A 282,594-nucleotide genomic window follows, 5' to 3' on the forward strand; every position below is an offset into this window, starting at 1 on the left:
ATTACAGGATTTCATGAAATTAATTGCCGTTATGAATCAAGCTAGTCAATCAAGTTTAAACAGTAAACCTACTTAGGTATTAGCAAACACCTTGTCAAACTGTAGTCATAACTAAAACCACAGAGAAGACAATGGTAAGGCATTAAGTCCAAAATAGCAATTATTGTTTTACTGCAAGAGGGGCTGTTGGAATCATTAGGAAATATGTGTTTCTTAATTTGTCTGATACAAGTATCAACACATGATATCACCAGATTGGCTTAAAAAATATTTTTGTATTTTACTTTACTTGTTCTCATGTCTTTATTAAGCTTTTGCTTGTGCTCAATATTAAAGAATATATTAGATAATTAATGTTGCATTGGATATGCTGAAGATTGCAACAGTATGTTAAATTGTATTCATTATATTAGTTGATTTCACTTACCGTATTTTTGAGACCATAAGGCACACCGGCTTATAAGGCGTGCTGTCAATGAATGGGTCTGTTTTATACATAAGGCGTACCGGATTATAAGGCGCATTAAGCGAAACAAAACAGTCAGGTAAGTCAAACTTTACTCAACTCATTCTTCTTGCTTTCTCCATTTCTGTACCATTGATTCATTAATGTTGAATTCTCTCACAGCTGCTCTATTCCCATGTTGTTGTAGTATATTAATGACTAACCCCGTATTGTGGATGGATTATCTCAGTTGTTCTCCTGACTGAAGTTTGGTCCATTTACAGCAGCGGTCCACAACCTTTTTTGCACCACGGACTGGTTTATGTCCAACAAGACTTTCATGAACTGGCCTTTAAGGTGTTGCAGCTAAATACAACAAAATAAAACCAGTACCAGCTAGTCCAACTTAGTAACCCCACAAACATCACTGCTGTTTAGTTTTCTCTCTTCATTTATGTTGGAAGTGATAGCAGAGCAGTACGTTTGAATTTTTTCAGAAATCTCTCAGTCAGAACATGCTATATTATGTTTGGGTGGAAACTAGCAAGCTAACTTTCTGCTAACTTCTAGCTCCGTTAATTTAATAAATTCTGTTTTCATGGACACCTGGATGTTAAACTTAATTGTTACACCTGGTTAAGCAACAATGCTGATCATGATATTAAAGATGAAATAATTTAGACAGTTTTTAACTCTCAGTGGAGCTGCAGTGCTCGTTTGACTTTGGGACCTGAAGAAGGCAGAGTTTTGGACCCAGATTACTCTGCGAGGCTCCTGACTACGGTAGCCGTAATGCTCCAACAATCCACCAAGTTGTGCGACTTTGTAGCAAGGTCAGTAAGCACAACCAGAATTCATACATAAGGCACATCGATGTCGATTTTTGAGTCAGTGAAGGTTCTCAGTCATCCAGGACATCGTAGTCCAAGGAGCTTGGAACGAAAAGTGTCTGGACTTCTTTAAGTTGCTTGAAGACGTTTTACCTCTAATCCAAGAAGCTTCTTTAGTTTTAGGGTCAAATGGTGGAGAGCCCCAGATTTAAGCCCTGTGGGAGTGTCCCCCTGTTAGGTCTGCACTCGCAGGCCTCGCTGACTCAGAGACTTATCCCCATGAATGAAGCAAGACACTCAGAGCTTAGTCCATTTTAACTTCCAAGAGAAGCCGGTCCGGTCAGGATCCAGAACTTCAAGCTCCGCACCTGAGCTCAGCCCAGCGTCCCCTAGCAGCCTTTTATTCAGTGACAACAGCTACAGAAACACCCCATTGTAAAACCCATATGGTGTGTTGTAAAAGTTGCGAGCATGTGAGTGAATGTGTATGTGTGTGCGTGTGTATGTGTGTGTGTCTCTGTATACGTGACTTCCTGGTTAGAAATGTTTAACAACATCTCTAGTCATAAAAAAGGGTCATCTCTATCCTATAGAGCAACTTCGAGATGTGGTGGAATGGAAGATTCACATCACTGATGTGCAACCAAATGTGCGGTAATTTTGTGATGCTATCATGGCAGTGTGGACTAAATACTCTCAGGAATATTTCCAGCACTGTGTGGAATCTGCACCGTAAAGATTTAAAGCAGTTGTGAAGACAAAGGTAGGTCCAATTCATTACTAGGAAGCAATACCTAATAATGTATATTGTCCTTCACTTTAATTTTTTCTAAAACATATTAATGTTATATTGGGCTGTTACATTTTAATTGTTGGTGCAGTGCTGTCAAAGAAATGCATTATTTAAAAAAAACTAATTTAACTTTTGGTTGTTTTTGTGGCGTCATCTTTAATGAGAGTCTTCTTAGTAAAAATACTCATACTCCTCTATGGGGAAACTTTGCCCCCTCCCCTTTCATCCGTCCTCCTGGCTTCAGAAAATAAATAAATCAGCATTACCAGGATAAACTGATCCTGGTTCATCCAGTTTATTGTGCATATTTTCTAGGACATACAGAGAACAGGCACCAGGAACCCTAAATCCAATGTAAGGTCTTCACAGCTACCTGATAGCTTGATAGTCTTATTAAGAGAAGTAGAAAATACTTCTAGTGTCTGATTCATCAACAGTATGGTGAAAAAAGACCTCACATAGCCCACAGAAAGGCTACATCTGTCAATCTGTGGAACCAGCAATGAATACAGGAAGTCTGGATCGGCTCTTTGTTGAAAAAGTCCAGTCTTTGATAATATGAGTATTACCCAGTAGTGCAGAGCTTGGATGAGGATGATGGGTGAGGGGACTCACCCAGTTCTAACTGCCTCTATCCTCAGGATGTCTACCCTGCCTTTTGTACTTTAATACAATTTATTAGTAATTCCATCACATATGAATGTTCAGTCATATATGAATTCATTTCCCTTGATGTTTCATTCATTTTATAACATTTTACTTCAATTGTCTCAATCTGACAGGAACATCCATTTATAACATGATACCTTTTTAACTAATTTAAAAGAGTACTTTTCCTCACTTTTTCTCTTCAAACCTCTGTGTTTATTAATCACAATAGCATTAGCTGTAGCTGTATGTCTTAGTGAGGCTTTAGTCTAGTTAATGTTATCACCATGCTTCCTTGTATAGTTGTAATTTCCAGTTTCCCATGTAAGTCTGTTTTGTCCTGACTTTTAGTTATGCCCATGCCTCATCCTCCTTATGTTCCATTCCTTTCCATCTCCCCAGTCTGTCGTGAGTTTCATGTCTGTGTTTTTTTTCATGTCCTATTGTCAAGCTCATGTTGTCACAGTCTTCATCTCATTATGTTTCTTGGTTTATTTTAAGCAGTCTCATGTTTCCATGTTCAGTGTATTTAGTTTTGCTTCCCCTGTGCCGTCATGTTCATTTGTGTCAACTGTGTTCCCCAGGTGTTCCACTTTCCTCATTACCTTTTTGTGTATTTAGGTCCTCTGTTTCCTTTTGTTCAGTGTTGGGTCATTTGTTTATCTCGTCTCATGGCTATAGATTTTATGTCACTTCAGGTCTCAGGTTTTTCATGCTCCTGTTATGGTTTCCTCACGTCTTTGTTTTTGCATGCTCCTGTTCAGATTTATGTTCATGTTCATGTCTAGTTCTAACTGTTCCCATTTTAGGTTATCATTTATTCTTTGCCTCTGTTTGTCTTTGCCTTAGTTTTTGTTTTTTTCCTCTACCTCTAGCTTATTTTATTCAATTATACGTGTCAAAATCAGACATTCTCTGAATGTTTCCTAAGTCATTTTGACCGAACACTAATAGCCTCAGACAAGATCTGGGCTGTGTGCCATGTTTGGATTCCCCACTGGTTCAAACAATCCCAGCCCAGAAACACACACACAGAAAAAAACAGTAAAAGGCCAGAAAGTCAGGTGTTAGAAACATTTCACTACTCAAACTGCATTTCTCATTAATCACATTAATCAGACTTACATTTTTATATATTTGATCAAGAATATAGACTATTTACATTTTGCAAAAGCACATAGATAAACTCTGTGATCGCACTCTTTAGTCATTTTGTACCTAAAAGGCTAGTTGATAAGTCCTTTCTCAGATGTAATGAAAGGTAAACCACAGCACTTCACTGTCTTGCGATCCCACCTTTCTCGACACCCCATAATGGTCCTAGTTGGATAAGCCATGGTGAAAATGGATAGATGGCATCTCACTGAATTAGTTCTCTTGTTCTCATGCTGCCATTCACCAAGGCTTTCTGTTACAATGTGCATCTTATCAAACAATTTTGCTATCTTAGACCTTAGACCTTAGAACAGAACCTGACTCAGAATTTACTGACTAATATTAACTATGTTGCTTGTTTTGCATTTTCCTTACAAAAAAGTTTGATTGTTAACTTTTTTAAAATCTTTGTTATTTGTGATATATTCAGAAAATTATTCCTGCAATTCAAGCTTTTATTTCTGTGTACAACAATGAACTTTCTGACACAAATTTATCTGACAAACGTCTTTATTTAACATGGTATGAAAGCACTGGGAAAAAAAAACAGTAGAATTTCTGCAAGTTTCAGTCAGGCTGTGGCCAAATACAGAGTATCTCATTTGTTGCCTAATGATCTTACGGCTGTGACATCTAAGGCTCAAACAGGAATGGGAAGTTAACCTGGCCCTAGAGAAATTAGAAAAAGGTATATTACTGAAAATCAAATTTCCTAAATGACATTAATGAAGGACTCTATGAATATGCAACATGCATTAATTCCTGTGCATGTGAAGCCTTTAAAGGGTCTGTACTTGTATAAAAATCATACCTCATCAACCCCAGGGCCAGATGCATCACCACGAGGATCAGGAGGAATTGTGGCAGACTCTTTCTTTGACCCCAGTGGCCATGTCTGTCACAGAGCAAAGTACAAACATGAAGCAGTTAAACAAAATGTCTTTTTCTTTTTCTTTTTTTGATTCTAATGTTTAATTTAGGTGAAATAAATAGCAGAGAACACTCACGTCTTCTGTCCGTGGCTTTGGCTTGGAAGCCTGCTGAAATTAGATGATAAGCATAAACATTAGATTACAAGCTTCAAAAGTCATAGCAGAACATGCCATAAGCAGTAATTAAGTAGCAGCATTATTTTTTTTAAATACCCATTAAACTGTCCATGAATTATATGCATCATTTTCATAAAAGTAGCAGGAAATGAGCTCTGCCATGAAACAAAATAAACTTACATAAGTTGCACTGATAAATAATTACATGTGTGAGTTGTCACCCAGCACTGAAGTGCTGATGTGCCACTGCACTGGCAAGAATTCAGCAGTTATCTGCTAAGACAGACTGACAGTGTGGTCAGTATGCCAGACAGCAGTCATTGCATAACAGCTGATGTACCCACACAGTCATGATTCATCTGCAGCTATGTTATTATCATCAAGCCTTGCCTTTGACTCATCATTGTCTGTAGGTCTTAAACTTCAAAGTAGTACAGATGCTTGGAGCAGCATTTTCCATCATTTTGGTTTGTTTTACTAGCGGCTGTTTTTGCTGAATACATCTGTGCAAAGTCAGTAGAGTGAAAAGATGTGTTTGGTCTTATATCAGGTAAAAATGTTGGTCCAGTTTTCCCTAAGATGCTTATAGTAAGAGTAGAAACATTAGAATGTTTTAAGTACAAGTAGACACTGCAATCGTTGTACACGCTTAATATCTGCATGTCCTTTTCCAGAGAAATAGATAGATAGATAGATAGATAGATAGATAGATAGATAGATAGATAGATAGATAGATAGATAGATAGATAGATAGATAGATAGATAGATAGATAGATAGATAGATAGATAGATAGATAGATAGATAGATAGATAGATATTGTATTATTTAATGCTGTTGGTACTTTAACCTTTTCTCTACTGTCCTTACTGCCATGGAGCAACTGTGACCACATAACTTCTCCTGGTTTTAATAAAATATTATTATTATTAAATTATTAAATTATTATTATTAAAATATTATTCCTCAAAATGTAATTTTTCTTAAAAATGGGATTCCTTCAGTTTGTTTTTGATCATTTTACAAAAAGTGTGTGCCTTTCTGTACTCCAGCTTGTATTTATCATGTCTGACCTGCAGAGGGAGCTGTGGTCTCTGTGTCGTTCTTTCCAGGTTCTGCTGACCGTTGTTGGGCTGCAGCCTTGCATTATTCCTCTGCTGGGGATAGCCATAAGCTGGTACAAAGTAAGGGAAACCCTGTGGACGACAGAAACAATTTAAATCTCCACTGAGCATGTAAATAAATGTATTAACTCTTGCAAAGAGGGCAGGATGTTTGATTTCATACCTGAGGCCTATGAAACTGAGGAAATCTGTAAGATGGATACTGAAACTGTGGAAACAACTGAAAATAAAAGTTTAAAAGGAATGGTTAATTCCTCATTTTTAGACTGAAAATAAATTTCAGCACATCCAATCACATCACAAATCAATGATAAAAACAGAAATGTGTTTTTAGCCTGCCATATTCTACCTGCATAGGGTTTTGTGCCTGCTGAGGAATGTTAGGATTGTTGGGGTCCGGTTGAGGTCCAAGCTGCTCTTGTTGACCATTGGGGAAAAACATGGGTGTAAACTGGTTGCCCTGGTTGGGGACCAGTAGTTGGGGTCCCTGTGGACCAAAAGGGCCTGCCACTTGAGGGTTTAAGTTCACCACCTGTGGGGTAAGCAGCACCTCAGGCTGCTGCTGCTGCAGCACAAACTGGGGCAATATTGAAGAGCCCTGCAGAAAGAGTGTCTGCTCATGTCAACGTCAATGTTTTTGTTTGTTTTTTAATGCAGATATTTTAACATTTTACTGAAGAAGGCACAGAGTTAGTCAAGGCAACAAAGAGCTGCATGGTAATTGGCATCTCATAAGCACGATGCATACCTGTGCTTGTCCCATAGCTGCAAGAGCTAATGCATTCAGTCTCAGGATCTGAATATACAAGAAGAGCAGAATTATTATGACTAATGTTGTTTCTTTAGCTGCCCAACACATAGAAAGGCTTTAGAAGCTCATTACCTCATTGCTATTGCTCGCAATAATTCCAATCTGGACCTATTGTCAAAGGAACAGTTGTCAAAACATTAAATGTGATGTTTAACACAGCACTTTATGTAGATACACTATAAAGCTATAACTTACTGGCAGAGCAAAGCTAGTCCTAAACAGACAAATCAGCAGTAGAGCCGTGTGCAGCTTCATGATGTCCTGCAGTGTGTACAGACAAAAGTTTGCTGAGCATTATACAACCACATACATTTCACAAAGAATATGTCCACAGAAGCAATGAGCACCAAAAGCTCATCTTACCTTTCCAATGGTTCTGTGTCCTCTTTCTGCGTCTGCCTCCCGACCTTCTCTGCATCACGTTTAAATTCCTCCCATCTGAGCTGATATAGTCCAGCACCGACCCATCCAAACAATATGCGGTCAGTGTGACAGACATTTCTCATGGCAACAGACTCAGACACTTACAACACAGAGCAGGTAAGTGTGTAATTAGGTGTAAGTCATGTCTCTAAATACCATGACACGTTCTGTTTCAAGTTGTTAAAAAGAGTCCAAATAATCTCAGTTTAAAACTTTATGCAAATACAGAAATTACAAAATCACCAGAGCTGCATGTTGAGGTCATCACTGTAGCGCCCAGGTGTACTGTGTACATTCTTCACTTTGGTTCTGTGATCTCTTAAAGTAAGAAAAGCTTGTGTAAAATGTAACATTGCATTGCATAATTATTATAATTCCAAAAGGAACTTTTGCATGTCATGAGAAAAAAAAGAAAAGCAGAAAGTTTGAGCATATATTCAAACATTTGTCACATCCCACTCAGTCTGATGTTGGCATCTAATTGGTGAATCATTTATACTAATGGTTGAGTGTACTCAGTGTTATGTTCACCAGCTTTCGCTTACACCAGCCATTATACCAGCCTATTTATTTATACATTGTGCTCACTAATATTTTATTACAGTTAAAGAAGTCTTCAAATATGCCTGGTGCAATCTCACATGTTAAAGTGTCCTTGGGAAAGATTCAGAACCCCAAATTTCCCGTCATGGACCCATTTCTGTGTGCACAGAATAAAAGTGGGTGTGAATATCACTTGTTTTGTAAAGAATTATATTAAAGTGCGACATAATTGCAATCCAATCCATTTGCATGGTTCAAATGGCTCCATTTTATTCATTTGGTCACACCAGTGTGACTGTGAACAAACTTGCACAATCCTGAAAGTGAAGCAGCTTGCTTGAACTGAACCATCATCAGTTTTATGCGCACCTGTACATAATGCCAGTAACTAACACTTTTTTTATGCCACACCAGCACATCTTGTGTTCTAAGTTCTGGGAATTTGCTGATAGTGCAGAGACATAACTGTCTCTGTATGTTTGTAAAGCTGAAAAGCTGTAGGAGGAGCTGTTTGAAAGAACTTCAGAACTGCATCATGTTTGCTGTATCATGTGTGTTCACTCATTCTCCTTGACTTCAGTATATCTGTATTATCTTTATCAATGGAATTAGTGGCAAGTGGGTTGGTAGTCATTTTTGTTTTTTTGATCTTTTTAAAAAATCTTATTTTATATTATTTTTGATAACATTTTATGGATGTCCGCTTCACTATCTATCTAGAGTTGTAGTTTTATGAAACATATATGTCCTTTAGATGGCAGCACAGATCCACTGATGGTCTATGGCATAAAACTCATACAAGACAAATTTTATTTAGAGTATGATTAATTTTATTAGAAAGTGAAGACACTGTAACAAACCACTTTAACAAAAGTAATCAATTTATGAATAATCACAGTAGTTTACTTTTATTGTTATAATATTCAATATTTCTTGTAGATTCAATTCAAAGCTAATGTTAGAGTAATGGTGTCAGCTTAAATATCCTTGTTGCAGGGTGCTGCTGTTGGTGATGCAGAAGGAGCGGAAGAAGGAATCTGAGAAAATAAGAGAAAAAAATTGTAATTTTTCTAGCAGAATATGGTTTTTACAAACTGTGAGTAACTTTTTAAAAAACTTTTTATGGTTTATTTTGCGCAGTCTCACCTGAGTGTCCACAGTACTCTTCACGGTGTTTTCCGCTTTTATAATCTGGCGCTGTGGAGTCACAGAGCAACATTTATCCAGTGTAGTTTTCATTCATATTGCACAGCCTTTGAGACAAAAGATTCATTGTTTCCTACCCTGAATCTTCCAAGAGGATCAGGCTGAACTGGAAGCTGCTGTGGAGCAGCACCAGCAGGGTTCCCCTAAACAAAAACAGGAAATGTTACATTTCTGCAAACAATAACCACTGACACACTGAAGGTAAAGGTTGATTACCATCGCAGGTTGCTGAGGAGCATTCATTGGTGCCATTTGGGGTACTCCCATGAAAGGAACCTGGTACTAGAGAAGCAAGACAGATGATGCTCTTAAACCTGCAACAAGTTGTGTTGTTAACACCACAACAGTAAGTGCCTCACTAACCGCATTGACTGCAGGGACAGCAGGGAAAGGGTACACATTGCCGACCTGAGCTGGAACGACAAAAGCAGGAACTCGAGGAACAAACTGTGAGAAGGAAAAATAAGTGTTACTTAGATTCACTGCAAAATATCGGTGAAAAGTCACATTGTCGCTCAAACTTAAATCCAGTGGACTGACCTGAGCAAACTGGGGCTGCCCTATAACGCCTGCTCCACCGCCAGCAACAATGGGTGGATTCAGACCACCAACCAGCATCCCGGGGTTTGCTCCATTTAAGAGTCCTCCATTTAAGAGTCCTCCATTTAAGAGTCCTCCATTCAACATCCCTGCATTCATAGCTGCCAGCAGCCTTGCAGTCTGCTTGGAGCAGGAAAAAGACTTATTGCCTGTGGCCTAATCTCGATTATTGTGCAAAGTATGCATACATCCATAGTCTGACTGTAACTTACCTTGCCTGCATTGACCTGAAATAAATTTAGATGAGATATACACATTAGTATAGATATATACACATATGGATAGATGGATAGATAGATTGACTACTCACATAGCTGAGGGTTGCTACAAATGCTGCGAAGAGAAAAAGCTTCATTTTGCACCTTGAATCGTGTAAAAACACACAGACCTTGTACGTTTTTGCTCTGGCTTCAACTGTTATGTGCCCAGAAAGCTGACAGTAACTCTCTGTTTCAAAGACGCCTTTTATCAGTCAAAGAGATTATTATGAGCCAATTAGAGAGGAGAACACTGCCTTATTCACATGCTATATTTGTCACCTGCGTGTCATGGGAAGTTGCAATATGGCATCTATGGTTTCTCTACAATACAAGATTTAAAGAAATGTAATGCAGCAAAGTCCCTGTTTTCAAAGAAACTTCAGCCAGTTGACACACTGACATTGTTCTTGATAGAGCTGAGTGACCACAAAAAAATAACGCAGTGATTCATTGTCGCGGGAAGGGTTTCTAGAGGCTTCTGGAAGCTGACTTAAACCCAGCATGGACCTCGTCAATGTTGTGGGTTGTGGTTACAAGAGGCAAACAACTGACATCATAGTCATCAAGAGCTTTTGTAGATCACACTGTAAAAAATATGTGCATGTGTGTGTTTGTGTTCAGGCTTTACCCATTAAGCCTGAACAACAGCATAATTGCCAGAAAATTCTAATTGTTTCTTAAACTAGAGTGTTTATTGAACCTTCTTTTTATTTTGAAAGAAATAAAATATCAATTTGCATGTATGAGTTTTAATTTGTATCATTTTTTGCTGCGTCCAGCATTTTTGTGCAATTTGTTGGTCACAGTTGATGTGTTTTAAACAAAAAGAAGTACAAATTTGGGTTTAGGGATTGTGTTTTTTAAATCACGCTGATGATGTAGAGGTATCAGAACCACATGTATCTAAAAGAATACGTTATAGTGTTAAATTTAATCGAACATTTCACCTTTACTGTGTCAAGCTGCATGCAGACTGTTTATGAGAAGATGTTTGTGAAAACACCCGGGCATAAATGGCATCTTGTGATTTGATTCATGTCTAGAGGTATAAATGGCATGTTGCCTGCTGCTGTTTTATAATTAAAAGTTAAAATAAGTGCCTCAGACATGGCTGGGTGCCTTACTGTAATTTGTGATGACTTTATAACAGTGACAAACTTTTTATTTGCACACGCCACACTCTCAACCAATGTACACACTCACTTACAGTGACCCTCGGGAAATCAGTTAATCATTAATAAAATTCTGAAATTTAACAAGAAAATGAAAACAGAAAGCCTATAACTTGTTTCACGAGCACATGTTCAGAGCCATCACATACATTACTGTTTGGTTGGATGGTTACTCTGTCATATACCAAAGCCGTCTGGGAATGTTTTTCCTTTTGCTGACTCTGCAGCTGACAGCAGACCAGGTAAACACCCTCTGTGGAAGTTTGGTCTGGAGCTAATTACACACTGTCATGCAGTTACAATTAAGAAACTATTTTTTTCTGTTTTCAGTTTTAAAGGACAAAAGGTTCTCTCTAATGCAAATGCAGTTGTTCATCTGATTTATATTATTTTAGGTACTGTTTTTTTTTTCCAAAAGAAAACAAGCTGTGCCAGGAATTTCATGCTGATGTGACGGATTTATAGTTTTCAAATGTTCAAGAGAGACCATCTGGAAGTAGCTTGAAGCTGTGTATTGTAAACAGAAGGCTGTGTGTATTTTTATCAGCCTCTTATATGAAAATAACAGCCATCAGATGGAGGCACACCCATGACCCTGCTGAATTTATTCAGTGTTTTGTTCAAGACAGACTTGACAGATTTGTTTTGTGCAATAGGAGTTCAATCATTTATTGGTCATTAGTTACAGTGATCTACAACAGTAAAGTGTCAACAGGTATTAAGGAGAACCACAATCAGTGTTTAGCAATGAATCTGTGAAAAATGCTTCATCTCATTCCACTTGCTTCTCCTCAGTATCTACCCCAGAGCATTCTTCCTCATCTTCAGCTGGCGTAGTCTTCATCACCGGAGACTGCGTCCTCCTGAGGCGAGCTGCGACTGACCGTCGAAACCTCAGCTTGCCGCTCGGCTTTGCAGCACCAACAACACCGCCCAAGGGTTGTGGGTTATTTTGCCCGACTGCTGACATCAGCTGCACTTGGCCAGGGGTCAACACGACACTCTGAGGCCCTCCGCCGACATTTCTCTGTGGCAGCACTGCAAACAGCCCACCTCCAGCTTGCTGCGTCCCTGGCCCTTGCAGATTCATGGTGGCTCCTCCTGCCTGGCCCATGAGAAAAGCTCCACCTTGTGGGAGAACTGCAACTGGAATTAGTTGTTGTGGTGGAGCCTGACCTACAGGGTTCCCAAGTGGCTGGATAAACAAAGTATTACCAACTTGGACTACTTGTGCCACAAAGGGCTGACCAGTCAGTGGAACCCCATTTTGAGCCCCAGCGTTTGCACCATTGGCAGCTCCTGGTCCTCCATTGTTCTTCACTCCCCTATTGGCAAGTGCCTCAGCACTCCCTGAAGACACACCACTCTCCACCACGAGGGCCAGGCTCTGAAAGATAACCCACAGCATGCAGTACATGTTTTAGCTCAGTGCAAGCAGCAGATGATCAGCAGGTGAAGCGCCGCTTCTTTCTTTACTTATATAGAAGGCGTCAGACTCGGCGATCACCAGAAAAGGTCCAATCAGAATGCTTTATCTCATAAAAACGAGATGCCGTAATCATCATGACCAAGCAGCAGGTTATTTTTTGCTTTGTCGCCTTACAGCAGGCCATTATTTAGGATCAAGCGGCAAACCAAAATCATCTACCAGTGACTTGCATTCTTAAAAACCATTGTTGAAGAGCTATTCATCTCATGAAGTAACACAAACACACGCAAAAAAGAAAAGGAATGAAGAAAAGATATCAGAACATGAAATGATATTTACCAGAGTCTTTTTGTAGGAGACTTTATTTCAGCACAAACATCAATAAGCAACAGAGTTTACTGAAATATTCTGAAATTGTGAATTTCTTTGCTGTTTATTGCCTTTAGTTAGCAGTGTAAGGAAACATAATATATGAGGACAAACATGTACACATTTGCTACTAAGTTAGCCAATACAGGTGCTATTTTACATTTGCTAGTATCAAACAGGAATCTGCAATTGTCTGCTACTAATTGTGGTACTACCTGGCACTGTGTACTGCACAATGTTTTTTCTACCATCAAGCTGCAATAACTTTGCCCCAGTTTGGAATGCATTGTAGTAAAGATTTTGAACACAGCCAGCAAAAAAATAACTACTTCTTTCTTCTAATAGACGGTTCTAGCAGCTCAGTCTAAATTACAGATCAGTGATTTAAATGTCCATGCTTAGCCTTACACAAAGCTTTGTTTATAGCGGGAGGTAACATGGGTTTGTTTCATCTGTACTTGTCAGAGCGTGTACTGTATCATTTTGAATAGACAGAACTTCAACAGCCAGATGTTCAAGCTACAACACTCAGAAAAGCAGGTTGGCATCCATGTCCTCTGCAGAGAGACAAGTTACAAAGAGTTAGAGTTTGCATTTAAATGATCAACTAACAGTACCAGAAAACATCAAATTCTGAACATATTTTAGAGCAAGATGCTGGGTTTTCATCTTAAATCTTGGAAGATATATTCAGATTGGAGCATCACATTTCTGAAACCTCTACTATCTATGCAATTATATAGGCCTTGACCATGAACGTACTACATCATTTATGGGAAGGTTTCTCACAAATATAAGAAACGATGAACCTCTCACCATTCCTGATATCAAAACAGGTGATCCACTCCTTAAATGATACCAGTTTGTCTTTGTCAGCATCGCACTCCTGAAAGAAGCGAGAGGTGCAGTGCTCCATTGGCACCAGGGGGACCCTGAGAGGGGCCAGCTCTGAGTGGGACAAAAACCTGTAGAGGAAAAAGAAATGTTTTTGATCACTGTGAGTAAACAGAGTGCGCAGGATGACTACGTGTTTTCCTAACATACTAGTTATTGTTATTGTTGTTACAGGTCATTGAAGCCTTTAGACCAAAAATCGTTTGTTGGTCCTTGTTCTGGACTGAAAACTAAAGGACACCACTACATTTGAGATCTGTGCATGAAACCTTTAAAGAGCAGCTCACAACATATTTTTATAAGCTTGCTTTTAAAATGTGTTTTAATAGTTGGGTTTTTGTTTGTTGATTGTTCTTGTGAAGCACTTTGCTATTCTTATCAAGACAGGTGCTATATGAATACTTTTGATTTGCTTTTGCTTACTTGTTACAGTTATTTTTGCCTATTCAATTTTTCCTCAGAAGTCAATGTGCCATATAATTGCATTAGCAATAAATTTAATAACGCTCTATATTAACAGTTGCTGCAGCTCCTGAAGCATTTGAATTTTCGGAATGTGGAAATTTCAACATCGCTTGAAAAAACGAACCGCTAGTAACGTCCTTCTCACCAGTAGGCTAAGTGATTTTTAGCCAATTACAAGTTGAATCTGGTAGTTGGGGTTGTTAGCTAAGATACCGTCATTAAGAAGCAGTACAACTAATGTGTCTATGCAAGCTAATTTGTGATGTGCACCACTGGCCCGGCCATTAATTTTTTAATGCACCTTCTCAGATTAATTCACTGCGTGTCATGCCCAGGGCTGGACTGGGACAAAAAAACAGCCCGGGCATTTTGACTAGAGACCGGCCCACCAGGTATTATAGGAAAAGCCATAAAGCCTTTGAATGAAAACAAACGCTGGCCAGTCCAGCTATGGTCGTGCCATCAGTTAACCCTTCCCAGGGTTGCCGACCCCTGGAGTAGGGGTTTACACATTCACCTGACATGTTCAAGGTCTCTGGTTAGAGACCATGAAGAGGCGCAAATACCTTTGGTGTTGAAACAGGAAGGGTATCTGGTGGAAAAAGCTGCCAAATCAAGTGGTGCTATCTGTGGGGACCCCGTGTGAAAAGGGAGCAGCCAAAAGAAGCGTCTTCTTATAACTTTGTGATTAAGGATGTGTTTTTTACAGTCTGTCAGTCATCTGTGACATATATATCTTTCCATATTGTTCTATAACCAATAACTCCCCTAACTAGCTAGCTTTTTTTTAAAGAAGATACTATATGCAAAACCAGTGTATAAAAATGTACCTATCAGATGGGTGCTGGTCCAGCTGAGCAAACTGCCAGTGTACTGGGTAGATGTACATGTTATAGTTCTTCTCAAAGTCCTGTGCGAGAAGCTCAACAGAGTGATTGCCTGCATGAAGGCGCCTCTCACTCTCAAAGATTTTCTTCACCTGAAGAATACAGGAGACCACACTTTGGCTGGTTTCAGTCACTTAAACACAGTAGTTGTAAAGAGCTGTTGGAGTAGTAAGCCTTACTCTGAAACGCTGTTTAGGAGTGAGGAAGCCAGGAGTTATGGAGTCATGTTCGTAGAGCTGGAGCAGCACGTTTTTGAGCCAATCTCTCATTCGTAGAGGAAACTGCACCCGCTCATTGTCCACACATGGAGGTATCACTGAGACAGAGAGGACAGAAAAAAAGCATCAGATGTTTTAATTAGTTCTTTCTTCACCATACTAAATTATACAGTTTGTACAGTGTTTAAATACAGTCTCACATTTGCATGGCCCAGTGTAGTCTAGGTGAAGTCTGTGTCCTTTCTTAGTGCCCTCTAAGTTGCATTTAGTAGCAAAGAGTTCACATGATGTGTCATACGTTTTGTTGTCTGTCCCACAAACCTAAACAAAAACAAAAGTGTTTAAATAAATGAAGAGAGAAGATCAACTTTTAGCCACTGTCCTCGAAGAGTTTATGCAGGCAGGACTTGTGAGGAAAGGAAGACACAATACAAAGATAAAATTCCATATTTGTGGCTTACAGCTCACCTTCAGCCTACTATCAGACCCTTGACTGGCTCACCATAACAGGCAGGGTAGTTAGAGCTAATATTAAAACAAAAGTGTTCTCTGCTTTGTCTTTCAATTAAGTCAAAATGCCCACAATGACATCTGTACTTTTTCCTTTTTCTCCTCAATAAACAATATGAAAGCTTCACAAGGCTGCTGCAGACAAGTGTGTCACAACCACAGAGCATCACATAAAACGTATGAGCATAAATGAATAACAATATGTAAGTGTGACATTTCTTTTATAGGCATCAACATACTTACATAGTCAAACTCATTCACACTGGGAGGGCACTCTGACGGTTCTTGACACACACACCCTGGCTTATTGTCCGCATCAAGTTTGCATGTTTTTCCACGTTTGCAGCGGAAGTTTTCACATGGATCTTTAAGAAAACACAAACAGCGGTTGGATCTCTGACCCATATTTCACCTGATTTCTAGAAACAGTGAGATAAATTACTTATTTTCCTAGCTTGTTTTAAAGTTTTTCTTGCAATAGAGCCCAGTACGCTACAATAAGCTCACATCATCCTCTACATTCCTTTAGTATAGAGTTGGTATAGCGATTAAATTCGACTTGATCTCTCTTATTCACTTTTAAGCCTGCAGAGCTGTGTTTTGGTAGTGACTGTGAAGCAGAGAGGCACTATTCATGCGGAAGTTTAAGCAAAATGATTCAGTCAGCAGATTCCCCATGTGAGACTATTCGGATGGTGTATTAGTCAGTATATAGTGAATGCTGCTGCTGACCAGACACTCAGCAGTTCTATACTGTAAGAATAACACGTTATATGAACGATAACGTTAAATTTAAAACAATGTTAAACTTCCTTGAAGTGGAGCCTTTCACCAGCCTGTATTATTTACATTTATTTCTAGTCTTGTGTTAAATTAGAGATGTTGATAATTCCTTTTATCTTTATCTTATCATGATAAAGATAAAATATCATATCATCTTTTGCTTACATAACTGTCAACTTACAGAAAGTATCTGGCTTTATTAATGGACCTAGAAATACCAGTAATCATGTCACAGAAGGCTAAGGAGGAAGCCTTCAACAGAAACAATCAACAGAAAAAAAATAACCAGTAGGGGTTTCTGGGAGTTGTATGTCTCCGCCAAGAGAGGGCCTGGACCTTGGGTACAGTTCGGCTGCGGCTCTTATCTGCACCGGATTCACACCAACTAAAGGACCCTGGGAAAGTACAAAAAGACGTGTAAAGGCAGACTCATGCATGTATAAAATCCTTCTCCTTTTCCTCCTTCTAGTACTAATAATATTAGTAATAAAGTGAAGGTACTATAGAAAGAGAAAAAACAAAGGTCAAGTTGCCCCAATGAAAACTGCAATATCAGCTTTTTTGTAAACTTTGGGCTGATTAGTGCTGCTAAATGTTGCCAATGCTGTCAAAGGTTAGCCGTAAACTTGCAGAGAGCTTTAAAAGCCTTAAACTTGCAAGTGAAATCTTTTTTTTACTTGCACTGCACTGATGTCTAGCAGGCTAATTAGCTGGGTCAGTTTCACAAATGAAAAAAAGCCCACTGACAGGGAGATGTATCTCCTTTAACCACTTCAAGATATACACAGGTGATTTGTAGATGCAGTGTGCAGGGCAGATTATGTCCTCTGTTACCTCCTTACCAAGGAAATTACTCCAGCTTAAACTCAATGATTAATTTTAACTATCAGTTCTTAAAACATTTTCACTGTGGGCTGATTTTAAAATGCCACCAAGAGGGTTTGAGTCTAAACTTGTCTTCCTCTCTTTCTCTTTCCCTGCTTTCCTGTCTTTCTATCTTTATCCAATGATGCCTGAACGGCCATAATAATAATAATGATAATCTACTGTAAAGAAAGAAAATATAGGTAATATAAGCATTACCCATTTTCCTGCCCTTCTCCTCTTTGTCTTTTGGTCTGTATTGTCAGTGCTGCTGCTCTCAGACTCAGGATCCTGTCGGCCCTCTTCTTGTCCGGGTTGTGTTTCCTCCCTGTCCGGAGAGTGCTTCCTTGACCTTTGGTTTTTCTTTTGCTTCCTCGTTTTTGCCTTAGTGTGACTTGCACCCACATTCTTACTCTTCTCTTCCTCCTTTCCAGATAGAGTGGCTCTCAATTCAAGCTCTGCATCGCCCTTTGGTTCTGGATGATCCACATTTGCTTCAGGTTCTTTCTTGGCGCTTACGTCTTGGTCTGAGGAATCTTTGTCCTGTGTCTGATCAGACACCTCCTCGCTGTGTGCTGCCTCTGTGTTTTGCATGCCAGGTTCATAGTCATCAGCGATATTGGCCATTTCTTTCCCACTGGTTTCTTTCTCTCTGATGTCTGTTTTTGAAGTAGGCTTGGTGTCATCAGAGTGGGTTTTGTCGTTAGCTGACGCAGTCTGTAGAGGTTGTAGGAGGCTACTATCAGCAGCATAGTCCAGATTGACTGGAATCACTGATTCTGTGCTGCCATCTTCCTCTAGCAGTGCTTCAGTAGGCTCTTCCTTCCTTTCTGAATGAGTCATCTTCTGCACCTTCTCCTCTATCACATCCTCCACACTGTCTTCTTTCACTTCTTCCTCATCCAGCAAATGTTTCTTTGTCTCTGAATTCTCATCCAACTTCTCCTGATCCTCAGCGACCTCAACCACCTCGCTAGACTCAACCTTGGCTTTGTCAGCTTCTACTTCTTCCTCCTCCAGCTCTCTTACTTCAGCTTCATCTTCCTCTTCAGCCTCTTTCGTCAGGAGGTCTACCAGTTCTTCTTCACTCAACAGAACTGCAGTGCTTTTCTCTCGCTTTTCAGCCCTCTCTCCATCTTCCTTGTTAGCGTTGTCTTCGGAACTCAGTTCCTCGTCTTCCTGCTCCTGGCTGCTGGCCTCAAATGTGACTAGAGTGGGTAAGATCTTTGGCTTATTGGCTTCCACTGTGATAGCATCCTGAAGCAGGAGAAAAGGAAAAATATTTTTCGACTGTATAAAATGACACGATACATTTAGTATTAGAATTTAAAACTCTAGATGAAGAAGATGTTACTCTACCTTTTCTTTGGTTGTGTGCAAACTCTTATGCAACCCATGATGTTTTCCATGAGGTTTACTTTTCACCTGAAGATAATAAGAAACATCTGTAATATTTATTGTATGGTGAACACATTATCATATTGTCTTTGATCATTTTTACTCATTGATTTATGAAGAAGAATATCTTTACTACTCACAGACAGAGCAAATGTTGCTGCCAGTAAACAAAGGAATACTAAGCAGGCCTTCATACCTGTAAGATCAAAGTGAATCATTTAAACCTTGGATAAATTGTCTAAAAATGGATAACATGTAAGTTTTTAGATTTTGAAACCACTACAGAATTGAATATTTCAGAAAAATATTACACTAAAGGCTAAAAAGCTGTTCATAAGCTATCAATACATTCTACTCTGGCTTTTTCACAACAAAGATGTGAACTTGGCACATCTTTCAAAGTGGAAACAACTGAATGCATCTGTATGCTGCCAGCACATTCATGACGAGCAGAGCTGTGGGCCCAGCCTCCACTATCGCCAAGGTTACAGGCCTCTGATATGCACCTTGCTCTCAAAAGTCACATTCGGAGCTAAAGTAAACACCAGAAGCTACCAGACTGGAAAAATTTGACTAAGTCCACAAACTTTTTGTGTGTCTGGAGCCCAACGACAAAGATATTAATGGGTCTGTCTGGTAAAATAGCTCTCAGCACAGTTCTGAGATGTGAAAGTAATGCTGGGGAGAAGGTATACACACCAAAGCGATAAATTAGTCTTTATACTTTGAATAATTTAAAAGTTACCAAAGACACTATTATAACTACTCTATTACATGATTGCTCCATCTTTAATAAAAATTAATAGACATTATAAAAACATTTAGATATGATATTTCTCTAAATTATATGCACCAAATTAGTACTTCCAAATATGGAGCACATATTAAATAGTGCTACCACTTTCTGCAAAAGTATCAAAGCATCGCCATCAATAGCTCACCAGCATAAAGCTGTGGCCCTAAGTAATCAAGCCAGCAGTCGCACATACAGCAAGCAATAGTTTAAATGCAGTAACTAGTTAGTGAACAAGATGAATGTCAAACGCACATTACTGTTTTGCTATATATAAATGGAGTTGCAAAGCACTATTAATTCCAGCTATTTTATTGGTTCTTTTATTGCTGTAATTTCAATATGTGTGTCTGAAACGGGTCTGTCTTGTAAAGAAGACATTGAGCCTCAGTAGAACTAACTGTATAAATAAAGGTAAAATAAATGAGAAATGAAACTCTGTGTGTCACAGAAATTAGGATTTTACCTGAGGCTGGCAGTCGCAAGAAAAAGTATCCCGCAAAAACAGCAGCGTGCCTGTGCTGAACCTGTGAAGATGTCCTTTTGTATTCAAGACAGTGCACAGTCTGTCCACACAAACTAAGCATTCAACACACACACACACACACACATACAGTTTTTTTTTCCAGGGTTTAGGATGCCACTGCTAACTTTGGGAGGGCCTTTGGGAAACAGAGATAAAGAGAGAGGCGGACAAAGGGATCCCACTCCCACACTGAGCTTCTGTTGGGCGATATACTTCAAAAAAAAAAATAGCGTGTCTGTTTCCCAAAAAATGAAAATAAGTTTAAAAAAGAACGCTCCAGGGTTCATAACAGATTTTGACAGGTTTCATTTTTGTTACTGAAGATAATTTGCATGCATGTATAGAGGAGTTCAGGAGAGTGGGCAACAGAGTCGACAGCCATCTGTTAAACACTACTCTGTTATGGTTTGGGCAGCATTTCAGCCAGTGGTGTTGGGGATCTTGTAAAAATTTATTTATTTACAAGCACAGAAAAGTGCTGTCAGATTTTTGATCTACCATCCAGTACAATCTGGTTCATTTGTCAGCAAATGATCCCAAAAGCACTACTGCAGTAAAAGCATATCTGTATAGAAAAACATGCTGTAGAACACTGGACATATGGATTGTTCTCCCCAGAACCCAGACCTCAACATTACTGAAGCAGTGTGAGCTCATCCTGACAGAGAACAGAACAAAAGGCAGCCAACATCAAATAAAGAGCTTTGAATGTTCTTCATGAAGCCTGGAGTACTATTCCCAAAGACTGCTTAAAGAAATGACAAGAAAGGTTGTCTAAGAGAGTTTAGGCTCTTTTGAGGAATAAAGAGGGTCAAACCAAATATTGACTTTAAAGCTTTTTAGAATTGTACAGACTCTGTTTTTGCAATGATTTTATCATCTACTGAAAAGCAGCACCAGTACAGGGCTTGGCATGATGCTGATCCTGAGAGAAGGGCTTCATAGTCATATGTGTCCTGTCAGTAATGTTTCTTTGTTTGTCAGCTGTATTCATCCTTGATGACATCAGCCAACAGAAAACTCATTATCAAACTCAAACTTCAGATTTCCATATCAGTTAGACAGAAAACCTCAAATCCCTGGTGAATAGACTCAATTAACCAGGGGTGGGGAACTCCAGGCCTTGAGGGCCGATGACCTGCAGGTTTTAGATGTGTCCTTGATCCAACACAGCTGATTTAAACGGCTAAATGACCTCCTCAGCATGTCTTAAAGTTCTCCAGAGGCCTGGTAATAAATTAATCATTTGATTCAGGTTTCTTGACCCAGGGTGATATCTAAAACCTGCAGGACACCGGCCCTTGAGGCCTAGAATCCCCCACCCCTGCAATAAACAAACACGCTTGTTCAGATGTGTAGTATTTCTTCGTTGACACATTTTTGTGTATTACACCGCTATAAAAATAATGAATTCAATTTTATTTATATAGATGTAAATCAAATCAAATGTTTACTTTCAGTTGAATATTTCAGCAATTATTGGAGCATTCATTGTGCTTTCTATTGAATGGATTTTGCACACTTTTGGGTATGCTGTGGAAACAATTGGATTATTTAACAAACAAGTATAAGTGTAACAAAAAATGTACCCCTGATAATGGATGGATAAGCCTCATAATGAACATAATTTCTGGTTACTGTTGTTTGTGAAAATTTGAAAAAGTACTATGGGCAGGTTGTTTATGGCAGAATGAACCCAGTCCAAACCAAAATGACCACATTGTTTTAGGACAGAAACAATACATACTTTTGGCCACTAGATGTCACAAAAACTAAAGTCTGTACTCTTAAAGCGGCTAAGAAACTGCAGTATAATGAGGGTAAATGATGAGAGTAGCAAGGACATGACAAAATCGCTCAAAAACTGCCGTTTTACCTTAATTGATTGATATTCAAAGAATCAACACACCAGCTTTAAACACAAGCCTCTTGATTGAAAAAATACACTGCTTTGTAACACTGTTCATCAAAGCTGGGAAGTACAAGCTTTGATTTATATTACACAATGTTGTAAATCAATCAGTCAATTCCACAAGGCATTGATGGAAATATGCTATCTTATTTTATACAATGCAGAGTAAAAAAAATACACGATGTGGCATCAATCATGGTGTTGTTTTTAGTAAAATCATATTTCACTATTCATCACTAACTTGTATTGTTTTCCCTTAATTAGCAACTAATTCAAACATATTTAGGCAAAAAAAAAATAGAAGAAAATGATTACACTGCACGCAGTCTCAAGGATCACACTGGTGATGCACCAGTCTGACAAATGCCTAGTTTCATTAAGAATATTAATACCACAGATGCATCCAACGCCTGTCTGACAAAGATAATTACATTATTAAACCTTAAGTAACGTTAAGGTGAACGTGCAGACACTGTTGACTGTCTGCGTATCACAACAAGCATCAATCATCTCCTCCTCCACTCCTACCCTGTGGTTTTGGTGGAGAGCGCTGGACTGGTGAACATTCAGTCTAATTACAGGTTTCTTTTGCTTAGCTGAAATCCAAAGTGAGGTTAAACAAGGAATTCTGTAAGCTTATTTTGGGCCTGGCCATATAAGTATATCCAGGAAGCGATTATATACCACAGGATGGAAATATATATAGAAGCCTTTACTTGTACATACTGTACATGCTTAATGTTCCAAAAACACAATTTCCAATAACATCGTTTAGCAGTGAAGGCAAAATATGGTTTGTTTTTGTTTTAATAGACTGAATTAATATTGTACTTTGTCACAGTGTGCGTGTATATGTGTGGGCGTGTGTGTGTATCTGAAGTTAATCCATTTATGTGAAGTTTTTATAAAAGGCAGTGTTTAATTTTCTCAATTTAAACCAACCTTATATTGAAAACTTTATAGCCCTCGCACTTGTACTACTTGTAACCTGTTCCATGTAATCCATCATCTGACAAAAACAAAATTCCAAATAGAAAGGGAAGGAGGGGAAAAGGAAAAGAAAAAAAAGTTTCACCGGAAACAAGCATGAAACTGTCTAGCCCTCTTTTCCTCTCTGAGTGGGTGAGTTTATTTTTTCAACAGGCCACAAACCCTATAGTTTAGCGAGCTAAATTATATTTCACTAAAGACGTGAGAGGGGGTGTAGGAAATTTTGTGACTGGATAAAAGAGCACACAGTATCTATGTGTGTGTGTGTGTGTACAATCATCATCACGCCACTGTGTGTTTTCTGAACTCCCTCTCCGGAACAAATACACCTTCGCATGACGACAAAAAAGACACATCCGGAAGGAAGTGATGCAATCACCTTAAATGAGAATACTTATATACAGTAGTCCTGGGAGTTCCCTCCAGCATATCCACACATCGTGATTTTACTTCAACTGCAAGCTTCCATTCGAGGTTCAGGACAGACTCTGGATTCTCCTGTTTGCTGCCTTATAGACTAAACGAGGAGCACCAGCTGCATCTTTTTTTATTATCTCTGAAACTGAGGTAGAGTAAATGATTATGTAGTATTATTATTATTACTTTTGATCACAACTCTTACTTTAGTGATCACAACTTTGAAAGTTTTGAATTGTCAGTTTGGTTTGTAGTAACTTAACATCTAGAAGTTTAAACCCAAGAGCAAATGGATGTGACCCTATTTTGGGGGGAGTTTCTTTTGCTAATGCACCATAGTAGTTACTCTTACACTGAACTGAACTTAATGAGAATAATAATTACATACTTTTTTTTTTTTTTTTTTAACAGAATGAAGGTTCCCATCATTACATTTTGCCTGATTGGAGCAGTCTTTTCCAACCCGGTGAGTATGAAAGCAGAAAACAAAAATCAATTATTAAAAAGGTCTCAATTTTGAAAGATTTTTTCACCGTAATTTTTTTTTTACATAACTTTCAGATAGACGAAATATTCTCCCATCTTCCATGCTGTGTATTTTTGTTTATTTGAAAGTATTACTGGGTTCAAGGACACAGTTACAACAAAAATAATAATAATACTAGGTACAAATAAGCATAATATTACTTGCTATTAGTAAAATAACAGGTGACATGGAACTAAAGCATGTCATAACCATATGTATTTTTAGAAATAATAATAATAATAATAGTAATAATAATAATAATAATAATAATAATAATAATAAAGTGTCCATTAAATAACCATCTGTTCCATTTTCATTCTGACAGATTTTACACACTGTTGTTTCAGTATCAAGCGAGGTTGCATCAAACTCAGTAAGTAGCATTTTCAAAACACAAATCATTTTTTAATATTTTTTCCCAAATGCTAAATCACAGTTGTATTAGACCTTGTTTCTGGTACTAGGAAAGAGAGAGAAAAAAGAAAGCAAATAATTCCATAATAATTCAAAGTTTAACTTAATAATTTAAAATTTCAAGTTTTGTTTTTATTTATAGATGTTTAAATTAGCAAGTTTAAATTTGGCAATGATTTTCTTTTCATATATTTGAGCTTCTGTACGTTTGAGTATATTTCAGGAACTATACATAAACTACTAAACTATATAGTCTGCCTGCAGTAAAGCTGAATTCCTTGAAGACAGTCAGCAGGAAAAGCTAACAATGGGCGTGGGTACTGGAAGTCTCTCTAGACCTCAAGATGATTCCCATTTCAGAAACTATTGTTTACTATACTTTATGTCTGCTTCCATTCCGGCAGTAATAGCTTGCCCAAGCAAGGGTTGACAAGAATGAAATCTAAATGAATGATGATTGTTGATGCGGCAGTTAAAGCATATAATTAAAATACATTTTTCTCTGTGCTTACTTTGTTTTGTTTACCCAGACTGAAAGTGTGTCTGTTTCACAATCGTCTGAAAATGACACCTCAGAGCTTCAGGTAATGTGTACATTTATTTCAGTAATGAGTAAATGGTTATTTTTCCTGACTCTTTCCATCACATTTGATTGCTGAGTTTCATCCACATGACTCTTTGTTCCTGTCTGTGTTGCAGAGCACAGAGGAAAACACCTCAAATCAGGTGAGTTATTTTGGTTCTGAAATGTCTTCAGAAAACCTTCATCCTAACACACAGATCAAAATCATTTTTCTGTTTACTGAAAATGTCTCTGTTTTTTTTTTTATACAGAGCTCAGAGTCAGAATCATTAGAATCCACAGACAACACATTGGAGGACACATCAGAGGACACTTCAGAGGACACATCAGAGGACACATCAGAGGACACGGTGGGTCCTATTAGCAATCCGTGTAATATTTTACTGTTATCCTTCAACAAGGTTGCTATTTCCATTTCATAATCTTTAAAGCATTAGCAAATTGTTAGGATTTCTGGGTGTAACCTTGGATATCAGATGATACAAATGAATAAACTTGGAATAAATCTGATATTTGCATCCTTAAATGGGTTTCATTTCCACAAACAGACTTCAGAAGAGAGTGACAGTCAGTCGGATGAGGTAAGATGAAGTAAAACAACTTCTTTTACTTAGTGTATTATGTGTAGTACAGAATTACACAGTTTCTTCACCTCTGTTCCACAGATGGACTCCATGCTTGACACCAAAGATGATAGTATGGGCAGTGAAGAGAATGTCAGAAAGGTGCGATAAATCTTTTACGTTATCAAATTATTTCATTTAACCTGCTTAAGTAGAGGTTACAGTTAGTTAACACAGTGCTCTCTTTATTCACCGCTTTAGAGCTGGGTGCGAGTGTTTACAAATACAGTGAAAGCCCTTAGCGCAGAGGACAGCAATGAGCTGCCCGACACAAACCTGCTGGTGAACCCCACAGACAGCAGTGACAGCACCAGTGACAGCATAGAAACCACAACTGCCACCAATGACAGCAATGAAAGCAAAGACAGCTCCAGCAGCGAGAGCAGTGAGAGCAACGAGAGCAACGAGACCAAAGACAGCAGCGACAGCAGTGACACCAGCATGAGTACAGAGGACAGCAATGCCAGCGACAGCACCGAGCTGAAACAACTGAAAGCCAGGGACTGTGTGAATGGCACTCAGAGCTGCGAAAGTGAGGAGCGTTTCTTCCAGAGTGTAGGAGATGATGCTCATTTCTCAGTGGATAATCTGATGGTGCCAGATGAGGATGACAGGGAGTTAATGCTGCGAAGATGATGACATGCTCTTGTGCAGCCTCTCATTTCCCTCTATGAACTCTAGCACTATGACTAGCCTGAACACTTCAGGATGATAGATTTTGTTTTATAGATTGCTTTATGTTTATAATGACATAATGCTACATGCAGCTGATTTTTGTGTGAAAATTATCGAGGTGATATTATCCCAAGTGTTTACTTTGTTTTTATAATAATAAATAAATAATATAATCATGGATTTGGGGCTTGTGGTGTGTTGGCATACCATTTTAATCAAGGATTTATCCATCATGCAATTTTATAACAGGCCAATACATAAAACTGTACTCTCTACTTTTTAAAATATTTAGAAAATTATAGTAAAATACATATAATAACTGCCTTGCAAATTCATATTTTGCATGCACATTATGTAGCTTTTAAAATTACTAGAGATGGCACGATACCACTTTTTAATGTCCGATACCGATTCCGATATCATAAATTTGGATATCTGCCGATACCAATATGAATCCGATATAGCATATTTTGTAATCAATAAAATTGTTTTTTATAAATATCTTGCTGCATTTTGTATAAGTTCATACTCAAGTTTTAAAAAATGAGACTGAAGCTATTCTGTTATACCTGTATGCAAAGAATACACTCCACCCAAAACATTTTATAGTTCAGCAACACAGATCAATCTAATAAATTTTAACCTACACCATCCTCCCTATTCTGGTATTTTAAAGTACTTACCTACCTAACTAATAGGGTTGCCAACTCCCAGCAAAAACATTAGGGAACCACCCCCCACCCCCCGCCCTTAATCGATGTAATCAACTTTAATTTAATGCAAGTGTAAAACAAATGCACAGAAATCAATTATTTTTCTACAATAATTAAATAGATTCAACATCTTTCTTCAACAGAATTGCAGACTGCACAGATGGTACCTTCCCAAAGGAAAAAATACTATAGCTTACTAGGGTGTATATTAGACTTATTAGTTACTATATACAATAATGGATTTCTATACATTTAATCAGATGGCCAGTTTTGTTGTAAGATTCAGATAATTATTTATTCAAAGTTTTTAAATGACATAACAAAGAAAAATATTTCTTTGTGCCCCCCTTTCCCTGTTAATGCCCTACCTGGCCCCGACAAAACTTTGCTAGAGCCGCCCCTGCACAGTTACCAGCTGTCAGCTACTTAGAAAAGGATCCTGGTCATGCATAGGGCAGTGAAAACCATATGGGCGATATTCTTTTCTGAAGTGACATTATCTAAGCTGCCCAACAAACACACTAAGGGGGAAGTTGGAATGTTACATTTCAGACACTTCGATAAGTCTTCACATATCTCGCGCCAAAACTTCTGAACTGGTGGACAGAACCAAAGAGCGTGGATATAATTGTCCGATGAATTGGTTTGGCAGTGTGAGCAGTTGTTGGTAGACGTAAAGCCCATCTTGAACATCCGATGACCTGTATAGTGCACTCTATGTAATATTTTGTATTGAATTAATTGAAGACTGGGATTTCTAATTAGATGAAAGGTTTTTAAGCAAATCTGAGACCAGAAGTTTAGGTCTAAGTTAACTGATAAATCCGCTTCCCATTTTGCAATAGGAAGTGATATTGATTCATCTGTTTTAGAAAGCATTCTGTATATTTTGGATAGTAATTTGGGGGGTTTAAGAGTAAGAAATTGAACCACACTTGGTGGTGTTTGTAGTTCAACTTGACCCGGTTTAAATTTCTTTTTTACTATGGATTTAATTTGTTGATATTCTAAAAATCTTTTCTTGTTGATCCCATATTGTGTAACTAGTCTGTCAAATGAAATAAATTCTGTTCCTTCTAGTATATGTTCTAAATATTTGATTCCTTTACCACTCCAATCTGAAAAGTTTATCATATTATTGTTTTGTAATATGTCAGGGTTGTTCCAGATAGGTGTACGTTTGCATGGGATTAATGAAGACACTGTCAATTTTAGAAACTCCCACCATGCTGTCAGAGAAGCGCTGATGTTGATGCTTTTAAAGCATTCATGTCGTTGGATGTTTGAGCTGATAAATGGTAGGTCTGAGATCTCTAGATTATTGCAAAGTGCTTGTTCTACATCTAGCCAAGGTTCATCTAAGAGGGTGTGTTTTAGCCATCCTGAGATAAACTGAAGCCTGTTGGCTAAGAAGTAGTGCTGAAAGTTAGGCAGTTCTAGTCCTCCTTTATCCTTGGTCTTTTGTAGTGTTTTTAAGCTTATACGTGGGGGTTTATTTTTCCAAAGGAATTTGGACATACATGAATCTAGAGATCTGAACCAATCTTGTGGCGGTTTAGTTGGGATCATTGAGAATAAATCATTTATTTTTGGTAAGACCATCATTTTTATAGCGGCAACCCTTCCCATGAGTGATATGGGTAGACATTTCCATCTAGCCAGATCATCTTCTACCTTCTTTAAAAGTGGGATATGGTTTAATTTAGTTAGATCTGCAAGCTTGGGAGAAACATTAATACCTAAATATTTTATATTTCCCGATTGCAGTGGTGTAGAAGAGGAATTATGGAGGGAGCAATTAATCGGTAGAACTGTAGATTTTGACCAGTTAATTGAGTAATCTGATATTCTTGCAAAAGAGTTTATCAATTCAATCACCCCAGAGATATTGGTTTGTGAATTTTGGAGAAAGAGTAACACATCATCCGCATAAAGGCTGATTTTATGTTCCACGTTCTTGCATTTTATGCCCTTAATTACTGAATTCTGTCTAATTGCTGCTGCTAGTGGTTCAATAAAAATTGCAAACAGTGAAGGGGAGAGTGGGCATCCCTGCCTGGTGCCCCTCAAGAGACAGAAGCTGGAGGATGTCTAGTCATTTGTTCTAACACAAGCTGTTGGGGAATTATATAATATTTTTAACCAGTTTATGAAAGAGGATCCAAAACCAAATTTGTGTAAAGTTGCAAATAGAAATTTCCAGTTAACTCTGTCGAATGCTTTTTCTGCATCTAAAGAGAATATTGTAGTTTCTAGGTTTTTACTGTATGAGTAGTCTATCAAATTAAGTAAACTACGTGTATTTGTTGATGAGTGCCTACCTTTTATGAAACCAGTTTGGTCAGGATGAATTAAGAGGGGGGTTATTTTCTCCAGTCTCTTTGAGAGAGCTTTGCAGATTATTTTAAGGTCTACATTTATAAGGGATATTGGACGATAGCTTGAGGGATATACAGGGTCTTTGCCTGGTTTTAGCAGGAGATTAATGTTTGCAGAATTCATATTTGATGGAAGTCTGCCCTTTTCTTTAATTTCCAACAACGTTCTGTAGAAAACTGGTGCTAGAATCGACCAGAATTCTTTGTAGAATTCTGCAGGAAAGCCGTCTGAACCTGGAGCCTTATTATTGTGCATACTTATCAGGGCTTCCTGGAGTTCACCTGGTGTCAGTGGTGAATCCAGTGCCATTGCTCGAGTGTCCAATAATTTTGGAAGAGTTATGTTGTCCAAAAACTGATCAATTTCTTTTTTAGATGGGTTTATTTGTGGTGAATACAACGTTTTATAGAAATCCCTGAAAATGTTGTTTATTTGTATCGGTTCATATATTGTGTTCCCAGATGAATCTTGAACAGCACATATAGTTGTTTTTTATTTATTTATTTTTAGCTGGTTTGCTAGAAATTGACCGGATTTATTACCATGTTCATAATTTTGTCTTTGTACTAAGAATTTTGTTTTTTTATCAATTATCTCATTTAATTCTAGTTTTGTTTTGCGTATTTTGTTCAATGTTTCCTGATCTTGGTGGGACGCGTAGGCTTCTTCTAGTGATTTGATGTTTTTTTCTAATTCCTGAATATTTTTGTTTTCTTTTTTCTTTTTATGTGATGAGAAAGAAATTATTTTACCTCTCATCACAGCTTTCCCTGCTTCCCATAGAACAGAAGCTGATGTTTCGGGAGTGTCATTATAGTCCAAATATGAAGTCCACTCTTTTTTAAAATATTTAATAAAGTCTTCATCTTTAAGTAGTGATATATTAAATCTCCAGTTTTTTCTTGGCGTAGTATTATTCTTGTGCATTAGTGTTAAAGATACAGGACCATGATCGCTGACAGCTATAGGGTGAATCTCAGTGTCTGAAATGTCGTTCAGCAGTGAGCTGCTGACCAAAAAATAATCCAGACGAGAGTAGGAGTGATGGACATGTGAGAAAAAAGTATATTCCTTACTGGTGGGGTGAAGGGAGCGCCATGCATCGCAAAGACCAAAGTCGCTCATATACTGTTTGATTATATTTGTGGACTGCCAATTACGCTGAGTTCCCGCTGTATTGAGCCTATCCATGTCTTCATTTAGTCCAAGGTTGAGGTCGCCTCCAAGAACAAGTGTGCCATCTAAGTGTTCAGAGAGTGCACTGAAAAAACCGTGAAAGAATGAGGGATCATCAACATTTGGACCATATACACTTGCAATACATAGCTTTTTATCAAGTATAGATAGTTTAATGATTAAGAATCTGCCCTCTGGATCTATAACTGTATCGAGTACTGTGAAATTAATATTTTTATGTATTAAAATTGCTACTCCCCTTTGTCTAGAATTATAACAAGCTGAGAACACATTAGGAAACTCAGGTGTTTTAAGTTCATTCAAACCTCTAAGAGGTCTGTGAGTCTCTTGTAAAAGGACAACATCTGCCTGTAGTTTTTTGAGTTGGTTAAATATTTTTAACCTCTTTACTCTGGAGCCAGCTCCATTTATATTCCATGTAATGAACCTCAGTGTACCCATAGATGTTTGTGTATAACTAGGGATGTATGCTGTGTGCGTCGCTTAGCCAGGTGGAGAGAATACGTCACTTGTTCATAAATAAAGAGAAGGAGAGAGAGAAAAAATGTGTGGCGAGATGCTCCCTGAGTCTGACTTTGTGTATGCATAGTTACTAATATGAGTAGGCTTGGCTTAAGTGTGTGTATCCTAAACGACTGTGTGCGCTGTCTGACTGATATAAATGTGCTGCCGTTGAGCGCATGGTGCGTATGTGTCGAAATAAAGGATGTTTGTGGATGAGTGTCGAAGCAGGTGATCGAGGCAGTGAAAGGAATAAAGAAAGAAACCAAGGACAGGGGTGAGCAGCATAAAACCAAGAGGGGGAAAAGAGAGGAGGAAAAAAAAAAAAAAAAAACGAGAAGAAAAAAAACAAAACAAAACGTAAACATTCCAATTAAATCACTGACGGAGAGTGACGGTGTTAATTCTGCTATGAAATCACACTTTAAGATGCGATTTGATGCTGGTAAGTTAAACAGATGTTAATGCAAGTTAGTGTGAGTGGATAGGGAAATGGTGTGGCTGATTCTTATCTGGTGTGAGGTTAATACAGCCACGGAGTGATGTTGGGGTCGCGGTGGAGCTGTCCGTCCACGTACAGCCGGTCCACAGCGATGACAGCGCGGGAACCCTTCTGGATGAAGCCGCGTCGGATTGGGAAGAGGACCCTGCGTCGTTCCAAGATCTCTTTGGGGAACTGGTCGTTCACGCTGAAGTCCGTTCCTTTTAATTCCCTGCCGCGGCTTTTCACATGTTTCAACAGTCCTCATGAACTGGAAAAATAAAAATAATCTTAATTCTAATCAATATAGAAATTATCTATTAGATTACATTAGTCTTGATACAGCCTCTGCCACCACATCAGATCAATTGCTCTGGGCTCCTTTGATCAGCTCCATCACCTAGTGGGGGTGGGGGGTCATAGTTTGGTCCCGCCTTCACTGTTGTGATTGGTGTGGGGGTAGGGACAGGCTTAGGGCGTCGGGGGGTTCCCCGGAGGCATTTTCCTTGGGGGGCTCAACCCGGGGTAGCAGTCATGTCCGGTTAGGGGCTCTGTTGGCTCTCAGGTGACTGTTTCCTCGTGGCTGCGTGCAGCAAGGCTAGGGGAGGGTCTGTGCTGACGGACGTGGGTTACTGACCTGGTAGCCTGGCTGCCCCTGGGTGGGTCCGGGATGGGCGTGAGGTTCTGGGGGCGCTCCGTCTCTGGGCTGGGGCCCGGGCCGGGCCTCGGGGGCTTGGGTCCTGGTTGGTGTGTTGCCGGGGTTGTGGGCGGGTGGGTGCATGGGGGCCCAGCCCTGGAGCAGGGTTCCGCCGGTGCATCGAGCCACCTGGGGGGCTCTTCAACTGGTGGGGAAGATTGTCACATCTTGCAGGAGCTTTCCTCTCCTCAGGGGCTCTCTCTACAGGAGGGGGAGATACAGGAGAGGTGGAGGAAGATCTCAGCCTGGGTGTTTATTGTCTTATGTAGTCTGGAAGAAGAGTGGATGGTGGGGTGGGTGCAGTTTTCTCTGTGGTGGGGTTGGGTGGACTGTCCTGGGCTCTGTGGGGCCGGGAGGCGCTGCTGCACTCGGCCCCGGTCTGGATGGGCCCCCTTTCCCTGGTGGGAGTATGGGGGTGCCTACTGGGGTCAGCGGGGGAGCTGGCCCCAGGGAGGGGTCACTTGCCCCTCCCTTCCTTCCCTTCCCGCTCCACCACAACCACCCACACATGCAGGACCTTGGAGTAGGGGTATGTCACCAGGGTGCAGAGGAGCCCCCCCCCCCCCCCCGTCCGGCTGCCTCTACCTCAATTTTATCCCACAACTTAGACATTCACATTACTCACACTCTCATTACACATACATATAGGATCTTGGGGGTGGGCACGATACACGGAATCCAAAGTACCATCAGGGTGTACACCTCACCCCTGGCGTCGTTGCCCACCTCTCAATGTTAAATACACGTAGACATTGAGGGCCAGCAGGAGGGACCATGCGCTTACCTGCTGCTCTCTGGCAGGTAGCTCCATGCCCTCCTGGGTTTTAATTGCACCTTAGAACACACATGCATCAACACTACAATGAGCGGGTGGAGGGAGGTTTGGAGTCTTCTCTCACCCCCATTCTCTGCGGCCTGCTGGAGCGGGGGGGCTAGGAGGAGGAGTGCGGTCTGGAGTGTGGGGCCTCCCTGCTGCTGCGGAGTCGGGGCGGTCTGCCTCTCCCCACCGCAGGGAAAAGGGTAACACCACCTGGGTCTGGGGGCAGTTCCCCCCCTCCAGGGGCAAGGGTACCTAGACCCGGGGCTTAGAGTACGCTTGGGGAGTGTGATCGTGTGTACAGCGTCTCTTTATGTCTGTCTCCACATTGGTTGAGTGTGGAGTAAGTGTATATGAGAGCATGAGGGTGGGAATGGATGTTTGTATATGTGTGTGCCTGTATTTCTGTGTCTATATGTCAGGTTGGGTGTCAGGCGCCACCTCTCTGGGGACATCTTAGGCCCTCCAAGGTATGGAGGTCTATCTCCCCCTACCACCACTTCCCCTGCCAGTGGCGGACTCCCTCAGACATCGGTGCGTTGGAGGTTCTTTGTGTCCGGGGATGGGCGTCCAGGTACACACCGGCTCACTCCTTGGCGGCCGCTTATCGGGGCCTGGAGCCTGGGGCTTGCTCGGGCCACTTCGGAGGTGGGGTGCCCCCGGCCTCTCGGCCTGGGGCTCGATCACTCAGGCACGGCTGGCTGCCGGCGGAGCTCACGGGCGCGTCACTGCAACTCCCCCTGGCTTCTGCTCCGCGGCTGCTGAGTGAGCCCTCATCTGGGACTCTCCTCAGCTCTTTCTGGGACAGTGGCGCGGCTGCCCCTCTGTTGGTCTTCCTTGGTCTCTTGTGTTCTGGGGGCCTCTGGATGTCTGGAGTTTTGATCTCCTCCATACCTGCTTCATGCCCTGGAGGACGGGGCTGTGGCCCCCCCACACCCTCTAGCAGATCATTACATGAAGGAACCTTTTAAAAAACAAAAAACAAACGCGTCCATGCTCACAGATGTACACACGGGTGGTCACACCCACAAACTACACCCTTTTTGGCTCCTACCTCAAAGCACACTGTGTTCTGTTGATCTTATGTGCTGCACAATAATGTTTAATATTTAGTATTTACTGTCATATTCCCATATATCATTGTGATGTTGCTTATTCTATTACTCTTGTTCTCTTCTGCTTGTTTTCTTTTTTCTTTCTCAGCAGGTGATCCAGGTGATTGATATATGCTTTTTTTTGCTTTTTTTCTTCTTTTTTTTTCTTTTTCTGCCCGTTCTGTTGGTTTTTGTCTTTTGCCCTTCTCCCCCGTCCCTCTTCTCAGCTGTTTCTCTTTCCCTCTTTCTTTCTCCCCTTCTTTCCCCCAGTCAAGTCTGTCCCATATTCAGTAAGTGAAAATAAAATAAACAATAACAGGTGAATCAAATGGACCATTATGGCAAGGCTGGGATGGTCAATTTGGTAAAGTAAATCCGTTGGGCATCTTTCTTTGCCTTTAGACAACAATTCTGATGGCAAAAGAGCCAAACGGGACAGACAAAAAAAAAAAAAAAAAGGATCCTGGTGTTATTTGTCTCTCAGAAACAGTTCATAACTTCCCTTCAACTCATTCATGTAACCTCAAAGGTAAACCTGTTTCTCCATCACCTGCTCAGCTCTGATGATTCAGTAAGGACATCTCGTGGTTTCATCTTCATGTTTCCCTCTCACCGCAAACGGATATCATGACCAGCAGCTTTTACAGCCATGGCTCCAGCAAACCTCAGCTGATACTAGAAAGTAATATTAAATACATTCTAACAACAGCTTATCAGGCAGCGGATAAACAACGTGCTGTTGTTGTTTATCCGCTGGTCTCCTCTTTCTAGCGCAAAGTGGGCGATAAAAAACAAACAAGATGGGACTTGCTGCAGAAAAGCCGGTCAGCTGATCATTGATCAGTTTCATGTTTGAAGTAATAACAGGAGAGGAAGGGGGAGTGAATGAGAGAAGTAGATGCAACTGCGCTGCAAAGACAGAATAACTCCAGCTTTGTGTCTATTTTTTAATTCTAGCTGAGGTAAGGGACAAATCGCTTCCTTTTCACCTCAAACTGGAACTCAAATGACCAGTCCAGCTGTGGCTCAATATATCAGTTGTTAAGCTTAACGTGGAAATACTATGCAAACATTCAGGGATGAACTTACATACTTGCTTTACTTCTCTGGGATAGTTTTCGCAGAGATGAAATGCTGCTGTTAGGAAGCATGTAGCAGCTCCAAATGCTCCAACTGACGCTGGCAGGGCATACTGCTCCGATGCGCCGAGCGCGTTTTGTGATACTTCGGATGGGATTACATTTTTGATTTCTCTCTGATATCCGATCCAGTAATTTAAGTCAGTATCGGACAGATACCGATAGGTAATATCAGATCGGTCCATCTCTAAAAATTACAATTAGCTACTGAAAAATAGTGGCAGGACAGCTGAATAAACAAAGAATAAAAATTTTAAGCTGAGTGCACCTCTACAATAATACATTTTTAAGCAAAATGCTGTCCTGCATATTAGAGGGGGGGGGGAATTGATCCAAATATTGATAGTATGAAAACAACTTTTTGTGTTTACTATCACGTCTCTTTAATTAATGGTCTATAACACATTTAAACCACAGGATTGTTACAGCCATTTAGAGGTCATTAAAATATGTTCCAAATTTGGCTAATGGATGCTGGTTAGGCTAATCTCACAGCCTAAATCACGAGGTACTGTTCTCCCCTACATAAACTCCCTTTATAGGTTAAAAGTAGGCTATTGTTATTGGTATCGGATCACTAGCAAAGACAGCATTGTCGCAGAGTATTGCTGTTTATTACTGATACTTCTTAAATGAAATACTAGCACATAATACCTGCCTTGTAGTCGAATGTGAAACTACGACGTGTGATATGTATGACTCTCTATATAAATGGTACTTTCTCATTCGCAGACGTGGCCGGTTAGCTCAGTTGGTTAGAGCGTGGTGCTAATAACGCCAAGGTCGCGGGTTCGATCCCCGTACGGGCCAGTCGAGCCTTTTTGTTTAATTTATTTTTACATTTCTGTTGTACTGGTTGATGACGATATTACCCTAAAAATACTGAATATCGTGTGGAGAAGTAGTTCGTCAATAGACAAATCTCGAAAACTGTCGCGGCTTATATGAAAAGTCCCCACTAGATGGTACCAAATCTTCATGTTGTATTGTGTACTAATGCAAATTACGTTTTTATAATCTTTCTTGAGGAAAAGGGCGAAACCGTATACAACAATCTGGAAAAACGCCAGGAAAAACAAATGCAATATAAAAGTTGATATACTGCACAGAATCAGTCACAAAGCATAGTGGAGACTAAAGGAAATTTCCAGTTGATTCACATTGTCCACCAGCAAAATATGTCTGCCAATGTCCAGGAGACAATTCACCCATATTTATGGTCTAAATATGTTCTCTCCACCGAGAAAGTCATCAATAATCTGTTTAATGACCATGTCAACATAACTGTCTGATTCAATATCATAGTACACCTGGTTTTCCATAATTTACTGAGATTTATGACAAACTGTGAGGCAAAAAGCGCTTTTGGGTTTTCTGGCAGACAGTTTAATTACAAATTTTATAAGATGGTAGTGAGACCTGCTATTATGTGTGGTTTGGGGGGGAAAAGACAAGAGGTGGAGCTGAAGATGCTGAGATCATCGGACCAGGATGGGTGGGATTAGAAATGATCATCAGAGGGACAGCTCAGGTCGAACAGTCCAGAGAATCAAGGATCAGATGGTTTGGACATGTGCAGAGGAGGGAGATGTATTGTACAAAGCATGTTGAATATGGAGCTTCAAGGCAGGAGAACACGAAGGAAGGCCACAGAAGAGGTTCTTGAATGTAGTGAAGGAGGATATGCAAATGATTGGTGTGACTAGAGATACTGCGAGTGTGTGGGTGTAAAGAGGCTGTGCTCTGGTAATGGTTTAAACAGATTTCTCAATCACATAATTAGAATGAGAATCAAAATACTGAGACGTAGGTATTAGCAGTAGGTGGCTGAGCAAGCTTTAACTGTTATTTGCTAAAGGAGTACTGTAATAGCAGCAAAGAAAAAGTACAAAAAGTTCTCCCAAGTACCAATGTGTTATTTGACTGTCTGCTACTATTTCAACACATCAAAGCAGTACAGTTTTTTTCCAGCAAGCTATTTTTCCTTATATAAAAACCTGTAAGTTCAAAAGGTTTCTTTTATACTTTTTGAAACAAATGTTGATTTCTGTGGCAGCTGTGCCAGCTCTGAAAGCGAGTTAATGCATTCCCAGTACAATACATCGACAGCTTCCTTTGTTTTCTGTAAATCTGCATTAAAAATCAGTTTAAACTTGATGCACTGCAGGACTTAAAAGAGGCAACTTTAATTGAAAAGATATAGGCAGTATTTAGTTCTTAGAAAATATTTATTGCAAAATATTTTAACATGTTTGAAATGGTATTAACACTACATGAAATCCATGACCTTGCATTACACTGATGGCATTTACCTTGAACGTTTTGTAGCTTGACACTCAATTTCCTATTAAACTGGAAAACCCTAAAAAGCTGAAAAAGCAACAAACATTGAAGACCTTTGGAATTTGTAATCAGGCCAATAATTATGGAAGCTACAGGAACTTAACATTGTACAAAAGAATGAATCTATACTATAAAAAAAAGTTAACATGAGATATGTGATCAATGAAAACCCAGAGCATGAGCATAAGTTACAGTCACATTGTTATCTCAGAAATGAGACTTCAGGTGTTCCTTCAGTGCCGGTATAGTGGGAAGCTCTTTGCGACACACGTGGCAGCGGAGAGGTAGCTTCAACAACTCACTGGTGCCTTCTTTCACAGTGACTTTTCCATCAGTTTCAAGCATCTGAATGACATCTGCAGGAAGAAAAACACAAAGTATTTTGAGTCCACAGTATAAATGATTTGCTCTAAAGCCAAATTATTTCTAAGCAGGTGTTAAAAATAAACTAGAACTGTTCTTACCCTTAGACTCAATGAAGTAATCTGTTGTAAATGAGTTCCAATGCTTTTTGTTCTTTAAACAAGGTGAGTCAAAGTCTTGGCTGATCACGTGGAGGTGAACATGGCTGAAAGAGAGAAAATTTCAAAGCCACATTAAAAACCTGTTTAAGATTAGAAAGTAAAGTCTGAAGCGTTTACATTTCAGATCTTAGCCACAAGATGGCAGCAGATGTCCAAAACAGCTTCTAGCTTCAAGTTTCGTGGCACTTTTATTCCAAAATAATGTGGGAAGAATCTAGACCAGGGGTCCCCAATCTCAGTCCACGAGGGCCGGTGTCCCTGCAGGTTTTAGGTCTCACCCTGGGTCAACACACCTGAATCACATGATTAGCTCATTACCAGGCCTCTGGAGAACTTCAAGACATGTTGAGGAGGTAATTTATCCATTTAAATCAGCTGTGATGGATCAAGGACACATCTAAAACCTGCAGGGACACCGGCCCTCGTGGACTGGGATTGGGGACCCCTGATCTAGACACTCACACAGTATGTAGTAGTTATTTTAAGGTAATGATTGTTGTTTATGTGTCAGACGTTGGGACCACACCACAATTTATTAGATTCATTTTTCAAATACAATAATACATCTGCATCACATTTCTCTTTAATGGTTTTAAAGATGTTTTACATGTTCATATGAAAAATTAAAGCCAGATCAGAAGAACAGGATGAAACATTAAAAACGCAAATTTGAAAAATCAGAGCCTTTGTAAATGAAAACATAAAAAACAGACAAATAAAAGTAAAGGTTCAATGCGGAAATGATGAGCAATTAAGGTTCATTTAAACTAAGTGTAAACATGAAATGTACTTATTTTAAGCATAGAGAAGTCTGCACAGTTTTTTTTAAATTAACATTTATTCCCAGAAAGTTAGGATTCCCTTTCAAAATTGCTTCCAAATGTATTCTGTTGACGCTTTTGTTTTTTAGCTTTTAACGACCACGTGATTGATTTCACAAGCTTTTGAGTCAGAATGAAAATCCTTAACCCTAACCTCTTAAAAGTCATTAACTTCAGAGCTTCTTTAACCTTGAGTACCACATTAACTGGAGTGTCTACCTGGTAAACAAACAAACAAAAATGCTTACTTTGATTTTTAATTGACTTCGAACTGTCTTTCATTTCCTGAATTTCTCTCTACAATTTATTGGTCTTAATTTTTAGTTTATTCTGCCCTGTACTTCTTTATTTCATTCAGTCTTTGTTTTATTTTGCTGATCTCTGAAGCACTTTTTAAGGTAGATTCTGAAAAATTCTCTATAAAACCAACAATTATTATCATTATTATCACTATTCTTATTCTAATTTAAAACTGTTTTTTGTTGTTTTTAATTGTTTGTTATAGCAGTCTCAATAAACACATCCACTAAAGCCTCATCAGTCAAATTGTAGTAAAAGGACTAAGTCTAAGCATATTACCTCCATATTTTTAGTTTAGTTTAGTTACTCTCCCAAGTTCACAAAATCATTTCATATAGTCTAAATTTTTACCTCATGCTTGGGATGGCGTGGTATCCCGTGCGGAACTGCACCGAACTACAATCTGGGCGCTGTTGAATCATTTGGTCAGCAACTTTCTGCATGTGTTTCACCAGATCACAGTGCTCAGTGCGCAAAGCCTTCAGGCTGGGAATTGACTGCCACGGGAGCACAAGCCAGTGGTGGCGAGCTTTGGGGTATTTATCTTTAATAACGACCACTTTATCATCCTTGTACACCTAGTTTAAAAAAGTTACAAATTGGATATTAGAGACAAAATCCAGTTCTCCAGTCAACATCACATCGTGAGTCTCTTTTATAGAACGGCTACCTGCATCTTGGGGTCTTGCATTGATGTCTTAAGGCCTTGACTCCAGTGTCCAGCATTTTCCTGCAACCGATATTAGGGGACATGTTTCTTCTGGATAATGTATTCCTTCAAACTCAAAACATGAAAACAATCGAAACATTTTTTTTCTTACATTTGTTTTTGGGGAATCAGCGTGACTGACTGACACTGAGATCCTTTCTGTTTGTTTGTCTGCTTTCATACTCTGAGCGTCCCTCTGGCTCTCTCGGTCCTCTGAAGTGGACTCTCGCTGCCTTTTTGTTCCACTTTGGCTGCCAGTGGGATCCTCTTTGAACTGTACAGTGTAGGGGTAAAGCTGATTGACAATATGAAGGCGCTGTCCAGGCTTTATTTTGACCTCACTGTCTTTACCAACCACCACGGAGTCTACAGAGGTGGGGTTTAAGCCCAGCTTTGGAATAAAAATGGGGATATAAAAGACAGATTGTAAGATTATATAGTAAAAAGTGGAAGATGGGAAAAAGTTTAACCTCTTTATAGATATTCAAATTATGAATGTGTAAGTATCTTACCTGTTTAACTTTGACATAACCTTTGTTGCATTCTGCTTTCAGCTCCACTGGTTGGAAAAGGATAACATTTGCAAAAGTCACACTTTCCACATATTAATGATAAAATCTTTGGGAAATTTATAATAGTTTAGAAAGTCAATTAAAAATGTTGTAAATGGGTTTGGGCTTCCTATGGGTCCTCCAGCTTCCTCCCACAGTCCAAAGATATACATGTTAGTGGTGATTCTAATATACCCATGGATGTGAGGCAGATACACTGTTTGTAGTGTATAGTTTAATGTATGGTTTTGGCTTTGTGTGCTCAGTAAGACGCTTAATAAGTGCTTAACCTCAATATTACAGAAATGCATTCGGCCCTTCAGTTGATCCATCAACTATTAATCAAAGCCTCATCAGAAATGGTCTCACTGGAGAGGTGACAGTCGTGAAAGAAAGAAAGAAGGGAAATGGGGAGAAAGGGTTTCAGTTCAGGTTGAGAACTGGAATGAAAAATCAAGGGCGACGGGTATTATGGCGTGTCAAATCCAAATTTAAACATTTTGGTTCAATGTGTTACTAATATGTAAGAAGGAGGTCAGGAGAAACACAACAGTAAATGTCTACAGGCATATGTAAAACACAGTGGAGGCTCGGTCTGCGTTTCAGCCAGTGTTGCTGAGATCTTATCAAAATTGATGGAATTATGAATGCAGAGAAGTACCATCACATTTTGATTCACCTTGCATCTGGAAAGCACCTGATTGGCAACAGCTAAATTTTTCAGCATCAGCTATCATCCTTGTTAAAGCAGTCTGTGATCACCTTGATTGAGAACGAAACAAAAGGCGGCCAACATCTAAAGAAGCGATTTGAATGTCAAGATCGCTTAAACAGATTACAAGAACACCTGCCTAAGAGAGCTCAGGCTGTGTTGACGTGGCCATAACCTTAGCGGTCATACAATACATCTCTTTTTTTAATCTTTCTTTTTTATTTTGATAAAAAAAAAATACTTCAATAGTTGATCTAATTGTTAACACTGCTAGTGTTTCAGACTGAGATGCTGTTACCTTGCTGCCGAGAGCATTTTTTGTCTTTGATGGTTGTTTCTGGCCCTCGCCCCAACACAACAGTCTGTAAATGAGGGAGCTGGATGGGTTTATGATTCCCCTCCTCGCTAATAAGCCAACAGAGTGGCATTTTATCATCGTTTGCCTTCGGCCTCGCAACCAGGGTTTCTGTTTCCAACAGTTCACGCTTGTTTGGGTGACTGGGGGCTCCGTCGCAGGAAATAAACGTCACCGGACGCGACTTTCATTTACGATAGAGGCGGGTTAGAAGAACCTTCTAGAAGAGTTGCTGTGAACGGAGGTTGTGAGGCGACATCATTGTCTTCATATAAGGTTGGAAAACAGTAATTATCTGTTCACACGGTGTTTATCACAAGTGTCATGTGTATTTTTTGGTCGGTGTTTAAGTTGAGAAAACAACAAAGCTAATCTTTTTTTTTCCTTAGCCGGGCTAAGTAGCTCAAATAGCCTCGTAGGGCCCGAGCAGCCCCAGTTTGTGCCCCTCATGTAACAGCATACATTTAACCACTGGATTATGTAAAACCTAAGTAACTGGACATGTCTGAAAAGTACCAAAAGGAGCGTTCGACAACAGTATTGAGTTGTTTTTATTGATTCATAAACACCTCTGAAACCAACTGGATACAAACATCTTGTTCAAATATACTGTGATCTTTTATTCCCACTAATAAAAGATTACAAATAGTTGAGTCGCCAAGTTTTACTATCGCTTCTAAAACAAATATGGCAGCGTTGAGTAAACAAATTACTCAACGCCGGACAGAAAGCGAAGGCACTACTGGTCTTTGCTCCTTTTTACAACGGAAAAGGTCTTGTGTAGGACTTGCTAGTTATCTGTTTTTAAAAGGGCTGGATTGAGGCTGTATTTGTGTGGTGCTGGTAACTGGTAGCTAATTCTTTGAATCCCCACCCACCCCCCGTGAAGGGATTTAGCGACTCTGTTATGATAATGAGGAATAAGTTGCTGGTTTGGATCTACTTCACCCTTTAGAGTAGGGATGCCAGACTCGATTCACATTGTGAACTCCAGTTTGAGCTTGAGTGGGCCAGATTGGTGAAAGTAAAATAATAAAAATGCTGCTGTAGTGAAATGAATCTGTCAGCAGGTCTCTTTAGGCTTAAAGAAATGTGTCAAATTAACAGAAAAGGTAAGTCATTGAGTGTCTGGCAATTATTTTGTTAACAGAAACTGTATTAGATGGTGAAAAAACAGGAACGTTTTTGTCATTTAGTTCGTTACTTACTACTATGACGTACTATAAATGGCCATGAACGTATGAAAATACAATTAGAAGTCCAAAATTAACGTCTGTGTGCACATTTTCTAAAGCTCTCCGGAGGGCTAGGTTGAAGTCTTTGCTGGGCTGATTGTGGCCCACAAGCTTTATGTTTCAGTCATCACCTCCCATCTAATCACAAAGTATTTCCAGGTTGATAGTTTAGGGTGACAGTGTCCATGCAGATCACATGCAATGTCCTCTATGGTCACAAGATCTGAGCTCAGATTCACAAGAAGCTGAACATTTATGAACTTTATTTTATTTATGAATATTTGATTTATTTATTTCAGTTTCTCAAGGCAAACATGGTCAAAGAAACAGGTTTTTACGACACTTTGGGTGTGCCACCCAGCGCAACTCCAGATGAGCTGAAAAAGGCCTATCGCAAACTGGCTTTGAAATATCACCCCGATAAAAATCCCACAGAAGGAGAGAAGGTGTGTAGTATTTTCTTACTGTCATTAACATCAACAGGTGAGGCACACATCTTCTGACACGGTCTGTCTTCTCTTTTTTCTTTTCTTCAAGTTCAAGCAGATCTCACAGGCCTATGAGATTTTGTCAGATCCGAAGAAGAGAGAGATTTATGACCGGGGAGGTGAAAAGGCTATAAAAGAAGGAGGAACTGGCGGTGGAGGTGGTGGGGGCTTTGCATCACCCATGGATATCTTTGACTTGTTTTTTGGTGGAGGCAGCCGGATGCATAGAGAGCGAAAAGGTAGGCAAATGTTGAGAGGATATAGCTGTGAAATAATATGTAAACCCATTTAGTTTGCCTGTGTTAAATATGTTCTCTGATGCAATGCGATATGAAAGAAAACTGGTTCTAAAGACTCAGACACAAAGAGTTTGAATCTGTTAAATCATACTGTGGCTTGGTGCTGTATGATCTTTAATACACCCCCACCCCTAATCGTGATGTAGAGTTTTTTTTTTGTTTTTTTTTACAAGTACACTATTTTACACTAGAGGTCAGTCATGATACAGATAACACAGGTCTGCAACCTAAAAACTGCACGGGATTCTTTGACTGTTTCTTATAGATTTTTACTCACTGAAACCGGGGAAAATATTTTTAAAATTCAATCTCGTCATGTTTTCTTGCAAAACTCGTGTTTTTTAGTGTAATTAAGCATACAATTTCCCTTTTTAAACTGAAATCTGGTATCCTATACTTGAGTCAAAAAAGCGTATCTAATAATGATTTCTTACATTCATTTAATATTACTAAGAGTGAGACTCAAGAGAAATACAAATAGAAAATACGAGGAATTGAGTGAGGTAAGTGGAGGGTTATTTTCTTCATGGCGAAAGGTAGGGAATCTTAAAAAAATATGTTTGGTTAATTGTAATAAAACATTGTTAATTGTTTGTTTGTTTTTTTTATCACTGTTGTGCTTTTTTTATGTAAACTCCTCATGTTTTGCAAAAAATCTGTACGTGATGGAGGGAAATGGCGATCGTTTTTGGATTCAGCACTCTAAAAACAATAACATTTACCAAAAATATCACATGCAGCTGAAAAATCTTTTTTGTTTTTTTGCAGACTTGTGTAATTGGCAGAGCCAGAGAATGCCAAGCAAACAAAGATTATCTCTGTACTCATAGTTTTAGCTGAAATAAAGTAGAACAGTCTTTAAAGGCTTGAAAGTTCATGCTCATACCGTAAGAGACTTGTTACTCACGGGTACACGTGCCCCTAAAGCATGCCTGATTTATGCTCTGTTTTGCGCTAGATGGCTTTAGAATTTGCTTTAGAATTACAAAGAGACAGTGTGAGAAATGCTTTCTGAAAAAATGTCTCACTCTTCGAACGTAGAGAGTTTGAATGTTTGAGTTTGGGGTTTTTTTTTTCTACTTATTACTGCATTTCAAATGTACAGCAAAATGATTGAATTATTGAAAGCTTGTCTTAGTGGTTTCTCTGGGAGACCTCTCAGGCTTAAGTGTTACTGCTGAAATCTGTGATATAACTAACTGTGCAATATTGTTGCCCCCCAGGGAAGAATATTGTTCATCAGATTACAGTGACGCTAGAAGAGCTTTATAATGGAGCAACAAGAAAACTTGCTGTCCCAAAGAATACCATTTGTGACAGATGTGAAGGTATGTTTCTCTTAAAAAGTTGCTTAGATGTTAGTGAGATGTGCGTCACATCAGTCTGGTGCAAGTTATCTAACCAAACTGTTTCTCCTGCATTATTCATTTGGCAGGTCGTGGAGGTCGTAAAGGAGCGGTACAGGTGTGCATGTCTTGTCATGGCACAGGGATGCAAGTCCGCGTACACCAGTTACTTCCAGGTATGGTACAGCAGATGTCCACAGTGTGCCACAGCTGCCAAGGACAAGGAAAAAGAATCAGCCAAAAGGACCGCTGCAAAGCATGCGGAGGCCGGAAGATCCTACGACAGAAGAAGATCTTGGAGGTCCACATTGACAAAGGTGAGAGAAATGTAAAACTTTTTTTTTTGCGTCTGTTTGTGTGCAAACAAGGAAAACGGTAAACCTGTACATATGTTACCCGGTGACATTTACACAGGAATGAGAGATGGCCAGAAAATTGTTTTACATGGAGAGGGAGACCAGGAGCCGGGACTCGAGCCAGGCGACATCATCATTGTTTTAGATCAGCGAGACCATGCACAATTCACCAGGTAAAAAGAAGCTGCTCTTAAGTGTCTTTTTGTTGTTTTGAATGTTAACTAGGATGATAAACCAAGGTTGGTGCTTTACCATCACCCTCTCATCCTTTTGTGCAATAAAAATAAAATTAATTTCCATGTCCATGCTGTAGGCTGACGTTTGACTTTCTTTTTGCTTTTCTTTTTGTTTGTTTTTTTGTTTTTTTTTGGTCTTCATTTTTGTCTAACTAGGAAAGGAGAGGACCTCATCATGTCCATGGAGTTGCAGCTGGTTGAGGCTTTATGTGGTTTCAAGAACCCCATTCAGACACTGGACAACAGAACTCTCCTCATCACATCACATCCAGGTAAATCAAAGTGGGAAATGCTTTTTGGGAGTTACTTTGATTGGCAACCAGATTGGTGTATGAAAATATTCTTATGTATAATGAGGTAGCATCAGCAGGCTCAGGTCCATTTTTGTTTTTTGTTTTTTTTATTGTTCTGCTTTAGAGGATATGAATGTATTATTGAAAAATGCATCCAATGAATAACACATATTGAATTTAGAAACTGTCATAGCGCTTTTTAAAATAATTCCAGGTGATTGATGTTTGAAAGATTTCTCTGTGAGATGTGAACCGTGTTTTAGATGTGTTGTGTCATTGTGATGTCCTCCTTTTCCAGAACAGTTAAAATCATTTTTTTTGAAAAATATGAATAAACAGTGATGATTTTATTTTTTTTTGTTTAGATTGACTTAATGGGCCTAATGTTATTGTCAGCCAAGCAAGCCACATTTGGTGTGGCTTGTACTTCACAGTGAAACTAGGCCACCTTGTCAAGACCACTGGACCTCTACCGTACAGTAGTTAAAATAAACTACAAACTCATTCTTACTCAGTTAATTTATTTTGATGTTGTATATATTTGTTTTTTAAATTACAGGGGAGTTGATCAGGCCTGGCGACACTAAGTGTGTCCTGAATGAAGGGATGCCCACGTATCGCAGGCCGTTTGAGAAGGGGCGTCTCATTATTCACTTCTCGGTAAGAATCTCTTTGGCATTTATTGGGGGTTTTTGTTTTGTTTTTTTTTAATGCCTTTGTCTTTTATATTTTTATGACTAAATTACGCATAAGTAAGCAAAGCAGCTGATGAGGCCCATATTTGCAAACATTGACACCATTAAAATAACATAAAGTGTTAGCATTTTTCTGCATTATAATATGCGTGTATGGTCTACTGTGGAGCTGCAACTGAATCTATTTACGGATGTTTCATTAGGTGGTGTTCCCAAAAGCTAATTTCCTCCCCGAACATAAGCTGAAGGAGCTGGAGCGCTATCTCCCAGAAAAGATGGATGCAGAGCAGCCAGACAGTATGGACGATGACCTCTACATCTATGCTGACCTGGAGGACTGTGACTTTGAGAACAGGAGAAGATACAGAAATGAGTGCTACTACATGGATGAAGACGACTACGCCACCACTGGTGGTGTTCAGTGCCAGACGTCTTAAGCAACAGCTGGCCTTTGTCTATTCCAGAAGCTTAGATCCTCATCTCCAATGCAAAGCACCTTTTTTTTTTTTGGTTACCTGTGCACTTTTAACTTTATTTTCCTTAAAAATCAATTCGTCTCTTTAGTTTGTTTGAAGTTGGTTCATAAAACTGTTTCCCAATGCCCTGTGAATGTTAAAATTGCAGGATTTGAACTTAGATGCAGTTCAGTGGAATTCCTTTTCATCTAGGACCCCCTTTTTTTTTTTTTTTTTTTTTTTTTTTTTTTTTTCCTTCTTCTTCTGTCATTCACACTGTGATTAAAGATGAGGGCTGGTATAACAGGCTTCAGGGAAAAGCATGACGGCCTGCTTTTTGTGCAGTTACACTAAAACTGATGACAATAATAGGTAAATAACCTATATATATATATATATATAGAGAGAGAGAGAGAAATCTAAATCAGGCGTTGAAAACCACTTTTTGTAGTCTCATCCATTTTTGGTGTCTGTAGCTCTTTCAGCCATGAAACTTGTAACGGCGCTGAATCTGTCAGTCTCTTAAAGTAACAGCATTCTGTCTTTCAGTCAGTGTTCCTCATGCCTTCATTCAGACATCCCTGTGACTGTGACAGAGATCCACGGTATGTGCACAATATCAGCTTTATTTGTAAAAGTCTTTGTATTTACCGGGACGTGCATTGTCAGTATTGACTCTAGCAAAGTCTAATGACAATTGTCATTAAGAGCAAGGACATCATCCCCAACCCTTTTCACAGAGGCTAGAAAACTTTATCACAGAAGAAATTTTTCTCTCTGAGCAGTTTAGAAACTGAGCTGGTGTTTTGCGTTCTATAGTGAGCTGATCGGCCCACAGAGCTACAACAGAGACGTGCACGCTTGTAATAGTGTGGGTGTCTCTCTGTTGTGACTGCATGCAGTCAGCCAAATACACATATTTTCTGACCTAGTGCGTTTGCTGCTGTAACTTTAACTCTTTACCCTTTAAAGCCTACTAGGAGTAACCCTTGGAGTTCTTTTGTGAAGAGTGGTCACATTTCTGGTTACAGTACAGAATCACAGCGACACTTCAGAAAAACAGGAAACTATTTTAATGGTTGTAAAACCACATCTTAATTGATATACAGTGAGATGTCAAAACTCGTTAAGGGAACATGTGAGGTCATCAGATGTCGTCTTTATGGGGGAAAGAGTTAATGAAAAAGCGATCAGAGTGCTGATTTATACAGCTCAGGCGTGTTTGTCTGAAAGGGGCCCACGAGGACCAGATGGTGGTGGAGGTGCTTGGAAACTTGATTTAAAACATTAAAGCTGTTGTACCCTTTCAAGGGCTATTTTTTCAGACTTTTTATGACAAAACATGTGACAGGTTTGAAATCAGTGTAGTCATGATTAAAACAGGGAAACGGGAAGTTCAAGCCACTTAATTTCCAACTAATGTTTGAGTTTAGCGTTTTGTTTAGTTTTTTCCTGAGCTGCAGTCAGTTGTCTGTGACGATGCCGCGCACGTCTAGTATAGTGTAAGTGTGAGAGTGTGCAAAGGTATGTGCAATCACCTTATATTTTGAAAGGCTATTTATGATTCTTGTTATACTCATTTACATTTCATAATTCTTTTTTTTTTTTTTTTTTTTAATTAGAATAGGTTTACATGCTAATATTAAAAAAACTAAACACAACGTATTCTTCCGTGCCCCGCTCCATATTGCCGCTATGCCACAGTTCATCCTCTTCCTGAAATGCTCATCCTGAAAGGTCCAGCCTGCTCTGATTGGTCAGAAAAAGCTGTCTGTGGATTAAGTCTCAAGTTTCTCAGGAGCTGGGAGTGCATGAAGACTCCTACATTCAATCATTGTGACAGTAACAGAACATTTTGTGTGCTTTGCCTATGGCTGAGACATTTTAGAGACATTTCTTTCTGTGGAAAGAAGAGAATAACTTCCTTTTTGTCCTTCTCTTTCTTACCCATGTGTGTTCCCTGACATTTTTTCCCTATCACTGGACCCGTTTTCATTTTATAAAACAAAGCATAAGCAGGGCTATTTTGAATAGGTATGATTTTTCTTTGGAAACAATGGCATGGTTGTGGCAACATTGTACTCGAAAAGGTTTCTAATGTCTGCCTGTTTAGTTTTGTTGTGAGTTTAAAATCATTGGAAGACAATGAGATCAGACTCCAAAATCTAGAGTTTAAATGACAAATGAAACCAGATATTAATATTTTTCCATATTCCTTGTGAACCTTGTAAAAGCCAAAATGAGTAATGGGAGTTTATGGGTGGGCTTTTAAAATAGATAAACCTGCAAACTTTATACCTCATTAAAGTGTCTGCCTGTTTGAAAGCCTTTTCATAACTTAACTTGAAGTTACTTGATAATGCAGTTTTATTTTTCTTTCTTTTATCTCAATGGTGTTTGCCTTGGATGTTGTAAAACGGTCATGCTCACAGAAGCAAGGGTCTCCTTAAATAATGTAAGTAGTTCTTGAATGCAGATGTGAATTTGAGCGCTCATAATGTAAGGGGATTTCAATGCAAAGAGTAATTCAAGTAAATGTTGCCAAGGTTTTAAATTAACTTGATGCATGTTTGGACCAGTGGTCTACTTGTTTGTGTTCATGTTTTCTAAATAAATGTGATTTAATGGTCTTTCTAAGTTTCTGTGTAACAGTGCTTGATATCTTTTAGAAAATCTGTCTCTGCTGTTTTTCATTAAACTGGATTTTTATACCCAGATATTAAAATTCAGACACCCTGTTACAATCTAAACCACTGGCTCAAAGTATTTTTTTTCCCTCTTTCTCTGTACATCTCACACTCTAGTCATTATTTAGTTGGATGGGAATTAATATAAAAATAGGTTTGTTTGTTTCTTCTAAAATTGAATATTTGCTGTGTTTTAATCTACAGTGACCACATATCGGGTACAGTTGCGATAGCATGCCCTTTTTTTTTTTTTTTTTTTTTTCTCCCCATTTGAAGATTTTACATATGAGGGTTTTTTGTTTGTTTTTTTTAATCTCCTGGTCCTTAACGGGTTCTGAAATTAGGTAAATACAACCTTAAAATTCCAAAATATTTAACAAAAACTAAGACAAAACACAAAAATGGTGTGTGAAAGATGAGGTATACGCCATGATTCAGTAGTTTGTACAACCACATGTTGCAGCTTTGAGTCATTTGTTTATGCACAGCAGTCTCAATCAGGTTTTTATCCCTTCTGTTGTAGATTTGCTGCTGTGTTTAGGATCATTGTCCTGTTGCATGAAGTAATCTGAGGCAAGTTTGAGCTGCCTCACATTTGAATCTAGATATACAGAGGAGTTTATGGTTGACTCATTGACTGCAAGGTCCTGTACCATTATGTTGTTCATCATTTGTAGTTAATGTTAGAATGATTGTTATTATGTTTTGATATGCAAAACATTAGAACTGAAAGAGAATGTACTCTCTTTTTACTATATATATAATTAAACAGGGGAAAAAATGGATGATATTCTTTTGGGCTTTGAAAATATTTTTTTCATCCGTTTCACAAAAATTTTGACTACAAGAACATGGCAACAAAAAGTGGCTTAGGAAGATATAATAGTTCATACTTTGTAATACAACTTACAAACCCGTTGGGTTCGATAACCAATCCTGTTACTTCCAGTTTTATTAATTCTTCCACATCTGGAAACTTGTTAGTGCCGAGCAGCAAAAGATTCAAATTGACTGTCCTTTTAAAAAAAAAAAAATGTTGCACATACAGTACTTGGATAAATTGCTACGTTGGGAACAAATCTAGCACTAAAGCGTATTATTATGAAATAACACAAACACCAGGTTTTTAATTTTATTATCATTTGTCATGTGGTTGGAGATGTTATGTACAGCATAATGAATATACCAAAAATAAATAATTCAGTTGCTAAACAATATCTCGCAGTGATAAATGACGACAGTACCAGGTAGTACGAACAGTTACCGCTAGAGGAAGTCTGTTGCAGGTACATGTACCTTATCTATGCACAGGAACATCAGACACAGGACAATAAATGTGTAAAATACATTTGTTGTTTACGCACAGGATACAGAATGTGTCACTGGAGCTCTGTACAGGGTTATCAGTCATCATGCATATTTTAAAGGACTACAAAAATTACTGTAGTGCACTGAGGTAGCATGCAGGGAACGCAGAGAACAAATAAATCATGACATCAGAATCGTTATTTGGATAAAATCTAAAAATTAAGAATAAAAAAACATTATTATAAACCAAAGCAAATCAATCATATACCTGATATTGTTTGTTTATGCCCAAACAAGAGGCGATCTCTATTATAACTATTTTCACAACAGTTCACCATCATGCATTTTCATGTCTAATAAAGACAGAAGAGATGAAAATGGGGATTCAAACTGGTGAAGTTGGATTCATGAGGAAGAAGGTGTAAGGTATGGAGGACCTAAACAGCGTTGCAAATGCTAATGAATTACAAATAAATTACTCAAAATCAAAATATGGAAGGAAAAAACATGTTTAAAGTGCAGCTACTTTAGATTATTTTTTTGTTGAGAATTTGCTGACTTAAAGAAAACATAAATATTGGCATTCTTACCTTAAATTTTCCACAAGGAATTAAAAAAAAAAAAGAAACCAACATACAGAATCCTTTAAAGTGGGGGGTAAAACTTTGATTGGTAAATTTATTTATAATTTAAAGGTGGTTTTTCATATTCATTGATTGTTTTTTCAAAGCATTTTCATGGCACAAATAGATTTTAATACACCATGTCAACAGCTGTGTAGGTCCTCCACAATATAATGCAGGTGACACTTTAAGGCTTCCATAGCCTCAGCAGACCGTCTTCACTGTACGTGGCAATCAGATTCTCATGTGGGTGGTGAGTGATGCCAATTACGTCTTTCTCGTGAACCTGTGAGTGCAGGGAAGACAGATCAGTACACATTCTCCATCACCCATCAGTTGCTCCCACCCACCCCTTACCCTGTTATTGTTACTCAGCAGCAGTGACATAGCTAAACAATAACAACACTTAAAAAAAAATGCTGCGAAGATCGTGGAAATCATTTACAGTAATATAATGTCACTTTGATGCTACAGATGGGCAATTTTATACATTACTAGGTGATTTCTAGACATCAGTGTGCCAGGCCTGGTTGGAAACTAACAGAGATTTTGTGTATTAAGGTAAGATTGTGTGTTTAGACTGTGATTGATATGGATGTGTAATGGGTTTTTTCCTCTAGTGGATTGCCTAGGAACACCTTTAAAGTTTAGCCAGCATGGTGATTTATTACATCTGGCCAGCATTCACCTTAGACTAGTTGTGAAAATCCATTTCTCTAAATGTGCAGTAAGAAGAGTAAGTAATATGCAACAGAGCTGAATGCTTGTAACACCTCAAGAAAGGCAAAAAATATTTGTTAACAACTTGCAACAAGATGCATTGGCAAAGATATGCAGCTATAATTTACGGTGATAAACTGTTTTAGGAGGTCACAGTAGAAACACTGAAATAACAGTGATAACTGGTTGAGACCAACAGCTGACAGTAGAGCAGGGCGATATGACCAAAAATATTTATCACGATATACATTTGAAAATTTGCGATAACGATATAACTGAGCCACCATCAATGTATTTTCACTTAAACAAGCAGCTGTTTTTTATGTGCATTAAAGTTATATAAAAACGTAACAGTGCAAATGCAAAATCCTTGCTGACAGTTGAACCAAAAGGCATTTCCAGTGGAAATTGGCCGACATGTCCTCAGCATAACCATGTATAATATCCACAAAACTTAAAAAGAGGTTATACACACACAATACGGTAATATTATGTTGAAGAGCAGTACGTATCACTCCGCGAGGCTCCTGCCTACGATAGCCGTAATGCTCCGACAATCCATCAAGCGGTGCGGGTTCGTAGCTTAGCAAAGTGGTACTGAAACATTTGACAGATTTTCGAGCGTCGTGTATGACATAAAATCGTTTCGAGGTCAGTAAACACAACCAGAATTCATACATAAGGCACACGGGATCATAAGGGGCGCTGACGATTTTCAGAAAAATCAAAGGATTGATTTTAAGTGTGCCGTATTTTCCAAAAAACACGGTAATAACGACGGCCTGCTAGCATGCTCTACCAAAAATAGTGCTTTTTTGTGTATCTGACGGCCGAAAACTAAACCAGTTCCACACCACTGAAGTTGCAGCATTTTTACAAACCAATTCTGATTCATCCTTTTCATTCAATGTTCCAATTTCGACCTTCTCATTCTCCGTCGCCGCCATGCTTTTTCCGCCATGTGCGTATGAAAACAAAGGCACTGCGCATGCGCGTTTTACCCATATTCTATGGCGATATTTCATTTTCTTATCGTTGCCCAACAATATACCGGTATTACCGTGAAAGGTATGATATGGCCCAGCCCTAGCTGACAGTATGCAGTAAAGCTCATTTTCTACACAGCATGTTTTGGACAGTAAGTAAATAAAAGTTTCAAGCTGCCAAATCTACTTTTTTGTAACCTAACATGGAAGCTTATTAGAGTGTAGACGAAAACACTAGCAGCCCAAATTTTAATAGATGCAAAACAGTTTTAATAATAAGTGAATATTAGCAGCAGCACTTACAGTCAGCGTTTTCTCCAGCCTTCCTGTTGTATAGCTGAAGCAGTAGAGCACTAAGTCCTCCCCCACACAGTAAATCCACTCCCCGCGGGGTGACAGGGTGCAACACACAAAGTCTGCTCTTTTTCTGTCTGAACTGAAGGTCTTCACAGTCTGAGGAGATGAGAGAGAGAGAGATGTTAAGCTTCCACAAATATATTCAAGTGTGAATCTAAAACACCAATAAAAGGTTGAGATAAACAATACATTGTAAGTAACTTTGAAAATGCATTGTCTTTTCAGTTCAAAGAACCATTTGGGGGTGATTGTTTTTGGGGGAACAAAACAATCGCCTTCAACTTTACCTTCAATTCAGATTTGCTCATTCATTTTAAGGAGCTAATATGCAGGTTTTGTTACATTTTGACAAAGACTAGAGAGTTTTTCTTGCATTTCCTGTCATAGACTAGTGGATTTGTCCACTAGCCATGTTATTCACTTTTTGCAAACTACTTTTCTGAAGTCTTCAATTGAGTGTGTAAGCCATCATCTGCTGTTTTATAGTATATTTTACAGCTAAAAGTACCACAAATTACAAAATGAGATGTATTTGAAGCAAACTTAAAACTGCTAACGAAGATCATAAACGGATTAGGAAAGTGTTTACTGAGACCGAATAAGTCACCCCACACTGGCCATTAGAGAAAATGTAGGTTTATGACATCTCCACAGAGGAGCAGCATTTTTGTACTGTAAGTCAAACAACTATTGATAAGTCATCACCTTTAGTCATACAATTTTTTTTTTACAATTTTCTGATGACTAATTGAAAATTAATTAGTAGATGAAACAGTAATAATAACACTGTGTAATGCAGCTGTAATTGCATTAATAATAGCATAGCAAAGTCTCGTTCTTTAGATTTAAATGAGGTTCTATGAGAAGAGTAAGTTGCTCTCACCTGGCCACGCATGCTCATGACGACCACAGCGTTGGAGTGGTTACAAACCACAAAGTGCTCTGGATTCTGGGGGAGAGGGATCACGTTGTTGACGGGGACATCCAGTGTCCTCGACAGACATTTAAAAGTGTGGATGCACTCACAGGATTTTGTGTTCCAAATCTGAACAATACAGGAGAAAAATCTCAGATTTTAGAGTAGCTCAGCACTTTCTCAGCTGTCGTGTGTAATGACACCAATCAGAACAGATCTGAATGACTTTCTAGAGTCTTCTGATGTGGCGCCACGCTGTTAATGCAAATTGTACCTTCACAGTGCCATCTGATGAGGCGCTGATTATGTGAAATCCATCTTGAGTGAAGAACACATCGTTTACAAATGATGAATGGCCATTTAACTCCTTTAGCGTCTTGCCTGACTTCAGCTCATGGACTCTGGAGATGACATTGTTGAGGAATTGATTGAGATAAAGGACACTGAAATGAATTAAAAGGGCATTGCTGAGTCATTTTAACAATCCCCTCTTCAACTCAAAGAGGGGATTTTACTCGACAGCGGATGAAATGTGCCACTGAGCTGCTGATGTGCTATTTTTAGCTCCTCTGTGTGGCTGGGTGCAGATTTACTTAAACCGTGACAAAACCCATAATGCCTACTGATTCGCTTCCTGTCCTGCAGGACGATATATCATTTGTAAACAATCCACCCCGCGTGTGGAATTTCAAGCAGAGGAACACGTTGCAGCTTTGTGCCTGAGCACATGGTTCCTCGGCTACACCCACACAGCACATGTGCTTCCAACACTGCGGAGAGGCTCAGCCCACACCCCCAGGAGTCAGAAATAACATTCAGCTCCACAACGGTGATGAGGATTCAGTGCGTGCATGAGGGTGGGAGCGAAAGGAAGACATCTTTGTGCTTAGTAGGCACTGCGTATTTACAGGTGCACAATGTATGTGAACAACTGGCATCTTGCACTTTTAGTTGAGCATGTTTTTTATGGCTTTTGGGGGGAAAAGTATGATTTCCAAACACAGATTTTGCAGCTAAAGTGGAAAAATGCAGAGTCACTGTAGGCACAATTTCCAAAATGTGCTCTAGCAGACAGTTTAGAAAGCATTAAAGGATTTAAACTGCCAAATATACTTTTCAGTTTTTTGCTAATCAGCTGTGGGATGTAGAAAGAGACCGCTGCTTTCCTCCTGCTGAAGCGACGCCCATGTGTGCACCTTCAAAACTTTTGTGAATCATGTCTGAGGGCAGTCAGATCTCTCGCTTGCCTCCCACGGTAGACGAGGCAACTCTTGCCACAAGGCTCTCAATTTAAATGGTTTCCTCTTTGCTTTTGATATGTCTCTAAATGTTTTTTTGTTAATGAGAGCAGATTTTCTTTTTCATTTCATTTTTAAATTAGTACAATTTTAAGCTATTTGTGTGGAGGGCTTTACATCAACCACAAATATATTTTTAAATGTGAATATATTACTTATATGAATACAGTCAGTGTTAACCCTGCAAATTTAAACTTATAATTTTAACAATGTTACATGTAAGTTATGTTAATAATGTAATAAAATATAAACACACACACACACAAATTCTCTACATTATGTTGTGCAAGAGGAATAGCTGCAGTCTGCAGCGTGTTCACTACACAGAAACCATGACAACATCGAATCCCACCTGATGGTGTGGTCGAAGGAGGCACTGAGGATCTGGTTGCCGTCTTTGGAAAAGCCCAGACAGGCCACGCCTTTGTTGTGAGCATGCTCAAACCTACGCATACACAAGCCGCTCTGGATCTTCCACACCTTCCCCAACAACACACACATTTCAAAAGAAAAATCAAAAGATAGATTACGTCAGCAATATATTCATAAATCGTATGGATACAGTTATTGATCGTTTATTTTATCTGGAAAGTACACACACAAATATGAACCCATCCAACCTTTATTTTGCCATTCTGAGCTCCAGTAGCCAGTAGATCTGTATCCTGACTGAAGCACATGCACAGCACAGCATCATCCATCATCATGAAGCTGTCTTGGGCCTGATATTTTAAATCCTGGTTCATTCATTCAGCAATGAAAACACAAAATTAGGAAAATGTGGTATTACACAGTATGTAGGAGGTGATGTGTTTAAAAATAAATCTTAGTATTTTTAGTTTCCTGATTTGAAATATATTCACCTTGCTAATTTTTCCACTGTTGAAGTTCCAGACCTCAATAAAGCCATCTACTGACCCCGTAATTAAATACTTTCCATCGGGTGAGAAACGGGCACATTCCACGTGTGACCGCCGCCCAAACTGCACACACAGAAAAGCTTATTAATGCTTGCAGCACACGTGCTTTCCTGTTTGATTTGCAGCCTGAGATTCACACTCAGACAAGGAAATAAGGCACTAATTAATATTAGGAGACTCCAGGGAGACGTAAAGTTTTTCAATAGCCTGCTGTTGTGTGGGCTGACTATTCTCACTTAATGACCTTGGGCAGAGAATAAGCATGGATGAGCAACTCAGGCTGCTCCATCTGGATAGAAGTGATGAGAGCACAGCTAGAGACTAGATGAAGTGCCTTCAGGTGCACAAAGTAATTAGTTTGCAGTGTTTTTGTGTGTATGTATTGGGATAATAACCAAGGAAATAACAACCTCTTCTTTAACCTTCAAATGATGGACAATAATTTGATATATTCAATCATACAATCATACAAATGTGTCCTGTTATTCATTTTTCTGCCTACTTCTCCAACCACTTGTTGTGAAGCTGTTTTTTTTATTATAGGTGTTAATTTTATTTGAATTCTCCATTTTTAATCAGTATATTGTAATGTTTTGCAGTGAAAGATCCAATTCAGTTAGTACACGTTGTTTAACAACAGCCAAATAGACAAGTAGGTTTCAGGGATATTTGGACAATGTCTGTAGGCTTGTTGCCCAGATAATATATTGCTGGAGGTGATCTTTGTGTGGATAAACAGCTGCGTGCAGAGGCAGGTGCACTTTCATGCAGTACATCCCCTCTAAACCAACCAAGCATAAAGATCTGGTGAAGCTGTGATGCCAAAATTCCTTTGGAATGGATGATTAGGAGTAATGAGTTTTGGTGTCTTTTAGAATTCTGAAAAAAGTCACATTTCTGGCAAAATCAGTCAGTATTCTGAAAAAAGAATTCAGCTTTTGAGAACAATTTGAAATTATCAGAAGAAAGTCTGTATTTTGATTTTAAAAAAGTCAGAATTTGGGTGCAGAGGGGGTTTCAGAATTCTGAGAAAAAAGTCCAAATTATGATTCCCCCCTCCCCCCAGAATTAAAAAAAAAGCCATGACCTCACGTTTTTTTTTTCCAGTGGCCCTAATCAACTTCCATGATTTTTGCCTAGAAAATACTGAAAATTGTCACTAATTATAGTATAACATGTTAGAGTATCTGCACATAAAGGATGATAAACACAAAAAGAGCCATAAAAAAGTTCTCCTGTATAAAATGTAACAGTGTGATAAATCACCCCAATGGATCATTTAGTTGTTAAAATAAATTTGGTCACTTGAGTGCTCTGCTAGAAAACAAAATCATTTTCCAAGTGCCATTACAGACCTTGATGTGGCGGTACAGCTGGTTTGGAAAGGTCTCTTTCTCCACATATTTCTCTTTGCAGGCAGATGTATCAATGGTCATATCAGGGGAGAGGTGATCTGTATACTGCTGTAGTTTCATAGACTGCAAGACAGTGAAAAAGAGTCAGCAGAAAAAATAAAACAGTGAAAATCTCAATAAAATCAAGAATACTAAGAACTACCAAATTATTTTTTTTATTTTCATGCTGTGTACAATAATGTAATGCAACTTCTGGCAGCAAGAACACAAGTTTCCCACTTTGAAATATTGTCCAAGTCCAGTTTCTTTCTTGTTTTTTCCCTTATTTTTAACATGACTGTTATTAGCCTCCTGGATTAGACAAGTTATAACTTAAAGTGAATGAAGGCTATTCAGAACTTTGCTGTAGCTGGCAGCACTTGTGTAACAGCTCACTAACGAAAATAGCATCTTGCACAGGAGGATGTACAGTACAGTATGTCTCTGAGAATGTAGAAATTCAGTCTTGAGAAACTCACTATGTTGCCACGTCAATCACTCAAATTAAAGAATATAACTGAGCTTGTTAACATGTCAGGGATGAAATTGCTAAAGAAAATGTAAAAGAAAAAAATGTTAAATATAAATACAAATGAGGGTCTTGCTCTTGTTTTATGATTGGTGTACTGTTCTTTTGTTGTTGTTTTTGTAGCTTACCTGCATCCTTTAAACTTTAAATCTCTCAAAAAATGGTTTCAAATTTACATTACTTTTTGACTAAATGTGCAGAATTTGGAGGTATAAAAACGTTAATACATTTTTCAGTATTTCACACAGAAAGAACTCTGTTAAAGGTCCTGATCAAAAGACACAAAAGTGTGTGTGAGATCTATTTCACCTGGAAAGCAAACAGCCCAGTGACTGTTATGTTTTACTGGGATTTAACCAAAACTGTCTGTTTAAAGTGAAATTCTGTGTCCAAGTAAGACACTCAGAAAGTTGGAAGGACTGCAGAAAAGTGTTTGTTGCCCTCAGGAAACCCTAATTAAAGTGGTGCTGTTGTATAAAAAAATACATAAAACTGAGGTATTTGTTTGGTATCTTTGACAAACTATCGCACAGTGTTGTCTCCATCGATTAAGAAGTGTTACTTGCCCTGTAATTAGAGCGGGTTTTTCAGAAGGATATCGATCAGTGCACTTACACCAACTTGTTCCAGGAGTCCTATGAGGCGGGAGGGGGGCACCACACTGACCTCCCTCACCAGAGCCTCAGCTATGGCTCTGCGCCGCTTCTCCTTGCTGCTTCCTTTTGGGTACGCCTGCAGTGGGATTGAAAGGATGTTAGCTATACCTATGAAGCGCTCTCTGACGCAGCTGTCCGAGCACTTTGCTTTCTTACCTCACGAGGGTCAAAGTAGGAACAGGTTAGCAGGTTCTCCAGGTGGCTGTACCTTTCTGGCTGGGTCTGCTTCAGCATGATCATCGGGTCGGTTTGCCTGAGGAGCGAGCGAGCTGCGCCCACCTCCCTCATTTCAATGAGCTCCATAACAACCTGTTGAAGAGAACGTGATCAATTACAAATAAACAAATGAAGCCAAGGAAAGCATTAGCTGAACATCCAAAGACTTACCTGCTCATAAAGGTCAATAAGTATGTTGTCAGGCAACTTGAGAGATTCAATAGCCAGCAGGACAGAGTCCCAGTGACCCTTGTTTATATCTGCAATAAAGCTTTCGATGCTTTCCACTGTGTTGAGGGAGACGGTGGTTTCCTCCTGTAATGTGGTCAGCGTCCGGTAGAGGTTGTTCTCTTTGAGGTACTGCATTATCAGACGGATCACACTACGGAGACAAAGGGGAAATGTTCAACAATATCTGATTTGGGATGGTGCCACACGTGGGCACAGCCTTAAAAGGAAAAGGTCGCAGCACAAAAGGCCTGTCTCATGTGGACTTTTGTTCCACTTTAGAGCCACCTGCTGGGCATAAAGCTGTCCTATCCACAATCAGAATCAGGATATTTGATCAATCCCAGAGGAAACTATGTGGTCACAGTTGCTCCAAGACAGTAAGAACAGTAACTAAGTAAACTAAATTAATTAATACAATATACAACAAAGCTACAAAACAAATATACTAACTACAAATAACTCTAATTATAAATATGCCAGTATATTACAAATTTAAATTTATACAATTGACAGTCAAGGTGCCCCTTTTATCTTCCTCTCTGCTGGACGTTCATTTTTATGGTTTCACGTGCACCAGTGGCACCTGCAGATTAAACGAACCTCACCCACTGATTCTACGAGCCAGTGTTTTCGTACTAAATTAACTCCACTTTAAGCAACACAAAAATGTGACATTCCTGCAGTTGTCTATTCCTGCACTCCCCACAGGAATGACTAACCACCACCACCAACAACAACAACAACAACAAAAAGCACACCCACGCCTTTACCAGGGGGGCGGAGATCGTCTTAGATCAACAGGCACATGTGGAGGAAGGAGCCCCTGACTGCAAAACAGTCCGAACCCCCCTCACACACACACACGCCTCACACACACACACGCACACAGCACGACTACAACCATTTGAGCAGCCTCACGTGTCAAATTAACCATACTGGTCGCATTAAACTGGGTATCAATAACACAGGAGGTTTCACAGCAGACAGGACAGCAAAAACAGCGCAGTTTCGAACACAAACTGTAAAGGCTCCGTTTACGCGGCTTATTTTAAAAGGGGAATATGCAACGATCCCACACACCGACGCAAAGATATGTCACCTAATAAGCGATGGAGCGCATGACAGCAGATAAACCTTATTATTTTCTCTTAAAGTCAAACAGGTGGCAGAGTCCGATCACTTTTTTGTGCACACAAACAAAGGCAAACAGAGAGCGCACTTACTCCGCGGGCTCCATCTCCACAGCCATACTGATGCTGATGTTGTCTCTCTGCTGCTGCAGCACCGGACTGACTGTTGTGACGGCTCAGCTCTCCCCTATAAGCCACGTGAAAGCTGTGTGCTGAGGACCACCCACTCCACGTGCTTCTCCTGTGTCTCCCAGTATTTTATTTTATTATTATTTATTTTTGCGTTAGGGTAGGCACCATTCCCAAACCCTGTGATACCCCCCCCCCCCCCCACTCCCTCCCTAGGAGTTGGGGGGACTGAAAAAAAACGGTTTCGGAGCACGTCGCGTGCAGGAGACGCGTCTGCCGCAGCCACAGCAGCAGCAGCGCTACAGACAGAACCTCGTGGCTCAGAGCGTGCTCCTCTGTGGGGGCCAAAACATCACTCTTCATCACTCTGGCCGTCCTCTAACGGAAACCGCCTTTTTGTCCTCAACTCATCGGTATGCGCGCACAGACCTGAGTGCGCATACGAGCATCTTTACAGTACCAGTACCAATGATTAACTTGCCTTCCCTATAATTAGGCGCTACGGTTATAAAGCTTTTCCCTGGCAGTGGGTGTAAATCAACCGCGACATTTTCTTTGTTTAAACGTTTAGTTTTTTACAGCCTGCTTTTCGGCATATAGGCACACATTGCACAGATCTGCGAAACAAACTCGTCGGAAAGCCTCGTTAATCCATAATTGGGTGTTTACCCTCATTAATTCAGCGGCGCATTGGGAAAACTAATAACCTCCCAGAGCTCGATTATCAAACAAGCAATCTGTGGCAGCTCACAAGTAAAGAAAAATACCTAATTCTTCTCACATTTACGTAATATTGTAAGTATTTAGGCCTTTATTTCACTCTCTTATTTTGACAGCAGGCCTGAGGTGATTAAAGCAATAAATGAATCCCATAATATGATTGTTGGCTAATATTTAGAGTTAGGTATGAACATGCGGCTACTGCTGACTCCTGTTGTCTGCCCCATGTGGTATTCTTCTTCTTCCTGTTTAATTGGTTGACGTTTTTGCTGACACATAGCTGTGATGGCCGAGTGGTTAAGGCGTTGGACTCGAAATCCAATGGGGTTTCCCCGCGCAGGTTCAAATCCTGCTCACAGCGTTCGGGTCCTCCACCGGACAGGTGAAGTATTGCAAAGTCAACCTTTAATGTCGGAGATCAATGAAAAAGAAGCGGCATTTTAAAAAAAAGCGTCTGTATTATTATTATCTGTATTCTCTGTAACAACATTAATTAAAAGTCCTGCGGGTGATTCTCACAATTGTGGAGCTTACGCCAGTATGGCTATCGTGAGCAGACGTTTAATTTGTGACCTTATTCTTGCTATGAAATCACGCGAGATTACAAGGAGAGTTAAGAACAGGTGGGCCACTAATTGACTCTCCCAAGCTATTTGAGCGGAGGTTTTCGCTCTGGTTGCTTTATTTCATTTTAGCCTTTACACTGAATATGTGAAGTTTCCGAAAAAGATTTACATTTTAAATTGTTTTTGTTCTTGTTTTCTCAAAGTGTACAAAGGATGACTGTAAACACCAACCAGGTGAGTACAATCAAACACCCTAAGTCCCTTAGTCCTATACTTTTACCGAAACTCCAAGTGTTTTTTATGCTCATTTGGCATTTAAACGCGAAAGAAATGAAAACACTTCTTTCACCATGGCTTTCACACCAACTTGGCTTTCCAACGCTCTTCTGTCTCTTTTGCAGAAAGCACCCAGTGCAGCTGCCAGGCTGGCGAATCTGCCCGTCGTTCGTTCGGCTTGTGCCAGACTATCGGTCTTGTACACGGGCACAAAATCCAGGCATCCCGGCCTGAAGTCTGCGTGTGAAGTGCTGGAGAGCAGCGTGACAGCTGTAGGCAGAGCAGCCTGTTACAGAGCGTCACCTGTCATTGTTAAACTGGAGCCCCAGAGTAAGTAGCTACTGTTAGGGCTCTTCCATAAAGATGTAGGAAATGACATTAGAGCATCTGGTTTTCTCCATCTTTCAACTACCTTAATCTGTACAGAAAATGGTGTAAACACCCAGATCCTTCTGCAATGCAAAGGGTTTTTGTGAACATTTTAAAAAAGTTTTATTCGGATTTTCTCGCACAACGAGCTGTCTAAAGTCGGGATTGGAGTTGGAGAAATTTTAACCAGCACTCACTGCCACTTTATTAAGTACTGCTGTGGCCCAGCTGCTTCAAGGTCCAAGGTAGTGTATTTCAGATGATCGTTTGCATATTTTGATTGTAACAAGCGGTTATTTGTGTTACTGTCCTCTTCCTGTGGCATTAACAAGGCATTTTCATCCAGAGTTTTCTTTTTTCTATTCACTGTTGTGTGGGGAAAAAAATCCCAGTAGTTCAGCAGTTTCTGAAATACTCAGACCAGCCCGCCAGGCACTACCATCATGCCATGTTCAAAGTAATTTCAATCATCTCTTGTGCTGGGTTTGAACTTCAGCAGATCGTACTGACATCCCTACATGCTTGAATTTGTTTTGCTGCCATGTTGGGCAGCAAAACAAATCAATCAATAAAGATGGATTAATTAGGTATTTGTTTACAAGCAGTTGAACAAGTTAACCTGACAGATTGCAGCATCAGGATACAATGCATTACATTAGAGATGAGACTGAAATGACATTTTTCATTGACCATCAGGTCAAAGTTGCTTTCTGGATAAACACCAACACTGTTCATGGGTATGTTTCAGTTTCCTATGCAAATGATGTTGCCTGCAAGAGTCTCGACTGGCTGGAGGCTTCATTCTCTGTAATTGTGTCATCCACAGAACAGGTAACATTTCCTTTCCTCGTTTAAGTCCTTATAACTCACAACAGGTCTATAAAGTCTGGATTAATAAATAAAATATTTTATGTTGTGATTTAATTTTCTTTGCTCAGATTGTTATCCCTGCCAAAACCAAAATGAATGAGATTCAGGCTGGGATGAGCATTGCAGCCAATCAAACCATTGACTGGGTGATGAGGAGGATGAATGATGGCATTAACCGATCACCTCTGAAGACGGTCGTTGGTATGACAACTGTGGGACTGGACACAGCTCTGAGCTTGTCAGAGGCTCTGGTGGACCAAATGCTTCCCCCAACACAAGAAGGTAACCTAAAATTCATTTATTAGCTTTCTATGTGATTTTTGCCATTTGGTTCAATTTAGATGCCTTTCTTTTCTTTGTATCTCTAGAAGAAGCTCGCTTGATGCAAGGTTTTGAAGTGGTCATGCTCAGGGGCCATTACCCTGAGCGACTGTGCTCACTCACTGCTAAAATGTGTAGAAGGCTTTACCATGAAGCTGGGTCCAAGATTCAAGCTGTTCAGGTGTGCTGTGAGCTGTTCTTGATGTGTTTAGCACAGAAAATGCATATAAAACATTAACCCAAGTATCTGTACCTCCCACTCTGCATGTATGTTTTTACTTCCCAATGTCTCCAAAGTGCTTGCTCGTAGGGGGTTGTCTGATTGTTAGGGTTTTCTCTCTATTATTGTAGGGCCTCTACCTTACAATATAAAGTGCCTTGAGGCGACTGTTATTGTGATGTGGCTCTGTACAAATAAAATCTAATTGAACTTGTTGAAATTTGTTTCTTACTCAGGAGGTAATGAGGAGTTCACCTGGGCCTTCAGCTCTGGTTCAGAACTTGCAGACCAGCTGGCTGAGTGTCCAACGGCTGCCTCAGTACCTGCAGAATCAGGCGTTCTCTGGGTTTTTCTTCGTCATTCAGATGTACAACTTAAACTCCTTGCCAACCCAGAAGAAGCAATCTAATCAAGGCAGAGGTTATCTTCGTACCTCCATGCCTCAAAGGGGTGTAGCCCAGAAGGGGAGGGCTACCAAGAGGTCTGGATTTGACAGCTAATGTAACATTAAGTAATGCATGCGTCATTGATGTCATTTACTGTAACTTTTTGATATATGTGAGCTGAATTTGTCATCTTACTGGTCTAAAATAAATATCTGAAGATTCATAGACTTTGATCTTGTCCTTTCAGTTGGATAGCTGCTCTGCAAACAATCACTGTGGCAGCTTCTCCAGCTAAGCTTATAAATGACTCTGTTCTTGGCATTTAATGTGCTTATAAACTAAGGCACCTTAATTGGCACAGACTGAGACCATAATTAACTGGAGGACATCCTCCCAAAGCCCTGTTCATACAAACCAGCTGACTACCAATTTGGGAGGCAGTCGGATATATTTCTAATCTTTCCAACTTTCTTGCTGAGTAAAGACAATAATAGTAAAAGGAAGCTGAAGTTTGTTATTATGGCTGCACGCAATAGTCCTTATAGACTCATGTAGTCTGTTATTTCTGCTGCTGTTCTGTCTGGTAGCAGTCTTTGGGTTTCAGTAGGGATGCATCCATAGACTGGCACACTTGATTTAGCCCATATCTGACAATTCCAGCTTTTTTTTTTTTTTTTTTTTTTTTCCTTTTTTTAAAAAGCAAGTTATGACACTTGCTGTGTCACTTCATTTTCTCTTGTGCAATATTTTTTTTTTTTTTTTAAAAACAAATAGCTGGCGACCCTCCCCCCTTTCTCAAAACATACTGAAGTTTCATTTTCTTTGTAGTTTTGATGATCACCAAAATCTGAAATGTTTTGACAGGGTGTAACTTTTACTGATGGATGCTACACATTTATTTTTTATCTGGGGCCTGTTCTTCGTACCTCGCTAAGTAGGTTAGCCGGATTAGATTGTTGACGATTTTGCGTGATCCTGGATCGTTCGGTTCCCCGAAGCTCATCCGGGACTTGCTGTCATAGCAACAGAGCCGTAAGCGTAAACCTGCTCGGGAGCAGGTTTACTTTATGTAAACAGGATTAGATCGCGGCCACGCAGGTATATCCGCTTCATTTATACGAAAGCAACAGCGATATTTTTCCACTGTTTCACCATAAATAAATATTATCAATGTAACTAAAGATAATGCAGCACTTGATCCTTTTATTGATGTCACACAGATACATACAGGTCATTTCCTAAAAAGGGAAATGTACTATTAACATTCTATTACATGTATGTGATTATTACAGATGTAATTCATATTTCAGAGTAGTAATTGTAAATTACTTCGTGTAATCAAGATGAGAGACCACGGCTATAAAAGCGAAGGTGGATTTGGGAAGCCTGTCGCAGCCATGTCCTGTCCGTATACGCGACCAACCCATTGCGGAAGGTGCAAGATTGATAAGGAGAGTCCTCAGAATTCAGCGTATATTGCGGGACAGACAGGATCCTTTAGCTCAGCGCGACAGTGTGCTCATTGAGAGATATCGATATTCCCGTGAGGGTATTATTTACTTAACTAACTTGTTGACGAGGGGGTGCAGGACCACCACCTGTCTTTTTTTGCTCTGTCCTTTTCTTGGTTGCTGTTATGAACAAACTAACAGAGTATTACAGGCCAGTATTACCTTGCCAAGAGACGCAAAGCAATCTAAGAGATAAATATTACCATTCTGTAGAATACTCCTGTATTCCACTTTTACTTGTTCCCATGTTCTTGTGGGTCCTGTTGTGGCTCTAATGTGAAAGGGGATATAATATAACATATTATAATATAATATAATGCCATATGATATTGGACAATATAGTGTCATATGATAGATCTACCCTACCGCCTACTGGTGTTGGCCAGAGGGGCCGATGGCGCGATATGGCAGCCTGGCTACAACCGTAGCTGCCTCCACCAGTGTGTGAATGTGGGAGTGAATGAATAGTGGTATCGTAAAGCGCTTTGGGTGCCTTGGAAAGCGCTATATAAACCCAATCCATTATTATTATTATTATTAAATTACCTACGAGTTTGATTTGTCAGCAACTTTCTGCCAGCCCTCTCTCCTTGCTTTTGCAGCCTTTGCAGTGTTCTCTTGCGTTTTAATTAAACTGAAACTCCTGAAATCCCTCACTCATGAGTTCTTGCTCTGCTGCCGGAAAATACCGAGCACGCCCCTTGGACATTTTCGCCGACCAATCAGCGGGTTGCCGATCAATGTTTCTACTATCGATGCGTAGCCCCTTTTACGACACCCAGTGATGTCACATTCCTGCGTCCAGCTGTAGTAATCGTCAACAGCAGGTGTGTTCGGGGAACCGGATTAGCGAGCTCACGGTTAGCGCGATGATTTGATCTTGGATGTGTCATTTGATCTTGGATGTAGTAAGCGACGTACGAAGAACGGGCCCCTGGTCTGCGTGTCTGATAATACTGCTTTCCTGTCAAAAGAGAAGGGCTACATGGCTGCTTCTTTACTCGCCATGGAGACTGGAGAGGCAGGAAGTAGCCTGTGATGAGTCGTGCCAGGCTCAGGTCCTTTGGGGTGTGGAGAACCTTACATGTCACAGTGATGGCGTGAGCAATCTTTTGTTTGTGTCCACTGTAAAGGTGGTAACACAGAGAGAGACAAAAAGCAGTTTTAATAGAAGGTGAAGAAGGCCAGCTCTCCCCCTACACCCATAGAAGAGTTTAGTGAGAGGGGGATGTTAGCCAAGCACATGTCCATTATGGACAGTACCGCTCACCCACTGCATGAAACTGTAGAGCAGGGGTGGGCAACTCCAGGCCTCAAGAGCCAGTATCCTGCAGGTTTTAGATGTGTCCTTGAACCAACACAGCTGATTTAAATGGCTAAATTAGCTCCTCAACATGTCCTGAAGTTCTCCAGAGGCCTGGTAACGAACTAATCATGTGATTCAGGTGTGTTGACCCAAGGTGAGATCTAAAACCTGCAGGACACCGGCCCTCGAGGCCTGGAATTGCACACCCCTGCCATAGAGGCTGGGAGCAGCTCCTTCAGCATTACTGTCCTTCATCCAGACTGTATGTATGTATTATCAGTCCCACTGAACTTTATGTGCACAGAGAAAAAAAATCATAACTGGAATTTCCCCAGTGAGAGATTAATAAAGTCTACATCAGGGCTGCCCAATCCCGGTCCTCGAGAGCTACTATCCTGCAGCTTTTAGATGCATCCCTACTCCAACACAGCTGAATCAAATGGTTTGATTACCTCTTCAGCATGCCATCATGTTTGGCAAAGGCCTGATAACAAGCCATTCATTTGATTCGGGTGTGTGGGAACAAGGATGCATCTAAAAGCTGCAGGACAGTAGCTCTCGAGGACCGGGATTGGGCACCCCTGGTCTACATCATGTCGTAAGTGACAATTTAGCACATGACCCAGTTTAATTATTGAAGAGGTTAAACTTTTTCTACCCAGCATGAAACAAAACATTACCGGCAGTAACATTACTTATTTTGATCCAGCTTGTTAAAACACAAGACAGCGTTGCAGACAGCCTAATTTCAATCCAGCCCCTACACACCTTTACCCTGTTTGCAGGCAGTCTCTAGTGGGGGTAGGGTATGAAGCCCTCCACCACAGTGAGCCTGCATCAGTGTAAACTTTACCCACAGTCAATGAGGGTTCAGCACTGACACACACACTGCAGATATTCTGAAAATATTGTTTATTCATTTGAGATTCTTAAGTTTAGATATTTAAGATACACAATTCTTCACCTGATTTACAGAATATGAGCTTTCAATATTCATTCAGATGTGTTCTAGTTCTAATTGTTTTTATTATTAGACAGTTTTTCTTATGTAACTTTTCAAGATGTTCAGTATCTTGAATATCTGAGAAAAATATTAGAGATTTGCAGACATTCAGAAGTAGGTTCTTCATTGCGAGGATCAAACAATGATGAAGGTTCTTCATTTGGAAGAACATCTGACATTGGCAGACTTGAAGATCTTATATATGTGGTTCTTTGCTACATCGGAAACTGTCTTGAGCAGCACTGGTGCAAAGTTTGCAATGTTGTTAAGTAGAATTTCTTGAGGATATTTCCCTCTGATTTCTGTCAGGATGCTCTGGACTATATCATCTCTGATGGAACGGAAGAAGACAGCCTGAAATTTCCATCACTGTGAGTTTTGGAGACGCAAAAGTGGCCTTGGTAACACTTTTTGGAGAGTATGCTCAAACTCTGGGAGGGCATGTTCAAGACCAGTGGGGTCAGGAGTAAATTTACTACCAGAAAAAGACAAATGGTAGTAATACTTTTTAAAACACCTAATGACCAAAATCAGGTCACTTAGGTACCTACTTAACTTCAACTTAAAGTGGGTCACGAAATGGCCTCTGTGCGATGAAGTATTAAGTTCTAATAGTGACTAGCAGAAAACCACCACACTCACACTGAAAATAGGGTACACAAGATTTGGTTTACCTCCAAAGCAGACTAGAGGCAGAAGACATTTCTGTCCTGCAATCCAAGGCCCAAAGCCACCACATTCAGAACTGTTAGTCTCGTCAGGCCTCGTGTTGTTAGGGAGTGGGTTTCCACACCAGATCCTAGGACTTAAATTTCTCAAGCTCTTCCTCTTGAAGTTGAGAGCAATTTCCTCTCATTGATTACCTCCTTTTTTGTTTCGGGAGTTGTCAAGCAATGATGGTGCATTACTACCAACTGGCTTGGGGTGTGGACAATTCACTCACACCAAATAATACTTTTGCAGTACAGTATAATAGCAACCACTAAACTGAGGCTGTATCATGCACGACTGTAGACTCAGTGTTGACCAATTTCTAATTTCCACACAGTTCATTCATCAAACTTTAAGCATGGTAAACTCTTCTCCCCATAGTTGTCACACTGCTAAATCAAGGCCTTGATAGTTGTTTGATCTCCAGTGAGGGCAGTAACACAAATAACCACAGTGTTTGAGCTCCAGTGTCTACTTTTCTAAATTGTTCCATTTAAATTGTTTCGTACTTTCATATACTTTTGTTAGTACTTCTGTGTAGTTTCCTTGACTAAAAAACAAAACAGGTATTTATACATTTGACTTCCATATAGTCTAACTCAAGAGTTAAAACTCTTCAGGCCAGATTATCCACCACTAACTTAAATTTCTTGTTGCATCCGCATGCATGTAGGTACGCAAGGGACTGACAAAAATAGTCTAATGCGTCACTTCATAGGCAGATATCTGGAAGAGAAAATAAGTGACAACTGCACAACACCGTTTCAGCAAAACATGACTTTATTTGATTCCATTTTACTTCTGGCTGGACTCTGACTTGGATGTGGATGCCCTCAGAGAGGAAAGACGGCGCCTCTTGGCAATCTGTTCCTGGCGCTTTTCCTTGGCCTCCTGTTTACAACAAATGTGTGTCAATTTCCACATGTCCTACTTTGTCTTTTTAACATTTCACCATCACATGCTCAAATGTTTTTCAGAGGCAAACCATAATCTGCTGAATGCCATTACAGCTATATCATGTAAGGCAACTCAAAATGATAACGATAAAAAACACAATCCTATACTTTAAATTTCAAGTGAATAAAGATTCAATCATAACTTAAAGTGTATTTAAGGAAATTTATTACAATATGTTGTTAAGGCACAATGTAGCTGATGTAATACAGCCACTCCAACACTAGTGGAAATATCACACCTGCCAGAAATTATTTGTCACATTATATTCATTGATCTAAACCACTAGAACATTATTTTGTGTTCAGCTACACGACAAAAGCAGAGTAGTGTGATCTTTGATGCTGGTTAAGGATAATAAAGGCCTAGATTAACGCATACCTTCATCCTCTTGGCCAGCAGCTTTGCGTACTCTGAGGCCTCCTCCTTGTTCTTCTGGGTGCGCTGTCTCTTCAGTGCAATGCGGCGGCGCTTGTGCTGCAGCACACGAGGAGTCACCAGTCTCTGGATCTTGGGAGCCTTAGTTCTGGGCTTCTTACCTACCAAAGCGAGAGGATTGAAAGAGTCAGTGCTGACACAGTTCAAGGTCAAGTGTGGTAATGAGAAAGAAGCTTAATGTACCTAATTTCTATGTCTGTACACACAACTCGTACTGTACTACCTCAAAGGAAGCACATTCCTTACTTTCCAACTGTACAAAAAACAGTAACTTTGATCTGTCTGCATGCTGGCACCCTGCATTAATCAAAGCCTTGCTGATGATTCATTACTAGGCAGAACACAATTCACACAAACAGCACACCTGGGACTTACCTGCAGTCTCCACTTCTGCTGAATCAAGTTTATTATCATAAAATTCATTTTTCATCTTGTTCCTGATCTCAGCTCTTTCACCCTAAATTTGAATAACCATGTGCTCATCAAGAAGACTATATTTAACGGCACTCTTTTTAGTGATGAGTTGAAATGGCTTTACCACAAACACAATCTTACAAGCACAGACATCACACAAACTCCAGAACAAACAAATGCTTACACAAGGAAATTAATGTTTATTACTTCTTTACATACACCGGTCAGAATCCATACAGAAACTTCCATAACTCAGTTTTAATCTGCCTCACGCTTATTACATACAACATGTCTATCTTCTTCATCTCACCAAGGTTGTGTTTACATAATGGAGTCCTAAAAAAGTCTACAGATGCCCTCACTGGCAGATGAGCATCAAAGATCTGTTTTTATAACTATTCCCGCTCTTAAACTTCAAAAAAAGGAAGGAATTAAAAAGGACCTCCTACTGCACAACTGTCGAGTTTGTCCAGAGTTAAACCAACTCTACAAGAAAACAAGACATTGTACTGACCACCCTAGTTAAACCTCACCTCCATAAATTTTAGTCAAAAGACATTTATGTGGGACCTTAAGCCCACTTTTAGTTTATTCTGAATGCTACAGTAATCGCCAAAATAGACGTGCCGTTGCAATTTTCTGGAAAACCTTTAACATTCAAGATGTGCTCCATACTATCATTATCATTAGACTGGTCAATATTTACATACACAGTCAGCATTATAGTGCCACCTGCTGCTCTGGCATGCTTCTGACAGCGCTTTACATCATAATTTTCTTTCCACATGGAGGGAGACATTTCTCAAAATGAAAAAAGTGTCTTACCTTCTTTAGTCAGGGGTCTCCTCACAACATACTGCCTAACATCATCCTCCTTGGACAAGTTGAAGAGCTTGCGGATCTTGCTGGCCCTCTTGGGACCAAGGCGGCGAGGGACAGTGCTGTCGGTCAGCCCGGGAATGTCCTTCTCACCTGTGAGTAACAAAGACGAGGATGGTCAATCAAGTCTGAAGAATTCTTAAAAGTATTTCTAGCACCAACAGAACAGGATTGTAACAGTCCTAAATACTACGAGTGTCAAATGGCTGAACTTACTATCCAGTTCACCGTTTAACAAACTAATACTTGAAAAGCAGTGAAGCTTAGTTTTAACAGAACGAGAGAAAAGCCACAACAATTTGGGCAGTGTTGAGGCATAAAATGCTCAAAGTAAACACGTCAGATTTTCCTACCATGTACCAGAATTTGGGTGTCTTAGCAGTTACAGGAAGATATGAGGTTTTATCGAAATAAATGACAAATGATTTGTCCACCAATACAGAAGAACAGAGACAGCAAACCTTGTCAGTCAGATTATGGAAAACCCTCCTGGCCAAATTTAATGAAGCTTAATGTAGCATTGGTGAAAAAAAACAACCCACTTAAATTGAATTACTTTAAAATGATCACTTGAAGTTTATGCATTTGTTTAGTTTTGTCTTGTCTTCTGAGCATCACACCAAACCAAAAGTTAACTTATGACAGTTAAAGAGACTCAAATAGATAAAGCTTAAAATACTATATCTGTATATGTTCTCAGTCATCAAGGTCATGGTAGTCTAAGAAACTTGGAAAGGAAGTGACAGGAGTTCTTTATGCTTCACCTCATCCAAGACACTTGTAATTCTGCATTTTAAGAAACCTCTTTAAGTCAAGTCGCTTTCTTTCCAAGCTTTAAAAATACAAGTTTCATTTTTACCATATTATTATGGCAGCAGTTAAAACAATGGGAGAGCATTGCAGTTCAACCATCCACTGTTACTAGGACTGGTCGCATCTGGTGAGCAGCTTCACAGTTACTCTGGCAACACACACTGTCCCCCCTTAATGAATACAGGAAAATCCAAAAGGGTCTGCTGGCGTGCCATCATGCATCATTTACACGTGACTCCAAAGAGATAATCAAAATTATGTTACCTTTCTTGACGATGACCAAGTTGAGAACGCTGAGGTTGGCATCAACAATGCAGCCACGCACAGACTTGCGCTTGCGTTCACCAGTCCTGCGGGGACGGTAGCAGGAGTGGCCCTTGCTGAGGAGCAGGCGCACACGGCCGGTGGTCAGCACACCTTGCTTCATGGGGAAACCCTGCTTGTCGTTTCCTCCGCTGATGCGCACTACATAGCCCTGCAAAAGCATAGATATGTTGCTTCACATCCTTTCTAGGAATTTCATTTCATTGCAAATCTGCCAGGATGATTAAGGTCAAATTCTCATTGACTACACAAGCAAACTACACTTTTGGCAGGGTCATATCTTGCTTTTCTTTCCACATAATCACTCACATATAATCCAAGTTATCTTCATTAAAAATTGAGGGAGCACAGCTGTTTCAATCAGCCATGGTTATATGGGCTGGTTGCATCTGAAAGCAGCTCCACTGTTCCTCTGGCAACACGCCGTCCCCCCTTAACGACTACGGGTCAGTCAGAAAGGGTCTGCTGGTGTGCCACGCCACGTATTTACCAAACGTCACACAAAAACTCACCTTCCACTCATCTCCCAGAGGGTCAGCAGACACCTCAGTGGCCATTCGCTTCTCATAGAAGGTACGCAGCTTTCGCTCATCATCAACTTCAAGCAGCTTCTGGCAGCCAGTAGCGGGAAATGAGATGTTCAGCTGAAAAAGAGGAGCAGTTACCACGTTACTGGATGTGCACACAGGTAACAGCGAGTCAAGGTGCATCTGCATGTTGCGAACTGAGCTGCTAAAGCTTTTAATTATTTTAATGTCGCTAAAAACAAAACAAACAAAAACATTGCTGACTAGAAGCAGCGGTTACCAACATCGTGAGCCTGTCTGACGTGAGGTAATGTTTGAATCAGGGGGTAGTTAGAAGGTGGCTCGGGGGCCTGTTAGCTTCTCTGCCGGCTCAAAGCTCAGAAAACTCCGGCTTTAACTATTTGACACAGCCGGCTCAGTTGGTAACATTATCACAGTGCAGGGGAGAGGACTCAAAGGTATAACTACGTTTCATTTGAGTAAAACGAGACTTAAACTGCACCCACATTTCGCTCAGAGTGCGGCCATGTTTCCACAGCGTTCTCCGACAAACTCGTCAGCTAGCTCCCATTTTCATAATCAAAGCTCATCCTGAGCGGCCGAGCCACCATTCCTGCTTTAAATCAGCCCGCATTAAAGTTTACATGGTCAGCTTTCACCATATCGTAATATTTAACAGAAAGCAACAACACGACGAGAAACACAGTTAAAGGATTACGTTACCTTCATTTTGCCAAACCGACCCTCCGATGGTCCGCCACGAAAAAGAGACCGGATATCCGCCTCGTGGTCTCACATAGACCTGAAATGCTATCGCGATAACTGGTTCGCTGAAAAATTTAGGGTTATTAAAATGTCATACTATTAACTTATGTTATACAAGAATTTATATGTTATACTATAGAGTATAAATATATATATATATATATATATATATATATATATATATATATATATATATTATATAACACAACACATAAATGACAAAGAATAGAATATGTATTAATCCTAGTTACAGTGGAGGTGTTGTGGATTTAAAACAATCTGCATTGGGGATTATTATTGAGCCACGGAGCATGCGTCGGCCAGAGGGTGCCAGAGAGTGCATAAGGAGCTGAGATATTAAGATCATTCCCATCCCAGTCTGGTGAGAGATACATTCTTTGAATACTGGCCTAATCAGCTTCAAAATAAAAACACGTAGCCAGTTTGATAAAGGCTACCATAATTAACTGCTCACTTGTACAACACCCTTAGAAAAATACTGATAAAAATAGGCATTAAGCTATGTTAGCTGTTCATGCAGCTTCTGAACAAAGTTACTCATTTTTATTGTGCGATGACAGGCCTTTATTACCCTTTACTGAAAACTTGATATTATCAATTAATACAGCAAAGGTGTTTTTTGTTTTTTTTTAAAAGAAGTGCAATCTAAAGGCAAGTCAAGATAGTCCTCCACAATGTCAACACTCAATCCAGGGGGTCATTGTTGACATTGTGGAGGACTATAAATACCTTGGAGTACACATTGACAATAAACTGGACTGGGCTAAAAACACCACAGCACTTTACAGGAAGGGCCAGAGTCGTCTCTATTTTTTGAGGCGACTGAGGTCCTTCAACATCTGCCAGAAAATGCTGAGGATTTTCTATGAGTCTGTTGTGGCCAGTGCGATCCTCTATGCTGTTGCATGCTGGGGGAGCAGGCTGAGGGTAGCAGATGCCAACAGACTCAATAAACCAATTCGTAAGGCCAGTACTGTTGTGGGGATGGAGCTGGACTCCCTCAAGGTGGTGTCGGAGAAGCGGATGCTGTCCAAGATAAAGACAATGTTGGATAACACCTCCCACCCACTCCATGACATGCTGGTCAGTCACAGGAGCTCGTTCAGTGAGAGACTGAGATTACCGAAAAGCACCACTGAACGACATAGGAAATCTTTCCTGCCTGTGGCTATCTCCCTGTACAACGCATCCACTTAACACACTGGTTACTGCTACAACTACACATGTTTCTTTTCCAGCTATTTATTAATGAGTGTGCACAATAATAGGGCTGTCCCACACAAAATTGAGCAGACAGAATAGACCAGGAGTGTCAAACATATTGCACAGAGGTTGGACAGGGCCTGCTAATTTACTCAGTCATAGCTTTTGATAGCTTGACTGAGTAAATTATGTGTGTACATTTTGGATTTGTAACTGTATTTAGATCAGTTTTAAAGTCTTACAAAGACATCACCCACCTTTCACACCAAATGTATAAAGTAATATTTATGTCATTTTTGTTAGTATTCTGTTATTTTTATTTATTTAACAGGGACAGCGCATATGAATGGACACTAGTAGATGAAAATACAACATGTAAACATTACATTTTAGCAAAACGTCTAATTTCCAGGCACATTACATAAAATTTACACAAAAAACATACAGATATAGAAAATATAGCATATCATGAAAACACTAGTTATTTTATTGTATTTTTTATTTTGTTTTTCTTACTTTGGTCTATTTTTAAAGAACAATAAAGCTGTGGATTTGGTTCAGTTTGGTATGGAAGCTTGTTGCTAATAAAAAACAAAACAGATAGAAATAAGTCAAAATTAAAAAAAATAGGAAAAAAAGGAAAGCTCGATTTGTTTATGGAAGGGAAAAGGGTAGAAATGTATTATTGTCATTCAGTATTCTCGAGAAAATCGAAATTTGGAGATCTTAACTGTAATTCTGTTTTAGAGACAGCAAAAACAAAAGAAAGAAAGAAAGAAAGAAAGAAAGAAAGAAAGAAAGAAAGAAAGAAAGAAAGAAAGAAAGAAAGAAAGAAAGAAAGAAAGAAAGAAAGAAAGGAAAAAGTATTCTTTGACTACTGCTGACTTGAACATACAAACTTTAAGTATCCCCCCCACTACTCTTTTTTTTTAAATTACCGTGACAAAAATAAGTAAACTCTTCCTTCCTGACCTACGTTTGACCGAAGAAGGAAGCAGGCAGGAGTGACTTCTCTTGCAGCCTGAGCACTCTTTGAGTCGCGGACTGAGCAGCTGTCAGTGGACGAAGCAGAGCGTCACGACGAGCAGGAGGCTTTGTGGAAGAAGGACGTTCTCAAAATGCAGCTCCATAACGATTTCCCCAGTGTGTCACAGGCTCGAGTGGCCGATACGTGCCACGACTCGGACGTTAGGATCTAGCGTGCAGCCAGCGAGCCGACGGATAGCGACTTTCCCCCCCTCGGTTGTTTTATGTGCTGTCTGCTCGGCGCTGTCCATCCGACAGAACTAGTTCAGACATGAGTAACGTTAATGTGATGTTTTGGGACCAGTTGCAGGCTGGTAGCTCCGAGGTGGACTGGTGTGAAGGCAATTACCTTATTTACCCCAGCATCGCTGAGTTTTACAACACGGTCGGTTCTGAGAATGGGGCTTGTTGTTGTTGTTGTTTTTCTCGCTATTTTGCACATTACAGTTTTGTTTACAGTCAAAGCCTTTCTGCATTTCCTCTTCTTGCTGTTGTCTCCGTTGCACTGCTTGTTTTGTTTTACTCCCCTTTCCTTTCTTTCTTTTGTAGTTTAATGGCTTCTTTGCGCTATACAAATACAGGCCATTTACCATTTACTTCCCAGGTTAACGACTGCTTAGCTGAGCATTCTGGCTGCTTTTCAGCTTCAGCATCATGATATGTATTGTTAGTAGCAGTTTACAGGTTTTGCATGCCAGTTTCTGCACAGCCACCGAGGCCCGCACACTGATCAACTTTTGACGGGCATTGCTGGCTCTTTGCTGCGGGATCAGTGACAAAGACTTTTCTGTTGTTTATCATTTCAGATCAGCAACATTTTGTTTTTTGTTTTGCCGCCGATACTAATGTGCCTGTTCCGCCAATATGCAAAACATTTCAACAGTGGGATTTACCTCATATGGATACTGCTAGTTGTGGTCGGTAAGTTGGCTGCTGACCTCTCTTAACCCTTCATTTTTATTTATTTATTTTTCATTTCTCATCTATACACGTGGTACATAAAGCAAGCGTCAGATAGGGAGGCTTCAAATAAATAAATAAAATAGTGGATGTCATACAGATCACCAGTTGTCAGGCATCTTGGGAAGATTTGCCAGTTTTCTGTTGTTTAGTCTGTCTCTTCCTTAATCTCAAACTCTGAGATGTTGAGATCAAGGATCTGCGTGGGGGCCTGACCATCTGTTGCAGGGCTCCTTGTTTGATCGTTGCCATTTTTTGGCTTTATATGTGGGTTTGTTGATAGAGGTAGTGCACTGCACTTTTTGCATACATAAGGAGACTCACTAGAAAAGCACATCAGCATAATTCAGTTGAGTACATAAGTGCCACTAACACTGCTATGACTGTAAAAAGAAAAGGATCATTATAGGATTCATAAAGGAGGCCTTTATAGCTGGGCTGCTACATCAGATTGCATTAGATTAAGTGCTAAGTTGTTAACCCTAACATACTCTTCATATTCACCTTCTTCATAGTATACATATAGTATTTGGCATTTATAAATGTATGCCTGATCCTTACTTTGTGTATTAGAGAGCAGACAGTGTTTTGTTATTTTTGTTTATTAATTTTTGTTTAGGTTTTACAACATTTGTTTATGGAAAAAAATATCCAATATCTCACACTCATGTCAAGTTTTACCCAAGACACAAAAATGTAACAGCCATATTCATCTAAATATATTTGAACTGAGTTGATCATCGTTACTATCATTGTGCAGATGCCAAAAGTTATCAAATTTGAAGGTAAATAAGGCCATTTGAGGTATTTTTACTGCTGTCAAAACGGGTCAAATGAATGTGTAAGTAAAGGGACTGAGTAAATAGTCCTTACACAAACCAATTTCAAAAAGAATTGTGTATTCCTGTAGGACTTTATTCACAGCAAAAAATATTATTTTTTTCCTTTATTTTTTATGAGAGTAAGCAAAGTATCTGAGGGGTTTGCACTGTTAACTAGTACAAACCAGAAGGTTAAAGTATGTCGACTTGGTCTCTAGGCAGTTACGATGGACATTTAATTTGAACTAGTTTCCAGATTTTAGACCAAAGGAGTGATCTGTATACACTTGTACTGCAGTGGCACTGTTGGGGTGCACAGTTTCTCAGCTGTGGCCTCTATCACCATCTTTAGATTGATTTTGAATTCATTATGTCCCATTCAATATTTAGGCCTTTAATGGTGCTTCTTCATCTACACAGTTCAATAGAGAGCCTTTCCCCATCGATGCTGTTTTGCAAACGCTCGGATTGCCCTGTCAGCAAAGATAACCCGAGAGCAACCCCACCTCTGCTCCAAGGAGGTGACCTTGGTGGGTGTCCGGAAAAAAAAAGTAGTTGAAAAAGATTTGCATAACTGTCAGATTTAAAGAACTCGAGCTGGGTGTTTTCCTCTGTGGCCCATGTGTGGTCCAATGTAAAGGGAAATAAACGCAGTCTCCTGGCTTTGTTGGAGCCTCTTAGACAGTTGAACATTCTTGGTCCATACATGTTGCCATACCATAAATCCTTATCTGTGTATCTTGGACTGCATCCATTTTCTTTTCTTTGATTCTGGAGGCTTTTTAAAACAAAGCCAGTGCCAGCAACGGGTCACATGGTTTCATGCCGTTTCCTCTGTTTCAGCAGTTATGATGAACTTTGACTCGAATAGAAAAGCAAGCCTATAGTTTCTAGTTCAAAAACAACATCCAGCTCCTTTTTATTTCACCTTAGCCTCAGCAGTGTGTGCAAATATAGTTTGGCTACTTTGCATCCATATTTTGACCTGTCAGCAGATCAAAAATAAGAACGTGTAAATTAAGGCTTTGAATTAAGAAATTACACTCCTCACTAGGGCTGTTCGATTCATTTTAGGCTATCGTTTGTTTCGTGGTGTTGCAAAATAAACTGTTTACGGCAATATTTTTTCATTGTTCTGATGGTCACTGTAGTGGCTATATTAATTTCTTAAAGTTCTCTCTTTCTCTTATATTTTATATAACCACACTACTGACGGACAAGCGCCTGTTTTTATGCGTTGTGGTTAGCAACAACGACGGTAACACCATCGTGTGTCCGCTTGTTTATGTTCCACATAAACCTTTCACAATAAAGCTCAAGATCCTGTTGAGACTTTTCAAAATAAACTGAATCACGTGAAAGAGCAGATTATTTACAGATGAGTATTAAAAAAGAGCCGCCAGGTTCTAATAAATAGACCTTAGACTCAAACGTTAGAACAGGCGTTTCCCCGCAGCACGCCGTGTAATAAATACTCACAAAGAAAACGGCGGCCTTCATAACTTGTGTCTAAAAATGTATAGTTTCATACATCGGTTAAAACACTCGACTCCAGCTACATGACGCGCAGCTAGAAACACTTCCGGCAAGACGAGCTGCCAGAGATTCACAGAATTGACAGAAAATGTTACATTTTTGTGATTTATATCGTTATCGGACGATAGAATTCTTATATCGGGATATGAGATTTTGGTCATATCGCACAGCCCTACCCCTCACTGAGCTGAAGGCAACATATTCATATCCTGTCAAGTCACAAAGAACCTGGATTCTACTTTTAGTTTTAATGGAAAAAAGGACCAGTCTTAAAAAAAAAGAGCTATTTTTGCTTTTTTTAATCATTTCATCTTTATGCAAATATCTGTTATATCCAACTAACACTCCTCAGTTAGCCATTTTTTTCTTTGCTTGACTGATTGAAGTAGCTGCTGATTCATTTACATGAATGCTTCTTTAAGTCTTTTGTTGAATGGCTCATTCTCATGCCTAGGTTGAGAACCATGGCAGGTTTTCACGATTAGTAACAACTGAGTGGGAGCAACATTTGATAAGAAGTCTGCTGAAATGTTGCACCTGATAATAAAAAGTCTGTTCTACCGTGATAAACAAGGAGGGGAAAGTGACTGCTGCATGTCTCTGCAGCATTTCAAGGCTTCATTTCTAAATAACTTTGCAAATTAAAGGCCAACAAAAGAGGCCTTTACATTCACTGTTACACAATGACTGCCTTTCCTCATAAAACATTTGGCAAACATTTGCACAATAACTTGAAACCCACATGTTTAGCAGCTTGAAAACAGCTTTCAAAGTTCCCATCGTAGATAACAGCCGGTCCTGTTCGATGTGTGATGATTGTGGCGTTCCAACTGTGCTCCGTTTTTCGGTTATTGTTTTGAACACGTCGTTTTAGAGGGGGAATATTTTAACTCTACGTTTGCTATTCTCAGTTATGTTCTGATGTTATAAAAGAGAGAGGGAGCACGTAACAAAACACAGACTGTCTCATTTATCCTGCCCTTTGAATACAAAACTTAAACATCTATCACTGTCCTTCTGTGTCTCTTCCTTTCTCCAAGGTATTGGATCGACTTATTTTCATGCCACCCTCAGCTTTCTTGGCCAAATGCTGGACGAGCTAGCCATATTATGGGTGCTCATGTGTGCCATAGCCATGTGGTTTCCAAAGAGGTATTTACCCAGGATATTCAGGAGGGATCGGTATGTTGATAACAACAATTATTATTATTTATTATTATTATTGTAAAAAAAGAGCTTAAACTATGTGCATGTGTAGATATGTAGTCCTGTGAAAAACTATTTACTCCTTTCCTAATTGGGTTTTCTTTTTCTGCAATATTTGGCACAATAAAATGTTTCCCATCATCAAACAAAGTTACAGTCTTTTACATCACTTTGGAGGAATTTTGGCCCTCTCGTCTTTGCAGAATTGTTTTAATTCAGTCACACTGGAGGATTTTCGAGCATGGTTTAAGGTCATGTCAAAGCAACTCAATCAGATTTAAGGTGCAGCCCTTGTCTAGGCCACTCCAAAACCTTCATTTTGGGGTTGTTTGAGACATTCAGAGGTGAACTTGCTGGTGTGTTTTAGATTATTGTCCTGCTGCTTTTGAGCTTGTTTAGTCTACCAGTACTTCATTTTGTCAGACAGGTTCTGTTTAAGTGATTTCTTAATTCAGAAGCTCTACCAGTAATCAGGCCTGAGGCCTATCCTTCATGCTCTTAACTCTTAATTATCATTCAAGCAGCTAAAAGTGTTTAGCTCTGACTGGAATTACTCACAGCTGGTGGCATCTGATGGTAGTGGCAATAATTAAGAATAAACACTAAAGCAGATACAGTGTAGGTTTGTCCCGTGCAAGGCAGGGCAAACATTTTTTTTCCCACATGGTCAAATATGTAGCATATGCATTTAGTACATTTAGCTCACTGTTGTCACATGATATCTCAGCTGCTGTGACACTCCTGTTTAATAATAGTCCTTTCTAAGATAGCTGACACCAGTAAAAGCTGCATCACATGTCTTTACTTCTCCTTGCATTGTCACCAAGCTGTCACAGTTGCTTGCTCTCACTTCAGGCTGCTACTTGTTTTGCCCAGCCTTTTGATTAGAGCTGAGCGTGTTTGTTATGTGCACCTTAAGTGGGTCATAATAATTTCTGGAGCACATCTGAGTCATCCAAACACTCCCTCTGTATCTTACAATCATGTTCATGGAGTATTGCAGCAATATCTGTCTGTTTTGTTCATTAATCCATCTAGGTCGAGATTCAAAGTGGTCATCGGCATCTTATCAGGGATCACCACGGGGCTGGCCTTTGTGAAACCTGTTGTCAACTCGCTGTCACTGATGACTCTGGGAATCCCATGTACCGTGCTGCTCATTACTGAGCTGAAAAGGTAAGACGGAAGAGTATGACTGTGTGTGTGTTTGTTTAAACAGCATAGATGAGTGTAAGTAGCCGAGTAGGTCTGAGCCAGAAGTGGCACACTGAGTAAACTACATGGACTATGTATCAAATGTGGACATGCTCTGAGCATCAAAAGAGGGAAGACGATGCAGAAATTTTTAAACCTAAAGTAAGTAAAGTAAAAGTTTATTTTTATAAACCCCTTACAGGAAGCAGGTGGTGAATCTGTTGGGTGATTTATAAAAAGATGTGTGATTGTGCAGAAGTCTGTGAGAAAATGATCTTACTGCTCACACAACTTATGACCACATGTTCCTAATGGGTTTGTGGTCTCAGCCACTAGTTTGAAGTCTCCTTTAACACAGCTTGATGGTTATTTAGCAAATTATGGTGCCTTCCTGAGTGTCTCTCATGATAAAGCAGAGTATCTCTAAGGGCCTAGTTATGTGTGCAATGTCATAGTCTTATTCTCAATCAAATCTAACCCTTACTAGTCATGTCCAGTTGAAAAACACTTAAAAACATGCACTCACACACAAAAGATCACTGCCAAAAGGCTTAAAATGTCACTAAGGGCCACATTTGCTCAGTGGGGATAGTATCACAAAAACAAACCCCTGGAAGTGGAAAGCTTTGCTCTCTCTCTCTCCACTTTGAAATCCTGTCTCAGGCTACATCCACACTAATGCGTTTAGTTTTCTCTCCGTTTTGGCCTCCTGTCCACACTGAGACAGCGTTTTGGCTCATGGGAAAACATTTGAAAACGGTGCTTTCGCGTCGCAGTGTGGACAGCCAAAATGGAGACTTTCTAAAATGATGAGCATGTTAGTCATGTGATGCAGTCGTGTGACCAATTAAACTAAGATAGTGTAGGGCATTGTTGTTTTGTTTGCTCTCAAGCCCTATTAAAGATTAATATCAGTCTGTACATGCTCCAGATAACTTTTCTTCAAATTTTTTAACTCTCACTCGCAGTTGCAACTTTATGCTTTTGTGTTACTCGCAGCAACAACTCCACCTCATTGTTAGTCCATTTAAAAAACTCGGTGCTTTTCCTCAACATTTTGCCGCGACGTTTCAAAGAGCCGGAAAGTAAATAAGTAGCAGACAGAGGCAGGTCGAATCTTGTTGCGCTTCACGCATCCGCAGTACTGGAACGTAAGCGTTTTCAGCCGTTTCAATGTAGGCACGCAACTCTGTGAAAATGACTGAAAACGCTAGTGTGGACGCGGAGTGTTTTCAGATGAAAACGCCGTTTTCAATTCTATCCGGGCTAGTGTGGACGTAGCCTGAATCTCAAAACCTCCTGAAATATACTCACTCTGATTGTCTTCCAGCTTAATAGGTATTTTGGTTTATTCTTATTGTTTTTATTCTTTTATTCTTCTTGTAACCAACATAATTTCCTTAAGAATTATTAAAGTATTCTGATAACTGTTCTGTTTGGGTGGTTTCGAGTGTACACTACTTCAGCTGCAGGAAAGTTGATAGAATTTCACTATACAGGCTAACTTTTCTGTTAGGAATTTATGGGGATTTCTAAAATATGTGTGTTAAAAGCTGAAACCTGCTCTGCGTTGCTGGAAAACGTAACTGCCTGTGGCATGCGCTGTATGCGTCTTGTACTAGGCAGCTATTGTCCCCCTCCCTCTGACAGCCTGCTTTGTTAGTGAAAGTTACAGTTTTATTCTAACAGAAATATGAGTGGCTCGGCTCTAAAGCAGCTTTCTGTGGTGATGAAGACTCTTTTTTTTCCGTGAAAGTCAACGCAAACCATGTGAAGTCAATGATTTAGTTCTCGTTCCCCAACATAACTGAGTCTCACTTAAAAGTGAGAAAGTCCAGCAGTGCTGAAACTTTGGATTGTTTTATATGTTTTGGTTTTATGCAATCACGTTACTTAGCACCCACCTAAATGTTGTCGTCTTCTATCCGGTTGTTCAGTCTGACGTCACTAGCAGTGTCTGGACCTAAACTCCGCTGCAGGTCCATATATCAAACGATCACTGTGGCATTACTGAGAGTTGAAAAACTGTCTAAAGTCTTTCATCTTTAATAAAATGATCAGCGTTCTGCTCTACCAGGTGTAACAATTGAGTTTAACATCCAGGCATCCATGAAAACGGAATTTATGACATTTAACGGAGTTAGAAGTTAGCAGGGAGTTAGCTCGCTAGCTTCTATCTAAATACAATATAGCATGTCCTGACTGCGGAGTTTTGGAAACAAATTAAAACGTTCAGCTCTGCTATCACTTCCAACATAAATGAAGACGGAAAACTAAGGCAAGGCAAGGCAAGTTTATTTGTATAGCACAATTCAACAACAAGGTGATTCAAAGTGCTTTACAGAGACATTAGAAACAAGAACAAATAAAAAGCATGATTTAAAATAGATTAAAACAAGCAAATAAACTAACTAACTAATTAACAAACAAACAAACAAACAAACAAAACAGTATATAAAATCAAAACAGATAAAATCAGAACAGTAGATAAAATCAGTAGTTAAATGTAAGTTTTGAAATTTAAGCTTAAAGTGTGGATTTGGTGCTTTATTCAAATGCAGCTGAGAACAGGTGAGTCTTCAACCTGGATTTAAATAAACTGAGTGTTTCAGCTGATCTGAGGCTTTCTGGGAGTTTGTTCCAGATATAAGGAGCATAAAAGCTGAATGCAGCTTCTCCGTGTCTGGTTCTGACTCTGGGAACTGATAAAAGACTGGATCCAGATGACCTGAGGGATCTGGATGGTTCATACTGGGTCAGGAGGTCATTGATGTATTTTGGTCCTAAACCATTCAGAGCTTTATAGGCCAGCATCAGAACTTTAAAGTCTATCCTCTGACGGACAGGCAGCCAGTGTAAGGACCTCAGAGCTGGACTGATGTGGTCCACTTTTTTGGTCTTAGTGAGGACTCGAGCAGCAGAGTTCTGAATGAGCTGTAGTTGTCTGACTGATTTTTTAGGTAGACCTGTAAAGATGCTGTTACAGTAATCAAGCCTACTAAAGATGAATGCATGGACTAGTTTTTCCAGGTCCTGTTGAGACATCAGATCTTTTATCCTTGATATATTCTTGAGGTGATAGTAAGCTGACTTTGTTATTGTCTTAATGTGTTTTTCTAAGTTTAGGTCTGCATCCATCACTACACCCAAATTTCTCGCCTGGGGCCTGTTCTTCGTACCGCGCTAAGTGAGTTAGCTGGATGAGATTGTTGACGATTTCGCGTGATCCTGGATCGTTCGGTTCCCCGAAGCCCATCCGGGACTTGCTGTCATAGCAACAGAGCCGTAAGCGTAAACCTGCTGGGGAGCAGGTTTACTTTATGTAAACAGGATTAGATCGCGGCCACGCAGGTATGCCCGCGTCATTCATACGAAAGCAACAGCGATATTCCACCACTGTTTCACCATAAATAAATAACATCAATGTAACTAAAGACAATGCAGCACCTGATCCATTTATTGATTTCACACAGGTCATTTCCTAAAAAAGGGAAATGTACTATTAACATTCTATTACATGTATGTGATTATTACAGATTTAATTCATATTTCAGAGTAGCAATTGTAAATTACTTCGTGTAATCAAGATGAGAGACCACGGCTATAAAAGCGAAGGTGGATTTGGGAAGTCTGTCGCAGCCATGTCCTGTCCGTATACGCGAGCCACCCATTGCGGAAGGTGCAAGATTGATAAGGAGAGTCCTCAGAATCCAGCGTATATTGCGGGATAGACAGGATCCTTTAGCTCAGCGCGACAGTGTGCTCATTGAGAGATATCGATTTTCCCGTGAGGGTATTATTTACTTAACCAACTTGTTGACGAGGGGGTGCAGGACCACCACCTGTCTTTTGTTGCTCTGCCCTTTTCTTGGTTGCTGTTATAAACAAACAGATTATTCCAGTTCCAGGGTCTCTTTCTAAGAGACTAAAAGCAATATAAGTGATAAATATTACCATTCTGTAGAATATTCTTATATTTCACTTTTACCTGTTCCCATGTTCTAGTGGGTCCTGTCGTGGCTCTAATGTGAAAGAGGATAAAATATAACATATTATAATATAATGTAATATAATATTGGATAATATAGTGTAATATAATAAATCTACCCTACCGCCTACTGGTGTTGGCCAGAGGGGCCGATGGCGCGATATGGCAGCCTGGCTTCTGTCAGTCTGCCCCAGGGCAGCTGTGGCTACAACCGTAGCTGCCTCCACCAGTGTGTGAATGTGAGAGTGACTGAATATTGGCATTGTAAAGCGCTTTGGGTGCCTTGAAAAGCGCTATATCAATCCACTCCATTATTATTGTTATTATTAAATTACTTACGAGTTTGATTTGTCAGCAACTTTCTGCCAGTCCTCTCTCCTTGCTTTTGCAGCCTTTGCAGTGTTCCCTTGCGTTCTGATTAAACTCTGAAACTCCTGAAATCCCTCACTCAAGAGTTCTTGCTCTGCTGCCGAAAAATACCGAGCCGAGCGCGCTCCGTCGACATTTTCGCCGACCAATCAGAGGGTTGCCGATCAATGTTTCTACTATCGATGCGTAGCCCCTTTTACGACACCCAGTGATCTCACATTACTGCGTCCAGCTGTACTAATCGTCAACAGCAGGTGTGTTCGGGGAACCGGATTAGCGCGCTCACGGTTAGCGCGATGGTTTGGTCTTGGATGTTTCATTTGATCTTGGATGTAGTAAGCAACGTACGAAGCACAGGGCCCTGGTTTGTGGTTTTTAGATGTATAGATTGAAGTTCTCTGGTGACCTGTAATCGTTTTTCTTTGGCGCCAAAGACTATTACCTCAGTTTTGTTTTTGTTTAGCTGGAGAAAATTGTGGCACAACCAGTCATTGATTTCCTCAATGCATTTACCAAGAGCCTGTACAGGGCCTCGGTCTCCTGGTGACATTGTGATATATATTTGTGTGTCATCTGCATAGCTGTGATAGTTTATTTTGTTGTTGTTTATAATCTGTGCCAGTGGGAGCATGTAGATGTTAAACAGAAGGGGTCCCAAGATGGAACCTTGGGGAACTCCACATGTGATACTTGTCTGCTCAGATGTGAAGTTACCTATTGATACAAAGTATTTCCTGTTTTCTACGTATGTTTTGAACCAGTTTAGTACAGTTCCTGAAAGACCTGTCCAGTTCTCCAGTCGTTTGAGTAATATGTTGTGGTCAACTGTATCAAATGCTGCACTGAGATCCAGTAAAACTAGGACTGACATTTTTCCACTGTCTGTATTCAGACATATGTCATTAAACACTTTGGTCAGAGCGGTTTCAGTGCTGTGGTTCTGTCTAAAACCTGACTGGAAGGCATCGTAGCAATTATTCTGTTTTAAGAAGTAACTGAGCTGTTGAGAAACTGCTTTTTCAATGATCTTACTTAAAAACGGGAGATTTGAGATCGGCCTGTAGTTGTTCATTTGTGTCTTGTCAAGATTGTCCTTTTTCAGTATAGGTTTGATTACAGCAGTTTTTAGTGATTCTGGAAACACACCTGATAATAAAGAAAAGTTGACGATCTGTAACAGGTCTGACTCTAAAGTCTTTGAGACCTTTTTGAAAAAACTTGTTGGCAGGACATCTAAACAGCAGGAGGAGGTGTTCAGTTGACCTAAGATGTCCTCCAGGTCTTTGCTGTTAATAGGTTGAAACTGTTTCATGGTGTTTAAACAGTTTTTTGGTGGACACAGTACATATCCTGGATCTGCTGTTGATGTACCAATTGCTTGTCTAATTTTTTGGATTTTTTCAGTGAAGAATTTGGCAAAGTCATTGCAGGCCATGGTCGAATGAAGTTCAGCTGCCACTGACACAGGAGGGTTTGTTAGCCTGTCAACTGTAGAAAATAAGACCCGAGCATTATGGCTGTTTTTCATTTCCACACAGTCCATTTACCTCCACGTTTACTTCTAAGCGATGAATTTTTGTCTCCAGTACTGCAATCTTCTGCAGGAGGCTGTGGTAGTCATCTGTGGAGAGGGAAGGCATCTTGTTGCTAGTTAGCCTAGCGGTTAGCACCTTTCCAGGCTATTGAGGCTGCTCGGTGCCCAGACGCTGTAATCAGGCTTCAGCTGTGTCTAGGCCACAGACACACGGAGCGCTGAGGACAAGGTAACCATAAAATGTTGCTGTTTCTGTTAAGAACACTCTAGTCCTAATGATCTACAAGTGTCCAGAAGTTATCGCTGGTAAGCTCACACGGAAAAAAGGGAAAAAAATCAGCATAAAAATCAATAAAAATCAATATAAGAAGCAAAGCATTCAAGAGCAAAGAGATGAAGCGTCCACACTCACAAAGGGGAGGAGCTAAACAGCAGTGACGTTTGTAGGGTTACTGAAGTTGGGCTAGCTGGTATATAATGATGTGCTACGTGACCGCTAGCAACACAGCTATGTTAGCATAATATAAACAAGCTAACTTTTTTCCCACTCGATAAAAGTTAACATGAGTGTTCTCGGTGGTCAGGAACAAATGTAATCGCATGGCAGGATGCTGTAAAAGGACCAAACTTCAGCCAGGAGAACAACTGAGATAATCCATCCACAATACGAGGTTAGTCATTCATATACTGCTGCATGGGCTGGGCTGTAGTTACATCCTAAGGTTTTAAAAACTGAGCTTAAATAAATGATTAGTGATAATAAAAGCCGAGGGTGGTCAACAGGGATCACTGACTGTTTTAGGAGCTTTTTGAGATCAAATAGAAGAAAATACATAACATTAAACATGTTAACAACACAAAAGCCATATTAAACGCAGACTACTTTAGGCCCGGAAGTAGGATTCGTCGCGTCATCACTGAACAATCGGATAGTGACTCACAGGATGGCTGTAGATCAGGCTATTGGCAGAGGTTTGTTTGGCGGAAACGCCTGGTATGTGCCCAACTGGAAATAACATTGGCGGTAAATAAGAAGCGACTGCAGCATCAAAGGATGTAGCATAAATCACAAAAAATTAATTTTTATCAGCCCCAAATAATGTAAACCAGCAGTCCTCTATGAAGTCTCTGGATTTGTTTCAGTCATGCCTTTATAGGCAGGGAAATGTTCCAGAGTTGATGCATGGGAAGTATGATAACCTGACTTATCAACAATGTGCTTTATCACCTCTTTAAGTCTTGAACTGTTTAAATAACAGAAATCAAATAGTGAAGTCGGTGCATTGTTAACATGCCACCTTTCACCTTTTTGTACTGTCTGGTGTGTCTGTTCCAAACTTATTATGTGGAAGAAAGTTCCTGAAAGCACAACAAGCCTTTCACTCTGTTTTTCTGCGTGTTTGTGTCCTTAATGCTTCCTAGCCGTCACAGTAACGTGGACGTATGTTCCGTTGCTTCCGTTTCCCATAACCCTTACTCAACACCATCAGTCCCCAAAATTCATCTATTGTTCAACCTGTTAGTAATTCTTCACATTACTGCCAGTGCCAGTCATCCATTGAAACTGCTTGTTTTTGTTGTTCCAAGTGTGAGAGAGTTCCTGTTGCCCCGACTGATGGACTTTTGCCCTCAGAAAGGACAGAAAACTTAGTTGTTGGTTTCAATCCAAGTCAACTTTCAGGCCAGCAAGAACAACATGTTCTGTGAGTCAACTGTGAGCATGCAGAGGAAGTATATAAAATTACAAAACTGGATACTTTAATACTATTATAACTAGCCTGCAGCGTTTTTTTAAAGTGGGGTGTAGAAGAAAATTCCATCATGGACACAATTTTTAGTGACTGCAAAGTTACGTATGCAATGTACACTGAGCGTGATGGAGAACATTGTTAGTATTATAGTAAGTTTTAAGATCTTATTATGAATTTGATGTATGTGAAACAGCTCATGGAACATATCACAGATAATAAGGTTAAATAGTAACATGCTTGGGGGAGGAAATAAAAGCATCCTGTTTCTGTTACAAGATGGATGTAGGCACCGTGAAGTCACCCACTGGTGTTTTGACTCCACATATTGAAGCTTCAGTGTTATTTATGACCACTTTATTAGGTATACCTTTCTACTAACCGTTTTCTTTCAAGCAGAGGTTCCGCCCTGTACTAGAGAGGTTTTATCTTTATTTATTTAACCTTTAGTCCCATTGAGACTGAACGTCTCATTAACAAGAAAGACCTATTTTATTTGTGGCAAAGAGTCAACAAGGTTCAGCCAAGTAATTTTGGTCCATATTTAGGAAAAAAAAAAAGTTGTTCATCAGCTTTGAAACGATGAACGAGTCGCTGAAACTTGAGTGATAAATTTAATTAGTGTCCAGCTTTGTGTCACGTATGCTACAGACCTCTGTTTTGTACAGTCGAGTGCGAGGAGAGTCACATCAGGGCTCCACCCTTATCTTTGCCTCCCACAATTATACTCCTCAGATTCCCCAGCACTTTCTCTCAAAGCAGAAGCACTAATCTAATGTCATGTATCTTATCTCACATCCTTCTATAATCTCCTGGCTGATGGGAGCAGTTTTCCAGATATCCGGCTATGTGGTGACGTTTTTGTCAACATATATTTGCTGGCAGGAAAGGGCGTTTGCTCGATAAGAGTAATTTATGTAAAATATTTCAGGCCAACTGACTTGATGTATAAGGTTTACAACAGAAGTGAGCATAGTTCTGTCCATATGATGAAGTAAGTAGTTCAATATTTACTCTTTCTTTTCTTTTTTCTACTAAAAAAGTGTTTATTGGGGATTTCTTAGAGATGATTCTCATAGCTGCTCTTTGCTGCTGCTTTATTGCTCCATGTTTCTGATTAAAATGCCACATTTTTTTTACTTGTTTACTGAAGCATATTCTAAGTAAAGTTATATAATGGGCATGGACATAATGTGTAGACTCACAGCTTTCATTTGAGGGTATCCACATTCAGATTGGATGTAGGGTTTAAGAGTTTCAGCTCCTCAACATGTGCCACCCCTTTTTTTTTTTTTTTTTTTTTTTTTTAAAAGGGGCCAAATGTAATTGGACAATTGACTCAATTTCATTGGGAGGTGTGGGCAGTTGATTTGAGGTGTAGTTCTTGTATTTAGAAGATTTTGCTGTGACCAGACAGTAGAAACTGGAGAGCTACTTGGCCTTGTTTTCAAAGGAGCTCTCCATGGAGGTGAAACAAGCCATCCTTACGCTGCGAAAACAGAAAAAAACCCCATCTCAGAAATTGCTACAATAGTAGAACATTGGTGAATGATCACAGAATCATTCCCATGGTGAAGAGAAACTCCTTCACAACAGCCAACCAGGTGTACAATACTCTTCGGGAGATTGACCTTTTGATATCCAAGAGGACTGTGTGAAAGTAAATACAGAGGGTTCACTGCAAGGTGCAAGCCACTCATCTCCCCCAGAAAGGCCAGATTGGACATTGCTAAAAATCATCTAAAAAGCCAGCACAGTTCTGAAAAAACATTCTTCGGACAGATGAAACCAAGATCAGAATAGAGTGGTGAGAATGATGACAAGAAAAAATTATGGAGAAGGCGTGGAACAGCTCATGATCCAAAGCATACCACATCATCTGTAAAACACAGCGGAGGCAGTGTGATGGCATTGGGGTGCATGGCTGCCAGCTGCACTGGGACTCTAGTGTTTATTGATGATGTGACACAGGACAGAAGCAGCCAAATGAATTCTGGGGTGTTAAGAGACAAGCTGTCTGCTCAAATCCAGCTAAATCCAGTCAAATTGGTTGGTCCATACAGATGGACCATGACCTAAAACATATAGCCAAAGAAACCCAGGAGTTTATTCAAGCAAAGAAGTGGAATATTTTTGAAGATCCAAGTCAGTCACCTGATCTTAACACAGTCGAGCATGCATTTCACTTGTTGCAGATTAAATTTTGGACAGAAAGGGCCACAAACAAACAGCAACAAGCAGCAAGTTGCTGCAGTAAAGGCCTGCCAGAGCATTAAAACGGAGGGAACCAACATCTGGCGATGTCCATGATTTCAAGACTTCTGTCATTGCCAGCAAAGGGTTTTCTACTAAGGATTAGAAATAAACATTTTATTTTCAGTTATTTAATTTGTCAAGGGAATGTGTTAATAATGTATGTCATTTGAAAGCACTTTCCCCCATTGTTCAGTAAATTTCTTCTTGTGTTTTTGTTTTTTATCTTGCTAGACAGAAAGTAAGTTTGTGTGTTTGTTTGCTTTTTAAATGATGTTATCCACAGAGGTTGTTGTTGGGTTTTTTTGCACTGCATGTCATAATCTCTAATCTGCCAAGTCTGAAGGGCACGCCTGTCCGTCTTTCAGAGGCTTGTTATTCAACTGAAGCACTATGTGCAGCATAATTTCCATTAGGACGTCACAGTGGCTCTAATAGCAGTGTTGTGTCTCCCCCTGTACTTCCTGATTACTAGCCCATCTGTGCTTCTTCTAAGTTTTAATCGGTTACTGATCTTCCTGTAGCTCATTTTTCATCATTACAAAGTCTCAGAATAAAATTTCTTATATTCCTTTGGTAATTCTTTTCCATAGGGAACCGAATCGTGCAGATATACGAATAGAAACCCCTGTTCTATGGTCATTTTATGAACAAATTCATGCAGCTGAAGAGAAATAATCATTTTCCCCCAGTTTTGATTTAATGAATCAGAAGGTTTTTTTCTACCTTTGCCAGCAGTGCTCTCAGGTGTTTTTCTAGTCTGTTTCATTGACTTACTGTTTTGAGGCCTGTGCATTTTTAATGCATAAGCCCCATATTAAGCTTTCTTTTCTTGCTTTCACATATCTTGTCGTCACATCTTCACAGTTATCGATTAGTTAATATTTTTTAAGCACTTTGACACTTAAATTGTAATATAAAGACGTATAGCCACTCTTTTTGTGTTCTGTGATTAACTGGAACAATCAGTTTTTACAGTATTGATGACAATTTAATGACCCACTTCCCAGTGGGAAGATGCATCACTGGCCATCTATTTTTGTACTTCCTGTTGGCGGTTCATAGCTGTGACACCCTTTTTTCCTGCCTCTTTCTGGGCAAGTTATGTAATAGAGGCTGTTTACCAGTTCAGGTCACCAGCGCACTTACTTTAAAATAAGAAATCTTTAATTCTGGTGTGATGGGTAAATTTTGCAATTTCTGTAGCTGTTATTATTTTTAAATAAAAGATGTAGAAAAATAAAAATGTAGCACCATTTCTCACTGCTTCCAGGGAGTCATCCACTTCTGAACATACAGTATGCAGATAAATGTACGGGTCCACCGACGTGTTACATCTACAGGAATTGCTCGGCCATGGAGCTCCCAGCACACAGTTTTTGGGCTGATGTTAATGCCAGAAAAAGTCTGGAGCTCTGCACTTAATGAGTCAGCAGAGCGTTTGCGACTTTTGTGCTCTATGCCCTCTAGCACTCGTCAGCCGTGCTCCGTAACTGAGTTGACTTAATCCAGTGGTGGCATCCTATTACAGTTTCATGCTGAAATACAGTGAGTTATTTAGAATAACCCATTCTTTCACCAATCTTTACAAAGTGTAAAGGCAGATTGAATGGCCAGGTGCTTGATTTTATACACCTATGACAGTGGGACTGAATGAAATGCCTGAATTCAAAGGTTAAGAGGTGTGGTCTAGTACTTTTGTCCAATGCTGGCAACCTTAGTATTCCTTACTGGCCAAATTCCACATTTCCACAGGCTTATGATTACAGTGTAAATTAATTAAATAGGAAAAGTGTCTTTTTGTTTAAATAAAAATAAGTGTTCTCCACATGGTTTTGGGGCTCTGAAGGTCAGTGACAAATGTTACATTCATGGTGTCAGAGCTTTCGGAGCTTTTTCGCTTGAATGACTCCCACATTCCCTGAGACCAGACCACCTTTATCAGTCAGTGTGATCGCAACTGACTGCTAATTAATCTAATCTCTGCTTTCACTGTCAGTGTAAAGTCTGCTTACAAAGATTCCTGAGCCTCTGCGTGAGAGTGATGTTTGCCGTTTAGCTCAATCCGGTTATGTTGCTGAGCTGGAAAGGTTCTGTGTCATCCATGGATTCGTGTCACCTTGAAACAATGGTGACTCAAAGGTAGAGGCTTCTTAAATGGTTTGACTTCATCAAATGGGCGACCGTGGCTCAGGGGGTTGGGAATCGCATCTGTAACCAGAAGGTCGCCGGTTCGATCCCTGGGCTCTCTGTCCTGGTCGTTGTGTCCTTGGGCAAGACACTTTACCCTACTTACCTACTGGTGTTGGCCGATGGCGCGATATGGCAGCCTCGCTTCTGTCAGTCTGCCCCAGGGCAGCTGTGGCTACAACTGTAGCTGCCTCCACCAGTGTGTGAATGTGAGAGTGAATGAATAGTGGCATTGTAAAGCGCTTTGGGTGCCTTGAAAAGCACTATATAAATCCAATCCATTAAATGCACTGACCTAAGGGCAGGTGACAAACTGCCGTTTAGTCACAGTCAGGCTTCTGTGTCCCCCTCTTTGTCTCTGCACTCTGTTTGGCCTGGCTCTGACTGGTGTGCCTAAGGAGGGCAAGACTAAGAATAGTTTGGCAGTGGCACTCTGGATTAGCACATCTCTCTAGGTCAGAGGGGTATCCATGAGGATATTTGCAGATAAATCTAGCTGGAGCAATCATCATTGCCATTAAAATCCTCCTGCTTTTAGAGCACCAAAATTGGGCAAAAAGGCCAGTACATCCTGGAAGCGACCGCGTGAGGAGGCCCAGAGGTTTAAGATTCTTTAGGCAAGAAATAAGATTTTCAGAAGTATTTTATTGATAAAAAGAAATGTAAACATGAGGATCAGTATTTTAATGTTAGTTTGCTAAAACTGAGAAAATTTCCACTATGATTTTGTAGTATTTTTATATTACAGTGGATTAAATGATTATGTAAGTGAATGTCATTGGGAGAGTTGGCAGCTGAAGAGCTAGATATTAGATAATGGAGTTATTTTAAGACAAAAATGCAAACGTGTGCCTCAAAATAAATGTGGTAAAATAAATGTTAATGTTTGTCTGTATAGTCTGGATGTGAAAGAGGAAGAGGAATAAATGATGAATATATATGCTGCCCACAAGTGGCCAACGTGGGTTTAGCAGCAATGTACTTTACATATATGATTAATTGCATTTATTTAGTAAATATTTCAGATTGTTTTGAGAAAATCAATATAATCTGTAATTCTAGGAAATGTATTGCTATTTTAACAAAATTGAACTGTTTCTATTTATATGCTGAATAAATCATCAAGTTGGCTGCATTTGTATTTTCACGGCTCACATTGTTCTTCACTGTGTCATCGCAGGTGTGAAAACCCACGTGTGTTCAAGCTGGGCCTGATCTCAGGGATCTGGTGGGCGCTGGCTCTGCTTTGCTGGATCAGTGACAGGATATTCTGCGAAGTGTGGTCATCTGTCAACTTTCCCTACCTACACTGTGCTTGGTAAGCTCAAAGTCGACTCAAAGTCAAACTCAGTGCTGTATAAGGTGTTAATGGTATCATTTATTCACAATGTGTATTTTATCCTGTGAGACTAAAAGGCAAAATAAGTGTTACAAGACAGTTACAGTTGCACTGTATACTTTTTTTCTTAAAACAAATGAATAAAAAATGTCAACCAGTTTTCATTTCAGGTGATTTATGTGTTTTATATGAGGAGGAACAGGCAGGGGAACTAGGCAGTAGCTTCAATAGACTGAAGGTAAATCAAACAGAAAAGAGGAATTTGAGAAATTAAGTCATGTGAAATATAAATTTGTAAAAACCACCTTTCAGCATTAACTTGAATAACTTGTTTTCCGTATGACTTTATCAGCCTCTCACATCATTGTGGGGGAACTTTGGCCTAGCGTTCTTTACAGTGTGCCTTTATTTAATTGAGGTTTGTGGGTATTTATGCACAGCTCTCTTAAGATCATGCCACAGCATGCTGTCATGGACTTTTTTGAGATACGGGACTTTCTGCTTCACAGAGTGAATGGGTTAAATGCAGAGAGGAATTTCCCCACGGGGATCAATAAAGTATACGTTATTATTATTATTATAATTATTATTATAATGTCTTGAACTTTAACATGTGATATGCTAAATGCGGTTCTGAGATGTAGCTGTTGTTATTTTGCAATTTCTCTGCATGGTCTCAGGTGAATTGGCTGTCATTGTGAGAACCAATACCTGAATGTTTTAGACCAGCAAACTGTCAAAACTTCTGGTTTTATAGAAGTGTTCACACTTACTGGTAATTAGTTAATCAAGTGCAATTGTTTACCAGAACCTGACTGTTACTTACCCTCTGAATTCCTATGAAAGCCATACAAGTTTGCTTATTTTAATGTTTTATTTTTCAAACTGCATAGAGTCCTGCGAAAACTTTCTTTTTTCACATGGCTGCAGAAGTAGTTGGAAAAATCCCAAAAAGTTGATTCTGTTCATCTGGATGTAGCGTTTTCAGTGGGAGAAACCTTTTGTCACTCATTCAAGTGACTTCTTCAGTCTGAGCTGACTGCAGGTTTCCCCAGATTTGTTTCAGGGAAAACAAGACACTGTTAAACTTTTACAGCTGTGCCTGTAAATCATTTCAGAGGTTAGGCTTATTCGTGATCATTTTGCTCTTACAGGCACATCCTCATCTGTCTGGCTTCCTATTTGGGTTGCGTTTGCTTCGCCTACTTTGATGTTGCTACCGAGGCACCGGAGCGAGGTCCCGTCATCATGTTCTGGCCCAGTGAGAAATGGGCCTTCATTGGTGTGCCATATGTCTCCCTACTCTGCGTCCATAAGTCTACTATAAAGGTGACTTAAAGCAACGCTGATGCGTTCACACCGAGACACAGCATCTGTGACTCATCTTGCATCAACTGGTGCTCTTGTGACTTGAGGATATACGTGATGCACGTCTTGAAAGGATTTTGTATTTGGCTCATGTTTATGCAACTCGGTCAAAGAACAACAGGTTGTTTTAGACGATACACAACTACTCTTAAATATCAAAGCCAAGAAACCTTTACAGTGTTACAAACGTATCTCAGGCTTTGCATAAGACGTATTTAAAATCTCTTAAGAGTTTAAGTGTTAGTATTTTACATTTCATACTTCTTTAAAGAGAAGATTTTCTACATTTTCTGGGAACTGAGAAAACCTCACTGTAAAGAGTTATGTTGCCTTTACAAGAGTGAAAAACATAGCACCTCATGAGTGCAGTCATGAAACCATGTTTAGAAACAATAAAGCACTGAATTTATTAACTGTGATTAATGCGTCACGCATTAAAGCGTCACGTTGCTAATGCACTCAGCAAATCAACAGCAAGCTTTATTGGTTCATAAAATGTTACTAAAGCGTTACACAAAGGTCATTTATGCAAAGCCTTTGTGCTGTACGTCTGCCCGCCCGTGCTTTCAGGCTTTTTGCTGAACAACATCAGAAACACATGGGACATTTCTGCTACAGATCTGTTCAGTTTTACTTTAAGGATGCTACTGTAATTTTTCTTTTTTTTTAGAATAGTAAATGAGGAAAGTGTTTAATATATACCTGTATATATTTCCTAATTAAATAGGCAATAATACTCTCAAGAAAATAATACCATTCATATATTAGTGAATGACCAGGTACCTTTTTAATATTGGCACCCAATGTAGAAACCCAAAAATCTGAATGTGACGTGAACGTAGCATTTTAAGATATAATATCTACATTTATTTAATCAAACAATTAGCTTGCTTGTGTTTAGCCTCTAATCCCGAATGTTTTTGCTTTCAACCCAGACTTCTCAACTGACCTTCAGGGCTATTATTATTTCAAACTTTGTTTGGCCTTAAACACTAAATAATGGATTCCAAAGAAGAATGAAGGTGATTGTGCTTTGCAATTTTAGAAAATGTTTGGAAAGAAGATGCCAAACCATCCGGTATCTGCTAGCAGTTGTAGTCTTTGGAGGTATGATTTGTTAATTTCTCCGTCCAAAAGCTAAAACTTTAATTTTCTTTTTATTTGGCAAAAAAGGAAAAAAAATGCATATAGGATACAAAAGGGATGTATTTTGAATGCTGCAGACCAAATCCCTGAAACACAAAGCTCTCCAAAGCATTTTTTTCTTTTTTACTTTGTTGGACATGCTCCTGAAATCTGCCTCTAGCCTTTTAACTAATATCATTTTACCCCTGTCCTCCCACAGAGGACTCTGGGAACTCAAACAACCAAAATAACTTGTGCAATCATGAAAGGTCAAATGAATCATGTTTTACAAAGAAAACAAGTATTTTGGTGATATTCTGAAGCAATAGTTTTGTAACAACATGATGTATTTTCTTATTATAAACCGTTTATATTTTTCTACGTGAAGTGCAGCCAAAGGTGAAGGTGAATAATTTTGATATAGCATTATTACTAACTTTGTTGATAAACATTTTTAATGTATCTTCATGAGAAGCCTTTTGGGTGGAATGGAAAATGTTAACAATGCAATGAGTACATAAAACTGTGCTGCAAATTATACAGGGAAACGATGATGGTGGGTTTGTTGAGTGATGATACTTGGGAAGTAAGTCAGTGAATTAGTATCAGATCAAGGACTTTGAAAGCAGCAGCCTCTTTCTGTCTGCATCATGAAGGTTGTCTTGGCTGTGACTTAATGTGTTTTTATTAACCTACATGTATATAGATCTCAGCATTTCTCTGCCTGCTTTGACAGTGCAAATAAACTGCACAGAAATATTTATTTTCATTAATGATCCTTTTTTTGTAAATGAATATGTGTAATAGATTAGATAATTAATATATTATTTTATGCAATAAAACTCAATAAATCCCCCAAATGACTGTTTGTGTCTATTCCGTGTTTATCTTGGAATAAATACTTGATCAGAAGTGCTTGTTTCACTGTACACTTTTGCCACTCTTGTAGGTTTTCAGCAGGCTGACTTACAGTGATGCAGAACACAATTTTAGTCACTAGGGGGCGAAATTTTCCCACATCTAATTAAATAAATCTATAGAACTGTCACTTTTCAATATAAGTGAATAAAATAAATAATAAAATTGTCATTGAATTAATCAAATATTTCTTCAACTTCATACCAAAAGTAGTACATGTGAACAGATTTTCTTTTTAAAATGACAAATCCAATAATATGCATGGCAATATAAAGTCATGTGAACAACTAACAGCATTCTTACTTGTTCAACAACATTAGCCAGGTGCTGCTAATCAAATCCACTTGATTAAATAAATTAACAATTGCGAGCGCCTCTATAAAAGCAGGCCTCATTTAGCATGTTAAATGATAGTAAAAAGGGGTGGGGGTCTGGCATTGTTTGAAAGGGTTGCCTCTTCTCTATAATACGGTAGAATGGTTTAGGTTTGCAAATTCAAGAATGCCGATTCTGTTCATTCTATCCCTTTCTCTGTGAAAGAAACATTTTGTCACTCATCCAGGTGACTTCAAGTTTTCTTCAGACTGAAGAATTCACTTGGATGAGTGATGAGACATTTCTCCAGCTGAAAACATAATGTTCAGATGAACAGCTTTCTGGGATTTCCTTACCTGGATGATCGAGCATACATCTAGAGATTAGACTTGCAGGTTTGCAAGTTTCATCTAAGAAAAGTGCAAGACTTCTCCTTTGGATAGAGGAGGCTAGCTAGTTAAAGCTTGGTCCAAATTGTGCCACACAACAGCACAATGATCCTGAGCGCAGCAGCAAATCTATAACAGAATAGCTGAAAAGGAAAAGAATCAAGGTCCAGTCAAAGCTCAGACCTCAGGCTGACTGTAACAGTGAGGTGGGACCTTAAGTGAGTGCTGCACAAGTCGATGCCTGCAAATTTCCATGAACTGAAGCAACGCTGTAAAGAAGAGTGGGACACAATTCCTCCACAATGCTGTGAGAGACTGAAGTCACATTTATTGCTGCTGCAGGTGGTTGTACAAGCTACTGAATCATGAGGATGCTTATTTTTTCACATGTATATTTGCCCTAATCCACATGTACATTATAATAAAGGCCAAATGTATTTTAGCAGTATGCCACACTGATCTACTGTAAAGTTAAATGTAATTTCTAAGAAGGTACCGATGTTTAAAACAGCAAAATTACAAGTTCAAAAGAACACTGTAAATAAAATATAAAGCAGGGACAGTTACACCCTCCAAAAGGCGTAAACACCACATCCACCTTATAAAGATTAAGCCTAAGAAAGTAGAAAATTTAAGTGCGTTTTGAAAATAAACAATAAAGAAGCATCGCGTCTAGGCAGTTTGTGTCTCATTAAACTGGAACTTTATTTTGTTTTTCTTTGCTGACATTTAAACACAAGAGTGAAACATGAGATCCAGCCTGCTTTATTTCGGTGTTCTCTGGAATTCTTTCTTCATCAGGACTAAACAAGTCTTTGGAAAAGACAATGTGAGGTAATGTGTTAAAAACATGAAATCTTAAATATTCAATAAAAACATTCAAGTAACTAAAGGAAACACATAATTTATATTTTCTGTAACTACATTTGTAATTATACTCTTTATACTTTCTATTTCAATTCTTTCTGATAAAAGCATAAAGTTCGCATTACAAAATGACCTGTAATCAAGTCTGGTGAAGCAACTCAATCCTGTTTCTGTCTCAAAAATATATTAATTTTAATATTTAACATCAACTAAGATGTCCATGTTTATTAGTCTTTAACTTATTGATTGATTTAATACCCAGCAGCCTCAAAAAACTGCATGAATGAATTAATATTTATTCCACTACAACTTGAATTACTATTTCAAGCCTTATACCCTTATTATTGCCTAATAGCCTGATGGCTGTGATGAAGTTTACTTATGTATTCCTGTCGTGTATCATACACGTATTTAGTTAATGGGTAATAAATTCCGCTATAAATGATTAATTACCTCGTAACCAGTACTATCTGCCACTGTAATGGGGCTAGAGACCCTCTCATGGAGGAAGTCCCGCCTTCTCAGATCACTAAAAGAAATCATTGGTTCCTAGACATGGCAATCAAATAACAGCCATGTCTAGATTACGGGTCAGATAGGAGACCGTCGGTTTTAATCTGGTTGACTTTCACTGTGGTTTATTTCAGCGTTACACCTCTGAGGATCTACGCAGGGTAAAAGCTGAGATCTGTAGAGGGACGCCGACGGACTGTGAACGCTCCCCGACGGCTTCATCTGCGACTTTTATCCGCACAAAATCAAGATGGTGTTAATAATTAGACGCTAGAAAGGGCGGCATGTGTTGAGCCCTTAAAAAAAATTATTAAAGGGTGTTTCCAGAGGATCCCGACTGCCAAACACAGAACAGCTGCAAATGTGATTCCTGCTCGTTGCAGAGGCGGCGAAGGAAAACAAAATCCATCCAGATGATGTCCGGAAAGCATTTCAAGGCTCACGAAGTGAGCTGCTGCATCAAGTATTTCATTTTCGGATTCAACATTATATTCTGGGTAAGTCCCCCGTCTGCGACTTCAGGCCTGCCATCGTCAGTTTAACACACTGACACGCTCTTTGTTCCCAATCAGCAGCTGTGAGGTGCATTTATGTGTGCGTATGTGTTTGTTGTTGTGTCTATGTTGTCCTGGGTTTCGATTCGCTTCCACTTTCTCTTTTGCTCCTGTGCACTTGCTCCCTGTCACCCATCAGCCGCTTTGTTTTCGTGTGTCCTCCATCAGAGTGAGAACAGCTCTCTCTCTCGGCATCATCGCGTGTTTACATGACCGTAGCCTTCAGCTGAGGCCTTTTTTTTCTTCTTTTTTCGTGGTGATGTTTAGGTTGAGAAAACAGCCGTCACCTTTTCTATGCATGAGTGAAACCGCAGGGGAAAAAAACAAACATTCCGTCTTTTAAACCCACAGTCACCGTGGGCCGCCACTTCCTGGCTTGAAACAATAACCCGCATGGGTGCTTTTTTCACAGGTTGTTGATGAGGGAAGGTGGGGTAGGCTTTACTAATGGTTAGTTAAGTTATTAACAGAGCGATGCTCTCGTAGAACCGCAGCGATTAATCGATTTAAACAGTGACTGTTTTGATCGATTCATTGTTTTATCTCATTTAAAGCAAAAACGCTGTCAGTGAGTCCAAGTGTTAATTGTTTGATATTGGCTGCCTCTCCAGTACTTGCATTAAAGTAAGTAGAATAATCAGTGGATTTAGAGGATTGGTCGCAGAAAACAATGCCTAACTTATAAGTGATGTATGAAATAGTGTGGCCTGGTTTGAATAAGAGACAGCAGGGACATTATGCTCATCATTGATTGTTCTGTCATATTTTTTTTAATCGTCCGTCAGTCAATAAACAGTTTGGCTGAAATAGCAGAATAAAACTTCACATAATGTAGTGATCCAAGACGCTCAAGAAAACGTTGAGAGTAATAATTTTGTTTTTGAGGGTGTATTGGCAGAGCTATGCAGCATTAACCTTTTTGGATAACAGGAGCTCCTTTGTAAAACATGCACAGGCCACTCAGAAGGGTCATACCTGCGTTTGAAACCAGGATTGTCTGGCCTTGAGGCCATAGTGCTAACCACTGAGCCTGGTGCTGCCTGAGACATTTGTTCATTATCATATTTGGTGCCAACAAATGAACTGCTTGCTCCACAGCATCATATACAGCATGTTCTTTGGATGGATTAAATATGGGCATATCTACTTTTGTCTACATACGAATACAAATACAGATACAGTAAATTGCAGCAGTCCTACTGATAGGCACCGTTGGCCATATAAGGCCTTTTTAACAGCAGGGATTTTGTCTTGTTATTGTGGGGAAAACACAGATGCTGACAACATCTCTGATGATATTAGTAACAGTTCAAGTGTCCTGGTAAGTCATTGCGGTGTGGGAGTGTGGGACTTTCGGCCAAAGCCCCTATCTTTTTTTATTCACTTATTTATATCAGTAATTTTGACTTGTGCTAACTGACATAAAAAAATTAAATAAAACAAAGAAGCTAAAAAATACACTAAATTCAGCACATGCTACTTAAGCCATGAATGGCATTGGTGTGCCCAGTGGTTCTTCACGTATCGGGGACTGATAGAGACAAAGGCCTTTGGGCTGTGGAAAAGCTCTCAGCCAACTGTACAGCAATCGGCCCCTTTGAGCTTTGTGTCATTCAGGTATCAGCTGCTTATGTCACAAACAACTGTTCCCCTGCCTTAACAGCTGTCTCACAAACAAATACTTGAGATGGTCTGTAAAGTTCATTATCTTTAATCTAAAAAAAGTCCTTAGTGCTTCTATCTGGTGAATAAATGTGTCTAATTCAACAAAAGACTTCAGTTAAAATCAGTTATTCAAAAACCTATTATTTCTCATCTTTATTTTAGTGCTTGTTAAAGTCCTGGTAAGTTAGTGGGGTTTTAATTTTAATAGTGAAGGTGTTCTTGGATAAAAGCATATCCAACAACAATAATTGTTGTTGAAATCCTCACAAATTAAGTGGCTTATAAAGTATACTGTTTTTCTCAAGTTTCTCTTGTCATGGTTTGTCAGTGAAGATGTATCACAGTAGACACTGAAGCATAAATATTTTTTACCGAGTTTGTCTCTATGCTTTTTTTTTTAAGTGCATTGTGGTGAGTAGGATGTAAAAAAGTTATTTCAAATAGAAAACCAAAACTCATTGCAAGTGAATGTGAAAGTAACAAAAGGCATGGAAATGTGACAATTAAATAAGGTGTTTATTAAAAACATATTAAAGTAATTAGCACAAGATTTAAAAAGTCTTGTAAACACAAACTACCATAAAATATTAAATCACAATACTGTCATAGTAATAATATTCCCGATTACTGCTTCTACACTGCGGCGTACAGTTATGTACAGTCAAGCTGTTTAAAGATGCTTTCTAATGTGGAAGCCTCCTGCTGATCCTGCAGACTGGGATGAGAAATATTTAGTAATGGACCACTGCCAGGAAAATCTCTCTGTAGTTTCTGTCAGTGTGCGTCTGTGTGATGACTACATGTAGCAGTCACAGCAAAATAATCCTGTTCTCTTGTTTCTCTCTTTTCTCCCTCTGTCAGTTCCTTGGAGTAGCGTTTCTTGCCATTGGTTTGTGGGCATGGAGTGAAAAGGTTAGTCGTATATTAATGTGTAATAACAAGTTGCAGGACTTATTTCTGTGAAGCTTTTTACTTACAGGTATCTGCAAATATTCCACAAACCGGCATATCGTTGTGGTTTATACTCGACTGCGTGCAAGGAATGGTCACCATGGCTTTACTGAATCAGAAAGGAATGCTGTGCTTTCCTGTGGGACTCATGAACAATGGGCTATGAATTGATCTGATGCATTTCACAGATTTGTTCATTGTGTACTGAGAGTGCAAAAAGCAGACAATCTACTGAGAGCACTTTTTCACCAAAGTACATTTGAAGATCTTGATTGTTATCTCATCCTACATACGTGACTACAACTAATATTATTTAATTATTTGTTAATTGCTAAATTATTATAATGGGTTGATTAACTTTAAGATTAATATAATGTCAAATGTATGGTGTAAAAAGTGTGGGTTAAATTAGACTGTTAGCTTTGGACAAAAACAAACAGCTAGCCAGGCTCTATCTAGAGGTAAGAAAATCTACATACAGCATCATGGGCTTGAATGTGTTCTTTTTCCAGCACAGAATTATTGTACAGTATGTACCTTTAATCTTAAGAAAAAAATAATGGCACAGGTTTAAATTTTATTTTGGATTTTCTCTAATCCACACAGGGTCGAAAGTATAAATGCAGGTTCAAATATATACATATTTATAATATCTGGTCAAATGTCCCTTAGTTGCACCTTGGTAGCCATCAACAAGCTTCTGCCATAATTCTGCCTGAATATTTGACCATTCACCTTGGCAGAATTGGTAAAGTTCCTGGCATGGACCTGGCTTTTAAGCTTAGTCCATAAATACCCAAAAGGGTTGAGGTCAGGCTTTGGGAAGGCCACTCCAGAAGCTTAATGTTAGCCTGCTTTATCTATCCCAAAACCACTTTTGACGTGTATTTGGATCATTGCCCTTTTGACTTGTCAAAAGCTGCAAATTTCAATTGAGCTTGAAAGTGTTGATTTTGGACCAGGGGCTTCTTTCTGTGGTGAAACACTCGCTTGACTGGAGACAGTGACGCTGGTGTTTCAGCAGTTTCCAGTCCATAGCAGGCTTGAACCTTAATTTTTGAACATCCTAACCAACTACCGTTCATCCGAGTGTGACGGCTTGGATCTTCTACCAGACTTTAGCTGGAACTGGTGGATGTGGTGACACATTCAAATAACTTATACTTACATAGAATTGTTTGAACTGATAGTCTTGAAATGTGAAGTTGTTTAGAAATGACTTCAAGAGATCTACCCAATTTGAATTCCTTAGATTTTTACACTGTTGTATTGAAGAATTCAGTGAGTGCTGTCAAACAAATCATTTGTATGCTGATAAAGTTGTGATCTAGTTGTGGTCAGTCATGATCACTACCAAGTTAATAGGCCTAGACTTTGCTATACAATCATTCTACCCTGGTAAAAGAGCAGTTCAAAGAAAACAATACCAACACTACCATGGCATTCATGCTAATGATAGGTGCATGTCAACTTCTGACACAACTTTAATAGCATATCTATAGCTCACTGGTTTACATGCTAGAGCTTGTTTGTTTCGTCACTGCAGAAATTGAAAAATCAAATTAGGTTGGTTAGCTTTGTACAGATCCAGGAAGCTAATCGTAGCTAATATATGATAAGCTAAGTCAATTAAAACATATTTACATTTGCTCGCTCTGAGCAAGAGTAAATTAGCTTGTTCCCAAAAATCAAAAACAATTGACAATTTTATTATTAAATTCTTTTAAATAATTGCTTACATTGGTTTGGATTGTACTTTATGAAATTTGGGTGTTAAACATGCTTACAAAATGATTACTTTACCTGGGAAGAATGTTAGCAATGTGATGATATTTCAGTGGTTTTTCAGTTGAGTTTGACCTCACGTGCTTTGCTCCCAGGGTGTTCTGTCCAACATCTCATCCATCACTGACCTGGGGGGCTTTGACCCTGTCTGGCTCTTCCTTGTCGTGGGTGGTGTGATGTTCATTCTCGGGTTTGCTGGTTGCATTGGAGCGCTGCGGGAAAACTCTTTCCTGCTCAAGTTTGTATGTTTGTTAAAGGCTTTCTCAGAAATCTATAATTCTTTATATTTCTTGTTTTCATAACAGTTATTATATTCAGAAAATTCTCATGTCTTTCAGTTCTCCGTGTTCCTGGGCATCATTTTCTTTCTTGAGCTGACTGCTGGAGTCCTGGCCTTTGTCTTCAAAGACTGGATCAAGGACCAGCTCAATTTTTTCATTAATAACAACATTCGGGCCTACAGAGATGACATTGATCTGCAGAACCTGATCGACTTCACCCAGGAATATGTAAGCAACGTTTCTTTATTTGTGCCACCGATTTCTTTCTAGTATTTTTACCTTGTATTTTATATGTTATTGCAGTGGGAGTGTTGTGGAGCTTTTGGGGCTGATGACTGGAATTTGAACATCTACTTCAACTGTACTGATTCAAACCCGAGTCGTGAGAAATGTGGAGTGCCCTTTTCCTGCTGCACCAAAGATCCAGCGGTATGTCTCTCTATCACAAGATAACGTTGTGGCTGTTGGTGTTTTTGTGTCCTTTGTTAGAGTTTAAAATAATTTTTAACATGCTGAAACTACAAGACTTGAGGGGAAGTTTTGAAGGGCTTTCTTGTCACAGACAGCTTGTTATCTATGTTCTCCAGAAGAAGCAGTGACGCTATCAGCGACGATGGCTTGCATCCAACAGGACGCTCAGGACGCTGTGTTTAGTCGTGTCAGGCCCTGACTGCAAGTCAGAGTCTGAAAGCGGATGGGTGGGACTCTGGACCGAGGCATTTTTTGGCAGAAAAATACTCTTAACTGCTGCTTACTGTGCGCAGCAGTGACAGCATTTTTCTTCAGAAAAACAGACTCAGGAAGGGTTTTATTTGACAATCCAAGGACACGCTGTCCCACCAAGGTCATTCTCTATAGGGGAAAAAAAAGGAAACACTTGGATTTAAAAAAGTTGTTTTTCAAAGGCACCGTGTGCTCTTAATGTGTATACCATATCAAAAATTTTCATTTTTTTTTATTTTAATTGTTTAGTTGGGTTGTGCAGCAGGTGTCTTTTGTGGTTATATTTCAGGTCAGGTCTTTATCAGCCAGTTTCAAGTCAGTTGAAAGTTGTTGTTTTTTTTGCTGCTAGCTTTCCATCAAAAAGTATTAATTTAAAATAAAAGGTGACATTTAAAATTAGTTTTGTTAGCTACCGTGGCTCAGGGGGTTGGGAATCGCATCTGTAACCAGAAGGTCGCCGGTTCGATCCCTGGGCTCTCTGTCCTGGTCGTTGTGTCCTTGGGCAAGACACTTTACCCTACTTGCCTACTGGTGTTGGCCAGAGGGGCCGATGGCGCAATATGGCAGCCTCGCTTCTGTCAGTCTGCCCCAGGGCAGCTGTAGCTACAACTGTAGCTGCCTCCACCAGTGTATGAATGTGAGAGTGAATGAATAGTGGTATTGAAAAGCGCTATATAAATCCAATCCATTATTATTATTATTATTTAAATGCCATAAAAATGACATCCAAAAGCTGAAATGCTTTTAGTGGGTTTTTTTTACATTGCTACAAATGCTGCTGGAAGTTTGACTTCTTTTAAACTTTTTCCTCTGCTCTATGGATCTAAGGAAAAGGCAAAGGTTTGCCAGAAACCTCTGCCAAGCAATCCCCTCTGTCTGTGACGCCACATCCAGTGAAGCCATTTCATTTTGGCTGACCATTAAGGAAAAGATTTCCACCAGACTTTATTCTCAAACATTGCCCTTTGTCAGCGGTGTTTTACACATTTTATTTTAATGATCTGCCCACTAAAGTTTTTATTTGTTGTTTTCAGAAGTCTAAGAGAACAAAATTTGACTTCTGGGAGTTAAATGTTACTGTAGCCCAAGTTTCTGCAGCTGTGGTCCCACACAGTCTTATAAAGGTTAACCTGACCAGAAAGGCAGATGCATCCTTGCACACAAAACGTTGGAGTCGTTTAATCTTCACAAGTAGAATATAATAGGCAAGCAAACATAAACAAATCCTTGGTTTATATGCAAAAATCTTCACAGTAACTGTATAACCATGGATTGGTGAGTTTTACTCATGATCATCTAGTTTTACAGTTTTTAATGTGTATGCATGTTTTATTGTTTTTCACTGTAAAGGCCAGTCTAGAATCTCTAGCTAATCTAAAAATGCATGTGTGTCTTCTCTTCGCAGGAGGACGTCATTAACACTCAGTGTGGATACGACATCCGAGCAAAACCGGTGAGCTACAAACGGAAACTTAAATTTATCACCGAGACTGAGACCCTGATGTAAAAAGTAAAAGGAATAGAAAAGAGTAGAAAGCATGAATTGTTCTGGCTTATTTTGCCTCAGGGAGGTTTATATGGCTATATGAGGTCGTCAGTTGCTCCACCCTGGACACAATATTCCTCTTTCAGTATGTTTCTCAACTCCTCACTCGTGAAAATACAGCAGCTGGCTCTCCATCAACACTTTGGGCCTTGTGGCATTACTCATGCAGCAGCAATGCAATGGGAATTGAAATCCCCTCCCCCACCTGTCATTAGCTTTGGCCTTACTGCACGGCCAGCGTAATGTAAGGAAAAAAGGCTCTGTTTGTTTTCTTGACTTTAAATGTGAGCCAGAGTGAAGCAGTTTTAACAAGAGTCAGAGGAAAACAGTGAGCCGAGTGTGTGTTAACGACTACGTAACACTGGATCAGAGGCATTTTGCTGTGGAGGGCTTTAGGGGAAACCGCAAAATGAAAAGGGGAATCATGTGCTATTAAAAATAACTGTGTTGTTAAGTGTCGTGGAGCAAAATAAAACCAAATATATTTCAGATGAACTTGACTATCACGCTGTAGTATTGGTTTGACTTGTAATTGTTTTGACAGGACTCTGACCAGAGGTCATTCATCTATATCAAAGGCTGCGTACCACAGTTTGAGAAGTGGCTTCAAGATAACCTGACAGTGGTGGCAGGCATATTTATTGGGATTGCATTACTGCAGGTGGGGATCAGTTTGTCCTAAACATCTGAGCTTTTGTCATTTTTTTCCATTACCTAACAATTTGTTTTCCTTTTTTTTAATTTTTTTTTTTAGATTTTTGGCATCTGTTTAGCGCAAAATCTCGTGAGCGACATCGAGGCTGTGAGAGAGAGTTGGTAGGTAGCAAGGGTCATCAGGGTGACGCGTCAAATTTTGTGTCTGAGTGCATCATTTTTGTAAATCAGTTCACGGCTTGTAGGGGTTTATTTTGTAATTTAACTTAACATAACTACATGAGTTAAATTTAGCGGCTCCATATTTAAGAGAGCATTAAAAACCTCTTCAGGCAGCCATAAAGACCTGATGGGCAGGGCTGCTTGTGTATTATGAAATATCCTTTTGACTATTATTACTTTTGTATGTAAACCTTCATAATAAAAGTCTCACGATTATGGTTGCAACACCCTGACATGGAAGAACATACAAATTATTGGACAGTTGCACAAAAGCTTTAATTATTTGAAAAGCTTTACAACTATTGGTATTTATAAATTTGGACTATATTAACACTTAAAAATTTAAAAAAAGCACAACAGAGTATTTTTCTTTAAACTACACTATAATTCTTTTGTTTAGTATCGTTTCAATTTTTCTTAGTCCTCTTTAAAATGACAGTTACACCTGACTATAATGATCATAGCGTATCTTTGCTTTTATGTGTCATGTTCAACATACGTAACTCAGTGGTGACGAAAATTTGTATCGGCAACGAAATTTTATTTAGTCACAACTAAATATGGAAAGATGAATCGCACAAAGTGCAGCAAGCCTGGCAAAAGCGTTCCGTCTCTGTTTTTACTAGATATTGTAATGCACCGAAAATGTTTTGGAACTAAAAAAAGGTTTAACAGAATAAACTCCTACTGTCATGAATTATTTTAATCTAAAATGATGCATTATGTGTGTCACGTCAATAACTTATAAGCATGATTTCGTTGTTAAAAATTAGTTGGCGGCTGTAGAGTTGGCTTTGGGTGTATTATGGTTCAGAATGAAATAAACATGTAATATGATAATAAATGTAACAACGTTTTGAAAATACATTCCAGGTCCACAAATGAAGTCCTGAATTTGAAATTGCCTGAGTTTCCCTGTATTAACACCAGCAGGTTGATATCTTTGCTTCCAAGTGAGATAATTGTGTGAATTGTCACATACTGAGTTGCTTTGTGGTAACTTTGGTTATTCAGGGACTTTCTGCAAAGCACCACCGTCAGGCTAGAAAGGCGCCCTGATGAAAAAATTAAACGTTGTTGCAAACATCTTGAACTTAAAAACAAAAAGAATCACAAACAGCTTCATCGGTATTACATCATTAGTGTTAATGGCAAGTGTAATGTAAGGAAACAAGCTGCCCCAGTTATTCTAAAACTTAAAAAACATCCACCCAATTGGAAACTTGAAAATGTGCTGCAGCACACACAAACCTCTAAATACCACCATCACCCGCTGCTTTGCAAAGTCCTGCTTTGAAGGTTGACTATTTAGTCAGCGTTTTCCTGTCGCCATCTTGGTTATTTATTTCATTCTATATGGGATCATAATTCACAAAATAAGCATGTTGTATTAACTAACCCTCTGCTTCTCAGTGTTGCAAACAAAGCTTATTTTGCTTGTGCTTTTTATTGTCTTGGTTGTTTTATTGTTCCGATTCATAAATCTGCTTCCTGTTTTTGTGCAGTTTGTTTACCTAAGACCTCCAGAGAGTTTTCAAAGGCAAGAAAGATGTACAAGGTAAGCGCTTTGAGATCAATATAGCAGTATAAATTATCGATCTCCTCCGATGTTTTTTATTTTTTATTTTTATTTAATTTTTACAGGACTGCGGCTCGGATGCCAGCGTTGAAGGGAAGTACTTTAGTCACCTAAAATGTGCAGTATGAAGAGTCTCGCTCATATGTAAATAGTAAATTTAGAATTATTTTTAGAGTTACTGTATTTTAAATGAAGCACCCCCCCTCTGAAATATACTACTATACACACAAAAACAATGGAAAATAATATTTCAGTAAAAGCTACAGTTACAGTAAAGGCTGTGTTGAAGAAGCCAGGAAGATAATGTGTTTTGCCCAGATAACAAGCGGAGACGGCGTTTCTCTGAGGTAGTGCTTCATTTAGAATATGGTCTGTGGTTTTATATGTCTCACAGCTGCAGTTTTTTAACAGCTGCATGTAAAGGGTGTGTAAGAAGATAAAAGTGATTCTGGAAATGCACTGCATGCCTTTTGTCTCTTGATAGGACATCGGCTTCTAACTGTGTTAAGTATTTTAAAGTATTTGTAAAATAGTAATTTCGATTGAATCGGCTGGTTAGCACTTTGTTGAATGTTTGATGGAGTCTACTTAAGAGAACGAACTTTAGATGTGGACACTGTTACAGATTGCAGTTTGACTTATGGGGGATGTAGTCACCGTGTAGTTTCACGAAGAGACGTGATGGATGTGTTCAGCTTTGTAAACTTGCTTTTCTTGGAAAGAATGACAAAATAATGTAATACATGTACTGAGAGAAACCCAACGATGTGGCATCTAATCAAAACTCAGCCTTAAGCACTTTAATCTTCACAGAGGACAGAGGATAATGAAGTTCATTTCAGCTGTTCGGCTTTTTGTCATGACAGACTGTTATCTGGTCAAGCAGCAGCCACTGGAGGGGGAACTTTCCATAATATGCTTATGTAACATCCTGGTACTTCATAAGTGTCACCTTGAAAATGGGTTTGGGGACTTTTTTAGTGTAGTCACCTTCTTTGCACACAATCTTTTTGTCCATTAGTGTTCTGTCATACCTTCATTAATTTGCCTTTATTTTTAGTTGTGGCCAGTGTGTTGAAATCGTGAAAACCCTTATTTGTTAGATTTTTACTTTTTTTTTACTGCTTGTTGGCACTTAATTGAACATAGAAGTAAATTATTTAATTTACAAATGCACAGTACTTGAAAGTAGAGCGCGCAAGCTCTGTCATCAGCATTTATTAAAAATTCAGTGATATTAAACACACAAAGTTTTCTCTTAACAGAGTGAAAAAAGCCATTTAATGTAAAGGACATGTGAACCTGTGAACTTTTCCTCTGCAGCTGATGACAATATGATATTAATCAATGTGTTTCTGGTTTCTACCACATGTATAATCTTATACTGAGAAAATGTTAGAATGCCAAAATGGTGTCAGATATCTGTTTACCTGCCACTTAGTGCCATATTTGCGATTTCTACATACTCCCGATTATAACCACACTTTTCTTTCACGTGTACTCCTGATTCTTGTAAATAACTGGATTGTGATAAGATGTAGATACATCTGAATAAATGTTGTTCTTTGTATTATTTTGTCTATTTCTGTGTATACTTTGTCTGGATAATATGTTACACTGATACCGCACTTACCTCAGACTAAAATTAATGGTAGCGCTGCAGAGGAATTGTACTCCAGTGTGACTGGGTGAATGACAACTCACTACCTCCATCTTGTGTTTAAAACAATATATATGTTGGACCTTTTTTTCACTGTAACCCTCCAACTGGTCTCCAGCTGTGGGTATCACATATTTTTAGGTTTAATTTGCGTACGGTTTTCATATACTGAAACTAAAGGCGTGGTACACTCAAGCTATAATAATAATATTATTAAAACATATGCTGGGGTCGACAACCCTGGGATTATGACCTCACTGAGGTCAAAATGTTAGCAGAGAAGTGAGCCTGTGATGGGTGGGAAAGAAAAAATAGGAAAAGCACTGCTGTGGCTTGTGTCAAGAAAATGACTCCCCAGTTACTTCATTAGTCAGACTTTGCTCGTACCAGGTTGGACCTTCAGCTCCTTTAATTCTTTGTGGCACAGAATCAGTAAGGTGCTCAGAGGTTTTAGTCCATATTAACATGATAGCATCACACAGTTGATGCAGATTTGTCAGCTGTATACATGATGTAAAGTTCCTGTCCCTCCACCTTCCAAAGGTACTCTTTCGGATTGAGCTCTGTTGACTATGAAGGCCGTTTGAGTACAGTGAACTCATTGTCATGTTCAGCAAACCAGTTTGAGATGACCTGAGCTTTGTGAAAACGTGTGTTATCTTGCTGGAAGAGCCACCAGAAGATGGGAACAATGTGGTCATAAAGAGATGGACATGGTCAGCAACAACACTCAGGTAGGCTGTGGGGTTTAAAATATATTTAGCTGATACTAAAAGGCCAAACGTGTGTCAAGAAATTCTGATCCAAATCTTTCAGTAGAAATCAAAACTGCTTTTTAACTCATCTGTTGTTCAATTTTGGTGAATCTGTGAATTGTAGCCTCAGTTTTCTGATGTTTGCTGACAGGAGTGGCACCTGGTGTGGTCTTCTGCTGCAGTAGCTGCTTCAAGATTTAAAAGGTTATGTGTTCAGAGATGTTCTTCTGCAGACCTTGGTTGCAACAAGGGGTTATTTGAGCTACTGTTACCTTCCTATCAGCTAAAAGCAGTTGGGTCATTCTCCTCCAACAAGGTATCTTCACGCAGAGAACTGCCGCTCATTTTCTTTGTTTCAGACCATTCTCTGTAAACCCCTAGAGATGGTTGTGTGGAGAAATTTCAGTATATCAACAGTTTCTGAAATACTGAGATCAGCCTGTCTGACACCATCAACCATGCCACGTTCAGAATCACTTAAATCACTTTTTTGTCCCCATTCTGATGATGTTGAAGCTTAAAAAATGCATCATAAAGTATTAAAGTGTTGCTGTAGCTTCAGCCTCGTTAGAATATTGATCTTTTTCACACAGCTTTGAAGTAGGTGAAGTCGAGCCAGAAATTTAACTTTTGGTTCCCCATTCTGATGCTCAGTTTGAACTTCGGCAGGTCATCTTGACCAATGTCAACGTGCCTAACGAGAAGCTGAAAAGGGCTGCCTAATAAGGTAGCTGGTGAGTATGACAACACAGCATGGCAAGTTTCAGGCTTTGCTGGAATTAAACAGTTAAGTATTCATCTTTTAAATGACCTTAAAGAAAATTTGAGTTCATGGTAGATGAGATCCTTTCAGTGTTTTAGCTCAGTCAGTTCAACATGTAGTTGATAATCCATTACGTCAACACATGGAGGTAACAACATACCATTTAAAATTCAATTTAAAGTTTGATTTTGGATGATATCTGAAAAATAAAGTTTAACTATGAGATATGGATTTTAAAAATAAAAGTTTTGGATCCTGTAACACTTGTTGGATGTAACTTGATTTAACTTTCATATAAAGTACACATACACTCCAATGTGGCTTAGCTGCTGCCATTGTTGTTCACTAGCCAGCAATCACCAGTACATTATGTGTTCTCAGTTGTGCTACTCAGTAATTATTTATGATTACATTTTAGCTATTACAAATGCTAAAATTAGGTGTGTATTCAGATATGATGTTAGCCTTCAGATGAGTTAGTGAGAGCAATGGTACATGTGTTAATTAGATTAGAGCCACACACACATACACTTATTTTCCTATCAACATATCGCAGATAACCAGCATGCAGTATCTGTTTTCTGAGTTATCAGGAACTGACCTTTGGCATACATTGGGTGTTATCTGCCTCAGTGTGAGTTTTGATCCTTTTCAGGCTGTAAAGAGAAAGAAAAGTTGACACGTGCCCACTAATCAGTTAATAGTAATCAGTTTTCCTCTCAAACGTGTCCACTCCTCTGTACTTTGATTATGAGTGCCAATCTAATGGCATTGTTTGGAGTTTGTTTCTTGTTTTTTTAAATCCAGATTTCCAAGAAGCACACTGAGAAAGCAAATCTCCACCAAGGCAGCTCAGACACTGGGCAGTATTTACTTTTACTTGAATGTTGTTTGATATTTTAGCTAAATGTTATGTAGGAGTAGGTGATGGAAAAGAGGTACTGACTTGTAAATAACTGGACGTGAATAACTTATATAAAGATTATAGGGTGTTTATTTTGTGAAAGTTTGACCTTATTTAACCTTGAAGAAAAGGTCAGAGCTCCAGAGTAATGTGACATTTAGAATCCCCATATATCGTTCCTATAAGCCTGGAAATTATCACTATAAACAATGGCAGTAAGGAACGTAGCTTTAAATAACTCTGTATCGTATCATCATTTTGACCTTGAAGTAGAGGTCAGATGTCAAATGACATGACAATTTAAATCTTTATATGGTACTTTCTGTATATTGACAATACACACCACACTTGTAGCAATAATACTTTTTATGTTATAAGACTTTTTTTGTCAGTTTTCGACCAATAAATCGTTAAACTAATCTTGGTGGATGGAAACATGCTAAGGCTATAATTCTTCTTCTATGAATAACATAATCGTAACTCCTTTTTGCAGTGTGGGGACACCAGCATCTGCAATTTGTTTGCATGTGAAAGAAGTCACTGAATAATTAAAACTCATGTCTATGTCATAAAAATGCAGCAACTGACAGAAACTATAAACTCCACAACTATAAATGGAATGGCTGTTTGTTATTAACTCATTCACTGCCATTGACGTCTATAGCCGTCAATTGCAGTGAATGAGTCAATGGGTTTAACTCATTCACTGCCAATGGCTGGCAGTGAATGAGTTAATAAAAATATTTTGCATCAATCAGAGTTTGCATGTTCTCATTTTCTCTGTGTGGGTGTCCCTCTGGGTATGCTGCTCCCTACCACAGGGTAAAGACATGCTTGTTAGGTTTACTCGTGATTCCCATACATGTGATGGATGTATTTGAATCCACCAGTTTGCTGGGGTCTTTCTGAGTGGAGTTTATATGTTCTCCCCATCCTAAAACACACACAGGTTAGGTTAACTGGCAAGTCAAAATTCAGAGGTGTGAATATTAGCATGAAGGGTCTGTCAGTAGACTGGTGACCAGTACAAGGTTTTTCCCTTTCTCTTGCCCTGTAACTGCTGGGATAACCATCCCCACAACACTGAACTGGATAAGTTGAAGAAAATAGGTGGATTCTTATGGCAAGACATCATTTTTTTTCACTTGGAAAATAAGCCAATACATTTAAATAATATGTAGGTTTAAATTTTAACAATGAATATGTATGCAATATTAAGATATATTAAGACATTAGTAAAATCTGTGTCTCAAAGAGCCACCTTATTTGGTCTTGTTATTGTAATTTTTCTGCTTTATCTAAGGTATCCAAACTCGTTTTTTTTTGTTCTGTACCTGTGTTTGTACTGTTACTTTTAGTCAGTATGCCACAGGCCATAACACACATCCTTCTCTCTTATCTGCAGATAATCTGTGACAGATGTTGAGTCCACCAGAAAAGCCTAACAGCTTTTTTGGCTGCTGACTATAGTTCACAGTATTTACTTTCCAGTTGTTGGAGTTTGTTATCAGTAAATTATGAAAAAAAGAGGTCGTTTTTAAATCTAATTTTATAGAAATCATACATCATACTGATCATCATCACCATCATCCCCACTGCTACACTGGAACTGCTGCATCCAGCGTTGATGCATCAGGATTCACTTGTTTACTTGAAAATAGCCATGAGATATTTTATTATTACTGGTTAAAAAAATACATTTTTGGGGTCATCTCAGTAAGGCTACTTCCAGCTGCTCCCTTATTCACAAGAGGTCACCACAGCAGGTAGCTCTGCATGATTTGATTTGATTTTTTATGAATAAAATAAATATGGGTCACTGTGCACCCAGCTCCTGCTGATGTGTGTCTCCAGAATTAAACCTGGAATCTTTGACTTGTGAGCAGATGTGTAAACCACTACCAATGGAGCCACGTGGTAAATGTTAAAACAATGGCATGGCTTGTTTCACAGCATGATTTTCTACAAGGACATTTTCCATACTTACATTATCTCTCCACAACCACACATCTGCCTAGCTACAGGGCTAGGACAACAAGGCTGTAAAATTAAAAGAAAAAAAAACCCTTTACAGTCACAAAGTGGCAGATGTGTTTTCATACATGACTAGAAACTATTTTTTTTTAATTCAACCGATATGTTTTTTTTGTGTGTGTTCAGGCTCTGCTAAGAAACAAACAGCCAAATAGACAGTAAATATCTAAACGGATCTCAGTTGAAACACAGTCTGGCCTACAGGAGCCATTCCAATTGGTAGGTCCTTAATCAACAGCGGCTTTCATTAAACAGACTGAGTTTTGCAGGAATTAATGCATCTGCACGAGGGAAACTACACATCTACAGTTTTATATATCGCGGTAATAACCCACACACTAAATATTCGGGCCCACGGTAGAAATTTGCGTTTTTACAGCCCACACTGAGATGCTGTAATCTGAGCTACGGGGCTGGTTTCTCCGACAGACTGCCCATTTCCTCCAAACCAAGACTCGACGACAAAGTCTCGACTGTTCACTGCAGATGAAATAAGGCGAAAGTTGTTTCTCTCTCTTAAACTCATTCATTCTGATATTTTCGCACTTTTATTTTTAAAGTAACTTTACTCTGCTGATCAGTCGAGGGGAATAACCTGGGGAGCTGAAATAAATCAGACGGCTTGTCTCACTTACTTGATGACTTGAGTCAATCAGATAACCCGGTCTCATTGATTAAGCCCTCGCGCAGACTCAGACGCTACACCGCCGCATTAAAAAGGGGACACATGGCTACATATGTGGATAGCAGATGTTCCTGTCAAACCTGTGCTGCTGAGGTTAATGATTTGCTGGTTATCTCGTACTTAGTACTTGAGCGTGGAGTTTGGAGTCTGCCCTCCGCTCCGATAAAACAAAGCAGAAGAAGCTTGGAGCTGCTTTGCCTTTCCTTTTTTTGGCCCTGTGGTGCCACTTCATCCATTGACTGATTTTTAAATTCATCTGGCCGCAGAGAGAGGACGCACAATGCTGACTTTTGTTGTGTTCTTGATTTGTGCAGCCATATCTGTCTCAGCTTCTGCCAAAGGTGAGTTGATGAGTCTTTCTGAGGGGACTTTGGGGATGTTTAGAGGAAAGCTGTCAGTTATAGCGAAGCCTGATTGAGTTTATTTGGGACTAGAAGATTGATATCTTGATTTGTAGGTATTGGTCAAAACTCTGGCACTTTGCTGTTTTCTTGAGGCGTTTACAGAAAAGAAATGTTTGTTAGTTACTGATGGGCTTGTTGTTCCTTGCTTCTTGCTTCTGAGACACTGAAACTTTCAAAGGCACAAATGAATGAATGCTGGCAGGAAAACAACCATCACATTCAATGTCAGTGGAGTGGCTTCCCATATAGTGCTGTTTGATGAAATCACCAGCTTATAAGAGGTAAAGGAGACCTAACATAAAAGCACGTAATATGTGCCATTTGTAATGATGACTGGCTTCAGATCTCTCTGAAATATCCTTTGAGGTTTCCCAGGGAGCAAAAAGATCCACAAACTGATCAAATAGGCTTCAGGGTGCACAGTGACCCATGATGAAATCAAATACTGACACGTCAGTCTGTCTTCCCCTGTGGAGTAATCTCATAAAGGGTGTCACTAATAGAGCCCGGGAGAGAGTTTTATCTTCTCTCACTTGGAGCACACCCAGTTAAATGACCGCTGATTGAATCACAACAGCTCTACAAACGTACCCACTATGCAGTTTGTCCATTTATATCAGGGAATTTGTTGCAAAATATATGTTTTTAATATGAACAAGTTACTTTGATATAACTGGCAGTGTATGCGGCACCTCAGTTCATCTCAGCATTGCTCTGAAGTTAAATTAAAAGCTCTAAACTTTCAAATCTGCACATCACTTCCTCTAAGTGTTTTAATAATCAGTCTAAAAGCTATTTATTTGATGGCATTTAAAGTTTTCTACTAAGCAGAAACTTTTCAAATGAAATAAATGACCAAATTATGTCTTAGACTTTCTACAAACCTGAGCTGTTGTGTTATTGATGTGATTTTCTGAGAAACACTATCAGCTTATCAGCAACTATTCCTCAAATGTAAGAATTTGGAGCCTCAATGATTTAACTACACACAACATTATTCTCTTAAAAATGACAAACACTTGCTTTTTGAAGTGGTGGATTACTATTTCACTCTCATGATAATAATAGTAATCATAATCATAATAATGATGCATTGTCTGAGCTAAAAGTCTTTTCATAGATGATTGTAACCCGATGTTTGTTCACAAGCTGTGCTTCCTGTGTTTCTTCAGGTGCTGCTGCTGGACCCCGGCTGAACAACAACCAGCTGTACAAATTCAGCTACACCACTGAGGTTCTGGTAGACAGAGCCAGGGGGTCAAAAGAGGGCAGTGCTGGCTACAAGTTCTCAAGTGATGTGAACGTTAATCTGGTTTGGAGAGATCAGAGCAACAAGGATGACCAGCTGATTCAACTGGCGGTATGTGGACCCGAATCTATGCTGAGAGAGGACATAATGAGATTATATCGTACATTAATTTAATGTTAACTCTAAATTCATTTGAATGAAACGTTTTACTCAAGCTAGCTTGTGATAGAAAAAGAAGAAAACAAGCTTTTTGTTATAATTAATCAATCTCTCTTTAACAGATCTCAAATTTGAGGATAGAGCCTGTGTCGCCCAGATCAGAGAAAAAGAACATCCTACATGGATCCACAACCGAAAGTATTTTGGGAAAAAATAAACTAGCAGCTCTAACAAAGCCTTTCTTGGTGCATCTAAAAAATGGAAAGGTAAGAAAACCACTGTTGTAGCTTCAAAGGAATCTCTGACCTAATGTAATTGTCAGCTTTTTTGGAATGATAGTCATTATTTTCTTCTTCTCTTTTAAATGGAAGGCATGCTGATATAGGTAGTGATAGAAAGTCAGTACTGTCCTTGCAGAACTCACAGCACTGTTGCTGTCATCAGAGAGTTAATGAGTGTACTTTCATTATACTGAAGTGATGATGCTGGCAGCGGAAATACCAGACAGATGTGTGCATGCATGTGCAAAGGTCAGCTGGTTCAAAGGGTCAATAAATGAATGAATGAATGATGGAGTCTGACTAAAAGAGGGACTTTGGGCTTAAAACTTTAATAATTATTTAATAATTATTTAATAATTAAATATAATAATTATTATATGGTCTGTTTCAAAGCTTTATACTTTAGACGAGCATGAAGCGTGATGAGACTGAACTTTCATGTTGGCAGCTTGTTAAAACAAATCTAATAAGACTTTGTAACCAGTTTTCATTCAATAATTGTCACATTTAACAATGTATTAAAAATGTATCCATCCATCCATCCATCCATCCATCTTCATCCGCTTTATCTGGGGCCGGGTCGCGGGGGCAGCAGCCTAAGCAAAGAGGCCCAGACCTCCCTCTCCCCAGCCACCTCCTCCAGCTTATCCGGGGGAATACCAAGGCGTTCCCAGGCCAGCCGAGAGATATAATCTCTCCAGCGTGTCCTGGGTCTGCCCCGGGGCCTCCTCCCGGTGGGACATGCCTGGAACACCTCACCCAGGGGGCATCCTTGTCAGATGCCCGAACCACCTCAGCTGGCTCCTTTCGATGTGGAGCAGCAGCGGCTCTACTCTGAGCCCCTCCCGGATGGCCGAACTTCTCACCCTATCTCTAAGGGAGAGGCCAGCCACCCTTCGGAGGAAGCTCATTTCTGCCGCTTGTATCCGCGATCTCGTTCTTTCGGTCACTACCCACAGCTCGTGGCCATAGGTGAGGATAGGGACGTAGATCGACCGGTACATTGAGAGCTTCGCTTTTACACTCAGCTCCCTCTTCACCACGACGGACCGGTGCAGCGTCTGCATTACTGCAGCTGCAGCCCCAATCCGTCTGTCGATCTCCGGCTCCCTTCTCCCATCACTCGCGAACAAGACCCCGAGATACTTGAACTCCTCCACTTGGGGCAGGAACTCATTCCCGACCCGGAGTGGGCACTCCACCCTTTTCCGGCTGAGAACCATGGCCTCAGATTTGGAAGTGCTGATCCTCATTCCCGCTGCTTCACACTCGGCTGCGAACCGTTCCAGTGCGAGCTGGAGGCCCTCACCCGATGAAGCCAACAGAACCACATCATCCGCGAAAAGCAGAGATGAGATTTTGAGGCCACCAAAGTGAAAGCCCTCCGCCACTTGGCTGCGCCTAGAAATCCTGTCCATAAAAATTATGAACAGAACCGGAGACAAAGGGCAGCCCTGGCGGAGCCCATCACCCACCGGGAACGAGTCCGACTTATTGCCGGCAATGCAAACCAAGCTCTTGCAACGGTTGTATAGGGATCGAATGGCCCGTAGCAATGGGCCAGACACCCCATACTCCCGCAACACCTCCCACAGGACACCCCGAGGGACACGGTCGAATGCCTTCTCCAAGTCCACAAAACACATGTAGACTGGTTGGGCAAACTCCCATGCACCCTCAAGTATCCTTGAGAGGATAAAGAGCTGGTCCAGTGTTCCGCGACCAGGACGAAAACCGCATTGTTCCTCCTGTATCCGAGGTTCGACTAGCGGACGAACTCTCCTTTCCAGCACCCTGGCATAGACTTTCCCAGGGAGGCTGAGGAGTGTGATCCCCCTGTAGTTGGAACACACCCTCCGGTCCCCCTTCTTAAAGATGGGGACCACCACACCGGTCTGCCAGTCCACAGGTACTGCCCCTGATCTCCACGCAACATTGCAGAGGCGTGTCAACCAAGACAGCCCTACAACCTCCAGAGCCTTCAGGAACTTGGGGCGGACCTCATCAACACCAGGGGCTCTGTCACCAAGGAGTTGTTTAACTGCCTCAGTGACCTCGCCCCCGGAAATTGGTGGGTCATTCCCCTCATCCCCAGACTCTGCTTCCTCCTCGGAAGACGTGTCAGTGGGATTAAGGAGGTCCTCGAAGTATTCCTTCCACCGCCTGACAATTTTCTCAGTCGACGTCAGCAGCGCTCTGCCAGCACTATACACAGTGCAGGTAGAGCACCGCTTTCCCCTCCTGAGACGCCTGACGGTTTGCCAGAATCTCTTTGAGGCAGTCCGAAAGTCTTTTTCCATGGCCTCTCCGAACTCCTCCCACACCCGAGTTTTTGCTTCAGCCACTGCCTGAGCCGCATTCCGCTTGGCCTGTCGATATCTGTCGGCTGCCTCTGAAGTCCCACAGGCTAACCAAGCCTGATAGGACTCCTTCTTCAGCCTGGTGGCTCCCTTCACCTCTGGTGTCCACCATTTGGTTCGGGGATTACCACCACGGCAGGCACCAACCACCTTGCGGCCGCAGCTCAATGCAGCAGCTTCAACAATGGAGACGCTGAACATGGTCCATTCGGACTCAATGTCCCCAGTCTCCCTCGGAATGCTGTTGAAGCTCTGCCGGAGGTGTGCGTTGAAGATCTCGCGGACTGGGGCCTCTGCTAGACGTTCCCAGCACACCCTCACTACGCGTTTAGGTGCACCAGGTCTGTCCAGCGTCCTCCCCCGCCACCTGATCCAACTCACCACCAGGTGGTGATCAGTTGACAGCTCAGCCCCTCAATGTATACATTGTAATGCAATACAGTATAATACAAAGACCTGCAATAACTTGTTTGAAGCAGTGTGTTCTATGAAGAGAGCACAACCTGCAAAAAAAGGGTTGAAAGTTAAATAAATGTCATTGAAATAAATTATAAAAAATATATAAAAACTGCTCATCTAGAAAATCCTGACTAGATAGAAAAGCTAGACGATAATATAATAAAAAAAATATTTTTGTGGGGTTTTTTTTCTATTTTTCAAATTTTTGAATTTTGATTTGTTTTTAAACACATTTTTAATATGTGAAAACTGAGACAATCAAATATATAAGATTAGCAGAGAAAACAAAACAAAAAGGGTTTTTTTTAAAATGTAACTATCTGGCATAATTATATTTGCTCTTTTCAATATGTTTTATATCTTTTTTTTAACTTTTACATTTTAAATTTAAAATTTTTAAAATATGTTCATATTTATTTTTTGGGTTTTTTGCTGATAATAATTTTTAACAATTCTTTTAACTTTTCATATATTTTAACACATTTGTAATAATTTATTTTTTAAATTCTAGTATTTTTGCTTTTTTCATCTTGAAAAAAATTACACTATTAACACATTAAAACCTTTTTGAAGGAAAAAAGTGATGCAGTTATTTCTCACACCCAGTGTGTGGTGCAGTCAGTGAAGAGTTTTTTGTGTGTTGTTCAGACTTGTTTCAGACATCGCCTTCACTGGTAGATATGGATGCCACACTTCATCCAAACCTATTTAAATTTGTGTCTTGTACTGATCTGTAACTTCTGTAACAGGATTCAAGAAAGTCTCACACATTTTAGCTAAAATATCATCTTAGATCCAGTTTGGAGAAAAGTTTTGAGTGTATGTGAAGTACGATAGAAGAGTGTCTCCCTTGGTGTTGTTAGTTTATTTTTACCGATGGCAAGCTGTGGCAGGAAAAATACACAGCGTAGCAGTGGAGCGTCTATTTATGGTGGTCCTATCTGATATTGTGGTTGGGGGGCCACGAATAAATTACATACTGTAAAGGAGACACTGTAGGGTGATGTAACTGGCTGATCCCTAAACTCATGACTGAGAGTCAAAGTCCATTATTGAGCCAAACTGAAGCCTCATTGGAGAAATTTGTGGTGTGATAAATTTAAATATATGGTCAGTCTGATCTGAATCATTTCAAGTCTGTTTACCAAAAAGCCTGAGAGTGATACAGCCGCATGATTCACAATATATCTGAGAGCACCATTTGCCATGTGTTGCATGTGTCTACAACATCAATAATACATTTGAGGTGATTTAAAAACACCCTGGATCTCTCAGTGTGCTCCTCAAAGAACTGACATGTTTCTTTTTCAATTGTTTCAACATACTCAACTCTTAAGTACTTAAGTTACTTAAGTAACTTCCAGACTTCTAGTGTGTTTGTTTGTGTTGAAAGTAGAAGTGTGATGTCTTATATATTTTAAACTAGAATGATTTGAAAATATATTATAACATTGCATTATACTATTTCTCCTTCAGGTCTTTTATTTTATGTGCTAATGCTAAAGTCATTCTAAGTTTTTAACATTTTTTATCTGCACTTCAAAGAACAGCACTAATGCCTGCACGTAATGCAAATAGTCCCTGATGTCACAACTATGCACACATGTTTCTGTACACGAATGCGCAAAGGAAAACTGACACCTGTAAAGCCATTGTCAGTTACAGCATGCACAAAACGGAAGGTTGTTTGCCTCAGTTGCTATTTTAACTGCTGGTGCAGTTTGATATGCATTGTTTGAGAGCATAAAATTCTGCTCTGACATGTTGCTTTCTTTTTACATCTACACTGTAGGCAAAAGCATTTTATTCCTACCGGTCAGAACCTGCAACAGTCAAGAATCTAAAACGAGGCCTGGCCAGCTTGCTGCAAGTGCAGCTCAGTACTGGGAAGGTTGTAGAGGTTAGTGACAAACTAATCATTTCACAATCATTTTTAACATACATCCATGTACGTTACTAATAAAAACAAGCTGTCTGTTTAAACAGAATGATGTGTCTGGGAGGTGTACTGTTGAGTACAAGGCAGTAAAAGGTCAAGTAACAAGAACCAAGAATCTAGAGACATGTAAGACAGAAGAGGCTGGATTTACCACTCACAGTAAGGTCAGTCAACATCCAGAACAACTCCAACTCTAACCATACTAAACACTAACTTTTGCAAGCTGATTTCTGAAGTATTTCTGAATCCCGCCCCCTCCAGGTCCTGGGTGTGAGTAGGAAGTCCAGTTCTGTTACAGTGTTCACACTTGAAAATGGTTTCATCCGCTCAGCTGAGGCTGAAGAAACACACTCCCTGGCTGTTAATGCTCGCAGATCTGTTGCAGCTAAAGTCTCGTCCAGGTAAGTACCCTGACTGGGAATTCATCTGAGATTCCGTGTTTTATAACTGCACACTTCAAATTGTACTTCCTTCTATCCTAGGCAAAGCCTGAAATTGGTTGGTACAGAGGCAGGACCACTGGAGGCTGCCGGGAAAGATGCTGCTGCAGTTGTCAAGTCAATAGATGCCAAACTGGCAGCTGTTGGTATTGCGGCTGAGAAGGTCAAATCTGAGTGCAAAGGCTGCCCATCGGTGAGTAACTGTCACACAGCTTTGTTCTCATGGATGCTATGGCTGCTCCTCCCTGACCCTGGTTCTGCCAGAGGTTTCTTCCTGTCAAAAGGCAGTTATTCCTTCCTCTCCCCTTATAAGGGGAGTTGCCTGATTGTTGGGGATCCCTCCCTACTATAGATACTATAGAGATGTGTAGAACGCCTTCAGGCAACTGTTGTTTTGATTTGGTGCAATATACTGTAAATAAAATGTAATTGATCTGAATATTTCACTATCTTTTCTTTTCTTTTGTTATGGTATTATCACCCATGTATAGCTAACATAGCTTATCTGGCTCTGAGAATTAATTCGCTATTATGTATTTCTATTCACATAAATAACACGTCTCTTTAAATTTGTATTAACAGGACAGGGAAAGGTCTTGTACTTGTGTTTCCTCTCCAGGAGCACTTTTCATGCATTTAAACCTTGTTCTGAATAGGAAAAGTGGTTTCAAGTTGAGCTGTTCAAGTCATTAAAACAAAATGACTTGTAATAGTACAGTCTTGGTAAACAGATACAGTTTATTTTTGTACTTTGATTACTAAGTGAAGATGATCTGTGTTCTAATCCCCTCTCCCCTGTGTTCTTCCTCTTAGCTTTTTGAACATTGGCAGGCTGAGAAGAAGCAGCTGGAGCCAGAGAGCCTGTCCAAAACCAGGGCTCCTCGGAGCTTCCTGGCCCTCATCCAGACCATTAGGAAGGCGCCCAAGGACGAGATCCTCAAAGTGCTGAGGAGTGCCAGCAAGACGTCTCTGTAAGTGAGAGCCTTGCTCCATATATATATATATATATATATATATATATATATATATATATATATATATATATATTTTTTTTTTTTGCATCTTATTTCCTCTTTACTGCTCTGCCCTGTTTAACTTCTTTCTGCTGGTATCAGACCTCAGGTTGTTGATGCTGTAACATCCTCCCAGACCTCTGAATCCCTGGATGCCATGCTTGAATTCCTTAACTTCACTGATGCCAAAGGTTTGGTTCTGCAGGAGAGGTTTCTCTATGCATGTGGCTTTGCTTCACATCCCAATGAGAGAATGCTCCAGGCCCTGCTGGTGAGTTAAAGGAAAGTTTAAGAATTTCTCCCACTTAGAAGGTATCGTAAGAAACTGGTGCCCTCTAGGTAATAAGATAATAATGCAGGATTCACTCCCAGTTGGTTGTAAACAAAGAATAATTTTGCTTAAGTTACCTGCCAGCAGTCAGTGTTTTCAGCAAATTGTTATAAGGAACATTTTCCTTTCAGGATATTTCTAAAGGGAAGATCGGCAGTACTGACATCAAAGAATCTGTGGTGATCATTATGGGAGCCCTGGTCCACAAACTGTGTCAGAAAGGAGGCTGCAACTTACCTGTGAGTCATCTAAAGAAGAAGTGACACTGAACAAAGCCCAGCATTTCTTAAGGGCCAGAAAGTGTACCCTACATACTGGAATATACTACAAATGCAATAAAAATGACCAACAGTTAACTGATGATTTTTCTGCTTCATGTTTGTCTCTCAGATCGTGGAGCAGGTCAAGAAGATGATATTGAACGCTCCCGACAGCACAACGGTTGAGTCGGAGGTCCAGATGTACCTTTTGGCCCTAAAAAACTCTCTCCTGCCCGAGGCCATTCCTATTTTCACCAAATATGCAGAATCAGAAGTGGGAGCCTACAACACCATTGCCCTCACTGCCCTGCAGAGATACGATGTGAATCTCATGACCAGTGAGGTATGTATCGAATATTACTCTGTGGTTAAACAATTACACACAAATACTTTCCTGCCAGCTAATCTTTTTTTTTTTTTTTTTTTTTTTTTTTTTTTTTAGGTCAAGCAAACAGTGAACAGGGTTTACCACCAGAATCGCCGCATCTATGAGAAAAATGTGAGAGCCGCCGCTGCTGACGTCATCCTCAGTAGCAACCCCACATACATGGAGGTGAAGAATCTGCTTCTGTCCATCGGAAACTTGCCACATGAAATGAACAAGTACATGCTGTCAAAGATCCAGGACATCCTACGCTTCCAGATGCCTGCCAGGTGTGTTACAGGAAAATAACCTGTCTCTGCATCATAGCTCAGAAGGACTTGACAGTTATATGATGACAATATATTAAAACTGTTAAATAGGTTTCCCTTTTTTTTTTTCAGCAAAGTGCTAGGGCAAGCTATGAAGGACATGATTTCTTGTAACTATAACCGCTTTGCAAAGGTTGGATCATCATCTGCATTTTCAGGATTCATGGCTCGTAAGTGACAAAAGAATGACATTTTTTTTTAATTGTGATGAAATATTAAAAGTAAGTCAGCTTAATTAAAGAAAATATCAATCTTTGACTATATAAGCAAACACAGTTACATGCATACTAACTGAGTACTTCTAATGTCTTGCTCCCTACAGAGTCCCCCGATCTGACCTCCACATACAGTTTGGACATCTTGTATTCAGGCTCTGGGATCCTCAGAAGAAGCAACATGAATATTTTTGGTGCTACTAACGAAGCAATGCTACATGGATTACAGGTGAACTTAAAGAGTTTCATAAAATCACTGAATCCTCAAAAATAGAGCGAATTACTGAAATAAATGGGAACATTTCTCTTCCAGGTGGCGATCGAGGCCCAGGGTCTGGAGACTCTGATTGCTGCCACACCCGATGAGGGGGAGGAAGACCTGGAGTCCTTTGCCGGGATGTCGGCTCTGCTTTTCGACATCCAGCTGCGTCCTGTCACCTTCTTCAAGGGTTACAGTGACCTCATGTCTAAAATGTTCTCCATGACTGGAGACCCCATCAATGTCGTGAAGGGTCTCATCCTGCTCTCGGATCATTCTGAGGTAAGATCCCAATCACAGTTATCAGCTGTTCCCAGAAGCCTTTCCACTCCTTCAAAAACAGTGTCAGATTTGCAGATTGTAGTTCACTCTGTTCAAGGAAAAGCAGCACACACTTAAAAACATACACGTGTACACTCTGTGTGAAGTCAGAAGTGCCGTCATTGTTGCTACATCACGTTGCCACGTGGATGACTAAGAGTGCAATAAGCAGACTTTGACACTGGAGACGGAGGCTGAAGAGGCTTAACGCTGAAGTCAAACTTAGCATAAATGTCAAGAAAGCGTAGAGGAGGCAGGGCAGAAAAAGCTCACATGAGTCATGCTGGGCAACACACGTCTTTTTCACTTGGTCAGATGCAACGACTATGTGTACACAGACAGAGAGGAACGGGTCACACTTAATAACTCCAGCTGTCGAGGTGAATGACGCAAGTGTGAGTAGGGTCTAAATGTGTGAAGCTGAAACAAGGATGAGGTATTGTGAAACAGGTGCTATTTTAAAAACAGTGCTTTTTTTAAATTTTACTTTCATATGATACTCTATCCCTTTTGTATTGGCTTTTCGGTGGAAATACATGGAATCGGTTCTGACTTCAGTGTATCCATAGAAAAGGGTTACTTCCTGTCTGTGACTGTGACAAGCTCATTATTTCCTACAAAAGCAGATTTCAATCTAGAATCTTTCTGTGTATACAAAAGCCAAGTTGATCATTGTTATTTTCTATTTTGGACTGAATTCAGACATTGATCATTTTATTTTTTGTCAGCTTGTGAGTATTTATGTTGTCGACTTAATAGACTATTGTTAGTTTGGGTAGTAGAAGTGATTCATTCTCATTCATGACTGATATATAATTATGTTTGTCAGAGTGTGATGAAGACTTAGAGTTAATATGGTCTGGTGTGGTTTTTTTTTTTTCTCATTTTCTGGCCTAATATACACAAAGAATAAATGTGATATGAAGTTTAAACTAGAAAAGAAGTTTCTTGTTTTCCTAGGGTTAATTTCCACATGCTTACAGCACTTAATATCTAGAAAGACTCACATTTCTTTCTTTTTCTTTTTTTGCAAACTATCTTAATTTCAATTAAGCATCCATTGTGGGATTTCTTCTTATTTGCTGTCTTTCAGGTCATCCAGCTCCAGTCTGGTCTGAAGGCAAGTGCGGAGTTTCAAGGAGGTCTCGCCATTGACATTTCTGGAGGCATGGAGATCAGTCTGTGGTACAGAGAGTCCAAGACCAGTGTTAACAACAGGTACATTGAAATAAACAACTTTTACCATAAAACAGCGTACAACACAGCACAAAAAGCCTTTTGATAGACAGACAGTTCTTAGAAAACACTCTCTGCGACTGAACGTCGATTCTAAACCCCATCACTCCACTGCAAATAGATTTCTGTTGATGTTGGATTTACGTGAACTTTAGACAGTCTATAAGTGTTGTCTGATTCATTTGTTCCATCTGCACTTTGGATTTGCTCCAGTATTGTGCTTCACTCCTGTCTCACTGGTAGGGTTGTGTGGCTATGACATCAGGTCTGTCTGGTTCTCTATTTTAAAAACATTACAGTCAATGCACAATAGTAACTCAATATCAGTTAGCTGTCGGCATCCGGTGATGAAAGAGTAATGCTACAGATTTTTAATATTCATATGTGGTTTGATGGACTGCACATCAGTGCTCATGTCCTGCATCTAGAATGTTTAAACTTGAGTCCCGGAGCTGGTTAATCAATTAAGTGATTAAAGAGAAGCTTCAGAATGATTCACTGTGATGATGATGTTAGAAACAATGCCTTGGTTTGTAGACCATTGTTTGGAGGGGTGTTCGCAACTTGAAGTTGGACTTCAGGACTGTTTGTGTGCAGGGGAATGGCAGAGGCAGGTGAATGGATCAGCATAGCTGTACCTCTTCCACTCTGATAATAGAGTGGCAGACTATCTATAGAAGCAGAACAAACCACATTGGTATCTCACCATGTCTACATGAGCAAAGTTTTGACTATTTAGTGCTCAGGCATTAGGGTAGACATTGGGATTGGGCTTATATATGTACCTTTCCCTCTGTGAGTGTCTTCTTAACTGAAACTTGCTTGACTTCTGTTCACTTTATCCTCATTCATGTGATAAACCCCACCAAGAAGTAGGCTTATACTGGTGGTATCACCAGTACGTTGATAGCATATTAGAAGGAGAAGCAGATTATAGTCAGTGGTGGTTCTATAGTCTGTTCATAGGGTTCACCTCCAACAAGCATTCATCACCACTGTGTTATAAATAATCTGACATGAAGAAAACAATTCTTACTTGACTGTGACGTGTCATGACCAACAGAGGAGGCAAATTTAACGAGTAGAGAAAAGAAAATATTGAGATGCTAGCGGAAGTTATGTAATAAAAGCACCTCTGCCAAACAGTAAATGATAGACTAGACAGCTTTTAGTTATTTAGCATTATATTTAATTATCAGCTACACTCACCAAGTTTTGCTATTTTTTTTTTTTTTTTTTTTTCATTCTCAGAAGGTTAACGGCTTTTTTTTTTTTTTTTTTTTTTTTTTACTGAGTGGCTGTCCTCGCTGTCATTAGGTTTGTTTAAACAGAATCATGCACTCCACTTGCAGTGTCAGGGAGTGGAGTCAGGTGGGGGCCCCAGTAAATTAGGTCAGGTCTCTCCTACTGTCACTGCAAACTTTGCACATTGCAACTACTGTGGTTGCTCACTCACCAGACCAAAGCACAGATTTCAAACGGTCTAATGTCCATTCCTTGTGTTTCTTGGCCCAAACAAATCTGTTCTACTTGTTGCTTTTCCTTAGTAGTGGTTTCTTAACAGCTATTTGATCATAAAACCCTGACTCCTCTGAACAGCTGATGTAGAGATGGGGTGCAGTGACTGCGCCTGAGGACACATTCAAAGTTTTGGCAATTTTCTGGACTGACTGACCTTCAGTTCTTAAAGTAATGATGGACTGTCATTTCTCTTTACTTAGCTGATTGGTTCTTGCCATAATATGAATTCTAAAAGTTGTCAAATTGGGACAATCAGTTGTATACCAACCTGACTTCTGCACAACACAACTAATTGTCCCAACCCCATTTAAGAAAGCAAACTCCACAAATGAACGAGGCACACCTGTGAAGTGAAAACATTTCAGGTGACTACATCCTGAAGCTCACTGAGAGAAGGCCAAGGGTTTGCAGTGCTTTCAACAAAGCAGGGGGTGGCTATTTCCAGGATCTAAAATATTAAACACATTTAGTTATATTTTTTCCTTTGCTTCATAATTCTATATATCTTGTTTCATATATTTGATGTCTTCAGTATGTATCTACAATGTAGAAAGTAGTAAAAAAAAGTGCATCCAAACTTTTGACTGGTAGTGTATTCCAACTTCAGACCTACAAAGCCAAGAGTCCCAGCATTGTCTGTTGAACACATTGTTTTGATTTGGCTGTGTTTTCAGAGCAGCATTAGTAGTCACTGGCAACGTTACTGTGGACATGGACTTTTTAAGAGCGGGTGTGGAGGTCAGCTTTGATACAGAAGCATCACTGGACTTCATTACCACTGTCCAGTTCTCAGAATACCCCTTCCTGGTGTGCCTGCAGATGGACAAATCTACCTTCCCAGTCAGGTACTAAATAATAAAAAAAATGTTGCCATCTTTGAATAATCTCTTATATTACTTAACTTTTTATTTGTAATGCTCTTCCTTCAGTGAATACCTGACCAAGTATGAGAGCCTGCCATCAGGGAAGAGTGTTGTATCTCGCAAAGGCAGAAAGACACTCATTCCTGGTTCCGAATTCCCTCTTCACCAGGAGAACTCGAACATGTGCAAGAGGGTTTTCGACTCCAACTGGTAGAAAAGAAACCGTCGGTTTTCCACACGCCCAAGTGCTTCACTGCATTCAGGGACAGCAGCCACACCTCTGGTGTGACACAGCAGGTTGTGAAAAAGCAGTAAAAGACCATAAGAAAAGAAAAGTGGTGCATTTTTTTTTATTATTAACAACACATGCAATGTTTACATTCCTGTGAGTATTTAAGTAATTGTAATTCAAGCTTTGTTTCCAATCAGGGATCCTTTCTTTGTGTTTTTATGGATTTATTTGAAAATATATTTATGATGAGCACATACAAGATGTATGTTTTATATGATGTGAAATACTCAGCATGAATAGTGCCGCTGTAATCTTCTCCACAGTTACAGCAAAGAGAAACATGTAAATATCAGACTTCAGAGCGCAGGTTAACTCAGAACACATGTGCTCTTTTCCCGATCCAATTCTTCTTTCTTTCTTTCTTTCTTTTTTTTTTTTTTTTTAATTAAATGTATTTTAAAGAGGAGTAGTTTATTGTTTTACATCACTGTATAACCCTTGACAAGCTTGAAATCACTTCAGGGTAATGTTCTCAATTAATTCAGTCTTTTACAATCTTATTGAAGATTTAAGTTGCTCCTACAAAGTTAACAGATTTGTTAGCTTTGTCATTACTTTATGAATTATCAGATGAAAGCTGAATCAATAAAAGTGAATCCATTACCATAATTTATTTTTATTTTTTTGTATAGGAATATAATTGGTGTTTGTCTGAAAATGTTTGGGCACAACATGAACTTCATTCCATGTTAAGGAAACAGATTGGTTGACAAAAAGTGTACACTAAAAAATAAAGTTTTACATGTCAAAGTCGCTATATTTGTCTATTTACCCCATGAAAGCGATTGAATGTATGCATGTACAGTGCTGCGCAAACATTTTAGAGACAAAAATAAACTCAGGATGCTTCTAAAAACTATTTTATGTTTTAATTTTTGTCCTTATGTTCATGGAAAGTAACACGAATAGAAACAAATTAGGACTGTCTTGTGATGTGATTGCACCAATTACAACACCCGGCAACATGTTGGTGGATTCGGTTAGGATGCTTTGTTTGAATTTGGCTTTCAACTAGATCTTAATCACACACCTGCAAAGTTTTGTGATGGAGTCAAGTTGAAATCACAATCTAAAATAATATTGCAACTTTGACATAAATTAACCTTAGCTTCCTTGAGTATTTGGCAAGTATGTAGTTCCAGGTATCTTGGAGAACAAGCAGCAGTTAGTGAATTTAAATAGTCTTCTGTTTCTTTATGCTATCCAATACTGACTCAGAGTTCAAGACGTTGATCTGTATTCAAAATCCAGTGCTCTTTGGGAGCTGTAACGTCTGCAGCACTCCCAGTTTTCTGTTTCTGCGGTTGCTTCAGAATAAATGTGGGACTGCTTCATTTCCTCTGTTGGTACTGCATGATAAATAAAAATCTAACTTACACAAAATGTGGCTAAATTTGATAAAGACCCTCAAGTAACATCATCTACTTATATTTTCAGAAAGCCTACATGTTAACACCACTGAGCTTGCATAACAAAAACCGAGCTCAGTATTGACTGTTCTCCTCCTCATTACAAACATGAAGACAACACTGGCCCATTGTCATGATCCTGGGTCTGCTGACCCAGCGTTTTGTGTTTAGTTTATGTAGCCTTCAGGTTTCCTAAGTTCATCGTTTTCATGCCTAGGTGTTTCTAGTTATTTTCCCCTCGTGTTTCCACCATGTTAAGTCTCCCCTGCTTTTCATGTATTTCATGTCTGTGTCTTACGTTGTCAAGTTCGGGTTGTCATGTCTATGTCTCACTCTGTTTCCTGTTTTATTGTGAAGAGGTCTGGCGTTTCTGTGTTCATCGTGTTCAGTTTTACTCTCCCACTGTGACGTCATTATGTTCATGTGTGCCAGCTGTTTCCCCAGGTGTTGCCACTTCCCTCATTATCTTCCTGTGTCCATTTAGTCTGTGTGTTCTCAGTCATTCTTTGTCAGGTCGTCCGTTGTATTCACCCGTTGTACTCGTCCGTTGTTTCCTATGTCTCCGCTCCAGGTATCCCTGTCAGTTTGTTATGTTTAGAGTTTTCTATGTTTTGTTTTAGTTCACCCAGTTTAGGTCATTGTTTAGTTTTCATCGATTCCCTATTATTTTGTACCCTCGTTTCTTTCCTTAATAAACGGCTTGTTTTGTTATTCACATCTCATTTCGGTCTGCGCTTGAGTCCTTCCCTGCAACATACGGTCTGCCCTAGCCAGACCGTGACACCCATGGCTTGTCATCAAGTTTGCTGCCACCTGATTACACACACCTTTAGAGTTATGCTACTTTTTAAAAAAATCTATTTATATATCTGTTTTTTTAAATTAGATAAGCAGAATGAAATTGATTCATAGATGTTAAATGAGGAGGAATGTAGCTATAGTCCTGGGCTAACGACACTAGAATTTAAAACTTGATACTGACACTGAAGGATATAAAAAAAACAACAGCAATAGAATAATATTAAACACAAAGTGAACCCGTCTTCCTTCATTAAATAGGTTCTTTTAGATGTTAAGGAGGAATTGACTTAACCAGGCTGGCGGAGAATGAAGACAACCGGACACCTGCAGCAGATGGGGGAATCAGTGAACTTTTATTGAGACAGAGACAACCTCTCAAACAGCTCACATCAGGAGATTCCTAATATTTGCTGTGAGGATGGGTATATATTCTCTAAAACTTACAGGAGGGGGTTGTGAGGACAGTGCTGCATTAGCAGAAAAACAACTCCATAAAAGGAAAGCGGCCTTGGGTGTTCTAGTCTCTTCGCTTGCAGATATCTTGCACCTGCAGAATGAGGCGATCGCTTCTTATCGCTCTCAAGGCCAAAGTCGTGAGCGCATATTTTTATTACACAGTTGCACAGTAACTTTAAAGCTGAACAATATTTAAAGCTGAATAATGTTTGATCAAATTATATTTTCTTCAAATCCCCCTTTTGACCCATCTTAAATGGGTCAACACACAAAAATAAGTAACATTCAAAGGAACACAGAGACGTGTCGAAGCCTGGCTCGAAAAACTCCTCGGGTCTTATCATTTGTCTTTATCTGTCATTGCAGATGAGGAGAAAAGAGTCCAGGCACCACCCTGCCCAGGGGTCGGCTGCAAGCAGTCTCGGTTCCCGATGAAAGCAGTAACAGCTGTCCTGCACACAAGGGTACAACGAGTTAGTGCAACCAGGGTAGTGACACAAAATTAACAGTTCCTGTAACTCAGCAACCAAAAAGCATAAGTAATGATAAAAATGTGGAGAGTACAGAGTATACTATAATAATGAGAGATATAAACGTGAAAATGTGAAAGAATAAATCAACCGTAAAATAAACTCAGAACGGTAACTGCTAAGGACATTCAAAAGTGAATATGGTAAAACTGGAGAGGAAGTGGTGGGCAAGACCCTAGGGGCTACATTTGTCAGATTGGGACTGTCAGAAGGGGGCGAAGCTTTTGAACTTGAAGGTGTCAGAAGTGTCGGGGGCCCTTCACAGATCAGGATTATGCCAATGGGAATGAGACCCAGGGCCAGGAAGCAAACAAAGACGCAACATCTTTGCCTGCCTGTCATTTCAGGGGGAAAGGGCCAAGACATGTTTACTTAGCTTGGATGTCGTCTAATAGAGGATGATGGGGCACAGAAAGGTGGTCCAGTTCCCCCCACCTCGCCAAGGGCGTGTTCTAGGAGTTAAAAAGCAACAACCTGAGAGAGAGAGAGAGAGAGAGAGAGAGAGAGAGAGAGAGAGAGAGAGAGAGAGAGAGAGAGAGAGAGAGAGAGAGAGAGAGAGAGCCCCTAATGGCCAGTTAGTGGGCTCTAGGTCAAACTGTCCCCAAATTTGTTATTTGTTATTATTACTTGTTTTCATGTCACTTGTCTGTTTTCTACTGCACCCCTCTCACCAAAGCAAAGCAAACATTAGCAGCACATTGACCGTAGTCAGGCATCCTCATTCCATAGGTGCTATAAAACATTTCCTGTAAATACAGTGTAATAGCATCCCCAACTCCTAACCCATAAACACCGTTTCTTCACACATCCGCCCAGAAATCCTGTAATAGAAAAACATTAAAACTGTAACCCTGTAGGGAAGAAAATGTAAATGGTAACGCTGCGCAGTTACCTCTGTAAGCAACACAAGACACAAAAATGGCATTTACAGGTTCACTCATCCTCGAATATTTTGTCATCCTTCTACTCCTGTAAAAGAAACCCACATAAATTCATCCACCCTTTTATCCTATCTAGGTGGAGGTGGTTAACCTTGAGTCATGGTCAAGTCTTGTCATCTTTTACCAGTCAGTCCGTTTGTTTTTATTCCCAGTCTTTCATCCATTCATCCGTTCTTTGCTGATAGTGAAACCTGTCGTCGCATCTAGTTTCCACACTCAGCAAAATGACGTCATCTCAAAAAGAAACAAGAACTTGAGTTTGGATTACCTCGCTGAATCCTTTTTTAAACAGGGACTCTCGTTTCTAATTGTCCCCACAAGTGTTTCCTCCAGAACCCATTTCAATGCGGAGAAACTCACTTACAACAATTTTCTCGCCGACGTGTAATGCTTGTAATTTCCGATGTGCAGATCTGCTTAAAGAAAAGATTCACAAACAAAAATCAGTAAATATAAAACAAAATAAAATGAAAAATAACAAAAACAAAATGCAGACGCCCGGGTCTTAGGACTTGTCACTGAATATTCTTCCCATCAATAAAAATACCAACCTAAACCTACACAGAGTCAAATCAACACCACCTCAACCTTTTCATATTCATAAACCTATATGTTTTGCGTTCGTGAAACAAAATTGAACCATTAAGTAAGTTGAGCTCTTGAAATGTTTTAATTCTCTTAATTCTGCCAGTTTATTTCAACACTTATTCAATGACTTTTATTCAACTGCTACTTGGTCACTCGACTTTTACCTGTTCAAATTGCCTAGGGTTCAACAAAGTCTAGATCCCCGTTATCATGAAACTTGAACGGTGTACGATGATTTACTTACAGTAATTTAGAATCATCACTCAACCTAGCTCTACTACTGGCACTGCGTGACTTTTCTCACACTGGAAACCAGAATTTAGTACAGAACTTTAATGCCTCAGGCAATCGCGTTCAAGGGCTGCCCCCCCTTCTCTTCTTCTTTGTCCGTGTGTTCCTCCTTTATTAAATCTCCATCACAATGACGTGGCGCTCTGAAATAAAACTCACACTGTTAATTCCTCGTTTTCACTCTGCACCACTGCTCAGAGTGTTTTCTTTTCTTTTTAGTGTAGAGTAAACAATTAAGTCGAGGCCTTAAGCCCCAGATATCTCGCACGGGCATCATTTTCATAACCAAACCGCTCCGGACTCTGCTCCCCAGACCACACAAATGCCCTCTGGGCTTATTATTATAGCAAATTCTGTATTTGACTTTGTTGTGTGCAGCATTGAGCCTTTGTCAGTAAAGCATTCTTCATTGCAGCAGCTAGAGCATTGTGTGTCACTTCTTAGTAAATTAAATCAACATTTTGATTTTAGTGCATGGGTATGTATCAGTTTTTACTCCCTCAACAAGTGCATAAGTGTTCATGTGTGTGTTTCCCTTCATTCTAAGTAGGCGCATGCAGAAGTGTGTGTTCGTGTGTTGGTATATGTTTGTGTTCATCACCTTCCTGTTCTGTAGTTTAGGTAAACCAGCGGCCTGACGCATGGCCTAGGGTCCTCCCCTCCTCTTTGGGTCTGTTTTCATCCGTTGTTGCAGCTGCCTGCATCTTCCTTACTTTGCTCCACGGCCTTCTGCAGCTCTGCTGTTCGGCTCTTCTCAGAGGTCAGCATCCTTCTGCTCACCGTCCCTTTTCCTCCGGGCTTAATGCGCGTCTCGTCACAGCTCTGTCAGCTGACGCAGCCTGGGAATTTCCCCCGTGTAGTGAAACGGGCTTTAGGTTTAGTGCTCTCCGTCTCTGCTGCATGAGATCACTCTTTTGCAGCACTGTTGACATCCTCAAGTTGTTGTTGTGAGTCCAGCTGCTGTGGCCTTCAGGGGTCAAAGGGTCAAAGATGGTCGCGGAGAGGGCAACGATGGTAGAGGGGAGGGTAGGAGTCCAGGTCAGCTTCGGCTCTCAGAAAAAACAAAAACAAAACAAAACAGGCGAACAGGAAAATGATGTTGTGTTGGCTGTGCTGTGTTGGCTGTGTTATCCCGAGAGGGGAGAAACAACGAGATCTCGTCTCCCCCTTTTTTTTGTTTTTGTTTTTTTTTTTTTTTTTTTTCTCCATATAATCAACTCATAACCCCTCAAGTTGACAGGACAACACAGGTACGTGTTAAAATTCTTAAGATCCTGTTTAGAAACCTAAAAAGGAATTTCCTATCATTCAGTAGTCATTTGTCTTAAACAATCAACAAAAACATGTCCCAAGTCGACCCTTTTAACCACTAAATTTGTCGTGTCCTCACTTAATCCTCAGACCAGTGTCTTTGTCTTTTGACGTTACGTTGTTGTCCTGCAACCCAAAGCGTTTAATTGTCAGTAATGTATGAACTATATCATTTAAAAACAGGTGTATGTTAAGTGTCGCTACTTTAACCTTGCATGTACGTGCACATGTATGTAAGCTGTTTCTTCATTGCATGTATGGGTGCGTCTGTATATGGGTTACTTTAACTTTTTCTCAAACGAGGCATTTCTCTAACACGCACATGTGTCTGTTCCTCACCCTTCTCATATCTTTCTCTGGTTGTGTGTGGTTTTATTTGTTTCAGTGATTTACCAGGAACATCTTTTCCTTTTCTCCATGTCTTCCGCCAGAGGTTAACACTGGTGAGATTCAGGGACACAGCACCCAGAGCAGGTCAGCGAGAAAAACCTGCCTCAAACTACATTCTCTCTTTTTTGTTTTACCGGGAGGGGTGAGGACAACTCTGGTGTCCAGCCGTGAATTTTAGCCAAAGCTTGGCCTGTCTTCTGCTGCCGTACTCAGGCTTCCAGGTTAAGAAAAAACACCTGTATGAAGACACTAAACATACATTTAGTATTTGTATAAACATAACTGCCTAAATCATTGAACTCTTGAGGAGGGTGTATTTCAGAATCAGAATCAAAATCAAAAACTTTATTGTCATTGTCATGAGACCGACGACATTAAGAATGGTCCCTGATCATTGCATCATCCCTAGTAATATCAAATATAAAAAAACAATAAAATTCAATCAATAGAATAGATAGAATACTTAAAATACTAAGTATTCCCACCGTCATGCTTCAGACCGTGCATAGATTAACACAAGAGTGGCATGGTGGACATTTTTGTAGTATTCAGATGTGTTATTGCAGTTGGATAACAGCTGTGTTTGAGTCTATTAGTCCTTGCTCTGATTGCCCTGTACCGTCTGCCTTAGGGCAACAGTTCGAACAGGGAGTGGCCAGGATGTGAGGTGTCTTTTATGATGTTTTGGGCCTTTTTAAAACAGTGGGCGTTGTTTGACTCTTTACTAACTTTAAAACCCCACCATAACAATTTCTCACTGACAAACTTCTATGCATCCATTTAAACATGCGAAGCCAGCACAAAATCACACACATACCCCTACAGCAAAGCTTTAACATAACCACAATGCAACTCCTCCCTTAAACGGGAGAAATCACCCTGAATCAACCAACTCTATATAAAACGTCGAACAAAGATAAACCACAAACATTTCTACACTTCTGTGTCTTCCACGCAGCACAATAGGCAGAAAAACACCGATTACTCACAGTCTACAACAAAAGAAAAACCTGCTCTTTTCACAACTTTCACAGCTAAAGTCAAAACTCTTACCCAGTGCCTCTGAAATAATAAAAAAAAATCACCAAATACTCGATTACTCTTTTCACTCGCTCCCTCTCACTCCCTTCTTCCTCATACAGCATACACGCTCGCTCCCGCGGACCCGCTCGGCCCCGCGGGCTCACTCGGCCCCCACCTTTTTCCTCTCACAGAGACAGAGAGAGACCCTTTTCCCTTTTTTTTTTTTTATTTCTCCAGCACACATACACACACAGAATCCCAACTGAGAGAAAGAGGGAGAGAAGAGAAAAGAGTTGTAGAGAGGAAGTTTTTTAGCAGGAGTTTCAGATCTAACAGATTTATACAACTTATTTACACACACCGGTAATTTATGTTCTATTTATTGATTTTAAAGGAGAATTTGGGCCAGCTGGGTTTCTGCCTCTGTTAGGCACTAATCAGCTGGGGCGCTGCTTTAAAGGTGAGTCAGCACTGAAATATCCCTTCAGGTGTTACCAAGCTTCTACCAAACCGGAGTCTGGCGGGTAACCTTGCCTAGAGCTTCCTGATAGGGGTGCTAGTTGGTTGTCACCTTGTTCACACGTCTCATTCACACTTCATACATTACCTGCAGTCACTCATTACCCTCCTTATGTATGTAATAAATGTGTAAAAAAATTCTATGTGTGGTGTATTATTTTAACCAAAAGAGGAACCTAGTTCCTTTAATTGTGTAATCTGTGAACACGGAGAACCAAACTGTCCTGCCCAGTGTTCCACAGCAAGCATTCAGCGTGTATTTATGTGTGTCCAATATCAAACAGAACATCAAAACATTTAAAACACTAAAATCATCGGGGTTTTAAGAAGAGATCCGTTTTCTCCTATTGATCAAAGGGACCCCTCCTTTGGACTCCAACCAGTACTTCTCCTTTTAAGTTTTAGAGGATCTTTTCTAATAAAGTCCTCTGGGCCTTCCTAACCCTTCTGTAGTTTAGAGAATATTACTAAAAAATATTCTCAAGGCCTTTAACCTTTTAATTTGTTTAGAAAGGCGTTACTAATAAACCCTTTCAAGGTCCCAGACCTGCACTGAGGTATTTATCCGACACCGGAGAGCAACCCGTCGGCTGCAACCGTGGTCAGACCTCAGTTCACTCTTATCTTTATTCACTTATTCACTTATTTCTTATTCACTTATCTCTTATTCACTTGTCTGATTCTCAACAAGCCTTAAGTAAGCCAGACAATTTTGGTTATGAATTACTAGGAGTTTGGACACTAAGTATTTTTATAATGTTCAATATAGCAGAAATAAAAGGTCTGCTTACCTTGTTTTTGTGTGCACACAGCTTTTGTCCAAACTCCGTTCACTCAGACCACGGCCGATGTCCTCCCACCCGTTCCAGTTTGGCCTGGAGCGGATCCTGTTCGTGACGCCAATTGAAGGATATAAAAAAAACAACAGCAATAGAATAATATTAAACACAAAGTGAACCCGTCTTCCTTCATTAAATAGGTTCTTTTAGATGTTAAGGAGGAATTGACTTAACCAGGCTGGCGGAGAATGAAGACAACCGGACACCTGCAGCAGATGGGGGAATCAGTGAACTTTTATTGAGACAGAGACAACCTCTCAAACAGCTCACATCAGGAGATTCCTAATATTTGCTGTGAGGATGGGTATATATTCTCTAAAACTTACAGGAGGGGGTTGTGAGGACAGTGCTGCATTAGCAGAAAAACAACTCCATAAAAGGAAAGCGGCCTTGGGTGTTCTAGTCTCTTCGCTTGCAGATATCTTGCACCTGCAGAATGAGGCGATCGCTTCTTATCGCTCTCAAGGCCAAAGTCGTGAGCGCATATTTTTATTACACAGTTGCACAGTAACTTTAAAGCTGAACAATATTTAAAGCTGAATAATGTTTGATCAAATTATATTTTCTTCAACACCCAGGAAAATATTTGTAGTTTTAGATACCACAAGGAAATATTTGACTCTAGTAAGAGGCATAATTTTGTTAAAATAAAGATTATAGTAATTCTGGTTCATCTAGATGTATTCAGCCAAAGACCAATTTATTTCCTGTGCTTCTGGTGACTTGGCACCATGTTTTTATTGCTGATTAGATAGAGTTGGTGAGTATGGAAGCCTGTTTCCACCACTAAAGAAAAAAAAAGGATCCATCACTCAAATTTTCCACTTATTTACTCAAAATTTTGAGAAAAGTAACTTGAAATTTCGAGTTAGCGCTGCCAATCAGTAATCTACGTGAATGATGTCATTTCCTTGTTACCCGGAAGCTGAAGCCCTCAGGTATAAATGCTACAGCTAAGCTACCAGTATTACATCCAGTCATGAATGCACAGATTGCTGAGTATTTTCAGCGTGGCTTCAAAAATGATGAAATCCTTGTGTTATTAGCTGAATCACATGGCGTTACTATCAGTAAAGGTACTCACGAAAGCGAGTGTGTTGTACGGTGGCCCCTAGAGACAAAGCACGTACAAACTCCAAAACACTTGCAAACTCCAAAACACATGCAAACTCCAAAACACGTACAAACTCCAAAACACTTGCAAAATCCAAAACACATACAAATTCCAAAACACTTGCAAAATCCAAAACACGTACAAATTCCAAAACACGTACAAATTCCAAAACACTTGCAAAATCCAAAACACTTGCAAACTAAAAAACACATGCAAATTCCAAAACACGTACAAATTCCAAAACACTTGCAAAATCCAAAACACGTACAAATTCCAAAACACTTGCAAAATCCAAAACACTTGCAAACTCAAAAACACATGCAAATTCCAAAACACAACGGAAGTGCTCCAGGACGCTAGGAGCAGTGTTGAGCTTTTGTTACCTAGTAACTACACAAGCCAGGAAGTACCAATGACCGGATTTGGGGTTTGCAGCCTTAAAGGCCGCATTTTAAGGCCGATTACGTCACAGCGACAAGAGAAGGCTTTCCCAATTCAAAGGCTGCTCGAAATGCGGCCTTCAAATGCGTCCATAATTTCCCTTCATGGCCCAACATATCCCAGACTTCATAGTGCGGTGGTGGTGTGGATAATTTTGCCGAAAAAAAAACGGTGGAAGCAGAGCGGAGGAAGAGTAAACTTTCAGAAGTAAGTAGTGAATATTATGTCACTTATTTATGCGCAAATATTTTTTTAATGAAGAACATTAAACCATTATTGTTGGCCACATGTCGGGAAAGTTATGTGACATTAGTCATGTCTGTACTTTCAGAATTAACTTGGTTTTAAAGCCTTTACTTTAAAAAATATATATATAGTCGACCTTAATCTTACAGAGATTGTGATGATTTTGTGGATAATTAAAGTCAGTCATATATCCACAAACACAACAAGCTGAAAGTCAGTGATGCTGCTCGGTTTGCAGTCCTGAATATCACAGCACAAGGAAGATTCACTGCACTGTTAATGTTAGCTATGTTATATTGCTGCCTCTGTTCGGTGGTGTCGAGCCAAACGGACTTTAACGTGTGTTTGAACGAGCTGACGGTTCACTCGTTAAGCTGAAAGAAAGATGCTTTAATCACAGGAGTCACACATGTGTGTCCACTGTACCATCTGGGAACTCCTCTTGTTTCGTAATAACACAAACACTAAATCCTCCTTCTTTTGTGCTGTTTTGTAGCAGTGTATACACCTGAGACTGTCACCTGTCTGTCTGTCCTGCACTCTCTCTCTGTTTCTTTCTCTCTGATTGTGTAATAAAAGTATGAACATGTGTTTATAAGTCACACTTGTGTTTGAATCCTGCAGCTTATCACACATTTGATTTCCATATGTGACAACTGCAAGTGTCCAGAGTAAGGACAGACTGAGGGACCCACTGCTGCACATCATCTGTGAGGCTTTGCACTAGAGCAGGGCGATATGGCCAAAAATATTTATCACGATATATATTTGAAAATTTGTGATAACGATATAACCGACGATATAATTGATGCGAGACAAAATACAACTCCACAACATTACTAGCGCAAAAAGACAACCTTCCATTTATATTCACTTAAACAAGAAGCTGGTTTTTATGTACATTAAAGCTTTATAAAAATGTAACAGTACAAATGCAAATTGCTTGCTGAAAGTTTAACCAAAAGGCATTTCCACTAGAAATGGGCTGACATGTCCTGAGCATAACCATGTATAATATCCACTGAAGTTAAAAAGAGGTGCTTTGCAACATTAAACTGCAGTGTGCAGTACGCATTTTTCGGACCATAAGGTGCACGGGATTATAAGGCACATTAAGCGAAACAAAGCAGTCAGATAAATCAAACTTTATTAAACTCATTCTTCTTGCTTCCTCCACTTCTATACCATTGATTCCTTAATGTTGAATTCTCTGGCAGCTGCTCTATTCCCATGTTGTTGCAGTATATTAATGACTAACCTCGTATTGTGGATGGATTATCTCAGTTGTTCTCCTGACTGAAGTTTGGTCCGTTTACAGCATCCTGCCATGCGATTGCATTTGTCTCTAACCATGAAGAACCTTCACGTTAACTTTTATAAGTGGAAAAGTGTTAGTGTTCGTCCTCCAGCTTCACTGTTTATGTTATGCTAACATAGCTGTGTCGCTAGCGATCACGTAGCACATCATTATATACCAGCTAGCCCAACTTCAGTAACCCTACAAACGTCACTACTGTTTAGTTTCCTGTCTTCATTTATGTTGCAAGTGATAGCAGAGGTGTACGTTTGATTTTTTTCAGAAATCTCTCAGTCAGAACATGCAATATCATGCTTAGGTAACTAGCGAAACTAGCGAGCTAACTTCCGCTAGCTTCCTGCTAACTTCTAACTCCGTTAAATGTAATAACTTTTGTTTTCATGGATGCCTGGAAGTTAAACTTTATAGTTACACCTCGTAAAGCAGCAATGCTGATCGTTTTATTAAAGATGAAAGAATTTAGACAGTTTTTAACTCTAAGTGATGCTGCAGTGTTGTTTGACCTGAAGCATACGGAGTTTAGGACCCAGATTACTCCCAGATTTAAGAGCATCTTAGTCCGACAAATACGACAATAACAACGGCCGCTTGCATGTTCTGCAAAAAAATGTGCTTTGTTGTGTATCTGACGGACAAACACCAAACCAGTTCCACATCACGGAAGTTGCACCATTTTTACAAACCAATTCTGGATCATCTGTTTCACTCAACAATCGGCCATGTGCGTATGAAAACAAAGGCACTGCGCATGCGCGTTTTACTCCCATTCTATCGCGATATTTCATTTTCCTATCGTTGCCTAACATTATACCGGTATTACCGTGAACGGTATAATATGGCCCAGCCCTACTTTGCACCCCTGATGATCCACCAGGACAAACTCAGCAGTGTGTGAGGAAGAGTAGGAGGAAGAGCCAGCAGCAGCTGACAGATGGAGAGAAGAGACAGACTGTTCCCTGTTTGTGAAGGACTGCTAGAAAAGTTTAAAATAACTAATTGTCTGTCCTGAATCAGTCTAATTAGGTAATGTTCAAATAATTTTATCATTCCAGTGTTTTCAGTGTGGGAGAAAGTACTCAGGGCCTTCAAGTTACACACTATGAAAGGCAGCAACAAGTTTAATATTCAGAAACCTAAAGTATGTATCAGCAGCAGAATGGAGCTAAAAATAAATGTTTGTTTCAGTTCTATGAAGCTTTGAGTATTTTGGATCAGTAGCACTGCTGTGTTTGTTGCATCATATTGCTGTAATTGTTTATATGCTTTATATATTCTGAGGTAAGTTGATCTATAGTGTTACATCATATTCTATAAGGATGTTATGTGTTTGTAGACTTTCTGCCCAGTTTGACCCATTTAGCAGAAGCCAGCCTGTTTAAGGCTCTGATATCTATTCTGTATGACTTAAAGCAGTTATGACATGGTCTGATTTTCTCACCCAATAAAGGAATATTTCATATATCAGTCTACTCTTCATTTTATCAGAAACAGTTATCACAGCTTGTACATTTTCTTTTTATAAATATATGTAAGCAATGAGCCAAATTTAGTAATGCCAACATGAAGGAACAACATTTGTCTCTTATATATGATACACCTATATATGCACTGTCAAAGATACTTGTCTTTGAGTGAAGATTTAAGGTGATAAGACATGTAAATAACTGCAACTTGAATCTGTACTGAGGCTCAGTATTTGACACAGAGTTCATGTTCACTGCTGTAATAGCTAATAATGATTAATATAATAACTAGAATATTGGCCATATTATATTTACATTACCAAAGTGATATGACTTTAGTCTCATGAACAACATCAGCTAATTCTTATTTACTAATTAATCTTGAAATGACTGTTCAGTACAGAAATGAAGCCCAAAAATCATGTTTTACTGTCCTGTGGTCTCAGCCTCAGATACTTATCAAATCACACAAAGCTCATGTAGAAACAAACAAACAAATGAACAAAATATGTTCTCCCTCATTTCTGTCAAACCAAGTTGTATGACACGTTTCCAGCGGTTAGTATCACGGTTGCTAGGCAACCTGGGAAGCGCGACGGAGACTAGACCGTCCCATACAGACAAACTTGCCGTTTATTTTGCAAATCGAGCTCAACACTGCCCCTAGCGTCCTGGAGCACTTCCGTTGTGTTTTGGAATTTGCATGTGTTTTTGAGTTTGCAAGTGTTTTGGATTTTGCAAGTGTTTTGGAATTTGTACGTGTTTTGGAATTTGCATGTGTTTTTTAGTTTGCAAGTGTTTTGGATTTTGCAAGTGTTTTGGAATTTGCATGTGTTTTTTAGTTTGCAAGTGTTTTGGAGTTTGTACGTGTTTTGGAATTTGCATGTGTTTTGGAATTTGCATGTGTTTTTTAGTTTGCAAGTGTTTTGGATTTTGCAAGTGTTTTTGAGTTTGTACGTGTTTTGGAATTTGTACGTGTTTTGGAATTTGCATGTGTTTTTTAGTTTGCAAGTGTTTTGGGTTTTGCAAGTGTTTTGGAGTTTGTACGTGTTTTGGATTTTGCAAGTGTTTTGGAGTTTGTACGTGTTTTGGAGTTTGCATGTGTTCTTTAGTTTGCAAGTGTTTTGGAGTTTGCATGTGTTTTGGAATTTGCATGTGTTTTGGAGTTTGTACGTGCTTTGTCTCTAGGGGCCACCGTAGCCAACAGCACATAAGGTACAGAATAAAGAACTAAATTCATTCATCAGTTCAAGACAGCATACTCTTCATATAACATTATTTGATCCTTTAGAGGATCAAGGATAAAGGATTGATGTTTATAGGGGTAGCAACCCCTAACAGCCCTTACACACCAAGAGCACTGCAAAAAAGCAACACAAAATTCCAAACTTAATCTGTAAAATATATAAGCACTGAACATGCGGCGTTTTTCTGGAAAATTTGTCCTCAAGAAAATGTGCTGTAAAAAAATGAGTTAGATATTAAGGGATGATGAGCTGGTTCTTATGTTTCTAAACAAGAAAGAGACGAAATGTAAACTCTGGGTTCATTCAGGGAGAATTTCATGGTTTTCATGGATCTGTCTGGGGGGTATCTTTGTTTCTTTTGCTGCTTCCTGGAAAAAGCTTTTACTCTACCGTGATCTTTCATGACTTTGTGTAAGTTGGAGGTACAGCCACAGTACAAACACGGATCGTAGTTTGCAGTGTTTTCATTTACAGCTGTAAAGTACCTCTGCCTTCCCACTCACTGAGCAGATAGTTATTAGCAGCAGTAATTAGCATATGCATATCTGGGTGTTTTGTACTCACACTGTTCATGGGTGCATTATGTAAAGACAGCATGCTAGTCTTAGCTGACAATAGTTGTACAAACAGGGTCCCTTCTGGTTCCCAAACAGCTGAGCAATCAAAAATGATGATGTTAAGGCTTTAAAATGAGGAGTCCAGTCTATGTTCCTGTCTGTGAAGGCTGTACCAGCATTAGCATGGACTTTTGATAGATCATTGTTTTGCAATGATGATATACCTTAGTGGCTTAAGTGCAACTCACACTTGGTGATCCAGGTGAGCTAATAAATCTTGTGTTTTCCCGTGGTACAACTGTGCCATCAGAGTACCTGCTGGCATCCGAGGACAACAACTGGTCCTTAATGTAGATTCTTTAGAAACCACTGAGAGCAGCTGGGGCAAACCAGTGTCTGCCAGTCTCCCTGCATCCATGGCAACCAAGTAAACACAGCAGCAAACTGTCAGGTTAAACTTAAGCCTGGCCGGGTGATGTTTCAGTGTCACCCGAAAGCTAACCTCGCACGCTGCTAGATGCCAAATGTGTACTTATGTTAGCATAAATCTGTTTGACTGCCTTTCACCCTCGTTTTTTTCTTTTCCTTTCTTTTCTTTTTTTTTTTTTTGCTCAGTTGTGAAACTTTACAGTAATTAGGTCAGTGAAACTGAGTGTACAGCTATGGTAAACGCACAGGGAAGATAAAAGAAAGTAAAACAAAAAGTATATATCTATATCTATATATATATATATATATATATATATTTGATGTGGCACATTTTTTATTGCTCCTGTTTACCTTATTTACTTTTCAATAACAGTCAGAAGGAAAATACAAGTTCCAATCATGATAGCCTTCATTTGATTTATTTATTATTAATCATGTTCAGATCAGTTATTGCCATTGCTATGCTCACTTCTACATGCACTGACTGTCTAACTAGGCACATGGATTTCACACAACATGATATCCTAACAGTGTTTTGGTAGTGGATGAAAGCATTAATGAATTAGTAATTATTCACTAATAAAGCTGCTTCTTGCAAAAAAACATGTATTGGGTTTCACTTTAGAGTATCTTGATGAATAAGCACAGCTTCTGTTTATTCACATCATTTCCTTGCTGATGATACCACCTATCAAAGATTAATTGAATAAACATTAATTTTATTTAGTTAAACAAATGTTTGATATTAGCGCAGCTGTTTTGAAAGTGGCAGTAAATGCATGTCATTCAAACACAAGGAGGCCTTAAAATGATTAAAATGGACACACACATGTTCAGTAGCTTGCATTTTGAATTTATTGCAAACATATGTAGGCTTGTCAGTCTACATAACAGTCACTAATCATGTTCTTATACTTTCCAAGTTGTAAGTGCAAACACAGCACTCACTTCTCTTTTCAAGGTATCTCTCAGCTGTCGTACTGACCTCTTCCTGTTCCTGGGCCAGCCTCGCAACACAGTTGACATCATGCATAGAAAAGGCTGTGGGTAATACACAGCTGTATCTCATTAGAGGACATTTCATTGAAACATGTGCCCCTTTCCTTTAACCGTTCATACAGCCTTTGCACTTATCTCGAACCACCGTCACCTCACCGTATCCCTCTTGTTTAATACAAAATCAAGCACTGATGCAATCACTTTCTTACATTAAACCTCAAAATCAGCAGGTGTTGTATTTGTTTGTTATTTGACAAACATTTTCAAGAAAGTTTTCAAAGAAATTACATTATCTCTACGTTACAGTGCAATATTGGGCAAAGTTCACCTGAAAACATGAAAAATGTTATTTTCAAATGAAATCAGATTTTAACAAAATTAAACAAATCTACATTGTGCTGCTACCACCAGTGTTTACAGCCATTCATTGCTGACAATGTTGATGACAGGTGCATTAAGTACATTATTATTATTCACAGATAAAAATCATACATGGTGTTCATAAAATGCATGGGAGAAATTATGCTTTACATTCATAACAACATTAGAATAGCTGGTTTACTGGAGCCTGCAATTTGTAATATATTACTTAATTAAATTTCACAGGGTTTAAAAATGATATGTTAATGTGATAAAAATAAAATCATCTAGACTTAGGAAAATATCACCTTGGACACCTGGGGAAACACATAAAAGTTCAAAACTGGGAGGCAGTGTTATCGTTTTTGTACTTCAAAATAAAAAAATGTGTCATTCATTTATTTAAAATTGTTTTTTTTTTCATCTCTTAGGTCATTTCTGCCATTTTGTACAAATTTTAAATAAATAAATGTTCAGTAGCATCAGTTGCTTTATTTGCACTGCTCTCATTTTACAATGGAGTAAACTGATTTCATTCAATAGCAAACCTACAATTTTAAAGGAAGTGTTATTAGTTACAGTTACATATCTCAGTTACATTTACCTCAAAATGAATTAAATTTGGCAACATTAACATGCTCCAAAGAGCAGCTCGTGCACATGAATCCGTTATAATGAAATCAATTCATAAGAATAAAAGTTGCAAAAATTGCATTTTACATTAAGGTACATAGACTGTCCAGCATGTCCAGATACCTTTAATCCGTGTAACTAGGAAACGTGATAAAAATAGCAAACTACATGTTGCAGTATTACTACATGTATGCTTGTATAACTGAGTAAAATCAAGCACAATGACACATGATGCCCCTGCATATTCAAATGGAAACAGGTAAGAAAAAAGAAAAAAAAGTATTCAAATAAAAATATTTGAATGTATTTGCTCAGTGATTTAGATTTAAACTGGCATTTCTCCGTATGCTATGCAAAATCACTCAAACCAAACACATGACCAGTCTATGCTCACGTCTGCAGCGAAGTAACATAACTCCTCGTTGTACTCACATAATGCTCAAATGCCACACATAACTCACAGGCACAAACACAGACACACATCAGCCCCCATCTCAGTACACAAAAGTGTAAACTGAACCAAAGCAAATAGAGGAAGTCATCCTCTAAATGTCCCAGCTGGCTCTGACGCATTAGGCCCAGCGCTACTTAGTTACCTAAGTAAACTAATAAACCACAGTCCCAGCTTTGTTTCATCTGGCATACACACATAGTGTATTACTTTTCTCCTGAGCATGCTTTAAAAATATAAATGCAGACCACTTCATACAATATATCAGTTATGCAGCAGGTTTGAGCATCATTTCGTGAGTCATGACAGGACGGTTATATAGACTTCAGGACAAGCATGGGCATGGACTGCTCAAAAACATGGAAATGCTGCTGCTGTGCATGTGAAAAATATGTTGGTGAGTTGTAACACAGCACATAGTAATGCCAGCCGATTATTCTTTAACATATATTTGGTAGGGAATTCTTTACAATATATTTATTTTAAATCCAACAATAAATGATTTCCTTTTTTGACTGAACTGACTGTAAAAGAATAAAAATATATACAGATAGTGAGGTCTTAATCTGTCGTGTTCATTTTTAATTAAGTGCAGACAAATGGTCCCTGTGCAAAATGTGGATCATATGATGTACAGCAAAAATGTTTTATTTAAAACCAAGACTATGCAACTCCCACTGAACAGCAACCACTGTGGCACAAACATCAAATGGAGGAAAGCAGTACTTGAATGAAAGATACCATTATCATTACACCCATCTGGCTATTTTTCTTGGTTAAATAAGATTACATACCTAAACCTTTAAGTGTGAAAATGAATAATATGTGATACAGAATCGACTTGCTTGGTATCTATGTTATCTTGTTTATTATTTTACTGGAGCCCATACATTCATTTTCTGTGGCTGATCTTGGTGACAGCAGGCTAAACAAAGTTGCCCATATGTCTTTCTCCCTAGCCACATCCTATGTAATCCCTCCAGGGTATTCTGACTCTGTGCTGTGATCTCTTTCCAGTTGGATCTGTCTGGAATACCTCCAGAGAAATCAGATGTCTGAAGAGCAGCGTCTCTTTCAAATGTCTCAGATCACCCTCTCTTTGCATCACCCAGCGAATGAAACTTGTTTCAGATGCTTGCATCTACAACCTCATTCTTCCAATGACTAATGGGTAGGGTTAGAAAGCAGATCCACCGGTAAGTCGAGAAGTTTGATGCCACGCTCAGCTTTCACTTCAGCGCTTCCACTCCACTCTGCATTACTGCTGATGTGGTACTAATATCTGCTATCAACCTCTCTGTCCATCCTCTCATGGATGAATTCACTTGGAGTATTAATTCACTCAGAATTCCAAAAAAGATCTGTGTACTGTGGTCTTGGGATCTTCTACATGTTACCTGGCTACTAAGGATCCCAGTGTCCACAGGAAGACAGAGCCTTTGCTGTGGCTAGAAGTTGCTCAGTGTCCACTGAGCATGGTTGACCTCTTTAAAATGGCCCTGATCCACTACCAGGAAGGATCTAATGTTAGAAGCTTTAATGCAAAATGATGTAAACTTTATGTAGGAAGTTGAGCAATGTGATACCCCAAAAATAAATAAAAATGGGACCCACCACTTGCTACCTGCACTGTCCCCAACATTCACATGGCATTCAGGATTGCCAGTCAAATAAGCCCTACAATGCCCCGGACCTGAATAAGACATCCTCTGTCCTACCGAGCAACTGATGTGTGCAGATGAAAACAGCAAATGCAAAGCACCTCTTTTGATACCTGCTGATACACCAGAATCTCATATTTGTCTCTAATACCGTACTGCATTTGCCCACTGGGATAAACAAGACTGCAATGCCTAGCTGTTAGCTTAGAATAAGTGTGACCAAGCATCAACCGCAGCAGACAACCAACATGTGCTCTTGTCAGGTACATCTTTACTTTTTGTTTTACTTTTCTGATAAAACCATAGGGACCTGTGACATCCTTACACAGTAGTGTTAATGAATTGCACACACACTCAGTAAGGTCAGGTACAGCGTAATGATCACAAGAGGTTATAGAAAACAAATCTTGGGTATGCGGACTTTAATAAAGTTGAATTTTATTTTGCACATATTAAACCTTTTTTAGGTTAAATATGTTTTTTCAAAAGTTACATAGTCTTGCTTAAAATACTTGGCGACAGTAAAATATCAGTAAACCAGTTGCTTTTGGCCAGTAATGAATAACACTGAGCAGGAAGCGAAGACTTGCCTTTTTTCCTTTTGAATAAGCATGCTGCAGGGCACAAACAGCATTTCAACAGATCTTGACAGCAGCTGAATGGAAAGTATTATAAGCCTATTCACATCAGAACTTCAGCAGGACAGCGTGGCAAAAATGTTGAGTTGACCCTATGTAGCACTGCAATGCGTATACAGTAATGTCTGCTGCAAGTTTAAACAACACAGAACTGGGGGCAGATGATGGTGGTGGAGGTTGTCCTGGGAGTAGATCACGGGGTGGGTGACAGGTGAAAACTGAACTTACAGTGACTGAAGCCAGAATCCTCAGCAGAAACATCTAAAGGTGATAAAGACAAAACATGGGTGTTAAAGTCAGATGGATGCTGTGAAAACAAGTTGAAAACATAAAGGAGAAAAGTTACTGTGTGGTGCAGTTTGTGAAAGAGCTACTTTCACCAGCCACTGAAACGCATTCACTCTTCAGATTTCCTCAACCTTAGCCAGCTGATCAGATTCAGCCAAATCACTGCTGAGGGCACGCTACTAGATTTGTTTACATAGAAGGACAGCAGTGCCCTCCACCTCCCTCTCCCCATTTAGGAATAGGCAGAGGGGGAGGGGGCTATAAAAAGTTGACCCCATCAGAGTCCCGCAGAATCGCCTCCAAGCTGGAGCTGCAACAGCATCTGATCTCTCCGAGCAGCTGTCCTCTCCCTGCATCAGCACAACAAATACTTTGCATTGCCTGACCTTTTCCTCCTGCATCACTATCCCAGCAATCCCCCCCCGCCCCCCCCAACACACACACACACACACGTCCCTCTGCCCCACCGACACGAGTTACACACACACACGTACGCAGACACACATGCACACGCCCTGGTTTCCCTTCACACAACTACTCAACCCTGCGCTAGGCCTCTGCCTGACATGCACCCAGCTGACATGAATCCCTCATGCTCATGGGGATGTATTATTGCTCTGACACATTAGCTGAGAATGGACTGTGGTTAGTTGTAAATGTGTATATGTGTATATCTAAAAGAAAAGAAAGAATATGACACTAAAAAGATTTCTTTTTATAATTTTGCATTTATATTTGGTTTGTTTTGCTGGTGGGTTTTTTTTATGCCCTTCTTAATTGTTCATTTGCAGAACTGCTGTTGATGTTTGTCAACTCAGATCATTGCCTTGGTAACCTGTCAACCTGTGTTCATATAAACATCTGCTGATAAAACAAGCATAGCACAAACATAACACATTGTGGGCCACACACACCCCAATTTGATGCTGAGAGGACCAATCCAGTAAACAGAAATGTTTATAATACACAAAAGTGTCATTTTATTTATTTGTTTGTTTGTTTGATGTTTGTGTGGGCCTACTATAAAAGTAAACCAAACAAACAAAAAAGACACCCGATAAAATGTTACAGTATATAGGCATTTCTGTGTTATCGATTGGAATTTGTTTTTAATATATGTAATTTAATGGTTTATCTTTTAGGCTGCTTACCTTTGGTACTGTTGGACAATAACAAGACTGTAAAATAAATGAAAATGAAAAATGAAAAAATGCAGTTAAAAATCCAAACTTTCTGGCCTTCTTCTGCTTTTACTTTTTCCAAAGCCATCCAGTGAGCCAGATTTAACCTTTTGACAAGCTGTTTATACGTTACTGCAAAACCTCTGTTGTAGAGCTCTTTAGGATTTTCTTAAAAAGTGTCAATCAACCAAATTTTAAAAAAAAATGCTTCCTGGATTTACATCACTTTGATCTTACTTACTATTGTTAACTTTTTCTGACTATATTAAAATGCATGTATTCAATTTTAATTCATAGCTACAAAAGCATCATTAGTAATTAGTAAGTTCCAATGGCTAAAATTTAGATCAGTATTTAGGTCCATGATTCAACTGTACAAAGTCATAGCTGGTGTTACAGGTCAAAATGTATGCAGTTTAAAATGGCCTGAGAAGTAAGGTTGGAATGTAAGTTAGACACAAAACAATGTGAAATATAACTCCTTATTATTCTATTACTGTAAAACTTTTGGAGTGAAAACTTTAAAACCAGTGCAAATAAAACTTGTGCTGCAGTACCATTTACCACCACAAAGATCTCTTGTTTAAATTTTATTTCCACAGTACTGTAAACTCAGGTTTTTGTTTATTATATAAAATTATTTAAAATTATTTCCTGATTTGCGTAAGCTCTACATTTAAACTACACAGTCAATTATTCTGTAAAATTAGTGATCAGATTATTTTAGCCCTCTGAACCCACTGCTTGTATTACTTGGTTAAATTAAATTAACATTATATTGGCTACATTGTGTCCACCTTCACTGCACAATAAACATATTGCACCTAGGAGTTAATTATTTTGCAATCTGTGAACTGATTATTTCTCAAGATATTTGTTGGATTTGTGAAATGTCACAAGCAAGGAACGAACACACTAATAAACTGTAAAGTTATACAAGTAATTAAAACATTTATAACGGATTAAGAATAACTTGATGTGAGGTGTCACTAACTGGAATAGTTTCCTGTGACACTTTCCAACCCTGAGAATAAACCATGTAAACAAAGTCGTCTCACACTATCAAAATAGCCCGACGATGTGTAATGCAGAGAAAAGCTCTGGGCCATGGCTGAAAATCCAATCTCACTGCAAGTCCAGCCGAGCTCAGTGGAGTCGGGTTACCTGTCATGAAGCTGCTGCATGTCTATTAACATGTCACTGTTATAGCATCCAAGCTGGACTGCTGCTTTGACCACATTTATGGCACAAAATAATGAAAAAACACGAGTCGGTGAGGTCATCTGAATGTAACACACGAGCAGCCTCGGAATGTGAATCTCTATAAGTTTTGGTACGGACTTCAGGAGATTCCTTGAAAGTAACAGCATTAAATTCTGTTGAGATTTTATGTACTGAATTTGGCTAGCACATTTGTAAAGAGGCACTTGCAAAACGTACAGCGCTTTAGAAATGTATTATTCACATGCAATAAAAACAACAAAACACAAATATTTTAGCTATCTGTCAAAACCTTGCTTAAGACTAAAGATTACTGAATTCACTGAACTGAATTAATGTTTTTATATCCAGATTCGAGCACACTGGAATTCTCTTTCTTTTGCTGCCTGAATAAAAAAAAAATAGTAATGTGCTTTTTAATGTGTATTTTTTCAGCTTTTCTGTAAAACAGCACCTTTGAAAAGTCGTAATTAAACAACAATATTTAGATTTGAGCATTAAAGTTATCATTTTATATAAAGACCTTAAATATGCTGGCAGATTAACCACTACAGTAACCTAAGAAAGATCTTGGTGATTACCCTAACCCTCTATTTAATGTAGCTGTTGCATAAACCTTATATTATTTGGTGGTGGTGTAATTAGGTTAAGCGCTGCAGATATAGCCAATTATAACCAGAACAAATTGGTTCACAATGATATCTTTATTAGTTTGAAATAAGTGCAGAGGCACCTTATCATATATTAAAACCGAAAAGTTTGTTTTAAATAGTGCTTATTTTGAATATGATGCCAGCAACATGCTTCTGAAATGTTGGTTCAGGGCATATCTCTCACTGTCTTCTATGGTATCTTCTTTTAACAGATGCTTAAAAAGTGCTGAAAGCAATTTCTGCAGTTTTGAAAGCCAAACCTTTCCCCAATCTTGCTTGTTACAAAATTCCATCTCCTCAATTAGTTTCTAAATATGTGCACAGCCTGGTTTACAATTATTAATGAAATGAACAAAGCCTTCCTAAAAAAAAAAAAGACTATCCATATGACAGCATATGTTGCTTGAAGATCTGTATGTATCAGTTAGCATTAATTGGGCCTTTATAGGTGCCAAAGCCAACTCCTCACCCAACCTCTGACACCACCAATACCATCAAGAATATCTGTTGTTTAACTGTGTCCTGTCAACACTTTAGATGATTAAAACCCTCTTACTAATTAGGCAATTTAATTTGGAGGTAATTTTATTTTAGCCTTTGTACAACTTTTCCAGTCTTTTACCCCTGCCCAAATCCAAGGTGGGGCTTTGTACATCAAAAAGCGCTATAGATGAGCAATGCATGTATATCAAAAAATATTATAGATCATGATCAGGACAAATCTTAATGAGAAGTTGCCTGAAAAGCTAGATTTATGTGCTGAGTGTGCTGAGCAATTATTTTTCCATATGTCAGAAAAAAAATATTGTTCTACAGAAATTTCAAATCCCAGTGTTTTTGCTTTTTATCTCTATTTAAAAAACAAACAAACTAAAATTTCAGATTGGGGAAAAAATTTTGCTTTTTGTTTGTGTGTGTGTGTTTTCTGTTTTTAAATGCTATTTGTTTAAATGCACTATTATTCCTTCCATCCTTTGTGTCTAATCAGAAATTGACTGCAAATATACATCATGACATCACACACAGGAGATTTTGAGCAGTCATATTGATATTAAGATTCTGAGCAAGATTTACAAAAAAATAAATGTCTTTTATCTGCTTCCAACAGAATAGATTCAAAATTTAAGAGCGGTTGGAGTGAGGTGAAATCAGGTAAATACTGAGTCATACAAGTTGCCAGTCTGAATGAGCAGGTGAAAAACTTACATCACTTATGACGAGACGTTCTCTTGGTCACCGATGCTCCACTACGAAGCTCATCGTTGTGCCATCGAAGGAGGGAGGGGCAATGATTCTTGGACCTTGCTGCGTTGTGATGCTGATAACTGGCTTTCTCTCTGAGCTCCTGCCACTTCCCCTGGTGGTCAGAAGTCCCAAACTCACAGGTAACTGCAGCTGCGCCTGGGAAGTTTCTCCTGTTGCGCTGTAATATGTACTCTCTGTGCCTGCTGTCTTACTTTCTGGCTGAGGACTAATATTCTTTTTGATATTTTCTCCACCTGCATCTTCAGAATAACATGGGGACTGTGGCAATACCGTCTGGGCTGCTATAGCGGGTGAGGAGATGAAGCCTGGGTAGATCATGTAGGTGGGGGCATATCCTCCTGGGTTAAGTGCCAGGGGAGACACAGAAAGAGGCACCGGGGTTACAGGTGCCGCAGGTGAATGAGGCATGGGTACATCCACGTACTGACCTGTTTCAGGGTCAAACAGTCTCTTAGAGGTCGCTTTAATGGGAGTGTCCACCAAGTAATAATGTCCAGTTGTGGGGTCCACAAGCATCTTGCGCTGGGTTTGTTGCGCTGGCTCTCCAGTAGAAGGTGTAGGCGACACATTTGGGAGGTAGGGAGAGAAACAGAGCACCTGCTGCTGTTTCTGAGGCCCTGTTGCTGCTGTTGAGTGATGGTAGATGCTCGTGCCTGGGTACTCCATGATTAACGGAGAAGTTTTCTGCTCAGGTGCCTTGAGGTCAGCTGCATTGACTTTACTGTTATTTGAATTGCCCTCCTTCGAATCGTGTTCTGGGTTTGAAAGTTTGATTTCATTTGTGTAGGCCATCCCTGGTATGGTTAAATAGTTCTCAGAGTCCGAGCAGCCCTGTGTAACCGAAGGATTAGTGGGGCTGATTTTGACCTTTCCATTCTCCACCTGGCAATGTCTTGGCTCCTCTATTTTCACAGACAGTGGAGCCGCTGGAGTTGTGGAGCTTTTCACAGTTGGTGGCAGTGGAAATGCAGAGCTGCTGTCTGAGTTAACACTGACGCAAGCCTTGCTGCCAAAATGGAGGACGCTTTTGTTAGTAAATGTTTTGCTTTGTTGTGTTTTAAAAGCATCACTGTCATATGGAACATGAATGACGTTGAGGGCTCTTTTGTCTTCGTGCGGCCTCCCCATTTCTGACTGAGGAGTGCTGTCGGTGCTTGCCGCCTCGGGCACCTCTGCTCCCTGCTCTTCCCTGGCAATAAGCGACAGCACATGGCTGCCTGTGATGGGGCGTGGAGCCTGACTCTTGCGCTTCCACTCATTTTTGTCAAAAAAATAAAGCTGCTCCATCGTTTTGACAGCAGCTTTTATTTTCTCCACTGCATCTTGTTTTGGAGCTGCCGCCTCATTTCTCCTTTCCACCGTCTCACCTGCAAACTTCTCCTGCCTCTGTTTCACCAGTTGAGTCGTTTGAATGTCTGATTGGTCAGGGCACCCCTGCTTGGTTATGACTGGTGGTGCCCTGTTAGCCACAGAAGCAGAAGGTCCACTTTCACTCTGGGGATTTTCAGATGTCACTGCTTGTTTCTGTGCTGCAGTTTTCTCTGACTTGACATTTGTTTTAACAGAGTTGCATTTGATTACAATAGGAGACGGTAATAAATGTTTAACATGCTCTGTTTTTGCCTTTTCCTCAGGTTTATCAGCTGCTGTGGAACATTTACTGCCACTATTATTCAAGGAAACAAAGCGATATGAGCTTTTTACCAACTTGCGTACATCCCTTACGTGATATATTGGTGTTTGAAGCTTGCATTTGGTGTCTCTTATGTCTCTAACAGTGAAATTTGGAACCCTGTCGGCTGCTGACAAAATGGGGACTCTGGTATCATCTGCTGTCCTGAACGTGTTGACATTGTAACTTATTTTAGGGGTTAGGAGATTGGCAATATTCAGCGTGCAGCCTTTATTTTCTTTCACGCTTCTCAGACATATTTTTATCTCGGGTTTCTTCCCTCCCTTCCCATTTTCTTCTTTGTTTCCGTTATTACTCGCTTTCAGCTCCTTTTCACTTTTCTGTGAAGCAGCAGGTGTGACAGAGTCAGGTGTGTGTCTTAGTAAATCTGAAAAGTTCTTCTCCTTTGAGTGTAGCTGGCAACTTGGAACAAAAAGAAGTTTTGACAGCATGCTGCTGGTGTCTAATCCTTCCTTTGCTGCAGTCTGTGTGCCGGTTACAGATGGAGGTTCGACCTGTTTTACAGGTTCTGGATCATCTTCTTTTAATGAATTAGATGAAGTACTTTGACTGTGGATGGTTGAATCCTTTTGGAGTTCATCCTGTCCCTTGTCTGAATCATCTGGTGCTTTGCTGCCTTTTGTTTCCTCTCCATCACCACAGGAACTCTGTTTGCCAACCTCGGGACACTGATCATCAGCAGAATTCACAGTGAATCCTGAGCCCGATTCTGATGTTTGCCTTTGTAGGCCTCGTCCCGGACTCCTTTCTCTCATCACCTCTGGATCTTTTATCTGAAAACAGGGGGATGTGTCACAGATTTCACCCCTCTCCATTTTGCGCTCCTGCTCAAATTGCATCTTTTTGGAAATCACATTTTTCAAAAGACTTGATGCAAAAATTGCCCTTTTGTGAGTATCTCCTAGGTTATCTGTGTGATGATACTGCATCTCATACCCAGACCTGGCCAGCACAGCCCCGGTAGCCCCATTGGGTCGTGCCTTTTTGGGGCATTTTGAATCAGCTGTTTCATGTGATTCAACATTATAGCGGAAATTCAACGTGACACCGCGCTGCACTGGCTGAACGTGATCTTTCACTTGGATCTTTTTGCTGGAAGATGATGCTTGCTGTGAAGTTATTCTTTTATTTAGCGCGCATGTTTTGTTTTGCGGGGTTTTCGTGCCGGTAACAGACTTACCATGCTTCTTACTTTCCACGTTCTTATTCATTTCCAGCGTTGCCCTGGAAGTCTTGTGCGCAATTACGCTGCGCTCTCCGCCTCGCGTTATGTTTCCATAATTCCAGTCTACATAAGCCGACCACTTATTGAGGCCGTATTCCGAGACAGAAGATTCACTAGAGGTGCTAAGATTAATAGCATCGAAGTACGGACATGCCAGGCTCCTAAAAGACTTGGCGGTTAAATTACGCACCTCTTTATCAGCGTCGTCCAGCTCACTGATCGAGCTGGACGCTCCGCTGGAATACTCATTAATATCTTTCCGTCTCAGTTTGGTTGCAAGGTGCTGACGGCCCGGAGCAGGGATGAAATATGGGGCTCTGTCGCACAGGGGCCCCGCGCTGGCGCCAGGGCTCACAAAAGAGAAATTGCTCTTGTCTCCACAGTGTTTCTTGTACTCAGAGAAGTTGTTGTCAAATGCATTAACTGGGTCGTTAACTGCTCTAGAGGAGGTTTTTATCGACAGGTGGATTTTCCCCTCACTAAGGTCTTCACTTGGATTTTTACACACGCTTTCGTCCGAGCTGGCGCATTTGTCCGAATCACAAAGATCGCTCTCCTCCTGCTCAGTGCTGACAACTGTTCCACCGAGATTTGACTGCACTTTCGCCTGGCCCCTGCCCTCTAGTATCAGAGTGCCCTCCTGAGTATCATCGCTTTCAAAAGAGGCGTAATCCACAAAGGAATAGACCAGGTTGTCGTCTTCAAACTCCCAACAGGTCCCGCGGCCTAAATCGTAATCTACGTCGTGGTCGAGCTCGGTTAGCTGGATTTCGTGCGTGGTGATATAGTGGGACTCGTCCTCCACGGTGTCGGAGCCGCAGTGGTCGGACAGCAAGGCGCTGGCGCCGTCATCGGACTCCGTCTTGCTGTTCAGATACATGTCCGTGTACCGGAGCTCATCACTTTCACTGCACACATTGTCGCTGCAGTCACTCGGGTCGAGCTCGACCTGGCGCTGATTCTCATTCTCGGAGTCCTGATCAGTGTTGGGAAGTTTGGTCAGAGTTTCCGACTGGGGCTCATCCGATCCGAGCCCGGGGACGGTGTCCTGCTTGTCCTTGCTCGAAATGATTTTACTCTTTCGTTCCTGCTCCCCCTGATTTGAACTGTCGCATTTGATAACAGACAGCTGGTTCCCTACACCTGTAAAAGTCACTTTAACCGTTTTGGGACAGTCAGGTTTTACGTCCAGATCCACATAATTGGACTCGTCGCTGTTCGTCTCGGTGGCGTGGTCCTTACCGCCGGTCTTGTCCTTATCCTTGTCATCTGTGAGCAGCTTCCTGTGAAGTCCGGTGTCATCTTGGTAAATGAGAGTTTTCTCCGCTGCTTCCATTTAGTCCGGTCTTACCGTCAGGTGGTCCTCGTTTACGATGTTATCCTGACACAGGACGGAAAACTCTGCAGGCTGGAGGGACGGAGGGGGACAGAGAGCCGAGAGAGAGAGAGAGAGAGAGAGAGAGAGAGAGAGAGAGAGAGCGAGAGAGAGAGAGCGAGAGAGCGAGAGAGAAGGGGAGTAGGAAAGAGAGAGAGAGAGGAAAGTCCCACGATGGTTTCTCTAATGGTTACTCTCAGGCTCAAGCAGCTACTTTATTTTTGTAGCAACAGATCGGTCTTCTGAAATCAACATCCAAAAAGTTCATTTTCAGCACCTTTTCTCCAAGAACAGCTCCTCCAGAGTCCATTATTAGTTTCACTTACATAAACAATACAAGCATTGCTCAATATTCTTTACAATTTACTAAATAAAAAAAAGATAGGTGTATTTTTTAATTTAATTTATTAACAACAACAACAACCACAACAACAACAACAACAACAACAATATTAATTGTACATTTCCATTTTATTTTAATTATTTACTTATCTGTCCTGAAACCATAAAATATTTTTAAAGTGGAAGATTTGGAAAGTAGTATTTTTTTTAATGGGAAAGTGGCACATTTTCAACAAATCATTTTCAACATTAGTATTATTTTCTTTCCAACAACAGTTACACTTTGTTTTCTAATTGTGCATAAATATAATATAATATATTCGTGCATGAAAATGTAAGTGCGTTGAAATAAAAAGCAAATAATCTAGAGAAAGGAAAACAAAAGTTGCTGTAGCATGAATACCAGATGTAACATATTGGCACTTTTAACATTTGTGGACACATGAATGTGCTCAGTGCTTAACCCACTCACCGAAACAGCTGTGAACATGATGGAGAGAAACACTCACCATCAGCTGGTGGAGAATGACATTTTTTTTTACACGTGTTGAGCTCATTCCACATCACACCCTGAGCCATTTGGGGCTTGGCAAAAAGTTTGGGTAAACTGCATGAAGGAATATTTTCATGATGATTATTTGCTAGCAGAGACAATACAGAATCCTCATGTCTTGCATAATAATAATAATAATAATAATAATAATAATAATAATAATAATAATAATAATAATAATAATAACAATAATAATAATAATAATATAGTTATGAGAAGTCTGTCTAAGTGTTGAAGACACAAGTGTTGTTTCTGGACTCGGCCCCAGTTTGGTGGTATGCAGCTAGGAGGGGGTGGGCCGACAGTTGCTGCATATGGAGGGCACACTGACAGCAATATCAAGGACAGAGGCCACTGGCATAAAGCTTTTGTCACCCTCAAATCCCACTTCTGCTCTCAGTGCCACTAATGTGGTGTAGGGCAGCGGTGAAAACAACTTTAGCATATTTATTTAAGGGGTGTACTAAAATGCATTTTGGGATTCCATGGACTATGCTTTACAGTTTGGGAACACCTGGAGTAAAATATAATTGTATATAAAGTAGTATAGCTTCACCTCAACTGGTGATATTAGTAAAATAACATCAGCGGTCTAGAGTTCAAGTAGCATATAGGTAAACTGAGATCTTCTCCCATTGCTGTTGTTGACGCATTCGCCTGATAGATGAATGGATTAAGGGTCACAATTCATTAGCGCAAAAGAACGAGAAATAAAAAATGAAAATAACCCATAATTTCACTAATGATTACTAAACACCTGTAATGAATGTCATCCAGAGAGACATATCACATATGATTGACCCAACCCCCACCTCTTCCTCGCCCCCCTTCATATAACTCAAATGTGAGCTATTAAGCATTTCATAACACACGCAGGTTGAAGTGAACTCCACAAAGCTGATAAATTTAGGTAGCTATTTAAAATGGGGAAGCTGCTCATGCAAGCAAGTTGAGATCAGTTTCTTACACTGGCCACATTAAAACAGCAGGTGCTAAATCATGAGCACCATTAATCAAAGTCTTGAACGGTCCATGCGAAGACTTTTTTCGAGCCTAATTTTCACCCTCACACCTCAAATGTTGATGTAGAACAGAGGGGATTGAAACCCAATACTTGCACCGCACTGACAAGAACCATTTCACAGGGAAAGGTAAGCTGAACAAACCCTCACTCTACATTAATATAGTAGCATTTTATACTTTACAGATAATACAACACTGTGCTGTGTAGAATATAATATTTGCACTATAATACTGTCAGTGGTTTGACTGTTATTGTTTTAGCAATGTAAACTGTTTGTTGATTTACATCAATATCCAGTATTTAATCATCCAAATGCTACTGTCATAGCAAAAAATTTTCTTTTTGTAATTTCTTACCTAAATTAATGGCTTGAGCTAAACATTTCCATTTCTATGACTGTTTGTGCTCACCAGTGTGGAACTGGAGATAACTAAAGCAATGGCTTTGTCAGGTTTCCAAAATATTTTAACCATACTTTGTGTTTCTTGTGTCATAAATGAAGTTGTGGGACCTGATTTGTCAGTGAGTTATGGTTAAAGTCAAGCAACAGAGTGAGATCCACGATTGCCCTAAGTGGAAATGGGGCAGAAATTATACTATATTACACTGTAAGAGTACACAGTAGTTTGCTGTTAATATGGCATCTGCATTTTTTTTTTGCAGTTTAGCAGTATTTGAAAATGAACAATGCATCACTTTACCAGTGCATTATTGTCATTTCTAGAGGCTGTTCCACTCTGGTTATAATACAATAAATGACATGAATTAAAATGCAATCTAACAAATCTCCACGCAACTGCACCACAAGTTTTTATGCTCCATAGGAAAACAACTTAATCTAAAATCAACAACTTGAAAATGGTAGGCAAAATACATAAAGTGATGAGGTGAGATGTGCAGCTCTTTTTTTTTTATAAAACATTACAACATGCTGCTCTTATTTGTACAATCATTTAATAAAATAAATGTGGCACAACCACAACATCACTCTCACACAAAATCCATTTTAAACATGAGAATTTGTGTGATGTATATTGCTCGTATTTAACACAAACTGGTACACAGCATGCTGTCGTGACATGTTTATGTTTTAGGTACCATGCGGCCGTACTGGTGACCTTCTGACACTCACTGCTGAGCCCTCTGCAGCTTCTAAGTGGGAACAGGAGAAGTCAGAGAGCCTGAACACCTGCTGTGAAGCAGTCACCAGCCAGACACCGCACTTTTCTAGGTTAAGTTCCCTATCCTTCAAAGGTTTCATGGTTCAAAGGTTAAAAGGTCACCTTTGGATTTGCAAGTGTTGTATGGAAGTTAGTTTAGAGGATGTTATGGATTAGAGAGTTACCCTAAACCAGTGATATTGACAATTTACTTAAAGAGGAAAAGTGATCACTCTGACAGTGTCATTGCCGGTGAATAGGTTGGATGAGTGTGTTTACCAGTATCTAAATAACTAAATATAACTCCCAGATCTCAGGTGAATGATAGACTTCCCTTCACATATAGATTATAGCAGGTAAAGGTCATACTGGGTTTATTATCAAAATATGGCCTACCTTAATTTAGCAGTGAAGAAAAAACTTGTAAGGGTTTCCTTCCTCATTATAGTGACATCACTTACATGCATCCTCTCTCTTCTACACTTTATTCAAGACTCTGAGTATCACAGTTCTTTATGTAACTCATTGTTCAGTACAAGTCACTAAGTGACTTCTTAATTGGTTTGCTGGCCCTCTTGAAATCTAAAGAAACAACAGCAGTGGTACATCACTTTTATTTACAAAGTCTTACTGGGTAAATTACATTTGCTTCATTTCTCCCATCTTTGTTTTGTATTTTATGTGAATTTGTAATGGTGTACTTTCTTGGCCAGGAGTAAAAGAAAAGAAAAGAAAAGAAAAGAAAAAATATCACAATTGGGAAAGTGACATATTTATGTAAAAATGAAAAAAAGTTGATCACAAAACATATTTTAAAAAACAAACTTTGCAACATGTATCACCAACTTCCAATTAAAGTGCTTTATTATAAAGGCATAACAACAGAAAACAAGCTATTCGGTTATTTCTACTAATGTTATCAATAAAACCGAGGTTGAAAAATGGTAATTTTTATGTATGAATTTTTTTTATGTATTGTTATGTATATTCAGTAATGTATTGTAATAACATTATTAACATCAAAGGTATTTTTATACTTGTTTTAGTATTTACTAGGTTAAAAAAATGTTGGCAGTAGTTATATACTGACATACTTTTTTTATTAGTAGACATTATGAAGTGGCACTAATTTTCTTTACAAAATGTTTTTGATTGTAAGATTATATGTCAGTAGAGAGAAAACAACACAAAACAAATCCCACTTTAACAGGACTATCTCTGCTGTCTCTCAATACGTGCATTTATTACTTTGTCCCACTTTGTTCTCTTCAGGATCAAAATCTGTTCACTCCCCTGAAGTGGCATTTTTGCCTGATATGAGTGTTGGATATGAGTCAAAAGAGAAAAAGTTATCCATTTCTGTGATCTCTTTGTGTCTGTCAGAAAATGTTTCATCCTTCATCTGACACAACCAGTTACATGCCTGTGAACGAGGATAAAAGAAGACAAAGCTGTTTTTAACATTTCATTTGTTTTTAACAGTGATTCTTTTGGATAAGTCATTACGTGCCAGCACTTTAAGTTACCAAATGGAAAAAAAAGTGCAATTTGTTGTATTCAAGTTGCAGAGATATCCAAAATATGAACAAATAATGATGTTTTTAGTATGCTGGGGTTCCCAAAACTCAGACACCCCTTCATGTTTGTGTAGATTAAAACTCACGTAAAAATAAATGAAATATAAAAATGCATCTCTCAACTTGTATTTCCAGTTCTCTAATTCCATCTTAATCATTGTTTAGATTAAATAACTAAGAGATGTTTGCTCTGTATCATCTGGTGGTCCTGAGTGTTTAGGAGTACTCTAGCCTAAAAACAGCAATACAAGAGTCAGAGCTGTCGTGAATTATGCCAGCAATGGCAGACATGTACGGTTGCCCCCTTCTGGCAATGGCTATTCGGTTTCACTCATGCTGCCAGACTGCTGGGCTACCAGCAAAGGTCGGCACCTTGTTAGGACCTGGTGGGACAACTTACAGCCCTATTGTTGTGCTCCTTTTCATGAATAATGACACAAACCTGCGTCTGAAAAAACTTTTGAAGAGCAGTGTCTATAATAAAAATCATAATGAATTGTTATAAGTAGCAGCATACGATGGACAATCTTGGTTTATGTCTCTTAATGTAATGATGTGATAACTGTTATTGACTACTTCATTAAATGCAGTGTTGTCAAAACGTATTTGTCACCCTTGCATGTTTCAGATCATCACACATTTAATATCAGACAAAGAATGCAATTTTGAAATTACGATTTCATTTATTAAAGTAAAAAAGCAATATGTGACGAGGCAATTAGCCCCTAAACCTAATAACTGGTATAATAAGCCTACAATCAGTTTAACTGTATGTTAAATGTATTTAACTATACATTTAACAATTAAAGCATTAGAGTATCTTTAATTAGAGGACAGCAGATATATACTCACCAGTCATTTAATTAGGTACACCTTGGATGAAGTCTTCTGGTCATAGATTCAACATGGTGCTTTAAACATTCTGCAGATATTTTGTTCCATATTGACCTGATTGCATCACACTACCACCACATCCAACAGCTGCTTTACTGGATTGAGATCTGGTGACTTTGAACTCATTCTTATGTTTAGCAAACCAAGTTTAGATGATCTGAGCTTTATAACATGACATGTTATCCTGCTGAAAGCAGCCATCAGAAGATGGGTACCTGTGGATGGACATGGTCAGCAACACTATCAAACGAGGTGATTTTTTTTCAGTCTTGTGTTTCCCAGTTTTGGTGATGCAGTGTAACTTGTAGCCTCAGCATGTGGCGTGTTCATCTGCTTCAGGGCTTGAAGTCTTCTGTCTTCAGGAATGCTTTTCTACATACCTTGGTTGTAATGAGTTGTTCAAAAGCTCTCAAATCACCTTTCTTCCCCATTCTGATGTTTGTTTTGAACTTCAGCAGGTCATCTTGACCACGTTTGCATACCTAAATGCATTGAGCTGCTGCTGATTAGATATTTGTGTTAAGGAGCAGAAGAACAGGTGTACCTAATAAAATGTGTATATTTTAAATCAGATGGTTGTAAAGAAAAAATGAGGAGAAGAATATGAAATAGTAAATAAAGATTCAGGGCAATCACAGTTCTCAGAAATTCTCAAAACCTTCTTTTAAAAAACTCATTTTGAAAACTTTGAAGTCATTTTCACTCAAGACAGAAACAAGAATGAATGAACAAACTTTACAAACCTGATACTGTGTTAGTTTTTACTTCACCAACCCAAATAATTAGTGCAGCAAGAGTCCTGACAGGGACTAGAAAGAGAGAGCATATTTCTCCTGTTTTGGCTTCCCTTCATTGGCTTCCTGTTAAATCCAGAATTGAATTCAAAACCCTGCTCCTCACATACAAGGTCTTAAATAATCAGGCCCCATCTTATCTTAATGAGCTTGTAGTACCATATCACCCTATTAGAGCACTTCGCTCTCGCTCTGCAGGCCTACTTGTTGTTCCTAGAGTATTTAAAAGTAGAATGGGAGGCAGAGCCTTCAGTTTTCAGGCCCCTCTTCTGTGGAACCAGCTTCCAGTTTGGATTCGGGAGACAGACACTATCTCTACTTTCAAGATTAGGCTTAAAACTTTCCTTTTTGCTAAAGCATATAGTTAGGGCTGGACCAGGTGACCCTGAATCCTCCCTTAGTTATGCTGCAATAGACGTAGGCTGCCGGGGATTCCCATGATGCATTGAGTTTTTTCTTTCCAGTCACCTTTCTCACTCACTATGTATTAACAGACCTCTCTGCATTGAATCATATCTGTTATTAATCTCTGTCTCTCTTCCACAGCATGTCTTTTATCCTGTTTTCCTTCTCTCACCCCAACCGGTCGCAGCAGATGGCCCCGCCCCTCCCTGAGCCTGGTTCTGCCGGAGGTTTCTTCCTGTTAAAAGGGAGTTTTTCCTTCCCACTGTCGTCAAAGTGCTTCCTCATAGGGGGTCATATGATTGTTGGGTTTTTCTCTGTACCTATGAAGCGCCTTGAGGCGACTTTTGTTGTGATTTGGCGCTATATAAATAAAATTGAATTGAATTGAAAATTAAATTAACACTTTCTATGACATTTTGGATTTTAAAAATATCAAAAATTAAACAGAACAACTATAGCAGCACGACAGATGCTTTCCCCCCATGTTAGCAAAACAGTTGCCACAGTGTGGTTCCTCTTTCTTTATCAGCAGCTGCCCTCTAGTGGTGCACTATCTGAACTGACACACTACACTACTGACTGGTAAACAAAAGTCTGGTTACCCTTAGGCAAATCACACTTTGTTTATTTCTGAAAAAAGAAAACATGATTAAAAAAATGTATCTTCTCATGTTAAAGCTTTGTACTGCCTTTGTCCTATAAACTTAATATTAAAGGTCAGGCATTGTGTGTGTAACATGACAGGGGTCTGTAAGTCTTACTTACCCTATTAGCACTCAAGATATGTGGGAAAAGTCACTGAAACCAAAGAGACTCACCTAAGTAACTTAAAAACAACTAACAAAGTAAATATTAGGATTACATGGGGTCATGAAAATACTCCAAGAAAAAAAACAAACAATAAAAGAAGAAAACTTTTAATAAGGCAAATTAAAAAAAAAAAAAGCTCCTATAAACTAACATGATCCAAGTAATATTTCAAATCCACCATGATGTACTTGTAGAAAACAATCAGATACAGCAATCTTGAACAGTTAGAAGGCTGAAATTCATAAATTGGTTCATGGCCTGACGTCTCACCATACTTTACTTTTTTTTTTTTTGCTTGGTTTTTTTTTCATCCCTTTGCTCTCCAGAGTCAGAACTATATTAGCAAAAATTAGTTATAAAGTCACTTGTCTTTCCTCCCAGGTGGAGTTTAGTTCATTTTAATATGATAAACAAACTTTGTTAAAATTTGTTACTGTGATTTATTTTAATTTTACCCTGATTTTTGACTTTTAGTATTTCTTTTTTTGTTAACTTATTATTAAAAACAGACTTTTAGTCTCAGACTTTTTAAATAAAGCTTATGAGAATAATAATAATAATAATAATAATAATAATAATAATAATAATAATAATAATAATAATTTAAAAAAATTTAAATCACCAGGAGGGTGCATTTGGTGAACTGATGACTTTTCTGTTTCTTTTTTAATATAGGAAATGAATTGAGCCTCTGAAATGCCTCTGTACCAGTTGGTAACTACAGCTGAGAGGATAATTCATCTACCAGGTTAAAAAGTGCAATTAAATCTCTTCCTGGTATGTGGAGGGACTTTATTAGGCTATTTTCATTGGATTTGGTACTTTCTGCATAGTTATGCAGAATGTCACGTGATGAAATCCACGACAGACGCGGGCAACTATTATGACAGTATTAATACTCTCCATGGTGCTGAAAAACCGAGGTCTGTTTGTGTTTGCTATTGATTGCCCCACTTTGAATGCGTTTTTAAGTCGAGCACTTATTAAATGCATATATACACAAACGCTGCCTTGAAGTCTTTCGACACAAATCACCTCTGATCACTGACGTCCGACACCAAAGCAGCAGCCCTCCAGGACGCAGCTGCAGCCGTATCAGCCTGTGTCAGGGCTTTCCACTGTAGTGCTGCATTCTGATGTAGCCCAGCGGATACACAAACGACACGCTCAGACCTCGCGTTCAGTCGCTGTTTTTAATGTCTACGAAGCATCATGACACTTGCTAAGCAGTGGCTGGCCGGATTCGCGCTCCTGTGCATTTATGTTGCAGCTGAATCGAAAAAGAATTTCAAATGCCCTTCAGGATGCTCCTGCACAAAGGAGACCATCATCTGCGTCGGCATTTCACAGATCCCCCACACTATACCGAAAGAGATCAACTCCCTGTAAGTACATTTCTTTGGCTATGAAGAGGGTTATTAAAATCCGTCAGTGAGTCACGAGATAATATTAATACCGCATTCAGAAGAATAATTGACTCCCTGTAGTGGGATTTCGTGCCTGACGTGTCTGGTACAGACTGTTAACATGTCCCTAATGTGTTTCACTCAACAGGAGCATGGTTAATGGATCAATTGCGGAAATTACAGAGGGGATGTTTTCACTTATGCCTTCTCTTCAGCTGCTGTAAGTACCCACTGATTACTTGGTGATTATTGACGTCTTAGAGCAGTCACACCCAAACAAATAAGGCACACGGATTTATTATTGGTTAAGTTGTTTTTGGTTGCTTTATACTGGAAACCAGACAACTAAAAGTTGTTTTTTAAAGGAAAGTTTTAATATTTTAAGCTGTAGAGCTTTTTTTGTTGTTGTTTTTTACCTTTACAGGCTTCTTAATGCAAATTCTTTGACTGCAATCAAAGATGATGCTTTCTCTGGTCTGCCTCATCTAGAATATTTGTGAGTATTATTAAACAAATTCTTTCTTAATCTAAAAAAATCTCAGTCACCAACAACTTTTAAACTTATCCCAATACCCAATGCCCACACCAGTGGAGCAGAAAATCAAAAATAATAAACAGTGCACATGTGCTTTTCAGACATGACAAAATATATTTATCTCTCTCGTCATTGATAAATCTGTTCTATTACTATTCATGGAACAGGTTCATTGAAGGGAACAAGATAGAAACCATCACCAAAAATGCCTTTCGTGGTCTACGAGGGTTGACTTATCTGTAAGTTTTGCTGTCATCTTCTCTCCTAATCATGACAGCTGAAACAGCAACATTTCGCAGTTAAAGTGAAAAAAAAAACCCCCAAAAAACCAGAATTGTGTTTTTTTTCCCCCTTCTCATTCTTTGTGTTTCTGGTTTAGCTCCCTTGCAAATAACAAGATAAGGTTTCTGCCGAGGGATCTCTTTTTTGACTTGGATTCCTTGCTGGAAATGTGAGTAAGCAGTTGTTGTGTCAGCAGTGTGTATGTGGGTGTGTTTAAGAGAGAGAGAGAGTGTGTGTGTGTTTTTCTAACTGAAGCTGACTCAGACTGCACTTGGCAGTGTTCAGCATTAAATCCTCCGAGTGGTATGATATCTATCTATCTATCTATCTATCTATCTATCTATCTATCTATCTATCTATCTATCTATCTATCTATCTATCTATCTATCTATCTATCTATCTATCTATCTATCTATCTATCTATCTATCTATCTATCTATCTTCCAGTCATTCTTCTCTCTTGTCTTAATCCTTTGTTGTTGATCATTCCCTCTGTGATGCATCAGAGATCTGCGAGGCAACTCTTTCCAGTGTGGCTGTGAGAACAAGTGGCTGATGACATGGCTGAAAAACACGAATGCCACAGCATCAGATGTCTTCTGCGCAGGCCCCAGTGACATGAAGAGCAAGCGGCTCAATGACCTTCCTATTCCACCGGGCGAATGTATTTCCACAGGTGAAATAACAAGGGCATGATGAAAGGCATTTCTGTCATTCTAAAATCAATAAAAATGTTGAATAATTAATCATTTGCTCTCAAAAAGAAACAGATTCAAGGTTTGCTAACATGTTTCCTCCTGAAAACATATACATATCCACACATGCTGCATAACCTTTGCAAAAAAAACCAACAACACACACACACACAAAAAAATCACAATACGTTTATATTTGCAGATATAAGAATGAAACTGAGAGCCAAATGCCTGTTCCAAATCTCACAACAATCCATGCAGCAGTTGCTGAAATATTTTGTGCAAAACCTTATGGTCACTGCAAATGACTGTTAAAAAACATACAATCTCAAAAATAAAATATTACTAAGCTGAAAGCCAAATTTAATAGCCCTGAGTACATGAATGAGGCTTCTCAAAGCACTGAAATGTAACTGAAGCTGTGAGTATGTAAATTTTGGTGTTTTCACTTAATCAGCAAACCAGCAGTTTCTGTTTTTGTCCGCATCTCACAGACTTTGTGCGTCATCAGTCCATCCCCATTCAGTCCATATCAGCGGACATCTTCTCCTTCAAAGACGACATCTTTGTAGCGATGGCCGCCCCAAACTCCAACAGCTGCATAGTCATGGAGTGGGATCACATTGAACTGAACTTCAGAAAATTTGATAATATAACAGGTTTGATAACATCCATGAAGCTGGTAATGTTATTTTTTTTTCAGTGTCAGTAGATTTCATGAAAAGACCAAAATAGATCAATGAATGGTCCTGCATACATTTTAACTGCACATCCGAATCATGGATATTGACTAACTGACATCCTCCAGGTCTGAAAAATGAAGTAACAGTTGATAATCAAATGGCCAACTGAGACTTGATCTGACAATTTGAGACAGTTGCCATATATTTAAAATACCCAACTTTACAGAAGAACATTTAAAGAATATTTTTGTGCAAAATACTTTTTTGGTATATAAAAGTAATAACCCCGGCAGCTGTAGTCTCTGTTACATGTGGGTAATCAGATACAGTTCTTCCACCAACTCTGTGTGAAGCTTTTAACCGTGCACCCCACTGATCCTCACTGAACACTTTATTGCAGTAAGACAGGAAATGTCTGATCAAACATCATCTCCCAGCAACCTCCTGCATAAAAAGAAAGAAGGTAACCAGGGGAGCCACTGCTTAGGTTCATCTTCCAACTCACCTGACAACGACGCCTGCTATATGCTAAAGTTAGCTGATAACTAAACACTAGTTGTATAAAAAAGTGAGGCCAGAATCCCTAAAGTCCATTACATTCATCAACAGCTGAAAGAAACAAAAATCCAACTTTGTCCTTGGTCTTGTCTTGGTCTGAACTTTGGTCTTTTCATGCTTGACCATAATGATTTTAATACTGTCATCATAGAAGTCATAGAATTCACAGATAGAATTCACAGATCCTTCAGAGTACGTTAATTTTCAACTAATACTTTCATTTTCTGTGTTGTATTATTAATGACCAACTTTTCTTCACAGGGAAGTCTGTTGTTGGATGCAAGTCGGTTCTAATTGAAGACCATGTCCTAATAATAGTCACCCAGCTCTTTGGGGGTTCCCACATTTACAAGTTTGATGGTCAACAAAACAAATTCATCAACTTTCAAACTATTGAGGTGTTCAACATCTCGAAGCCAAATGATATTGAAGTCTTTCAGATGGAAGGTCACTGGTACTTTGTGATTGTGGACAGCTCCAAGGCAGGCATGTCTACTCTCTACAAGTGGACTGACCAACCAGAACGCAATGAAACTGGTTTCTACTCCTACCAGTTTCTCCATGAATGGTTTCGTGATACAGATGCTGAGTATGTTGAGGTGGACGGTAAGTCCTACCTGATCTTAGCCAGTCGCTCTCAGTCACCAATCATCTACCTGTGGAACAGGAGTACCTTAAAGTTTATACTTCATAGTGAAATCACAAACGTTGATGATGTAGTGGCTGTCAAAGCTTTCCGGGTGGAGGGTGACTTGTATCTGGCCATGGCTTGCTACATCGGTGACTCCAAAGTCCTCAAGTGGACCAACAAGCAGTTCATTGACGTGCTGCCTCTTCCCTCTCGAGGGGCGATGATCCTCCAGCCGTTCACCTTCGCAGACAGGCACTATCTTGCTCTTGGCAGCGATTACTCTTTCACACAGATCTACCTCTGGGATGCAGAGTCAAAAACATTTCACAAGTTCAAGGACATTTACGTGCAGTCACCCCGGTCATTTACTGTGGTGACCACTGACCGAAGGAGTTTTATTTTCTCCTCCAGCTTCAAAGGGAAATCGATGGTCTTTGAGCATATATTTGTAGATTTAAGCTTATAATAACTACAAAAGCAGTACTGATCAAAATATACAGTGCTTAAAAGAAATTATGAGACCATTGTAAATGCTGGCGGATTAACCTTGCAGAAACATTTAAAAATGACTTGGCAATTACCAGTACTGATAATTTAGGACAGCTGTGGGATGAACCTCATGGTGGTGGTCAAATAAATTTGTTAAGTACTGCATGTTGGTTAGTCGCTTCATAATGAGTGTATGCTGTCAAAGAAGTGTCAAATGCTGTGTATTGTACTTATGCAACTAGATTTATCGTTCTTGGTTTGAAACTAAATTTAATCAAGTTTTCTGCAAATAATGTGATATGGATTCAGAAAATTATGAAGGCTAGGTTAATGTTAGACCAAAGTAACTAAAGGCTGACAGAAATATAATATGACAATGCAACTGCATTAAGAAAATGTTATGGCAATACCAATACATCCTTAAAAAGGCTTGGCTTTTATCATAATTCTGTCAAGCCAACAAGCCAGACACTGTCCACACTAGCCAAAGATATCACAGACTATTACCCTCCTGCCCTACACAGGAAGTTAGTGAGAAGCGTGACCATTTACACCCTACAGCTGATGGTGTAGCTGTGCAAGCAAAACAAACTTTGTATGTCACGTCAAAATGAACACTGGCAGAAGCAAATCATGTTGTATGGTGTTGTATACTCTGTTTAATTTGCCACGTCTGAAGGAAAAAATGACCACCGTTATCGACATTGGTATTGCACAGATGTCACGGTTTTTGTAGTTTCAAAAAATTACAAAAACTGTGACATGTAGCCCTCAAAATTTTGGTATTTGAAAAAAGTGTGCATTTTTGAGGGTTTACGCTTGGAAGTAAAATGCTGAATGTTAGTCAGAAAGTCATGGGGAGTAAAAAAATGGACACTTTCTCTGAGAAGCCATCAAAAATTTTGAAGCCATTTCATTGCAGTAAGTGTTATGACTGCAAAGATAAAAGTGCATGATGCACAGTTTTCTTCCTTACCTGAAAACAGAATATCCATCCATCCATCCATCCATCTTCTTCCGCTTTATCCGGGGCCGAGTCGCGGGGGCAGCAGCCTAAGCAGAGAAGCCCAGACCTTCCTCTCCCCAGCCACCTCCTCCATCTTATCCGGGGGAACACCAAGGTGTTCCCAGGCCAGCCGAGAGATATAATCTCTCCAACGTGTCCTGGGTTTGCCCCGGGGCCTCCTCCCGGTGGGACATGCACGGAACACCAACCCCAGGAGGCGCCCAGGAGGCATCCTTTTCAGATGCCCGAACCACCTCAGCTGGCTCCTTTCGATGTGGAGCAGCAGCGGCTCTACTCTGAGCCCCTCCCGGATGGCCGAACTTCTCACCCTATCTCTAAGGGAGAGGCCAGCCACCCTTTGGAGGAAGCTCATTTCCGCCGCTTGTATCCGCGATCTCATTCTTTCGGTCACTACCCACAGCTCGTGGCCATAGGTGAGGGTAGGGACGTAGATCAACCGGTAAATTGAGAGCTTCGCTTTTACACTCAGCTCCCTCTTCACCACGACGGACCGGTGCAGCGTCCGCATCACTGCAGCCGCCGCACCAATCCGTCTGTCGATCTCCGGCTCCCTTCTCCCATCACTCGCGAACAAGACCCTGAGATACTTGAACTCCTCCACTTGGGGCAGGAACTCATCCCCGACCCGGAGTGGGCACTCCACCCTTTTCCGGCTGAGAACCATGGCCTCAGATTTGGAGGTGCTGATCCTCATTCCCGCTGCTTAACACTCGGCTGCGAACCGTTCCAGGGCGAGCTGGAGGCCCTCACCCGATGAAGCCAACAGAACCACATCATCCGCAAAAAGCAGAGATGAGATTTTGAGGCCACCAAAGTGAAAGCCCTCCGCCACTTGGCTGCGCCTAGAAATCCTGTCCATAAAAATTATGAACACAACCGGAGACAAAGGGCAGCCCTGGCGGAGCCCATCACCCACCGGGAACGAGTCCGACTTATTGCCGGCAATGCGAACCAAGCTCTTGCAACGGTTGTATAGGGATTGAATGGCCCGTAGCAATGGGCCAGACACCCCATACTCCCGCAACACCTCCCACAGGACACCCCGAGGGACACGGTCGAATGCCTTCTCCAAGTCCACAAAACACACGTAGACTGGTTGGGCAAACTCCCATGCACCCTCAAGTATCCTTGAGAGGATAAAGAGCTGGTCCAGTGTTCCGCGACCAGGACGAAAACCGCATTGTTCCTCCTGTATCCAAGGTTCGACTAGCGGACGAACTCTCCTTTCCAGCACCCTGGCATAGACTTTCCCAGGGAGGCTGAGGAGTTTGATCCCCTTGTAGTTGGAACACACCCTCCGGTCCCCTTTCTTAAAGATGGGGACCACCACCCCGGTCTGCCAGTCCACAGGTACTGCCCCTGATCTCCACGCAACATTGTAGAGGCGTGTCAACCAGGACAGCCCTACAACGTCCAGAGTTTTCAGGAACTCGGGGCAGACCTCATCAACACCAGGGGCTCTGCCACCAAGGAGTTGTTTAACTGCCTCAGTGACCTCGCCCCCGGAAATTGGCGGGTCATCCCCCTCATCCCCAGACTCTGCTTCCTCCTCGGAAGACGTGTTAGTGGGATTAAGGAGTTCCTCGAAGTATTCCTTTCACCGCCTGACAATTTTCTCAGTCGAAGTCAGCAGCGCTCCGCCAGCACTATACACAGTGCAGGTAGAGCACCGCTTTCCCCTCCTGAGACGCCTGACGGTTTGCCAGAATCTCTTTGAGGCAGTCCGAAAGTCTTTTTCCATGGCTTCTCCGAACTCCTCCCACACCCGAGTTTATGCTTCAGCCACTGCCTGAGCCGCATTCCGCTTGGCCTGTCGGTACCTGTCAGCTGCCTCTGAAGTCCCACAGGCTAACCAAGCCTGATAGGACTCCTCCTTCAGCCTGGTGGCTCCCTTCACCTCTGGTGTCCACCATTTGGTTTGGGGATTACCACCACGACAGGGACCAACCACCTTGCTGCCACAGCTCAATGCAGCATCTTCGGCAATGGAGATGCTGAACAATGTCCCCAGTCTCCCTCGGAATGCTGTCGGCTTGCTGCCGGTACGTTGGGGTATGTTGAGGGGAGATTAGATCTAATCTACCCTCGGCTTGAAAACAGAATATTACTAGCTTTAACCTAACTCCACTAGATTTATATCAAACTACTTTATGGCCATGCTACTGAGTGCCTATTTAATAGCAACATAACATACATTATTTAGTTTTGATTCCTATGCAAAATGTATGATACTAAGTGTTAATATGGAATAATAACCATAATGTCTATTGTGTGCTACTATGTACCTTTAAAGCCTTTGTAGGAGGCCTTTTCATTCAGTCAAAAAACAAGCGTTCCCTTTTCTTTACAGAACGTTTGATATTTGTCATATATTGTAAAGATTTTTTTTTCACACATTAAACAATATTGGAGCCTGATTTTTGAAAATTGACAGTTAGATAAAAATGACAAAATGCCAACTAGTATAATCAATGTGTTTTGATAGCTTTGATAACAAGTTTCTCCTTTAATTATTCCTAATGCACTACCAACAGTGATGTATACATATTTTTTCCCACGTCATTAAAAAGTAATGCTGAAAAATAATCATGTTTTTCAGATCTTGAATCCCATGTAAGAACAGTTTGTGGAAATGGATTAAAGAACATTTAACCACACGTGTTGTATTAAATTGTTTTTCCATCATGTTTTGCTGATGTAAACATGAAACCATTAAAGTAAAGATAAAGTGTTGCAGACAGCATGTCTTAAACTGAATGTACTGTCCGTGTTTTTTGATTAGCATAAGGACAAAGACAGAATCTCATGTTTTGTTGATTTTAGGAAACAAGAAGATGGATAAAGTATTGTGATAGTGTGGGACAGTTTTCCCTAGTAGTAGTGATTATGGTTCCTTTTATAACCCTGACTTAAATTGCTCGCCACTTGTCTACAGCATGCCATCCACTGTATAAATGATTATTCACTGACCAATCTTAGGGGTTTGTGCTTTACACAAGAGCGTCATAAATACAACTTCAAGCCAAAAAAAAGGGGAAAACTCACACCAAACAACCATATAACAACAACAGCACTAGTATAAAAAGGTTTAAGGTTTAGTCACATTTGACAAAGAAAAAGAAAAAGTAATTTAAAGGTTTTCCACGGTAAATCACATCAGGCTCAAAAATACTGTTTATTTGACCTGTATGGTAGAATTTTGGGACACAGGAAGCTCAAATGGCTATTGCATATTTATTCAGTTCAACAGTGCAGTTACTTTTAGTCTTACAGCATCACCATCATCATAATCATTATCATCAACAACAACAACAATAATACTTTAATCTTGACGACATCTGATAAAATGTCATATTTTGAAATAAAATATAGAGATCAGCTGTATGCTGACAGCGTTAATGCCTGCCTTCGTTTTAATAAAGTTAAACCATCTTATTTTCATGATTTGGCACTAGTTAAGCAATAAAAAACAAACAAACAAAACAGAGAAACAAGTATTTTTACCCCAATTCTTATTGACTATTTTACAAATAGAGGGACATTTATTGCCTAATACAGGGGTGGGCAATTCCAGGTCCCGAGGGCCGGTGTCCTGCAGGTTTCAGATCTCACCTTGGGTCAACTCACCTGAATCACATGATTAGTTCGTTTCCAGGCCTCTGGAGAACTTCAGGACACGTTGAGGAGCTAATTTAGCCATTTAAATCAGCTGTGTTGGTTCGAGGACACATCTAAAACCTGCAGGGACACCGGCCCTCGGGGCCTGGAATTGCCCACCCCTGGCCTAATACATCATTTGTCACGCTCTCTTACTTGTTTAGGGGTGATTACTATAATAAACACACACAACAGCTCAGCTGTTAGGCATCTCGTTCCGTTTTGGTTATTTTTGTTTTAGTCTCTTTCTGTTTTACGAGGTTCTGTAAATGCGACGTGACGCTTTTCTGACGTCGAGACGGACGGAAGTGATGCAAATCGCGTTTCTCGATCGCTTTAATCGGGTTTGACTCTGATTTCTGCAGATGCAGAGGGGTGATGCTTCTGTGAAACTCACTGTGCTTGGGTAACCTTTGTTCCGCCGCAGGACGCGATGGATCCGTCCAGGAGGAGCGAAAGTGACTGGCAGGGGCTGGTCAGTGAGGTGAGACTGCGAAGACGCAGAAAGGACGAGAATGAGGAAAGAGCGTAAAAAACCTTCACTGACGCACAATAATTGTGGGACAGGTGTCCTGACCGGCTAAAATACTGTGGCGTACATGATCGTTTCACTGTTTTAGTTCTGTCTGCTGTCGCTTGTTCGGATCCACTGAAACACTTGTGTCCAAATTAATCCGAGCTCACGGGATTAAATCTCAGCTGCTGTGGTTTCTCTTACCTGCAAGGACTGCACATGTATGAGGAAGAAGATTTGAGTTTCCTTGTGCCTGCTGAGCCCGTTGCCTTGAAAAGTTACTGACTTGCACCACACTGCGAGTTGCAGCTTTAATGAAGAAACACGTTCAGATGGCTGCATATCAACGCGTTTGCTCGAGTATTTCACTTGAGTGCAGTCAGTGTTGAACTGCTTTGCATTTAAGCTACTGGAGTAGTTTTATCCTAGTCTATGCTTCATGCTACTATTTTTGTCCACAGCTTTGGTTGTGCAATACTTTGCAGACATACACTCATTAGCCACTTTATTAGATACACCCTGCACTGGGTTGAACCCCTTTCCTTTCAGAAGTGCCTTAATTCTTCATGACATTAATTCGACAGAGTACTGGAAACATTTTGGTCCATATTTACATGCTAGCATCACACATCCATGATGTAAAGCTCCTGTCCCACCATCTCTCTCTATTTGACTTAAATCCGGTGAATGTGGAGGCCATTTGAGTACAGTGAACCCCTGCTCAAGAAACTAGTTTTCACAAAGGGTCAGAGGGCATTGTAGCCTCGGTTTCCTGTTCATAGTTGACAGGAGTAGCACCCTGTGTGGTCTTCTGTGGCTGTAGCCCATCTGCTTCAAGATCTCATGTATTGTGCATTCAGAGATGCTCTTCTGCTTTTGAAAATGTTTAACCAATACATCAGATGGACAAGCAGTTAAAATAACAAGGAGCTGCAACGCAAACCGTTGGTATTTTTTTTACCATCAGAAAACGTTTTTGTGCCACTATAGTAGTGTATATATGTGGGTTGTTTTGTTTGTTTGTTTTTCTTTTACATGTTTCACAGTGCATTTGGTCTTTAATGATGACCAGAGAACTCTTTAGCCCTCAAATAATCAAATAACGTTATATTGACTACATGCCAGAAGCTTTTGTTTTTCCTCAAAACCTTGCTTTCTCTGCAGTTCCTGGTTTGTAAGCGGAAGTTGGAGAGTAAGAAAGAAGCTCTTCTGATTCTGTCTAAAGAGCTGGACACCTGTCAGCAGGAGAGGGATCAGTACGAACTGATGGCCAACCAGCTCCGTGAGCGACACCAGGGACTCAAGAAGAAGTACAGAGAGCTCATTGTAAGCTGATCTGACTCCGTTTTAAAAGCTGCATCAGAGCAGAGGATAAAAACTACTGCTATTAAACTTTGTGGCATCTAATGACAACTTCCTTTGTCTTTGTGTCACTGACAGGATGGAGATCCTTCTCTGCCTCCAGAGAAAAGGAATCAAGTAAGAGATTTAAAAATGCTAATCACTGCACGCAGAACTGTCTTAACTGTACTTTGATACACTGGCATTTCACAGTGATGCTGGAGACTTTCAGCAAAGTCAGTAATGTGGTCACAAGTTGGAGATCTCTTTGGATGGGATGCTTAACACTTTACTACTAATATTTACTCCTAACTATTAACATCTCTACGGCGCTCTTTGTTTGACAATTACAGCAGCTTTATCTTAGAATAATACATCAGATCTTTGCCTGTCTATTTGTCCACAAACTTCTTATCCGTATCTGATGTTAAGATCTCATCATGCTTCTTAGCATGAAGTGCCAACATCCTAAAATGATCCATTTTTATCTATGTTCCTCTAAAACTTTATAAAGTCATTGTATCGTTTTATTTTTACGATGGTAACGTCTGATTTATATCAACAAAAGTTGAGTTTTGTATTATATATTTATCGCGTTACCTAGAAACCACTTAGCAACAAGCTCAAATCACCCAGTTTTAGTGTTTATGCGCCTACAGTACAGCACCTTCTAATGGGATGGTATCATTTTCATTTCACAGTCAACAGCATGAACGGCCCAAACAGTGCTGTAGCATGGGTGTGTACTACTTATCATAATGTGTCATAGCATGACACACACAATGTTCTCACAAGTTGCTCTCTGATATAAAACTGTTGGTTAATGACACAGTAACAAAGTCACCACTGAATGAATCACAGATTTAAAAAAAAAAAAAATGTAATGACGATTTTATTTTTATGATGCATTTGTTTACATTCAAACTCAGTGTGCTTAAGATCAACAATAAAAACTGAAAAAACAAGAAGAACAAGAAAATAAAACCTTAAAAGAATTTAACCTGTTTTCTCTCAAAGATCACACAGAAGAAGAAAAAGATTTGGGAAACACATTTAACCACAATTTCTTTCTTTTCTTTTCTTTTTTTAAAGAATTTTACGTTTGCTTGTTTGAACCTAATGTTTCAAATTGGAATGATAGAAGCTCATTTTTTTTCAAGTACATTATCTGTCGGGCGCTGTACCTGGAAGACTTCTATATATATATTCACAAACCAACTTGACAAATGGGGCTAACATGTCTCTGTATTTACTTCATGATCAGGTGAATTTAGCCCAGCTACTGACAGACTCCAGAGAGCGAAACTCTCATCTGTCCGAGGAGGTGAAGGAGCTGAAACAGCGACTACTGGAAGCTCAGGGTGATAACAAGGTATGTTTCTAATGTATATTTGCTGAATCTTTGCCTCTCATTATTCATAAATACATTTCCAACATACCTTTGTACACTTATTTGTCAGTCTAAGTAACGATCAAGTGGATGAGCCTTGTTTATTTTAAGGACAGGTTTCAAATTGTACTGTACAAACACACCAAAGGTGTATAATTGTAGCTTAGTTGAGACTTTTCTTACTTTGTGCTATCACAGCTTCTACGGATGACCATCACCAAACAGAGGCTGGGAGACGAAGAGGTCGGCGCCCGACACTTTCCCGCGCATGAGCGAGAAGATCTGGTCAAACAGTTAGAAAGGGCGAGAGAGCAGGTGAGAGCCCCCTGCTTGATTTTGACTATTCAGCTGATATTCACATAATGGTTCACTTTTTTATGATTTACATTTATTATATACATTATATACTGCCATTTAATAGTTCTAATTGGTTCTTGCATTAGAAAAAGAAAGTTTATATTTATTTATATTTTATTTTTATTTTAAAAGCAACCACATGAACCCTATTTCCATTTCAGCAAACCCAGTGTTTTCACCCTTAGCTGTCACAAGGTCACCATATCAGTATCAGATGAATATGATTTAAAAAGTATGATAGTTTAAAATATCACATGAGAAATAAAAGTGTTGTGCAGGAAAAAAATGGAAGCGATTAGCAGTTTTCTTTAAATGTAGGTGAATATTAAAGCTGCTAACACTGGTGGCAATTAGATTTCTTTAAGCTGTGACACTTATTAGATGCTGTGCAGCGAGGTTGCATATCCCTTTCTGTCAACCAGTAATTATACTTTAGATAGATGTAAATATATGTCAAGCACAACATGTACATTTCATCCAAATTGGATTGAATCTGTCCCTTAGGTCAGATTTCCTGTTGCCAGAAGGTGGAAGGTGGCGCTAGGATTATAACCGAATATTTGCTTGCAGACCTCTTCTCTTAGCAATAACGTAAAGCTTGGGGGAGATCCGATGATGTTCGTCTGAGTTATAGATGAAATGGCTGACAAAATATCAAAATTCACATTATTTAGCATTTTGATTAAACTGACCAAATAAAAAGCCAGTTTGATTCTGAAGGATCGGCATTATTTAGTGTACAACTGTAAATGGGGGGGGAAAGAGAACACAAAAATGCAGGAACGGGGTGCTAGTTAAGCTTTTATGCATAGCCACAAGTGTCATCAACTTTAAGCAATTCTGCTGGTTGTTCAAAGTTTAATTTGTTTTTTGAGTACGTCAAATCCCTCAACAATGGATTAATTTCAGGAAATAATACCGGTAATAAAATTTGGAGTTTCAAGGAGGTCCTCGCATTAGTTAGTTCCACTTTTAATGAGAAGATGATATATATTTGACAAGAAGAGACTTGTATTGCTAGATAAAATTGTCCTACATCTTGAATCTTGTTTGGGTGCAGAACGAGGTGCTGGAGAACAGCGTGAAGTCGCTCACGGATGAGCTGCAGGATGTTCGAGCAGAGCGGGACGTGTTTCAACAGAAGGCTCATCGTCTCAATGTGGAGATGAACCACATTGTAGGGAATGATGATGTCCGCATCTTAGACATCGACGCGCTCTGCATGGAGAACAGGTTTGTTGCTCTTTTAAAAAGATCATTTTAAGTAGTACCTCTGTGATTGGCTGGCATGTTGAAGCAGTGATTTTCAAAAGTCTATTCATGTACACGTGCTGTCTTGCAATATATAGTTACATACACTGATCAGACATAACATTATGACCACTGACAGATCAACTGAACAAGACTAATTATCTCTTCATCGTGGTACCTGTTAGTGAGTGGGACGTATTAGAAAGCAAGTGAACATTTTGTCCACAGAGTTGATGTGTTGGAAGTAGGAAAAATACGCAAGCATAAGGATAGTTCAGGCTCTGGCCTCTTTCACCAGGATGATGCACCCTGACACAAAAGCAAAAATAGTTCAGGAATGGTTTGAGGATCACAACAACAAGTTTAAAGTGTTGACTTGGTCTCCATATTCCCCCAGATCTCAATCCAATCAAGCATCTGTGGGTTGTGCTGGACAAATAATGAGTCTAGGGACAAATGGGGTCATAATGCTGTGCTTGATCTATATATACAGAATTTAGATAAAGATTTACTGAGAAATTCTTCTCTACTGTTGAAACAGGTTAAACTGAACAGCATTTGTGGTTTCTGACATTTCAGGTATTTGCATGAGCGACTTAATCAACTTCAAGAAGAGGTCAACTTGCTCAAGACAAATCTGCTGAAGTACAAGGTAGTTGTAGTTTTTTTTTCTGTAATTTCATATATATTTATTGTATGTTATCCTTTTTTTTTTTTTTTTTTTTTTTTTTTTAAACTCTTTCTTTTCTCCAAACTGTTTCCTGCTGATGTCAGAGTGCCCTGGAGTGTAGGAAGACCTCTAAAATCAGTGGAAAGCCCAACAGCAGTGCTCTGACTGGGGTGCTTTCTGCTAAACAAGGTCAGAGGAATCATGCTAGTTCAAACATCTACACTTTCTATTATGCACATATTACCCTTTAAATGTGTGAGTTCAGTTTTATTCAGTGTCTCGTGGGAAATGATGACTGCTGTTTCTTTTAACCGTGCCTCGTGACGTGCTTGCAGTGAAGGAACTGCTGCTGTCTGAAGAAAACGGCTGCAGTTTGCCGGTGACTCCTCAGTCCATCTCAGACCTCAAATCTCTCGCCACAGCCCTGCTGGAAACCATCCACGAGAAAAACATGGTGATTCAGCACCAGCGCCAAATCAACAAGTACTAAAATTCAGACTTCACTCGCACTCTTATTATGTGCTCCATAGATCACGGGTGTCAAACTGCATTATAAATAAATGCTCCTGTAGTAAATGAAAGAAATCTGTTAGCATGAGTTGGTGGACTTAAATTGTAAGAAATAAATGTGTAAAATTACAGAAAAAGCTCTGGTGTGCCGTTGCCCAGACTGTTCTGCAGAACATTTTTGTTAAGTCACAGAAAACTTTTTGTTTTGTTCTTAGTATAAATGGCCTTGGAGTCTTTGCTATTAATAAAGCCTGCAAAATTTATGAAAATGAAGTTAATAGTTCATAATGTATGCCCTCCTTCACATTTTCCAAGACTGCCAGGCTGATTCTGCCCCCTAGGCCTTTTATTTGACACCCCAGCTGTAGATTTTTAGCCACTTCACTTCTTGATGTAATGATGGGTCAACTGCAATATCCTTTTTTTTTCCCCCATTAGGATTCTTGGAAATCGAGTAGCCGAGCTGGAGAAGAAACTAAAAACACTGGAGATGTCCGGATTATGGAGCCTTCCAGGTTATTATAATTGTCTCAATATACTGAGACATGTGCATATCACTCTAACCTGTGCTAAGAATACTGTTTTTACAATAATTCCTCTTCCTTTTTCTGCCCTTTTGCTTCTTGCAACCTGGAGGCCTGACTTATAATGTGTCTCTGGGAATATGCGGAAGTATGTTTCTCCAAAAACGATGTCATCTACGTCATAAACGCTCAACTTAATCTTCTTCTCATATCCACCAACACTTCTTATCGCTATCTAATCCAACCTTTTTTAAGTAGCTGTTTATGTGAACCACTTTTCTGAAAGCTTACTTTGACTGTTTTGTGATAACAGGGGGAAGAGACACCATCATCCTGAACACGCAGCTAGTGGATTCGACCGATCCATCTGATTCTCCGGGACAGAACGGTGATTATTCAGTGGAGTTATTCCTCTCTTGGTCAACAGCAGTTAAAATAGGAGCTGCATTTCTTGAATGTTATTTTTCTGATTTGTTCTTAAAGGTGACAAAAGGTCAAACAAACCAGCTGAGCACGAGAGCTCTCCAGAAGACAGTGTAACACCAGCTGCGTCAGATTTTCAAGATGACGCACCAACACCATCATCGTGTGTCGAGGCCTCGAACCAAAACTGCTCACCACAGTTGGATGAGCAAGAGTCCTCAAGGCCTCAAACAGAAATGCCAGCTAGTGAGGAGTGCCAGGAAAGTGGCCAATCACAAAGCACTGCAGTTTTTACCAGGTTTGCAACAGAAGAGGGTCTGAGTGACTCCAGTGCTGATGTGAAATACTTGAACAGACCTGATCCCTCAGACCCCGGCCACTCACAGCAACTCTCAGAGAACTCAGTCCCAACAGCTGGAGGAGAGGAGGAGTCAGATGAATGCACTGTAGGGGGGGAAAGTGTTGAAACAGAGTGTAATGTAATAGAGAGAAATAGTCACGTTACATCATCTACTACTGTGTCTACTGCAGCCTCCGAAGAGCAGCAGGAGGACGTCCTGACTACCGCGGATGTTTGCAGTAGTCAGGAGGAGTTGTGATGTCGCACAGCATTAGGGAAAAAACCAAAACTAATTAAAGTATTTACAAAATCCATAAAGCTCTTTAATTATTTTTTAAATCAAAAATCAAAAAAACTGATAAACGAATCTTTGGAAAACAGCATATTAGATTTCAGATGAGTGTGAATGAATCAACAGTGACTCCTACCAAACTGAAGAGTATTAACGATACTCTTCAGATGCTCTATTGTATCTCTGCTTTCACTCGGTGCATTGTCTGAGTTCTGCACCACCTTTTGAACTGATGTCAATGTGACCTAAAGTAACTGGACACCGGTGATTCGTCATCCCCAAACCATACTCGCAGGAGTAACAATATTCGCTCCTGTGAGAGTTTCTCTGAGAGTTTTAAAACGTTCATTCATTCACTCGCACGTTTCATGTAGTCTGCATATCTAATGTGGCAAAACAGTGATTTCTCTTTATTAACACCAGAAAAGATGCATGCATCAGTGCTGTATGTGTTATACTTAAAGGTTTCTTTCTGCTTTTTGAAGGTAACATTTACAGAGTTGTCTGCTTTAGGCGTATGAATTCTTTTCCTTATTAAATCACATAATAAAAAGGAGTTAATGATGATCTTTTAAATGACCTTTGTTAGGTCATGAACCGGCTCCTTACTGTCAAGAATTCAGCCCTGGCATGATTTAATTCAGTCACCACGAGGATAAAAGCAATTTGACAAAGATGACAGGAAGCACTGTGTGCTTGTTCTAAATACGATGTGCCCAACGTGAACCAAGCACAAACAGACCTTCTGCTTTACTTAACATTCGCAGCGTATAATCAGCAAAGCCGCATATGACAACGCTATGAGTTCATGAGACCGTATGATGATGTGATATGTCAACAATGTGTAAAAGCTAACAAATGGTTAACATTCAGAGACTACATGTTCTAGTAGTGCTCATCACATCAAATATTACGAAACGGTCAGATAATGTACAGAACAAGCAATATGTTATCAGAAAGTATAATAAAAAATGTGGTTATGATCTGAGAGGAGAGCTAAAAAAGAAAAAAAATAGGGTGAACAACAAAGAAGAGCTGGTTCAAATTAACCTGTGCAGTGAATTTGTGGAATAATATGGAGAAGGGTTTTGAAAATGTGCACAAATATAAATCAGTCTTAAGAAATTATACATGGAAAAAAAAACACTTATAAATCAGTATATGGAAGCAGAGTATTAAATATTAAACTCTGCATGGATATTTGGGTTGAACACTGTGAGGTGATATGATGGTTATACTGTGCATAAAGATATAAAAATATTTTTAGATTGTTGTATAGGTACATTTATTTATAGATACAGGTATATATTATGCTCTCTAACCAAAAACAGACATATGATTTAAACAGGAAGTAGGAATTGGAAAGCATTTGCTTCCTTCTACTCCTTTTCGAACAGGAAATGGTCAGTATTTTATGGGGGATCAGTCTGTGGAGTTTATTTAATATAATGGCTTCTTTATTTCATACCCATTTTTTAATATTTATTAACATTTGTTACTTATATGTTGGAAATAAAGATTTCATTCCTTTTATTCATTCAAATATGAGATGAGAGAGATGATGAGATAGCCTTTATTTGTCAGTTGCAGGTCTTTTGCCCACAACCGAGATGACAGACCTTGCCGACCGTACATACAATACACAAACATCACATTGGGGAGACAGGTCAGGCTAGGTAGCGAGGAAAAAAAACATCGAAATGTGTAACACAAAAGGATAATACAGGAATGCACAGATATCAACACACCATGTGTTAAATGCTATACGACAGCATGCTACTGTGTAAATTAAGACAGTCTCGGTTGTTTCTTTTATCTGACCTAATTTATTGACAGACATTTGATAATTACAAGAGTCATTTCTCGAAGCTCCTCCTGAAATATAACACACTGACATCTTGATCTTATTTTTTTTATTAGAAAATTTGTACAAATTACCTTTTGTTTTTGACTTTAAAAACCATTGTATTTGTATGCATTTTTATGTATTCTGTATTTATTTATTTTTACACAAGACCACAGCTACGACTAACTAACTTCGAGCTACAAAGACAGCACAGCTGAGGCTGATGGTACTGAAATTTATTTCAATAATTTTGGTCACAACTTAAGGACCAGGATAAGCTGAGAGGTGAATCTGATGATGGAGCCAAAGGAAAAGCAGTCCAATCATATATTTGGTTTGTTGATACTCCAACCAACCAACTGTACCATTACTAATATTGAACACCATAATTATGCTAATTTGTAGTAAGAAAACTCTTGAACAATTATTAAAGCATGTTTCTAATACTTCTAAGAAGCTACTATGCATTTTGGCAGGATGTGGGTTTAACCACCTCGTTATTTTTTTTCTTGGTATCAAACTGGAAGTAGAGTATAGCACACTACTGTAGGTTAATTCCTCCTCAGCCGCCTGGAGTACTGCTTAAAGTTCATATTCCAGAGATTGGGGGACGAAACCCCAATAATACAGCATGCGAGCCTTCGGCCTGCGTTTCCATGCAGCAGGCTCCCAGCGTCTCCACCACGCCCTAAGTCGTCTATCTTTTCATGAATCACCACTGCTCTCCCAAACACAGACAGGCTTCCAAACAGTGTTGCATCAGATTCTAGCATTGTATTAATCTTCCCTTGCTGGGGCTCAAAGTTTCCAAAGTCTCCAGGGTGGTTAGGGTGATTTACACCATATGGATTGTAGTGGCCACCGGTGGAGTCACATCCCCGGCTCAGGTCTCCATACTGATGGATGTGCACCGCTCTGGGCTCCGGACTGCCGTCTCTGGGGAAGCCACTAAACCGGAGAAGGACCTTGACTTTCTCCTGAGGATGATCCTGCTTGAACAACACATGGCCGTACACTTTGGGCAGGTCCTCCGGGAGAGAGGTGCTGGGTCTCACCTTGCAGACTGCATACAGGGTGCCGTTGTTCTGCAAGACCTCTGGAGCCAATGTGTCGCTGGATGCTAAGACACATTGTTGACAGCCTGCCAGCAAAACCAACAAAGCAGCTTCCAGTATACCCACTGACCTGTAAGATATTAAAAAAAAAATTAGGACAAGACCCCTCTGGCATGAAGGACAATTAGTGACTATAGACCAATTAAGGCAATATCTAGATTGTTCACCTTGGTAAAAAAAAAAAAAACGTCCTGCTATTGCATTTCACAATACAGCAGTACATTCAGAAATATTGTTATTGTTAAGAATCCACACTGGGGAAGCTATAATTATGTAATTATTATCGCTAACATGTTATGTAACTGCTAAAACTCAACTCTACACAGGGTTTAAACGAGCCTCTCTTATATCATAGAACAATTTTACATAATTTTTATTTACAATCTCCATCTGCATCTAGGTATAAGGTGTACTTTAATTTACATTAATGTAAAACTTCAGTGTTTCTAAGTCTGAGGACAAAGTGGCACTCAAAAGCTTCTCAGTTAATGTTTTTCTGACGATGTTTTTAGGCGCACACAACATCGCCCAAAAGTACAAGTGGTTAACTACAGACTAAATGTCGCAGGAATGCAAATAAAGTTAAGTACACAGTGCCAAACAAAGTCCACTTACGCGTATCGATGCATGGTCACCTGTAAAAGGCGCAGAAAAGGCTGTAAATTAAACGTAATGGTTTTCACAAGCCGAGCGCTGCAGTCTGCAGGGTGAGGATGCAAAGCGTTTTCAAACAATGTTGTATAAACTCTTGTGAACAAATGGGCGTTGCTGTTTGGCGAGGGTGGAGCAAGGGACTTGACAAGTCTTTTGATGATTTGATGAGTAAATCTCGAAATATTCGACCCCGTTACATTACCGTTCAGTTTGTGGGTAACAACAGAAAATGAAATATTTTATTGTTCTCACGTGGTATCACACGGAGTCATTTTAACAAACCCAGGACGTTTTGCCTGATAAGAGCATAATCACGTCTGTGTAAACTCGATTCATAGAAACCTTAACGCTCAATGTACCACGTTCTCCAACCACGTTTGTCCGTGATTTGGGAGAGGGCGCAAACTGACAGGGTCAGCCTGATGTTGCTTGTGTCGCACTTGTGCCCATTATTATTATTATTATTATTATTATTATTATTATTATTATTATTATTATTATTATTTAAAATGAAAGGGCAGCACAGAGTCCTATGAAAAACTAAGTACATCTATTACTGCTCCCACAGGAATTAAGAGCAGCCAGATGTTCCTAATCAAATACACTTGATAGTCAATCGTCAGAAAGTGTGAGCACCTCCATAAAAGCCAGTTTGTTGGTCTGGAGCATTCAGGTGCCGCAGTCTTCCCAGGAGTGGATATCCCAGCAAATGTATACATAAGTTCATAAATGTATTAAGAATAAATAGCTAAATAAAACAAGAGCAGTTAGCATGTTAAATGTTTACATTCATGGCAATACAAATAGAAAAAGCCTGAACAAGTATGGCTTGTTTGGAAGGGTGTCAAGGACAAAGTGTCTTCTTTCCAGGAAAACCATGACAGCACAACTTAGGTTTACAAAGCTGAACAAATCACAACTCCTGTAGAACAATGTCCTTTGGACAGATTGGAGCAGAGTGGAGATGTTAGGCAATAATGCAAAGTGCCACATTTGGTGAAAACCAAACATAGCATATCAGCACAAACACTTCAGGGGTGATGATTTGCAGTAGTTTGCAGCCACAGGGCCTGGGCACCTTGCAGTCAGTTGACCATAAAGTCCTCTGTATACCAAAGTATTCAGTAGTCAAATGTGAGCCCATCTTAGCCAAAAAACTGATCATGCAACAGGACAATGAATCCAAGGAGACCTGCAAATCTACAGTAGAATGTCTGACAAAGTAAAGAATTGTAGTGTTGCAATGGCCGGTGTGTCATGTACTGATATAGCTATGTCTTAAGGTGATGACCTTTGAACCGGATGTTGTTGTCCGAGGGAAGCCCCGTTAAGTGGCTAGTTGTAAGATGGACAGTGTTCAATAAAGCAACGTAAAGACCGTGCTTTATGTCCTGATTCAATTCAGAGTGCTCTGCCTAATTTAGTAATAAGGTGAGCATACAACAGGTGTGGTGGGGCGTTACGAGAGCTGTGCATGAACCAATGAATGCAAACCTCAATGAAATGAAGCACTCTGCAGAGTCGGCCATAATTCCTCCACAGTGATATATGACACTAGGACTTTATAGAACCCATGGGAAAACCTTTCATATGACTTTAAAGTAGAATAAAAAATATTTTTGATCTATGCTCAATCATCCAGGTAAGTAAATCTGTACTGTTTATAAGGTTTCGGTGGATGAGTGACAAAATGTTTCTCCCACTGAAAACGTTACATCCATATGAACACTAAAATATATATATATATAATTTTGTTAACTGTAATAGATTAGGCCTAGAATTTTCCCCCAGTGACACACTATAAGCCCCTACCACCACTTCTAAAACATCTGTTTTCGTAATAATAAATAGATGTGCCTGATTTTCTGTGTGATACGATTATCAAATTCATTGTTTAAGGACCAGTAGCTCAAACAAATGGGCAAAAAACGTGTTTTTATTTGCTTATTTTTAATGTGCCAAATTTCTTTGAAATCCAATAGAAAATAAAAAGTATTATATGGTTATATGACTATATATAGAGCATTAATAATAATAAGTGAAAATCCATTTGAAAGAGATTGCCGTGGAAACACCAGTGAAGACTCCACAACAGTAGGTGGCGCTTGCTGAAATTGTGTTACACAAATACGAAAAGAAGAAAACACTTCGGTCGGAGAACTTGCAGCACAGGAATCAGGAAATATAACCTGCCGGGTAGACCTGTGCCCGCGTTAATTGTTTCACAGAAAGCCACATTTTACCTTTAAGATGTCAAAAAGACATCGTTTGGATTTGGGTGATGACTACTCCTCCAGCAAGAAGAGGTCCGACGGGTGAGTGAAGTCCCACAGTTATCGCTCTCAAACTAGTCGGGTACAAGCTAACTGCTAGCTGCCGCTCTCGGTCACCATGGATGGAAGATGGGAGCTGAGAAAATATAACCCTAAGCTGCTCATGCTGCAGCTCTGCTTTATTCGCTGTTTCTTGATAGCACCTGAATGATCGTGCAGCGCGAACAGAAACGTGCTAAGTGCTTGTATTAAAAAAAAAAATACCGTAGACGTTGGGCTAACAAACGAAGCATCAACGTTACCTTCATCGTAGCGGGGGCACGTGTGTTTGGCTAACGTTAACATAGCTCCTTATCTAACCCGTGTTGGTTCATCTAGCCAGCCGTGGCTTCGATTTAAAAGACTGTGATTTGGTTCTTAAAATAGCCATCTAATGTTGTACTATACTAGCTGCGAATTAAAATTGTCCTTGGCGCCGATTAAGCTAGCAGAAACTTTAGCGTCTCTTAGCACTCACATGTTTTACGTTGTGCTCGTGTGTGTTTATTTCAGTGAAAACCTCCACAACAGACTTACAGATGCGAAAGAAATCGTGGCAATTCTTTTTAAATTTGCAGGATTTCATTGAGATTGACTGTTCAAACTACCAGTAAAAGTAGGCTAAATATTGACAGTTTGCAAATAAGTAAATTGTGACCCATTTTTATATATATATATAAACTTCAAAGCCCTCAAAGTATTTGATGTGATGTTAGAAACATTTGCTGTAGCTGTGTGTGCTTGTTAAACTGACAGTGTGCACCCACTGCAGATATGTCAGTATCTGTCTAAATGCAAAAGTAAACGTCAGGTAGTTTAGAAGTGGCACTGCTATAAGATCATAATTTAAACAGACTAGTGTCAGGTTCGTATTATAACTTTAAAATATCACAACACAAAATCATAAGTATGAGGACAGCGATGTAGAATGCAAAGGAGTGACAGTTGGGTTCAAGGTGGGCGTGGGATTACACCAGGGATCGGTTCTGAGCTCCTGCCATGGTGATGGACAGACTGACAGATGAGTTCAGGCAGGATCCTCTGTGGACTATGATAACAGAGGATGGATCTGCAGAGAGCAGGTGGAGGAGAGTCTGGATAGAAAAAGAATGAAAGTCAGTAGAACTAAGACAGAATACATGTGTGCGTGAATGAGAGGGAGACAAGTGGAAAGGTGGAGTTACAAGTAGTAGAGATGGTAAAGATGGATGAGTTTAAATAGCTATGAACTGAGGAAAAGAAATGTGAAGAAGAGAGTGCAGGTAGAGTGGTGTGGGTGGAGACCAGTGTCAGGGGTGGTGTGAGACAGAAGGATGGAAGCAAGAGTGAAAGGGGACATTTATGAGACAGTTGTGTAACCTGCTATGACTCTGATTTGGACATGGTGGCACTGACAGAAAGGTAGGTGGCTGAGCTGGTGATGTCAGGTTTTTATTAAGAGTGACCAGAATAGGCAGTGCATTAGAGGGACAGCTCAGGTTAAGCAGTTTGGAGACGAGGCAGAAAGAGGAGGGATAGTAGATATATTGCACAAACGATGTTGAGTATGATGTTTCCAAGCATGAGGGAATCAGGAGGACCCCAGACGAGGTTCATGGATGTAGTGAAGGAGGACTTCATTACATCCATGGGTAGTGTAGTGGGTGCGATAGAGGAGGATGCAAGGGATAGGGTGAGATGGAGGCTCACTATGGCAAATAAATTTGCAATAGGCTGTCATTTAGTGCCTATCAATTAAAGTGGTGAAAAGGTCGGTAGACAGTTTAAACATGTTGAACGCATCAAGCATGCTTGAATATGGGAAACATTGGACAATGTCCCAACTTTACTCTCATTGCCCTGAGATTGCAAACTGTAACCTGATTATTTCTTTTACAATTAGAATGTTGACAATGATGTGCTGTTCTAATGTTGACAGGAGAGACCGGGACCGTGACAGAGACCGTGAGGACCGTTCGAGGGATAGGGACCGAGACAGAGACCGTGATCGGGACAGAGACCGGGACAGAGAACCAAAGCCATCTAGTGCCCCATCTAACAGCACACCCGCTGCTTCAGCCTTACCACCGCTCAAGCAAATGGTCCTACAACAGCAGATCAACCCATTCACCAACCTGCCCCATACTCCCCGCTACTATGAGATCCTGAAGAAGAGGCTACAGCTTCCAGTGTGGGAGTACAAGGAAAGCTTCACCGACATCATCACACGTCACCAAAGCTTTGTGCTTGTTGGAGAGACTGGCTCCGGCAAGACAACACAGGTATGAAGTCAAGTGCATTGGTGCGTCTCTTATGTGTCAGTAATCTTGTGCTACCCTTACTGAAAAAAGCCAACAGTGTGATGTAGAGCTGGGCGATAGAACGATAACGATATGTATCGCGATATAACTTTTACTCGATAGAGAAATTAAGCTATCGCGATAGACCTCGCCGCTCTTGTCCTCAAAAAAAAAAAAAAAAAAAGGTCAGCCAATCCAAATTAAGTAGCGCAGAGCCGAACCAATCACAGCCGCAGCGTCACGTCGCGTGACTTGTTACGTACAGCACAAGTGCCAAGCCGCACGTGTGTTTGTTTGGGAAGCAGCCAGCGGGTAATGGAGCCAGTGCGTAATGGAGGAAATGAGTGTGCCGACTAGAAAAATCAACCGAGCGTGACCGAAGAGAAAACAGATGATGGTTCCAATGCCGGAGAGATTGTCAAACGGAAGAGCCATAGAAGTTCCGTAGTTTGAAGGTATTTCGGCTATTTCAAGTCTGACAAAAATAGAGTAGCGTGCACTGTAAATTGTGCCGAAAGCAAGTCTGGAAATACAATAAACTGGTGCATGCGTCACACTGTGCGCCACGTTATTGTTTCGGTGAAATGAATTTCTACAATACTGTTACTGTTAATTCTACTCTGCAGTGTTTAAATGCTTACATATACACACAGTTACTGTCCCTCCACACATACGACTCGGTTCTGCTTCTATGCCCCAGCTTTGTTTACTTTTTCCCACCGAGGCTTCTAGACTTCTGATTGGCCAACATTTCGGCACGGTTAGGAATCTAGCGCCACCTGCTGCTTTGGCATGTTCATAGCAGCGTTTTCCTTCATTTCTCCCTTTATGTGTGGACGGGATTATTTTTTAAAACGAAAACGGAAAATCTCAGTTTTCAAAAATACCCGTGTACGTGTGGACGTAGCCTCAGTCTCTGACTGGAAGCGCTAATTCGTCATTCGGCTTTTGTCAGACTAAAGTAACTGTTAAAGCTGTTTGAAAAGCTCAGCTATACAACAAGGAGAGATTGAGAATTTCCTTTTAGTTCTCAGTTTATTTGATATTGACAAAAGTTAGTCAGTTTTGTCTGTTCTTCTGTAAAACGAACTAAGATTTATTTTTAGAATTAATATTTTGTTTCTAAGTGGAATTGACAATTTAGTCTGTTTCGTTTGTTCTATTTTGAAACTTAAACGCTTTAGCGGCTGCCTTTTGTGTAGTTTGCAATATTTGCCTTTATTTATCTGAAAAAGTCTCATGTTCCTTAAGTACATCTACCCTGTTGAACTTATTATGGGAAATAAATATTTAAATAAAAACAAGCTGCTGATTATTTCACATTTTACTTGTGAGCAACGGCACATTTAAATCTTACAAATATAGTTATTTGGCTTATATCGTGATAGATATCGTTATCGCCTGAAATGAAAAAAACATATCGTGATATGAAAAAATCTCATATCGCCCAGCTCTAGTGTGATGGCACAGTGTAAATGCATATCTTTTTTTTTTTAAAATTGATTTGGTTTTATTAGATTCTCTGCAACCTTTGATTAAATCTGCAGATCCCACAGTGGTGTGTGGATATGGTTAGAAGCTTGCCTGGTCCTAAGCGGGCAGTAGCCTGTACTCAGCCCAGAAGAGTAGCAGCCATGAGTGTGGCTCAGAGGGTGGCGGACGAAATCGACGTCATGCTTGGACAGGAAGTTGGCTACTCCATCCGATTTGAGGATTGTAGCTCTGCCAAGACTATATTAAAGTAAGTGGTGCTGTGAGTGAATGAGATGGTTTGATTCAGAGAATCTGCTTTTCACTGGCACAGAGCAGCCCAGCCTAACAAAGCATTGTTGTTTCTTCAGGTACATGACAGACGGTATGTTGTTAAGAGAGGCCATGAATGACCCACTGCTGGAACGATATGGTGTGATCATTCTGGATGAGGCTCATGAGAGAACTCTGGCCACAGACATCCTGATGGGAGTACTGAAAGAAGTGGTTCGTCAGAGATCAGATCTGAAGGTATTTTTTTTTTTTTCTTCACCCAAGTGGGATGTAATTTTAATGTATCTATGTCTTTACAAACAGGTGCTTCCTAGATTAAAAAAAACCAAAAAAAAACCCCCAACTAATCTAGCTGATTTAAAAACAAGATTTAATTTCTACTCAGAATATTTAAAACATTTAGTAAGGAAAACAAAAGCAGGTGTGCCAGGTGAATTATGCTTCTTTCTAGTTGCCTCAGAAGTTGGATGTTGGATTTAGGAGTGACACCACTCACAAGTTGAGTATGTTCCAGTAGTAAAGTTAGAAACGCAACGAGCAGCAGGATTTGATTAGCCATTCATGCATCAGTAGGAAATGGACAGTTCAGTAGGAAATATCACTAATGGAGCATGTCAATGGTCATTAGCCATGTTAAATTAAGCAGTGTCTACTGGAGGTGGCCTTTGATGCTTGCCATGGTTGTAATTTGTTATCACTTTAGTTATCCCCAGAAAATGTAATTTTGCACACAAAGCTGGATTGGATGTGGCCACTAAAGACGCTGGTTAGAATTCCAACCAGGGACAAAGACCAGAAGAGACAGGAAGTCAGAAATTGGGACAGTGTGGAGAATCTGGTCAATGTAAAAAAACAAAACAAAAAAGAAACCTGGGGTAGGCTAAAACCTCCACTTTTAGAGGTTTCTGGTGTGATGTGAAGTTGTGTGAATGACAGAAGAAAATGCAGATGGGGTATTTAATGTATAGAGAAGGATGATTGCATACATAGGAATTTTCATAAAAGCTCCATCTTTTGTTACCATGTAATAACATTAAGAGCACTATACAGCTAATATCATACAGAGATGATACCATTGCAGATATTTGTAAGATTTAACTATTTTATATACCCACATATAAACTTTGTGTGCAGGTGATTGTCATGAGTGCCACACTAGATGCTGGGAAGTTCCAGGTGTACTTTGACAGCTGTCCTCTTCTAACTATTCCTGGACGTACACATCCTGTTGAGATCTTTTACACTCCGGAGCCAGAGCGGGACTACCTTGAGGCAGCAATCCGTACTGTCATCCAGATTCATATGTGTGAGGAAGAGGAAGGTGATTGTCTTCTCTTCCTCACCGGTCAAGAGGTAAAGCTCATAATTCTCAGGTTACAGTTCCAGTAGACTTTAATTTGAAGCAGCACACCCTCCACTGATTCAAAATGCAAGGTTATAATACTTTTTTTTTTTTTTTTTTTTCTTTCAGGAAATTGATGAGGCATGCAAACGGATCAAGCGTGAGGTAGATGACCTGGGTCCTGAGGTCGGAGACATCAAAATCATTCCACTGTATTCCACGTTGCCTCCACAGCAGCAACAAAGAATCTTTGAGCCTCCTCCTCCAAGGAAGCCAAATGGTGCAATAGGAAGAAAGGTACAAGTTTGAAATAAAGTCAAGGAGATTAAGGTTTTAAAATGCATTTCCTGTAAATTTGCTGAAGGTATTACATTCGCAGATGGTTTTTAAGGCTAGTGGAGAATAATGATGACCAATAATATTCATTTTGTACATCGGTTTTAAAGTTATTGCAGTTTCACGTCATTTACATAGTTGTCTTTATTATCTCAATAGCCTGCATTGTAAGATGTAGGTTGTTGTTGTTTTTTGACTGACACTAGGGGGCACTAAAGTATTCCTGAAGTCTGATTCTGGGATGCAAATGTTACCCTGTGTGTATTACAAATGGAAAGAAAAGAAACTGATTTCTGATAATGCACAGTAGATCAGACCAAGGATAATATATAACAGAATTCTTATGTCTTTAAGAAAAATGCACATTCAGGCCATTTGTGGCAAATAAAAAGTGCCAATACTGTGCTGTGGCCTAAATATAATGGATGAGTTTTGCTTTTGTGTGCAGAAACCCCTTTTAAACAAACAAACAGATTCTCACCTATCAGGTTTCAAATATTTTACATCACTTTGCTTCTTCCCTCAGGTTGTGGTGTCGACAAACATCGCTGAGACTTCTCTAACAATTGATGGCGTGGTGTTTGTCATTGACCCTGGATTTGCCAAACAAAAGGTAGACCAAAAGTGACTCACCTGATTGCTCAGCTTTATGATTAGTTTGGTCTCAAGTGATGTGAAAGTGACTGAAATGTAGATGTTTATGATTTTGTTTTTTGTTTTTTTCATCTCATTGTAGTAATCTATCATGAGAGCTGTTGTACCTAAACATGCTTTGCCACGTGTGTCTAGGTGTACAATCCTCGAATCAGAGTGGAGTCTCTGCTCGTTACAGCCATCAGTAAAGCTTCTGCCCAGCAGAGGGCAGGACGAGCTGGAAGAACACGTCCAGGGAAATGCTTCCGTCTCTACACAGAGAAGGCCTACAAAACAGAGATGCAGGCAAGTGATTTTGTTGTTGTTGTTGTTGAGGTTTGGATAAAGGCATCGTAAACTGTGAAGGACCTTGTATGTCCTTCACAGGGGACACACAGATTTTCAAATGCACCTGAAATTTTGGTTTGGAGGCTTTTGCAAAGAAGCGGCAGTGTGAGTCACAGAAGCCCAAAATGACATCAGCTCATCAAATGAAAGGAAACTTTATACCGAATACTGAGTTATGCTGGACTAACCTGATTCCTGAAACATTGAAATAAAGTTATATTGTAGTAAACTTTCCTAAATTAGAGGCATGCCATCAGACTGCTGCCTTCATATGGATGCAGCAGTGTCAAGAAGTAAGAGTTTACACAGTGTAAATACTGCAGACGTCACTTCACATTCATGATCATTTGTAGATCACGCGGATTGCTTGAATGGTGATCACTCAAGCACAAAGATTTAAACTCTTTGCTGCCTTCGAAGTGAACAATCTGCCATATAAATTCAGCGTTATGTCTTCTCCACAGTTTGCCCTTGTACATAGGTCGCTCATGTTGTGTGACAAAGCCTCTCAGACATTATGCTAAGAGCTCTGCCCTTGTTAGCACCTCATATCCCCTCACTTCACCACATCAGGTTAATCTTTGTGCTGCTCGCTCCTTCTTCAGGATAACAACATTCATTATATTTGACTTTATTATCGTCCCTTTTTAGGATAACACATACCCTGAGATTCTTCGCTCAAACTTGGGATCTGTAGTGCTTCAGCTTAAAAAGCTGGGTATTGATGACCTTGTCCACTTTGACTTCATGGATCCACCTGGTAAGTCAGCCTGCAGTCTTATTGTGAACTGTAAGTAGTCCTTTTATGCTAGTTAGCCATGGCTAGCTGACCTCACAGTCTCTCCTCCATGCAGCTCCTGAGACGTTGATGAGGGCCCTTGAGCTGCTTAACTACCTGGCAGCTCTCAACGATGACGGTGACCTGACGGAGCTGGGCTCCATGATGGCAGAATTTCCTCTGGACCCCCAACTGGCAAAGATGGTCATTGCGAGCTGCGAGTTTAACTGCTCCAACGAGATCCTTTCCATTACTGCCATGCTGTCAGGTAATGCCCAGGACTGGGCTGACATCTTACTTGCCTGTTGTAGGCCAAGTCCCTTTGGGTTAACACTTCTGATTACAGGTAGTGTTAAAAATAATCCCAATGTACGTCCAGTTTGTGCACATTTTCTACTCTAAACCAGCCATTCCCAAAGTCAAGAGTGCTGCGGCCCATTTAAAACACAGAATATCCCACGGGGCCCACCAAGTCTTATCTATCTCTTGCATAATAAATTTACTGAATAATGATGAGATGTATAGAAAGCTTATTAAAGAGGTGCTATTATCCTTTTCTTTATTCTGTCTCATGTATAAAAGGTACTGTCAAACTGAGGGATGCTCATAGAGCTGGGCGATATGAGATTTTTTCATATCACGATATGTTTTTTTCATTTCAGGCGATAACGATATCTATCACGATATAAGCCAAATAACTATATTTGTAAGATTTAAATGTGCCGTTGCTCACAATAAAATGTGAAATAATCAGCAGCTTGTTTTTATTTAAATATTTATTTTCCATAATAAGTTCAACAGGGTAGATGTACTTAAGGAACATGAGACTTTTTCAGATAAATAAAGGCAAATATTGCAAACTACACAAAAGGCAGCCGCTAAAGCGTTTAAGTTTCAAAATAGAACAAACAAAACAGACTAAATTGTCAATTCCACTTAGAAACAAAATATTAATTCTAAAAATAAATCTTAGTTTGTTTTACAGAAGAACAGACAAAACTGACTAACTTTTGTCAATATCAAATAAACTGAGAACTAAAAGGAAATTCTCAATCTCTCCTTGTTGTATAGCTGAGCTTTTCAAACAGTTTTAACAGTTACTTTAGTCTGACAAAAGCCGAATGACGAATTAGCGCTTCCAGTCAGAGACTGAGGCTACGTCCACACGTACACGGGTATTTTTGAAAACTGAGATTTTCCGTTTTCGTTTTAAAAAATAATCCCGTCCACACATAAAGGGAGAAATGAAGGAAAACGCTGCTATGAACATGCCAAAGCAGCAGGTGGCGCTAGATTCCTAACCGTGCCGAAATGTTGGCCAATCAGAAGTCTAGAAGCCTCGGTGGGAAAAAGTAAACAAAGCTGGGGCATAGAAGCAGAACCGAGTCGTATGTGTGGAGGGACAGTAACTGTGTGTATATGTAAGCATTTAAACACTGCAGAGTAGAATTAACAGTAACAGTATTGTAGAAATTCATTTCACCGAAACAATAACGTGGCGCACAGTGTGACGCATGCACCAGTTTATTGTATTTCCAGACTTGCTTTCGGCACAATTTACAGTGCACGCTACTCTGTTTTTTGTCAGACTTGAAATAGCCGAAATACCTTCAAACTACAGAACTTCTATGGCTCTTCCGTTTGACAATCTCTCCGGCATTGGAACCATCATCTGTTTTCTCTTCGGTCACGCTCGGTTGATTTTTCTAGTCGGCACACTCATTTCCTCCATTACGCGCTGGCTCCATTACCCGCTGGCTGCTTCCCAAACAAACACACGTGCGGCTTGGCACTTGTGCTGTACCTAACAAGTCACGTGACGTGACGTGACGTTGCGGCTGTGATTGGTTCGGCTCTGCGCTACTTAATTTGGATTGGCTGACCTTTTCTTTTTTTTTTTCTTTTTTTTTTTTAGGACAAGAGCGGCGAGGTCTATCGCGATAGCTTAATTTCTCTATCGAGTAAAAGTTATATCGCGATACATATCGTTATCGTTCTATCGCCCAGCTCTAGATGCTCATATTGAATAGGCTAAAGTTTTAAAAGCAAAGATCCACATTTGTGTGAACAAACCTTGTGAGACACAATCTTGAACTTCAGACTGCTCTAAATGATTTCCTCTTGATTTCTGAGGTTTTTCCCCTACTCCTGGCTTTGTTTGATTTCAATGAGAGCAGATAACGTTAATATGATTATCTAAGCCACGTAGCTCTGGCTGTGAGGACATCAGCCCCCATCAGAATTGAGGGGTAACAAATGAATAATAAACTGACTCATGCAAAGCTGCTCTTGTAGAGACCAAAAAAAGAGATCTGGGGGTCACTTATGCCCCTTTTAAGATTTAACAACTAAGCGCTGACTTAATGTTTACGGAAGTACTCAGAAAACAAGTGCAGATCGTTTGTAGTGCCTTGTCCAGGATTATGACAACTGAACAGGCTGATATTTCAGATGCTTGTCAATACATATATGACACATTTCATGCCAGTATTAGTCACAACTGATGTTATTTATATTGAATCATATATTCATCAGGGTGGTTTGTTGGAGAGTTTATTTTTGATTTTAGTACAAATAAGGAAATAATGAATCAGTTGGAAAAAGACAATAAAATACTCATATTTCTGTTTTGTTTTTTTGCCACAGGCATGTAGGTCAATACGACTTCATATATTAAGTCTTAACTTTAAATCTCAGGTTTTTGTTTGGTTTTTTTTTTTCTTGCATTTTTGTTAATAGAAAGCAAGTTTTTCACGAGTGCTTCATCATTAAAGAAAGTGGATAGGGCAGGCACCACTTGGACGTTTTTCATATTTATTGAATTTTCTTTTTTGAAGTAACACTTTAAAAATTAATGTTGCACTGTAGAGTAACATGTAGCTCAGATGTGTTTCAGTCTTCCACTTACTAAAAGGCCTAACACTCATGTAGCTAAAGTAAGATCTGTGAGTTTTGGAAAGGTTCAACTTTGTTGGTGTCCCTAACACTCTGCAGCTGTGTGAAAACTCTTGTTTTACAGATGTGGTTAAATGACCCCTCTCTACGAGCTAGTAACCATTACAGTTGGGAATGACCATGAGAACAGACTGCAGCTCCCTCTTATAGAGCTTGTGGTCCTGCCCTGTCCCAAGCAGTGTCGAGTGCCCTAGCATCATAGGCTTTGCTGCATTTTTCTGTGAATGTTTGACTCATCCCTATGGGCGGCTTTGTTGGGGCCCATACCAACCTTGTTTAGTCCCACAGTGTTTTGTCCGTCCTACGGAGGCTAAGAAGGCAGCAGACGAGTCCAAGATGAGGTTTGCTCACATTGATGGAGACCACTTGACGCTGCTCAACGTCTATCACGCCTTCAAACAAAGTGAGCATCAGTCCACGTTTTATTTGGATTTCTGCATGATGAAGTTAAACCTGCATTAATTTGTTTTTTTTGTTGTTGTTTTTTTTACACACACTTTATGGTCAGCAGAATAAGATGAAAGTGCAACATATGAGCTTTTAAAGCTAAAGAAAACGTGCTGAAGAAAGATGTGTTTATAATGGAGCAGTAGAGTGGTTGAATGTTATATGATATGTGAGCATTCGTACAGAAAAATACAGTAGATGAATACAATGAGAGTTGTTAAAACAGTCACAGGTGGCTTCTGGATAACCAGCCTGAGCAGAGATTTCAAAGACAGCACTGACTCTGCTGACCAGATTTCCTCAGGCAGTTTATTCCAATGCTTCAGGGATCTGACTGTGAATGTTCCTGGAAACAGCTGAACCTCTCTGTTACATACAGGCTAGTATGCAACAGAGAGGTTTGAGGTGTTGTGTGACAAGACTCAAATGTATAATCTATTGAGAGCTACTGAGGTGACAGGAATATGCGTTTTTGTGTCCTCATGCATCATTTTGGTTTAAAATGACTAATTCAGTACATGATTTGTAGACATTTATGCTTGAAAACATGTTTCATCTGACATATTTTAAAGATAAAGAGTCATGATCTATTTTTTATTAACAACTCATTTGGGGATTAGTTCAATTTTGATGATCTAGTTAGCACCTTAGACTTGAATGTGTCTCATGCCTTTTTCCAGACCATGAGTCTAACCAGTGGTGCTATGACAACTTTGTCAACTACCGCTCGCTGATGTCTGCCGACAATGTGCGGCAGCAGCTGTCCAGGATCATGGACCGCTTCAACTTGCCTCGTCGGAGCACGGAGTTCACAAGCAGAGATTACTACATCAACATCCGACGGGCGCTCTGCACCGGCTTCTTCATGCAGGTGAGCAGACATAATAGATTTGGAGGAGGAGGAAGAAGAAGGAGCTTTGGGATGCTTTGAGGACGGTCTGTTGTTCAGTTTGGAATCAAACGCACATGAGTTTTGTTAAAACCTTTGCAGCCATAAACCGAGACACAGTACAGCGAAAAACGTGTATATTAGGAAAGCTGCTTTTGATTTTGAATGGATCTAAATTATTCTGTTACCCCAATTTTCTAATGATTGATTTATCTTTTCAGCCCAGGTAAAACAGATAATGTGGTCAGTGTTCCTCTCTGGCAGTAAACTGAAGTCTGCTATCAGCCTGTTAGTGGGCTTAGTGTTGAAAAGGATTTTATTGTTATCCTTTTTCAAATTATTCTTTTGGACCTCCCTGCAGGTGGCTCATTTGGAGCGCACAGGCCATTACCTCACAGTGAAAGACAACCAAGTGGTCCAGCTGCACCCATCTACAGTCCTGGACCACAAACCAGAGTGGGTGCTCTACAACGAGTTTGTCCTCACCACCAAGAACTACATCCGCACATGCACAGACATCAAGCCAGAGTGGTACGTGTACAGACAATAAGATCTCACTAAAAGCTGTTATTTTAACATGTGTTGCGTTAGCTGAATGACGGGGTCATCCATGTTCTCCTGTCTCTGTTACAGGCTGGTGAAGATTGCACCTCAGTACTACGAAATGAGTAACTTCCCACAATGTGAAGCTAAGCGACAGCTGGAGCGAATCATTGCCAAACTAGAGAGCAAAGAGTATTCCCAGTACTGAACAACAGCCAACAAGTGTCCTGGAAAAACAACTGCTTACTTTAGTTTTAGATCTTTCTCTCATTGTATCTTAATGTTTCAAATTTGACTTTTTGATTATTTTTAAATATTTTCTTTGCCCCCCCCCCCCCATCAATGTTAATTCTGTAACTACGTGTACCGTCAGATAAAATGTCAACAACAGTGGTTAGACCCGGTCGTAATTACTGAAACGGAATAACAAATGTGTTATTTAGATGTGGTTGAATTTTGTTTAGGAAACTGCTGAGTCATAAACGTTTGTGCTTGCTTTGTTTCTTTAAAACAATGAGCTTTGACTTCATTTCTCTGTATAAATTAATTAGTAAAGTCAGTTATCCGAAAGACAGTTTGATCCGTGGTTTTTGTGCTTTTGTCTAGGTGCTTTTGGTTGACTAAATATGGAAATGAAGGTTGGGTAAAGTGAATCAGTACTTGAACACCTGCTGTTTAAAAAAGAATGATCTACTTCAGTGCAGCGTTATGTTTATGCATAACATGACTTTAGAAATTCTGGGAAAATCCAATAAACGGTTTGGACTTCGACTCGGCCACAATATATTTTTTTAGGAACAAAAGGAAAGTAAAATGTAACAGATTTAATGAAACTCAGTTTATTGGAAATATAACACTAACAATAATTTCTCACCTGGAAATGGTTCTCAAAGTAGACATTAGTAGGACTAAAACAGAAAAATGTAAAAGTTGTGCGCATTTTAATGAAACTGCTGCTTTATGCAATCATAGTAGTAGTGGTAGTGTAATTATTTGATTTGGTTATTTGAAATCCTTTAAAGTTATGCAGTTTCTAGAGTAAACTGCACTTGAGTTCACAGAATAGACTGCACTTTGGCTGTAGAATATCTGACGGGCCGAACGAGTTCATGTCAGAGATTCTTTACTACTGCTTCTGTTCAATGTCTTCTATGGTCTCTGGCAGGCACCTGTTGCGGGTCTCTGAAAGGGTCCTTGCTACTATTCCCCCGAGTACAGCCACAAAGCAAAAGATGACCTGTGGCAGCTCCGTCCAGACCTCATCCAGTAAGAGGATCATAGGAGCCACAGCTACGCCAAACCGAGCCATGAACGAGTTGTAACCCATACCATTCTGCCTGAAAACATAAACATATTAGTCTTAATCAGAGGATCTTGCAGAAAAAGCGATGTCCTGAAGAGTTTATTCAAAAGCAGAAGATTGGAATTAGGCGTGTAGAGTTACCTTACTACAGTCGGGTACAGCTCAGAGCTGTATAGCACTAGAGTGGCAAAGGATGCTGAAGAAAACCCTTTTCCAATGATGGCTACCACAGTCGTGGCGACCGACATTTCTACAAAGAGCATCAGAATCACGATTACCGCCAAATTTGAACACAAACGAAGATGGTGTGTTAGTGTAACGGTACAAAAAGGAAAAAAAGGATTTAAAATACTGTGCAACAATATTGAGTGATCCCTCATTTCTTTTTGATTTTCCATTTTCTTTTGATTTATCACATGTAGTTTATTTCAAAGCTGTAAAACATACAACATTACCACCATTCCCTAAGTTGGTAGTGACAGCAGTGTCTTCTTGAAAAATATTTTTTTAAAACAACCCAAATCTTAGATCAAGCCTGTGATCAAGAAGTGCCTACCTTTTGGTATCACAATATTGATTCCAAGACAAATGGCAGCCATCAGCAAAGTTCCCACCATAGTGTGTCGCCTGCCTATCTTTTCCAGTAAGTAGAGGACTGCCAGCTTGGCAGGAAGTTCAATTAATGCATAGGTAAACTGAGTGAGATAGATGTTGAGCCCGAAACCTGTGATCTTGAAGCTGATGCCGTAAAATGTAGTTGCAACGCAAAACCTAGGGACGGAGAAGGAAGCGGCTCGTTAGTGAACAATCTGTTGGTTTACAATTTATACACAAGATTCAATACACTGTAAAGCCCTGGGAATGCAGACCATAATATACCAGTACGCAGGGCCAGTTTCCTCATCTCAGGTGTCCGAATCAGGTCGAGGTAAGAGTAGGTTCGATCTCGTTTCTCCGTCGTAACAATGGTGGATAGTGTCTGAAAGAATTCAAAGCCATTTGAGGGCAAGCTTCCATTTGCAACAATGCTGTGAAGATCAGAACAAAACCTACGATTACATTTAAATAAGAATACACTGTATTCTTTAGTGCCTTTGTTCACCTTCTTTGTGTGTAATTAGTGCCTATAATAACACCATAATGGACTCTACTTGGCTCCCTTGACTTAACCATCTGGAGCTTACAAACCTCTATTTCCAGTGTGTGGATCGACTCTTCTGTCCGATTCATGTTGGCACAGTTTTTCAGATACATCTGAGCTTGCTCCAGCTTTCCATTGGCAATCAGCCACCTAGCTGACTCTGGCATCCACCTAATGTTAGGGGGGAATTATTATTATTATCATTTTTAACCCATATGTAGGCCTATTGCAATGCAGCATTTAAAATAAAAACAAATCTCAAATATCTGTTCAGATTGAGAGACATAGTGAAGACTTGATAGAAGATTTTGAGCTAATAGTTGACCAATGAAGCTGGTTTTAATAAAACAGATTGCAGAAGCCATGACAACAGACAATGGTTCAAACATGGATGATAATAAGAAGAAACCATACATTCAGAATCTAAATGTCACAGACTATAAAGAATTATGGTTCAGCTAAAATTTATCAGTTCACTGTCCCTGTGGTCATCACACTGCTTCATTTTAAATTTTTGTCAAGTTTTGTCAGTTTTCAGGAGTTCAAAACTTCACTTGTGAGGTTTCAGGGAGCTTGACCTTTGACCACCAAGATCTATTCAGTTTATCCTTGAGTCCCAAGTTTTGTAAAGCATCAGATACGTAGTCTTTGTATTCAGTTAATTATTCTTCCTTCAAGAGTCAAGTGTCTACACTTACCCAAAATCACTTCCCTTGAAGGCCACAATCCCAGAGTTTTGTTAAAATTTCATAACTAATTTCATAACTAATCTATCAGGACAAGGACAAGCAAGGATATGCATGCCATTTTTTGTTTCATATATGCAGTGGCAAGCAAGTGTTTAGTTACGGAGGAATCATCAAATTATTTCAATGCTTAAATTTTCTAAATTAAGCTTTGTTGTAAAAGGCAGAAATTGGGGTGCTTAAAATTTTACTATTACAACATTAGTATTATGTTATTAAATCGGTGCGCAAAATATTTTTAATCTGTGTTTGTCCTTCAACTCATGCATGACTAGATCGATGCTGGATGTTAACCAGTTACAGACTTCCAGGTGAAAGCGATTAAAGTGTACTGAAATGAGCCTCTGTTTGATAACATGCCTTAGTCATACCTCCAAGTGAAGATGGCCAAGATCAAAGGTAATGTAACACTGATTATCAGCCTCCTCCAATCATTCACAAAATAGGCAATAAGTGAAAACACTGTATTTCCAAACGTCCAGGATAAACTGTCGATCACTCCCACAATCTTCCTGTGTTCAATGTCCACCCACTCCACACCTGAAATAAACAAGCAGTCGATTCATTTCTTAAGTAGCTTAATTAAAGAAAGCTTTTAGTATGATGCTTATCAGCAGCCTTAGAGGGGACACAATTCAAAGAACTTTTACATGAGCTGAAAAAATGTTGTTGCGCGCACACAAGCTAAAAGAGAGTGGGTGCCTCTATCCTCTATAATGCAATATAATACTGTAATTTGGGAACGAGTTTCTGTCTTTTATGCAAACATTTGCAATACAGTGTGCTCTCTCTGCGTCCCCCCCACAGAGTTGAAGCTGAACAGGCGTCTGCAGCAGCTCATTTTGATCTTTTTTTTTTTCTCATTTTTAAATTACATTACTAAGCATACGGCACTACTCGTACTGCAAGTCAAAAGTTCACAGGACTACTGACCAATGTTCCCTCTAAGCTGCACGCGTGCGCAATTGCGCACTGCTGGCACGGTGTCTGCGCACAGTAAATCTGCGTTGCGCACAGAAAAAAAATCTGACCTGAATTGAAATTAAAATTAATACTTTAACAATTCTGTTTTGCAGTGTTAGTTAGTGAGTGACTGTCTGCTCCCGTATGGGATTAGAACGATGCTACCTTATCCCATAGTCCAGCCAATAATGCGATTCACATTCATATATACGCAGCTAATCAACGTTATTGACAGGCTATGACAGCGTCCTTATGTGCCGACACCGGTGTTTTAGCCAGCAAAGCGGCGTGGCTGATGTGAAGTGAAGCCACATTAATGACAACGTGGACAACCATTGGAGATGTGAGCAGGACAGACAGAACAATTGACGGAAAAAGTGTGGACTTTATACCAGTTTTTAAATCGTGTTGATAGGCCACGTAAAACCAGAATTGTGATTAAAAAAAATGCAATGTTTGGTTTTCTTCCTGAATACTATCGTTGTTTATACTTACTGCGGGAAGAAACGGTAAAAACAGCGTTTTATAAGGAAAACGAAAAAACCCCACCCTTTCCCATTGGTGGAAAAATGTACCATGTCGACCAATCAAAAAATGATATGGCAACAGTTGTTTAGGAAGGGGGAAGTTTTAGGAGTGACGGCGGTGTTTTGAGATGTGAGAGATTTGCGACGTTTAGCGCAAATCTTGTGTAGTTAGTGTGTAGTGTAGTCAATAGTTTTGTTGTGTGTGTCAGAACAATGAGGCGACTGCTGAATGTTACAGGTGTTACAGGAGTGATACATCTCCTGTTGTCAGGCCTGCAGGAATCAGGCTCCTTTATCTCATAGTGGACAGAAATTATGTTTTGGAGTGGCACAAATAATTTGTGTGGCATCAAATTTGATGCAGAACAGCTGATTGTTCTGTAAATAGCTTGAAATGTTTATTTAAAAAAACGCCTTGGCTGCATTTTTAGGTAAACAGCAGCAAAAAATGTTGTTGTTTGCATAACTCAGTTACTTTTTTGAAGAAGTAACTATATAATTAATTGCCCAACATTGGTCATTATATACTGTATTTTGCAGACAGAGAGTTACAGGACTCTCTCCCAGACCACAGACTCAGACTCATAATACAAGTCAGAGCTTTATAAAAAAATTTTTTTAGAAAGTTGTGTTTTCAAAATTGGAGTTCAAGTTATTTTTACTTCCAATAGTTTTAACATACTACACAGATCATGAACAAGATTTCTTTTTAAATAATTTCATTGTAAGTGTGCTAAAGCAGTTAATTAAAAATAGTCTAACATAAATGCTGTAATTTGATTATTTTAATAAACCATGTAACTTGGATGGATTAGATGCCGGCGTGACCACAGTGCACACGTCTGATGTCGCTCACAGTGGTCCAAGGGACCGCTCAGGGAGTTTGTGCGTTTGCTTAGACACATGAAAAATTAGAGGGAACATTGCTACTGACTAAACACTGCCTGCTATCATGACCTGTTACGTGTAATCAATGTGTGCAAAGCTCCTCTGTTCTAGAAAAAAAAAATAGATTTAAGATTTTTTTTGCGATTACATTTAAAGCTTGCTCACAGCAGTCAACATGGCATTGAAATAGTATTATATATTTTCTCCTCTGTGGCTTCTGAAGTGAAGCTGATATAAGAACGGATACAGTGTATGTTTAGATGATGAAATGAAATAATCACTGAGGACTGCTGAAACGATGACGATGCCTGTGATGCAGAAGCCAGTAAGGAACCTCAGGACCATGAACATCACGTAGGAAGTAGAAAAGGCGCTTGCAACAGCAAACACCATCCCAGACACGTATGATACCAGCAGCATGATCCTTCTGCCATACCTATGGAAAAATCAGAAAGTCTCAATCTTTGTTTTGTTTTTTTCAGTAGCTGGAACACTGGAAATCGCTGATACCTGTCGCTCAGGCTGCCAAAGGCCATCGCTCCAAACATGACTCCAACAAAGAAGATGGTAGCAGTTGCTTTGTTTTTCCCTCTTCTATCACACACCAAGTCCCACTTGTACAAAGAAAAAAAAGATGCTATTCTACATTTGGTTGTGGGATTATTTAATAATTAGGAACAAATACATTTTAATTTATTTCACAATAGAAAAAAAAGTACAAAAGAATCACCTCTGAGGTCAGAGTAGACTTGAAAGTAGTGTTATCGTACACCCATCCATTCTGGCACGGCACTTTACGCGCATCAGTGATGTGGGAAGTGTTAAATAGCAGATGATATTGAGGCTCCTGGAACATCTGACAGGAGCTTGGAGTCCCATCCTGCTGAACTGGAATAGTAACAAGAAGCCTCTCTGTCTGGGATAAATTCATAAAAATACCCACATCATCCAGAGAGCTGATGTCACAGTGATGAGAGGGAACAGCTGCAATGAAATTGTTGAGCATGAAGTGGCAAGGCAGAGTGAAGCGGCCGATGAAACTGATCACAATGATCATTATCTGAAATCTTCCAAATCCGTTAATATCAGCAAGAACATTCTCAAACTTCATTGTGGCCTCCTGCTGTAAACGAAATGTCTTCCTTTAAGGTTAAAAAGAAAAGGAAAGTCCTCAGTTGCTTGTAGCCTATATCCAAAACTAGCAAATCTTTGTTTGATTTGCTTCTGGACTATCTGTAATAAGTCAGTGTTTTACCTGTCTTAACAAGTTAACTAATGTTTATCTATGTGACTGTAAATAGAAGCTCGCTCTAGTCTACTGCAGGCTCTCCATTGTTGACACAGCGGAATGACTCATCAATAATAAAGAAACTGCGATTCAGTGGAAATTTATGGGCAAACATGGGAAAAAGACAATTTGCATTTAGTGGTTTTTGACCACTTTTTATTTATTTCCTTATAATAATATAACAAAATAGCAAAAGTAGCAATGAAAAAAAAGGCTATTGCTGTTACAAAAATGTGAGACAGGGTTCAAAGTCCTGTTACAGCAGGACATGAGCAAAAACAATAGGAATAAATGAAAAAAGCTGATGGAAAGCATTTTAAAGACATCAAGCTCTATTACATCATTTTATCTTTTTTTTAATAGCATCTCTGTTTCTTATTTTGTAAGGGACCAGCAGCAGTTAGGACTGATCAGTGCACTAAGACTAAAGTTCTATGAGGTAATACTGTGATCTGTTGAAGGCACGCCAAATAATAGCATATATACCGGTATATTTTTAAACCAAAATGTCACCTAATAAATTACACCGTATGGTATGACCGGCTCTTGCTGGCAACATCTGAAACTTTTAAGGTGATTTGAAGTAAATTCAAACTGTAGCAAAATGTGGCAAATGTGGGCCACATACAGGAGCTGCTGCAGTTTTTGTGCTGATGATAATGCCAGTGGAGGTTTGGAGCTCTGCAGCTGCTGAGTCAACCACAGAGTGCAGGTGATTTTTATGCCAACTTGGTGACCCTGCTCTGTACCTTTACATGGTCTGCCACTTTATGGCTGTGAGTTGCTGCAGTTCGTAAACGCTTCCACTTTACAATAATGCCGCTTACAGCTGATCATGGAAAATCTAGGAGGAAAGACCAAGGTCATCTTTTTAAAAACAGGCCACATGGCTAGGTTCTTGATTTTACACACCTGTGGCAACTGGTGAAAACATCTGAATTCAAAGATTAGGAGTTGTGGCAAAAGACACACTTTTGTCCATATATTGAGGAATGAGGAAATTTTAAATCTTGTGTGTTTTTATTATTTAGTGCTGTAGGACTGATGTGTTTGTCTTATATGCAGATCTTTAAGGTCAAAGGGCAGTTTGTCAGAGCAATAGAAATGTGGTTATTCCTATTGTATTTTAAACCACAGGATTCATGGCAGCTATCATGTACAGGGAGTGCAGAATTATTAGGCAAATGAGTATTTTGTCCACATCATCCTCTTCATGCATGTTGTCTTACTCCAAGCTTTATAGGCTCGAAAGCCTACTACCAATTAAGCATATTAGGTGATGTGCATCTCTGTAATGAGAAGGGGTGTGGTCTAATGACATCAACACCCTATATCAGGTGTGCATAATTATTAGGCAACGTCCTTTCCTTTGGCAAAATGGGTCAAAAGAAGGACTTGACAAGCTCAGAAAAGTCAAAAATAGTGAGATATCTTGCAGAGGGATGCAGCAGTCTCAAAATTGCAAAGCTTCTGAAGCGTGATCATCGAACAATCAAGCGTTTCATTCAAAATAGTCAACAGGGTCGCAAGAAGCGTGTGGAAAAACCAAGGCGCAAAATAACTGTCCATGAACTGAGAAAAGTCAAGCGTGCAGCTGCCAAGATGCCACTTGCCACCAGTTTGGCCATATTTCAGAGCTGCAACATCACTGGAGTGCCCAAAAGCACAAGGTGTGCAATACTCAGAGACATGGCCAAGGTAAGAAAGGCTGAAAGACGACCACCACTGAACAAGACACACAAGCTGAAACGTCAAGACTGGGCCAAGAAATATCTCAAGACTGATTTTTCTAAGGTTTTATGGACTGATGAAATGAGAGTGAGTCTTGATGGGCCAGATGGATGGGCCCGTGGCTGGATTGGTAAAGGGCAGAGAGCTCCAGTCCGACTCAGACACCAGCAAGGTGGAGGTGGAGTACTGGTTTGGGCTGGTATCATCAAAGATGAGCTTGTGGGGCCTTTTCGGCTTGAGGATGGAGTCAAGCTCAACTCCCAGTCCTACTGCCAGTTTCTGGAAGACACCTTCTTCAAGCAGTGATACAGGAAGAAGTCTGCATCCTTCAAGAAAAACATGATTTTCATGCAGGACAATGCTCCATCACACGCGTCCAAGTACTCCACAGCGTGGCTGGCAAGAAAGGGTATAAAAGAAGAAAAACTAATGACATGGCCACCTTGTTCACCTGATCTGAACCCCATTGAGAACCTGTGGTCCATCATCAAATGTGAGATTTACAAGGAGGGAAAACAGTACACCTCTCTGAACAGTGTCTGGGAGGCTGTGGTTGCTGCTGCACGCAATGTTGATGGTGAACAGATCAAAACACTGACAGAATCCATGGATGGCAGGCTTTTGAGTGTCCTTGCAAAGAAAGGTGGCTATATTGGTCGCTGATTTGTTTTTGTTTTGTTTTTGAATGTCAGAAATGTATATTTGTGGATGTGGAAATGTTATATTGGTTTCACTGGTAAAAATAAATAATTGAAATCAGAATCAGAATCAGAATACTTTATTGATCCCTGGGGGAAATTATTTTTTGTTACAGTGCTCCATTTTAAACCAACATTAAGACAAGACAGACAATACGCTAACTAAGAATAGTACAATATATACATATATATACATACATACATACATAAGTCACTTATAAATAAATATTTGGAAAAGAAACATGTGTAGTTGTAGCAGCAAACAGTGTGTTAAGTGGATGCGTTGTACAGGGAGATAACCACAGGCAGGAATGATTTCCTGTGTCGTTCAGTGGTGCTTTTCGGTAATCTCAGTCTCTCACTGAACGAGCTCCTGTGACTGACCAACATGTCATGGAGTGGGTGGGAGGTGTTATCCAACATTGTCTTTATCTTGGACAGCATCCGCCTCTCCGACACCACCTTGAGGGAGTCCAGCTCCATCCCCACAACATTGCTGGCCTTACGGATCAGTTTATTAAGTCTGTTGGCATCTGCGACCCTCAGCCTGCTCCCCCAGCATGCAACAGCATAGAGGATCGCACTGGCCACAACAGACTCATAGAAAATCCTCAGCATTTTCTGGCAGATGTTGAAGGACCTCAGTCGCCTCAAAAAATAGAGACGACTCTGGCCCTTCCTGTAAAGTGCTGTGGTGTTTTTAGCCCAGTCCAGTTTATTGTCAATGTGTACTCCAAGGTATTTATAGTCCTCCACAATGTCAACACTGACCCCCTGAATTGAAACAGGGGTCAAGTGTTTCCTGGTCTTCCTGAAGTCCACGATCAGTTCCTTGGTCTTTGCCACGTTGAGCTGCAGATGATTGATTTGTTGAGTTGCCTAATAATTATGCACAGTAATAGTCACCTGCACACACAGATATCCCCCTAAAATAGCTAAAACTAAAAACAAACTAAAAACTACTTCCAAAAACATTCAGCTTAGATATTAATGAGTTTTTTGGGTTCACTGAGAACATGGTTGTTGTTCAATAATAAAATTATTCCTCAAAAATACAACTTGCCTAATAATTCTGCACTCCCTGTATCAGTTTGTCTCTGTTTACAGCAAGTTACCACACTCGCTCTTGCACTTATAGATAGAATTTAATTTATAATAACTGTGGATCTCCTCATTTATCGAGCATAAAATCAACACCTCAAACACAAATATGTCATACAGTATTTGAAATTGGGTTTCAAGATTTATTTAGATTTATTTTTACTAAAGAACACAGACGTATGACTCACAAGACAATCAGATTTAGAGCAAAAAATATATAACTGAATCTAACAAACCGTGCTTCTTCATTAGCTCAAGTTTCCTAACATACTCAATCTAATGAAAGGACTGAGGTATTTGTGTTTTTTATAAATTTATAGCTACACAGCGGTATGTACTTAGATCACACATGTGAAAGGCACTGCATTTGTACCCTCTGCAACAACAAATAAGAATTCTACTACAGCTAAATTTGGATATTTCCCCCACGAGGAGGTAAAATGATTTCATATTCAACATGGATTGAACATGTGTAAAAGACACTGTTTTACATATGTTTAAACTGTTTGCTCCCATCAAGTTGCTGTGGTGATTTAGTGTAGTCCTATGGGGATTTTGATTGCACTGACAAAAACGCACAGGCAGGAGATTTCTCATCAGAGGCGGAGACTGATCGTCTTCTGAAATACAAAAGACATTTTCATTTTAAAATGTACATAATTTTATATACATTTTACAATGTTTATAATGTCTCATGTTTGGATGATTTTTCTACATTAAAGCGCAGTACGTTGTCTGTTCCACGTCCTCAATAGTCTCCGGCAAACGCACATTGTACGTCTCAGGGAGCAAAGAAGCTGACAGTCCGGAGCCTAAAGCCACCAGGGAAAAAACAAAACTTGGCAGATTCACCCACACGTCTTCAAGGAGCATGATCAAGGGGGATACAGCCACACCTACACGGGCCATAAAGGAACAGTATCCCAATCCATTTTGCCTGAATTACAAAAAGAAGAAAAAATAAAACAAATGTTGTGCTCTGATTATCAGGCAGCAAAATAAAAGACAATGTGCATTTTACTGACCTCATTACTGTGGGATAAAGCTCCGTTGTGTACAGAAAAACGATTGTAAAAGAGCCCTCTGAAAACATCTTGCCCAAAGCTCCCACAGCTGTCCGAAGATCCCCCCTATCTGAAAAGAAAACACTATAATTCACCTTGTGTTCTAGTTAAGACTTTTCACTGAATTTATTAGAAGATTAAATACTACAAACGCATAAGGACATTTAACTTAGCTCATACAGATAATGGGGTCATCCCATATTCAACTAATTATAATGAGCTAAAAGTTCAACCTTCAGACTAAACACTGAACATCTTAGATGTTTTGTTTCTAATTTATTATGTCAGATATGGGGGTAATTACTAATTCAACAATCTACTGTTTAAAGAAAACCGTTTCACGGGAAGAACTACATTGAAGAGGAGCTAACATGGTTTACTTCAGACACTGGATGAACTGGGCTGCGCCAAGACTAGAACAATGAATTTTTATGAACTAGCAGCTTGAATCATGCAAAACTACTCCAGAACAAGAGTGAATTATGTGTAGTCTTTGTCAGTCTGGTCAAAGAATCATGGCTTGGTGCATGTGACAAATAATATAATACTAGAAAGTAAGCTAATAAACTAAAATGAATACATCTACACATTTGAATGGATCATATACCTGCATGGATAAACACACTGCTGAATATAAGCAGCCCAGTCAAAATGAGCATCCCGGCTTGATTCCACCTTCGACCTATTTTGTCTACGGTGAAAAAGACGAATCCTTTGGCTGGAATCTCTATGACACCATAGATGAACTGTGTGAGATAAATGTTCACACCAAATCCGCTGATATTCAAGCTGATCCCGTAATAAGCGAAGGCCACTCCAAACCTGCGAGCAAGACCAGACTTTTGTCATTTTAAAGTTAAACAGTTGCCCCAAAGAACAGTAGTTTCTCATTAGCTACCTGGTATCTGACATGGATAATAGTAAAACCATTGTTATCGAAACAGTGTTAGAGTTCAGCAAACATGATGTTGAATAACCTGTTCTTGGCAGTTTAATCTAGTCTAGTCTAGTTAAAAATTTGTTTAGACATGAGATTTGGGCCAATGTTTTCGACGCAATTTTGCTGTTGACCTTTTGAAGGTTGCCTGGATGTCCTTGTTAGACTTTCCAGCAAAAGGTGGAGTAGGTAAGGAGGGGTGGGGGCACAGTGCTTCTGCCACTGAGCTAACCAACTAGGCTGAGGTTTAATAACTTCAAGAGCTGAATTGCTCAAAAACGAAGACTCCAGAAATAATTTAGATGTAGTGTTGTCTTTGGAATATATGTTCTCAATGTAGCTGTAAATTTCCTTAATACAAAATTATGGTGGTGATATTTTTTACTTTTTCTAAATGCACCTCAGAGAAGAAGAAAACAACATCAACATCTGGCTTTCTACAGTTCCGTTTTTGCCATCATAACGGCCAGTGGTTTTAACCTGGGGGATAATGCCACCATTTCAGCCAAGTTTACTGGTTGTAGCTAAGAGACACTGGTAAATATTTGTATAGCGCTTTACACTATACACGGTCATCCACCCATTCACACACACATTCACACACTGGTGATGGCAAGCTACAGTGTAGCCACAGCCACCCTGGGGCGCACTGACAGAGACGAGGCTGCCGGACACTGGCGCCACCGGGCCCGCTGACCACCACCAGAAGGCAACGGGTGAAGTGGCTTGCCCAAGGACACAGCGACCGAGACTGTCGGAGCCGGGGGCTCGAACCGGCAACCTTCCGATTACAAGACGAATGCCCAACTCTTGAGCCACGATCGCCCACATCGTGGGCAAGTGGGCCTTAACAATGCAAGGCCCTAACTGGGCATTGTTTTAATTTTTGGACTGAATAAACATACTGGTGCATCCCTATCATGGATATAGACAGCTGTCTCCAAATTTTAAAGGTGGATCTTCTAAGGTTGAAGATCAAATATGCATTTCTCGGTTATTAATAATTATTCAATGAACCTCCCAATCACGGACATGGACACCTTTGTCCACAGTTTTAACCATTAAATATGTACTAATGAGCAAATAGTTTATATACTTATGTATAATGTTTTAAATGTTCAAGATAAATACCACACAATGCCACTAAGTAGAGCGCGCCTTCTCATTTTGGGTGTCTTCACGAGGTCCAAATAGGAATACTTTCTGTTTTCATCTTCTACAAGTATTACTGTAGACAGAACCTGTAGAGTAAAAAGGAAACTTTATTCAGAGAAAGGAGCTGTGAAGTGTACAGTTCTGTCTTGAAGTTAGCTGATAATGAAAATGTTGTACCTCAGGTTTTAAGTCAGCCATGACATCCTCTCTGCCGTTAACTGTTGCACATCTACTCAGGTAAAAATGAGCGTCATCCGTTTTTCCATTACTCATCAGCCACCTGGCAGACTCAGGGAGCCACCTATGAGAAAGAGCAATGAGAAGGTTTAGAAGGTCTTTTAAATACTTTTAGAAAGACAGGAACTAGTTTTCCCTGCATGAAAACTGAATAATGATATTAATTTGTCTTTACCACCAACAGAGCATAGCTGGAAACAGTGGGGAGATTACAGCAGCAGTCAGGAATCTCCAATCATTGATCAAATAGGCCACTCCAGGTAGAATAACACAACCAACACTCCAGTCCAAGCTCATTAAAACAGCCACTGTAGTCCGATGCCTGATTTCCACCCATTCAAGACCTATGTGGAGGAATTTTATGTATTTTTTTTTATTAATAATGACACTGATTGAGGTTACTGATAAAAATAAGGATTTTGAGCAAACCACACCTGTATGGGCATCATCTCAAAAAAATTTAATTGTGTCAGTGTGATGTTTCATTTATTTTTTGTTCGATGTGAATGACAGGCAACTCACAGAGGACGAAGGAGCTTATACTAATTCCAGAGAGTCCGAGTCCAGTACAAAATCTCATTGTGGCAAACATTAGGAAATTATAGGACAAAGCGGTCGCAATCCCAAAAATGAAACTTGCCATGTAAGACAACAGAAGTGTTTTTTTCCGGCCAAACCTGTAAAACAAATTTTTAAAAAATTACAGTCAAATAATCTACGGAACACTTAAATGAAAAAAAGCCTAGATTACAACTGTTAAGAACAATTTATTTTCTCCTAATTTTTGAAGTTGAATGTTTTTTTTAGCTCACTAAAATCAAAATAAATGTTAGACTTTTGAAAAAAAAATGGAAAAACAAAAAAAAAAATCCTTTGCACTTGGAAAAATAACTAAAATAAAATAAAGGAGGGAAGTAAGGAAATAATATTTGTTTCAGTATTTCTTAATTTGGCAAAACCTTTATTACATACCAATGAGGTATTGATGGACATTTTTTATTAAGACTCTGGATGTCTACAAGACTGTGAGTCAACTGCTTTCAAAAAATTGTGTAATTTTAATTGTACTACCTGCAATGGCTATCCTAAATCTTGCCTTTGGCTTATACCAACCATGTAGTAATAATTAAAAAGACTAAAACTAAACATTTTCCAACAAGACAAACTAAACTGAAACAAAAAAAAATCCTCTGTAGAAACTAACTGAAAATACATTGAATTAAAAACTAAATGTCAAAATGAAATAAAATAAAAATTAATGAGAAAATAAAAAAACGTTAAAATAATTCTGGTCCCATTGTCACAGATGTTAAAAAAAGGCAGACCTAGCCATGCGGTCTGCCTTTTCAAACATTTGTGAATGAAGGGGGCATTCAGAAGACCTCTTTGATTTTGAGTGTGATGTAATGGGATGCCACTGTTGCAACAAGTCAGCCGTGAAGTGACCACACACCACACAAGGTTCCAGAGCACCAAGTGCTGAGGGCCATAGCACATGAAAAAAAGGGACACTATTGATAGAAGAACTGCAGAGATCCAAACTTTCTCCAGCATCAACCTGGAGCTGGAACTTTACGGCTTTGCCTTTTGGGCAGTTCCTGTATGGGTAATGTTTGGGTGGGCTTAATGCCTTGTCAGTATAGTGTACTTTTACATAATTGAAATATTTCTTATAAAGAAAAAAGTGAAATCCCTCTGACCTGAAGTATTTCAAAAAAGGTTGTTTTAAATATAAACAGTACTCTAGATAAAGGACCTTAGTGATGTTCTCCACTGTTCTGTCTTTGAGGCCTCTATGGAAGCATCCAAACTCACCTAATAGAGGGGCTTACTCCACCCTACTTGCAAAGTACCTGTGAATGATTACTTTTGGCAATACAATTTTGTTCTTTGCTATCTAGGGCTCATCATAATATTTGGCAATGCACACCCAGATCAATACAGACTTGTCACCATAGTTGTACAAAAAAATGTTAAGCATAGTTGATTTTATTATTCAGTGTGTTTGTGCTCGATTTTAAAGGTGATGACATGGACTCACCTGTCACTAAGGAAGCCAAATATTCCTGATCCTAACATGACCCCCACAAAGAATATGGTGGCCGTGGCTCTGTTCATTTTTTTCTTGTCACAAACCAGATCCCACTATAAAGGGAACAGAGACAAAAGGAAAACATAGGCTAATTCACAACTGGTATTAATTTCCTGCTTGTTAAATGGAAATATTGATCCTCACCTCTGTAGCCAGAGTAGATCTGAAGATGGTGGTGTCATATATCCAACCATTCTGGCATGGCATTGTGGGTATGTAGGTTAAGTTGGAAGAGTTTGACAGCAGTTGGTACTGAGGCTCTGCAAACATCTGACAGGAGCTCAAACTCCCATCCTGCTCAAAAGGGATATTAACATTGAGCCTCTCTTCCAAAGATAAATTCCTGAAAACACCTCCATTATTCTGAGACCTGATATCACAGTGGTGAGAGGGAATAAATGTAATAAAATTATTCAGCAGGAAGTTAAATGGTAAAGTCAGCCGTGGAATTATTAACAAGAGGAATGTTCTTAGTTGGAATCTTCCAAAGCCATTGATCTCTGCCAGCACATTGTCAAACCTCATCTTGGAAAACAAAAGAGACACAAACTAGAGAATAACCTGAAGCAAATACCTTCAGGAGCACAAAATAGATTTTCATAGTGAGCCACAAGCCGCTTTTATTCCATTAAGCGTTCTTGGTTAACGGTCAGCTGATGTTCAATGTGTTAATTTGTTGTTAGGCAGTATGAACAAAATAAACTGAACTCAGTGAACCGTAGAAGTAAATAAATAATTTTCCAAGAAAGCTGTAACTTTAGTCATAAAGTACCAAGGTCCAAAGTTTAAACAAATGTGTATTGGCTGAGTTTAATACAAGAAATTTCCAGTGGGGAAAAAGTCATTCTTTTTTTCCCTTTTTGTCAATACCTGTAACAGCTTTATGTCTGTTGATCTAGCTTTTAAGAACATTTCTATTTTTTAACCAGAATTTAAAGTTAAGAAGTGAATTTGTTTGGGTCAAGGAGAAAAAATGATGTGGAGCACATTCTTTGCACAATAGCTCTAAAATTAGAAACATGCTGTCTCAGAGTGACCCTGAAAAACTAGTTCATACATTTGTTACTTCTAGACGGGACTACTGTAATTTGTTATTATCAGGATGTCCTGATAAACACTTCAGTTGATCCAAACTGAAGGAAGAGTACTGACAGGGGCTAGAAAGAGAAAGCATATTTTTGCTATATTGATATTGAATCATTGGCTCCCTGTTAAATCCAGAATTGAATTTAAAATCCTCCTCCTCACATACAAGGTCTTGAAGAATCTTGCCCCATCACATCTTAATGACCTTATGGTACTGTTTCACCCCATTAGACTGCAGGCTTACTTGTGGTTCCTACAGTATTTAAAAGTAGAGTGGGAGGCAGAGCCTTCAGTTTTCAGGCCCCTCTTCTATGGAACCAGCTTCCAGTTTGGATTCGTGAGACAGACACTATCTCCACTTTTAAAATTAGGCTTAAAACTTTCCTTTTTGCTAAAACATTTAGTCGGGGCTGGATCAGATGACCCTGGATCCTCCCTTAGTTTCGGTAGAATAGGTCTAGGCTGCTGGGAGATTCCCATGATGAAGTGTTTCTTCTTCACTCACCTTTTTTACTGTGTTATATGCCACTCTGCATTTAATCATGAATTATTATTAATCTCTGCCTTCCTCCCACAGCATGCCTTATTTCCTGTCTTAATTGACTCAAGAGTTTTTCCTTCCTACTGTTACCAAATCGCTTGCTCATCAACAGGGGGTCATATGATTATTGGGGTTTTTCTCTCTTTTCTTTGTATTATTGTAGGGTCTTTACTTTACAGTATAAGGTGCCTTGAGGCAACTGTTGTTGTGATTTGGCGTGATATAAATAAATCTATATTGAACTGAATTAACAGAGAATGAAACAAAATGGGTCTGCAGACCAGAGGGTCTGCAGACCAGAGGGTCTGCAGATGGAAATTAGCCCAAGGCTATAATCTGGCATATTTACATTTGTTAAAATGTTCATTAATATGTATTGCCCCTCTTTCTAAAAAATAAATAAATAAAATAAATGAAGCCAACATCCAAGGAAAAGCCTTGAAATGTCCTTCAAGAAGCCTGGAGAACTATTCCTGAAGATTATTGAAAAATATTACAAGAGAAGATGCCTAAGAGACCTCTTAATTTAATGTGAACAGAGATATATGAAACAAAAGCTCATTAATGTTTCAGTCATTTATTGAGACAGTTTAATTACCAACTATTACCTACTATATAATTTTATATCCACAAATCATATTTTTCCTAAATGATATAAAGCCAAACTAGAATTTTCATTTTAAAAAAACCCTCAAATCTGTATTATTTAATGCCTTGTATTTTTGGTTTTTTTTTTTTTTTTTAATTAGCTCATATTTTTACAAATTGACAGATACCAGGGCTTGTATATAGCTTTGGGTTTTACTGTAATTGGCTGAATACATACATTCCCTAACCCTTCTCAACAAACTCACAGAACAGAAGGTCTAAAATTACATATACACTTTTGACAAAACTTGATACAGAGCTGACATTTTGTTTGTTTCCAGCTGCTTGTAGGCCTCTTTCTTCTAGACTGATAAATTATTCAGCAACTCAATCAGTGAAAGTTGCCCAAATGACACTTGCACACATATACAGACATGAAGTCATGTTATTAATTATAATGAGAATGACTGGTTACAATCTAAGGCCAACTGACAATGAATAGTTTGTGATAATGCAAATTACTTGTGACATACAGATCATTCTCAGGCATGTAGGCATTTGTAGCAGTGCACCTATCATGACCTAATATGCTTATGTACAGACTTTACCCACCTGGAGAGTCTTCTTCAGTTATGTGAATGACCTGACAAAAAGCTGTATTACGTAGAAACTATAATTCTAACAAGTCTGGTGTAACATATAGCATACAAGTAGAACAGAGTTAAGGCTGCTTTGAAATGTGCTTCATTCTTTTTAGAAATAAACAATGGAAATGTATGCCATTTTTACAAGGTTATTGCATGTATCTAAAAAGTGTGAAAAAATGATGTAATAGCACTGATATAATAAACGAAACTAGACTAGACATGAATTAAAATTACTATGAAATGATGCTGTGTACTAACACATAATTTTATCTCTATTCTTTGTTAGTTTGTTCACATCAACTTATATACTGTTTGTGTATTGAGCTGGATATTGCGATAGCTGCACGACTTCCAAAACACACATGACCTGAAAAATGGCCTAATATTAGAATATATTTAGACAACCAGTAAAGCTAAACAGAAGCAAAAACAAAACAAAAATATAATAATAATAATAATAATAATAATAATAACAACAACAACAACAACAACAACAACAACAATAATAATAATAATAATAATAGAAAACTAAAAATAATAGTTCTTAATTTCATCAAAGGTGCTTGAAAGGATCATATAACTAGATGGATAAACATGCTGCAGAACATGAACATCCCAGTCACCAGGAACAACCTGCCTCGAGTCCATCTTCAACCTATTTTGTCAGTAAGATGGTCAAAAACTGCTGCTCCAACCATGACCCCAATGAAGACAATGGTAGCTGTGTTTTTCTGTTAGTTTTTGTCTTATCACAAACCAGATCCCACTATGAAGGGAGGATGGCCGAAAGAAGAACTTTAGCTGATTTAGGACTGGTATTCATTTCCTGCTTTTTAAATGGAAATATTGAATCTCACCTCTGTAGCCAGAGTAGATTTGAAGGTGGTGGAAAACAATAACTTGTGTGCACCTAACAGGCCAAACATTTACTTTATACTGAGGATGGTAGGATGGAAATTTCCTAATTTAAAAAAAAAAGCATGCATGGAAAGTGGAAGTCAATAAAGCATGGAAGTAAATAAACTCAATAAAGTAAAGTAAGCATCACCATCGATTCACTATCAATACCAGCCTATCTTTTCATTTGCTAATGAAATGTGTTGTATACAGTGAAACATGACAAGACTAGTGAATGACAAGTGAATAATAGTGGTGTTAACATTACGTTTATTGACACTTGTTGAGCATTTCAACAATGATGATCTTTGAAGTTGTAACATGGTAACTTTACTATTTAAAAATCAGTTAAGATCCAATCATTATAAGTCTTATTATTGATGACTGTGTTTTTCTTATTGAATCTCCTTCCTTGGTGACTGTCTCCTGCAATATAAATAAGACTTCAGTTAGTCATTTGACCTTACATGCAGACATCAGGACATAGAATGTAATGTGTATTTTGGACTTTGATAAACAGTAAACTGCAGTTTACTGGATTATTGTTTCGTGGGGAGTTTCTGTGAATGGTTAATCTTTTAGCTTTAGTTTGGATACTGAATTGCATGCTGTGATGCTTTAACACTCTCTTCTCTTTACCTTGGTTTCTCAATATCTTCGATGAACTCTGGCAGTCGGGTGTTTAATGTTTCGGGCAGAAGTGAAGCAACTAAACCAGTTCCAACTGCCACTGCACAGTAAGTGGCTGCAGGGAGGAGATGCCACAGATCTTCCAATAGTACAATGAGTGGAGAAATGGACACGCCAAGTCGTGCAAGAAATGAGGTGTAGCCTAAGCCATTTTGTCTAAAAAGATCAAACCACTGAGGTTAATATAAACCTTTCAAATGAATAATCAAAGCAAGGCAGAAGAACGTTTTTTGTGGACTAACCGTACGACCGTAGGGTAAAGCTCAGTTGTGTAAAGATACATGATAGTGAACGAGGCCTCTGACATAGATTTTCCAAGAACTGCCACAACAGTACGAACAGTCCATTTATCTAAGGAGAACAGGAGAGAGAAAATTTTCAGGTGAGAGAACACATCCACCCAAGACCAATGCTCTATCTTTTAATTTCTAAAGATTGATCCTGCTTACCACCGGAAATGAACGCATACATTCATATCAACTCTCGGTGGCAGAAATAAACCGCTAAATGTACGAGAAATGAAAGAGAAATGACCTTTTGGAACAAAGATGTTGATGAAGAGACAGAGACCAGTTAATAGCATGGAACCCATCTGGCCATGCTTTCTCCCAACTTTCTCCAGGAAGTAATAGACGCCAATCTTCATGGGCATTTCAATGGATGCAAATATGAACTGTGTTAGGTATGGGTTCAGTCCAAATCCTGTGATATTCAGAGTTATTCCATAGTATGTAAATGCAACGCCAAACCTAGAAAAGAGGGAGAAGAAAAACTTAAACTTAGGCTGATAAATAAAGGGGTAAATACAAATTTCCTCAAAGAAACCCCAAACATGATTGCAACTCTCATTTAAATATTTTTTTAAAATATTTTTTACACTGTATGCTAGAACAAAATCAAAAGCTGTGTAAATTTCCCAGTGTCAAAAATGATAGCTATAAAAATAACAATTGCTTTATTTCCGTAAGATAGCTCAAAGGCTTTAACATCTTTGTCCCAAGTACAATTTGCCCCATTTGTCTATTTAATAATCCACCCATAACTGTCACTTAAGATAGCAAAAATACACACACAAACACACACACAGAGAAAAGTCAGTTAACTCTTTTTAAAGTGCGTTTGGTAGAAAATGCACACATATGATGAATATCTGGAAGAAATCAATTTGCCTTGTCCCAAAAAGCTGAACTATCTCCTAACTCCAAACCATTATACCGAAACTTACCATAGCATTCCTGAGTATATAGCAAGTTTTCTAATATTTGGGGTTCTGAAAAGATCTACAAAAGTGTACTTCTTAGCGCCATGTTCAGTTTCTGCACATTCCAGTAATGTCTGTGAGAAAGTCAGGGAAACATAATGTGAATGTTCATTTACAAAGCCCCCTTTTTGTCTTATTTTACAGTAAGACTGTCGGCTAATAAAAAAAACCCCAAAAACATTTTGAGATGTACCGCTGGTGTGATGGTGGACATGCACTTGGATCTGTTGTTCATCTTGGCACATTTCATTATGTAATGATGAGCAGCATCTGTCTTTCCTTTGGCTACAAGCCACCTAGCAGACTCTGGAAGCCACCTAAATCAACAAACATGGTGAGTTTAGCATCTGATCAAAATCCAATGAGATTAAGGATACTTTGCAAAGTCGGCAAATAAAACTTAAATACCTCCAAGCAATGATAGACAGAATCAGGGGGGAGGTAACTGCTAGAATCAGCTTCCTCCACTCGTTTACAAAATATGCAGTGCCAACCAGGATCCAGTTCCCAATTGTCCAATCCAGGCTTATGATCACACCAGAAAAAGTCCTGTGTTCAATGCTAAACCATTCAACATCTGCAGAAACATTAGCACAAGTATATAAAAAAAAAATTTATAAAAAAAATTGTGCAAATTCTTGAAAGAGAAACAGAATATGCCTGTAAACATGAACCAGGCTATAATGTCTCAGTCATAGGTTAGCACAGCTTTAACAATATCCTGCTTACTCAAAACAATGGCCATGATGCTTATTCCTGCGAGTGACATGCCCGTAAAAAATCTCAAGATGACAAACATTACATACGAGGTGGAGAATGCACTCAGCACTGCAAATATCAAGGATGCCAGATAAGACACGAGCAGAAGAGGACGTCGCCCAAACCTGGTCATGGACAGAAAAAGCATGAAGTAATGACTGTGCTCACAGCTGTGGGGTAAACCTCTCACATGTATATATTTTAGTGCTGTCAGTGTTAATCTCGTTAAAATGATGTTAGCGCCATAACCGCATTAACGCAGCAAATCTCCTTTAGCGAGTTAGCACGGATCGCCCCGTGCGTGGGGCAGCACGGCGCCGTTAACGCTGACAGCACTAATATATTTATAATTCGCAAGACGGTTTAATTTTGCAACACTTCAACATCTCTCTTATTGATCTTATTGTTATTTTTTTTTCAGTTATATACATATATGTCTGTATCCAAGTTGGCATTGGTAATGGTACTGGTAGAGATTGAAACAAGTCAGACCTGGAAAATAAAAATAAAATAATACATTTCTGGTCATTTTGTCGAATATACTAGTACATTAAAAAAACTGGAATATTATGGAATATAATTTCATTTAAAGCAGTAAAATTTTTGAATTAAATCAACCATGTTCTATATCCATTACAGGTGATGTGAAATATTTCAAGTCTTCCTCTTTTCTTTATTTTTTTTGTTATGTGTGATATTATCAGTGTTGGGAAGGTTACTTTAAAAATGTATTCCACTACAGATTACAGAATACATGCCCCAAAATGTATTTTGTAAGGTATTCCGTTACGTTATTCAATGAGAGTAATGTATTCTGAATACTTTGGATTACTTAATATATTATCATGCTTTTTACAACTACACTAATGTACTATTGCTGTGTGATTTATTGCTTTTACTGAAGGTTATTCGTCATAGCAATGCCAACTAGATTTTTAAATCTTAATATAAAATGAGTAACAGGGTTGATATTAGGTAAGGCTGCACTTTTTTCAGTGATCCCATATAGAAAACTATCCGGCGCGTATATAAAACAGGTCTGCAGTGTTGGGGAGTAACGGAATACATTTACCGCAGTTACATATTTAAAATACAAAATACGAGTAACTGTATTCCGTTACAGTTACCGTTTAAAAAGGTGGTATTCAGAATACAGTTACTTTGTTGAAATAAAGGGATTACACGGCGGTACTTTCCTGTTTCATATGTTAGGCTATGCTCTCTCTATTTTTGGTAATTCCACGCCGGTGTAAACCCAAACAAAACACGCATTAAGAGGCTCAAATGCCTGTGTCTCAATCTCACATCTCATAATGACGTGAAGAAATATTTTTTAAAATGATTTAATATGAAGGCAATAGGCAGAGTCTTACAGGCATCGCCCTAAAGAATGTAGCCTCCTGGGCAGCTAGTCCGTGCTGCAGGGAGAATGGACTGCCGTACCCGTTATGTGTCTGTGAGCAAGGGAAGGAGAAAAAGGAGAGTGGAAAAGTACGAGTTGTCATCGAGCAGAAACGGGAGATGGAAGCATGTAAATATAATAAGATAAGATAAGATAACCTTTATTAGTCCCACACGTGGGAAACTTGTTAATAATAACCCCTGCAGCCAAGAAGAGTGCCTGACGAGCCCAGTTGTAAGTACGCTATTAAGACGACTGTACACCGTGTTCGTGTTTTCCTCTGAAACAACAAGTTCCGCTGGAGCCTTTCAACGCCTCTCTCTGTCTCTGCTAGCAAAGTTGACCCAGACAACGAAGTAAAGCTAGTTTTCGGCTACGAGCCCGACACGGATGTATTAGCCAGAGGTCCCTTTACGGTTTTACACCTCTACGGTGCCTTAATCATCAAAATTATCGCAAAAAATGATTTAAAATATTTCACAATGTAGCGTGTATATGAGAAGAACTAGTATTTTTGACCATTTAACCCTTACCTGTCACTGAGAAACCCAAAAACTGGGGCTCCAACCATAACACCAATAAAGAAAATGGTTGCAGTTGCCTTGTTCATACCTTTTCTGCTGCACACGAGATCCCACTGCAAATAATCGTTAAAATATTACAATATGTGATTTTACAGTTGCGTCTTCTGGAAAATAAACAATAATTAAATGAATGATGCCTGGGGAAATTACATTTAGCTAGTTGGATTATTTTCTGTAGATAATAAAATGGATAGAAAATTATATCCTTAATGTTAGCAAAAGAAAATTTGTTCTTTAAAAAAAAATCCAAATGACTGTGTAAAATGTCTCTGTTCAACATAACTAATTCTCACTTACCTCTGTTGCCAAAGTAGACTTGAAAGTGCTTTTGTCATATACCCATCCATTTTGACACTGAACAGTAAATGAGCCTTTGCTGCTGTTTGAACCTAACAGATATTCATATTGGGGCTCTGAAAACATCTGACAGGAGCTTGGAGTCCCATCCCGCTCTGCTGGAATACCAACGGCTAATTTCTGATCTAAAGTTAAATTTCCAAAGACAGCTCCAGTATCCAAAGCATCGATGTTGCAGTGATGCGAAGGAACAGCTGCCATGAAATTATTCAGCAGAAAGTGACATGGCAAAGTAATTCGAGACAGGATCTGAATCAAGACTAGAGCAATTTGGAATTTTCCAAATCCATTAATTTCTGCAAGAATGCTGTCAAATTTCATTTTGCTGTGCTTCCTGTATCTCCGGGAGGACAAATGCTCTAAAAGTCAAGTGAAGTAGAGTATCACTCACTATAAAAGACACATTCACCAGCACAATGTTAATAATTAAAATGAATACCAAAAACATGTATTAATAATGTAACTTAACTGTACCCAGTACGATACAGTTACTCAGTCAAACACTGGCTTTGCTTTGATCAGTTGTAAGGCTGATATGTTTATTCAAATGCTATAATAGTCAGGATTTATAATTGAAAATTAGCACTCACAGTAGAGAAAGCAAGAATGTGAGCTAAAATTGATCTCAGTTCTCAAGAAAGCACTCTTATCCCACAATGCAGCTGCAGTGCAATATGCAAAGGAATCAGATGGTTTTGTAATGTTTTATTTTACAATGGTAGTAAGTTCTAAGATATCAGCTCTGGCAGGGCTTAAATTTTATAACAAACACATCACACCCACAGGCAACTTAATATTTTAGCACCATATTATGTACACAGCCCAAAGAAATATACAGTCACACAGGATTTCTTCATGTAGCAACTGCACCAAGATAAAACCAGCCACAAAAATGAGATCAACTATAGGAAGATTAAACCGATCTGCTACAATCTGCACAATAAAAACTTGGATGAGAACATAACAAATAAAAACATCTCTGAAAATTTGGCAGCCAAAAGCAAGAGCTCCCTTTACAGCAGAACCAACCTAATTACAACATTTTTCAATACAACAGCTGAAGACCATTGCCACACACCTGCTGCTGATCAGCCTTGTCGGGGGAGCTATTTAAGGAAGACACGGCATGGGAGTCAGGGGAACGCATGGGGATTGTTTGTGTGAATATTTACTGCACTGTAAATAAATGCACTGTTCACCACATGGAGTCCAGCATTTAGGTCCTCCTTTCCCCACATCCCCACGGTCTGCCAGCGCTAACTGTGACACCAAGTGACACATAAGACTTCAGTGTTTGTGTTTTAATGGAGACAAGAAACAAAGAGTATGCTGAGTAGCACAAAAATGAACCATAAGTGAGTGTGACGCATTTCTAGGAAAACATTTTTTTTCCTCTACATACCACCGAAGTGGATTTTAAAAGAGGGTTCAATAAAATTATTGTATTAACTGCTTAGAAATTACTGACAGTTTTATATTCTGTAAAGAATTTTCAGTATCCAAGTAATTTATATTACAGTAGTTTGTCCAATTTGTTTGATCCTCCCAAAATGGGGACTACATATAAAAATGTCGGTAACCCCTTTTCATGCTGCCCCATATTTTTTTAATTATTATTATTATTTTTTTTAGAAAGAAGAGGCTTTCTCCTGGCAACCCTTCAAAAACATTTAACATGATAACTTCACAGGGCTGCATAGCTTTGTGTTAAAACTCTTTTTTCCCCACCTGACAGTATAAATGGAGAAACTGTCACATGACTGTATAAATAAACAAAAAATAAGCACAAAAAAGATACTGTGATACCTGACTTGCTTTCCAACAGAGTTTAAGATCTTAATATGTTTTTTTACTTCTAATAATAAACACTGTTTTCTTAAAGATTAACCGAGTGATGCGTTATCCCTTTTTACTTTACTTCAGCAAACCACACTTTCAAAACTAGATTGAATTCCATTTACGGTCATCCCCTCAAAGAGAACAGCAGTCTTACATAACCGGTTTACCATTCTGCTGAGATTATTATTATATTAACCCTAATTAAAGGTACATTATGATGAGCAAATCACCATAAATGTATAGGTATTTTAAAACACTATGTAGTATATATCTGCTCGAATCTGAATATAAGAGTCTGTTACTATTATTGCAGTTAGTTTCTTTCAAGTGGTGAATTATTTTAATTATATAATTAATCAAAACCAAACACAGATACTAAATTCAAAGCTTGTTTCAAATGAATCTAAAAATATTTTGAAGCTTCTCAATTGACATGTTCATTATGTCACCTCACTGCCCCTGCATCAACTGAACTGTGTAGGTGGCACATGGGGATGGGTTAGGAACACCTCTTCTTCTCCCTCTTTAAATACAGCTGCATACATGAATGCCCAAGGCTACATATGAGCAGTTAGTGGGATAACACTCAGGATCATTTTTTTTAACAGACAGGATGTGAAGATGCCTGTGCTGGATATCAAGTGCAGAGATGTATAATGTAAGTACCTGATGTTTGGAAAATTATTTTCTTTTAGGGTCTCTTACAGATGTTTAACTCTTTCTGATTTGATTTCATTAATTTCATTTTTAGCTTTGACTTTAATTAACATCTCTATTGATAACAATACAAAAAGTGTAATTTATTATCATGTCATGAAGTGTTTTACCCTTTGCTTGAATTTCTGTGCTTTTCTGCACCAGAAACTGCTCGAGAAACCTGGTTTCCTAAATTCAGTGGCATGAGTTTAAAATATATATGTGACTTAATAAATATATATTTTCACGTTGATTTTGATTTTTGTGGGTTCTGTGGGTTTGTTCTGCCATGAGGCCACTGAAATGCGCAATAAAACTTTGTGTGCAGAGACTGCTGAAAATGTGTCCACATGTTTCTTATGGTTGAGCTTAAACGGTCTAATTATGTAAGAACATGGAAACATCTAATCCGCTAGAGCTCAGTTCTCATTTGGGTTGCCCTTCAGAACAAGAGTTCACTCCTTTGTCAAGGATGCTGACTCTCTGTTTCCATGGCAATAAGTCAACAGACTGAGGTTACTGCCATACTTGGAAAAAGAAACCCCTGCTGCAGCACAGTCAGATTTGCTGGTGGTAGAGTGGAACCAAGGGTGAAGATAAGCCGGTGGCATGCGACAGTGTTTGTACAAAACGTGGCTAGTGTGCAAGAGGTCTTTCAGTTTTAGTAATCCCACAGCTGCATATGTGGTCAGAGGATTACATCCACTCATTATGAGCATGAATGTTGTAATAATTTGGGGCTTTTAATGATTTCTTTGAATTGTTCTAGCTCGATATTTGACCAGTCGTATTTGCAGAGCCAGCTTTCAATCATGGACAAGAAAGGGAGTTTAAAGTGGGAAAGCCATTGCAGACCCTAATGTTATAGCTTTATCATTCCAAGGCTCCAGTTTTCATGTAAGTTGATTTAAGGTGAAGTTGAAGAAATTGCAAGTATTTATTCTTCATTGTTTCATCCACTTTATGCAATGCACCATTACCACAGGCAGCAAAACAGTCCCAGAGCTTGATGATACCACCACCATGCCTGAAAGCTCGTACAGTGTTCTTAGGTTTGAAAGCCTCACCTTTACTCCTCCAATTATTCCTCCTGTCAGTGTGAACAAATAGCTCAATCTTTGTCTCATTGGATCATAAAGCTTTTATCCAGAAGGCCTCTGGCTCATCCAGGTTGGTCTGCTAAAATAAATCTCAGTTGAGATTGAAGGTGTTGATTTTGGGACAGGTTGTGTTTCTTGGTTGGCACACTCTCAGTCCATGGCGATGTAAAACATGTGAACAGTGACACTGGTGTTCCAGCAGTTTCCAGTTCATGGCACACTTGAGTCTTGATTGTTGCTAGGTTTTTCCTGAACATCCGAATCAATTCCCTCTCATCTGATGGTGACAGTTAGGGTCCTCTTAGAGAAGCTGGGAAAGTGTAGACACATCTGAATAATTGGTACTAATGTACAACTGTTTGAAGTAGCTAAAATCCCTTCTTAGACCTTCACTGAATTCCTGCTTGCAGCTTTTATGCTGGCAAAGAGAAACTACAAGTTGTCATCAATCTTGATGACTGCTGAGAATTTAGGAGGCCATGGTCATGTCAAGGTTAAAAGCAGATTTAAATGAGTATATGTTTATATTTGAGCCTGTATGAATTGGAGAAAAAACAAAATAAATTCAAGCTTGTGCACCCAATTTTGTGTTTTTTAAATAATTACTTTAAACTTACAAAGTAAGTAAGTTTAAAGTTTAAGTAAGTTTAAAGCAATGATTAGTGTATGTGTACTGTATCTGAGAACTAAACTAAACTCTGATAGAACCAATTGTGGATGGATGGATGGTGCAGTTCCATCCAGCTGTCTGTCCATTTTCTGCTGAGTCATGGAGGCGGCTGTTTAAACAGAGATACCCAGACCTCCCTTCTCCAGAGTCACCTCCCTTAGCTCATCGAGTCGGTCACAGAGGTGTTCCCAAGCCATTTGAGAAACATAATTTCCAGCATGTTTTGGGGCCTCCTCCAGAATTTCCATTTGTACTTACTAGCAACCACAAGCAATAAAATGTTATAGTAAACAGAAGAAACGATAAAGGTCCCCCCTAACACGTACAAATGCCCAAGAAAAAGTAATAATTAATGACAGTAGTGAATCATCAATTTTCAGCTTGTATTGTCTTTATAGCAGAGGGTGTACCTAAAATATGTCTAAAGCAATTCAAAGCTAATCAACTGAAAAATCAAAAGATATGATCTTTGTCACATCACTGTAAAAATGAGCTAAAGTTTAAACACTGTATACAAACACAATTCAAACACAGCTGCGGGTTAATGTCATTGTCATTATCATATCAGGTAATAGACTTACCTGGCCTCTTAGCCAGCTCCAAAAGACTTTGAGTCGGACATTTAATATCTTTTGATACTGATGTTTTTTTTAGTTATGACTTGATCATTTCTACACAGCTGCTATCAAACCAAAATATACATTTATTTAAAATCAAAAGTGTAGAGTAGTATTTGAAAAACAAACAAGCAAAGAACCCACAAAACCAAAAAAGATGAAAGAGTTAATTCTTTTTGGAGACTATATAATTTTTTCTCTGGTGTCATCCTCGGGTCATTATGGTAATATTAACTGACTGATGTAAGATTTACTGACCTTATCCTCCTGGGAGAACCTTCTCTTGTACTAAGCAAGACATTTATCTCCTCTAACACCATATTTTAATAGAGGCAAAAACTCTGGTTTTCCCAGTCCACTTAAATGTACGTAAACAAAGTGGTACTCTATAGAAAGAGCGTGTTTCCAAGACCTATTAGGAGGTGTATGTGTTTGGTTGCTTTTTAGAAAATATGGCTTCAACAAAACATGTCTTTGGTTTTCATATAAACTCTTCCTGTGTATAAGAGAAAGTTGGGTTCCTTATAGTGACATATATGGTAACGAGATTATTATAGATGAACCTGGGTGTTTTTTGTTTGTTTGTTTGTTTTAGATGAACACTCCACTTACTGTATGCATAGTGTACAGCGTGGGACTACACAGTGTGAAGTTTCTACAGCTCGTACTGACTTTAATTTGGATGTTGAGTCACAGTGTTAGAGTGCCACCTCTTGGTGAATGTCAGGAAATGTTTTAATTTACAATAAAAGATTTATATTGTCAGTAAAAAACTATTTTTAGTGCTCCCTCCTGCTCTACAAACAGCTCTCCCCCTGTCTGAGCCCTGCTCTGACTGTCTTTTACAGCTGTTTTGAAAAGGACAGATTTTTCTTCATAGTCATTTTCTCAGTTGTGATATAACAACTGATTACCAAAAAACAAGCTAAGAAACAAACAAAAAAAGCATGTGACAAAATAAACAATGTCTTTGAAGGAAGGGAAGGAGGACTGGTGTCTTGGATTTAGTTCTTACATGGAGAGGCTGACAGAGATTTCGGTTGTTGTGACAGATGACGGCAGCGGAGGGAAAAGAAATCTCTGTATAAACACAAGTTCGGAAAACAGCCACCAATTGTTTTGCTTATGCTCTTGGATGTGAATGCTGTTTCCCTCATGATAATACATACCATTCCATTTACAGCAATGGCAGCCCTGTTGAAACTGCCAAAGCAGAGCTGCACTTCCTATTGGGGATAGGAATAATTTAGGAAATAACATGGTAACCACTAATGTCACAAAGGTCACTGAATGCTAAAAATCTCTTGAGCTGAACAGAAAACATGAATTGTAGCCAAGGGTGGACCTTCAGGGGCATGCTATATAGTTATATGTGTGCTGAAATAGTTTGTTATATTGAGATATATATACCTAAAGGGAAAAGATTAATTAGCCTTAAGTTGTTTGTCCTTGTCTTAATGAAGGTATTGCTGGTGAAACCCGGGATATTGTGAAACACTACTAGAGATGGAACCAGAAACGGAAGACCAAGAGCAGAGTGGTAACTTGGCCCCCTGGTCAGGTTCAGATGGGTCCCAGGAGATTTATGTGTCTGGGTCTGTGGTAGAGTCCCACAATGAAGATGAAGTCAGCGAAGCAGAGTACCTGTTAGAGCCAGAAAGTACTTATATCTCCAAGTATGACCCTGACTCCCCAGAACACCTTCAAGAATGGGAATCTGCAGGTGAGCAACAGTCCCCGCCTGAACTTAGTGGAAGTGAAGAAGAAGTATCATATCAGGAAGAGGATGACATCTACCTTAGTGAGTCGAGAGAGTCTCCTCACATCCAAACCTCACAAACATCCCTGCATCCAGAGTGCACAGACTCAGAGGATCATGCTGGCAAGATATCACGGCCACATTCCCAGTCTTCTTTCTCCTCTCTTGGCTGTGCTGCTGATATGACCATGGCCTTGACCCTGACCACAGGACAGCCCACGGGAGCCAGTAATAGAAAAGGCCCAGAGACTGGAAACAGCAAGCTTGAATCTTCAGAGGAAGGAGGGAGCAGTGAAGCACCTCCTGCTTCTGTCTCCTTTGGAATTTCAGATGAGGGTGCTGAGCAGGCAGAGAAGTGGAACTCGGAGTCTGACACAGATCTGTGCAGACCAGACAGGCAGAGGGCAAAGTACACACGTAAGTATCGATCTTCTACCCTCCTTTTATGTGTCAGTCAAGGTAGTACTGCAAACTGCACAGCAGCAGAAAGGTTGTTTTTTTTCTAAGATTTAAAATGATTTAATAAGATTTGTGAACAGTTAAGATATTATTTAGTTACTTTAAATTCAGCCAGCTGAGGCACACATTACAGTCAGTGAATAAAGTTTTTAAAAAGTTACCTTTGGCTGTATTTACTGTAGCTGGTATGTGAATCAAAAGACCTAACTTAATTGATAAATAACTTTGACAAAGCACAATGGGTGCTGCTGTTTTTTCATGCTGTAACACAGGGTCTATTTGAAGTGGACTTACTGGGAGAATACCCATGGCTTTATTAGTCAGAGCAGGATAAGAATAAAATATGACCATATGATGAGGCTGGCAGAAACAAATTTGACAGACACCAGCATGTGTCACCCTGGCCTGTCACCCGATCCCTTTTCCGATCGTAAGCCTTGACTGCAGTGGAAAATGAGCTCCTCACTTTTCTTGCCTTATGGATGCCCCCTAAGTTAGCTGTAAGTAAATATGATGCTTTTATTAGTGTGCTTGCTTCAGCAGGGGGATCTGAAATTGTGTCTTACCTGTCATGCTTCCATTAGTTGCTTATACTAATGGCATTATCAGTCCCATAGCTTTTTTTTTTTTTTACTTTACTGAAAATTGACCAATTGAGTACAGTGTAAACAAAAAACATTACAATCCACATTTTCCTATGTTTTATGGTTCAGCTTCTTCTTGTTTTAATCTCTCTCCTTCCTCCTCCTCCTTCTCCTCTCACCCTCGTTCTCTTTCTGTCCCTCCCTTCATTTTTTTCTTTGTCTCAGGGCTCAGTCGCGGCGAGAGCCAGTCAGAAAGGCATGTCAAGGAGACCAAGTCTAAATGCAAGAGAATTGCTCGGCTTCTAACCGATGCGCCAAACCCCCAAAATAAGGGAGCCCTGCTGTTCAAAAAACGCCGGCAGAGAGTCAAGAAGTTTACGCTTGTGAGTTACGGAACTGGTGACAACAAGGTTGACAGTGAAGACCAAATAGAGGAGGGGGCTGAAGAAGTTAGATCAGCCGGGTATAACTTTGTGGCCACCAGTGATTCAGAGTTAGAGGAGCAGTATTCTCTTTATCAGCAGCAGCACAATTTGAGTCTGAATTGGGGAAGTGTTCAAGAAATGGATGCTCTACCAGAGACAAAAGGGAAGGGAGTTTTGATGTTTGCTCAGCGGCGCAAACGAATAGATGAAATTGTTACCGAGCATGAAAAACTGAGGAGTGAAGGATTACCTGTGGAAGTATTAACAGAACCTGCCTGTGAACAAGCACAGCAAATTTACGACACTGAGGAAATGTACGCGCATGCTGATCAGGCAGATCAGAGTTATATGAATGCAAATCTCAAGCAGCATGGAGAATACCAAGAAGATTTCCAGGACATGAACCATCTGTCCAATGTACCAAAACCCTTGGTACCAAACAGAACTGCAAGGCCTTTTCTAGGATTTCAAGATAGCCCAAGTTCTACCCCCATACCTGGGAGTGTTGTTCCAGTTACAAAGAAACACGAAACAAGATTTAAAGTACCTGTGCCTATTAACACTAACCCACAGGTTTGGTCTCCAACTGGAGACATAATAGCCTCAAGAGATGAGCGAATATCTGTGCCAGCCATCAAAACTGGCATCCTACCAGAATCAAAACAGAAAGCCACTAATAAACAGTCATCTGTGCGGGCACAATATTCAGATCTTCACACTCAAAACAAAGGGGAAAGGAGGTCTTATATTGATTCGGAGGAGGACTGTTTTAGTCTAGGTGCTGAAGCTTGTAATTTCATGCAACCCAGAACAATAAAACTCAAGAATCCCCCTCCAGTAGCCCCAAAACCCACCCTCAACCCAAACTGTCCACCATGGATGAGAAGGAGCCCCTCCAGCGAGCCCAATATTCCGCCAAGAAGTCCGGTTTCACAACCTTCGCACAGTCCCGTGGGTCCTCATAGTCAGAATTACTTACAGCAACAAGACTGGGCTCAGCTTCAACAGATGGCCAACCGCTGGGCACCAGATCAAACTCAGGCAACACTTCAAACACCTACTAATGCCTGGGCTCCGGACAGCTCTTCTCAGCTTCATCTGCAGCCAACCACAAATAGCTGGAGTCAACAGCAGCAACGATCCCCTGTGAGTATGCAGGCCCACAGTCCTACTTACAGACCACAGTATCCAACTTCACGCTCAAAGAACAAGGCAGACAGCACTTCACACTCAATTGCCTCTTGCCCACCACAAGCAGGGAAGTCATATATCCACTTGTCAAAAGCACCACAGTTTTCTCCAAAGGGTCGGATCTCAGACAGAGGTACCAGTTGGGCTGGTGATGGCCCAGCTATGACTGGAAAAGGTGCAGAATTGTTTGCCAAAAGACAGTCCCGTATGGAGAAGTTCATTGTTGATGCTGAAACAGTGCAAGCAAACAAAATCAGATCCCCCTCCCTGACCTCATCCCTCCCGAACTCTTGGAGGTATTCATCGAATATTCGAGCCCCACCTCCATTATCCTACAATCCCCTTCTTTCTCCTTTCTATGCTGCAGCCAAACAACCCCCTTCCACAAGCCCAAAAGTCAATGTCAAGACCAAAGAGAAATCTAAATCAGCCCCCAAGCAACTCAACTCTTTAGATATAATGAAACATCAGCCTTATCAGTTGAACTCATCACTGTTCAAATATAATGTGGTGCCTGGAACCAAAAGCCCCCCCCCCAGCCCCACCCCCAGTCCCAAACCAGCCCCAGTGTCAAAGTTCGAGGTTACCAAAAACCTTAAACTTAGGGTTGCCTCTGCCACTTCTCCTTATAATGCCTCTGAGCTTGCTGTTGAAAGCAAGGCAGAAGTCCCAACTAAGTCACCTGGATCGGTAAGTTCCCAAAGTTCTTCTGCCCAAAACACAAGATTGGCTGAGCCTCTTGCAATTGACAAGCACGTGGATAAAAAGCACACTGCAGCACCTGCAGCCCATCGCTTAACCAAAAAGCCAGCACACAGCGCCAGACCTGCAAGCACATCTTCCCAGCAGCCATCTGCTGCTGACAGCATAGCTTCAGCTTTCTCTCCTGCATCTCTTATTGCTAGAGGCGCACGTCAATTGGCTCCTTGGCCAAAGTTTTCTGCTAAGAAGCCAGTGGTGACAAGCAAACACTGGAAACCTGTAGCCATGCTACATTAATTCTTGTACTGTATATGGTCTTGTTTTGGTATAGTCAACACTGAGACAGTAATTACATAGTTATCTGCAACTTGGCAGCCTCTAATGTGTCTTAACAGGTGGAAATATAGAGTCCTTTGCACTAAACGTAGGCCTCAACTGGAATAATTTGCAGCTATTGAGATCTGTTTAGCTGGCAATGTAAGGAAACAACTTAAGGTACAGTTAAGCTCTTTTAAATCTGTGACAGATAAATTCAACATAAAGTACAACAAATAAACACATTAGCACATAACATAATGTCCCTGACAATTGGAGAAAAAGGGAAAAGCAAAACAAAATAATGTAGATTCTTGTGATGTGCAATAATGTGTGCAGAGAGTCCTGTTCTGCTACAATATCTTATTTTGGGTTTTTTTGTTTTTTTTAAGAAAATAGATCACCTGCAAATTTGCATGCTGAGATAGGAACCCATGAAACCCCAGACAATACAAAACAAACACATAATGTTTATTATCTCTCTCTCTCTCTCTCTCTCTCTCTCTCTCTCTCTCTCTCTCTCTCTCTCTCTCTCTCTCTCTCTCTCTCTCTCGCTATATATATGTATATATATATATATATATATAATATATATATATATATATAGATATATAGATAGATAGATAGATAGATAGATAGATAGATAGATAGATAGATAGATAGATAGATAGATAGATAGATAGATATTTACCCCTATCACATTAGATTGTTTAATCTTTTATTCAAGTTAATGATAACTGATTTTTACAACTTATATTTATAATACTCATGTGTGTTTGGGGAAACAATTTGCATTTGCTTCAGCCTCATTCCAGACTTTGATGGCATTAGAGCAGCAAAAAGCATTCATTTTGGTTGTGACCTGATGACTAAAATATTCTAAAAATGTTTTTTATGTGGGTATTTTTCAACATGGCCAGTTATTCAACTGTCAGAAATTTCATCAGAAATTCTATATCCTCATCCTTGATGGAAAAAATGAGCAAAATATCATAGAAATTTGAATGTTCTGCTACGGTTTCACGAAAACATCTACTGCAAATCTTTATCCCCTCATCTTTCTGACATGTCAGTGTTTGCACTTCTTGTACTCGGCACTATCATGCTATTAAATTTCTCTTTCCTCCTACTTGTGTACTTCATATGTGTGTTGTGAACAATTTCCCTATTTCCTTTCTCCTTTGTCTTTCTCACTGCCTCACACTTTTGCACATAAGTGGCTCAATCTTGTTGCACTTTTAGCAATTACGACCTAATCTTTCAAACTTAACTGTATTTGTGTGTTACAGCTTTTCGATCTTAATCTCTGAATGTTGAAAGTCTGGAACTATAATCTCAGCCCCCTCAAAAGCAGAATTTGATTTTGCTATTCTAAACATTCATGGACAGCAAGTCATTAGCTTCCGTCATGATAAATAATATATTATCTGTATACAGCAAAGAGGCATTTTTTTCAAATGTATAACTAGAGACAGAGTAGAATTAACTAAAGCTTTGAGCATTTTCAGTGGTTTCATATACCCTTAACTTATTATCGCTGATTAAAGATACAGCAATCACAAAACATCTCCTTACCTTTTTAGTATTCCTGTTTTCTATTGAGAAACTATACACATTAATAAACTTTTTTGATTATTTCATGTAGAAATAGCATTTGATTGACATCAATCTCTCTCTCTCTCTCAGTCTAGTTACAGCCATAATTATGCAACAAACACCTTTATTATAGTTACCAGTTCAATTAAATTAAATTCAGTTTAGTTTATTCAGAAGTCAGCTTAAAATACAAGTAAAAAAATGTTAACATGCAAAATAGTTATTTATGAAATTGGACTAAATAGTGGCCCAGGCATCAGATGATATGCATGAAAAATATAATAATAATAATAATAATAATAATAATAATAATAATAATAATAATAATAATAATAATAATAATAATGGATTGCAATAATAATGAATAGCGCTTTTCTAGGCACCCAAAGCGCTTTACAATTCCACTATTCATTCAATTATATACATTTGTCCTCTTGGCCAAGTCTCACTTGGAAAAGAGATTTTAATCTCAATGAGACTTTTACCTGGATAAATAAAAGATCATGAAAAACAAACACAACCTTCTAACATACAATGTCTTATTAATTCAAATATCGTCATATTAATAACACTAATCTAACACACGTAGGCAGTGATAATAGTGTTAGCACATGATAATAGTATTAAAGTATATAAAGTAAGTAGTTTATTAAAGTATGAACTTAAAATATAGTGCTATTGCAGATTTTGAAAGATCTTTGCTATACAGGGTTCAAAATCAAACATATTTTAGTAGCAGCTGTTGTATATAAGTTCTTTTAAATACTGAAAAATATTGATGTTTTAAAGTGCTTCCAAGCTCATCCCAATTCTGTGGACCTCTACAGGTCACATGTAAAATTGCACATTTAAGTTTACATTTCTTTCTCTTAAGAATTGTCTTTTTCCTTGTCCTGTGTGTGTGAGAGGGAAAGTGTATTTGGATAAGCTCACAAACTTGCTAAATACTATAGTATGCAGATTACAGGCAATATGAAAAATGCTACATTCAGTTGACTTCAGGAGTTTGTGACAATGAAAAAGAGAGTTAGAGAGTTATCCAGTCACACAGTTTACAGCATGACTCTGTCTACCTTTAATCTGATGAGAGCTATATAGAAGCTTGTTTCTGCCACTGAAAAAAGCAAAAACAAAATAGTTTTACTTTTTTTTTTTCAAAAAAACATTTATAGTCCCAATTACAGGTTATCATCTCAAAATTTTGATTTTATAACTTAAAATTTCAAGTTATTTTCTCAGTTTCAAGTTGTTGGTTTTTTTCCAGAAAAGTTATTAAATTAAAATTTTGACATACTTACGTGTAGCTAAATGTTTTGTTTGTTTTTATTGCATTAAAAACCCTATTAGAGTGCCTTTAGAAATAGACCCATAACATAAATACTTGTTCAAACTAAAAATAATAATAAAAAAAATAAAATAAGTAATTTAAAAAAATTGTAATTCTTATGCAAATTCTAGAGGCAGAGGAAATAGTTCCAGTAGTTCCAAGTTTTTTCCCCTGTCTTTTCAATGGCATTAACACTGTACTTGTTTCAAGGTGCTTGAACCAGCAGCAGGTAAGTTCGGAAATCTTCTTCATTTAGTCTGAATAATTCCTAAAATTCAGATATATATGACTTTTACACAAGTGAAATTGTCCATTTGCTACTAATATTGATATTAACCATATCCATTTGTTTTCACTAAAACATTTTAACAGGATTCATAGAAAAAACAAATAAAACCTCAAAATATTCTACAAATCTGAAATTGCTTTGTAATGTGGAATCTGCACTTTTTAAAAGACAATATAAGGCATATTTAATCAATCAAAAAAAGACGGAAAAACGGGGGGGACCTCAAAACATTAACACTACTTCTGCCCTTGCTCTGTGGAAGTGTAAAAAGGAAAATGTAATAAAATGACCAAAAAATGACATAAAAAAACTATCAAAGAACAGACAGTCAAGATGGATTTGGTAAAGTAATAAAGTATCTTTACGTTAATTTATTTCACAGAGCTAAAGACATAAACATGAACAAGATTTCAAATGCATCAATGTATTCCTTCTTCTGTGTGCAGAGACACAAGTATACCAGCAGAGCAATTATAGCTACACTTACCACAGGTGTGCAACATCAAATACATGCATTGGTTTCTTTAGCTTCTGCAGGCAATATTGAGTAAACCATTTCTGTTGAGGCATCACCCACGAAGTACAAAGTGCTCTCGTGGGCTGTTAAAACACTTTTCTAAGCAAGGACAGATGCAAGAAATAAAAAGTTTAAAAAGACTCAGAACAGAACAGCTAGAGTGAAGCCACAACAATATCAAATATACAACAATGCTTGACAAGAAAGACAGCATTATAGGTCAACTCAAGTCAATCACAAAAACAGGGTTCCTAATTTCGAGCAAAGGTAATGACTTAAGAAATATCAGAGGTCTAAGTCCTTATTTAGACTTTTATACCAGGGTAACTGGTGCAACTCAATCCTACATGCTGTTCTTTATTTGAGGCATTTGATAGTATTCCCACCCCTAGCATCGAAACTAATAGTTTCAATACCTGACACTCTTAGGGCTCAAACATTCACATAATGGTAATGTTTTGTCATAGGACAATTCAAGGATAATCTTTATTCAGTAAGTCTTTTTTTATTTTAGAGAAGAGTAACACACATTTTATTACACTTAAAATATGAATACACTTCAAAAGCATTAGCTCTCCAGGTTTCAGAGAAGCCAGATGGTGGCAGCAGAGTCTGCAATGCTGCTGTCACTCCAGCCAACAAGTTTGTGCTTTTCTTTTAGGGATTTGGTAGAAGTCGTTCGCTGAGCCTGCCTCAGAGACTGAGTTCAATGCCTTCTCCTGGACATCTGTCACCAGTGAGCACACCCGGGGTACTGCCAATACAGAGGCAAACATCATTCCAAGAAAAAGTCCACAAACCACTTACACCATGGGAGGCAGCATCAAGAAGCCCTATTGGCTCTGTGGATGAAGCCTTTTTGTTTCTCCCCTCATCTGCAGCTACTAATGCCAAAGCTGCAAAGCACCGGGGATCTCTGCCAGAGCCTCCAGAAGAATGGAAACGCAGGGTATCTCTTGATCCTGCACCTGTCAGTAAGAGTCATTATCATCATGAGGCCCCAGCTTTTCACATTCTTACCAAGAGCAGGACATTCTCACCTGAGAAACCAGCCTTCTATGGGCCTCCCTTCAGACCTGCCCAGCCTCTTAGGGCCAGTATTGGGCAAATGGCACAAGGCTTCAGTCCAACAAAGTGCTCTCCTGTGTACAGTGCATTTCAGCGAAGTTAATAGATGAAGTCAGATATCAGAGAAAGAGAAATAATAAATGATATTAACATTGTAAGGCACAGATTTTCCTTCAGAGTATAGAAAACATGAAATGCAGAGAATTGTTATTTGTCACTAGGAGATGGAGTACTGTATGTCGAAAAATGAGGGTAAGGCTTTGGCACAGTTTAAGCCATTTGTTATGTTGGTTTTGCATTTATGACGGGATGGATAATTATGTTGATTGCATGAAAAAATCATTTGGTTTAAAGCAAGAACATACTGTGACGATTGTGTGAGATATGAGCTCAGCTTTCATGGGAAATGTTGCTATTGTGCCACCAGAGTGTCATCCAAACAGTATTATATCACTCATCCTATAATAATCAGATTTTTTCTCAGTAGTAATGCAGTGGCGATTACACAAGTAACCATTCACTTTATTGACTTTTGTGTTTTTCAGACATCATATGGTTCCTATTTTATCTTTTGCAATGCATTGCCAGAAAAGTTGTAAGCTTACAATCAGTGTGTGTGCCTTAAGGAAAGTGTTATTTAAAGTGACAAACTGTGTGTTGGCTTATTTGCTTTTATTTTGTTGATCTTTTAATAGGAATGAATCCTGCATGAATAAATGCAAAGTTTCCCACCTTTGATCAGACACTGTGTGGTGTTTAAGTGTTAACAGAAGCAGATGCTGTCCTTGAGTGCCAGAGTTTCCACGTGACGCGTGCAAATTTAAAGTTGGGCTCTTACCGTGTACAATATCACTGTTTTCACTTTTGAAACACAAGAAATAAAACAGATTAAAACACACTTTTAGTGTTGTTATTTGAATTTAATTTGTTTCTCAGAAGTTCCTGATATCAATCTTTTATTGTAAAATTTGACTCTTGAAGAGTAGATATAGTCTTTTTCATTTCTCTGTTTTGCCTTTTTAAATTCAGATTATAGGATAATATCACATGCAGCTGATGCCGGTTTTCCCCCTGAAAAAATGGTATAAATTGCAGGATACATTTTTAAGCTTTTTTTTTAATGGCGGATGTAGCAAATATGATGCAAATTTATATATAGAAAATAAAATGTAATTAATTTTTTTAACAATTTTGTCAGATGGTTCAATAAACGCTCCATTTTTAGATTAGAATTTTCTGGCAATTATTTCATGGTTCAGGCTTTAAAGGGTTAAAATACTGAGTTGACAGGGTTTCAGCCTTATTCCTATTTTAAACTTCACAGACTTTGAAAAAAATTTAACGGTCAGAATATCTTCAGCACTGCAACAGCTTCAACTGCGAGGATAATGACTTTGATATAAAACCCTTCTTGGCAATACTCCATCACCCCTTTAACACCCCTCTCTTATCTGTTTATCATTATCCAGAGTCAGTAATTACACATAACAATAGTAACACAACTCAGTTTGGAGACAGAAGTGCGCACGCAACATTAACAGCTTCCCTAACATGAAGGCATGGTACCTCAGAGGTTATGTCAGCCCACAGAGACATGTCGAATATAAGGCGTCGAGAGACAGGAGAGGCACCAAACAAAATCTCACTGAGTGGGTGTGTGTGCTGTCCATCCTCCCCCCTCTCTCTATGATAGCGATCCTTGCCCCATGGTGTTTGAGATTGGTTTTGAGTGTTTGGCAGGTTAAATTTAGCCTATTGATGTAAGCTGCATTCCAGTCACAACAGACCCAGAGACACACTCACAGTTTGGCTTTAGTGTCCAGGAGTGTGAAGATCAGGGAAGATCAAACTACCTACTGTAGGTTGACCCCTGAGCCTCCGTGTCTCCTCTTCAAGGATACAGGACGACCATCACAGGTATGGACAAGCCTTATCAAGCTTATTTTGTGAATATGTGATGTATTTTTAATTATGCTCTAATAACGTTAACACAGCACTTCTTTTAAAATTTAAAAACAATTAAATTTGACACCATCTAACATTTATGTTTTCTAAATGGCTGCATGTGTGTTTAGGAGTTTATCAGAGCATTGGATATATTTTTGCATTGAGAATCCCATTGATCGTCTTTCTTTTTACTTTTAACATTTTTTTTAATACAGTTCTTCCAAAGTCAACGGCATAGGGCACAGCAGAGTTATTCAACATTTCAGAGTTTCTAAAAAGCATTTTTAGAGCTGTACCATCTTTGATCTCATTCTGAATTTAGCAACAAAGTAAACCTAAAAATACACAAAACACCAGCTACAGAGAAAAATATTTTTGGTCTCATGCTTGAGCAGTTTTATTTGGCTCTGCAGGACAATGATTGTGTCCAGCTACGCATGCAAACTTAGGACACATATTCATCCTTGACCTTTACGCAGCATTAAAAGCGATGCCACTAATGTTAGCTCACATACTGAAAAACTGGTGCAGTGACCACCAGAGATTTAAGAATTGCGTGTATGGCACTAATGCATGTACAATGGAGCTTTATAGGTTATGCAATATGCTGCAATCTTTAAATGTGGCACCTTCAGAGTTTATTATAAAATGACATGAGCAGTATACTGTTCAAATCATCGATATGCAAACAGCAAATGGGACACAGACGTTAGAGACTCAAAAACTATACATGTCTCATGTCTGTGAATTTTATTATGTACCAAAACAGGAACAGAACGAACACTGAATGAATATATTTTGAGTTTTATTTAGAGATCTTTAAATACTCTCCATTTCATACATGGCCTTATATTTATAAACTCATCAACCTATGAGCAGAAAATAAAACTTTATGATTCTGGCAGAACAACTACATCCTGTGTCCTGTATGTGTTTCCAGTCCTCCTGAGTTCTTCTCATCTCGCCAAAGCCACAATGTCACAATTCTGTACAATGCCTGCTGGAGAGAGGAAGAAGTGTGCCACAGCTATATGCCGAGAGGTCCAGGGTACCAGCGGTATGATATTAGAGCTGAGGCTCGGCAGACAAAAACACAAGAGAAAATTCGTTGTTATCAGAGTTCAAAATGTCAAGGCTGCTCTCCAGCGACTACCATAAATCAGCTAATGGGATGATTTATACCTATGGTGGCTATGTTTTTGTCATTTCCAAAGGTCTATTTTTGGGTGGGTGTCAGGGAGGGAGGTTGTGAGGGCCAACTGCTGCTTGGGAAACGTGAAGGTCTGTGACAGCTGGGGTACATTCTGTCTGTACACGTGGATAACGGAGCATCACGTACAGCCAAAACGATTGTACAAGTACAAGTACAATGGGGACAATTTGTTTTCCATGGCAGAGCTCACAGAATTGAAATTATACATTTTGTGACTCATATAATGCTATCTTATGAGCTTGCCTAAACCTAGCCAGGCCGATAAACTGACATTACGTTGTGTATATTTATACTTACTGTCCCACATTTTCACCTATAAAACCAGTGCTGCAATGATCTCCTGGACGGGTTTATGGGAAAACAAGCCAGTGGCCACTGTTAATCCCATCCATTCCTACTTTAGTACACAAATGTCTGCAGGAATATGCATCTAACATAGATACAAACTAATATTGTTATTTATGTACTCATGAATGTAGTTTTTATTGTGGCATTGACATAAACCAGGAACCTTTGCCTGCACTCTCTCATTTATAGCAAAACATCAGTTATCAGTGAAAATTAAAATTCAAAGTTAAAACTTAAAGTACATACAGTAAAATACTGGAATATCAAAAAAAATATTGCCTCATCACTATTATGCAAAATGTAATGAATACATTAAACTACATAACAGACTGCTTTTTCCCCATCTTTTCAACTTTGTTGTTGGGCAGGTTACGTTATGGACCTTGGAAAGAAGCTCAGCACTCCTAAAGACATCATGTTGGAGGAGTTATCTCTGCTTTCCAACAGAGGTTCTCGGCTTTTCAAAATGCGCCAGAGAAGATCTGACAAATACACGTTTGAAAGTATTCAAAACGAAGCAAATGTGCTGCTCAGTGTAAGTCGACTTGTTTGTTTTACTTACTTTTTATTCATTATCTCTCTCTGAAGTTCCAGGATTTGGTTTAAAGAAAATCTGTAAAGGTGCCTGCACACATTTATCAGGATATTTGCTCTTAACAAAGAGTGTGGTAAGACATGGATGATAACAGAGACATGTGCCTCGTGCCTTTTACATCCTGCGGGCAAGTCTTCTGAGAGGCTGCTCAGGCACTTTGCTGTTAATGTGCGTGACACAAAAAGCAGCAATAGATGTTAGCAGTTCAACATGTAGCTACACAACTGATATTTTAACCCAATGATGCACTTTATTCTGTTTTGCAGAATGATATTTTGAACATGAATACACACTCTGTGGAAATAAAAGTGGAGCCGCCAGCCAATGGAAACATTGCTAATGCTGAAAAAAAAGATTCAGGTAATTATGCAGCTTAGTAAGTCAGGCTGTTCTTGTTTTATCCAACAGTGAATTAAATGAGGATCTAAATATGGTAATGCAAAAATAAATAAATAAATAAAACAATCATAATCAAAGATGTAGTTTTAAGATGGATTACTCTGTTTTACATTTGCTCCTCTGTACATGAGTCTGAAATTCAGCCGATAAGACTGCACAGTCAAATAAAAGCTACTGATTATGTAATGATGTCATAATAATAACAACTGCTATCATAGATTCATAACAGCTGGTCTTATCTTATGGCAACCGATTTCCAGAACAGGACAACAGCTTTATGGGCAGCTTTAAAAGCGTTATTTAATTGTATTATTTTGACAGCAGAGTCCTGTGCCTCCTCTAAAAACCCTTGAGCACAATATCATCTCATGTCGACACATTACATGATGAGCACACGCTTCAACTATGTGCTATTTTTAAGGCCTCAGATCATATTGATGGACAACTCAGTGTGCCTGTGTTAAGTGTTGTCTAAGCGCAGTCCACTCTAAAACATAATGGCTCAAGAAAACAGCTCAGAGTTAACACGTAAAAGCAAAGCAGGCTGACGGATCATTCTGTTCAAACAATAACCCAGATTATGATCGCCCTTGACTGATTCTGGTTTCCTCCTTCACAGTAACGACTACTGAGAAGTTAAATCCCACAGCTACACACAAGTCATATCACTCCCCATGGGAGGAGGCCCTGCTCCGTGACCCTGACCTCGCTGAAACTCTCAAACTAAAAATGCCAGCAGCAGACCCACGGTCAGAGCTTCCTGAATACAAATGCTTCAACCGGTGAGAAAACTACGAGTCTGTTTTAATGAATTAGAGCTGAGCACAACAAAGACTGACAGTCATAAACTGATCTTAATTACAGGGTTGCCACTCCATTTGGTGGATTTGAGAAAGTTTCCAGAGGAATCACATTTAAACTACCTGAAGTGGACCTGAACCCCCCCAGATACCCAGAGCTCCAGGATGCGGGGTTGAAGAGACCCACCTTCAACAGGACAGCCCAAGGATGGATATCTGAGGGCACCCATCTGATTTTACCCACTATTACCCTGGAGCCCATCTCAGTGCCAGAGTCTGATGACCTGTAGATGATTTTATGCAAAATGATGCCAGCTTGGTGCTGCCTGTGACAAGAAAACAGCCAATTAGTAACACTAATTTTTTTTAAGAGATTTTAATGGACAGAGAGGGTTTCATGTGTTTGACACCCTTTAAACTAGAATGTTTACTGCCTTTGAAGACATGTGTCAAAGAAAACAATGTAAATAGTAAATGGAATGTACCCCTATGTGTTCTGGAGTCTCTAGAGATACTGAAGTATATCTGCAAATTACAAAGATTGTGAAAAATGAATGAAGTGATGAATATAAATTGTAAATAAAAAAAATATATATATTTATTGGTGGTGCAAGAAAAAAATGGCCATGCAACAAGTTATTTAGGTAATATTCATAATTCTTCTTGTTAGGTACACCTGTTCATTTGTTTTTTAACACAAATATCTAAATAGCCAATCACATGGCAGCGACTCTGCACACATGAGCATATAGACATGGTGAAGACGACCTGGTGAAGTTCAAACTGAGCAACAGAACGGGGAAGAGAGGTGACTTTGAACGTGACATGGTTATTGGTGCCATATGAGCTGGTCTGAGTATTTCAGAAACTGCCGATCTACTGAGATTTTCCCACACAACCATCTCTAGAGTTCACAGCAAACTGTCCAGAAATGAGAAGATATCCATCAGTTCTCTGGGAAAAATAACTTGTTGATGCCAGAGGTCAAGGGAGAATGGGCAGACTGCTTCAAGATGATAGGAAGCAACGATAACTCAAATAGTCACAAGTTGTCTGCTTCCACATGTGAATGGTAGGGTCAGAATTTGGTGTGAACACTATGAGGACCAGGGTTAGGATCAGGATGGTAATGGTGGGGGATTTGTTGTCATACTTTGGGTTCCTTAGTATCAGTTGAGCATTGTTTAAAGGCCAGAGTGAGTGTAAATTTAGATTTGTAAAAAAATAAAAAAAATCCACTAGGGAAACAATTATAAATCAACATTTATAAATAAACTGAGGTCTAAACTAAATTCATCCAAAAATTTCATCCAAAAAAAAGTACTGAGTGTATGTATAAAAATATTTAAGCTGTTCCCATATTTTTTCTGTGAATGTAACTATTGTATAAAAGTTACACTGTTCTTCTCTCTTACACACACACACACACACACACACACACACACACACACACACACACACACACACACACACACACACACACACAGTTATTTCTACCGTGCCTGAAGGGAAAAAACCAAAACCACTAAAGGAAAAAATTTAATTGTTGTGTTTTATTGTTTCTCATCATAGAAAGTAGAGACAGAAGTTGTAACAGTATCGTTACATATACTGTACAAATACATATAGTAATACAATGAATCACTGTACAGGTGTTTGATACTGAGCTGAAGAATCAGACATGTACCATTATTCCTTATATTATATAATACTTATATAATTATATAATACTTAATTATAAAATATTCCTTATATTATATAATATTATTGTGTGCTATTAATTAATTTCAAAGTGGAAAAGAAACAGAAACAAGCGGTGTCTTCCAGACAGCTGCAAAATATATGGAAGAGAGCGAGGTGAGAAAACAAGAAGAAACGTCACACAAGATTTCTCTAAAATCTCAGAACTCCAGAGAAGGTCGAATAGTGTCTGCAGAATGATGTGCGAGCAGTTCATCACATCAGAAGCTTTTACTTACAGTGCTTAACAAATTTATTAGACCACTTCTTATAAAAAACAAGAAAATACAAATATTTTAGAAATCTATCAAAAACTTGTTTACAACTAAAAAATTGTGATTTCACATTTTCATGTCACTGGATTTTCATGAGAGCTCACACATTAATCAAAGATAACATTCAACCACTAAAATGTTTCTGTCCAGAAATGCAAGCAAATAACTGTGATTTGGCATCTTAATAACATAAGAAAAAAAGGGCTTTATATTATTATTTTTTCTTTTCTTTTGTAAAACAATTACATTGAAAATTAATGGATAACAACAGTAATTATTAAGAGACATAAAAATGTTTTTGGTAATTAGATTGGATGGTGGTCTAATGAATGTGTTAAAGCAAGTTTTGAAGTCTTGTTTCATTCCTGAAATGACACACGCTGTGCATGTTTTGTGTTTTAAATAAAAGTGATGTTTTGTTTTCATGGTTGAGCATGTATGTACATGTACAAACAAAACAAAAAGTGTTACACACGTGTAAGCATGCGTGACATTGATTATAAATTATAAATCTGGTCCAGCTGACCGGCCTTTATGTTTCTCAAAACCTGACTGTCACGGGAAAAAACTACAAGTATTGCAAAAACGCAACTCCCTCTAATAACCACTCATTGTGGTGGCAATGCTCCAGAGTTAAGAGCTGCAGGAAGGCTGGGTTATAACACCACATGCAGAAAACAGGAAAAGAAAGGAAAATAGGTTCATCCAACTCCAAAAATAACCTTAAGAACATTTAAGATGTGTTTGACAGCACATCTGAGCCGAAATCAGCAAACTAACATTCAGCAGGATAAATTTGAAGCCTATGTTGTTGGGTTTTTTTTTTTTTTTCAGATGTATTTATAAATAACACCTTTTCATGTCTCCCACGGGAGGTTTCAGTGCTAATGCTGGAAAAGACTAACAGCAGAATTTATTTCACTGGAAGAATACACATAATATCTTAAAGGTATTCTCAGATAAGATTGCACAACTCTATCTATATATCTGTTTAGGAGTATGGAGCTAAATATATTCAGGATCACGTGTAAATAGTAGTAATGCCTGATTTGCGTCACAGCATCCAGGGTCAAACTTGAAGGTGTCGATTCTTACAGTGAGTGTTACAGTGAGTCACTGGGATAGTTCTGCGTGTGACTGCCAGCCACAGGACAAAGTGCCTGTTTAATATTCCTGAACAGATTTCATTCTTGGACTCAGGATCAACAAGGACTCCTCAGTGTAACAGCTCATAAACAGTGATTTACTTGTTTTTTCACAGGCTGGCACCACATGCTGTGGATACACAAGCGCACACACACAAACATGTATACACTCACATACACAAATGTAAATATTCAAAGTAGGAAAACAGCATGAGCACTTGGCAAGATTTTAAGTCAGTTTTTTTCTCCTTTAGTTTGCTTTACGGTTAAGCGCCAAAACTTTCTCCTGTGCAGGAAAGATGCACTGTAACCTATGTGGGAAAGACACAACCAATTAGTGGCACTTTTGCTGACTCCAGCTTACATGCACCATCAGTCTCTTTGAGTCTTCCTGTGTACACTTATAACCTGCTCAGCTGGGCAGTTTTTCCCCTGCTAGGCCCTCCATCTGCCCGGATTTTTTTTTAGCGACTGCATGTGCTGTTTACTGCAGCATTACACTCACACAGATAGAGACTGTGGGTTTAAAATTTCTCCAAAGCCTCTTGACAAAATGTTCAATATTGGGCGCAGTTTTCTCCCCTAGCTTATATTTTATAAGAACGGGCACGGAGGCCTTTATCTGGCGTTGCTTGAAAAGACACTTGTGGAATATTTACGCATTTGGGATTTCACTTGGACTCCAAACAAAGACATAAAACGCAGCAAAGACATGCTACTCTTTTTTTTTAATTTATTTGAATGAGAGCCTGTGCTGCACAGCGCAGGCAGGGGTTAGTCCCCACAGTGCTGCATGATTATGAAACCAGTGCAGTCATGTGATGTCTTCTCTCATCATCATCATGACAAGTTGGAAGTCTGACCTTCCGCCAGCACACAGTTTGCCATGCAGGGATTGAAGATTGCAATACAGCAGCAGTGCACTTGAGGCTACACTAGGGGCGGAGTTTGACCTCTCAAGTCTCAAAACATCACTAATCCGCGTCGGACATTCTGGCACAGGCCATCATCGGCCCCGTTTTACAAAAAAAAAAAAAAAAGGCGGGGGGACTAATTCCAGTGAAATAACACTGTCCTGCGTTGAGTGCGCTATCAAGCAGGGAAGCAGGGGCTCGGGCTGCCGCTCGTGTGCGTGTCGGAGGGGTTGGGAATGCTGCACAGAGAGTGCGTTACGTGGACCTATCTGCAGTCATTTCTGGGCAGTTTTATTTGCAGGATTCACCGACCAATCGTGGATTGTTTTTTTTTTTGTTTGTTTTTGTTTTGCGTTGACAGCTGGACCGCTCTGCGCCTTCAGCGGAGAGGAGAGACAACTATCCGATATCCGACTCCTCTTTAAGGTGAGTGTAGAAGAGCGCTTGTTTTCCCACTGCATGAATGCAAGTTGCGGCATATTTATAATACAGTGGCAGACCGGGAGCTGCTCCCATATACAGTAAAATCTACAGCGTAAGGCTGTGTAACACTGGCAACGTGTCTCCTACTGTGGGAACGTCGAAGCTTTATTTATTTATTTATTTATTGGGGTGGTGGGTGTAGGGTCGGTAGGTTGTTATCGCAGGGAAACACAGGACCAAGGATCAGGTCAACAAATCCCGTTCAATAAAGGAGGACGTATGCCCTCTTCATGAACCCGACAGCAAAGATGGGCGCTTATGTACACGTATAGGCCTATACAGGCATCACATGGTGTCAGAGAGGGTTGCAATAAACACATGTGGCCACTGAAACGTTAGAATATATGATGACACTGTTGATGTTACCAACATTGACTTCAGGATGAAATTAATGTCCTGAAATCAACGTTGTTTCAGCATGTATTTCATATTGGCTATGTCACTTTTACAATAGCATTTACCAATAATATACTATTTAAAATAATAACTTATTCGCCTGTGTATAGACATGCAAATGAGGGATCTTGCACAAGTCACGATTCATTTATTTGTGTTTTGATTTTTTTTTATGCATGTATGGATGTAGCTTTAAAATTAAATGTTATGTCTTTTTAAAATGTACAACCACGGAGTTATTTACTACTTTCCTTCTGTAGCCATTCATTGTAATTTCATACTATATTCATAAGAAATTAAGCTATTCCAGAGACATGAAAGGAGTAAAGTCGGATCATATAAGTAAGATACAAGAAAGTGTCTTTGGATTGTTGTTTATTTTATCTTATATCTGTATTTTATTTCGTGTTTAAGATTAAAAACAATCATAGTTTTTGAGAATTCCATAATAAAATATTTTCTCAGTATTTAAAATATTACACCTTTTTCCCCCCCTCCTCGGTCCTCAGACTTTGTCCAGTAGCATTCAATGTTGGGCAGCACATGGCTGAGGCTGCCTTGTGGCTGACAATGCTTTCCACAAACCGCTCAGGAGGTGCGTGGGGATGAAATGGTTGGAGCCCATGGCCAGACCAACTCACTATCTCCCTCATCCCAACATGTCCAACTGCAGCAAGTCTCCCCCCAACTCTGGAGAAGGTAGTTCACAGGATTCATCTGGCGTCTGACCAAATCAGTCATTTGCATTAGTGATGTAATGAACACTGTATCCAAGATCAACAGAATTTTCAAGCAGGGCCTCCATTACAGTATGCAATAAATATTATTGCTATAGGTATACTGGAGTTTAGCTGCAACTGCATTTAAATGGACAGAAATCTGGGTGGTGGTGTGTTTTGAGTTGACACTAGTTGTTTCTTTTTCAAAGTTTCATTTATAACACCACCACCAAAAAATACAATAAAATAAAATATCTATTATAATATACTATATTTAAACCTACTGAGCACCAACTATAAGTACATGGGACAAAGGCAGATGAACAAAGTATAAGGAGATAAGAATGTGTATGGTGCTAAATTGATCTAGTATTTTGTTAATTACTGATTACCTATTAAAAAGTATGGTTTAGAGTTGCATCATTACTTGGTAATAAGAACAAAAAGTAAGTCAAAAGTTGATTTGTGTAGAGAGAATAACTTTGGGAAGTTCTAATTTAAAAAGTTATTCTTTTCCTTTAGCTGCAGGCAATAATTCCATGGCATGGGTGAAGATGTTCAAAAAACCTGGAGGAGGCCTGAAGAAATCCTACCAGCCTGGGAGCATGCTGTCCCTCGCACTCACCAAAGGCCTGCTGAATGAGCCCGGCCAGAATAGCTGCTTCTTAAACAGCGCTGTTCAGGTGTGCACCATGTTTTAAATAGGTTTAGATTTCTGGGTAACTCTAACACTCTTTTTTAGATTATGTCCTTGTGTGAACACATGTGTGTGGTTGATTGGACCCCCACAGGTGCTTTGGCAGCTGGACATTTTCAGGAGAAGTCTGAGGCAGCTCTCAGGTCACTTTTGTCTCGGTGATGCCTGCATTTTTTGCGCTTTAAAGGTACATTTAGTGTTAATTCATTAAGTCATTCTTCTTTTTTTAAAATTAGTTTTGTCCAGGATTAAATTCTTGTCTGATCATACATGCAATATCTGCATCGCAAACTAATAATTAATTATGCAACTAATTATGTCTTTTTCAGAGTATATTCAGCCAGTTTCAGCAGAGCAGAGAGCGGGTGCTTCCCTCCGACAGCTTGCGTAACGCCCTTGCTGAAACTTTTAAGGATGAGCAACGCTTCCAGCTTGGGCTGATGGATGATGCTGCTGAGTGCTTTGTATGTTGACACCGTGCCTTTTGCTTTACAATCAAAAATAATCTTCAGCTCGCCTTTCCACACTAACTGAGTGTTACAGAGTATTACTGTGTTACTGAAGAAAAGAAAGAAGAAATAGGAACATTAAAAGACTGTACAAATGTTGGTACATGATCACCATAGTTACGTTTTTGAGGAGTATTAAATACACGCTTACGTGAAGTGTTACTCAGTGGTTCTCATTTACTGCGTCAACTTTTGTGTTTACAATTACGCACCTGTGCTGTGTTCTTTGTTTTGATCGTTGCCTCTGTATCTCCTCTCACACATAATAGGAGAACATCTTGGAGCGAATTCATTTACACATACTTTCAGACACGGCGACTGATTCATGCTCATCCAAATCCTGCATCACCCATCAGAAGTTTGCAATGATGCTTTATGAACAAGTGAGTAATCTTGTAAAAAACCACTATGTGTTATTAAAAAAAAAACTACACAATAGCGTTGTCTTGTGCAAAAGAAGGGCATAATTTTAAGTTGGTCAGTTTTTTCAATTAATAAATTGAAATAATAAAAAGAGTCATATAGCTGGTTGCTTGTTAGAAATATGCATCTAACACGCTAGACTGTAAACTTGAAACAGTAGAATAATGCACAGCCTTTGTTTTGCAGTTCGTGTGTCGCTGTTGTGGTGCATCTTCAGACCCACACCCATTCACAGAATTAGTACATTATGTCTCCACTACTGCTTTATGGTAAGTACTCGATTGATAAAAAATATTGATATTGGTTGATTAAAAATTAAAAAAATCAGGCCAAAGCAGTAAACCCAATTTAAATGTCAAAATACTACCAATGCTAAAATAACTATGGTGGTTACTAGTTTTAATCAAGTCATCACATTACAAATCCAAGGCTGGTTATTATCAGCAGGTCTATTGTGGTTTATTGTAGTCACAATTTTTAGTTCAAATATGTGCAAGATTGTTTCTGACTTTTTTCACCTGCACCTGACAAAAAAGAAATTCCAGCGTATTATTATCCTTCAGTGGGCTGGTTTCAGTCATTATGCAAATGTACTGTTTATAAGATTGTGGAAACCTGCAGTCAGCTGAGACTGAAGAAGTCACTTGGATGAGTGACAAAACGTTTCTCCCACAAAACGCTATGTCCAGATGAACAGAATCAACTTTTGGAGATCCAGCGTATTATCTCTAAATTGAAACGTATTTTTTTTCATATGTTTTCAATATTTTGAATTAGTGAGTCTCAGACCTAACCATAATTTCAAATTATTAAGTTGAAATTTAAAGACAATAACCAAAAAGTTTGACTTTGACAGCCAAAAAGAAGCATTTCAGTGGCAGAAACAAACTTCCATCAATTTTTCACACAATCTTAATGATGTGAGAAATCAATAATAGTGTCTTTGCTAGAGTTGGATGTCTCAAAACTGGTCTTGAGACCGGTCTCGAGACCACTTTAACGTGGTCTTGGACTGGTCTTGTCTTGGTCTTGACGTACTTTGGTCTCGGTCTTGTGTTGGTCTCTCGGGAGATTTGGAGTCAACAGTATCCATGACACACAACGTAACGTTTGATAACGTGTCACGCGCAAAAGTATCAGCTCTAAGAGCCGTGCTTAGAGAGTGCTTTGTAGTGAATCAGAAGAGTCGACTCCCATTGAGCAAGAGCCGGCTCCTCACTTAATTTCCTTTCGCTGCTCAGCTCTCACACAGTGGCTCAGCTATGCTCCAAGACTAGACTAGACTAGACTTGGCTGTAGCTCAGGTGGCAGAGCAGGTCAGCCACTAATCAGAAGGTCGGTGGTTCGATCCCAGGCTGCCTCCTGGCTGCATGCCAAATATCCTTGGGCAAGATACTAACCCCATGTTTGCCTACTGGTGGTGGTCAGAGGGCCCGATGGCGCCAGTGTCCGGCAACCTCGCCTCTGTCAGTGCGCCCCAGGGCAGCTGTGGCTACAATGTAGCTTGCCATTGCCTGTGTGTGAATGGGTGAATGACTGAATGTAGTGTAAAGCGCTTTGGGGTCCTTAGGGACTGAGTAAAGCGCTATACAAATGCAGGCCATTTACCATTTGGCTTCATTTATTTCCAAGCTAGCGTTATTAAATTGAAATTAATAGATTATAAATGTTTTTGTGCTTTTAAATCATTATGGAACAAAACGTGATGGATAGAAGACATATAGCAATAAAGGTTGAACAGCTTTGCTCACTCATATTGCCACATTAATTTTAAAAGATAGTGAGGTGAAAAGCTGAACGGCTTAAAATTGTTATTTATTAAAGTAATAGTTGTTTAGAAAATGAATTTGCTTCTTTTCCACCAATGGGGGAATAAGTGCATAAAAACGTATAGATATCGACATCTGCATTAACTTGATATTAGCTAAATTTCAAACATTGCCCAAGAATTTTTACAATCAGTTTATCCCTGTTTGAAATTTTCTGTGTTAATCTTTTTGTTTCTTAAGAACCCCAAAATGGATGCTAAATAACACCTTGCTAATTATATACACCTAGTGAATGAATATATACACCTAGTGGCCACAACTCTAATGCTGGCCACTACAAACTGTTGTACCATAAAGATAAAAAATGTTTAGTAGTGACTGATCTTGTCTAAAATCAGTACTAATATACTAATGATAACAAAACTGAATATGTCTTGATCCATATTTGCTTTACTCACTTTCAGAGGTTGGTGAAGCTCCCATTTCAACAACATTAAATATTAAACAGTTATCATAACTGTTAACTTAACCAACGTACACATTAATGTTAGCTGTTTAACTATTAGCAATCCCCCAATAACCACTAAGGCAGCAGCTAGCGGCTGTGGTTAAAGATAAAACAGCAATATTCATGTGGGAGCGAGGAAGCGAACCTTATCAGTCCTGCCTATGTTTATTATTAATAGGCAACCTTAATTATCAGGATAACACTAAAAACGAATTTGACAAAAAATCACAATTTGAAACTGAGAGAAGTCTACATCAGTTACATAGAAACATTGGCAGCCTACCTTACAAAGCCCCCCTGATCAGCAGTATATAGTGCCGTCACCTGAAGCACAGCACTACTTCAGACAATTTAAAAATATGTTTTTTCCTTTTTTGCACTACCAACGAAAGTCTTAAAATATCTGTAATTTTTATCCTCATATACTTTTGTCCTGTTTCAGACAACCTAAGAATAGTGTTGTCATTGATTAATTTTGTATTTCTTTTTAATGGTAAAAAAGTGGTATCCAGTATTTTGCTGGCTATTGCTATGAAGTTTGAAATTCCAATATCGTAACGACCTCAACATTTTCCAGTCCAGTCCAGTGTCACCTACTATGGTTGCTATTGTGATTTCCTTTGTATATTTAACCTTCACTTTGTGTGTTAAAAAACAAAACACCTTCATAAACAGTTTAATGGAAAGATATTTTTACATTCTCTTTCTACTCTATGTAAGTATGAGATGTGTGTACATTCATGCAGGATTTGTGAATTTTTGAATTGTTTGCAGAGTCAATTACTCTTTCAGAGATGTATTAGATGCTTTGTTACCTGCTAAATAATTGCACAGTTTGCAAAGTTTTTTAATGGAAAAGTGTTTTTATATTTCTTTAAAGGTGTCCAGCGGGGATTTTTAGCTGTAGTCTGTTATTATTATTGGATTTTATCAGTAGGTGTTTCCTGGGCTTTGCACACTCTACCTTACAAAGACAAAAAATAATAAAAATGCACAACCTCAATAATAAATAGCATAAATTATTATTATTATCTGCTTAAATTTATATCAGATTTATTGTTTGGATCATATTTTCTGATTCACACTTTTTTTTAATGTTACACATCGAATGGGAACAAAATATTAGTTGATGCATTTTCTGTTTTTGTACCCAGCCAACAGGTTGATCGCATGTTGGGGAAGAGCGAGCGGCTAAGGTCAGACATGTTTGGAGAGTTGCTGCAGGCAGCAAACAACACAGGTGACCTCCGAAGCTGCCCGGTATGTTCCATATTTGCTGTCACTTTTCCTTTTCCTCTGGTAATATTTCTTAGAAAATCGGTGGCTCACTACCTTTTCCCTGTTTTGCTATTTAGTAAGAACATCTGTCTGAATTTAACCTTTAGCAAATGCTGATTTGTTTGACGCAGCTATAAATGAATAATTTAGGCATTCAGTTTAACAGTTAGTATGATACTTTAAAATGGACACAAAAATGACTGTTGCAACTGTGCAGAGTACACTCTGTGCTTTCTGCTGCGACACTGCACTTGAAGCGACCGGAAGGAGACGATGCCAGACTAGTGTTAGGATATAAATAGCGGTAAGGGCTTATCCACTGTTTTTCTCTCATCTGTATTTGCTACCGCTGTCTTCTTTTCAGTGTGCATCAGTTAAGGCACAGTGCTGTGTTCCCTTAAACCCGTACTCTTCCCATGCTCTCTGGCTGCTTTATGCCTTTGCAATATTCTGATGATGATATTTAAGTCACTTTAATTTCCTTTCAGTTTATTTCATCTTTTTGTTTATACCTCAAAAAGACACAACCTATGACTCTGACATTTGGGGAAATTTGCTTAAAAGAAGTTAGTAAGAAAAGTTCACGTTTGCTTTTTTTAAATCTGTGTTTCCAACAGTGAGATTGGTTCAGTGAGAGTTATATAAGCAGAACAGCTAGCCTCAATCAAATTGTAAAACAATTCAAAACTTTCAACCACATTGTAAGTGTTTTATTTACACACGGTCATTTCATTGTTTTATTGTGCGTCTTGTTTATTCATTGTTGTCTTGTTTATTTAATGCCTTTATTACTTTGAGTGAAGAACTTTGCCATTTTCCTTACCAGTGTCTGCTTCTTTGTTTTTATTGGTTGTTGTTTTAAAGTATTTTGCAAATTCGGTAAAGTGTTTTATAAACAACTTTATCACTAAAAAACTAATTACAAAACATCCAACAGAGTGGGTTTTTCTCAGAGTTAGAAAAGACAGCATATTTGCCTAAACTAGTAGCCCATTAGAAAGGCACATTTCCCATTACTGCATAACTTAAAGGCAAACATAATTTTTTTTTTCAAATAGAAAGATTATATAGTTTTACTGGACTTTACTGGACAATTAAAAATTGCTATGCCCAGTTGTTTTTATCCTTAAATGCATTATTTGTTATGCAGAGTAACTGTGGTCAGAGCATCAAGATCCGTCGCGTCCTAATGAACTGTCCAGAGATTGTGACGATTGGATTTGTATGGGACGCCGAGCAGTCTGATCTTACAGATGATGTTATTAAGTCCCTTAGCCCCCGTTTGAACCTGTGTGGGGTAAGACCAAGTGAAAGGCTGAATTGAGTCACCAGTAACCTGATAACAAATGGAATTCCATTAGATTATTATAGATAAAAAACATTGTACTTTTTGCACTTTTGTTCAGTGTGTTAAAAGACTTGTTACAAATGTACATATCGAAAGATATTTGTCAATTTTATCATTTAATATCATATATATGAAGGTCAGCATGCTGTAATCTTTAAACTGGCCACGGAAGTCACACAAATAACTGATATTTTCATAGGATTTAGAATCTGGCACAAAACCATCAAACTTCAATTTGATCTCTTTCAGCTTTTCAACCGAGTCACTGATGAAAATGCTAAACGGAGTGAGCTACATCTGGTGGGGATGATCTGTTTTGCGAGTAAACATTACTCAGCTTTTGCCTATCACACCAAATCTTCAAAGTGGATGTTTTTCGACGATGCTACTGTGAAAGAGGTTAGGATGTCTGCCATTAATCCGCCTTACCCCTTTTCAAAAGTGTATTACCTACTACTGTGTTACATGCTCTAACTCAGTTATTTTCACCTTTTTTTCAGATTGGGTCCAAATGGAAAGATGTTGCTTCTAAATGTATTAGAGGACATTTCCAGCCGCTTCTTTTATTTTACACCAACCCCGAGGGAAGTCCTGTATCTAATGAAGATGCACCAAGGCAGACCACCATGTGTCCCCGCTACAAAGCCCAAGTAAACGGTGACATGAACGGTAAGACAGCCTTCCACTTATTATAACTTCTCAAAAAACAAAACAAAACACCCAGCTCACCCCTGCAGGCGGTTTATGCTTCAAGCTCGGGTCCTCTACCAGAGGCCTGGGAGCTTGAGGGTCCTGCGCAGTATCTTAGCTGTTCCCAGGACTGTGCTCTTCTGGACAGAGATCTCCGATGTTGTTCCCGGGATCTGCTGGAGCCACTCGCCTAGCTTGGGAGTCACCGCACCTAGTGCTCCGATTACCACGGGGACCACCGTTACCTTCACCCTCCACATCTTCTCGAGCTCTTCTCTGAGCCCTTGGTATTTCTCCAGCTTCTCGTGTTCCTTCTTCCTGATATTGCTGTCATTCGGAACCGCTACATCGATCACTACGGCCGTCTTCTTCTGTTTGTCTACCACCACTATGTCCGGTTGGTTAGCCACCACCATTTTGTCCGTCTGTATCTGGAAGTCCCACAAGATCTTAGCTCGGTCATTCTCCACCACCCTTGGGGGCATCTCCCATTTTGACCTCGGGACTTCCAGGCCATACTCGGCACAGATGTTCCTGTACACTATGCCGGTCACTTGGTTATGGCGTTCCATGTATGCCTTGCCTGCTAGCATCTTGCACCCTGATGTTATGTGGTGGATTGTCTCTGGGGCATCTTTACACAGCCTGCACCTGGGGTCTTGCTTGGTGTGATAGACCCCAGCCTCAATGGATCTTGTACTCAGAGCTTGTTCTTGTGCTGCCATGATTAGTGCCTCTGTGCTGTCTTTCAGTCCAGCTTTGTCCAGCCACTGGTAGGATTTCTGGATATCAGCCACCTTCTCTATCTGCCGGTGGTACATACCGTGCAGGGGCCTGTCCTTCCATGATGGTTCCTCGTCTCCCTCCTCTTTCTTGGGTTTTTGCTGCCTGAGGTATTCACTGAGCACTCAGTCAGTTGGGGCCATCATAAGCTGATCTACAATACGGCAGCAGTCTATAAGTTGAACAGCCACAAGGAGCAGTACCCTCCATGGAGAAGGAGGCTAGAGGGCAAGATCAAAGTAGTACGGAGGGAGGTTAGCCAACTAACTGAGTTGGAGAAAGGTGCGACAAAGAAGGTGCATAAAAAATACAGCAAGCTGTCCATACCTGAGGCCTTGGAAACTGCCAAGCAAAGACTCACAGCCTTGGCCAGCCGCTTGAGGAGGTACACCAGAGAGATAGAAGGCAGGAGAATAAACCAGCTTTTCTCCACAGAACCAGCAAAGGTGTACTCTCAGTGGCAAGGGAACAATAAGAGAACAGCACCACCAAGGCTGGAGAAGGAGCAATACTGGAAGAGCATATGGGAGAAGGACGCAACCCATAACGGCAATGCTCAGTGGCTAGTGGATCTGAGGGCAGACCATAGCAACCTCCCTGAACAGGGTCCAGTAACCATCACAGTGGCAGACATCCAAGCAAGGGTCTCTAGTATGAAGAGTTGGACCAGGCCACAACATGGTTCACGCCTACTGGCTGAAGAAGCTGACTGCACTCCACGAGCGTCTGGCAGCACAAATGAACCAGCTGCTAGTTGACGAGAGAGAATGGCTAACCGAAGGTCGGACGGTCCTGATCCCCAAGGACCCCAAGAAGGGACCGGCCCCCTCCAACTACCGACCAATAACCTGCCTCAGTACTACATGGAAGCTCCTGTCAGGCATCATATCGGCTAAGATGAACAGGCACATGGGTCAATACATGAGCGGGACACAGAAAGGAATTGGCAAGAATACCAGAGGCGCAAAACAGTTACAAGTACCTGGGGATCCCGCAGGCGAATGGGAACCATGAAGAGGCAGCTAGGAAAGCTGCAACCACCAAGTACCTGCAGAGGGTCAGGCAAGTCCTGTGGAGTCAGCTGAACTGTAAGAACAAGATCCGGGCTATCAACACGTACGCCCTCCCCGTTATCAGGTACCCAGCTGGTATAATAAGTTGGCCAAAGGAGGAGATAGAAGCCACTGACATAAAGACAAGAAAGCTCCTTACCATGTATGGAGGGTTTCACCCCAAGTCCAGCACCCTGAGGCTGTACGCTAAGCGGAAGGAAGGGGGCCGGGGACTGGTGAGTGTCAGCACCACAGTCCAGGATGAGACAAAAGATAACTTCTCATATATATATATATATATATGCGTATATTTAATATATACACACATATATATAAAGGCGATAATCCACAATATATATCAGGTGTGATGTCTTTTTACTGTGAACTATATTTTCCCACTCTAAACATGTTCAACTCTGCCTCAGAAATGCTTGTATTTATGGTTTGAATAGTATAGACCTACTTTCTGTTCATTCCTTCATTTTTCTACATCAAGATCGTTTGGTTATACATTAATGCCAAAAATCAGTTATCCTGCATTTACTAACTTGAGAAAGTAAATAATGTATTAATGATTATTGGATTGTTGGCAAATACTGTCAATAAATCCATGAGATTAAATAATGGCCTACCCCGAGTCAGATTAGGGATAATCTACAGTTAAGTCCTGATTACTACCTGTAATTATTCAAAGCATTAAATGTTTATGTTTTACTTCCTCAAGTGCAAAACTGCTGTTTACATAAAAAGACAAATAAAAGAAAATTCACAGTGAGCAGCACTTCTGTGGGACAAATTGCCCTGTTGATATCAGAGGTCAGAGGACTGTTTCAAGCTAACAGGAAGACATTAGTCGATGAAATAATCACAAATTTCATCCAAGGCAGAAAAGTATCTAAAAATCTAAGAACAGGAGCTCAAGGGTTCAGTTTGCGCAGGCTCACCAAAATTGGACATTTTGCCTGATCTAACGAGTCTTGATTTTGGCTGCAACATTCAGATGGTAGGCTCAGAATTTGATGTAAATGACATGAAAGCAGTGAACCATCATTGTGGTGGTGTAATAGTGTAGGGGATATTATGTGGCACACTTTTTGGACCCCTTAGCACCAAATGTACCCATCACTGTACCCATCCTCTTATGGCTACCTCCGCTACATTCCATGTCCCAAAGCTCAAATCACTGAAAACTGGCTTCTTGAACAGTAAATTAAGTTCACTATACTCAAATGGCCTCCACAGTCACCAGATCTCAATCTAGTAAAGCACAGGAGATTCATGATAAATGACCATAAAACTTTTTGTGACTTCAGATTGGACATACAAACTTTCCAAAAAGGAATGGTGGTTTTACTGAAACACTAGTGTGAAAAGAATGAGGTAATATTAGGCAGCTAATATCTGGATGAGTCTTAACTGATTCTTCACACTATAAAATGGGGTATGTGAAATTTCACACATGTGCGCACACATTCACAAACTCAAATGTTCTCTCATATAGCATAGAGTGAAGTTAATTCCCACTCACACAGGAGACAACAATTCATGGCTCTGACTTCTGATTGTGTAAAGATGCCTCCATATCAACTCTATCTGATTAATGTAATAAGTGCCTAATACATGCTGTGGAGTGGGATGCACAGTTTTTTTTGTATAAACAAGAGGAGAAAGAATAGAAAAATTGTGGGATCCTGACACTTGATGTGATCTGTGTATATTTTAGCATCTTGTATTTTATCAGTGATATTCAAATGCCAGTGTGAGGCTATTTTTTTAAAGTAAGGTAACACATATGTAACTCTATAATAGTGGACCCTGGATTATTTAAAAAAAAACAATGATTCATGTTATTACGTTTACAAATGCCTTAACTACGGTAACTGCAGTAGCTTGCTAACAGACAGCTAACATTAGCGTTCTAAAAGCTACCTGGACATACAGCAAGGAGTAAAATAATCCTCTGACATAGTAATACATAATAATTTTAGCCAGCTAAAGGAATTTTGTTTCTTTGAATTTTGCTTTAGTTACATAATGTTGGGCTCAGTGTTCTTTTCAGAGTAAGATGCAGTGTGCTCTCTCTGTTAGCTTAGATTAAAAAAGTACTGTGTGTTTTTTACTGTGTGCGTATGATTTATCTAAGCAAACCTTACACTTACACAATGAGTTTTGTGCAACAATAGGGTTTAGTGTCCACCAGGCTGCAATCACAGAGATTATCCTTGGCTTGTCCGGGAACTTAAAGTGAAATGAAGCTGCGACATAAGAGAGCATGATAGGGATCAGAATGCTGATCCATTCCAATTTGTCTAGTAATTTCTTTTCCAAAAAGCCCAGTCTGTTTCAGCATTTGAATTGTCTTTGTGAAAGTATCATCAGGTAAAATTTAACAGTATGACAATAGTATGACAGTGGTGATTTCAGTCAATCACAAATTACAGTTATGGTTTCCGTCAGGGTGATGCCGTTAAACCTCAGGCGGAAAGATTGTCCTCTATGTGCTGGCTTGAACTTGACATGAGGATGATGCCTCTGTTGCACACAGATTACCACCCACGCCTTGCTCCCTAATCCCCGCTCCTGTGGCCAAACGCACTCATGCCCCTGCTCCACAGTTCTCACTCCTCCCCTGGACATTTCTGACATTTGCCTCCATTAATTTCTAAGCTTGGGGTTTTGGCAATGGCACCTTTCCTGTTTAGATGGATTGTTTTGCTTTAATGTGGAGCCCAGATACTTTGGCATGGGACAGGATTTTTGTTTTTATGACATTCAAAGTAAGTCGTTGATGCATTTGCTTCACACTCAGATGGCTCAGTTTTTTATTTATTATCCTTTCATTGAATGTAATCATATTTTGCCTGTTGTCCTGTTAATTTGATGTGCAGTTTTTAGGAGTGAGTTTTCAGTCCTGTACAGTACTTTATGCTCATTCAAACTAAAGCAGCAAACCAAGAAATGTTTTGTGGTTTAATGCTTTCGTTACAAATTTGCTCTATCATTTCAAGACACAAGATAAAATTTGCTTTATTAAATTAAACAGCACTTTGCTGCATATACTGTTTAGTATGCTTGGAACAGTCGATGTCCTTCAATGCCAACATTGGGCTGCATGAACAGTATATGACAGTTTACTCACTGCTCTTACTCACCACTTTTGTAACATCCAGCTTTGCATACACACAGCATTATGCAATATTTCACCTCATGTTTCAGATAATCCTCACAATATTTCCTTCACTGCCATATAAATATTTGTAGTGTAATAATTGTATTATGTTTTAATGTAGATCTTATAATAAAAGGCAAGGCAAGGCAAGTTTATTTGTATAGCACTATTCAACAACAAGGTGGTTCAAAGTGCTTTACAGAGACATTAGAAACAAAAACAAATAAAAAGTATGATTTAAAATTGATTAAAACAAGCAAACAAACAAACAAACTAAATAACAAACAAACAAACAAACAAACAAAACAGTATGTAAAATCAAAACAGATAAAATCAGAGCAATAGATAAAATCAGTAGTTAAAATGTAAGTTTTGAAGTTTAAGCTTAAAAGTGTGGATTTGGTGCTTTATTCAAATGCAGCTGAGAATAGGTGAGTCTTCAACCTGGATTTAAATAAACTGAGTGTTTCAGCTGATCTGAGGCTTTCTGGGAGTTTGTTCCAGATATAAGGAGCATAAAAGCTGAATGCAGCTTCTCCGTTTTTACTTTTTAAAAAGTAAAAATGAAACCTCTGCTTAAAGCGCAGTACACATACAAAGAAAGAGACAGTGCTGCAAAAAGCAAAGTAACTAAGAGAAGAGCTGAGTTACAAAAGTAAAAGACAGTGGAAGGTGATCATGCTCATTAAAAAGCCAGATGTTCACAGTTCACATCAGCACTGTTTCTCACAGTGACCCGTTTGCTACAAAAGGCAAAGAAACACCACAGGGTGGGCAGCCATGGCAGCAATTGTGTATTTTACCAAAGTTAATGATGCAGCATATGTTCCTTGTTTTGTCTCTTTCCCCGTTGGCAAGAAGCAACGGCAGAATGGTGCATCTACTGTGTACTTTATATGGACTATGATTTAATAATGAAAGTAGCCCTTCTAACATTTTCTCATGCAATACCGTTTACTTGATTCATAACTAATTCTTATAAGTATATGGCACAGGAAAAAATGCAAAAGGAGTCACTCTAAGAGTAAATCATAGCCCATGGATGAATTTACAGCCACTAATTTTGCAAACAGATTAACACTGCTGTCTTATCATGAGATTCAGGGTGTAACAAGACCACAAGGCAACCAGTTTTTGCTTAACCAGAGAAAGTTTCCAATTGCTGTTGAATAAGTGTTTGCACAGGATTTCACATCTTATGGATCAAAAAATGATATTGAGGTTTTGTGAGATTCATGACTGCTAACTACGTCATGTTGACTTGTCTGCCCACTTTGGACATGTGACAGTCATGATGACGATCATAGATTAAGTGAATAGCCCAGAGGGCTAAATCATGCAGGCCTAAAAACTGGTCCTAGCAACCATGTGTATTTCCTGAGTAATTGGCAAAAACCTCTTTAAGATTGCTTTGGTTACCCATAGTTTGCATTGAGCACACTGACACACCGGCAGATGTTCCCCGGCTACTCTTCGAGCTGTATTGAAACATTTGCTTTCAAAATCAATGTTGCATCTTCTGGAACATGTAGACTGCAGTAGATTAGTAGATTGTGAGTGCTTGCAGACAATGCAGACATTTTCCACAGGCGACTGTAGCCATTTGGTAACAATCAAACCACTGACAAGCAGCACTCTCTTGCGACCAGTTTCACCTAGTAATAGCCGACAAAATCCAGAAACCACTTGCTAACCAGTTCCGGGATTTACACTTTTCTCCCGCTGTCGGTGGTTGTTTTACAACCAATATGGACGTTCGATCAATGTGACCATGATGTCAAATGAGAAACATCTGTAGTCACTGGCCACTGGCTACATCCCCAGCGTCCTGGCAGAAATAAAAAGATAGAGTACATTACTCAAAGTTAGAATGCACATTTGAGTGTGTGCTCTTATTGTCTCTTTGCCAAAATATTTGTGATGCTGGAGAGTTGTGGTTACGTCATACATAATGTTGGTCAAAAGCACAATAATGTCTTTTGTATAGACTGTAGTCTTGAGTTAAAATATATACAAATCTTTAGAGTTTTTCATTTTACTTGTTATTTCTTTCTTTCTTTCTTTTCTTAAATTTGGGCCATGGGAACTAACCCTGCTAAAGGTAGTTTATGGCTCAAAGTAAATATTTAGTACTCATTTAGTTGTTCGAGAGCCAGAAATATTCCAAATTCTTTGTCAAAAACAGTATAATTTCTGTGTTGTAGAGAAACCACAGTCCTGTCATTTGATTAATTTATTTTCCCCAACAGTAAAACATCCTCTTGGCAGTCCTAACAAATTTCAGGAAACTTTCATGGAGAATTTGCAGAGGCCAGGTGAAACATCAAAAAAAGACAGAGGTCATCGAAGAACTGAACCATCACAAAACAAAGGTAGAGGGCTGTGTGCATATAGCACATGTTCTCTAGTTATAAGGGTAGCAGTGTAAATCTGGGAGGAGAAAGACAAATTTGCAGACTGCATGGGCTCTACATGCGATATTCTGCAAATAATCTGTGTTCACTGTTCTTAGATATGACGCATGCAAGACCTTCATCTCCACCAGAGAATGGTCCAGGGCCTCCTGTGGAAAAATCAAAAAGCTATCCACGTAATGAGAAGCCGTCAAACCATTCAAGCAGAGGATCTCAGGAGCCACATGGACAGTCCTTTAGTGCACAGAGTGGTGGACATAGTCGGAAAACTAATAATTTCCCAGGTCACAATGACCAGGATGGCACCCATGACCAATGGGAAAAAGGTGGGAGTGGAGGAAGTCGCAATAAGTCTAAGTGTACTTGGAGACCTATTCGGGAGGTGTTAAATGTGGACACGGTATTGAATGAACTAGAGCAGCGGCGTCAGCAGCAACATGACAGCCCGCGGTGTAGTAAGCCTCCATCACACGAGAGGGTGCACCCAGAACAAAACCGAGATCGCGAGCGGGAATATGTCCGAACCAGAGAGGATCGGAAACAGAAATGTTTAATGACAATTTATGAGGACGAGCAGCGGCTTGAGACTGAGAGCCACAGCTCTGTAGAGTCAGAAAGCCGAGCAAATTACCAGAGGGGCAGCAAACTAAAGGGGGGCCCAAAGACTCTTCTACGTAGTGATACCTGGACCATTCAAAGGACAGAGTCTGGCTATGAGAGCAGTGATAGACTCAGCAGTGGCTCCACCAATCCTGATTCTCCTGGGGTCGATGGCTTTGCTGTTAAAGACCAGAGATCAACAGCGGAGGTACCGCTGCAAAGGTAAGACTCAGCTGATGACTATGACAGATACTGTCATTTTAATTTTACCTGCGGCAAATCGCCAGCATGCTGTGTTCATAAATAGTTTATTTAATAGGCAACATCATAAGATCTCTAGAAATAGAGTAAGATTTAAGTGAATCTTTTGTTATGAATTTTCTCATTAAAATAGTACATGTGACAAAAGGACATTTTGATGACCCAGAACACTTTGGCCCAGAAATCACATTTTCAGATATCTTTTTCTAAAAGCACCAATAAGCCTGTGTTAACAATGACAAAAAATAGTTTTGTATATGTTCAAAATGTATTTTAAGGCCTATCTTTTCCTGGAAAACCAAAAGAGGTTTATGACTCATCCTGCACTGTGAAATGTGTACTATGTGTGAATCTAAGAAGACAATTTCTTCTTGATTCAGCTCGTTACCATGGCATTAATACACTATGGATAAAAACCTTCATTAATAAACATGTTGAGAATATGTCAAGTTCTTGTCAATGACAATAACTAGCATTTCTATTTGCGTTACAATGTAAACAGAAAAAAACAAACAAACTTGTGTTGTCCATCTTTTTAGCTTATGTGTTTTAAAAATGCTGCTCTGCACATTTTAGTTTCATAGTCACGCGCACTCTTGTTTTCCTTTTGCGACTATGGTTATTTTAAGAGAGCTGGATATATTCTGCCACTTGCTAATTTTTTCCACTTATCCACTGGTCACGTTTTGTGTTGTGGACAAAAAAGCTTTTTCTCCATAGACTGAGATGGACTCCGCTCACTGCAGTGTACCTGGACTGAGTCCAGCTGGAGTAGGTCTGGCTAAATCCATTTGGATCCACAGTGAGCGCCATAATTATAAAAGGGACACCTTAAAAACCTTTGATAGGACACAGGATATTTTTCCATTATTTTTTTATTCTCTGACATTTTATATTTATAAAAGTTTCCCAGAAGCTAAAAAAGGGAGGTTTATTTTAATACTCTATTCCCATGTACACTTTAAAGGGTGAGTGTGTGGAGGACGCCAGCAGCAGACACAGAAATGCACATATATCTACAATACATAAGCAGACCTGGAAGCTATAAAACAGTTTTGGCTGTATATTTAACAAGGAATTATTAATCACTGAAAGCCATATTTGAGTGGTTTTCAGTCTAAATCTTGTTCAGATGGCACTTTTCATTACTCAGTATGTTTTGATTGGTTGTTTTGTGTGTGTGTGGAGAAGCAGTCACACTGTGAGAATTTGGTCCTAAATTTGTTTGTGTTCACCAAGGCTCCAAATCACCCATCAGTTAATGACTTTATTTGACATGAATATTGATTGTTTAAAGGTCACATTCAACCCAAAATTGAATGGTTAAAAAGGACTTTAAAGTTTAAAAAGAAATGCATGTGTAAATGCTCTCTAAATTTGCAGTCTGTACACGGAGATATTAAAATATGAACGTGCCTCATGCAAGTAAAAGCAAACTATTAAAGTACTTGTATTTAAGTATGTAATTATATTGAGTAAAAGGTATTTAAGGTAGGAAATCATCTGTTTTTTGTAAATTAATATTATGAAAAATTTAATAAAATTTCTCCATAATTGTTCAATTTGCAGTTTGTAAGTCTTTGTCAGTGAGTATGGTTTATAAACAGAGAGTACCGATACACACAGGTACATTTTAGAGAGGATTCATAATATAATAAGCACCTTTAGGAATAATAATTATTTAATAAAAACTGCATTTTTTTACAGCCTATTGAGTACTGCATTTAGTCACTATCATATTACAAAGGTATCCTTGAAATATCATGAATGTTATTGATGATGGTACTCATCAAAGCATTATTTTTGTAATGGTCTGAAGGAATGTAGCAATTAATAATCAGTTTTAACTTGGTAATAACGATAGATATTTTCAGTGGTTGGTTATTTACCTTAGATGTCTTTTGAAAATAAAAATACTTTAAATGAAAGAGTACCATGGACTACTACTGTTTTCAGCCTTTTTATGCACATTTTTGTCATTTTGTTGAACAATATATGGTATAGCTAGAGAACTACATGAAAGTTTGAATGTAATGTAAGAATTAAAAGCAATCATACGTTTTTACAGGCTCAACAATATATTGGGTCAACTAGACAAGATTCAAAACAACTGTTATACAGTCAATTCCATCTAAAGTCAATTCTAGTCATTAGAGTCTCAGTAGACCTTGAATATGTCTTTGGTGCTGCCATACTACTGGTATTATCTGGATTGATGTGCAGTATTTATTGCCAGAAAAAGAGTAAAAGTTTGATGCTTCAGGGTTTTTTTTATGCTGGCTCTGTATTAAACTTGGAAACACACTCAGTTGCTGTCTTTTATTTTCAGCCAGCAGCACCAAAAAGGAGGCGATGCAAAATCTAGTATAATGTCCTCACCTCCACACAATGGTAAGTTCCACGATTTTATAGGCTTCCTGAGGTTTTCGTGGCACAGTAAAATAATTAGCTGGTAATAAATGTAGTGTGTGAAGTAACCACAGCGCAGTGCGTAATTGTAACCTGCTATTAGTAATTTTCAGTTTTTGGTAAAATGTTAACATGCATGTACTTGTATGTAACAGCCTTATTCTATGTAACAAGTCCACTTTATATAACAGGTATGCATGGAAACATACGTTGTGGGTGGATGTAATTATCCCTCCACAAACAAAGTCATATCTGCTTTAAAAACACGATGTGGATGTTTTAAATGTAGATTTTGCCATAAAAGAAGCAAAAAAAGGATAACATGTAAAAAAAAAAAAATTAAAGTAATATAATGTGACGTTTGAAACAGGACTTTGGTCTCAGTTATATGTTTTAAAATATTTGCAATACTTACATGAAAAGATTTACAAGGAAAAAAGAAACTTAGATTAGATCTTTCAAAAGTTCATCTTTCTTTCTTTCTTTCTTTCTTTAACCGAATTTCCCAGAGGAACCCACCCGAGGGATTAATAAAGTTCTATCTTCTTCAACCTGTCTTGTATAGGCTATGTTGAGTTTGGACTGGCTTATTTAACCTCTTCACCCAGTCAGTCCTGCACAGGCATTAATCTGATGATAATCCCACAAAGCTTGTTCAGATAGCACAGCTGGACGTGGCTGCCGGCATTGTCATAAATATCTTTCTGTTGCATGCTGTACTTAGGAGTGTGCTGCACTCAATACTTAATCAAGGCTATGTGCATTCAGAGCCAGTGTTTCCAACCAACAGCTAGAGCTTTTATCCTTGCATGGACCTCTCCAGGGCAACAGCGAAGAAAAAAATAACACATCTATTTTTAAAGGGAAGGAATTCAGCACCACACTGCCTCTTGCTGCGCTGGTGCATGGAGGGAGCTTGCTGACTGATTCATCCAGCTGTGTGAAAGTCTTGTGAGATTAACTTGCTGCTGCTGCCACCTTGTGTCCTGAGAGGGCAACAGCCTTGATGTCAGACAGATGATTTTCTCCCAGCTGCCTTCTTAGTTTAGACTTTTGATTAGCCTGTGATTTTCCATGTCTTACTATTTGTTTTGCTCTTCTTGTGTAATAATAGTAATAATAAACCTTATAAAAAGATGGATTTATCTTTTTTGGATGTTTCCTGTTTTATTCAGTTTACTGCTTTGTTTTGATCCTGTTTTTTTGTTTTGTTTTGTTTTATAGGCAAACATCAACCCAAACCTCAGGGAAAGAACCATGATCAAGTTTCACATTCACATCAAAAGAGCAGTCCATGTTCGAGGTTGTTTCTTGTTGTTTCTCTTGAATTACATAAAAATGGCTTTAGTTTTTAAAAAATAGTTCAAGTTGATGGACTTAATCCACCTGTATATATAGGGATGACTTGCACTGTGGTTATAGTGTGTAATGGGTCATATTGGATAAATTAACAAATCGCATAATTAGTATAAACTGAGAACACAGGCAGAGAGCTAAATGAAATGGAAGAGGAGACCTAAAGGATGGAGCCAGAAAGTCAACACTGTGATTCTAAAACTCAGTTTACCTCTGGAAACTTGTTATGTTCCTACAATCAATGCCCTCCACATCAAAAATAGATGTGTGCATAACTACTAGAAGAGATTTTTGTAGCACTGCTGTCATGGAAACTTTAGTTTCTCCTCCCCAAACTTCAGCTGACAAAAAAAGCAAACCAGACCAGATGCTGAGCTTCCTTCCTGAACATTTCTGGACATTTCATTCATTGAAAATCAGTGATACCTGAGAAAAAGTACAGTTGTATAATATATCTTTAAAAAAATACATGTGACATGTCAGAGTAGTTTGGATTACGGTGATTAGGCCAGCCAGCAAGTTGTAGATCTTGGATGTTTGAAAAGTTGTCGGAAACTTGCGCTGCTTCAGTTTGCACCCCAAAATGTGTTGTTTTGCATAAATCCAAGTTATTACACTGAAATGTAATATAGCAATAATATATAGCAAAATGCTTTAAGACAATATACATGAATTTTAAGTTTTTACATCTTAATTAATTTCCTCTTTTTCTGTAGACGGAAATCAAAGTACACGTCTAGTACCTCCAGAAAAGCAGGGTCTTCTGAGAGGATCTCGTCTGGCTCGGACAGCAGGCAGAGTGAGCAGCAGGAGATGACAAACTGTAGAGGGCACACTGGAGAAAGTACAAACCTGAGGCACATTACAAAAACCAGCAGCTCAGAATGGAACAGCTCTGATGATCTTGCTCTCTCTGAGCCAGAGGATAGAGAAAGCACTTACCTCTCCAGTAACAGTGAGGCCACAGCCTCTGATTCTCAGTGTCCCCATATAAGCCTGCCATACCACCCTCCCAGCAATGTGACGGCAGAACCTCTTCAACTGAACAGCCAGCGTCAGCTTGGTACAACAGGGTTGCCTCACCTTCGACCCAGCCAACGGACTCCTCACCAAGGGGAAACAGGCCACCCAGTGTTTCGTCCCAGGATGCTCCAAGAACCTTTTCCATCAAGTCCTCGTCTTTCGTCTACATCTTACGTCAGTCCTCACAGAAAGCCCGACATGTCGGGCCTCCGAACCTTCTCAGATGCAAGCTCCAAGTCAGGGTCTGACCCAGAAAGGAGTACCCCATCATCGTGTGAAAGCGAGGAAAGAGCAGCTGGATGCAGGATGGAACAGGCAGTGCCTGCTCAAGAGGTTTCTCTGACAACATACTTCAATGTGGATAACTGCATGACGGAAACATACCGTCTCAAGTACCACAACCAGAGGCCTCTTGTCCTCTCTGCCACGGTGCCACGGACAACGGTTGCAAGTGAGCGGAGAGATAACAGTGATACACATTCACAAGATGTGCCAAAAGCCAGACCGGAAACAAGTAAGCCTCCAAACAAAACCAGTAAGTTACTGGAAAGGACAAAATGACAATATCGTATTGTTTTCTTTGTTGCTGTGTCAGTGACACGTGACTGTTGTAAAAACAAGGGTTTTTTTTTAAAGGAAACTCTTTTTTTTTCCTTCACAGGCCATAATAGCAATAAACCCACTGCAAAATGGAACCCAGTGACAGCCAAAGGACTGGATGAACGTGGTTTTTTATGAGTGTAACTTGGTAAGTTTTGTTTACATGGATGGGCAGTATTAACTGGATGCCAAAGAGTTTACAGAATGGAAATATGTCAGGAAGCCACGGCATCTCCAAACCGAGACGAACTTATTTATGCAAGCCTGTCACATAAATAAAACCTATTTCTAAATGCTGTTGTGTATGACTTGACGGATTATCAACGTTCACGTGTATCTTCATTTGTTTTGTAGCGTTGCTGCACGAAGATTTCGTTTCAACAAAACCCTGTTTTCAGTTTGCACTAAGAAGTTTTTTTAGGGTTAGATCGTTCTTTTTTATCACCGTATGTCTGTTTTAAAATATTTGTATTTTAGTGCACATATTTTATTTGTGCACTAGTGCTGCAGAAATTAAACTATACAAATATATTTAGGGTAAGGCAAAAGAGATTAAGGTGAATCACAGATGATGTGCTGTGGTCTGTATGGTAAAAGAATTGAGTGTGATCACAAATAAGAGCATGCTATCATGAAAAGATATGCTAAAGATACATTATCTGATTATGATGTCATTCTACACAACATAATAACATCAAAGGTTGGCCTCATCGATAGCAGGTTAAAGGCAGTTAATCTAATTACCCCTGTCAAAGGAGTAAGATCGGAAAAGTATTCATGATTTCTGAGCACCTTACGAGTTTTATGCACATTTTGGAGGCTTTAGGTCACCAGAGGACAGACGCTGTAACAGTGAGTCTTATTTATTTACTGAGGTGTTCTAAGTGTTATCAGTTATCAGTTATTTTACAACATTATTCTGTTAATGAATGACTGTGGGCTGCCCCATACCAGTCAGTCTTTTGATGTAAAAAAAAGAAAAAGATGATCGATTGTTCATTTACTTGAGAAAACCACCCCCAGTAAAGGTCAATTTTATGTCATCCTTGAAAAAAAATGTGTAACTTGTTTTATTGGTTGGTTTTATTGGCAATGTCACAGGGCAGCCTTCAGGCTATTTAGTAACCGCCATACACAGTCGTGCAACCTTTTTGTGTTTTCTTGTCTTCAGTGCTGATTCTTGTAACCTTTTTTTTGTAATTCCCAGTGATGTCAAAACCATTTTTCCCCAGTCTTCCTCTTAAAGTAGGCAGATTTAAATGCAGGTCTGTATTTCCAGGTATTTTCATAATAATGCCAATGTAATTGATATAACTGACATAACTATTAACCATACTACTTAACATAACACACAAGTATCCTTGTTCATAGTAAGACTAATATTCTGAAACCTGCATGTGGCCTTTACAGAGTCATACTAGCTGTTTGTACAGCCTGAGCATGAGCATGATAATCCTGGACTGACTCCAGCAAACATAACATTCTGTTTGATTTTATTCAATTGTAATAAAACAAAGTCATCAAATAGCAATTTGTAACCTTTTAAACACTTGAATGTTCTCTTGCTCACACTAGAATACATAATATTATGTTATGCTTACATTTTTGAATCTAAATGTATAATGCAAACAATGTGTTGGAAAACAAACTGTCAGAGGCATACTATGCATTCACTTTAAAAAATAATTACTTTAAGAGCAGGTTTTGGTGTTTTTAGATCCTTTTTTTTATATGCACATTTTTCAAATCTCAATATATATATTTTTTTTTCAACTCACTAGATTGCCAAGTCTCTTTATAACCATCATGCCATATACACATATTTTTTTCACCTTACATTTTTATCACATCAACCTTTGTCCAGGTATTTACTCCTACTGAACACATTTAGCTGTGTATGTATGCCGTGTTTGACCCGACAGACATTTGAAATTTGTGTTGGTCATTTCGTTTTTTTGGGTGTTTCTACTTGTATTTGTCATGGTTTACTTACACTGTTTAAATATAAGAAAAACAAGACTTGGACTTCACAGGCAGTCCAGTCTATCGCTCACTGATACAGTACACGATGATATACACTAGACTGCCTTTAAACAACTTGATTGTGCTGTAGTAATTATAAATCCATGCTATTTTTTGAAGACTTCCTATATATTTAATGGAAAAAGTAACTAAATAACTAAATTACCGATAAACTGAAGCTCAGTCCACGAATAATAACCAGGTTACCTTAACGTTGATTCACATGTGAAGTGTTTTTTCTTCATAATGATTGTGGGTTTGTTTTTTTTTCCTTCATCTTAAAAAACTCTTCTCTTTTCCTCACAAGTTTAATTTTACATTCTGAACATTGTGTCTTCAGTTGTATCAACAGTGCCTTGACACTTTCAGTGAATTCATTTTTTGTTGTTGTTTTGTTCTTTGTTGGTGAACCACATTTAGAGAATAAAAATGATGAATGAAGGGAAATAGACGATGTTGCGATTAAATTTGGAGCAGGCAATGCTACCGGTGACGTATTTGACACTCCTGTATGTGAAAATGTTATTTATAGGTTGGATTGGGGTTCTTAGTGGCTCCTTCAGGCTTCGATGTAACAATCACAGCTGCAGGCAGCAAACTCAGCAGTTCAAAAACTATTCCCTCTGTTAAACTAACAGTACTTAATCCAATTGTGCAAATACGATTATGTCTTGCATTCACAGTTTGTAGTCTTCAGTTAAAGTTTGAATTTGCTCTCGAGGCCTGCTTGATGAGACTGGTTTTCTCCTGTGTCACTTAAAGTCACAGTTGGCATTGCATCGATCTGTTTCTTTTATTTCGGGCTACCCGTACAGTGGAGCAACCTAATTACGCTGTAAAACCACAAAACAAAAGAAAGCTTTCTGCATGATCTTATCATGTCACTGATCTTATCAGTTATAAGAAGTTATAAGATGACGATGCCTGATAAGTAGCCTCGGGATGCCTCCCTGAATCCTGCCGTCTGCTTGGTTTTGGTCCTGTGCATTTGGTCTGCTGAGTTGATTTATTGACATTACAGTAAATGCTTCATGTCAGTTTAAAGAAACATGTGAAACCTGTCTACACTTTATATTTTTGTAGATAATATATATTTATTTTTATTCATTGTTGAATAAAGTTTCAATTATTGTATCACTACTAAATTAGCCACTTGACCGTGTGTGTGTGTGTGTGTGTGTTTAACTTTGCATGAGCTTCCACAGAATATTATTTGATGAAAAGCAGAGGAAACAAGCACACAAATTAATAGGCAGTTGTGACTTTATTAATACAGCTATTAAAATATGATGAGTTACATGTTGTTGATGACTTGGCACAAAACTGTATGTAACCCTGAAAATATTTCAATTCGGTTCTTTAGATGGATTTGGTCTAACTCCTCTTGAAAATCCTCTTTGCATCCACACCTTCGTAGGTGTAGCTCTGTTGAAGAAAGATTAATCAAATACAGTTGTTATTTAACTTCACATTTTTTTATGCCGGGATGAAAATTTATATTTCTGAATGTATAATCTCTATTTTTATACGTTTGTAGGAACTCTGCCTTGCCTGTATGAGTTCATCTCCTTGAACAATTCTGGTTGTCGTCAGGTCTTTTCCGTTGTCCTTTCTCTTGAAAATTCCCTTCAACACGTCTCCCTCCAAGGTCCACGCACCCTGAGAGTTGAAACCAACGATGAGGAAATTAATGAAATAGAGAACAGGCAAGGAGGGGATATTGTGCAGAAGTCCAAAGGCTGACTAGGCTGTTTGACACTTTTATAGTTGCGGTATTGAACAGAGGGCAAAGTCAAGGCTTGATGTATGGATTGTTGACTTAGTAACAGGGACTCAAAAGTTGAAAGTCTAAAGTGAGTGAAACTAGGAGCCACTTTAACTTACTGATAGTTCTGTTCCATCTGCAAGGGCGTACTCAAAGGTGACTCCGAGGGTAAATTCAATTTCGATGTTGCGGAAAGTGCTGCTCTCCTTGACGTTAAACTTGTCTCCCTCCTGTGTGATGGTAATCTTGAGGTTGTCGTGAGCAGCCAGCTTCCTCTTCACCATGTTAACTCCTGTGGATAGACACAATAAGGTCACAATAGATTGAGCAATGTCAGGAAGTTTTACCCGTCTAAAGGCTAATCACTTATAATGCAGTCACAAAAAAATGTGCATGACTATCAGTTTGGTGCAAAGATTATATTTAGACATTAATACATCAGTATTCTTTATTTAAGAAAAAATGAAGATTCAGAAGCAGCTTATCAAGACAGCTCTAGCACTCACCCATTTTTTCCATGAATTTGTCATAGTTCTCATTTTGAGTAACTTTCCAGGTGCCGTTGAAAGTCATGGTGGCGGTGAGGGTGAGCTGGAGGACTCTGCAACAAGGAGTGCCCTTTTCAAACTCTGCCGCTCCTTTTAAATCACACACCCTCTTATCTCATCATCTATCTGATTGCTGATGTGGCCGTTTAAAGCTCATGTTTTTTTTTCCAAGGTAATATCCTAACTGTGTGACAATGAATAGTTAAATGGTAAATGGACTCAAGCTTATAGAGTGCTTCTCTACTCTACTAGAGCACTCAAAGTGCTCTATTGAATGTTTAATGGCCACTTCATCCTGAATCTGTTTGCCAAAAGTCTTGGTCACAGCTTAACCACTAACCATATTCAGTGCAGAACTGCAGCATTTAAGTCTGCACTATTTGATACAAGAGGAATATATTTGAAATTTCTTTTACTTTAAAACTGTTCCTGCCATTTACTATTATTACAGATCCATTGCACATGTGCACTCCTCCAAATCTGTATGTAGCTAATGCAGGTTTAATCTTATCATTCATCCAAGATACTGCATCGGTGTAGTAGTTGTAATTTCTCTCTTCCACTATACTTGATTATATGTGATACCTTTGTCCTTTATTGCCCATTGCTAATAAACAAGACCTTTGACATCTAAAGTTAATGTTATACAAAACAAAAGAAAAAAAGATTTTTTTTTGAGTCATTAAACCATCCTTAAACCATTTTGGTATCGCTACATCTATCACTACAGCTGTCTTTTTCTGCTTGTCTACCACTACTATGTCTACCACCATCTAGTAATTTTATATAATTAATTTACCACGGAAAGTTAATTTAATTTAATTTAATCTAAAGGGCATCAAAAACATTGTGAAACTATTAACTAACCCACAACTAACTGCACTATTAAAATTGAAATATTTAAGTTTAACAGAAAGAAAATGGGATGAATGGGACGAATAAAACATGTAGAGCATGTCTTCTCTTTCATCACAGTTTCTTGTCATTCTATGTGTCAAAGAGACCTTTGCCTGACCTTCACTTCCACCTCAGTAATACTGCATCTTATCAGACAAAAGACCTTTCTACCAAGACCGCAGTGATGAAATTCACAGGTGAGTTGGAGCCATAGTTGATCAAGTCTGGTGGAAACTCTTTGTAACATAA

General features: G+C 39.3%; 23 protein-coding genes and 2 non-coding genes across 34 annotated transcripts in view; 14 read left to right on the top strand and 11 right to left on the bottom strand.

Moving 5' to 3' along the window:
- Positions 1-4,385: 4,385 nt before the first annotated feature.
- odam (odontogenic, ameloblast associated) lies at positions 4,386-7,262 on the bottom strand. Of its 2 annotated transcripts, none has more exons than XM_026169318.1 (10): positions 7,217-7,262; positions 7,049-7,114; positions 6,926-6,961; positions 6,791-6,838; positions 6,392-6,640; positions 6,206-6,262; positions 5,992-6,114; positions 4,879-4,908; positions 4,683-4,766; positions 4,386-4,540 (listed from the first exon to the last, which is right to left on the bottom strand). In XM_026169318.1, the coding sequence occupies exons 2-10, from the start codon at positions 7,106-7,108 to the stop codon at positions 4,505-4,507; spliced, it is 723 nt and encodes a 240-aa protein (XP_026025103.1). In that variant the 5' UTR covers positions 7,109-7,114; positions 7,217-7,262; the 3' UTR covers positions 4,386-4,504. The 2 variants fall into 2 exon arrangements, with proteins under 2 accessions (XP_026025103.1, XP_026025102.1); XM_026169317.1 differs by having other exon boundaries at positions 4,879-4,911.
- A 5,553-nt stretch (positions 7,263-12,815) lies between these two features.
- Positions 12,816-20,285, bottom strand: LOC113024229 (SPARC-like protein 1). Its single transcript, XM_026171110.1, has 11 exons — positions 20,134-20,285; positions 19,015-19,070; positions 18,836-18,901; positions 17,696-18,733; positions 16,899-17,007; positions 16,073-16,194; positions 15,520-15,640; positions 15,281-15,417; positions 15,045-15,193; positions 13,672-13,820; positions 12,816-13,412 (listed from the first exon to the last, which is right to left on the bottom strand). The coding sequence occupies exons 1-11, from the start codon at positions 20,252-20,254 to the stop codon at positions 13,384-13,386; spliced, it is 2,097 nt and encodes a 698-aa protein (XP_026026895.1). The 5' UTR covers positions 20,255-20,285; the 3' UTR covers positions 12,816-13,383.
- Positions 20,286-23,540: 3,255 nt separating this feature from the next.
- On the top strand, positions 23,541-26,513 carry scpp1 (secretory calcium-binding phosphoprotein 1). Its single transcript, XM_026169319.1, has 9 exons — positions 23,541-23,662; positions 23,924-23,978; positions 24,364-24,411; positions 24,983-25,036; positions 25,152-25,178; positions 25,287-25,385; positions 25,584-25,616; positions 25,701-25,760; positions 25,860-26,513. The coding sequence occupies exons 2-9, from the start codon at positions 23,925-23,927 to the stop codon at positions 26,292-26,294; spliced, it is 810 nt and encodes a 269-aa protein (XP_026025104.1). The 5' UTR covers positions 23,541-23,662; position 23,924; the 3' UTR covers positions 26,295-26,513.
- Positions 26,514-36,087: 9,574 nt separating this feature from the next.
- Positions 36,088-36,161, top strand: trnai-aau (transfer RNA isoleucine (anticodon AAU)). The gene has a single exon. It is a non-coding gene; the product is annotated as a tRNA-Ile (tRNA).
- Positions 36,162-37,560: 1,399 nt separating this feature from the next.
- Positions 37,561-41,807, bottom strand: aptx (aprataxin). Of its 2 annotated transcripts, XM_026171112.1 has the most exons (7): positions 41,610-41,806; positions 40,561-40,607; positions 40,161-40,439; positions 40,010-40,069; positions 39,691-39,917; positions 38,159-38,262; positions 37,561-38,050 (listed from the first exon to the last, which is right to left on the bottom strand). In XM_026171112.1, the coding sequence occupies exons 1-7, from the start codon at positions 41,737-41,739 to the stop codon at positions 37,902-37,904; spliced, it is 996 nt and encodes a 331-aa protein (XP_026026897.1). In that variant the 5' UTR covers positions 41,740-41,806; the 3' UTR covers positions 37,561-37,901. The 2 variants fall into 2 exon arrangements, with proteins under 2 accessions (XP_026026897.1, XP_026026898.1); XM_026171113.1 differs by lacking the exon at positions 40,561-40,607 and having other exon boundaries at positions 40,161-40,322; positions 41,610-41,807.
- Positions 41,808-41,825: 18 nt separating this feature from the next.
- Positions 41,826-49,819, top strand: dnaja1 (DnaJ heat shock protein family (Hsp40) member A1). Its single transcript, XM_026171111.1, has 9 exons — positions 41,826-41,942; positions 43,201-43,347; positions 43,439-43,628; positions 44,912-45,016; positions 45,124-45,351; positions 45,449-45,563; positions 45,783-45,898; positions 46,479-46,579; positions 46,818-49,819. Exons 2-9 carry the CDS (start codon positions 43,216-43,218, stop codon positions 47,049-47,051), a joined length of 1,221 nt encoding a protein of 406 aa, XP_026026896.1. The 5' UTR covers positions 41,826-41,942; positions 43,201-43,215; the 3' UTR covers positions 47,052-49,819.
- Positions 49,820-51,594: 1,775 nt separating this feature from the next.
- LOC113024232 (WD40 repeat-containing protein SMU1-like) lies at positions 51,595-61,329 on the bottom strand. The gene is made up of 12 exons (XM_026171114.1): positions 61,134-61,329; positions 59,851-60,061; positions 59,620-59,772; positions 59,423-59,539; positions 58,240-58,362; positions 56,828-56,947; positions 56,585-56,701; positions 56,317-56,444; positions 54,941-55,067; positions 54,634-54,795; positions 53,697-53,846; positions 51,595-51,973 (listed from the first exon to the last, which is right to left on the bottom strand). Exons 1-12 carry the CDS (start codon positions 61,157-61,159, stop codon positions 51,875-51,877), a joined length of 1,533 nt encoding a protein of 510 aa, XP_026026899.1. The 5' UTR covers positions 61,160-61,329; the 3' UTR covers positions 51,595-51,874.
- Positions 61,330-62,168: 839 nt separating this feature from the next.
- On the top strand, positions 62,169-62,250 carry trnas-cga (transfer RNA serine (anticodon CGA)). The gene has a single exon. It is a non-coding gene; the product is annotated as a tRNA-Ser (tRNA).
- A 260-nt stretch (positions 62,251-62,510) lies between these two features.
- On the top strand, positions 62,511-65,122 carry LOC113023297 (perilipin-2-like). Its single transcript, XM_026169320.1, has 6 exons — positions 62,511-62,689; positions 62,857-63,061; positions 63,849-63,931; positions 64,039-64,252; positions 64,339-64,472; positions 64,748-65,122. Exons 1-6 carry the CDS (start codon positions 62,669-62,671, stop codon positions 65,009-65,011), a joined length of 921 nt encoding a protein of 306 aa, XP_026025105.1. The 5' UTR covers positions 62,511-62,668; the 3' UTR covers positions 65,012-65,122.
- A 5,068-nt stretch (positions 65,123-70,190) lies between these two features.
- On the bottom strand, positions 70,191-74,582 carry rps6 (ribosomal protein S6). The gene is made up of 6 exons (XM_026171116.1): positions 74,501-74,582; positions 73,763-73,894; positions 73,191-73,401; positions 72,060-72,206; positions 70,764-70,921; positions 70,191-70,319 (listed from the first exon to the last, which is right to left on the bottom strand). Exons 1-6 carry the CDS (start codon positions 74,504-74,506, stop codon positions 70,224-70,226), a joined length of 750 nt encoding a protein of 249 aa, XP_026026901.1. The 5' UTR covers positions 74,507-74,582; the 3' UTR covers positions 70,191-70,223.
- Positions 74,583-76,701: 2,119 nt separating this feature from the next.
- On the top strand, positions 76,702-99,283 carry acer2 (alkaline ceramidase 2). The gene is made up of 6 exons (XM_026171115.1): positions 76,702-77,177; positions 77,599-77,713; positions 81,150-81,291; positions 82,354-82,491; positions 95,772-95,909; positions 97,085-99,283. The coding sequence occupies exons 1-6, from the start codon at positions 77,064-77,066 to the stop codon at positions 97,266-97,268; spliced, it is 831 nt and encodes a 276-aa protein (XP_026026900.1). The 5' UTR covers positions 76,702-77,063; the 3' UTR covers positions 97,269-99,283.
- Positions 99,284-101,462: 2,179 nt separating this feature from the next.
- On the top strand, positions 101,463-112,958 carry LOC113024236 (tetraspanin-5). Its single transcript, XM_026171117.1, has 10 exons — positions 101,463-101,922; positions 104,506-104,556; positions 106,476-106,622; positions 106,719-106,889; positions 106,965-107,090; positions 108,790-108,837; positions 109,475-109,591; positions 109,685-109,746; positions 111,312-111,364; positions 111,451-112,958. Exons 1-9 carry the CDS (start codon positions 101,839-101,841, stop codon positions 111,322-111,324), a joined length of 819 nt encoding a protein of 272 aa, XP_026026902.1. The 5' UTR covers positions 101,463-101,838; the 3' UTR covers positions 111,325-111,364; positions 111,451-112,958.
- Positions 112,959-118,081: 5,123 nt separating this feature from the next.
- On the top strand, positions 118,082-133,340 carry mttp (microsomal triglyceride transfer protein). The gene is made up of 18 exons (XM_026171118.1): positions 118,082-118,527; positions 119,763-119,950; positions 120,121-120,264; positions 124,891-124,998; positions 125,085-125,201; positions 125,299-125,438; positions 125,520-125,670; positions 126,291-126,448; positions 126,593-126,761; positions 126,953-127,060; positions 127,212-127,424; positions 127,524-127,735; positions 127,847-127,944; positions 128,097-128,218; positions 128,303-128,530; positions 129,663-129,787; positions 132,001-132,171; positions 132,256-133,340. The coding sequence occupies exons 1-18, from the start codon at positions 118,467-118,469 to the stop codon at positions 132,401-132,403; spliced, it is 2,661 nt and encodes an 886-aa protein (XP_026026903.1). The 5' UTR covers positions 118,082-118,466; the 3' UTR covers positions 132,404-133,340.
- A 15,886-nt stretch (positions 133,341-149,226) lies between these two features.
- LOC113024238 (uncharacterized protein C4orf54-like) lies at positions 149,227-162,057 on the bottom strand. Of its 2 annotated transcripts, XR_003272644.1 has the most exons (3): positions 157,686-162,057; positions 154,576-154,602; positions 149,227-153,397 (listed from the first exon to the last, which is right to left on the bottom strand). XR_003272644.1 is itself a non-coding variant. In XM_026171120.1 (2 exons), the coding sequence occupies exon 1, from the start codon at positions 161,997-161,999 to the stop codon at positions 157,713-157,715; it is 4,287 nt and encodes a 1,428-aa protein (XP_026026905.1). In that variant the 5' UTR covers positions 162,000-162,057; the 3' UTR covers positions 149,227-153,397; positions 157,686-157,712. The 2 variants fall into 2 exon arrangements, 1 of the variants encoding a protein (XP_026026905.1); XM_026171120.1 differs by lacking the exon at positions 154,576-154,602.
- An 8,400-nt stretch (positions 162,058-170,457) lies between these two features.
- LOC113024239 (leucine-rich repeat LGI family member 2-like) lies at positions 170,458-175,041 on the top strand. Its single transcript, XM_026171121.1, has 8 exons — positions 170,458-170,982; positions 171,152-171,223; positions 171,428-171,499; positions 171,706-171,777; positions 171,918-171,989; positions 172,327-172,496; positions 173,010-173,174; positions 174,018-175,041. The coding sequence occupies exons 1-8, from the start codon at positions 170,810-170,812 to the stop codon at positions 174,851-174,853; spliced, it is 1,632 nt and encodes a 543-aa protein (XP_026026906.1). The 5' UTR covers positions 170,458-170,809; the 3' UTR covers positions 174,854-175,041.
- A 4,612-nt stretch (positions 175,042-179,653) lies between these two features.
- LOC113024240 (coiled-coil domain-containing protein 149-like) lies at positions 179,654-187,892 on the top strand. Of its 4 annotated transcripts, none has more exons than XM_026171122.1 (13): positions 179,654-180,044; positions 181,239-181,400; positions 181,515-181,553; positions 182,680-182,787; positions 183,004-183,120; positions 184,223-184,395; positions 184,993-185,068; positions 185,188-185,272; positions 185,419-185,566; positions 186,032-186,108; positions 186,230-186,265; positions 186,431-186,505; positions 186,601-187,892. In XM_026171122.1, exons 1-13 carry the CDS (start codon positions 179,994-179,996, stop codon positions 187,137-187,139), a joined length of 1,686 nt encoding a protein of 561 aa, XP_026026907.1. In that variant the 5' UTR covers positions 179,654-179,993; the 3' UTR covers positions 187,140-187,892. The 4 variants fall into 4 exon arrangements, with proteins under 4 accessions (XP_026026907.1, XP_026026908.1, XP_026026909.1 ...); XM_026171123.1 differs by having other exon boundaries at positions 184,993-185,065; XM_026171124.1 differs by lacking the exon at positions 186,230-186,265 and having other exon boundaries at positions 179,655-180,044.
- Positions 187,893-188,873: 981 nt separating this feature from the next.
- LOC113023298 (extracellular superoxide dismutase [Cu-Zn]) lies at positions 188,874-190,873 on the bottom strand. The gene is made up of 2 exons (XM_026169322.1): positions 190,749-190,873; positions 188,874-190,203 (listed from the first exon to the last, which is right to left on the bottom strand). Exons 1-2 carry the CDS (start codon positions 190,760-190,762, stop codon positions 189,570-189,572), a joined length of 648 nt encoding a protein of 215 aa, XP_026025107.1. The 5' UTR covers positions 190,763-190,873; the 3' UTR covers positions 188,874-189,569.
- A 1,988-nt stretch (positions 190,874-192,861) lies between these two features.
- On the top strand, positions 192,862-205,985 carry LOC113024241 (pre-mRNA-splicing factor ATP-dependent RNA helicase DHX15). Its single transcript, XM_026171126.1, has 14 exons — positions 192,862-193,102; positions 195,018-195,360; positions 196,926-197,119; positions 197,220-197,379; positions 198,277-198,495; positions 198,614-198,781; positions 199,347-199,433; positions 199,610-199,759; positions 200,453-200,561; positions 200,656-200,847; positions 203,815-203,937; positions 204,662-204,852; positions 205,232-205,401; positions 205,504-205,985. Exons 1-14 carry the CDS (start codon positions 193,038-193,040, stop codon positions 205,619-205,621), a joined length of 2,289 nt encoding a protein of 762 aa, XP_026026911.1. The 5' UTR covers positions 192,862-193,037; the 3' UTR covers positions 205,622-205,985.
- Positions 205,986-206,353: 368 nt separating this feature from the next.
- Positions 206,354-212,092, bottom strand: LOC113024242 (solute carrier family 22 member 7-like). The gene is made up of 9 exons (XM_026171127.1): positions 211,712-212,092; positions 211,492-211,595; positions 211,263-211,417; positions 208,975-209,143; positions 207,905-208,028; positions 207,586-207,695; positions 207,273-207,487; positions 206,858-206,966; positions 206,354-206,750 (listed from the first exon to the last, which is right to left on the bottom strand). The coding sequence occupies exons 1-9, from the start codon at positions 212,090-212,092 to the stop codon at positions 206,540-206,542; spliced, it is 1,578 nt and encodes a 525-aa protein (XP_026026912.1). The 3' UTR covers positions 206,354-206,539.
- A 4,193-nt stretch (positions 212,093-216,285) lies between these two features.
- LOC113023299 (solute carrier family 22 member 7-like) lies at positions 216,286-221,809 on the bottom strand. Its single transcript, XM_026169323.1, has 10 exons — positions 221,429-221,809; positions 221,234-221,337; positions 219,715-219,869; positions 219,368-219,536; positions 219,133-219,256; positions 218,932-219,041; positions 217,471-217,685; positions 216,825-216,933; positions 216,530-216,736; positions 216,286-216,419 (listed from the first exon to the last, which is right to left on the bottom strand). The coding sequence occupies exons 1-10, from the start codon at positions 221,807-221,809 to the stop codon at positions 216,344-216,346; spliced, it is 1,650 nt and encodes a 549-aa protein (XP_026025108.1). The 3' UTR covers positions 216,286-216,343.
- Positions 221,810-225,358: 3,549 nt separating this feature from the next.
- On the bottom strand, positions 225,359-230,417 carry LOC113023300 (solute carrier family 22 member 7-like). Its single transcript, XM_026169324.1, has 10 exons — positions 230,037-230,417; positions 229,689-229,792; positions 227,724-227,878; positions 227,403-227,571; positions 227,188-227,311; positions 226,959-227,068; positions 226,268-226,482; positions 225,976-226,084; positions 225,683-225,889; positions 225,359-225,469 (listed from the first exon to the last, which is right to left on the bottom strand). The coding sequence occupies exons 1-10, from the start codon at positions 230,415-230,417 to the stop codon at positions 225,439-225,441; spliced, it is 1,605 nt and encodes a 534-aa protein (XP_026025109.1). The 3' UTR covers positions 225,359-225,438.
- A 6,092-nt stretch (positions 230,418-236,509) lies between these two features.
- On the top strand, positions 236,510-245,993 carry synpo2b (synaptopodin 2b). The gene is made up of 3 exons (XM_026171128.1): positions 236,510-237,194; positions 238,046-240,126; positions 244,844-245,993. The coding sequence occupies exons 1-3, from the start codon at positions 236,525-236,527 to the stop codon at positions 245,351-245,353; spliced, it is 3,261 nt and encodes a 1,086-aa protein (XP_026026913.1). The 5' UTR covers positions 236,510-236,524; the 3' UTR covers positions 245,354-245,993.
- Positions 245,994-247,025: 1,032 nt separating this feature from the next.
- Positions 247,026-251,042, top strand: myoz2b (myozenin 2b). Of its 2 annotated transcripts, XM_026171129.1 has the most exons (6): positions 247,027-247,167; positions 248,138-248,254; positions 249,127-249,293; positions 249,620-249,713; positions 250,372-250,534; positions 250,617-251,042. In XM_026171129.1, exons 2-6 carry the CDS (start codon positions 248,173-248,175, stop codon positions 250,840-250,842), a joined length of 732 nt encoding a protein of 243 aa, XP_026026914.1. In that variant the 5' UTR covers positions 247,027-247,167; positions 248,138-248,172; the 3' UTR covers positions 250,843-251,042. The 2 variants fall into 2 exon arrangements, with proteins under 2 accessions (XP_026026915.1, XP_026026914.1); XM_026171130.1 differs by lacking the exon at positions 248,138-248,254 and having other exon boundaries at positions 247,026-247,167.
- A 3,530-nt stretch (positions 251,043-254,572) lies between these two features.
- Positions 254,573-280,283, top strand: usp53b (ubiquitin specific peptidase 53b). 3 transcript variants are annotated; one of them, XM_026171133.1, is made up of 18 exons: positions 254,573-255,052; positions 256,015-256,204; positions 256,747-256,907; positions 257,016-257,108; positions 257,251-257,385; positions 257,700-257,813; positions 258,040-258,122; positions 261,285-261,390; positions 262,559-262,705; positions 263,006-263,155; positions 263,257-263,425; positions 270,700-270,822; positions 270,963-271,686; positions 274,055-274,116; positions 275,359-275,437; positions 276,207-277,048; positions 277,175-277,261; positions 277,468-280,283. In XM_026171133.1, the coding sequence occupies exons 2-17, from the start codon at positions 256,111-256,113 to the stop codon at positions 277,249-277,251; spliced, it is 3,159 nt and encodes a 1,052-aa protein (XP_026026918.1). In that variant the 5' UTR covers positions 254,573-255,052; positions 256,015-256,110; the 3' UTR covers positions 277,252-277,261; positions 277,468-280,283. The 3 variants fall into 3 exon arrangements, with proteins under 3 accessions (XP_026026918.1, XP_026026917.1, XP_026026919.1); XM_026171132.1 differs by having other exon boundaries at positions 277,175-280,283; XM_026171134.1 differs by having other exon boundaries at positions 276,207-277,027; positions 277,175-280,283.
- Positions 280,284-280,380: 97 nt separating this feature from the next.
- Positions 280,381-282,594, bottom strand: part of fabp2 (fatty acid binding protein 2, intestinal) — a 2,459-nt gene continuing 245 nt past the window's right edge. The window contains exons 1-4 of the mRNA XM_026171135.1: positions 281,407-282,594; positions 281,020-281,192; positions 280,687-280,794; positions 280,381-280,560 (exon numbers count right to left, since the gene is read on the bottom strand). The exon at positions 281,407-282,594 is cut by the window's right edge and continues 245 nt beyond it. Coding sequence (XP_026026920.1) covers positions 280,510-280,560; positions 280,687-280,794; positions 281,020-281,192; positions 281,407-281,473 — 399 coding nt within the window. The 5' untranslated portion in view covers positions 281,474-282,594 and the 3' untranslated portion in view covers positions 280,381-280,509. The remainder of the gene's footprint in view (positions 280,561-280,686; positions 280,795-281,019; positions 281,193-281,406) is intronic.

Source organism: Astatotilapia calliptera, chromosome 6, assembly GCF_900246225.1.
Source record: "Astatotilapia calliptera chromosome 6, fAstCal1.2, whole genome shotgun sequence".
Taxonomy (NCBI): Eukaryota; Metazoa; Chordata; class Actinopteri; order Cichliformes; family Cichlidae; genus Astatotilapia; species Astatotilapia calliptera.

Coding starts and splice junctions, on each gene's coding strand:
- LOC113023300 (XM_026169324.1), bottom strand. CDS start 230,417: ATGAAATTTGACAGCATTCTTGCAGAAATTAATGGATTTGGAAAATTC. Junction 227,879..229,688: donor TTTGGGTTTCTCAGTGACAG/GTAAGGGTTAAA, acceptor GTCCATGACCAG/GTTTGGGCGACGTCCTCTTC. Junction 227,069..227,187: donor TGTCCACCATCACACCAGCG/GTACATCTCAAA, acceptor ACTTTCTCACAG/ACATTACTGGAATGTGCAGA.
- LOC113023299 (XM_026169323.1), bottom strand. CDS start 221,809: ATGAGGTTTGACAATGTGCTGGCAGAGATCAATGGCTTTGGAAGATTC. Junction 219,257..219,367: donor CCAGCTATGCTCTGTTGGTG/GTAAAGACAAAT, acceptor TCTTTCTCATAG/GTGGCTCCCTGAGTCTGCCA. Junction 219,042..219,132: donor TGGCTGACTTAAAACCTGAG/GTACAACATTTT, acceptor TTTACTCTACAG/GTTCTGTCTACAGTAATACT.
- LOC113024241 (XM_026171126.1), top strand. CDS start 193,038: ATGTCAAAAAGACATCGTTTGGATTTGGGTGATGACTACTCCTCCAGC. Junction 199,760..200,452: donor CCTACAAAACAGAGATGCAG/GCAAGTGATTTT, acceptor GTCCCTTTTTAG/GATAACACATACCCTGAGAT. Junction 203,938..204,661: donor CTATCACGCCTTCAAACAAA/GTGAGCATCAGT, acceptor GCCTTTTTCCAG/ACCATGAGTCTAACCAGTGG.
- scpp1 (XM_026169319.1), top strand. CDS start 23,925: ATGAAGGTTCCCATCATTACATTTTGCCTGATTGGAGCAGTCTTTTCC. Junction 25,179..25,286: donor AGGAAAACACCTCAAATCAG/GTGAGTTATTTT, acceptor TTTTTTATACAG/AGCTCAGAGTCAGAATCATT. Junction 25,761..25,859: donor GTGAAGAGAATGTCAGAAAG/GTGCGATAAATC, acceptor TCACCGCTTTAG/AGCTGGGTGCGAGTGTTTAC.
- acer2 (XM_026171115.1), top strand. CDS start 77,064: ATGAGTAACGTTAATGTGATGTTTTGGGACCAGTTGCAGGCTGGTAGC. Junction 77,714..81,149: donor GATACTGCTAGTTGTGGTCG/GTAAGTTGGCTG, acceptor CCTTTCTCCAAG/GTATTGGATCGACTTATTTT. Junction 81,292..82,353: donor AGGATATTCAGGAGGGATCG/GTATGTTGATAA, acceptor TAATCCATCTAG/GTCGAGATTCAAAGTGGTCA.
- LOC113024240 (XM_026171122.1), top strand. CDS start 179,994: ATGGATCCGTCCAGGAGGAGCGAAAGTGACTGGCAGGGGCTGGTCAGT. Junction 180,045..181,238: donor GGCAGGGGCTGGTCAGTGAG/GTGAGACTGCGA, acceptor CTTTCTCTGCAG/TTCCTGGTTTGTAAGCGGAA. Junction 185,069..185,187: donor ATCTGCTGAAGTACAAGGTA/GTTGTAGTTTTT, acceptor TGCTGATGTCAG/AGTGCCCTGGAGTGTAGGAA.
- LOC113024229 (XM_026171110.1), bottom strand. CDS start 20,254: ATGCTTAGTTTGTGTGGACAGACTGTGCACTGTCTTGAATACAAAAGG. Junction 19,071..20,133: donor CTTGCGACTGCCAGCCTCAG/GTAAAATCCTAA, acceptor TTGATCTTACAG/GTATGAAGGCCTGCTTAGTA. Junction 15,641..16,072: donor GTGTGAATGAGTTTGACTAT/GTAAGTATGTTG, acceptor GTTTTTGTTTAG/GTTTGTGGGACAGACAACAA.
- usp53b (XM_026171132.1), top strand. CDS start 256,111: ATGAAATGGTTGGAGCCCATGGCCAGACCAACTCACTATCTCCCTCAT. Junction 258,123..261,284: donor GTCTCCACTACTGCTTTATG/GTAAGTACTCGA, acceptor TTTTGTACCCAG/CCAACAGGTTGATCGCATGT. Junction 274,117..275,358: donor GTCCTCACCTCCACACAATG/GTAAGTTCCACG, acceptor TTTGTTTTATAG/GCAAACATCAACCCAAACCT.
- odam (XM_026169317.1), bottom strand. CDS start 7,108: ATGAAGCTGCACACGGCTCTACTGCTGATTTGTCTGTTTAGGACTAGC. Junction 6,839..6,925: donor TTGCGAGCAATAGCAATGAG/GTAATGAGCTTC, acceptor TTGTATATTCAG/ATCCTGAGACTGAATGCATT. Junction 4,767..4,878: donor CAAAGCCACGGACAGAAGAC/GTGAGTGTTCTC, acceptor GCTCTGTGACAG/ACATGGCCACTGGGGTCAAA.
- rps6 (XM_026171116.1), bottom strand. Junction 72,207..73,190: donor CTTGGTCATCGTCAAGAAAG/GTAACATAATTT, acceptor TGTTACTCACAG/GTGAGAAGGACATTCCCGGG. Junction 70,320..70,763: donor TGCTGGCCAAGAGGATGAAG/GTATGCGTTAAT, acceptor TGTTGTAAACAG/GAGGCCAAGGAAAAGCGCCA.
- LOC113024242 (XM_026171127.1), bottom strand. CDS start 212,092: ATGAAGTTTGAGAATGTTCTTGCTGATATTAACGGATTTGGAAGATTT. Junction 209,144..211,262: donor CATCGTTTCAGCAGTCCTCA/GTGATTATTTCA, acceptor TGTTTATTTCAG/GTGTGGAGTGGGTGGACATT. Junction 206,751..206,857: donor CTGTACCCGACTGTAGTAAG/GTAACTCTACAC, acceptor TTATGTTTTCAG/GCAGAATGGTATGGGTTACA.
- LOC113024238 (XM_026171120.1), bottom strand. CDS start 161,999: ATGGAAGCAGCGGAGAAAACTCTCATTTACCAAGATGACACCGGACTT.
- LOC113023297 (XM_026169320.1), top strand. CDS start 62,669: ATGACTGTAAACACCAACCAG. Junction 62,690..62,856: donor TGACTGTAAACACCAACCAG/GTGAGTACAATC, acceptor TCTCTTTTGCAG/AAAGCACCCAGTGCAGCTGC. Junction 64,473..64,747: donor CCAAGATTCAAGCTGTTCAG/GTGTGCTGTGAG, acceptor TTTCTTACTCAG/GAGGTAATGAGGAGTTCACC.
- synpo2b (XM_026171128.1), top strand. CDS start 236,525: ATGGAACCAGAAACGGAAGACCAAGAGCAGAGTGGTAACTTGGCCCCC. Junction 237,195..238,045: donor GCAGAGGGCAAAGTACACAC/GTAAGTATCGAT, acceptor TCTTTGTCTCAG/GGCTCAGTCGCGGCGAGAGC. Junction 240,127..244,843: donor CAACTAAGTCACCTGGATCG/GTAAGTTCCCAA, acceptor CTTTTCTTTTAG/GGATTTGGTAGAAGTCGTTC.
- myoz2b (XM_026171129.1), top strand. CDS start 248,173: ATGTCACAATTCTGTACAATGCCTGCTGGAGAGAGGAAGAAGTGTGCC. Junction 249,714..250,371: donor TGCTGAAAAAAAAGATTCAG/GTAATTATGCAG, acceptor CCTCCTTCACAG/TAACGACTACTGAGAAGTTA. Junction 250,535..250,616: donor GAATACAAATGCTTCAACCG/GTGAGAAAACTA, acceptor TCTTAATTACAG/GGTTGCCACTCCATTTGGTG.
- aptx (XM_026171112.1), bottom strand. CDS start 41,739: ATGCCACTCTGTTGGCTTATTAGCGAGGAGGGGAATCATAAACCCATC. Junction 38,263..39,690: donor CACGCCATCCCAAGCATGAG/GTAAAAATTTAG, acceptor TCTCTCTTTCAG/CCATGTTCACCTCCACGTGA. Junction 38,051..38,158: donor TTACTTCATTGAGTCTAAGG/GTAAGAACAGTT, acceptor TTCTTCCTGCAG/ATGTCATTCAGATGCTTGAA.
- dnaja1 (XM_026171111.1), top strand. CDS start 43,216: ATGGTCAAAGAAACAGGTTTTTACGACACTTTGGGTGTGCCACCCAGC. Junction 45,352..45,448: donor GGAGGTCCACATTGACAAAG/GTGAGAGAAATG, acceptor ACATTTACACAG/GAATGAGAGATGGCCAGAAA. Junction 46,580..46,817: donor GTCTCATTATTCACTTCTCG/GTAAGAATCTCT, acceptor ATGTTTCATTAG/GTGGTGTTCCCAAAAGCTAA.
- LOC113024236 (XM_026171117.1), top strand. CDS start 101,839: ATGATGTCCGGAAAGCATTTCAAGGCTCACGAAGTGAGCTGCTGCATC. Junction 107,091..108,789: donor GCTGCACCAAAGATCCAGCG/GTATGTCTCTCT, acceptor TTCTCTTCGCAG/GAGGACGTCATTAACACTCA. Junction 109,592..109,684: donor TTGGGATTGCATTACTGCAG/GTGGGGATCAGT, acceptor TTTTTTTTTTAG/ATTTTTGGCATCTGTTTAGC.
- LOC113024232 (XM_026171114.1), bottom strand. CDS start 61,159: ATGGCTGTGGAGATGGAGCCCGCGGA. Junction 56,948..58,239: donor AGCTGTACCGCCACATCAAG/GTCTGTAATGGC, acceptor CTGTGTGTGCAG/TTTGGGCGGCGGTCACACGT. Junction 55,068..56,316: donor TCCTTCGACCACACCATCAG/GTGGGATTCGAT, acceptor TGTCATCTCCAG/AGTCCATGAGCTGAAGTCAG.
- LOC113024239 (XM_026171121.1), top strand. CDS start 170,810: ATGACACTTGCTAAGCAGTGGCTGGCCGGATTCGCGCTCCTGTGCATT. Junction 172,497..173,009: donor GGGCGAATGTATTTCCACAG/GTGAAATAACAA, acceptor CGCATCTCACAG/ACTTTGTGCGTCATCAGTCC. Junction 173,175..174,017: donor AAAATTTGATAATATAACAG/GTTTGATAACAT, acceptor TTTTCTTCACAG/GGAAGTCTGTTGTTGGATGC.
- mttp (XM_026171118.1), top strand. CDS start 118,467: ATGCTGACTTTTGTTGTGTTCTTGATTTGTGCAGCCATATCTGTCTCA. Junction 127,945..128,096: donor ATTTTCAGGATTCATGGCTC/GTAAGTGACAAA, acceptor TGCTCCCTACAG/AGTCCCCCGATCTGACCTCC. Junction 132,172..132,255: donor AAATCTACCTTCCCAGTCAG/GTACTAAATAAT, acceptor CTCTTCCTTCAG/TGAATACCTGACCAAGTATG.